This window comes from Rhinatrema bivittatum, chromosome 11 (genome assembly GCF_901001135.1).
Source record: "Rhinatrema bivittatum chromosome 11, aRhiBiv1.1, whole genome shotgun sequence".
Lineage (NCBI taxonomy): Eukaryota > Metazoa > Chordata > Amphibia > Gymnophiona > Rhinatrematidae > Rhinatrema > Rhinatrema bivittatum.
This window is the reverse complement of record NC_042625.1, coordinates 53,951,464-54,195,256: the sequence shown is the minus strand read 5'-3', so window position 1 is coordinate 54,195,256 and position 243,793 is coordinate 53,951,464. Positions and strand designations below refer to the sequence as shown.

The window sequence follows — 243,793 nt, the reverse complement described above, 5'->3', positions numbered from 1 at the left end:
TAAAGCCTAATCGCTGTTGTTCTGTTTATAATTAAACCAATATGATGTTTCCAATGAATGTCGGTCTAGAAAAAACTTTAAATAAATAAATAATAAATGTCATCACAGGAGTATGTATACTGTGATGTCAGCTTTGCTCTGTCTCCATCTGCTGGTAGAGGTGCATAACCCACTGGTTCTGGATTCATCTGATTAGACACTAAGAAAGGTGAGTAATAAATCCAAATATATAAAATAGGGCTGTGGTACTAGTTTGGCTACATTGGCTCCCAATCAATACTACATTGGCTCCCAATCAAGTACAGAATCCTATACAAAACACTAACGATCATTCACAAAACCATCCACAAGCTCACTCCACTGGAACTCAACATTCCACTTCAACCACATCTACCAACCAGACCGACGAGAACAGCATTCAAAAACACTCTCCTAACAACATACATCAAAACCTCCCTAAGCAAACGAGCCATGTCAGTAGTAGGTCCAGCACAATGGAACTCTCTACCGCCAGAACTCCGTTCAGAACATTGCCCTATCAACTTTAAAAAGAGACTAAAAACCTGGCTATTTGAGCAAGCGTTCTAAGTATGACAACAACATACATCTACACCATCACACTAGCCAACATTCTAAATTAAGACTATCCAATCATGCCACCTCTACATCAGCTTACCCCAAAGCTTTATTCCTCTCATATTAAATTATGCGCCGTTTAATATTAATATGCGTTTTTTCTCCCCCTTTATTATGTTCCAAGTTTTTCCACATTTATTCTGATCCAAGTTTTATGCCCTGTTCTATGTAATTGCATTCTCACATGCCTGTTTTTCAGTTACAATGTAAACCGAGACGATATGTAAAATTTACATGAATCCTGGTCTAAAAAAATGTTAAATAAAATAAATAAATAGTTTGAGAAGGTGTGGTTGGATCTAAGGCAACCAGAATCAAATGGGGCTGCAATATTAGTAGGAGAAGAGTGGTGGGTGGGTCTGAGTTTTGGCAGGTAGTGGAGCTGCATAAATAGCCCCAGAGACTTTAATGTGGAGTTGTGCAGCAGGAGGAGCAGGCTTGTAGAAAGTGAATGAGTAATTGTTTCAATTTGTGTATCAGCAGTTGGAAGAGTGTGGCATGACAAGAGGAGCAGAGAGAAGGGAAAAGAGAGGACAAGGGAAGAGAAGAGGGAGAGAAGGGAAAAAGGCTATGGACAGGCAGAGGCTGGTGCACTGGAGAGAAAAGGGTGAGAGCTGAATATACAGCCTAACCCTTCCCATTACAGCCCCCTAAATACACACTAACCTGGCATTTCTTCCTGCCACCTTTCATACACCCACAGCCCTGGCCTGCTGTGCCATTTCTCCTCCCTCATTCAGTCAGTGAACTGCTCACTCACTTCTGGTACAGAGTGAGTGGAAAAAAAGAGTCCCATCTGCTAGCTAATAATCTGGAACCTTAATATCAGAATGTATTTATAAAACAAAAACGCAGCAATGCAGAAGTCATATTGTTGTAACCTATGTAAGGGCAGGAAGTAAGACGAGATATTTTTTTTTATCATGGAAAGGTAATAGAATGGTCTGTGAGTATACTTAGTAGACCTGAGCTGAGAGACAAGGCCACAGGCCTACCTACCTCAGTTGCCGTGGAGACGGATGCTAAAGCAATGCATTGTGGTCGGAAACAAAATGCAGCGGCACGACCTAGGAGAGCTAGTGCTATATCAGCCACTAACACGTGAGAAGCTGTGATAAAGCAGCCAATTGGAAAATGCGTAGTCCTGGCTCGTGCTGGTGGGCGGGTAGTGTGGGGCGGGGGGATGATATTAAACTAGCTCCGTAGGCGGCGGTTGCTCACTTGGAGTGGGATTGTTGAAGTGGGAGAACCACTGATATTTATCCTAAACGACTTGTTTGACGGGGCCTGCCGGCTGGAGCGGCTATACGCTACTCGGTGAGTGGGGGGGCGGGCGTGCCATGAGTATCCGATTCATTTATGAACGTATCACGTTTCTGTAGCCAATGTCATACGTGGAAGTGGTTTAGAAGAAAGTCTAGCGCCCAATCTGAGGGTGTGCCGAGGGGAGGGGGTGAACTCGTTTGCAGCGGCTTCTGGCGAGTTTGGCGGGCACGATGACGTCATGGAGCGCCCCCCCCCCCCCCCCCCCCAATCCTCGTGCCTGAGCCGGGGTAGGGACTCCAACCAGCTTGGGCTCCTGCTTCCATGTATGTAAGAGTATGAGGGGGCGTGGGCGCGAGGTGGCTGGAGGCTGGAGGCTACAGAGCAATGAGAGCATGGCGTGGAAAGGGTCAACAGAGCGTTTAGGAAGGGCGCTGGTGTAGCTGGCCGCTGGCATCTTCTTGCTGGGGAGGGAGTGCTGTGCAACTGAGTTTAGGGCAGTGGTCCCTTTGATAATCTATTTGGAGCTGGTTTTGGGGGTCGAATAACTAAAGATCCTCTTTGCTAGCATGAGCAAAATTACTTGATCTGTGATTCTGGAGTATTAGCTTCTAGGGCTTCACCGCGCGCTCTCGCTGAGGTGAGACTGAGGAAGCACAGGCAGGTGATTTCTTGGGTAGTTTAGAAGCTACCTCTGAGCATTAAGTATACCTTAAAGAATGTTTTGGTGTTAAGCAGTTCTGTTTAAAAATTGTTTTAATCTGAAGATTATTAGTGGTTATTTTCCATGTTAATGGATGTCGCATGAAGTGCAGATGCTCTTCCTATACAAAGCATCCATCAAGGGATAGGCATGTAAGAGTGATATTTATGTAAAGCAGTGCGGTTGCCACATTCTGCTTTGCTCTTACAATCTAACAACTAAATGACCTCTGGTAAAGTCCAAAATGGTCTAGCCAGACAACCCAGTTAGGATAGTTTCACATATAAAATCCTTGATGTAGTCCAATATGGACTTCCCCTCATGAATCTTTTCTTCTCTCAATACTCTTCCACCTCTCCACTTGTCTGAAATCTGCCACTGTGATGGTCTCTACTTCACTAATGGGCCATTCTAGACCTTACCATTTCTATACTGTACATTGTTGTTGTTTTATTATATTATATATACTGTACATTGTCGTTATTTTATTATAGTTCCATGTATTTATATATTTACTCAGTTATTCGACCCTTACTTGTAAGGGCCCTGCCCAAAAGTTAATTGATGTAAACCAATACGATGTGTAAACGGTCATCGGTATAGAAGAGACTATAAATAAATAAATAACTTTGCTTCCTAGGAATTGAACCACTCCCCCCCCCCCCCCTTCTTCTGTGATGCTACCCCATTTTTCAGTAATCTTAGTCAACAAGGTTAGTGATGCTATGGTAAGAAAGATCCAGCTTCACCATCTTCATTTGGGGTTTAATCATAATCTGTCCATGCAAGTCATACAAGTCTTGGAAGGCTAATGCTGTTGTACTTACAACTACCATTCTGTGGGTTACATCATTACCTGTAGGGACTAGTACAAATATAGCTTTGAGTGTAGATTTTCATTAACTTCCATAAAGCTGAGGGGGAATATGATAGAAATTCATATCATGCGAAGACTAGAATAGGTAAATCTGAGTCTACTTATCCTTTCAGATAAAAGGACTAGGGTGTACTCCATTAAGTTAGCAAGTAGCATATTTAAAACAAATCAGAAAATTCTTCCATGTAGTAATGCACAATTAAGCTCTGGAATTGATTGCTAGAGGTTGTGGTTAAGGCAGTTAGTGTAGTTGGTTTAAAAAAAAAAAGGTTTGGACAGTTTCCTGGAGAACTCTCATCCATAACTATTAAGCTGACCAAAGGAATGCCACTGCTTATTGCTGGCATTAGTATGAGATTTATTTACTGTTTGGGTACTTGTAACCTGGATTGGTCACTGTTGGAAATAGTATGCTAGGCTTTATGGACACTCAGTCTGTTCAGCATGGCATCTTATGTTCTTAAAACTCTTTAACTTGGAAAATATAGTTGCAAAGGGGATTTGATGGAAGTCCCCTAAAGGCATGAATGATGTAGAAGAGATGAATAGCTTCAAGTATTAAAGGGAGAGTAACAACTAGTAGACTTAAAATTACAGAATGCACTTTAACTCGGTTTACAATCAAGCTGTACAATCTATTGCCAGAAGACATGGTCAAAGCAGCTAGCATAGGGGCATTTAAAAGGTGTGGAGAAGTTCCTGGAGGGAAAAGTCCATAAAACATGAGCCAGATAAGCTAAAAGCTATTGCTATCCCTGGACATGACTAACAAGAAATTGCTTTTTTGGGATTTACTAGGTACTGTGTGACTGCACTGTCAGGCCTGATGCTAGCGATGGACCCTGGACTGACATTTATAGTATAAACTTGTTTCTCCTGCACATTATGATGCAGAAACTGAAGCATTCCCAGATCAGGGTATGCCAGTGGTGCTTGCCATATGTGGCATACTGCTGTGATTCCTTCTCCCAATTTCTAAGCAGTTTGAGATGCCAAATCATAAATTGATATTTCATGCTTAATGTTCAGTTTTAGTAATATTTGGATTAAAAAAAAATGGGTTTATCTATCTTGGTGATGTGTAAAGTTTCTAAGTTGAGAGGCCAAAATAGTACAGTTTTTATAAGTATTTCTTCTAAATCTAATTTAGCTGGCACGCAGTGGGAAAACTAAGAACAGAATTCCCTTGGGTGGCATGTTAATGTCTGACCTTGCATTACCTGAAGCAGATTCTAATTCTTCCTTTTGCCCTTAGGTAACCATGTCTGAAAGGAAGGCTGTTATTAAGAACGCTGACATGTCTGAAGAGATGCAACAGGATTCTGTGGAATGTGCAACTCAAGCACTGGAGAAATTTAACATCGAAAAAGATATAGCAGCATACATAAAAAAAGTAAGGCCAGATGTAGCCTCCCTGCTGTTACTGGAACTTACTAATTCCATCTCATCCTGCAATACTTGACTAGCCATTAACAAGTGGATAGTTTCACCCTACCAGTAGGAGGCAGACAACACTAGTTTCTCTCAGCCACTACTTAGGGGTGGTGCCAAGCAGCAGGAATCCAGTATATTCTTCCTCCAGCAGATGGTAGGACTGGAGTGGTGCAGCAGCTAGTGGTTGGATCTAGAGATCAGATCTGGGCCAGGCCATTGGTTTTGACCAGCAAAGTGAGCCTGTAAAGTTTTTCCTGGACCCGGAGGGGTTTAGAGCTTCATTTGGGGGGTGGGGAGCAATTAAGAGAAATCCTCAGGGGAGGTTTGATCAGTTTCTTCTCCCCTCTCCTAGCCCTTATCTGCCATCGCTACTCTTTATATAAAGATCATTTATAAAAAGGCAAGGACAGATCAGAAAAGAAAAGTACATATTCTAGGACCAGGTTGAGAAACCTAAAGCCACAATAAATACAGAACTTAATCAAATATCTATAACTCATCAGCACCTTTCTGCTTTAGAAGGAAAGTCATTTAGTTGCCTGCTATTTATAAGTAGTACACGTTTTTAGGAAACAAGCAAAGATTGGTTTTCTATATAATTTTATACATGTGCTCTTACATCATTGAATGGTCAGTAAAAGGGATAAAGATAAGTGCCAGAAATATGGACTCGTGTGAAAGCACCTGCTGGCTCTGGAAGTGTAAGGGGGGGTTGAAGGAAAGTTTTTTTTATTCTAAAATTGTTTTCCCTAAATTTTTCTGCTGTTACAGTATGGCGTATGCCTTAGCCCTATCTAATTGCATGGTTTGTATGAAAGTGGATTTTTCTTGCCCTCTGTGCTTTAAGGTCTTTGTGTGATCTTGCTGAAAGCAATGCTGACAATCTGTGGTAGCTGAGCTGCATAGTACATGCAATTTCCTGTACCCCTTAATAGGTCTTCCAAGCAGGAAATGGGACAACTGGAGAGGCATGCAAGACCATGGCATCCTGCTCCATTTCAATTCTAACCCTTAGGCTGGTAGGTCACTCCTGCTTTAAATAGGCATTCCCTGTACATACCTGATCAGTCCAGACACCTGGGTTTTGCCTCCCCCTCCAGCAGATGGAGACAGAAGTTTTTTCAAAACAACCCTGCCATATATACCAAGGTGCCAGCCACAGTCCCTCAGTCTCTGTCTCCTGCAGATGGTGGAGGAGCATTTTTGCTGTTTGATTTGCTTGTGTAGCATTAGAAGAACCAGCATGCTTAAGCAGTTCTGCTTTTATGTTGTCTACAGGATCTAGCTGCATGGGATAGTTGGGCCCACTCTTCTCCTGGGGTAGGGGGATCTTCAGGTCAAATCTTCACTGAAGCAGCACATATCATAACTAGTCTCCCCAGCTGCTATTGGGGGGGGAGGAATTGGGCAAATTGGGATGCTGTGGGAAAAGGTAAAAAAAAATTGGAGGGGGTGAGGTGTTAGGCCCATGGATTTCCTAGTCTACCCTCCATTGAGGGCAGCAAGGAGAAGCTTACATCCTGGCAAAGAAAATCCCTATGGCCCTGGCAAGGAGGGAAGCAAGCAGGGATCCAGGCAGGACTGGTAGCACCTTGAGGGTGGGTGAGAATGTGAAATGTTAAATACCTGATTCAATACAGGATGAAGTGGGGGTTTAATGTGGTAGTTTCCTTCTGCATTGTGGCCATCATGGGCCCTAAGTCTGGCCACTCGAGGTCACTGTTTTGTAATGCCTCTCTCCTGTCCCCAAAATACATAGGCAGCCACTAGTGCTACCTAAGAGGTACAGCCATTGAGTTTAGAAGAAAATCTCATCACTAGAGAACAGGTTAAAAATGTAGAGATATTGGACATTCTTGTTTTTATAATCTTTGACACATGTTCCTAACTGGAACCACTAGGAAGAAAAGTTTCGCTAGATTGCAGTTCATACCCCAGATCAGTCCAGACAAGTGAGTTTATGCATCCCTACCAGCAGATGGAGGCAGAGATCAAAACGGAGGCACTGCTACTTAACAGAGATTGCCACCTGCAGTCCCTTGGTATTTCTCTGCCTCCAGATAGAGGTGCTAACCTGCAGCCTGTTAGATTAATCTAAGTTTTACATTTTTTAGTGTAGGAACTTTGAAGACAAGACCGGAGCTCCCAGAGGTGTTAGGCACCTTCGTGGGCCATCCCTCTGGTTGAGCAGGCGGTTGGATATCCCCAGCCAGGCTTGACCCTTGATTCCAGGGAGAGGGAAAGTCGGGGGTCCCTGTTTCCCTCTCTTCCCCCTGAGGGCCTTCCTCGACTGGCCTGCTGCAGTTTCCTGGAATCCCAGAAGCAGGAGATATCCTTTGGGGGGTTGGGGAGCCTGGGAGACACAGGGCCTTCAGCTTCTGTTTTTCTCTCCTGGCGGCTGTGCCGAGTCTATCGGGAGGAGGAGAGGCTTGTTCTGTCTGTTCAGTACCTGGAGCCCGAACAGCGACACAGCTGCGGTTTTTTCTTCTGCTCTCGTTTATTTTTAGCTCAGAGCTGCATGTGTTGCCAACACCTGCGTGCAGGACATCCTGTTGCCTCAACATGGCCCTTCTTTGCCCGGCCTGTGTGAGTGGAGGCATGGGAACCTCATCACAGGCAACCAGGAGCAAGCGTTGCACTCATGTTGGAGACCCTGGGGGGGGGGGGGGTGAGGAGTTGGCAGCCATTTTAGCTCCACATGGCAGGAGCCCTGTCTTGAATGAAGAAGCAGGGACTCACCTTCCCTATTTTCTCCTGTGCTGCAGGCATGGGGGGAGGTGCTGATGGGTGCAGAAGCCAGTTCAGTGCCTGTGGAGCTGGCAGCCTGGCTTTTCTGCAGATCTTGTTTTGCTTATACAAGAGGCCTATCTCGCCAGACAGGAGCTGGTGACTAAGTGGCTGGTCTCCCAGCCAGCCCGAGGTGGGTTTAAGAAGCCTCTTGCTATGACACCTCTGCAGAAAGGCATTTTGTGTCTTTTGAGTCTGGAATGTGCCTGGGGTGATGCCACCTTGGATGATTCAGAGGGTATGGATCGGACAACTCAAGATCTGCAGGATTTGTCCATGGACTAGGCTGCTGGTCAAGGTGCAGACTCAGACTGGACTGCTGAGGGACCCGGATGCAGACGGCATTCCTCTTGCCAAAGGAGATGACCCTAGGGTGGTCAGGTTATTTTGCAAAGACAAATTACAGCCCCTTACCCCTCAGGTTCTGGAAGAGCTGGGGCTCAAGGTGAACCCAGAAGACTGATACAGACTCTGTTGGAGGGGCTACATGGATCACACAGGACTTCACTTTGCCAAAGCAGATGCAGTAGTTGATTGAGTGGGATTCCCCAGAGGCTGGCTTGCAGGTGGCCAGTGCTATGGCCAGATTGCACACCCTGCCCGATAATATCTTAGTGGAACATGCTGAAGGTGGATGCAGTGGTGATGTAGTCACCAAGAATACAACCATTTTGGTGACTGTTGGCAGCTTTGAAGGATGTTCAGGATCAGAAGCTGGAGAACCTGTTAGAGCAGAAACTTCAAAAAGGCTTTGAGCTTTACAGCTGCAGTCTGTGCTAACCTTATGCAGGGAGCTTGTCTGAGTACAGAAGGCGCAGGACTCTGCCAGCACTGTCCCAGTGGCAGATCAGGATACTTGCTTGGAGGTGGGTGTGGCTTGTCAGATGCCCTCTGTCCTCCATATTTCTGCTAGGAATATGGTCTTAGTAGTAGCTGTGAGATGGCTTTTATGGCTACACAATTGGTTGGTGGATGTTTGGTCAAAGGCACAGCTGGGTAATCTCCCCTTTAAGGGCCAGTAACTGTTTGGCAAAGACCTGGAGAAGCTTATGAAGCATCTGGTGGATTCTAAGGGAAATAGGTTGCCGGAGGATTTTGCTGCAGTCTCACTTCTGCAAGATGAAGTCTTATGCCAACAGTTCCTAATCTGCTTCACAAAAGCAAGCATCAGGACTGCAGCAGTCCTTTTGTGGAACTCTGGCCAGCCAGAGGGTTGTGGACAGTTAAGTCTGCCCAATGAAGATAGGCTGGTCCACTCATCCCTTGTGGCAGTCTGAGGAAGGTTATCCTGCTTCCAGGAGTGGATAAAGATTACTTCGGATCAGTGGGTGCTGGAAGTCTTAAGACGGCTACACATTAGAATTTTCTCAGCCCCTCAAAGATGCCTTTGTGGTGTCCCGATGCACCTTGCCTGCCACGCATGCAGTGGTGTGGGACACTTGCGGCTGTAAAGATTGGAGGCCATTCTGCCTGTACCACAAGAGGAACATGGTCAGAGAAGGTATTCTGTGTACTGTCTTGCAAGTAGGGCTTCTTTCAGCCCATTTTGGATCTGCAAAAGGTCAATGGTGTTGCGGGTCCCACATTTTCAAATGGAAACATTGAGGACAGTGATTGCAGTTGTGCACAAGGGAGAGTTCCTGGCCTCTTGATCTGATGGAGGCGTATCTCTGCATTCCTCCGCATTGCTATCAGTATCATCAGAGGTTCTTGCACTTCACTGTACTGGGAGAGCATTTTTAGTTTCAAGCTATGCCTTTTGGGCTGGCTACAGCACAGAGGATGTTCATGAAGGTAATGGTTGTAGTGGTGGCGGCCCTCAAAGGAGGGGATTCTAGTCCACCTGTAACTAGACAACTGACTCATGGACGAAGTCAAAGTGGAGTGCCTCACTCGTTTGAGTAATGCAATGCCTGGAGTCCCTGGGCTGGGTGATAAACCAGGCGATGAGTCAGCTGATCCTGTCCCAATCCTTGTATTATCTGGGGGTGTGATTTGATACTTGGATAGGCAGGGTGTTTCTCACCACAGAGAGGATCCTGAAGTTGCAGTTGCAAGAATTGCATTTGTGGGACCTGCAGATTCCCAAGGTCTGGGATGATTTATAGGTCCTAGGGTCCATGGATTCTACACTGGATCTGGTCCCATGGGCCTTTGCATACATGAGTCCATTGCAAAAAGCTCTCCTGTCCTGTTGGAACCTGGTGTCTGAGGCATTCTGACTACCATTACTGCTCAGGAAGCAGCCAGGTCCAGTCTCTTGTGGTGGCTATCACGGTCCAATTTGGAGAAGGGAATGCCTCCAGAGATTCCGGATTGAGTGGCAGTCACTACAGATGCCAGTCTCAGCAGTTGGGGAGCGATGTGTCAGGGTTCAGCGGCTCAGGGCCAGTGGTCCTCAGTGGAAGTGTCCTGGTCAATCAACCAAATGGAAACTGTAGTGGTTTGGAGAGCACTGCTGTTTTCTCCCTCGACTTCAGGGACTGTCAGTACAGGTGTTCTTGGACAGTGCAACAACAGTGGCATATATCAATCAGGTTGGTACGAAGTCACCTGGTGGCCCAGGAAGTTCACAAGCTCTTTGCCTGGGCAGAAATTCAATCTCACTGCTCTCAGCATCTCACGTAGCAGGGGTGAGCAGTGTGCAAGCAGATTATCAGCTGGACCCAGGAGAATGGGACTTGACGGTGGAAGCCTTACCCTTCAGCACAAGTGGGGAGAGCCCAGTTTGACCTCATGGCTACAAGAATATCAAGGTGACAAAGTTCTTCATTCGCTGAAGAGTTTGGCTCTGCAGGTATTGATGCTCTAGTTCAGCTGCGGCTAGAGGATTCTGTTATCTTCCCCCTATGGCCACTTATAGGCCAAGTGCTACAGTGCATCGAGCAACATCACAGGCAAGTGATCCTGGTAGCACCACAGTGCTACACTGCATAGAAGCACATCTAGGTTCAGTGGTTCTGGTCGTACTGGAGTGGCTGTGTCCATGGTTCATGGACTTGGTGCATCTGTCAGGTGGTCGTGGTCCTCTCAGATTGAATCATCTGCAGGAGTTATGGCAAGGTCCCATTTTCAGATTGGGAGGATTGCTTTTGTCGAGGCAGTGGCTGTGCATGAAGGGTTATTTGGAGTTGGGTATTTTGCCCCTTCTCCAGGCTGGATGTCCTACTTCATGGCTACATTAGGGTTTGGAAGGTATGAGTCCTGGTGTGGTCAGCAGTGGTTGTATCCTCTGGTGTCCTGCATATTTTTGGCTTTCCTGCAGCCTGGTTGTCCAAAGGTTTGGATTATAGTACACACAAGAGTCCAGGTTTTGGCCTTGTATTGTCTTGGGGGCAAGGTTAGGGGCAGGCCCTTGGCTGTTTCATCCCAGTGTCCTTTGTTTCTTGAAGGGAGTGAAGCATTTGAAACCTCTGGATTGGAGCCTCAACTTGGTCTTGAGGGTTCTCTGAGCTTCCTTTTGAGCCTCCTTGAAGGATCTTACATTAAAGATGATTCTGGTGGTGGTCTGCTTGGCCAGACTTCTTCAGAGCTTCAGGCTTTCTTGCCACAACCCTGACAAGGTGTGGTTTCTGCTTTCCATGTGAATCAGTGGAATTGCTGGGATTTCCAGAGTGGTCTCAGGACTCAGCAATGGGTAGAAATCTTCAACTTTTGGATGTTTGTGCCCTCTTGCATTACTTGAAGGTCACCAATTCTTTGACAGTCAGACCATATTTGTTTTGTTTGGCGGGGAGAGAGCATTGAAAGCTACTTTGGCCCAATGACTGAAGCAATAGCCTCTTTCAACCTATATTTCTAAGGGTTGTGTGGTCCCAAGTAGCCTTAAAGTGCATTCCACTAGAGTGCAGGCAGCCTCTTGGGCAGAGTGGTAACGTCCTTTATGTAGGGCTGCAGTGTGGTCCTTGCTTCATATTTTTACCAACCATTACAGATCAGATGTTCAGACACCAGAGGATGTGACTCAGTGAGTTGGTCTTTTGGGTTCCTGCCTGATGTAGGGTTGCTCTGGTACATCCCAGTGGTTCTTACCTAATTTTCCTTTCCTGAACATACCCAGATCAATCTTGGTTCCTGTAGTACCACAGATCAATCCTGAGATCTGTCCTGCTATCTCTGCTGAAAGCCTGATTTTCCTGATACTCATGTGATATTGCATTGTCTTACCAGTTGCAGCAGTTAAGTTGGTTAAGTTAAGCAATTGCCAGGGCTTTGTGTGGGTCTTGGTGTTTGTAGATCTCCAGTTCAGAGGAATCCAACCCTGGGTTTTTACAGTTCATCCTGGGAGAGGGGCATGGTATCTAATCTTAGCTTGGGTACAGGTCAATACTGAGGACTGCAGGTGGCACTCAGTTATGTAGCAGTGCCTCAGAGGTTTTGTTCTCTGCCTCCATCTGCTGGTACGGATGCACAAACCCACTGGTCTGATCTGTGGTATTACAGGAACAAAAATTAGCACATAACCAATTTTCCTCTTCTGTGCATTCAGATAACTTACCTGAACAGTAATGCTGCAGTTTTCTGCTCCTCATAGTGCACATATTCAAACTTGATGGCTTTGATGTGCAGTTTTTTTAAATGAGAATAAGATGCTTTGTTCAGAGATTTACTATACAAGTTATATAAATTCAGAAGGTAAATGAACAGATTTCTGGCTTGCCACTGAGACTTGTGATCAAAAGTACATGAACTTTCCAGTTCTGGAATGAAGATCCCCATGGAGTGGCCATCTTATGGTAGAACAAGTTAATGAGTAGGTTGGTCTGTTAACATCTGTGTTTGAAAATGGATTACAAGGTTTAACAGATTAGTCTAACTGTTCCTAAATATATAATTGAAATACAAAAAATGAATTAGAACTAGAACTATCTTGACAGTTCTTGGGCAGGTGCCACAGGCCAGAGCTGTAACTGGAACCTAATACATATGCAATCTGGCCACTTGGTGTTACCATTTAAGGCTTCTCAAACATCCTTGGTTGGCCCAAGGAGAAGTGGACTTGATCTTAAGTCTCTTGCATAAATTATCAACACTGCTAGCTTGAGCAACTACCACAAAGTAGGAATTTTATCCAAGCCATTTAAGTTTGATTTACTGTTTTTAGTATTCAATTATATTGTCAGAGCCTCAGTATTACATAGAAACATAGAAATGATGGCAGAAGAAGACCAAATGGCCCATCTAGTCTGCCCAGCAAGCTATGCACTTTATCCATTTTTTCCCCTTTTTTCTCTCCCACCTGTTACTATCGGCTTCCAGTACCCTCCAGCCCTAATTCCCCTCCACCCCACCACCAATTTAGAGAGCAGCGCTGTATCTGCATCCAAGTGAACGTCCAGCTCAATTAGGGGTAGCAACTGCTGTAACAAGTAGGCCACACCCTACCCCATACTCTTACCCACCCCTGTTTTTTTTATTTTTTGTTTTTTTTTTGGAGATAGCAGCCCTCCATCCTTCCGCTCCGTGAAAGTGGAACACCAACTACTGGCCACTGGCATCCCGCTCCGTGAATGCCTCTGTGGCAACTGCCGCTCCGTGCAGTGTTTTGCTGCCTCCTCTTTATTCACGCCCTCTAGACTTGATGGATCCACAGTGTTTATCCCACGCCCCTTTGAAGTCGCTCAGTTTTAGACTTTACCACTTCCTCCGGAAGGGCATTCCAGGCATCCACCACCCTTTCCGTGAAGAAAAGGGTGGTGGATGCCTGAAGTAGTTTGAGCTTAGGACTTCTAAAAGCATAACTTATTGATCTAACATGGATATGTAAAATAATGCAATGTGTTGTACTTTTTCAGGAATTTGACAAGAAGTATAATCCCACCTGGCATTGCATTGTGGGCAGAAACTTTGGCAGTTATGTGACACATGAGACTAAGCACTTCATCTACTTCTATTTGGGCCAAGTTGCTATCCTCCTCTTCAAGTCTGGATAGAAAAAGACTTCTAAAACTTCAAATGCATGGACTCTTCATCCTGAATCTGACTGAAATATTGGGCCTTGCCAAAGGAACACTCCTACAATATCCAATATTTGTGTATGTGGTAAAGGGACCACTGTACTGTTTTTTTTTTTCAGAATGGCTATAAAGATCTTGCAAACACCCCTAAATTTGTATGTTTTTCTTTCATTTTCCTAAAACAATCCTTAACAGAAATATTGTTCATGCTGAGACCTGTTTGCATGGAAAAAATGGTTTCCTAACTTTTCTAGTTCAGGGCCAATAGTATTGTTGCTTTAAAATGTTAAAAGGATAATTCCCTGTATGTACCTGGATCTGTCCAGACTGATGGGTTATGCCTCCTTTACAGCAGATGGAGACAGAGAAACTGAAAGGTATCTTATATCAGGACTGTGCTCACCCTGCACCCCTCAGTATTTGTCTCCAGCAGATGCAGACTTGAACCTGTGGTTCCCTTCTTTTAGCTGTATTTGTTTTATTTTCTTACCATGAAGCTTCTCTTGCCTCTTCCACAGGATCAAAAGTATTAGTGGGTTTTTTAAAGGAAAACAGCTTTAAATTCCACAGGAGCCAGTTCTGTCTCCTAGCTCTTATAGGGTCCTGGGGGGGGGGGAATATTCCCCTTGAGTATTCAGCCTAAGACCTATTCCCAGTGCCCCTTTGTTCTCCCTGCCTAGGGTTGATACTGGTGGTCCAGTCACTCTCCCTCCTCCTTGTGCCTAGCTACCCAGAGATGTGGCATGCCTCTGGTCCCTATGCAGAGATTTAATGCCTTTGCTCTGGTAAAAAAAAAAAAAAAAAAATCTTTAAGCAAAAACCAGGCACTTCCCACAAGGGTTTTTGTCCTGCAGGCAGGGGATGGAGAGGAGCAGGGCTGTTTTGCCAGCTCCTGGTTGCAGTTCAAGCAAGCACAGCTGATTTCCCTCCAGCAGTTTTTTCTACTGCTGATGCCACATTCAGCTTTTTGCATAGCCTGCTTCGTGGTTCTCCTGCAAGGGGCTATGCTAGGATTGTTTACCTGGAGGGGAGAGATCCTCTGGTGGGGAAAATCTACTGCCTGAGTGCAGCCAGGCTGGGTCCCTCAGAAAAAACTGGGAACAGTGGCCATTTTGTGCCCAGGTCTCACTACCAACTCAGGGGGAGGGGAGCCAGATTTGACTCATTTGCCACCTGATTTAAGCCCTGTGGGCTCTGAGGGCAGCCCCAACCCCTCCCATAGGGGTTCCTCCTCACCCATTGCCTGGGAAAGCACAACACTATTTCTCCATAGAGTTTGTGCTGTTGATGCATAGGTCCTAGCAAGCTGAGGAGCCCCCAGGCCCCCCACTGGCCAAGATCCCTCTGACAGAGCCCTGGGACCCCAGATTCTCAGGTTACCACTAGGGTCAGGGCCAGGCATTCCAGATCCACCTGGATCTGGAATGCCTGGCCCTGACCCTAGTGGTAACCTCCTCAGCCCTCCTCTGCCAGATTCAGATTTGTCACTCAAATCTGCCAGTTGAAGGTGATGCCCACAGGTTCTGCAATTATTTCAATGGGAGGAGCTTGACCCACTGATTCCTTTTGTCCTGGATGAACTTGGGATAGAGAGACCTCTGGAGGAATCCACCAGTGCTTCCACTTCACGCACCATGGACCCAGTCCTAGTGGAGCTGAGGGCTCCGCCTCATACTTTCCTATTCCATCCCATGCTAATGCAACTCCTACTTCGGTAATGGGAGTCCCCAGAGTCTGGGCTACGTGTGGGTAAAGCAATGGATAAGCTTTATCCCCTGCCTGAACAATCTCTGGAGATGCTCAAGGTCCACAAAGTAGATGCTTTGGTGTTAGCAGTCACCAAACACACCACTATCCCAGTGGTGGGATCAACGGTGTTAACAGATCTTAGGACCATAAGTTGGAACTGCATCTCAGATCTTTGAAGTATTGGCTTTAGGAGTCCAAGTGACAGTCTATAGCAGTCTCGTGCAGCAGGCAAGCCTCAAGTGGGTTCAACAATTACCCAGGACCTCCCATCTGCAGAGGTGGAACAGGCAGAACAGCTGGAAGGTGTGATTGCATATGGGGCTGATGCCCTCTACACTCTCCAGGTGCAGGCCAGAGCCATGGTTTCAGCCACACACCCCCTCTGGCTGCAGACTTGGGTGGCAGACTCCTCCTTGAAAGTGCAGTTGGGCACTCTCCCTTTCAAGGGCAAGTTGCTTTTTGGTGAGGACCTGGAGCAGCTTATTAAATCCTTAAGTGACAAGGTTCATAAGCTGCCTGAAGACCACCCCAAACAGTCCAGATCATTTTTCTTTCTCACTCAATTGAGGGGGCAGCACAGGTACAACAAGCTGTGGGGGTCTTTTCAGTGAATGACCTCTAGCTCGGTCTCATTCCTTTTGGGGACTTTGACCTTTCTGAGATGGTAACCCTCAGGGATCTGTCATGAAGTCCTCACAATGAGATGCAGCCAGTCCATTCTTCTGTTCCTGTCTTAGGTGGATGTCTGTCCTTTCTTGACAAATGGGCCAAAATTTCTACAGATCAGTGGGTCCTGGATGTGATCGCAGGAGGTTACAGGTTAGAATTTTCTTAATCTCTCCCTGCGGCAGTCAGAAGCAACCAGCACTGTGCCAGACTCTCCACAGGCTTCAAGAGCTTGGGGCCATAGGCCAGGGTCCCCCAGAGGAACAGTATTCCGTCTACTTCATTGTCCCAAAGAAGGAATGCTCCTTTGACCAATCCTGGATCTCGAGTCAACAAGGCACTCAAGGTGCCCCATTTTCAAATGGAGACCCTGTGGGTGGTCATAGCAGCGGTTCGCGCAGGCAAATTCCTTGCCTCCCTAGACCTTATGGAGGCCTACCTTCACATCCTGATCTACAAGGAAAATCAGAAGTATCTTCGCTTCAACATCCTGGGCCGGCACTATCAGTTTCAAGCACTCCCGTTCGGGCTTGCCACCACTCCTTGCACATTCATCAAGGTAATGGTGGTGGTGGTGGCCTTTCTCTGGCAGGAGGGAGTCCCACTCGTCCCTACCTGGACGAGTGGCTCATCCGGGCAAAGTTGAAGCTCTGTGTGACAGCAGTCAGCAAAGTTCTGTCTGTCCTCACTTCCCTTGGGTGGATAGTCAATTTCTCCAAGAGCAACCTAAAACCATCAAGGTCCTGGAGTTCCTAGGAGTGTACTTCGACACCCTTGTGTCCAAGGTTTTGCTGCCCGAGGCCTGGGCACTCAGCCTCATGAATCAGGTACAACATCTCTTCTCTCTGTGCCCATGGTGTGTGACTACCTCCAAGTTCTGGGCTCTATGGCTTCAACTATAGATTTGGTTCCATGGGTGTTTGCACATATACATCCTTTACAGAAAGCTGCTTTGACTCGTTGGAAGCCGGTTTCGGACGCCTCTTCTGCTCTCCAAGTCTACCGTCACCAGCATGCAATGGTGGCTTTTGCTTGCACACTTATTGGCAGGCATGCCTCTAGACTCCCCAGTGGATTGCTGTAATGACAGATGCCAGCCTCTCAGGCTGGAAAACAGTTTGTCAGAATCAATCGACCCAGGGCCAATGGTCATTGATCTGATCCAAGTGGCACATCAACCACCTGGAGGCCCGAGCTGTCTGGCTGGCACTCAAGGCCTTCCTACCCTTGGTCCGTCACAAAGCGGTGAGTTCTCTCAGACAATGCCACCACAGTTGCTTACATCAATCGCCAGGGGGGCAGCAGGAGTCTCCTGGTGGCCCTGGAAGCCAGAAAACTGCTCTCCTGGGCAGTGTGACACTTGGAGCGCTGGCGGCCTCCCACCTCCCAGGGAAGGAGAATGTTCAGACTTCTGCAGTTGTCAACATCTAGACCCTGGAGAGTGGGAGTGGTCTGAAGAGGTGATGGATCTAGTTGTACGCAAGTGGGGACCTCATCACTTGGACCTGATGACCACCTTGCGGAATTCAAAGGCTCCCAGATTCTTCAGTTGCCGAAAGGTGTAGATGCCCTAGTCCTACCCTGGCCCAGGTATGTCCTCTTATGTATTCCTGTCATGGCCTCTGGTGGGAAAAGTGCTCAGAAGCATAGAACTTCACAAGGGTCCAGTCGTTCTTGTGGTACCCGCGTGGGCCTGGAGACCATGGTTCGTGGACCTGGTGAACCTCATGTCTGACTGTCCTCTCTGCCTCGGTCACCTACCCAACTTCCTTCAAGGTCCCATATTTTTCGATCAGGCAGATCGCTTTTGTCTAGCGGCCTGGCTTTTGAGCAGTGGCACCTGAGAGAAGGGCTATAAGGAGGAAGTGATATCCATGCTACTGCAGGCCCAAAAAATTCTATCTCTTTTCTTATGTTTGGGTTTGGAGAGTGTTTGACAATATGTGTGCAGTGTCAGGTGTTTAGGCACAGGGCCTTGGTGTCCCTGGTTCTCTTTTCTTCAGAATGGCCTCACTAAAGGTTTCTTTCAATTCTTTGTGGGTACAGGTTTCAGCTCTCTGTTCCCTCTTGGGATGAATTGATGGATATGCGGTGGCAGCCCACCCAGATGCCCTCTGTTTTAAGAGGGCTAAGCACTTGAATCAGCATGAGCAGGGCTGCTTGTCTGTCCTGGAGTCTTAACCTGGTACTTTGTGTCCTTTGTGAGGCCCCCTTCGAAGGGCCCCTCTCAAAGACCTAACTCTCAAAACAGTATTTCTAGTCTCTATTTGCTCAGCCAGGAGAGTATCTGAGCTGCAGGCTCTATAGTGTAGGGAGCCCTTTCTCTGTTTTTTTGGATTTGGGGGTTTCCCTAAAGACTATCCCATCCTTTTTGCCTAAGGTAGTGTCCTCCTTTCATGTTAATCAGTCAGAGGAACTTCCTGCCTTTTCTCTGGAAGATGTTGCGAGTAGGTCTGGCGAGGACCTGAGGCATTTGGATGTTAAGAGTTCTGCTGCAATACTTGCAGGTTACAAATGAATTATGTGTCTCCGATCATCTTTGTTTTATGGAGTGGGCCCAATAAGAGGAAACAGGCCTCTAAAGCTACCAGTGTTTGCTGGCTACAGGAGATTGCATCCCCGTATCTTTGTCGGGGCCGGCTGGGTCTGGAGGGTTTAAAAGCTCATTCTTTGCATTCGCAGGCTATCTTGTGGGCAGAGAGCCAGCTGGTCTCTCCACACCTTTTGCTCAGCATTATTGTCTTGATGTGCAGGCACCTGTGTTTGGTTCCTTCGGCGGACAGGTGCTTCAAGCGGGACTGTTTCTGTCCCACCCTAGTTAGGGAAGCTTTGGTACATCCTACTGTCTGGACTGATCTGGGTACATACAGAGAAAGGCAAATTGGTTCTTACCTGCTAATTTTTGTTCCTATAGTACCATGGCTCAGTCCAGACTCCCACCCTGTCTACATTTACTTTCAGATTGCTCAAAGCTTTTTCTTTAGAGACATGCAGCATGCCTTCTTCGTTGCAGAAATATCATATGACAGACCTATAAGGCACCAGATGTGTTCAATTGCTAGATATCTATATAAGAGCTGTTCTTGGATTGTTTTCAAGTTTACATGATTGTTCATGTTTGGTTACTTGCTTGATCTTATTTGGATTCATTTTTTAATCTGTTTCTCTGCTTTGACATTTAGATGGAGGGGTGCAGGGTGAATACTATTGTTATAGGATACCCTTTCAGTTTTTCTGTCTCCATCTGCTGGATAGGAGGCTTCAACCCACTGTCTGCACTGATCTGTGGTACTACAGGAATGAAAATTAGCAGGAAAGAACCAGTTTTCCTACAGTTAAAATATTTTTTTTGAGGATAAGCAAGATTGCAGGCCCCACATGGGTGCCAGCTGGAGCCAGGCTTGGAAAACTGAGCTCAGTTCTTAGCACAATGCATGCATGGGTACAGCTGTTTCTAAGTATCCAGATGGGGTCCCTTCACTCTTCCATAGAGCCCTGTGCTTGCAGACTCTTGAGTCTCACTTTTCTTAGGACAAGCAAGAGAGTAGTCCTCACATGGATGACATTGGAAAGGAGCCAGCTCTGGAACTTTGCTCTCAAAGATTCTAGAATGATCAAACATGCCCCACTGAGCATGTGCAGCTGTAGTCATCACCCTGCCCTCTAGGCAGTCCCTCAATCTTTTTTTTTTCTCCTCCAGTGGAGCCATGTGATTGTGGGAGTTGTCATAGTATTCAGCGTTGCTCTCTTGTTTTTGTAACTGATTTTTTTTTCTAGAGCTGCAGCTGCCTGAGGACAAGCAAGATGGTAGGCTGCACCAATGGGTGACATCAGATAGTGCCCACATGCAGAAAATTTAGGTCAAACTTTCTAAAACTGACCAGGCACACTGAGCATGTCCAGGAGGGGTCCCCTCTTTTTTTTTTTTTTTCTTTTCCTTCCTCCTGTGGAACTATAACCCTCTGTGTGATTGAACTCGCTCTGGCTGTGTTTTGCCTTGTTTTTTGTGATTTTTCCTCTGAGCCAGTGCTGGTTCCCTCTGTGCCTTCCCATAGTGTTACCTGATGTGTTAAATCCTGACTGGAAAGATTCATTTCATAATCTTATCTCCCCCCTGAGGGTAGTGCCTTGGTATCCACTGGCCATTACTTTCAATTTATAGCCCTTCTGTTTGACCCTGTCTTGGCCATGTCTGGTTTTCACTCATGCCCAATGACCATGTCTATTCCCTGTATGGTGGGTTAACGCCTAAGATAGAACCTAACATTCAGGTCAATACAGTAAAGTGTGGCCACAGTAACCCTGCTTCTAATCTGCTTTCTACTCACTTTTCGGCCACGTTGGTCCAACCCACGATACACTATCCCCTTTAACCCATTCTTTCTGCCTCTTTAAATCACTGGGTAATCCCTTCCGCCCGTGGCATGTATATTAGGTGTAAACGATTGAATTAGCTATTCCCTCCCATACAGTAACGTGTGCCCTGACTATCGCTTTTTTAAGCTGCAGTTTTGCCGTGCGTTTAACCTGCTAGTTTACCGCCTACCCTTACCCCTGCGTTAGAGGCAGGGGTAAGGGTAGGCGGCAAACTTTCCCCCAGCCCCCGCTCACCTGCCCTGGCCGCGTCCATGGGTGTTGGTCCCTGGGGCAGCCCCAGTCCTCTCTCCCCTCCTCCTGAAGCAAAGAAAGCAGAAAAATAAAAAAAAAAAAAAAAAAAAGCAACAAAGCGACTTACTTTTCTTGCAGCCCTCCTGCCTTCCGAAAGCAAATCAACTAGTCTCCAGCGATCACAGATCCTCTGGAGATGGACCGCGGCGGAGACGGACCACTGCTCCTCTGCCTCCCGGAGGAGGATGCCTGCATGGGCGAAAGCAGCCCCTATGCGTGCAATTTGGCCGCTGAAGATGTGACGTCACATGCTGTGATGCCAAACGTCATGCCTTGAGTGGCCAAATTGCACACACAGGGGCCGCTTTCGCCTGTGCAGGCATCCGCTTTCGCCACCGGCTGCCCCCCGGGAGGCAGGGGAGCCATGGTCTGTCTCCGGAGGAGGGCTGCAAGAAAAGTAAGTCGCTTCGTTGCTTTACACTTTACATGTCGTTTCACCAGTCCTCTCTTCTCCCCCCCCCCCCCCCCCCCCCCCCCGCCTCCCTGTGCCTTGCTTCGGGAGGAGGGGAGAGAGGACTGGCAATCCCGAGCGTAGGAGAACCGTCCACTTCCTGGTACCTGACATTTGAAATGACCGATACCAGTGTGTCCATGAAGTGTTAGGCCAGCGCACCCAGGATACTGTATAGCGCTCTATACAGTAAACTGGGTTGCGCAGGCCTAACACTTCAGGGACGCAGCTTGCATTTGCATGACATTTCAATACGGTATTGAGCGGTAGGTGAGCTGGACTGCGTGTGGCAACCGTGGGTGCACCTGGCACTAACGCAGCTCTTCCTACCGCTCCTTACTGTATCAGCCTGATTGTAACTACAGCAAGGGTTATTTTTCTCTATATGCATCACTTTGCCATTGTCTACATTAAATTTCATCTGCCTTCTGGAAGCCCAATCTCCCAGTTTCATAAAGTCCTCCTCCATAATTTTGTGTCATCTGCAAATTTAATCTCCTTACTCATTGTAACCCTTTCCGGATCATTTATAAATATATTAAAAAGTACTGGTCCAAGCATAGATCCTAGAGGCACTTCACTTTCCTTTTCCCACTGTGAAAACAGACCATTTAATCCTATTCAGTTTCCTGTCTTTTAACCAGTTTGCAATCCACAAAAGGACATTGCCTCTTATCCCATGACTTTTTAATTTTCTTAGTAGCCTCTCATGCGGGACTTTGTTGAACACCTGGAAAGTCTTCTCAGCTTTGTTTCTTTTGATCAGCGTAAGCTGGGGCTTGCTGTTGCCAGACACTCTCCAGTTGGCTAGCAGATTACAACCGATTCTGTTGTACCCAGGTGTGATTGAAGCTTGTGGGCCACCAAGGCTCACTATGAACCATGGCAGCATCTGTGCCCCAATTGCAAGCAGTCCCCATGGAAATCTGCAAGGCTGTGATGTGGCGTTCTACCCACTCATTCACAAAGCACTACTGTTGAGACAGGAACAGCTGATGTACCAACAGGTTTGGCTAGTCTGTCCCTGGATCTAGTTTGAGGTGTAGAACCCAACTCTGTTTGCACCTGTTTTTGTTCAAGCTGTCCCACCCCTTTATGGCATTTACAATTAAAAAAAAAAAAAGCCTGTTACCAACACAAATATTGTGCCCACTGGCAGTTTGTTTCCTTTTTGTTGTGGGGGAAGTTGTAGCTAGGGATTCACCTATAGGTGAGAACTGCCATCCTTTTTTTCCTTTATTAAATTTTCAAATAATTACAAAGCATTTCATCTTTGCACAGAAATACAGAAAATAAGATTATACATAATAATAAATCAATTCATATATAAGATATCTCCTTTATTTAGTCCACTAATCATTAAATGAGAGGGCAGACAACAAAAGGAAGCCAATTTTACTCAAAGAAAAAAGCCATCAAAGAAATTACCATTAGCTTGCTCTATTTCAATCCCTTTACTTTATTGCTAAGATATTGGGCTAACTATTGGTGATGATACTCTCAACATCTGATTCTGGGAGTCTATCCATGCCTTTAGATATTCAGGAGTTAGAAATATATAGGTAGTGTTGTTAAATTTCACCACGCATCTGCATGGATACCTAAGCTGGTATGTAGCTCCCAGCACCCTTGTCTCTTGCCTGAGTGCTAGGAACCCCCTCCTCTCTTGCGTGGCTTTTGCAAGATCTGGAAAAATCTGCACAAATTGGCCCAAATATTGAGTGCCCATGTTTTGAAAATAAGTCCTCATAATTAGACCCAGGTCTTTTTCATATATTAAAGAAATAAGCAAGGTGGCCCTTTCCACAATTTCCATTCCTGATGATTCTTAAGTAGTCTGTCAAGTTCTCCAGGTCAACAGGGTTTTGATTTCCAGTACTCCTTGGTCGTGTAAAAGGCAAGAAATACACCTTATTAAATGCTGGGATATCTTCTGATGGTATATGAAGAATTTCAGTCAAATACTTATGTAGTGTTACCCTTGGTAACTCTCCCATTACCTTAGGGAAGTTCAATAGCCTCAAGTTTAATCGTCTTAAGCGATTTTCCAAAAGTTCAGTTCTTTTACTCAAGGCAGTACAATCTTGAATTGTAGCTGTTTGGACTTTCTGGATAGCTTTCAGCTGGGTTTCTATTTGCTGTATTTTCTCCCCTTGTTCAGACAATCATAGATTATGGTCTTGGGTCACCATCTCAAGACGTGTGGCAATTTGAGTAACTTGAACCATTGTTCCATGAGTCACTAAATTTTGCTGAGCCATAAGCTCCCAGAGTGTGTCCAAAGTGACTACAGGCGGTTTAGCCGGGATAGCAAACTCCTGATGTATTCCATCACTTGAAATAGGCTCTAAAGCATTTATATTAGAAGAAAAATCCAACCTTGGAGTTGCAGTACCTCCTGGCACTGATGTTTCTCCTCTTGACGCTTCATGCCTCTGCCCCCTCCAAGAGTCTCGTTGAGCTCCGTAGTCTCGCGGGATCCAAACGCAGTTTCTAGCAGGAGCATCGAGGAAATTGCATGCGGTGATTTTAGCATCGGAGGGCTCAGCGTTATCTCCCCAGGCGAAACGGCTGCTTCCTTGTCGTTTTCGCCAGCAGGGACTGGCTTCTCCTGAACCGGATTGAATTGAGTACATTGGGTCAAGGTCTTTTGTCCCGGAGGGAGAGAGGGTACCGAGGGGAAGACCCTCATTCTCCCTTTTCTTTTTGGTGGCATCAAATCGAGGAAATAATTCTCTGTTCACCAACAGAATAAGAAATAGAATCGGGAGCTCCGAAATGTGCTACCAGCAAGTGGCCATCTTAACTCCACCCCCTTCAGCCATCGAACTGCCATCCTTTTTGACTGTGGAGATAGAGTTGTTTACCTGTACAGGTATGGGCTGCTGGAAGGAAACTGTAGAACTAAAAGTCATGAAATGAAACTCCAGGCACAATGACTCAACCAACATCAGGAAATATTTGTTCATGGATGCCTGGAATACCCTCTTGGAAGAGATGGCAAGGATGAAATCAGTAAAGGACTTCAAAAGGGCATGAGATAGACACTGGATCCCTAAATCCTAGATGTTGGAAATGAAAAAAAAAAAATGGCTAACATACTTGGCCCAGCTGTTATTACTATGAGCAGCTTGCTGGACAGAGTGGAGGGACCATTTGGTCTTTCTACCATCTACTCTATTACAAAATCCATCCACCTCCTTGCAAAGGCGGGTTTCTACTACATGATTTCTTTTTCTGATGGGATGGAAGGTGTGGCCACCTCTGGGCCTTAAGAGCCACCCCTAGACTTAGTTTTCAGGATATCCACAATGAATATGCATGAGAGAGATTTGCTTGCAAATATCCAAAAACTAGGCCTGGCTGTGGCTCTCGGACTGGCATTGGTTATTCCTGTGCTCTGTCATTAAAGGCATGGTAGGGTCAGTGCGGTTCAAAGTTCTAGAATCTTTGCCATGAGTTTTTCATGCTCTTCTCCATTAGCCGTCAAGCCCTTTGTGAGGAGTGCCATCCTGCTATCCTTAGAGAAAACATCTGTAATAGATAAGCAACTCTTAATTTCTACAAAAGCTAACCCATCTGCAAACAGTAAGAATTGTCATTTAACTTGCAGGACTCCTAGACAGATTAGTTGTAGCTTGTTTTATACAAGTTTTTAGCTTCTTGGGTGAGACAAAGGGCCACAATGACAGTTCTGGTACAAATTATTTCCAGGAATTTAGGGGAAAAACAAACACTAAAAGGTGACTTGTCAGTCCCTTTTACTAACTTTAATTTTTTTTTGCTAATTGACTTTGAAGAAAGCTTAAATATTTTTATTGTTAAGCTGTAGTAGCTGCTGTGTTCAGGGTAAGGATAAAAGCTTCACTACTGAAGAAGAATCCTTCTAAGCGTAACTAACACGGGTGAGGCCTCTACACTTTACCATATTTGGGTAACAGGTCTGAAATTGCCAATTAAGGCTGTAAATTGAGTATTGACTGAAAATCCAAGAGATCTTGCACTTCAGTGTTAGTGCTTAGAACTCTGGTATTTCTAACGTGCTGAAAAGTCCCCTCAATACGAAATCTTTCCTTATGTTTGGCTTAAGGATTCTTAATGGGCAATTTCTTAAGCTGCTTTAGGCATTCATTTCAATCAGAAGTAGCCTTTATTGGACAGTGGTACCCTGTATGTACCCGGATCATTCCAGACTCCTGGGTTTTGCCTCCCCTCCAGCAGATGGAGACATGTTTTGACAGACTCTGCCCTATATCCTAAGGTGCCACCTACAGTCCGACAGTAATTCTCTGTCTCCAGCAGATGGTGGAGGTGCAAAACCTACAGTCTGTACTTGTTACTTAGTGTAATAAAAAATTAACAAAAAAAAAAAAGACAAGGAAGATTTTCTTCAGCCTCCCAGGGGGGTGTTAGGTCCTGAGGGTACCATCCCCCCTGGTGCTTGAGGCAGCTGTGGCTACAGGTCGAGGGCTCTATTGCCACTTGCTAGCAGCACTGGATGTGATACCAGGGAGCCCGGCTCATTCACCCTAGAAGGACCAGGACCCAAAGAAGACTGCTGGACAGAGGTCATCTCAAGATGACCTCTGTTCCTCATGTCTCTCCGGGGGGGGGGCACCTCCCTCTGCTGCAGCCAGGGATGTTAGGCAGAGCACTCGCAAAGCTTCTACGGGGGTTAATGGACCACGGCCTCCTTCTCCTGATCCGTTCCCATGCTCATTTTGAGCACGATCAGGGCAGCGACACAAACCACTGTGGGGGAGGGGATTCTCCTGCCTTTTTTATCCCCACTACAAATGGCCCCTGGGAGGGGCAAACCAATGGGGTATGCCTCGCCTGCGACGGAGGACAGCCCCAGGGGGCTTCAGACTCCTCTTCCTCTGAGTTTATTTTGCTGCTTCATAAGGCCAGGAAGTCAGGGAAAAAGCAAACTGGAAAGAAAACTTCTTTAGTGGTCCCACATTTGAATCCACAGAAGCGGTCCAAACCTAAGGGGAGCGCTGGGTCTTCAAAAGTGAAGCGCCCATTGTGGCTGGTGGTGCCCCATACAGATACCGATTCTTCTGCACTGGTTTCTGACCCAGATGATCAGATCCTGCAATCCAAGCCCCCGCTGGGGGTGGACAGAGATACAGATAAACAGCAAGATTCAGGCCACAGCTCCCATATTGTTGAGGAAGATGACCCAAAGGTGGTCCGCTTTTTTTTTTTTTTTTGAAAGGATAAGCTGTGTCCACTTATCCCCGCGATTCTAGGGGAGTTAGGCATCGACGTGCCACCAGAGGAATCCCGGATGGGGGCTATTGATCCGGTGTTGTTGGGCCTGCGGGGTCAGACTACTTCTTTTCCTTTTCATTTCTCGGTGACAGACTTGCTGTTCAGAGAATGGGACACCCCTGACCTGGGGTTGAAGGTTAGTAAAGCAATGGATAAGCTATATCCTCTGCTGGAGGAAGCTTTAGACCTTAAAGTTCCCAAGGTGGATCGGCGGTGTCAGCAGTTACCACAAAGACCACCATCCCGGTCACAGGAGCGACAGCCCTCAAGGACCTACAGGATAGGAAGTTGGAGAGTCAGCTCAAGAAAATATTTGAAGTCTCAGCACTGGGAGTACGAGCCGCCATGTGCAGCAGTTTTTCTTTGAGAGCTGGCCTTCGTTGGGTGCAACAACTGCAGACCAATGCCAATCTTTCAGAAGGGAAAGCCCTCCAGGCGGGACGCCTGGAGGCTGCAGTTGCTTATAGTGTGGATCCTCTTTACGATCTGTTGCGGACTTTGGCCAGGTCCATGGTTTCGGCTGTCTCGGCCCACAGACTTGTGTGGTTACAGAATTGGTCTGCGGATGTTTCTTCCAAAGCTCAGCTGGGTTCTTTGCTTTTTAAGGGCAAGTTGCTTTTTGGAAAGGACCTGGAGGACATGATTCAATCCCTGGGAGAGAATAAAGTTCATTGATTGCCAGAGGATAGGCCCAAGTCGAGGGGCTCCTTTTCTACTCTGTCTCACTTCCATGGGAATCGAAGATTTCAAACGCCCCGGTCAACTGGTTCCTCCATTAGGCAGAATTTGAGCAAACAGCAGGCCTGGTCCCAGTCCTTTCGAGGCCGGTAATCCCCAATCTACACCTGGGGTCAAGTCTCCGCAATGAAGGGATGCTGGTCCATTCCTCAGTGCCGGTTGTAGGGGGCAGACTGTCTCTGTTTTACGAGGAATGGGCCAAATTGATGTCGGACCAGTGGGTCCTCACCATAAGACAAGGCTACGCTTTAGATTTTGCACGTCGCCTTCGGGGCCGGTTTATGGTCTCCCCATGAGCTTACGAGGAGAAACAAAAGGCGTTACAAGACACATTGCAGCGCCTTCTCGAGCTCGGCCCCATTACGCTAGTTCCTCCTGCGGAACGGAGAAGAGGCTGCTATTCCATTTACTTCGTGATACCCAAGAAAGAGGGGGCCTTTCGGCCCATTCTGGATTTAAAATGGGTCAACAGATGCCTTCGGGTGCCCCGCTTCCGCATGGAGAATCTACGGTCCATCATTGCCTCAGTGCGAAAGGGAGCATTTCTGGCAGCGCTGGATCTAACGGAGGCATATCTTCACATCCGCATCCGTGCCGCCCACCAGAACTTCCTACGGTTTTCTGTCCTGGGACGTCATTTTCAGTTTTGAGCTCTGCCTTTCAGGCTTGCCACCGCGCCCTGGACCTTTACCAAGATAATGGTTGTGGTAGTGGCGCAACTCCAGAGGGAAGGATTCTTGGTGCATCCGTATCTGGACGACTGGCTGATTCGAGCGAAATCAGAGTTGCTTTGCCATTCAGGGGTCCGCAGAGTGCTTCAGCTACTGAGGTCGCTCGGTTGGGTGGTCAGCCTTGCCAAGAGTTGTCTCGTATCCTCCCAGTCCTTGGAATTCCTCGGAGCCCTGTTCGACACACAACAGGGGAGGAGTTTTCCTTACCGCAGAGCGCATTTGCAAGCTGCAGGGACAGATTCGAGACTTATTGGCCAAGCATCCTCCCAGAGTACAGGATTACTTGTGGGTCCTAGGATCGATGACTTCCACTCTAGAGTTGGTGCTCATATGCGTCCTTTACAGTCAGCTTTGCTTTCACAATGGAACCCAGTCTCTGAGCAATTTAGTCTGCCTCTTCCCCTTACGGATTCTGCAAGGTCCAGTCTCGACTGGTGGCTCCTCTCGGCAACTTAACCCGCGGAGTTTCCTCGGTAGTGCCCAAGTGGACAGTGGTTACCACAGATGCCAGCCTCTCCGGCTGGGGAGCAGTCTGTCTGGGGAAATCTGTGCAGGGGCAATGGTCCCAGGAAGAATCTCAGTGGTCGCTCAATCGTCTGGAGACCAGAGCCGTGTGTTTAGTGTTACGGGCCTTCCCTTCCACTCCTCCACAGGAGGTCTGTCAGAGTACTGTCCAACAATGAGACAATCAATCGCCAAGGTGGGACCAAAAGCCAACCAGTGGCAGTGGAAGATCAACAGCTGATCAGCATTGCGGCGTTTCATATATCCGGCGTAGACAACGTTCAGGCAGACTTTCTCAGTCGCCACAGTCTCGATCCCGGGGAGTGGGAGTTGGTAGACCAGGCCTTTCAGCTCATATGCAACATGTGGGGCATACCCAGCATGGATCTGATGGCGACATTCCGAAATGTCAAAGCCCCGCACTTCTTCGGTCGCTGCAGGGAGACAGGAGCGGAAGGGGTTGATGTCCTGGTTCTTCCCTGGCCAACCAACGTCCTGCTGTACGTGTTTCCGCCTTGGCCTCTGATTGGCAAAGTGCTCAGGCGAATAGAACTCCACCCGGCAGAGATAATCCTCGTAGCTCCAGAATGGCCAAGGCGTCCATGGTTTGCGGATCTGGTCAATCTAGCTGTGACAGGGCCCCTACGGTTTCGGGATCTCCTGGACCTTCTACATCAAGGGCCCATTTGTTTAGAAGAGGCCGATCGCTTTTGTCTAGCGGCATGGCTTTTGAGAGGCAGCGCCTGAGGGGCAAAAGGTTATTCTGACAGGGTAGTGGCTACGCTTTTGAGCTCACGTAAAACATCCACCTCCTTTGCTTATGTCCGGGTGTGGAAAGCCTTTGAATCTTGGTGCGTAGAATGTGAGGTTGTTCCTGCCTGGGCATCGGTGTTGGATATTTTGTGTTTCCTACAAGCCGGACTATCCAAGGGCTTATCGTGTAGTTCCCTGAGAGTGCCGGTGGCAGCTCTTGGTTGCTTGCGCGGTTCAATACAGGGAGTAGCGTTAGCTGCGCATCGGGATGTGGCTCATTTCCTTAGGGGAGCAAAGCACTTACATCCCCCGGTCAGACACCCTTGCCCTTCTTGGAGCCTGAACGTGGTTCTCTCAACTCTGTGTGCTGCGCCCTTTGAGCATCTAAAAAGGGAGACGCTGAAAGATCTCACATTAAAGGTGATTTTTCTTGTGGCCATCACATCTGCTCATAGAGTGTTGGAGCTTCAGGCGTTATCCTGTAGAGAACCTTTCTTGAGAATTTCTGATTCTGGAGTTTCCTTATGGACAGTTCCTTCCTTTCTTAAGAACATGTCCATGAAGCCCAGCATCCTGTTTCCAAAGTGGCCAATCCAGGCCTAAGAACCTGGCAAGTACCCAAAAACTAAGTCTATTCCATGTTACTGTTGCTAGTAATAGCACTGGCTATTTTCTAAGTCAACTTAATTAATAGCAGGTAATGGACTTCTCCAAGAACTTATCCAATCCTTTTTTAAATACACCACACTAACTGCACTAACCACATCCCCTGGCAACAAATTCCAGAGTTTAATTGTGTGTTGAGTGCCACAAGCTAACTTCATGCAGTGCCCCCTAGTCTATTATCTGAAAGAGTAAATAACTGATTCACATCTACCTGTTCTAGACCTCTCATGATTTTAAACAACTATCATATCCCCCCCCTCAGCCATCTCTTCTCCAAGTTAAAACATCCTAACCTCTTTAGTCTTTCCTCATAGGGGAACTGTTCCAGTCCCCTTATTTTGGTCGCCCTTCTCTGTACCTTCTCCATCGCAACATATCTTTTTTGAGATGCGGCGACCAGAATTGTACACAGTATTCAAAGTGCGGTCTCACCATGGAGTGATACAGAGGCATTATGACATTTTCAACGGCAGGGGAGAAGAAAAACGAATACTTCACGCATATCCAGCATAGCTCTCTGCTTCAATGGCAGGGGAGAAGAAAAACTGATACTTCACGCATATCCAGCATAGCTCTCTGCTTCAACGGCAGGGGAGAAGAAAAACAACCAATAAGGGCTGAATAACATAGTCTGGGTAAACAAATAAGCATGGCCGTAGCTTGCTTATTGCGGCAGTTACTACCCCTAACTAATCAAGCTTGATATTTCACTTGGATGCAGCTCCATCACTGCTCTCTATATTTAATGGTGGGGGTGAAAGGGAAATAAAACCAAAGGTTACTAAGAGCCAAGAGAAACAGATAAGTATGAGAAAAAAAGAAGTGTGAAGCTTGCTGGGCAGACTGGATGGGCCACATCTTCTGCTGTCATTTCTATGTTTCCATTTTATTCACCATTCCCTTTCAAATAAATTCCCAACATTGTTTGCCTTTTTGACTGCCGCAGCACACTGAACCGATGATTTCAATGTGTTATCCACTATGACGCCTAGATGTCTTTCTTGGGTGGTAGCACCTAATATGGAACCTAACATTGTGTAACTATAGCATGGGTTATTTTTCCCTATATGTATCACCTTCCAAAGGTAGTTTCCTCTTTTCATCTGAATCAATCTGTGGAGCTCCCGTTCTTTCCAGGCCTGGACAGGTCGGATCCCCCTTTCTAAAGACTTAAGGAAGCTGGATGTTCGCAGGGCTTTGATGTGTTATCTGGAGGTTACGAATGCTTTTCGTACTGTGGAGTGGTCCAAAAAGAGGTAATATGGCATCTAAGACTACAATAGCCCGCTGGCTGAAAGAGGCTATAAGTTCAGCGTATTTGCTGCGTGGAAAACCCCTACCGGTTGGACTTCATGCCCATTCTTCCCATTCGCAGGCAGCATCTTGTGCAGAATGCCAAGTCTCGCCACAAGAGATTTGCAGGGCAGCTATTTAAAAGTCTTTGCACACCTTTGCGAGGCATTACAGACTGGATGTCCAGGCCCCGGGTTCTGGAGGATTTGGAGAAGGGGGTGCTCTAAGCAGGCCTCTCCAGGTCCCACCCCAGGTAAGAAAGCTCTGGTACATCCCAGGAGTCTGGACTGATCCGGGTACATACAGGGAAAGGAAAATTGGTTCTTACCTGTAGTACCACGGATGAGTCCAGAGTCCCGACCGTTTTATGCATAGAGGTAACAGAGTCTGCTCGTTTCAGCATTTGTTTATTTCGGGTCTGCAGATCAATTTTGTTCACAGTGTTCAATGGGTTCTGTTCCCATTTGAGATTTGTGAGCCAGTTCAGGTAATGTGTTAGTTGTTTTGATACTGAGTAATACTGACAGACTGTAGGTGGCGCCTTAGTATATAAGGCAGAGTCTGTCAAAACGTCTCTGTCTCCATCTGCTGGATGGGAGGTAAAACCCAGGAGTCTGGACTGATCCGTGGTACTACAGGAATGAAAATTGAGGTAAGAACCAATTTTCCTTTAAGGTGTGCAGGGAAACCATCTTGAACTTTTCTCTTTTTAGAAACTTTTTGGAGGAGGAATGGTGAAGGATAAACACAGAGTATTAACTGACAAGTACCCTTTGATAAATCCAGGTTGGTCCAGGTGTACCAACCCTACCATTAAATCTTCCACCTGAAGCTTTTGGCAAACATTTTGCAGTTTGACATCTGTGTTGAGGAGGGAAATAGGGCAGTAGGAGGTACAGTCTAAAGGGTCTTTAGAGGCCTTGTATATTAAACACTAACAAAGCTTCTGCCAAATTCCCCACGTTGGCTCCCAGGGTGCACAAGTAATTAAATAAGTCCCTCAACAGGGGAGTTCTCTGGCAAGAAAGCCTTGTAAATTCAGCTGGATATCTGTCTAGGCCAGGACTCTTGCACCCTTTAAGGGCCTTAATAGCCCTTTCCACCTCTGATATAGTGATATCTGCTGCTAAACCATGCATCTCATCCTCAGAGAGTCAGGGAAGCTGTAGTCCCTCTAAAAAAGATGTAACTGTTGGCTCGGATGTCGATTGCTAAAATTTAGAAAAATGTTCCACAAATATAGTATTAATAGCCATGTGCAAATAATGTAGGTTCCCCATGCCATCTGAAACACCAAAAATAACAGAACTGGTGTCCTGCATGTGAATTGCTTTGGACAATAGGGGAGTCTGCTTTATTGCCAAACTCATAATAATACTGCCTGGTATACCGCATGTTTTTTTCAGTCTCAGTAACATGGAAGGCTTTTAACTGGTCTCTTGCTAACACTAGTTTTTGGAGAACAATAGTGTTTGTGTTTCTCCTCTAGGCCCTTAATGTCTCTAATTGAGCCTTACGCTCTTTATTCTTATAACTCCCATAAGCGATATGACTCCTAATCACTTCCTTTAGGGCTTCCCAGCGGAGTGTAGGATTGTGATCAGTTTCAGGATTATGTCTGAAAAAAAATAATCGTTCATTACTGTGTTGAGTTTGTCCTAAAACAGTTTTTGGCCCAGTAGAGAAGCATTGAGTCGCCATGGCCTACTCACACCTGCCGGTACCCCTACTTTATATGAGAGAGAGAGATAGTATGATGATCAGAACTGGTACAGGGCAATATATCAGAGTCTGTTACAGATGCAATTAGGACCTTGCTACAGAGAAAAATTCCATCCCGCTATCAGTGCCATGGCTGGAAGATAAATAAGTATAATTCTCAGAACTCTTGATTTTGCACCCTCCAAACATCAACTCAGTCATACAAACACAGCAGTTGCTGAACCTCATTCCTACCCACTACAATATTGCCTTTCCCTCCAGAGCATCCACACATTTGTTCCAATCTCCACCTATACATAATCTAGTGATATCACATTTCAGAAGAGCTTGCTGAAATTTAGTATGGAATTTCCTCCACTCCACATTAGGCCCATAAAGGTTAAAATAAGTAATAGTGTGACCATACAGGCTCCCTTCCAGGATAACATATCACCCCTCTGGGTCACAGCAAGAAGTATGTACCTTGAAAGGAAAATGCTTATTTATCAGAATACAAACCCCTCGACATCAAGAGGAATATGAAGTTACATATACAGTACCCACACTCAGGCCCTCTTCAATTTGTCATAATCTGAGGCCACTAAGTGGGTTTCTTGTAAGAATGCCAACTGATACTTCACGCATATCCAGCATAGCTCTCTGCTTCAACAGCAGGGGAGAAGAAAAAAGGATTCGCACTCACAAAGCGGGGAGTAGCTGGCTTGTTACGGCGGTTACTACCCCAAACCAAATAAGCCTGATACTTCACTTTCAATGCATATCCTGCTTCAACGGCAGGGGAGAAGAAAAACTGATACTTCACGCATATCCAGCATGGCTCTCTGCTTCAACGGCAGGGGAAATGAAAAACTGATACTACAAGCATATCCAGCATAGCTCCCTGCTTCAACGGCAGGGGAGAAGAAAAACAACCAATAAGGGCTGAATGGCACGGTCTGGGTAAAGCAGATGGGCATGGGTGTAGCTTGCTTATTGCGGCGGTTACTTCCCCTACTTCCCCTACTACCCATAACTAATCAAGCTTGATATTTCACTTGGTTGCAGCTCCATCACTGCTCTCTACATTAATGGTGGGGGTGGAAGGGAAATAGAACCAAAGAGATAAGAGAAACAGATAAGTATGAGAAAAAAATGTGAAGCTTGCTGGGCAGACTGGATGGGCCGTTTGGTCTTCTTCTGCCGTCATTTCATTTCTATAAGATCCACTTTTTTTCTCTTAAAAAATTGTAGGATACAAGACCATTTTAATCTGTGTAGAAATCCCCTGTACATTTAAGGAGACTATCTTAACAGCCGCCATGGTGGTGAGTAACATTTATAATAAGCAGCCATGCAACAATCGCTTGTCAAGTTAGCCAAACCCCGCTGTCTGGAAAAATAAACAAAGCTAAATGGTGTGCGTCAGAATCTTGTACAGTGCAAAAAAAATCATCTCCCTCCCCAAAAAACATTTTCCCAGAAAAAACTCCCTTTCTAAAAAAAAAAAAAAAAAAAAAAAAAAAAAGCCCTCTCTGCCCTCCCCTTGAACTTTTATATCACAAACGACTCTTACCCTTTCCTCCCCAAATAGCTCCTCCCTTAACAACCTGTTTATCCATTCACTAAACTATCCGTGTATTCTGGCTCCCCCCACCTCAACCTGCTCCTTTTAACATGTAATGAACTCCCCCCCCCCCCCCCCCTCCCAAAAGAGCTACCCAAAGTCTGGAGGCCATTATATACAAATCCTCATTCCAATTTCCTCCTCTATAGAAGATGCAATGTCAAGAGCAGCCTCACACCTTGATGCAATCAGAAACATGCTAATCCATCTCAAATTATGTTTAAATATGAGCAAAACTGAATGTATCCTAATCGCCAGAAAAAACCCTGGACAAAAAACGATACCACCCTTCCATTTTGACAATACCCTCATCCAACTTAAAGAGAACGTAAAAGACCTGGGCTTTTGGTTAGACACTGATCTAAACTACAAAAAACACATCTCTACAAGAATAAAAGAAGGCTTTCACAAACTACAAGTAATCAAACACCTAAAACCACTGCTTCACCCCCATGATTTCAAAACCGTCCTACAAGCCCTCATCTTTTCCGGTTTGGACTATTGCAACTCCCTCCTGATTGGCCTACCTAAGACATCCTTAAGACCCTTGCAGCTACTTCAGAATGCTGCTGCCAGAGTCCTAACGGGTAAAAGAAAATCTGATCACATTACACCTGTTCTCAACCAATTACAGTGGCTCCCAATAGAGAAAAGAATAGAATTCAGAGTTCTCTCAATACTTCACAAAGCAATCTATAAAGCCGACTACACTGCCTTTGATGACATTATACATATACATTGCTCTCAACGCACAACAAGAACAACTAGTAAACTTCAACTTGTGATTCCCTCACTTCCACATGCCAAACTATCCTCCACCAGAAATAGAGCCTTCTCCATCATTGGCCCAAAGTTATGGAATTAGTTACCTCAGTTCCTTACTGCTCAAGAAAACAAAGTCCTTCAAAAAAGACCTAAAAGCCTGGCTACTCAGCCATACTCTTAAGGACAGCACGCAACGATCTTAAATTATAATCCCATAGCCTGCTAACATTCAATCTCTCCTGCTTCAAGCTACAGATGCCTCCTTTTATGATTTGAACTCAGAACTGTTTACCTATTCAGTGTACCTATCCTGTGTATATCTTGTTCTGTTCATACTACTATTATATGCCATTTCTCATTTTATTGTTAAATTTAAATTTTTAAAATCTTTTAATGTAACAAGTTGTTATAAATGTAAATCGGAGTGAAGGCAACTCTGCTATACCTCGGTATATAAAAAATGCTAAATAAAAAATAAATAAATTACCTCAGGCCAGAAACTGGGCTCTAAAAACCTAACCCCCCCACCCCCTTTGGAGGAATGGTCACATGCTCCAAAAGATTCACACACACACACAGCATGCTCATCCTGCAAAAAGAAGACAGGATATGTCCCTTCTCATAGATGCATTAACAGAGAATTATAATATGCCACTTCGGAAAAAAAAAAAAAAAATATGGCTAGGTGCACTCCTTCCTGAAAGGCAAAAACAATTACCCTTATTTTCGCAGACTACAAAGAAAATGAGTAAAAAAATAAGTTTTAACCCTGAAGTACAGTTACCAAGTCCTCATGGCACAGTCTTTTGAGGAAGTGGATACACCTGAGTTTCTGCGCAGCCTGACCTCCTTTGCCCACTCGTTGCCATTTAGCTGTTTCCTCTTGCAGTACAGGTTTGGAAGATATTTTTTTGGTAGGTGATGAACCAAGATATCAGCAGCTGGTAGGATAACCTCTACCTCTGCATAGGTTTTAACCCTTGATGTGACTCAATAGTAAAAAAAGATAGTCCAAAAGGGAATAACCACCATTACTTAATATCTTCTTTGCATAGAATAGCTGTAATCTCAAGCATCTCCAGGTGTTTAAGTGTCCCAGGGCTAGGTCAGTATAGATAGTGATAGGTTGGCCATTCCACAGCCAGACTGGCTGTTTCCAGGCGAGGTTGTAAATGTGCTCCTTTAGCCAATACGCATAGAAACACGCAATAATATCTTTATATTTGTTTATCACGTTGGGGCTGAGCGCTCAATGGGCCGGATTTACGCGCGCGTATTTTGCATAGGCCGCCGGCGCGCGCAAGTCCCGGGGCTTTGTAAAAGGGGCGTGTCCTAAATGACGCGGCGTTTCGGGGGCGGGCCAGGGGGCATGGCGCCGGCCCGGGGTCGTGGCCTCCGGACCAGCCGAAATCGGAGTGGCCTCGGAGGTAACAGGCAGCGCGCGCAGGTTGCACAAATGTGCACCCCCTTGCGCGCGCGCGCCGACCTCGGATTTTATAAGATACACGCGTATCTTATAAAATCCAGCGTACTTTTGTTCTCGCCTGGTGCGCGAACAAAAGTACGAGCTTTCGCAAAATTATAAAATCTACCCCAATGTGTGCATTCCAGTTCTATGGTATGCTCAGCTTCCTCTCCATCCTGACACTGCAAAATCACCTTGCATATGCTGACAATGATAGCTTTACAGTTGTCACCTTTGGAGGTCTCCGGTACCCCCCTGGAGGCGCAGTTTACATCTTCCGGCTCGATTTTCCAAGTCCTCTACCTTATCCTGGAGGTCAGTGTGGTCTCTCTGTAATAGTTGAAATTTTCCTTCAAACCTAGCTAATGACTCAGCCTTGGCATCCACCCTGATTTCAATTTTATCTACTCTGCGGCCCAGCTCTTTAATATCCTCTTTCAACTCTGTCATCAGCTGCAATAGTTCTGGTTTATGTTGGCGCAAAAGTCACAAAACCAGCTGCGGAACTCCTTCCACGTAGGCTGTTTGCTGCCTGCCTGCAAATTGCCTTCAGGCATGCTGACCCTGCTGTGCTCCGGTGTGCCGTGGCCATCTTGATTTTCCTCCTCTGCCAACTCACTGACACACCATTTTTTTTTTTTTTTTTTTTTTTTAAAAGAAAACTGCTGGAGATCTATTATTTTTCGTTTCCCTGCCATAGTGCAGAGGTTTCAGCACAGCCATGATGGGAAAGCCACTTCGGTTTGCCATTGAAAAGCCACGTTTCGATGCAAAATGTGCCCGATCAGCCCTCCATGCTGCCGGCATGAACAGAAGTCCAACGTTCTAGAAACTGACACATTTTCTGTGTCATCGCTCTATCTAATAATGCCACCCATGTGTGAGGACTATTATCTGGCTTGTCCTAAAACAAAAAAAAAACTGACCCCCTTTTCTGCTAAACCATAGCCAAATTACAGTGACATTCTCCTAGCATTGGAAAGTTTACTCCACCTCTGAACAGGAATTAAATTTCCAGCACTAGGAAAATAGGAGCTATTCCAGTGCACCTCTCTGCACTCTAAGGCAGAGCTTTCCAAACTTTTCATGTTGGTGACACACTTTTTAGACAAACATAATTTCACGACACGGTAATTCAGTCTACTAGTAAACCAGAGGTTAAAGGTTAAACGAACGAAACATATTTCGACAATTTATGTATGTTTCCTTAAATATATACATAAATAAAATGTTTCACGACACAACCTATCTCATGAAAACCTTAAATTTATATTAAAAATATATATTCCAAGATTCATGTTATTGTTCTAATTTATGAGAAACAATAATAAAACAAATTGTCTGTCCCCCACACACTCATCTCTCTCCTCCCCCCAGCACAATGTCTGGCCCCCACACTCTCATATCTCTCCCCCTCAAGCACATGTCTGTCCCCCCAGCACGTTTGCCCCCCACTCACTCATCTCTCTCCCCCCAGCACATGTCTGGCCCCCACACTCATGTACCTCGTCTTTTTGATTGTTGCCAGTTAGGTGCTTCACTCCCTTCCATGATCACCAGACACTGCTGCTTGCAGTCAGTACTCCTCATGGCCAGGCCTCATCAGCAGCAGCAGCCAATGCAAGGATAGCTGGGCTCGTTCCACCCACCAAGCCCCCCCAAAAAACGCGATTGACAGCAAAAATCACCCAATAATAAGCAACCCATAAACTGAAAACAAAAAGTGAATCTCTAGAAAAAAAAAAGCCCAAACTCGCATCAGAGTTGACCGGGCTTGCGCGACACACCTGCACACTGCAGGCGACACACTAACGTGTCCCGACACACAGTTTGGAAAGCTCTGCTCTAAGGGAATAGCTAGTGCCCTTATTTGCATGGGATTTCCATGCAAGGGTACTAAGAGCAATGCATAATTTTACTTGCACATTTTCTACATTGGCAGAAAGGTTTACCTGAAAAAAAAAATAAAAGTGCACACAACGCAGGTAAATCTGGGTTGTGCTGATACCTTTCTGCATTCCCTTGCAAAATTGCAGACAATTGCACAAACAATTTATATGTAAATATTATATAAAGTCACAACTTCTGCATGTTCTTCTTTACCCTAACCTGAAACACCTAGACCACCCTTTTTTGCACCAGTAAAGATACATATGAAACCAAAAATATGCATGCATTCTTTATTTATATTCTCCTTCAGCCACTTCAAAGCAGATTCCATGTAGGCACTGAAGTTATCTTCCTGGCCCCAGAGTGCTCACAATCTAAGTTTGTGCCTGACTTTTTCCAAGTATAAATTAAGAACTGTTGATTTTATGATGAATTTTATCAAATTAATATTCAACCGATCATCATATTCTACCATCAAATTATACCGGAGCCTGTTAGGTTAACAGACGGTGAGACCTCATATATATTATGGCAGGCTATTTGATGTATGCCCTTCAATGCCAGTAGTTTAATCTTGCGGTGATATTACACCGTCTGAAATTTTGTAATCATTGGTCTCACTGTCTATTAGGAGTACTGACACTTTGTGTCCGTTAAATGTTATTGCATAGGCAGTAGATAGGAAAAATCACTTATCGTAGCAGTGCAGTAGGGATGTATCACTGGCATGTTAGCCCGACACGGCTCGTGATTCTGGAGAACCTTCTTCAGGGGCTGCAGTGTGCCAGTATGTTCCCAAAACTGCCGGTGCGTTCTGCTACTCGGCTGCGGCTGCCTGACTCTAGCCGCAGCCGAGTAGCAGAACGCACCGGCAGTTTTGGGAACATACTGGCACACTGCAGCCCCTGAAGAAGGTTCTCCAGAAACACGAGCCGTGTCGGGCTAACACGCCAGTGATACATCCCTACTGCACTGCTACGATAAGTGATTTTTCCTATCTACTGCCTATGCAATAACGTTTAACGGACACAAAGTGTCAGTACTCCTAATAGACAGTGAGACCAATGATTACAAAATTTCAGACGGTGTAATATCACCGCAAGATTAAACTACTGGCATTGAAGGGCATACATCAAATAGCCTGCCATAATATATATGAGGTCTCACCGTCTGTTAACCTAACAGGCTCCGGTATAATTTGATGGTAGAATATGATGATCGGTTGAATATGACTTTTTCCAAGGTCATAAGGAACAGCAGTGGGATTTGAACTCCGGCTTCCCTGGTTTATGACACGCTGCTCTAACCATTAGGCTACTCCATGTGTCTCAATGTTTATAAAATGGTATGCACATAAATACAGGCAACTTCTGTGCATGTGTCTGATTTTCCATCTGTTAACTTCTTTGAAAACATACTCATAGGTTTGTACCTGAGTGTCAAGAGATGAGCCCTGGCTTCCCTGGTTTCTCAATCTGCTCCTCTAACCACTAGGCTACTTATCCACCAGAAGGTGTCATTTTGCTGAAAGGTAAAGATCTGGAAAAGGGCTGTATTCGGTTATTTTTTTTGCTCAGTGTTTGGATTGAGCAGGCTCAGTATAGCAGTGTTTGGATTGAGCAGGGTCACAGGAAAGGAGGGTCCTAGAAATGAGGTCATGACATCTTTAGGTTGAAGGTTCATCTATTCTACTTTCTGCAAGACAATACCCACCACTCGACTGCTGAGGTGACTAGAAAGGAAACTGTCTCTCTCCATCTCCTCGTTATGAGTCAGTGCCAATTCATGGTTTGAGGAATGGGACAAGAGCTGCAGTGGGAACACTTCTGCTATGGCCCCTGGAATTGCAGTGCGGCCACCTTCTCAATTTTGCTGGAACCTGAACAACTTTAACACTGCTAGAAAATGTCAGTTTTTCTATTGGGACTGGTTAAGATCCATGCTCTATGGGAAGATGTCTTCTTGCTGGTTCTGAGTGAGGAATTCCTGCCATGAGGGGAACTGTTAGACATACCAAGTAGTGGAAAAATGTTTATCCTAATGGCTCTGTTTGAACCTGGGAGTCAATTTCTGACTGCCTGGCTTGTAGCCTGATTATAGGGTGAATGATCATACAGCAAATCCCATGGAGAGTAAAAGCAGGGAAAGTTTACCTCCCTCCATCAGTCTTGTAGCTTTTTACTGACAAGTATCTAAATTTTAGTTCCCCTATACACAAACTTTCAATAGTGGCTTAGGACTATAACTACATGACTGAGGTTCTCTTCCACATCCAGCAAAAATTCTCACCCACAGAGGATTTAGCATCCCACTGGGAAAAGGTCTCAAGTGTCCTTTCCAGCCCGATTTCCTTGTCAGAGTTTGAAGCCAGAGTGAATGGCAACGACACCAGATGTAAGATTATGGTAATCCACCTTCATGAAACCTGCATCTTCGATCATGGCCTTAAACTCTTCCTAAAATGCAAACCATGAAAAGATCAGCAAAGCCTGGCACTTCAAAAGTAGTGCTAAATATGCTGTGCTTTATGTGAAAGGGAGACAGAGCATTCTCATTCCTGCCTTTATCACCCCATCCAGAGTCTGCACTTTACCTGGGTAGGGAAGAGTCGGATGCTTTCTACTAGGTATTGGTAGGACTGCCACTCTCCAGCAATTACCTCACCCAGGACAGGGATAACTTGGAAACTATACAAATCATAGATCCTAACAGAAAAATCAAGAAGCAGTGTTACAAAGACAAATGCCAAGATTGTATGCTTTTATTTCCTAAACAACCTTTGCTATTTCTCTCATTCAGGGTGTCCACCAGCTCCAGAAGTGGTTCTTAAAGCTTATTACATTCTTCTCTAGTATTTGTACAAAACTGAGCCAGCAGGAAAACTTGGCCTGCTACAGCCAGGACAAACCATTGTCCAATATTCTAACCTGGAAATGAGAGGGTTGCTGGCATGGCTGAACTCCAGACACAGAAATCTTCCCCCTGGTTTCAGTACACGGTAGGCCTCCTGCAGTGCCTGTGAAAACGAGAAAAAGAAGAATATCACCCAGGACTTGATAATAATCAGACATACATTTCTTTTTATTTACTTAAGTGGAGAGGATACACATGGAATCTGCAACAAAATCTTACATTTCTCAACAGGAACTGAATGGAAACAAATCTTTACCAAATCGCATAAGCACCCTCCATTTAGGTGAGAAGGTAAATGTGATTATAGGGCAAATTCACAGGTAGTGCAGACTGATTATACTACAGGGAGGAAAAAAGATTTATTTTATTAAAGTAATGTTTTTAACATTAGCACCAGGACCCAAGTCTAACTCAGGCTAGGCCCCTGCAGACATGCATTTCCATCTTCTATCCCATTAGTGGCATCACAGTCCTGATGTGAATCCCACTCATTTTAACTTCAAAGGGTTGGCTGTGTTAGTCTGGTGCAGTAAAAACAACAGGCTGATGGCCCCTTATATACTAAATTTATTGAAGCATTTTAACTGAATATCATGATGGCCTAGCCTTGGAAAAAAAAAAAAAAAAGTAAAAATAGCACAATAACCAACTGGTTATTAAACACAAAATATGGTGGTAAAGTGGTAAAGAAGCAAATTATTTTTTGTATGAATTTAAAGTTAGTTATTTAACAAAATCCAAATATAAATTCACCACCCAAATAAAAATACAAAAGAAAAAAAATTTCCATCTAAAAAATTGCATCCATCACAAGCAAGAAAAAATGCAAACAAGTCTGATAAATCGAAGAGTATATGGACTAAAAAAAAAAAATAATTCCAAAAGAGAATCCAAGAGACCACATACACACCAGAGAGGACGATTCAGGTTTCCCCAAGTCCAAATGACACTCCCAAACGTGTTGAGTGGTCCAAACCTACGGGCTGGTCTGATTTTTTTTTTTTTTTACGTCTTCTTGTGTTCGCCTTTGGAGTGATAAGAAATCTCAAAGTCAAGCACCTACTATACATCACATCATGTTTATATTATTCTCCCAGGACAAGCAGGATGGTAGTCCTCACAGATGGGTGATATCAGTTAGAGCCCTGTCATGGAATACTTTTGTCAGTTTCTAGAACTTTGACTGGCACACTGAGCATGCCACCAACCCTATGGCCACACGGGCTCCCCCTTCAGTCTTTTTTCCACGCAGCAGTTGCCTCGCGGTTTAGGAGCTCTGTGAGAAATTCTCACTTTTCCTCATGGAAAAATGTGAAGTTTATCTTCGTTTTTCACCCTTACCGGGGTCCCCCATTGCACTCCATCTTCTCCGACGCTTGATAAGTGTTTTTCCAGTGTTTTGCGGTCGATTCCCGGCGGCATACCGCTGTGTCCAACGGCCATCGACCGCATGCCACATTTTTTCCAAATGGCGACCAGGTTTAGAAAGTGCCCAGAGTGTCCGAGGACTATGTGCATAACGGACCCGCACAATGTATGTGTTTTGTGCCTTGGGCCTTCCCACGACGTCCGTCGCTGCCCCAGTTGCGCACAAATGACCCCTAAAGGCCGCCACGCTCGACTGGAAAAAATGGAGCATTTTTTTGCCTCAAAACTCTATGCTCCATTGACTCTGGTACAGAGTGCACCGAGCCGAGGAGGCCCATCTACTTTGGAGTCGCCCTGCCAGGAAGAGAGTGGAGCGGGTGACCATCCATCACCGATGTCCACCCATTCGAAGAAATCTGCTTCATCATCCTCGGTGCCTGAGAAGGACTGGACTGAGCACCATGGGAAACACTGCCACCGGCACACACACCGCAGCAGCACAGACTTCCACCGAGCCGCCTGCGAAGAAGGCCCAGAGAGGAGCCCCCATCCTTCTCTGGACCCGGGACCCTGAGGCGTTCCCCACCGATATCGGTGCCGGGTACTGAGCCTTACAGATTCCAGTGGAGACTCCAGTAATGCATAGCCTGCCTCCTACCCCAGGTGCAGTGTTATCCACGCCAGCCTTCAGGGAAGAATTGGACAGACTGGTCTAACAGGCAGTGCTGAATGCCCTCAGAGGCTTCCAATCGCCACCGGCCCCCATACCAGCACCCTCGATGTTCGCACTGCTCCTCAAGCGTTTGGACACCCTCATCGGTGCTCTACCGACTCAACCCATGCCATCGGACACGCTGACACAGAGTCAACCATCGATGCCTCCACAGATCCCAATTCCCATTCCTCCGGCCCAATCCCTGCACAGGACCCGCCGATGCCTGAACCTATTCCAGGGTCATCAAGTTTATCGGTGCCTCATTTACCTTGGTGCCACCAGGCTCAATGCCACCTTTCCCGCCCTCTCTGGTTTGGTGTTTTCCCTCTCTCTGGAGGCCCAGTGGGTGAAGGGGAGACGCCCTATGATCCATGGGAGGATGCATCCTCTGACCATTCCTCACAAGCTTCTGAGGAACTTCTCTCGGAGCCTTCACCCCCAGAAGAAAGGCGTCGTTCTCCTCCGGAAGGCCTCTTCTTTTCCAGCTTTGTCAAGGAGATGTCTGAAACTATCCCATTTCAACTGGTAATGGAGGAAGAAGCTCACCACAAAATGTTGGAGGTCTTACAATTCGTAGATGCTTTAATAAGAAGTAATGGCGATACCAGTGCACGAAGTTCTTCTTGACCTCTTGCACCAACAGTTTACTGTATCTCTGAGTACTGTTGATCTTTGTTATTTTGCCAATAAAAGCTTTAAATACAAAAAAAAAAAAAAAAAAAGCCCCAGGTTTTCAGAAGAGCCAACTGACAGGAAAATTAGTTCTTACCTGTTAATTGTCGTTCCTGTAGTACCAAGGATCAGTCCAGACTGCTGGATTATGTCTCCCTTCCAGCAGATGGAGTCAGAGAGAAAACTGAAAAGCACCACCCATATAACCCGGGGTACCACCTGCGATCCCTCAGTATTATCGATATCAAAGCAGAATGAACTTGCTACAGATAAAATTTTGTGTAATATAAAAACAGCAAATACGCTTTTGCAACCAGTGACTAGATCAAGTTAAAACTAAACTCGCTCCACGAAGAACGGAAAACACTAACCTCTAGGAAGAACAAGATAGTTAGAAAACCTGCACAGCTGACTGGACTCTCCTGCGTACGGGCAGGCGGCTGGACTGATCCTTGGTACTACAGGAACGAAAATTAACAGGTAAGAACTAAATTTTCCTTTCCCTGTACGTACCAGGATCAGTCCAGACTGCTGGGATGTACCCAAGCTGTCCTAAATGGGGTGGGACCTGGAGTGTCCCGTGCGAAGCACACTACCACCAAAAGAATCCACTCTGGGATCCCTTACATCCAACCGGTAATGCTTAGCAAATGTGTGCAAGGATTTCCACGTAGCCGCCCGACAAATCTCTTGTGGCGATACACACTGGGCGTCCGCAACATATGTAGGCAGAAGCAATCGCGTCCTTCAACCATCATGCGATAGTAGTCTTAGAAGCTTGAGCCCCTCTCCTAGGACTGCTCCACAAAACGAAGAGGTGGTCTGACAGACGAAACGGATTAGTAACCTCCAAGTAGCACAACAGGACCCTTCGGACATCCAACCGCCGTAGATCCTTATCCGTATCAGAAAAAGCCGGTAACTCGACGGATTGATTGACATTAAATGCCGATACTACCTTAGGCAAAAAGGAAGGTATGGTACGAATAGAGATACTGGAATCAGAGATACGCAGAAATGGCTCTTGACAGGAGAGGGCTTGAAGCTCGGAAACCCATCTAGCCGAACAGATAGCCACGAGAAAAACTGCCTTAAGTGTCAAATCTTTAAGCGTCGCCCGCTTTAGGGGCTCAAAGGGCGATCCGCAAAGAGACTGAGAACCATGTTTAAACTCCAAGACAGGCAGACTGCCCACACCGGTGGTTTCAAATGCTTGGCCCCCTTCAAGAACCGAATCACATCCGGATGAGCCGCAACAAAAATACCATCAATTCTGCCACAGAGACTGGCCAAGGCCGAGACCTAAACACGAAGCGAACTGTAAGACAACCCCCTTTTGTAACCCAGCTTGCAAAAAAGATAGTAGGTGAACGATAGTGTCCCGTCGAGGGGACAAGCTGCACCCACGGCACCAGGAATCAAAAGCTTTCCAAACCTGGACATAAGTGATGAAGAAGTCTTCCTGGCCCGCAGAAGAGTAGAAACGACTGCATCCGAGTAACCTTTACGTCTTAACCGCCTCCTTTCATAAGCTAGGCCGCTAGACAAAAGCGATCTGCCTGTTCTAAAAATACCGAACCCTGCCGTAGAAGGTTGGTCAGGTGGCTGAAGCGCAGCGGACCGTCCACTGCTAGGTAGACCAGGTCGGCAAACCATGGCCTCAGAGCCCACTCGGGCACCACCAGGACTACTGGACCCCAGTGAGCCTCTATGCGACATAGTACCTTTCCCATCAGAGGCCACGGAGGGAACACAGAGAAGAACGTGTGGCGGCCAAGGGTGAACCAGAGCATCCACCCCTTCGGACCCGTGGTCTCGTCGGCGACTGAAGAAGCGAACCGCCTTGGCGTTCTGATGAGTCACCATCAGGTCCAGATGGGGGGTCCCCCATCGTCTCAATATCATGCCAATCGCTTCCTCCGACAGTTCCCATTCCCCGGGATCCAATTGCTGTCGGTTGAGGAAGTCCACCTGAACGTTATCTATGCCGGCGATGTGAGACGCCGCAATCCGCTCGAGGAGGTGCTCCACCCATCTCATCAGCAGGGCGGCCTCTGACACGGGACGACTTCTGGTGCCTCCTTGCCTGTTTATGTAGGCCACCGCGGTGGCATTGTCAGACAGAACCCGTACCGCCTGGTTGCGCAACATTGGTAAGAAGATTTGTAGAGCTAGTCGAACCGCCCTGGTCTCCAATCTGTTGATGGACCACTGTGCTTGAAACTGAGTCCAAAGACCTTGAGCCGACCTTGACTGGCACACTGCTCCCCAACTGGAGAGGCTGGCATCGGTTGTTACCACCATCCATTGGGGACTCTCGAGACAGACTCCCTTCAATAGGTGATCCGGATTCAGCCACCAGTCTAGGCTGGACCTGGCCAGTTCGATAAGAGGTAAGGAGATCTGGTACTCCTCCGACTTGGGATCCCAACGCGAGAGCAGTGCCCTCTGCAACGGTCTTAAATGTGCCAGGGAGGCATTTGGTACAAATCCCCTCGCAGGAGAGCAGAGTCCCAGGCTCCCCGCAGGTGGCACATCGCGTCCCTTGCGGCATGGGGGAAGGTAAACAGCTGAGGCGCTGACAAAAAACTGCCCCTGAAAGCGCTCCTGGCAGCCGCCGAGAAAATTAAACTGAGCCAAAAACTTCTCTCCGAACGACCGCAACGGCCCGGGCTCACTTTCTTTTTTTTTTTTTAAATATGGCTGAGGAATGGCACCTCTCAGATCAGTCAGGCTTAGGGTAGGGGGAGCAGCTGGACCCCTAGGGCCAGGAACAAAGGAAAAAAACAAAACCTACCTTACAAAAAAATACAAGCTTATTCTCAAGGCAGCAACACATGCAAGCTGTAAGGCAGGCAAACTTAAAGAGCCTCCTATCAGTTTCCTGACAGACTACAACGCACACTTTTTTTTTTTTTAAACTTGATCCATTCAAAGAAAAAAAAGCACTGTGAGAGGAAAGGGAAGAAAATTTATTCTACAAACTTTCCTTAAAGATTTGAAAATTTAAGTGGGAACCGCAGGTTCAAACAGCCTTCATCTGCTGGAGACAGAAGAATACAGATGGGTCACAGAGGGTGCTCATGGGTAATTCCGAGCATCTCATAAGTTTTTCTTCTGTCTCCATCTGCTGGAATGGGGATATAACCCATGGTCTGGACTGATCCGGGTACATACAGGGAACCATAAATTATTTAATATGGTGCAGATTAAATTTCCAGTATAGATCCAATTCCCAATGCCTTAGATTGTAAATCACTTGATCCAATCCACTGTATCTTAGTGTAAAGCAAATCAAGGTATCCTGAGAAAAGATAGTTCAAAGCACAGCCATGTTTCCCTCCCGATGAAGCCAGCAGGTGAAAAAAGCTGTGGAAATAAAGTAAACTAGAATACATGCAAGGACTAATTTGGACACATTAGAACATGTGGAAATCTGAAGCCTCCTCTCTGGTGTGCATAAGTGATCCTCTGTTCTCTATAAAGTTAGAAAAGCCTTGTGTTCCTATACTTTTCAATCTGCTGTACCCGTTTACATTTTCTCTTGATTGACAAATGGATGCAGTCTGTACAGAGAACTCTTTTTTTGTAATTTTTTTTGCTGATAATTTTGTAATAACTATTTGAATTTTGTCATTAAATAACTGATTATATTATATATTTTTTGTATGAATTTAAATGCCATTTTCAACTGTTGCACTAGTCAGTAGGTATCCCCATTCCCTCCAATGCTTAGCAGACCAGCTAAGGCCCCCTCCTCACTGCTTGGTGGATCACCTGTGGCCTTTTCTCACTGACCTGCTTAATGTGCGTCATGTTCCGAATACCAAAAGCAACACTATATACGTCAAACTTGTCAGCAGTGAAGGGCAGCTCTTCAGCATTTCCCACAACCCAGGACAAGCCTGCCAATCAGAACACACAAAAGCAACTAAGAACTGTGGGCCAGGCCTGTAAATCAGAAAATCATAATTCAATCACATACACAATACAAGTGGAAGACTAAACTCACTTCAGGAATCCATACAAGTTTGATGTAAGAACTGTTTTAAGCTATGAATTTTATTTTTTTTTTAATTTTAAGAAAACATCCTGCTAGCTGGTCTGCAAACTCCGTGGTAGGGCTAGGTTCTGCTATGAGAGAGAAAAGGGCAAAGCCCCGGGTCCTCAGGGCAGTACTGCAGAGGGAGAAAGTTCCAGCCATCACTCAAGGGTACACTACTAGGTCCCAGAAGGAGTAACATCCTTGGCTTTTGAGTGTTGCCACGATAGCTGGGCTAGATGAGAGAGGGATAAGAAAAAAGATACACTCTTGAGTACTGGTAAATAGAGGTCCAATCTCACCATGGGCTAGTGCACTGAGCTGAGAACCCAAAAGAAGAGAAAAGTTGATAGGCCAAAACAGTCTCACAAACTAACTAAGCTTCTTTCCTGTGGATCCATTGTTGGATAGGCACAAGCAGGTGTAACAATGTCTCAGTTCTACTCTTAACTCCCACTCAGTGTTAACTCCTTAGTCACGTGAAGGGTCCTAGTAAGCCTACACCCATGTGAGCTTCTACACTGCCCACCAACTGAATACTTCCTCTTCATCTGGGCAAGCCAATCCACACCAGTGGGTTGTGCACCCAACTAGCAGATGGAGTCAGAATGACTGATGTCACCCTCAGCTCAGACAGTAGCCAGCCAGTATTTCTCCATCTCCAGCAGATAGTGGACACGCATTCTTGCTTGTGGACTGTGGCCTGCCAGGACTGAACATGCCATTGTGTCCACCTGTGGGGACAGCATTATCTCCCTCCCTCAGTTGAGAGTTTGGAAAAAATTCTGGAAAATACAGGAAATAAGTTCAGGACAGGAGTGGTATGAAGGCTGTTGCCCTAGCCCTCCTGACAGAGGAAGAGCTCTGGTAGGGTAAGGAGGCCTTGGGCTCATCTTTGCTACATAGCTCTGTCTGGTCCTTCTCTTCCCTCTGCTCCCTGCTGTTCTTGCTGTTGTGGGCCAGTTCAGTTTTTCAACACGGCTGTCTGGGAGAATTAAAAAAAAACAAAAACAAAAAACACGCGCATTGGGCAGCACTGAGATCTGGTGCAGATATGCAGCTTACAGGGCTGATCAGGAGCAAGAGAGACAGCTGTAATCATGGCTGCATTGAGCTGCGCAGTCAGAAAGTGCTGTGGGGTTATTTTTTTGAGCCGGCTGGGTGGTCAGCGCGGCAGTGCAAGGAACACGTAGCAGGTGCCATTTTGGCTGTTTGCAGGAGCTGCTGAGACATGCGGTCAGAGGTATTTGCTCAGCTCTATCAGGGGAGAGAGACAGTGAGACTGTCGGGGGAGCTGCGTGGGAAGAAGCTCCACATCTGCTCTGCCTGCTATATGAAGGTCCTTAGTCCCAGGAGGTCCCTCAATGTTTGCCAGGAATGTGTAGAGACCCAGGGAGATGTGTCAGGGGAACTGTCCCTGCAGGGGACCTTCCTGGAAGGACACTAGGGATCACTCGCTTCAGAGGTCTCTTCTTGGGTCCTAGGAAATGTTCCAAGGTGTCCTTGTCCCCTCTCAGAAGAGGGAAGAAGGGGACAGACTGAAGGAAGTGAAGACTGGAATCCTTCAGGAGACTCAGGATCTTCTGTGGGGGATCCAGACGAGCCTTTCTTGGAAAAAGGGGAAATTTCCCCAGATGCTGAGCCTCAGAACGACGTTTCAGCTTTTTTACTGGGATGAGATGTCAGGTTTAATATTTCAGACCTTGAAGGCCCTTGGTTGTGAGGAGACCTTGCCAGCAACAGCTAAGGATCTGAAGAACCACTCTATCATGGTTAGCTTGCACAAGGCATCCTGATCTTTTCCTCTGCATGAGGCTGACCAGGAGCTGATAGATTTGGAATGGAGCGTATCCGAGGCTAATTTTAAAAGAGGTTGCTCTTTATCAGGATTGTATCCTATGGATCCTAAAGCTAAAGAACAGCTCGTTTCCCCAAAGTGGTCAGTGTGGTGTGCGCAGTGTCGAAACGGACCATCATTCCAGTAGGAGATGCAGCTTTAAATGATGTACAAGATAGTAAGATAAAGGCAATTTTGAAACAGATCTTTGAAGAAATGGCCATGAATCTCCACTTGCTGTTGTATGGTAGCAAAGGCTGGGTTACAGTTGGCCCAGGAAGCTCTGTGAGAGAATAGTCCATACCTGGAACCAGGAGCTGCCTTCCTGGCAGATGCAGGTTATGATTTAGCATGTACGGTGGCTCTTGGGGTGGCTTTGGTGAATGCAGCCCAAAGACTCCCAATGAAGTTTTGAGAGTCCATCCTCTGGTTCTGGAAGTAGGCGGGCGCCTGTCAATTTTATCGGAGGCAGACCCATATCACTTCCTACCAGTGGGTTTTGGAAGTGGTGCACGACGGGTACACTTTAGAACTTATCCATCCTATGACACTTATGGTTTTTTTTCCTTGCAACTCCATGGAAAAAGAGGTCAGCAATCCAGTCCACTTTGCATCAGCTTGGAAATTCACTCCTCAGTAAGAGACTTTTCCCGCTTTTGTATCGAAACGCACTCCCAGAACTCCAAACTCTGAGAAGGAACAAGATGACTCTTGGAGAAACTGACTATCCAGCCCAAAGATTGCAGGCCCCAGAGAACCAGATCTACTGCCCTGCACACAGTTTCCAACTTCGCCCTGATCAGCCAGTCGTCCAAGATACGGATGGGACCAGAATGCCCTCCCTCCAGAGAGCCATCATGACAACCATCAATTTGATAAAGGTCCGAGGCACGATCGCTAGACCAAAGGGAAGAGTGCAGAACTGAAAGTGTTCCCCTAGAATCATGAACCGAAGATAATGATCCAAGCGAATTCCTATATGTAAATATGCCTCTGTTAAGTCCAGGGATGCCAAGAACTCTTCCAAGTGGATCGCCACGATCACAAAGCATAGAGTTTCCATCTGGAACGAAGGAACTTTCAGAGCCTTGTTCACCTTCTTTAAATCGAGAATTGGACAGGACATATCCTCTTTTGGGAACAATGAAGTAGATGGAATAGCGACCTGTTCCTTGCTCTTCCAGAGGAATCAGGATGATAGCTCCCAACTGGCGTAGGCAAGAAGCAGCGTCTCTTACTGCCATTCTCTTTTCCTGGTAAGAACATGGGGAAATCAAGAAGCTGTCTTTTAGCAGCCGAGCAAATTCTAAAGCGTAACCAAGTTTTATCACACTTAGGACCCACTGGTCGGATGTGATCTTGGTCCACTCCTCGTAAAATAAACCCAACCGTTCACCTATCACTGGGACCGATGGGTGGACCAGCCTGGCATCATTGGGAAGATTTGGCACCACCCACTTCCCTGGGAGGAGCCATCTCTACAGGATCAAAGGGCTCAAAATGACTGACTCCAGGACTGTTGTCTGCTCGAGAACTGCCTCTGAGTGGTTCCCGAAGGCCTGGATGCCTGAAACCTGCAATTCTCCCCTTGAAGCGAGAGCGAGAAGGAAGGGACCCTTTCCCCTTTGGCTTATCTTCTGGCAACTTATGAACTTTAATTCTCCCCTAAGGACTTTATCATCTCTTCCAGGTCTTTACTAAACAGTAACTTCCCCTTAAAAAAGGCAAGGAACCCAACTGGGACTTGGAGGAAGCAGTCGACCAATTCCTCAGTCAGAGAAGCCTTTGAGCCAACACTGCCAACCATCATGGTCCTGGAAGAAGTTCTGAGAAGATCATACAGTGCATCCTCATTGTAAGCCACCACGGCTTTCAACCATTCTGCTTGAAGACACTCAGAATCAAATAAAGATTTATCCATCTGTAACTGCTGCACCCAATGCAGTCCCGCTCTCAGCATAAAACTGCTGCACATAGCGTCTCTGGCTTCAAGAGCAGACACCTCGAAAGATCTTTCTGATGGTTCCTGTCCTGTAGATCTTTCAGAGCTGCAGCACCTGTAACTGGAATGGTAATTTTCTTGGTAATTGCTGAGAGAGGCATCCACCTTGGGGACCTTGAGAAGATCCAGCGCATCTTCAGGTAATGGATATAACCTATCCATAGCCCTGCTGACTTTCAGACCTGTGTCCGGGATATCCCATTCCCTAAAGAGAATAGTGCTGACAGACATGTGGAAGGGAAAGGATCTAGCCAGACCCTGGAGGCCAACTATGGCCGGGTCCACCGCTCCCAAATTGGAATCTTCCCAGAGGACCTCAATGCCCAGCTCCTCCAGAACTACGGGAATGAGAGGAAACAAGTCGTCCTTGTGAAACAAAAACAGACCACTTTGGGATTATCCCCTTCAGCCGCCGTACTTTGAGGGGATGTCCGATCCAGATCTTGGTCCACCACAGCAGGAGCAGGATCTTGAGGACCCAGCTCCTTGTGATCCTCCTTGTCAGGAATAAGATGCTGACAGCTGAGACGTGGCTCCCAAAGAGCCGCCTGACCCTCATGGCCCCCAGATCGGCCCTGGACCTCCTGGGCTGCTTTACTGGAGGCTCCCTCACCGATTTCCTATGAGCCGATTTATGTGCCTTATAGGCCTTGTGCAACAGAAGCACAAAATCCGAAGAGGAGGAGGATGATGCATCTGAGATTTCCCCCCCTCCCCCAGTCCTCCTCACTCCCTACAGGAGCCCCAGCAGGGTCAAGACATTCCACCACCCCCCCCCCCCCGGAGACAAAGGGGGAAAATCCCTGCCCCACTCCACAGATCACTGAGTGAGAATGGCCACCATTGTCACTCAGCAGGAACAGGTCTTCTGCAAGCTGCCGCACTGATCTGAGCCTCACAGCATCAGAGCGATCCATCGAGCCCCCCCCCCGAAGGTCCCTCCCCTCTGGGGAGGCAACTGACACAGAGGCCATCATGGGAGAGATATGCCCTTCTGTTCCCGCAGGCCGAACAGGCCACTCCACACGGCATCGCAGAAGCTGAGCCGGGGTGGGGCGAAAAAACTGCGCTGGGCAGACAGGGGAGCAAGGCGCTGGAACTGGAAAGGCAGGAACCAAAAGAATGGTCAGTCATTCTGGAGTGGGAGCCATGCTGTCCCACAGCCGCTCCCAGCTGCACTTATGACTTCTTGTGGCTTTTATTTTTTTTTTAAAGAAAAACCTTAGACACAAACAAAAGAAAGCACAAAAGTTAAAGCAATTCCCCGAGGATGGCTTGAGGCTCCGCTGGTCCCTCAGGGCGAGTGACCTGGATCCTACGGGTATCAGTCCTGTCCAGCCAGAAGGGTAAGTGAGCTGAAAAAGGGCCTCCGACCCCCCCTGCTCGTCTGCCTTGTTGACCGGAGAGGATGGTCCCACCAGAACCTAATGACCCTACGGGAGGGCTAGCTGCTATAGATTTTGTTCTTCCTTTGCTGTATGAGTTTTTTTTTTTTTTTTTTTTTTTTTTTACAACAAGACAGACTGCAGGCTTTGCACATCCACCATCTGCTGGAGACAAATACTGAGAGACTGCAGGTGGCTCCTCGGCTTATGTGGCAGTTTCAGTAAAATTCTGTCCTCATCTGCTGGAGGGGAGGCAAAACCCAGAAATCTGGACTGATCTGGGAACGTACAGAGAAAGCTTATTTAATTAATCCCTTAAACTCTCCCTCCGACCACTATGACGAGTTGCATGTTCTTTGCTAGAATGAAAAAAACAAAAACCCACACATCTGCAATTGTTAGCTTGAGAGTCCCCATTTGCCTGCAGTCTGTTTCTGCATCCACTAAAAATGGAATGATAGCCAGGGCTTGAAAAATCCACTCATCTATTAGTCACTGGGTATGTGGGTTTTCAAGGCTGACAAGTGGGGGGCAGGGGAGGGGAAGAGGAGCTTTACATCTCAGAGCAGCCAACCTCCTCTCATCCCTCTCCCACAATCCTCTCACCCACTCTTCCCTTCACTCCCTACTTTTCACCTCATCCTACCTCCAACAGAATTTCACCCTGTCCTTATTCCCTCAACTCCCCCTCCCATACAACAGAAGGAGCCCATCTGTGCTGCTTCTGGCACCCCTACCAGCACTGCTAGTACAAAGTTAATTTGAAGTTACTGTGTTTCAAACTTCTACACCAGCTCTTTCTATTGAGCAGTATGAGGACTGCTCACCATGAGTGATTGATGCATACCATCTCATACAAGCAGAGCCAGGAATGGGCTACCACTGCTCCAGTAGGGATAGGTTAGCTGGGACAGAAGGAGGTTGAGGCAAGGAAAGAAAGAAAAGCTGCTAGCGGAGAAATCCCAGCAAGTTATTTTTTGTCCAGTGAATGGAAGCCCCCAGTATATTTCTTCACCTTCCGTATAGCCGAGGTGCTGTGCTTTCTTCTCCCCAATGGCCATCATCTTTTGATTGACGTCACATATCACAACATGAGAACCGCCTAACAAGTCCTGTCTTGTCTTCTGGTAACTCTTAGAGACTTCCAACCATGACAAATTCTGGTAGGATTTCAGATCTCTACGCAATTGAACCTCCCGCTGAGAATGTATATAATCAAGAAAAAGGAAGGCAATGTCACCTGGATTGAAAAAAGAGAAAGCAAATAAAAATGTCAGCACACAAGAGTTGAAGAGTATGAGGAATCTGCTTCTCCCACTTTATCCACTGCCAAATACCTCCAGAAACCAACCAGATTCATTCTGGCAGGTTGGTGGTGGCTGGGATATCATCCACCAAGGGACATATAAAGGAAGAATGATGTAGTACTATTGCATGCCATGAGGTAGCTAGGATGCTACAGCTCCCCAGACCCCACCAGGTTGATGCTGGCAGGTTTGTAGTGGTCAGGAACCATCCAGCAAGGCCATGGGAAACTAAGTAGGGGGGGGGAGGGGGCTGAGTGTAAAGGATGACAGAAAAATACCATCTGGCCCATCCAGTCTGCTCAAATTGCTAAGGATACATCCCAGCTGCCAGATACAGAATAACCTCTGCAAGACTCTCCTTATCCAGGATCGCTGTTTTTGCCTTCCATGCCTTCTACTCAGGATGCTAGAGAACCAAAAAGCTTAAAAAAAAAAAATGAAGGGCCAATCCGTTTAACCCATCCTGCAAAACTTCCAAAACGAGTGGGATCTTAACTGAAGGAAGAACACCTCAAACACTTGCCAAACCCACACATAGCCTAAGGAAGTGGAGAACTTTCAAGCTCGTAACAAGGTGGCAATCACCGCAGAATATCCATGCTTCAACAAGCGAGCCCTCTCAAGGGCCAGACCGTAAGACAAAACCAAGTCAGATCTTCGTTAAGGCCAGGCCCCTGCTGCAATAGACTCCTGTACGGCAAAAGACAAAAGAGGTTTCTACCATGAGTCTTAGCAGATCTACATACCATGGTCTTCTGAGCCAATCCGGTGCCACCAGGAGTACTATCCCCCTGTGGCCTTCGATCCTTCCCCCATGGCCCAAACATGGGCCATGGGGGAAAAGCATACAGCAGCTTGTCTTCTGGCCAGACCTGCAGGAGAGCATAGATACCCAAGGTCTTTGGATCTCTCCTGGAACTGAAGAATCAAGGAACTTTTCACATGGCAAGAAGAAGTTGCCAGCAGGTCTATAAACGGAAGGCCCCAGTGAGCCACTATCAGCTGGAACACCTCATCTGACAATACCCATTCTCCTGGGTCCAAACTCTCCCTGCTGAGAAAGTTTGCTTTTACATTGTCTTTTCCTGCAACATGCAATGCCGAAATCACCTGAAGATGCATTTCCACCTATTCCATAAGTTGGTTTATCTCCTGCGATACTTGTTTGCTCTTGGTGCCTCCCTGCTGACTGATGTAAGCCACTGTCCTTGGGTTGTCAGACATTATTTGGACTGCTCGACCTTGCAGTCTCTTGCTGAATTGCAAGCATGCGAGCCAATAGATATTCCAGAGAGACTCCTCTATATCCCAGTATCCTTGCGCAGTTAGTTCCTGATAGTGAGCTTCCCAACCTTGGAGGATCACATCTGTCATGAGTACCAACCAGTCAGGCAATTTCATGGAAACTCCTTTTTGCAGATTCGCTTGCAACCAGCACTGGAGGTGAGAGTAGACTTCCATTGGTAGGTAGAACCGAACTGAATAGTCCCGAGACTACGGGTTCCAATGAGACAGCAGGGAGCGTTGACGTTGATGCATATGCGCCCTCACCCATGGCACCACTTCCAGGGTTGCTGCCATCAACCTGAGTACCTGTAGATAGGACCACACTGTTGGACATATAGTGCTTACCAAGAGACACACTCGAGACATCAATTTTTGAATACGAGCTTCCACAGAAAAGCTTTGCCCTACATTGTATTGAATCACATACCCAGATGCTGCAACAACTGAGATGGCTGAAGACTGCTCTTAGCTAGGTTTGAGTGTTTTACATATAGTCATTCCATGTGAAAAGCACTAGTTCACAACAGTGTACTTGGTTGGTACTCAAACATAAGATGAATTACAAAGGTATTCATCTGTGCATGCCTAAGGTAAACATACTAAACTAAGGGGGTACTTCATAGGAAGACACATAAGACATAATATGTTATCGTGGCCAGATAAAAGGGGGATTTGAGAGAAAAGGGGGTATAGTTAGACAAAATTTTGGATATCTGAGTCCAGGTGAATTGGCTGAATCAGCCAAACCATAAACAATAGGGAATAGCCATATTTTCTGATCTTTCTTAAAAATTATTTTTTTTTTTATCTGGTATTGTTCACAGACTTTCTGGCATTGAGTTCCAAAGCTTTGGGCAAGCAATTGAAATCGCTCAATCTCTAGTTTGAGTTAGATGAGAATTTATGGTTGGTATTTCTAGGCGGCCTTTATTCTGAGAGATAAGAGGTTGTGTGGGAATATGTGGTTTAATGATTTTTTTTTTTTTTTTTTAAGAGGAATAAAGAATTGCAAATAGTATAAAGAAAAAAGTTAATACCAAGTTCTGTACATAATTTGCACAAAAGCAGCATGTATATATCGAATAGGGTTGCTGATAGCGCTGAACCTTGCAGCACACTTATTGCGCATTGGAATGTATCAGATATGTGAATGTCAAGTTTTACATGGAGAGATAAGGAATAAGAACCATCTTAGTACATTTCCATCAATCCTGATGTTTCTCAACTGGTGACATAGAACATTGTGATCAGTGTTGAAGGCTGCTAAGTTAATTAGCACCAGGCAGTATGATTCATTAGAGTCAAAGCCTCGCAGAATAGGGTCAGTTATGGATTGTAGAAGAGTTTGTATATAAATTATTAAATATTTGAATGAAATTGTAATGAGAATTTGCACTGTATAATTATATCATTGTGTATTTCATGTTCATTGATGAAATTTGATTTTATATGTGAGTGTATGTGTGACAGATGAGTGTGTTAGATAGATTTTAATGTTAGACAGGTTAATGAAATATAAAGAATAAATGAATTTAATTACTGTATAGGTCCTCTTCTTGTGTATATTTAGTGTTTTAATTATGGGGCATATGTCCTACAGTAAGGGCAAGGTTGACAAGTGTGATTGTAGCAGTTATTAATTAGGTTTACTCATTTCATCAAGGAGGCAGGAATCAGGTCAAGGGGGTGAGTAGCTGATTTTAGTTATTTTGCTTATTTCCAGCTTTGAGATTATGTCAAAGGATGACCATATACTCAGTTTCTTAACTATGGAAAATGGATTATGAGGTTGTTTCTGTATTCTGTTCTGTGTCCCACATACATGTCCAACATTTGGCCTCTGACATGTATTTTGTCTTTTCTGGATATGTTTGCGATGCTTCTCATTCCAATAAAAATCTTTTGAAATAAAAAAAAAAAAAAAAAGGATGACCATATATCATTTGTAATTACCGTATTTGCTGGCGTATAGGACGCACCCCCTTTTGTCTACACATTAAGGAAAAAATAATTTTCTAACTTGGCCGGTGCAAGCCCCTTTTGCCCAGCACCAGCCAAGCTAGAAAATTATTTTTTCCTTAAAATTGTGTAGACAATCAAAATTCCCTGTCTTGTGCATCATTCTCTGGTGCTGGGCAAAAGGGGCTTGCTGTGCTTTGGCAAACCCCTTTTGCCCGGTACCAGCTAAATCGAGCGGCGCACCCTCACTCCCCACTGCGTCACTTCCTCCCCGCCCCCCCCCGGGATGCTGTTAGTAATTTTGATTATACTAAAAGCGTCTGGAGGGGGGGGGGAAGTGACGCATTGGGGAGCGAGGGCGTGCCGCCTGATTGCCTGAGAAAGCGGAGAGGAACAATCCGGTTGCTTATTTTTCTAAGTGGCTTTCTAAGCAGCCTGTTAAAATTGATCATGCTCATAGAGCCCTAGCACCAGTGCAGGGTAATCGCCCATGCGATGTGATTATTCAGCTGCACAATTTTACTGATTATACTAACAGCGTCCGGGGGGGGGGGGGGGGGGGGGGGGGGGGAAAGAGTGACGTGCTAGCGTCAGGGAGTGAGGGTGCACCGCCTGATTGGCCGGTGCTGGGCAAGCCTCCTTTGCACTGGCCAATCGGGCGGCACACCCTCACATTACTCCCCCCCCCCCCCCCCACCGGACGTTGTTAATTTTGATTACCGGCGCATAGGACGCACTCCATATTTTTCCCCAATTTTGAGGGGAAAAAATTGCGTCCCATATGCCGGCAAATACGGTAAGTCATCCAAAGTGTGAGGGGCGTAGGTAAAGGTGATTTGTTGGTTCAACCTCTGGATTTTTTCAGTTAGAGCTGTAGCGTAGTGAATATCTTATTTGAAGTGAGGAGGGGTCTTTAATCAGACTCTTGGCTGTCTCGAATAGACGTTTTGAGTTGAAAATTACTTCATGTATTTGTTTTGCATAATAGTCTTGATTTATTCGTAAGGGTTCAGTACGGAGACAAATCTTCTCGGATTTGTCAGAAGGGTTTTTCTACCAAAGTCTTTCAAGCTTTTTTAGGTTCACCACCCAACCGAGCTCCTGTAACAGAAGATGACCTTGCGGGTCACCAGACTGCTCTTTTCCAGAGACTTGGCCCAAATCAATCAGTCTAAATACAGATGTTCTTGAATCCCATATTTTCTCAGTTCTGCTGCCACCACCACAATCTTGGAAAAAGTTCTGGGAGGGGTGGCTAGACCAAAAGGCAGTGCCCAAAACTGATAATGGCACCCCAATACCACAAAACACAAACACTGAAGCTCCAATCAGATAGGAATATGGAGGTTCGCCTTGAACAAATCCAAGGAGGTCAGAAATTCCCCCAACTGCACAGCCATTATCACTGAGCACAATGTTTCCATGTGAAAATGAGTCACCCACAAATGACAGATTCAGGATGGGACGAAAGGAGCCCTCCCTCCTTGGGCACAACAAAATAAGTGGAAGGCCACCTGTATTTTCTTGACACGTGGGTACTGGAACCACAGCCCTCAGACTGAAGAGCCTTGACAGTGTACACTCCACCGCCTGCTTCTTCTGCAGGGAGTGGCAGGAAGATACCATGAACATGTCCTGAGGAACACAAATTCCAGTGCATATCCCTTCTTGTATCACTTTCAGGACCCACTGATTCAATGTGATCGCGACCCACCTCTGATAAAAGAGGTGTGCCCACTCCCAGAAACAGGATATGGTGGTCAGCAAACCTTCATTGGGAGGGTTGGGAGGCTACAGTATCCGAGCCCCTGCCTCGCCTGGGCTGTCTGGGACGAAAGGACTGAGACCTGCCAAAAGGCTGACTCCTCTGAAAGGTCATCCCTCTGTAGGATCAAAAACACTTGGAACCTCCGGACAGCCCCCTCTTACCAAAAGGGCACGGCAACTGCAGAACTGGAGATTCACCCCACTTACTGGCCAGCTTCTCCAACTCGCTCCCAAACAAAAGCAAGCCTTAAAAGACAATTTCATAATGTTAGCCTTGGAGGTCGCATTGGCCAACCAATTCCTCAGCCATAAATGGCATCTGGCTGCTGTTACCGAAGCCACTCCTCTGGCAGAGGTACAGACCAAATCAGTCAAATCTGCTAAGAAGGTGGCAGCGGGTTCCATAACTGCCCTGGAAGTCACTCCAGAGTGAGAAGCAAACAAGAACGAGCCACCAGGAAACAATAGGAAGCTATCTGCAAAGTCATTGCCACTGCTTCAAATGCTTAAGGATGGCCTCAATCCTTCTACCATACACATCCTTCAAGGCTGCTCCTCCCTCCATGGGGATAGGGGTCCGTTTAGAGATGCACAGACAAGCGCATCCACTCTGGCCACTGGATCCAGGGGGTACAAGCCTTCCAAGGTCCAACCCCCTTTAAAGTTAGCCTCTGGGGCACCCCATTCAAAATCAATCAATTCTTGAATGCCCTCCATAACCAGGAAAAAAAAAGCAAGAGGCTTTATGCAAAGAAACCAAAAATGGGATTTTCTTTTGCTCAGACAAGGAATCTGCTCAAGGAACTCCCAGCATTTTCAATGTCTAGGAAATCAGGGCTGGCAATTCATCTCTATGAAAGAGCCGCAACATAGTCCTATATGGATCTAATCCCGGAGGAATTTCCCCATTCTCCGGAGTCAGGATCTGCCTCATCAGTGCCCTCCAGATTCCTGTCAGGAATACCTGCAGCTTGAAGAGTTCTTCAGCACTTAAATATAGTACCAGAAGGGGGAGAGACCACTGCCTGAGAAACTGACTTGACAGAATCAGAAGGGGCTGAGGACTGTGCCTAAAGAAAGGATTGCAATCCCTGAAAAAAATTCTACCCAAGAAAAGGCAGAAGGATCCATGCCAAAGCTAGGAGGGAATTGGGCGGTGCCCACTGAGCTGCTGTCCCCTGCTGACAAACCAGTCAAGGGAGTTCCAAATATCAGGTATTTCTCCTGACACATCTTTACCCATTACCTCTTCAGGCTGTATATATATACATACATACACACACACACACATATACACACACACATATGTATACACTATACACACAGGATAAGTGCTCGTCCAAGCCAGACACCGCTCACCCTGGATACCCAAGCTGACTCAACTAAGCGTCCAAAACCTGGAAGCATAGACACACCACTGAATCAACGTCCTATAGAGGACAGCAGAACGAGTAGGCAAAAGCACGCAAACACTTTGTCGTGGCCTATAACGCAGCATGCAGTGAAAAAGCCTCTGAGCAGGGCCTAGCCAAGTGGCTGCTCGACCCACCAAGCTGCCCATGTCCCTGAACTTACCTCAGGATGGGACAAACGTCAGAATGGTGCACTGAGCTCGGAGACCAGGGAAGGGGAATCCCCAAATAACCTTCCTTCACGGTCTCTAAGAGGTTTTTTTGTTGTTTTTTTTTTAAACTTACCTGAGCTCAGTTCTTCCCAGATGAGAAAGGAGTCTCCGGCTGCAGGGGGCGAGGGCATCTGTCATCACTGCCACACACTGTTTCCTGTACCTGCTGCCTTTAAGCTGTACAATCAGTTAAGTCCATGTTGGCTAAAAACCAGCTACCGAACCAAGGCACACATCTGAGAGGGCCACAGAAATCTCCTCAAGAATTCTCAACTGGTTGAGGGACCATTTGGTATCACCGCAGGAGTGGGCCATTTTTTTTTTTTTTTTTTTAATTCTTTCTAAAATCTGAAGCAATCCCCAGTAGGGAAATGCACATCCATCATCTGCTGGAGACGGAAAATACTGGCAAGCTGATGTCACTGCAAACTGTGACATCAGTTTGCTCCATCTCCATTTGCTAGTAGAGGTGCATGACCCACTGGTCCTGAATCCATCTATCCACATGCTACGAAAAGGTGAAATTTCTATGGATGGCAGCTGGGATTGAATCTTGCAATATGACTAGGAATAAATGAGCAGACTTGCTGTACCAAGTGGTCTTTTTTTGCTGATATTTTCTGTTATTGATGCAAGAATCATTCTCCACTTAAACCTGTAGGTATTTTAGTACTATTGCTTTAAATTACCAATGTTATCCAACTAACAAAAGTTCCATATTGGAGTTTTACCTGTCCCTCCAGCCACATCCAGGAGCTGAGTTCCAGGATAAGGGTTCATGAGGCGTAGCAGGCTATCCTTCCAGAGCCGATGAATTCCAAGGGTCATAACATCATTCATTAAATCATACTTCAGAGAAACACGGTCAAACAACTCATGGACTGAGGAAAGATCAGATCAAGACTGATTGTCATTCTTCACACAACATATCATTAGCAGAACTAGTCACAGAGCTATGTTCTTACCGTCAATGAGTGTTATTTGTATAGCACATATCAGATGTACACAACATTCTACAGACACAGCCCTACTTCTTGGAGCTTACAATATAGTCAAGAAAAGAACAAAAAAAGAATCTGAGTTAAGAAAGCAAGCCATGGTTGAGAGTAATTAAAGTAAGTGGTGATGACTGGGATGGCACATCCTAATAGACAAACTGGCCAACACCAGCATCAGGAGTCCAGCTCTAAAGTGGTTCCACTCATTTGTAACAGGAAGACCGCATGTTGTCATGGGTGATGCCAAAGCCTTGCCATGTGGCATCCCACAAGGGTCAATCCTCTCCCCAACCCTGTTCAAATCTCAAACTCCTAATTGAGGGGGATCAGACAATCTGATCTTCAGTGCTTAGTTTATGCTGGTGATGTCCAAGTCTTCTGTCAGCAGGATCCAGTAGAGATATCATGATGAACAGAACAAATTGTCTCTCAGAATCTGGAATTAAGCCACATTCAACAAACTAAGCCCCAGCAAAACAGAAGAAATGCAATACTGAGTCAGACCAAGATCCATCGAGCCCTTCATCCGGTCTCCAGTAGTGGCCAGTCTGGGTCCCAGATACTCATCAGGATTCCAGAAGTAAATTAAATTTCTTGTTCCTCATAAGAAATTGCCATGCTGGGTCAGACCAAGGGTCCATAAAGCCCAGCATCCTGTTTCCAACAGAGGCCAAACCAGGCCACAAGAACCTGGCAAGTACCCAAACACTAAGATCCCCCCATGCTACTGATGCCAGTAATAGCAGAAGCCATTCCCTAAGTCAACTTGATTAATAGCAGTTAATGGACTTTGTCTCCAAGAACTTATCCAAACCTTTTTTAAACCCCCTTTACTCACTCCCAGGAACTGCAATAGCTTTTAGTCTACCCAACTAATAATGGTTTATGGACTTTTCCTCCAGAACTTGCTAAGATAGCACCATGACCACATCCTCTGGCAACTGATTTAAACAGTTGGATTGTGTGTAGCTCTTAGTTGTTTTAAATCTGTTAGTTTCAGGGAGTGTTCCCTTGTTTTAATATTTGAAAGGGTAAACAAACATCCTTTTCTTACGTGTTCCATCCCACTCATTTTATAAACGTCTATCATGTTCCCTCTCAGTCATCTCTTTTCCAAATGTGAAGAGCCCTAACTTGTGTATCCCTTCATCATAAAAGGGAGCTGTTCTATCCCCTTTATCGTTTTTTGTTGCCCTCCTCTGCATTTTTTCTAGTTCCACTGTGGATTTTTTTTTGAGATGGGATGACCAGATCTATGCTCTATACTCAAAGCACAGTCACACTATGGCTCTAGACAGAGCCAATATATTTTCCATTTTATTGTCCATTCCTTTTGGGATCATTCTTAACATTTTATTTGCTTTTTACCACCACCCACACTGAGCTGAAGATTTCAATGTATTGTCCACAAGGACTCCTAGGTCCCCTTCCCAGGCAGCAACTCCAGCACTGCGTACACGCAGCCGGGACCACCCTTCCCCCAAACGCATTACTTTGCACTTCTCCACATTAAAATGTCATATACCATTAGATGCTCAGCCTTCCAGTCTCGCAAATTGCCTCCACAGCTCCTCACGACACATTCATCTAAAAAATGTTGAATAATTATTCAAATTTAGCCTGCAGAATCTCCCTCCTGCACCTTTACTGAGTGATGGCTAGGATTGTCTCCTCTGCTGAGGGCAGAAAACATAGGTCCCATTCCATCCCACTTGCTGACCTCAAAATGATGCTCAATGATACCCCCTTACAATAAAACCTGAAATCCAGAGTCTGGGTGTTATCCTGGACTCCAAACTACAATTACCCACAAATATCTACAGAAGCACCCTCTTCTACCTCAGGCAATTCAAGCAGATAAACACATACCTGGACACAGGCCACCTGACACACACTTCTCTCCCAAATGGGCTTCTACAGCACACTATGTGGGTCTCTTGCATTAATTTCCCACAATCTGTGCAGAACGTTGCTGCCCAGACATCATCAGGGTACAACCTCAGGGCCCACATCACTCCAATCTTCCAGGACCTCCACTGGCTTCCAACCCCTAAACCAGGTACAACTCAAAGCCTTCTGTAATGCCTTCAAATCCCAAAAAGGCATAGGCCCTACCTATCTGAAAGGCTGCCTAGCCCCCTACAAACCCACCTAGGCTGAGATCTGAAACAAGAGCTCACCTAATGTTTCCCTACTCCCAGACTCCATGCTGGCCTGAAACCAAATATGCACCTTCTCATCTTCTTCCTCAGGCTCCAGAATACTCTCCCAGCAGAAGCCTATGACAATATATTAACATTCTATCGCACAATTACAACCTAGTTTTTCCATCAAGCCTACACTTCTGACCCCCAATATCACCGGCATTGATCCTAGTACACTGTATAAGAACATAAGAAATTGCCATGCTGGGTCAGACAAAGGGTCCATCAAGCCCAGCAACCTGTTTCCAACAGAGGCCAAACCAGGTCACAAGAACCTGGCAAGTATCCAAACACCAAGAAGATCCCATGCTACTGATGCAATTAATAGCAGTGGCTATTAGGTAAGTAAACTTGATTAATAGCAGTTAATGGACTTCTCCTGCAAGAACTTATCCAAACCTTTTTGGAAACCAGATACACTAACTGCACTAACCACGTCCTCTGGAAACAAATTCCAGAGCTTAATTGTGCGTTGCCAGCACTACGTATAACAATATCCATGCAGTACAGAGATTTCCAGACTCTGGGAAGCAGCTTGGGCACATGTCTTTTCAGAAATGTTACCTATCCACAGAAAGGGAAGGGAAAGACTAAGCTATATAGACCACTTCAAAACATGACTCAAAACTTGTTGCACAGAAGGATTTGGATATGTTGGGGGCCATGAATGGAATAATAAGACTATATGGAAAAGATAGTCTACATCTGTCTGTGGCAGGAAAAAGGATCCTAAGCAAGAAACTCAGAAAATGTCAGGCATTTAAATTAGAAGTCAATGGAATTAGAATGTCACCCCCCAATACATGCAAATACAGAAAGGGAGTGGAGAAAAGAACAAAACTGGTCCACTCTTAAGCATAATAGAAGAAAAGGTGCCCAGGAATAGCAGTAAACAGAGAGAAAAGTTTGAAAGCCATGTGAACGAATGATCATAGTCTCAGTAACAAAATTCCAGATTTGCAGGCCCCAATAGTGGAGGCAGACTTGGATATTGTTGCTGTCACAGAGACATGGTTCAGTATGTCTCATGAATGGGATGTGTCAATCCCAAGCTATAACCCGTTAAGGAAAGGAGACCCAAAACATAGTAATGACGGCAGAAAAAGACCAAACAGTCCATCCAGTCTGCCAAACAAGTTTATGGTGGTAACTGCTGCTCTATGCAGGTTATCCCCAAGCTACCACTATCTAACATTTCTATAGTGCTACACGACATGCAGCACTATGCAAACATACAAAAAGACAGTCCCTGCTCAGAGCTTACAATCTAATAAGAAACATACAGAACAAGAGACTTGGTTAAAAGAAAAGAAAGTTAGTCAAGACTAAAAGCAGACAATCAGGCCTAAGATTTATTTATTTATTTAAAAGTGTTTGTATACCGTCTTTACAAACAGTGTTTAATCAAAACGGTTTACATAACTAAAAGTGGTTTCAAAAAGATAGGTCTTTAGATGGGATTTAAACATGGCAAGAGAGGGAGCATGACGCACCAGTTCAGGAAGGATTATTCCAAGCACATGGCGCAGCCAGGTGGAAAGCACAGAGTTTGGAATTGGCAGTATTGGAGAAGCCTTATATTAAAGGTAGTATTATTAACAATCAAACCCAAAACAAAATTGTTAGCAACATTTTTACAGGGTCAGCAGCCCTCTTGATTCAGACAATGCAACTTGAATGTGCTTTGCTTATGGACAGCCACAGAAGTAGTCCTGCACTTTTCCCCTAATATCTGCATATTAGTAACTGTAAGAGTTAGGGCCCAGCATTGGCTGTCTGAATCCTATTACCCTTCCTCCTCCACCCCCCACCCCCCCCCCAAGTGGAGAGTGATGTTGCATCAAAATTATGAAAATTGATTGTTAAGGGCAGTAATCCCCATGCCTTCTGTTAGCTGCTGGTCCTTGCAGGTTACTCTCATGCACTCTTTAGGGATCCACATGCCTTCCAAATCAGTTTGTTTTCTTCCTCACCACTTCCTCCGGAAGAGCATTCCAGGCATCCACCACCCTCTCCGTAGCTCTATGTTGAAAACTCAATATAGGGGGGTATAGGGAAAGGAGGAAGTATGTCCTTAAAAAGGAAACAAAAAAAAAAAGATACTTCCATTTACAATTGGTGGATCTATAGGCTTCTGAATCAGTCTGGCCGAAGACATCCAAATGGTGGAAAGAAAGGGGAAAGTGTTGCTCGGAGATTTTAATCTGTTGGACGTGAAGTGGTGTATCCCTGCTGCAGAAATTTTAAGAAGTGGAAATATTGTGGATGCCCTTCACAGGTTCTGCTTAGACAAATGGTGATGAAACCCATGAAGGGAGGAGCGATACTGGACCTGGTGCTCATGAATGGCAATAGTATCTCTATTGTCTGTATAGGTGCCCACCTGAGCACCAGTGATCATCAGATGGCATGCTTTAATATATTAGCCAAGATGGAACAAAGTCACACAAAGATAAATATCCTAGATTTCAAAAATACAGATTTTGTTAAATTGAGGGAATACCTTGAGATGGCGCTAGAAATGCGTGAAAGTAGGTGAAGTGGAACAACAGTGGGCTAAATTAAAAGGAGTAATTAAGGCAACAAATCTTTATATAAGAAAAGTAAAAAGCAAGAGAACAAGGAAGCAATTATGGTTCTCTGAAGAGAAGGCTGAAGAAATAAAGGCAAAAAAGAAAATCAGCATTCACAAAATACAAAAGGAACAGAAAGAGGATCTCAAGGAAGAATACCTGGAATCACGGCAGATTCAGCATAAAATAATTGCAATGATCAGATACTGTCGCGCTATATTATTTGCCACTGGCCTGACAGGAGAAGAGAGCTGCACCAGAAAAGTGAGTAGAATGGCTATATGCTCAGTGCTGCAGTCTCATGGGCTCTTGCCCGCAAAGGGCTACAACCCCTCTCCTCTGTTTGCACTCTCTTTTACATCACTTATCTCTTCCCGTTCAGTGTTTTTTCTTTTTTATATAAGTGAAACTTTACCCTTTTCAAACACCCTGTTAAAAATATCCTACTGTAATTCTCTTAATCCTCTCGGACAACTTTATCTCTATTCACCGTGTTAGAATTATCATCACAATATAAATCTTCTTTTAGTTCTCAAATGGTTCTATAATTTATCTTATTTGCTGTCACCAACTTTTTTGCTGTTCCTTCTTTATTACCTGCCCAATGTGGGGAAGAGAGGGGCAGACTGTGGCTGTCAGAACCTTTGCAGCCTCTGGTACACACTAAGAGCAGAGAAAAGTTGAGTTACCACAGTGGTGAGAAATATTTCCCACTACTGCCAAGTGCTTTGCCACTGGCCTGACAGAAGAAGAGAGCTGCACCAGAAAAGTGAGAATGGCTCAAAGGAGGAAAAGGGACTGGGATTGACAGAATGAGGGAAAAGACTGAAGGGAGAAGGAATGAGACAGGAATGAAGGAGAAAATGGAGGATAAAGAGGGAGACAGGAATCCATGATTGACCTGGTTAAGGGGAGTAAGAGTGGATGGCAGCCTAACAAGGGAGAGGACTCCAGGACAAATTGAGGGGTGTAGCCATTGTTTTGTATAAACTACTGATGCTGACATTTTAGCACATAGAAACTCATACTTGAATAAACAGGGACTCTCTCAAGAAAATATAAAAGGATGGTTACACCATTTCAATTCAAAACAAAAATGACATTTCACAGTTAAAAGTTTGTAACTTATAGATCTTAACTAGATATAATTTTTGTACTTGGTACTGTATTTGTAAACTGTGAAAGAATTTTTTGCATAATCAGAGATGTGGCTCTTTATGCAAAGCTTCACAGCAAATCTGCTACAGAAATTGCTAATGCTTGCCACAGAATCATGAAGATATAAGCAGAAACTAGGGGTTTTGCTTATACCACTAAAGTATTAATTTATATTATATACATTTTTTTTTCAGTTTTTAAGCCTTATTTCAGGCTGCTTTTATTCTGGTAGTTTTGACGGGGTGGCACAATAAAGGGATGAATATGCGCAATTTAAGAAGTAGATTAGGTTCCCCTACTTCCACAGCTAAGGAAACTGTTGGCAGTATAATCCCTGCTCGGGATAAATTACAAAATCTAATTGAGGTTATCTTGCAAAAGCCTAGCTTAAATCCTTAACAATGTCTTTCACATCTATGTCTTTATGTAAGAGAAAAAAAAACTATAAATTATTCCTCAAATCATTGCAAAGGTTATCATTAACACTCATTTACTTCTACTAGGCTTTTGCAAAATAACCTCAATTAGATTTTGTAAACATCCTTTGGTTGAGTGTTTTTATAAGATGTAGGAATAAAATGTGATAAAAAGCAAAGAATCCCTGCGCAGGGCAGGTTTCAAAGCAGATGTAGAAGTTCCTACAGTCCTCTTCCCCCTGCCCTCTTTTCAGCGTCTGCTCTCCTCTTTGCTTACCCCTTCTCTGTCTCTTTCATCTCTCGTCTCTTTCCGCTTCATTCTGTGATTGTCCTCCCTCCCCGCTTAACCTCTCATTTATTGTTTGGCCCCATACCCTTTTCGTTCTTCTCAGCCTCGGTAACGGACTGGAATCCGAAGCTCGCCTTTTTGTATTGCCCGTCTGTGTGCTGTCGCCGCAGGAACCAGAGCTTCCCAGGGCTACCCAGTAACCGACTACACAAACCACCAAGACATCGACCGCCCGCCAAAACAGCCATCTTCCGCCTGCACACTACACACCCAATGGAAAGAGCGCAAAGAGAACAGCCCCTACATGCCGTGTTAAAGTCGCACGGCGCACGTGACGGGGTACGCTGGCGTGAAGTGATGAGCTGTAGTGACGTGTCGCGGAGTGACGTCTCGAGGCGGGGATTACGTTGCCATGGAGCTTGCCCTTCTCAATCCGATAATGCAAAATTGAGGGCTTCCTGATGCCGCAGAACCACGTTGCTTGCCGTTTTGCCATTTCTCGGATGAAATTATTATTTATTTATATTCCGCTTTTCGGCACTTCAAAGACTTTATCAGTTAAGGATGTGTCATGAATGACATGCGGTTGAGCTAGCGTTAGCTCCCGAGCTACCCCCATAGTAACTTGGTAGGTGAGCAGATAAAGACTTTTAGCCAATCCCTTTCTGCCCAGTTGTGCCTGCCTATACTATTCTAATTCCGCTATCACTTCTTTGGCCTTATTACCACTTTCTATCAGCTGTGCAAACCTTACCACATGCAGGAGTTCATACCTTAGTGTTTCAGTTTTTATGTAGTACCTTAAAACAAATCGCATATACCGTAGCAGTGGTTCCCAACCTGGGGTCTTTGATCCCCCAGGAGTTCTCCAGAAGAATAAACTTTAGGAAGAAAATGAGTGGGCTGCTGCTGCAATAGGCCAGGAGAGTAAGAGTGGGGCATATTATGGCCCGGAAAACTTCACCCCATGTTGCTGGAAACCAGGAGGAGGGACAGAGAGGGGCCATTCACATCCATTAGAAGCCTCAAACCACACTGCTGCATGTTTAGCAGAGTAGGGGGACAGTAGGCCTCAAGAATCATAAACTCCACTGCTGCACTTTGTGAGAATGTGGGGAAGCGAGGGGCAGACTGTGGCTGTCAGAACCTTTGCAGCTTCTGGTACACACTAAGAGCAGAGAAAAGTTGAGTTACCACAGTGGTGAGAAATATTTCCCACTACTGCCAAGTGCTTTGCCACTGGCCTGACAGGAGAAGAGAGCTGCACCAGAAAAGTGAGTAGAATGGCTCAAAGGTGGAAAAGGGACTGGGATTGACTGTATGAGGGAAAAGACTGAAGGGAGAAGGAATGAGACAGGAATGAAGGAGAAAATGGAGGATGAAGAGGGAGACAGGAATCCATGATTGACCTGGTTAAGGGGAGTAAGAGTGGATGGCAGCCTATCAAGGGAGAGGACTCCAGGAATTATGCTGGACAGATGTAAAGGGAAGAAGCGAAAGATGACAACCAGAGATAAAGGAGGAGGGAAGACAAGACAACAACCAGATATGGATATGACCATTAAACACAAAAGATATTTAGGGAGACACACAGACAGACATGGAGATCTCATTAGCCTTCCCGTTGAAATGCAGACTGTTGTTTTGCTTTTTCTAACTTATTTTGTGACTATCAGTTTCTATGTTTGTAAGAATTGTAAAAAAAAATAATAAAATATTTTTAAAAAGGCTAAACGGGGGTGAATTTTCAGGGAGGGTACATTTCAAAACTTGAGGTAGGTTAACACCTGTTTACCCAAGTAAAAAGGCCCTTTTGAAAATTGCTATTCCCTGCCACTGAGGGTAAAAGTACCTACATACTTTTACGGGCAAGGGGGGGGGGGAAGGAGCAGGACAGGTTGGGGGAAGGAAAGTACATGCAGAGATTTAATTTTGAAATCCACATGCATACTTTCACGCATGTTATTTGTCCCTGCTTCAAAAGCAGATGAAAAATATGCAGGAACAAAAATACTGTCTTTCCCCCACCGGCCCGAGTTTCAAAAGGAAACTCCATGGGTAGTTTTCCTTCAAAAATTAGATTGCCAGTCTACAGGTATCAGTACTGATCTTCTGTCAGGGCATGCCAGGTTGCCAGCCTGGAACTTTTTTTGAACTTGCTTCCTTTTCCCTATTGCAGCTGGATTGGAAATCGGAATGGCTTCAACCTTCAGTTATGAGGGCAATTTTTAACAGCTTTGGAAATTCCCTCCCATTAGAATGATTCAAAGTGCATCTCATTATTTCTTGTGTTATGGCATGTAAAAGAAACGTGTGTGGGGGTCCACAAAACTTTTTGAAGCTGAAAAGGGGTGCATGTTCCCTGTAAGATTGGGAACCCCTGAGTACAGGTATGAGTCTTTCCCAGAGAGCTTACACTCAGGGAGGGTAATTTAAAAATGGACTTCTGTGGGTAAATCAGTATTTTATGCACAGAAATTGCACAAAGTGCAGCAGTTGCTACTACCCTTAAAAATATAATAAAAAAAGACTTCCTGGGCAGACTAGATGGACCATTTTGGTCTTTGTCTGTCGTCATTCACTAATTTACCCACCCACATACTTTGTAACTTTTGATTTCCACTCATCCTAAAATTGTGGGGGAGGTGGGGGAGAGGAGACTGGCCCAGCATGTACACAAACTTTCTCACACACACACATGTTCACTCTCATACACACGTACATGTTCATTCTCACACACATGCTTGTTCTTGCTTGTCATTCGCCTACATACACATACATTACTAATTTATAGATATTTGATATTCCTCCTTTTTCCACAAGTGGCCTCAATGCAGATTACAAAACAAGTTTTATCTAATAGTTACAGTACATTGATCAAAGCTCATTTACAATTACAGCTGAATCAAATTTCCAATGGATAGCAGTAAAGCCAGGGTGTATAATTTATAGTCCATACATGACGGTTCAGGTAGATAGGTTGGAAAGACTGTCTTTGCTGAGAGGACTCTAAGGGAAGGTGGGACCAAAGAGTCAGGCCTTAACTTTTTTTCTGAAAGTGAGGTAACATAGCTCAAGGCATAAGGGTAGCAGTACCTCGTTCCAGATTTTTGGGGAATAACAAGTGAAGACACAAAGTCTTATAGAGGAAAGTTGATGTGAAACAATAGGAGGGGAGGAAACAAAAACCATTTGGGAGGTTCAGAGTTCTCTAGCGGGAGGAGAGGGGAAAAGAAGCTGGGAGAGATATTCAGGGGCTTGTTCATTCGCACACATAGATGAAGCACAGGGTTTTGAATTGCATCTTGCTTTTGACTGTGAGCCACTGCAGATGGTATAGTATTAGCATTATGTGGTTGCTTGCTTTGGTCCATACCACGATTTAGCACTGTATTCTGTAGAAGCTAAAGGTGCCATTAGAGAGTTGCGGTAGTCTATTCGGCTAGTGATTAACGCATATATCATGTTACCAAGGTTGTGTTTATCAAGGTAGTTGCATAGTTGACAAATCTCTTGCTAATGAATAAAGAAAGTCCTTACCACCTTAGAGATAAGAATTTTCATCATGAAATTCTGATCAATTTGAACTCCTAAGCTTTCTACTGACTCCTTTGGTTGCAAGAGGGTACCCGGCAGAGAAGGTAAAGTTCAAAGGGGATGATCTTGATTTCTGAGTCATTGGAATTCCACTTTGGCGGAGTTTAATTTGAGTCTGTGGTTGCTCTTCATTGACCATGTTGTTTGATTTTGTATAATATAAAAGTATTAAATAAATAAGCCATTGGGCTACTGCGTAAGACAGTCATTGAGATTAGCAATGGATGAGGTTTAGTCTGATCCCAGTTTTTTGCAGAATTGGATGTCATCAGCAAATAAATGGCATCCAATGTTGAATGACTGAATGAGGTCGCAGATTAGGTGAATGTAAATGTTGAAAAAGCTCAGGGAGAGGAATGAGTCCTAGGGCATTGAGATTGGAGTTTGATGGTCCTTGTGACATTGAGTTCTGATTCAAACCATTTGAAGGCAGTGTCTTCAATGCTGTCTCTTAGATGTCAAATCAAGAGTTGATTGTCTATGATATCATAAGTGGTAGAACAATCCAGAAGTAATAGGACAGAGTAACTACTTTGATCTACATGCAGGTGGATAATGTTAGCAATGACCATTTGGGTGTAATGATCCAAAGGATGGGGTGAAAGATGGATGTTCAAAGTCCGGGAGAGAGACTTTGGGGTGATAATGTCTGACAATCTGAAGGTAGCAAAACAATGTGATAAGGTGGTGGCTAAGGCCAAAGGAATGCTGGGCTGCATAGACAGAGGCATAAGTACTAGGAAAAAGGGAGGATAATGCCCCTGTACAGGTTTCCAGGATATCCATAATATGGATATGCATGAGAAAAAATTGCATGCAATGGAGGCAGTGCATGCAAATATAACTCATGCATATTCATTATGGACATCAAAAAGGGGCGGGACTGTCCGGGAGCAGGGCCAGAGGCTTCAGGCACAGCAGCCATTTGCTGCTGTGCTTGGGATTGTGCGCCGGCAGTTGGCCGGCACGCGCAACTTACTTCAGCACCAGGGCAGGGGAGAAGGGAAGGAAAGGTGGGGTGGAGGGAACGGGGGAAGGCGGGGTGGAGGGAACGGGGGAAGGCAGCGCAGCTCGGCATATACAAGGTGCACAATTGTGCATCCCCTTGCGCGCGCCTACCTATGATTTTATAACTTGCGCGCGCAAGTTATAAAATCGGGGGTACATGTGTGTATGCCGGGTAGCACATGCACATGTACGCCTGCGCGCACCCTTTTAAAATCTACCCCTTAATATAGTAACTGCGGCTCTGTGTAGATTAACCCTTATCTTCATTTCCATTCTTAGTCACTAGGGATCCTGTTTATCCCATGCCTTTGGAATTCCATTATACTTCTCATTTTAACTACTTCTACCGGAAAGGCATTCCATACATCCACTACCCTTTCCCTAAAGAAATATTTTCTTACGTCATTCCTGAGTCTACCCTCTTGGAGCTTCATAAATCACTCCTAGTTCTACAGCTTTCTTTCATTGGAAGAGGCTCGATTCCCATGCATCATTTATACCCTTCAAGTATTTAAATGGCTGTATCATATCCCCCTTCTTTCCTCCAGGGTATACATATTTAGATCCTTCAGCCTCATCTTATATGGCTTTTGTTGCAGACCCCACACCATTTTGGTTGCCTTTCTTTGGACTGCTTCGATCCTGTCTCTATCTTTTTTAAGATACGTCTCCAGAACTGAAGATAATACTCAAGAAGAGTCCACACCTGTACAGGAGCAATATCACCTCCTTTTTTCTGCTGGTTATGCCTCTTTCGATGCAGTCCGGCATTCTTCATGGCCTTAGCCACCACCTTGTCATATTGCTTTGTCACTTTCAGATCATCTTCAAGGTCTCTTTCCCAGTCCATGCACGTCAGTCTTTCTCCCCCCCCCCCCCCCCCCCCATGATGTGCAGCTCCTTTGGATTTCTGCATCCCAGATGCATGACTGCACTTCTTGGCATTGAATCGCAGCTACCCGGAGAATGACCCCTGGACCAGGACTATGAAAAAGGGGAAAGATGGTCTGGCATCGGGATTCCAGCCCTTGCTCAGATTCAGCTGGAGGCTACAATTTCTGCATAGTTTTTAAATAGATTTATAGCTCCTGCAGTGTCTTTCCCAGGTTTGAGTAATATTGTAATTCCAGCTGTTTTAATCAAGTGTGCTATTCTTTCTCCATTCTTTTAGCCCTTTTAAAAAATGTAGGGGCGGATTTTAAGAGCCCTGCTCGCCGGTGAGCCTATTTTACATAGGCCTACCGGCGCGCGCAGACCCCGGGACTCGCGTAAGTCCCGGGGTTCTCCGAGGGGGGCGTGTCGGGGGCGGGCCCGAACCGCGCGGCGTTTAGGGGGCGTGCCGGGAGCGTTTCGGGGGCGGACCCGGAGGCGTGGTTACGGCCCAGGGGCGTGGCCGTGCCCTCCGGACCCGCCCCCAGGTCGCGTCCCGGCGTGCAGGAGGCCCGCTGACGCGCGGGGATTTACGCTGGCAAAGGTAAGGGGGGGGCTTAGACAGGGCCGGGTGGGTGGGTTAGGTAGGGGAAGGGAGGAGAAGGTGAGGGGAGGGCAAAAGGAAGTTCCCTCCGAGGCCGCTCCGATTTCGGAGCGGCCTTGGAGGGAACGGGGGTAGGCTGCGCGGCTCGGCGCGCGCCGGCTATACAGAATTGATAACCTTGCGCGCGCCGATCCAGGATTTTAGTGGATACGCGCGGCTCCGCGCGTATCTACTAAAATCCAGCGTACTTTTGCTTGCGCCTGATGCGCCAGCAAAAGTAGGCCTATTCGCATAGTTTGAAAATCTACCCCGTAATGAATGACCCTTAAACATTTTATAAAATGCAGCTCTGTCCATCTAGTCCAGGGAATTTGCTAATTTACAAAAAGTCAATAACAAATAATACTTCTTGAGTCATTGTATCTTGTTTCAAATTATCTATTGCTTATTGACTTATTTTTGGAGATGTTGCCTTTTTTTTGTTCTTTTACAGCTCCCTCTTAACAGGGACTTAATTTTTTTTTTATAAAACTCTGATTTTCTGAGAGATTTCTTTCCTTGAATACAGCATTTCCCCTCTCCCAAAATTCCCTTTATGTCTTTGAGTTATTCCCTTTTTCATATTTGTTTTGATCATAACAACACAAATTATGTTTCCATCAGAAAGCTCTATAGTTTCCCCCACTGCTGCTTTTAAATCTTTTAACATTTTCCCATCCTTACATATTTTGTATTCTGATTCTAATTGTATTTTAAATAAAATATGTAGTTTTGAGTTTCTGGGTAAAAGGTTACCTTCCCATAATTTATTGAAGCCAGTCAAATGTTTGCCTATAGAGAACTGGCAGCCTAGTGGTTAGAGCAGTGGGCTGAGAACCAACAAAAGCCAGGATTTATTTATTTGATTTTACACCGTTTCAGGCATTTCAAAGTGGCAAAGAAATACCTACAGTACATTCAGATGGCTCAGTCTGATGGGCCAATGCAATAAGCCACATGTAAAAACGTGCATGCAAACTGGGCATCCGTTTTTTTAAAGCGTACACAGTCATGTCTCCTGGGTGCCCAGTGTAGTATGGTAATGAGATGCCGTGCTAAAAAGGACGCCCAGGAGACGTGGCTGTGCGCACAGCCACGGGTTAGGAAAACAGATGCTCATAAATTGAGCATTTGTTTTAAGCTGGTCTCCGTCAAAACTTTATTTTCATGTTGCTGCTTTCTGTGGTTCCTCCTACTTAGTATGGCAATGATCCAGGTCTGGCATTAAATTTGCTGTGTTAAAAAGTGTGTGTCAGGTGCACTGCAATTTTTTGCATCAGGGATAATAGCTAATAGCCTCATCTACATGACATTTACATATGATGAGTGCTATTAGCTATGTGCGAGTTTTGACACACGTTTTGGACGTGCTAATCCCCTTATTGCATCGAGTGTTAGCTTGGCGTGTCTGAAACGCTCATCCAGTCGCTGGTTAAGCTCTGCGCTAGCCTGAGCACATGATTTTGCATCAGCCTCCAAGTTTGTTCTGAGGCAATGGAGGATGAAATGACTACAAGGAGTGGCAGCTGTGACCAGCATGTCTGGTGTTACAAATATTTGTAAAACTGGCAACCCAGCATATTTTGCCTTTAAGTTCCTCAGCAACATTGTTAATAAAGATATAGAAAAAACCCTGTTCCAATACTGAGCCCTGGGAAACCCCACTTTACTTTCAATAGACTGGACTCCATTTACCACTCTTCTCTTCATCCTACCCTTAAACAATTTCTCATCCGATGTTTAGCCTACTCCCATACTGTCCAGATTGTTTACCAATCTTCTGGGTGAAATAAGTACTGTGTACAGTTCTGGTCGCTGCATCTCAAAAAAGATATAGTTGCGATGGAGAAGGTACAGAGAAGGGCGACCAAAATAATAAAGGGGTGGAACAGCTCCCCTATGAGGAAAGGCTAAAGAGGTTAGGGCGGTTCAGCTTGGAGAAGAGACGGCTGAGGGGGGATATGATAGAGGTCTTTAAAATCATGAGAGGTCTAAAATGGGTAAATGTGAATTGGTTATTTACTCTTTCGGATAATAGAAGGACTAGGGGGCACTCCATGAAGTTAGCATGGGGCACATTTAAAACTAATCGGAGAAAGTTCTTTTTTACTCAACACACAATTAAACTCTGGAATTTGTTGCCAGAGGATGTGGTTAGTGCAGTTAGTATAGCTGTGTTTAATAAAGGATTGGATAAGTTCTTGGAGGAGAAGTCCATTACCTGCTATTAAGTTCACTTAGAGAATAGCCACTGCCATTAGCAATGGTAACATGGAATAGACTTTTTTTGGGTACTTGCCAGGTTCTTATGGCCTGGATTGGCCACTGTTGGAAACAGGATGCTGGGCTTGATGGACCCTTGGTCTGACCCAGTATGGCATTTTCTTATGTTCTTATGTAAAGCTGTTAGTCTTGTTTGTTTCATTTCTGGCTTGGGTACAGATTAATAAGAACATAAGAAAATGCCATACTGGGTCAGACCAAGGGTCCATCAAGCCCAGCATCCTGTTTCCAACAGTGGCCAATCCAGGACATAAGAACCTGGCAAGTACCCAAAAACTAAGTCTATTCCATGTAACCATTGCTAATGGCAGTGGCTATTCTCTAAGTGAACTTAATAGCAGGTAATGGACTTCTCCAAGAACTTATCCAATCCTTTTTTAAACACAGCTATACTAACTGCACTGACCACATCCCCTGGTAACAAATTCCAGAGTTTAATTGTGCGTTGAGTAAAAAAGAACTTTCTCCGATTAGTTTTAAATGTGCCCCATGCTAACTTCATGGAGTGCCCCCTACTCTTTCTACTATCCGAAAGAGTAAATAACCGATTCACATCTACCCGTTCTAGACCTCTCATGATTTTAAACACCTCTATCATATCCCCCCTCAGTCGTCTCTTCTCCAAGCTGAAAAGTCCTAACCTCTTTAGTCTTTCCTCGTAGGGAAGCTGTTCCATTCCCCTTATCATTTTGGTAGCCCTTCTCTGTACCTTCTCCATCGCAATTATATCTTTTTTGAGATGCGGCGACCAGAACTGTACACAGTATTCAAGGTGCGGTCTCACCATGGAGCGATACAGAGGCATTATGACATTTTCCGTTTTATTCACCATTCCCTTTCTAATAATTCCCAACATTCTGTTTGCTTTTTTGACTGCCGCAGCACACTGAACCAACGATTTCAATGTGTTATCCACTATGACACCTAGATCTCTTTCTTGGGTTGTAGCACCTGATATGGAACCTAACATTGTGTAATTATAGCATGGGTTATTTTTCCCTATATTCATTACCTTGCACTTATCCACATTAAATTTCATCCGCCAGAGGGTCTGCAGGTGGCATCTCAGGTTGTGTCAGTGTCGGTAAAACTTTCTCCATCTCCATCTGCTGGAGGGGAAGCAAAACCCAGGAGACTGGACTGATCTGTGGTACTACAGGAACAAAAATTAGCAGGTAAGAACCAATTTTCCTTTCCTAGGGAGCTCTCTATGAAAACCGAAATAAAAGCAGGCCTGAAGAGTTCATGACAAATATGGAACCATTTGGATAACCTGATTATACAATTCTGCTACATTGTTTTATTTTCTCACTTGAATACTGTGGTATGTTTCATATTTTATTTTTATTACCAGTGAAGTGCAACTCCAAAAAATTGGACAATTCATGCTTTCTTTAAAAAGATATAATGCAGATCGGATTCCTTTTCATGTAAGTTGCAGCTATTATTTTCACAACTTAAAAAAAAAACGTTAGGTCTCTTTCAGTCAGGCCCATCGCGTACAGAACTACAATTTCCGCGATCCTCGATGACTGAAACTTACCGGTCGGGGTAGATTAGGCCTATTTCAAAGCGTTTGATGAACGTGGCAACCACCTATGAATTTTGTCTATAGTCTGCTTAAAAAACAGATCCAAATTGTTAACACGGCAGAGAGCTGCTAAGAAGTCCCTGCAGCGGGTATTAACAGTTGCAGGGAGGTCCGAGAAACTAAACCATTTCGAGAACTACAATTCCCAGAAACTTCGAACTGAGGCTGGGCACTGCAAGCAAAACAAAAGGGCGCTGGACTCCAGCTCCCATAATTCTTCTTGCCATCCCTCAGCTGCCTATAGAAAGCGCTCCATCCGGGATCTTGTCATTCCTCTCTGGCGACTCGTCGCCGAGTCCGCGGCCTCCTGAGTTTAGTTCTTAGTCACCCCGGGCCCTGTGGGCCCTCTCCCGGAGCCGCTACTCCCTCCGGTATTCGTCGTCCCCGTTTCGGAACACCTGCCTCAAGTCGCGTTTAGTATTTGTTCACGAAGGAAGATGTCGCCATGAAGCCGGAGCTCCTGCCGCGACGCCCGCAGGCCCCGAACGCCATGAGCCTCGGTGTCCGCTGCCTCAGCCGCCCGTGCCAGCGCCCTCTTCCACCCTCCGTCGCCGCCTCTCATGCCGCTCAGCGCCGCCCCGGACATGGACACCTCAGGCTCCGGCAGCGCAAGCAAAGGCCAGGCCCGCTCCAGCTCGGCCGGACCCGCCACGGACTCTAAGCCCAAGAGCGGTAAGGGGAAAGGGAGGGCTCTGAGCGCTGACCCTATGGCTTGGATGGGGGCAGGGGAAGTGACAGCGAAGCGCTCCCTCCCCCAGGCGGCCGAACCGTGTGATCAACTGGTCCTAATAAGGAAGTAACGTCAGTCCGACCGGGGGGAGCGCCCCTGGGGATTGGAAAGTGGGGTGAAATAGGCTAAAAAGCCTCTCCTTTTTAGCCCAGGTATTTGGTGCCTTCAGATTTGGCACCTTAAAAGTTACCTATGTCTAAATCTAGACTTGAGTAAGGTCTGTCACTGTGGCTCAGAATCAGGACGTTTTCTAAGATATTAAAGTGCCCTTAAAATGAAAAGAAACCCAAAAACATAGTTGGCTGGACTTGTGATACAAAACTCAATTTAAAATACAATTTATTTGACACACTAAAAGCTTTGCTCATCCAAAGTTAACCTAAATTACAGTAAAAAGATACAAACCTATAAAAAAAAGATCGAAAATTTTGTTTGCACAAAAGAATCATGTATTCATGGTGGGTGTTCCCCCACAAGGACATGTTTGCTGGTTCAACTGTAATATGTGGGAATCCTCCTTTAACAGATTGTCTTGGGATTTCTTATACTGAATTCCACCTTCCACTTTATCACTTGTGAATCACAAGTGCTTGTGACCAGAGAAGTTTAATCTTAATTTGCTAGCCATAATGTAGACTGGTTTCTTGATGACATTGTTCTCTTTTTCTCCTATATTTACTGTTGTGCATGTTCTGAAATCTGTTTAATTTAGCTAGTGTTTTTAGACTTCTAGCTAGTGTATTGAAATAACTGTCTCTGTAATTTATAGATCAAATTGCTGTTCTCTGCAGGAGCTGCACTATAAACAGCATCCACAAGGTACAAGAAGATTTCCAAAATTTAGGGGAGAAGATTAGACACATGCCTAAGACTATTGCCTTTTCAGAAGTACTACCAGTTCATGGAAAGGGAAAGGAAATGTTATACCATATAGATAATTTCAGTGTCTGGCTCAAAACCTGATGTAAGGAAAATGGTTTTGGATACACTGGAGGCTGGGGCCGTGTATAGAGCTTTAAAAGATTATATGGTAAGGATGGCCTACATTTGTCTGAGGCAGGAAAGAGGATGCTAAGCGAAAAATTATTATACATTCCCTGTACGTACCTGATTATCGGGCATTTAAACTAGGACGTGGGGGGTGGTAGGAGGTGGGTTAGTGAAATTGGAATGTCATCCCCAAGCAATACAGGAAGTGGGAAAACAAATTAATAAAATCAGTTAAAAAAAAAAACAAAAAATAGAAAAGGTGACCAGGAAGAGCAGCTGGAAAGCTATGATCACAAATGCTCATAGTTTGAGCAATAAAATCCAAGACCTGCAAGCCTTAATGGTAGAGGCGGAACTGGACATTGTTGCTGGTGTGGAGACATGGTTCACTGAATCTCATGATTGTGATGCAGCCATCCCGGGCTATAACTTGTTAAGGAAGGACAGAAAAGGGGGAGGAGTAGCTCTGTGTGTCAAAAATATCCAAACAGAATTGCAAAGGATATGGGGTAAAGAAGCATTATGGACCATCTTAAAAAGAGAAGATGCTCCAACCCAAACAGATGAACTGGACAGAGACCTGATCGAGGACATCCAAAAGTTGGGAAAGAAGGGAGAAGTGTTGCTTGTTGGAGATTTTAATCTGTCAGATGTGGATTGGAACATCCCTTCTGTGGAATCTATAAAAAGTAGAGAGAGAGTGGATGCCTTTCAAGGTGCTCTGTTCAAACAAATGGTAATGGAACCCAAGAGGGAGATTTGATCCTCGATCTAATGCTCACTAATGAGGATAATGCCTAATGTTTGGGTAGGGGGCTCACCTAAGCCGTAGAGATCATCAGACTGTATGGTTCGATATCACAAATAGGATACTGAGAAGCCACACACAGACCCGAGTTTTGAATTTCACAAATACAGACTTTGTCAAAATGGGGATGTACTTGGAAGTAGAACAACAGTGGGCCAAATTAAAAGGAACTATTACAAAGGCTACAAATTTATGTTTGGAAAGTAAAGAAGGGCAAGAGGAAAAAGAAACTGATTTGGTTCTCTAAGGAGATGGCTGAAGAAATTAAGGCAAAAAGAACAGATTTTGAAGTATAAAAGATTTCAAAAAAGAGGAACACAAGGAAAAAATTATCTGTTAAATGAAGAAGATGAAGAAAGAAATCAGGAAAGCTAAAAGTCAAACGGAAGAAAGAATTGCCAAAGAGGTAAAGAGAAGAGACAAAACAATTTTTAGATATATCAGAGAAAGAAGGGAGTCCCGAAGCGGTATAGTAAAATTGAAAGGTGATAAGGAGCACTGTGTGGAGAGAGATTTATTTATTTATTTGTAGAGTTTTATATACCGTTACTCGGTAGAGCCATCATAACAGTTTACAAAATATGCAATTAGCATACAATCAAATGGAGTTAACATGGTAGTTGGGAACAGTAGAGTATTGTGAACAGTAAACATTTTTTCTTAGTAGTTGAATAACAGAATAGTGAGGAGAACATTTTCAATGAACTTAATGAATCAAGTGAGAGAGCAGGGAGGAGTGAAAAAGGAGGGTACATCAGGAGAGCATGAAGAGGAGGATTATGCTTGCGAGTTCTGTTGAGGGCTGGGATGATCAGGTGTCAGATGAAGAAATGGCAGAAATATTAAACAAATACTTCAGATCGGTGTTTACTAAAGAAGACCCTGAAGAAGGACCATTGCTGTTTGACAAGACCTTACATGGAGATGGGGTAGATCAAACTCTGTTTATATGGAACAGCTCCCCAATGAGGAAAGGCTGAAGAGGCTAGGGCTGTTCAGCTTGGAGAAGAGATGGCTGAGGGAGGATATGATAGAGGTCTTTAAGATCATGAGAGGTCTTGAACGAGTAGATGTGAATCAGTTAGTTACACTTTCGAATAATAGAAGGACTAGGGGGCATTCCATGAAGTTAGCAAGTAGCACATTTAAGACTAATCGGAGAAAATTCTTTCACTCAGCGCACAATAAAGCTCTGGAATTTGTTGCCAGAGGATGTGGTTAGTGCAGTTAGTGTACCTGGGTTCAAAAAAGGTTTGGATAAGTTCTTAGAGGAGAAGTCTATTAACGGCTATTAATCAAGTTTACTTAGGGAATAGCCACTGCTATTAATTGCATCAGTAGCATGGGATCATCTTAGTGTTTGGGTAATTGCCAGGTTCTTATGGCCTGGTTTGGCCTCTGTTGGAAACAGGATGCTGGGCTTGATGGACCCTTGGTCTGACCCAGCATGGCAATTTCTTATGTTCTTAGAATGTATGGGAAGAGCTAGGAAAACTGAAAGTGGACAAGGCCATGGGGCCTGATGAAGCTCATCCCAGGATACTGAGGGAGCTTAGAGATGAACTGGCGGGTCCGCTGCATGACCTGTTCAATAGATTCCTGGAAACGGGGCTGGTGCCAAGTGATTGGAGAAGAGCGGTGGTGGTCCCGCTCCACAAGAGTGGTAACAGAGAGGAAGCTGGAAACTACAGGCCGGTTAGTCTCACCTCGGTGGTGGGAAAATTAATGGAAACTCTGCTGAAAGAAAGGATAGTGAACTATCTACAGTCAGGAGGATTGTTGGACCCAAGGCAGCATGGATTCACCAGGGAAAGGTCCTGTCAAATCTGAATTTTTTGATTGGGTGACTAAAGAATTGGATTGAGGAAGAGCACTCGATGTGTTCTACTTGGATTTCAGCAAAGCTTTTGATACAGTCCCACATAGGAGGCCTGTGAATAAAATGAGAATAATGGGTGTGAGTGCCAAAGTGATGGTGTGGATTACAAACTGGTTGACAGAGACAGCATGTAATGGTAAATGGAACCTACTCTGAATAGAGAACAGTGTTAAGTGGAGTGCCTCAAAGATTGGTGTTGGAACCGGTTCTGTTCAATATCTTTCAGCAGCATTGAGGAAGGGATAGAAGGTAAAGTTTGTCTATTTGTGGATGATACCAACATCTGCAACAGAGTGGACATGCCGGAAGGAGAAGAGAGAATGAAACATGTTTTTAAGGAAGCTTGAACAATGGTCAAAGATATGGCAGCTGGTATTCAGTGCCAAGAAGTACAGAGTCATGCATCTGGGGTGCAATAATACAAAAGAGCTGTATGTGATGGAGTGAAGAGCTGTTGTGCACGGAGCAAGAGAGGGACCTTGGGGTGATAGTGTTTAGCAATGTCACAAGATGATAGCTAAAGCCAGAAGAATACTGGGCTGCATAGAGAGAGGAATAACCAGTAAGAAAAAAGAGGTGATAATCCCCTTGTACAGGTCCTTGGTGAGGCCTCACCTGGAGTACTGTGTTCAGTTCTGGAGACCGTATCTCAAAAAGGACAGGATGGAAGAAGCCTAGAGAAGGATGACCAAAATGGTGAGAGGTCTCCATCAAATAACTTATGAGGAAAGGTTGAAGGACATAAATATGTGTACTCTGGAAGAGAGGAGGTGTAGGGGAGACATGATACAGATCTTCAGATACTTAAAAAGGCTTTGATGAAGCACAATCAACAGCAAACCTTTTCTGTTGGAAAGAAATCAGTAGAACTAGGGGTTACAGGGAGGACGACTCAGAACCAAAGTCGTGAAAAATTTCTTCATGGAGAAGGGTGGTGGATGCCTGGAATGCCTTTCCAGAGGAGGTGGTGAAAATAAAAACAGTGAAAAATTTCAAAGGGGCATGGGATAAACACAGTGGATCCCCAAAGGCTAGAAGTTGGAAATTAAGAAAAGAGTACATTGAGGTAACTTGCTGGTGCGGTGGTTAGTACCCTTAACCAACAAACCTTCATACTGTTGATGCAACTCCATCATTGCTCTCTGCTTCAACAGCAGGGGTAAAAGAGGAATTAGATTCAGACAGGAACCAACAAGGACATTGAATTTTATGGTCTGGGAAAACAAGTATGGGGGAAACTTGCTGATGCGGCTGTTTACTATCCTTAACCAATGAGCCTGATACTTTGGATGCAACTTCAACATTGTTCTCTGCTTCAGTGGCAAGAGGTGACGGAGAATTGGTCTCAAACAGCAACCAACAAGGGCCTTGACTTTGAAGGTATGGGAAACTAAATATGGGGTTGACTTTGTATGGCGCGGCAGATACTACCATAAGCTTGCTGGACAGACTGTTTGGTCCTTTCCTGCCATTATTTCTGTTTCTATGTGTAATAAAGACTATATTTGCTATAAAGTGACTGGGAAATATTTTTTATATGGTTTTGCTGATTTAAATTGGTGAGCATTCACTAGCTATTGTCAACCAACAGGTTCAAGTCTTGTCACCAATAGCCTGCACAATGCTATTGGACTATGACTGTTTATACACTGCAACAATATGAAGAATAAAGATTGCTGGTAACTGAAATATCCCAAGGTCCCAATTTAGGTTGTGGATACTATGTAACAGGACTATATTTGAGAAACATGAATCTGCCAGTTAAACTTTTTTTTTTTTTTTTTACCACACAGTCTCAATAAATGGCAATATAAGCTACTTCAAATAGTTTGGATCTGGACCCAAGTAGGGTGCATGGGGGGGACGGGGGTGCCATAACAGCAGAAAAAGTGATAAATGTTTCTATACAGGACATTAGTGAGACCTTATTTGGAATGTTGTATATCTCCAAAAGGTGTAAACAGCATACAGGCAGCCCACAGAAGGGCTACCAGAATGGTGCATGGTTTGCAAAAAAAAAAAAACCAAAACAAAAACAGATGAGTGGAGATGTAAGGACTGAGATAAGACATTCAGATGTTGCAGAGATATAAGTAATGCAAAAGAAGCAAACCTTTTGTCAGTGAGGACAAAGTTGTAGATTAAGAACCCTGGGGCTCAGATGGGTAGACTCCAGAGTGACATTGGAACATACTTTTTCATAAAATGCATGGAATGACCTCCCGTGGTGATTATAGAAACAAAACCAGTAATGGAGAACTCAAACTACTGGAATAAGGCTTATCCAACAAATACAGATTTCTGCTGGCAAATAAAGTGAAGGGAAAGCTTGAGATCTACTGCGTTCTGTGCATTGTACCAGGAGGTAGAATGGGTAGACCAGGTCTGTACAAAGTTGCTCAAATAGGCATGTCCTGATTTAGCTGGTTAAAAATCCAGTGCACAGGTTTATCTTTATTCTTATGGTATATCTTTGGGGGAGGGGCAGGAAGGAACTTTTTGTTAAGAGGTTCAGCATTTAATTCTGTCAGATTGCAGGGACTGGCAACAGTTCAGTTACTTAGGCAAGAAAGAACTGTGAAGACTGCCTGGCTGTCATGATAAGCAGAATCATTAAAATACTGCCATGAGCACAGAATGTGGGAAGTGTGGTTTTTTTTTTTCTTCTTCTGGCAATTTCTTCCTATTCCTTTGTACTTCCAGCTGAATCAGACCAGGAGTGGGTTCTGATGCTATGAGCCTTATTTGCAACTATCCAGGGATTATTGTCCCTTATTTATATCTCCCTTAATATATTTAGTTTGATCATGACAATGACTGACCTGGGCTGGGGACCATGTCATGTGATCAGAATCTGGCCATTAGGTGTCACCCTTAAGCAATGACCACAATTTCCTTCCCATAGCAGGGGCTGGGAACACTGATTCTGAGACCACCTGCATGGCAGTGCACAGCTACTGATCTGACCCAATTTTCTGTTGTAAGTTTGGGCAAAGCTAGGTTTAGAATAGTAATCCAGGTGGCTTTGCGCTTCTCCTGAATTGTGGTAATACCATACTGAGGTTATATAGTGGAGGGGGGGGGGGGGGGGGGGGGGGTGCGGATATGGGCTGTTTTTTGTTTTTTTTTCTCGTTTTAAAAAAAGTGGTAGAGAAGTACGGTGGCATAAGCCTTGATGGTGAATGTTGAAATCCTTAAGATTTATGTTTGGTGTTTTGTTTTCAGATGGGAAGAATGGAAATGGATCTAAACAACGTTCTAATCGTAAACGAGACAACTCTTATCCCAAACACGAAAGCTTTTCCAGCCAATCCCGCCGCTCCAACTCACAGAAAAGCAAAACATTTAACAAGATTCCCCCTCAGCGAGGTGGAGGAGAGGCTAAACACTCTAGCTCTATTTGTAATGGTGGAAGACGAGAAGAGGTGAGACTGTAACTAGTTTTTCCTATCCACTTCTAGCTTCTGGAGTAGATAGCTAGGAGATGGTATAGAGAGAGAAGACTGGTTCTCCCATGTCTATTTTCCTTTCTTGCAGGTAGCAGAGGCTCAGCGGGCAGAGTTCAGCCCTGCCCAGTTCTCTGGTCCCAAGAAAATTAGCCTGAATCACTTGTTGAATTTCACATTTGAGCCCCGTGGCCAGGTGGGAGCTTACCACGATGGGAGCGGACATGGCAACTGGGGGAAACGGAACAAGTGGGGACACAAACCCTTCAACAAGGAGCTCTTTTTGCAAGCAAAGTGAGTGGAAATGTGGGAGAGATGGAGCTGGGAAGAGAATGGAAGGAGCCCCAGCTTCTTCTGTCCTGAGATTGTCATAGGGTTGAATGAGACTGTTGCAATGTTGCTGCTCCTCTTGAAAGGTCCCAGTGTCCTGATAAGTAGCCTAAATTAATGGTGGAATCTGGAAAGAGAGTGCCCAGTTTTGTCTTATATTTTAAAAAAGGGCAGTTTCCTCCTCCTCCTCCTTTTTAGGCTTCCAGGGCTGGGACCTGTTGCCATGAACCTTCATTTATAACTTCCTGAGGATTTTCCCCCTATTTTATAAACCCTCACCCCAAATGTAACTAGTCTTTGCAGTGACACTCCTGCTGGGGCTCAACAGCCAGGGCTCCCTTCAGAACTGCGCAATCGTGATTAGTGAGTATAACTTCAAATGAGGACTATGGCTGTCTCCTAGAAGCTGAGTGCTGCTACCACTGCAGTTTTCCTAGTCCCAGCCATCTGAGTGGATGGAAGGCCTGATTTAGTGATGAAACTGGGGGCCTTCTGCATGGCTCAGGATGAGATTGATTGATTGATTTTTATTAATTTGGGGGGTAGATTTTATAATGTGCGCGCGCTTCCTGGCGTATGTGTGGGTGGTGCGCGCAAGGGGGAGGACTTTAGCAATTTCTGCACAGCCCTGCATTCCAGCCTTCCCCACCACCTAAACCCTACCTTTTGGGGGTTTTTTTTCTTTGTTTTACAACTTACTTCAGGGCCTGACATTTGTGTGCTTACCGGGCTTTACGTGCTGACCGGGCCCCTTCCAAAACTCGCTTGGCGTGCACAAGGCCCATCACGCGCATAAAGCCCGGATTTTACACGCGCAGGGCTTTTAAAATCTGGGCGTTGGTGTTGCTGACAATCTTGCCAGAAAATCTTTCTAAGGGCTGGTTTGGGTAAATTGTGTCAGGTACATACACTGTTAATCCCATTTCCTGTACATACCCAGATCAGTCCAGACCAGTGGGTTATGCATTCCCACCAGCAGATGGCATCAGAGAGCAAAGCTTTGAGGCACTGGTATCCCAAGTGTGCCACCTACAGCTCATCAGTATTTCTCTGACTCCAGCAGATGGTGGTCGTGTATACCTGCAGCTCTGTGTGAGATGGATTTTTCTTGCTCCCTGAGGTGCTAGGTTCAGTGTCTGGGCCATCCCTAAGGTAGAGCTGGGCGAACAGGGGATTGGTTACCCCTGGCGGTGCTAACCCATGTGGTTCCGGGTCCCCTGATAGACTGGCTCCCTCAGTGATCTGAAGGCTCCCCCTCAATGTCTGCGGTACAGGGAAGTAGCCCCTTTGGGGATTTTTTTCTATTATTCTTAGCTTGGGCTTTATTTTTTTCTGTTACTAGAAGTTGAAGTTTTTTTTTACACAAAAACAGCTCCAAGTTCCCTGTTCAATGCGGCTCCCGGGGTAAATCAGTCTGCTCAGTGGTGCAGAGCCAGGCAGGCTCTTGAAGAGGAAGGGAGAGTGTTTCAGCCCTGGTAAGAACCTCTGAGGATGTTTTTAGGCTTCCTGCCTCATTTTTATCGCCAGCTCCGGAGCTATTTGTACTGCAGTGGCCATTTTGTTTTTTTTTATTTTTCGACCTCCCATGCAGCTCCGCAGCGTTCCTGGGGCCAATTTTCACGGTGTTTTTGGTGGGGGGGCGTTATATGCCCATTTTTGCAGGAAGAACATGGCAGAAACTCCTCCGGTGGAACCTTGTAAGGCTTGCGGTGTATGGTCAGTTTTAGACCCCCTTGTCACTGTGCACTGGGTGGGGAAGGGGCCTCAGACAAGAGGACCAAACCTAAAAAGTCTGCACGCAGGTCAAGCTCGGCGGCTGGGTCTAATGGAAGGAGCCCCAACACCCACTGGGCACCCTGTGGAAAAGGTCTCCCAGGATGACCCTCCCCCACTGCGCGGAATCAGAGACCAGAGGAATCGAGAGACACGGACACTGATTCTAGCAGTGACAGGACCGGGGGATTTTCACCAGACTTTGTGCTGCTCATGCATGAAGCATTTCTGGCTCGCGAAGCGCAGAGCCCAGGATGGGAGCGTGGGAGTTCCCAAGCATCCTCATCTGCGAACTGACAGTCGTCTGTCCCAGGCAACTTTGGCTCGAGAGGATCTAGCAGGTGCAGTCGACCAGCAGGGGAACGACTCCACTCCGCCCCTGAGGGGACGCCGTTGAAGATCAGGGTGAGGTCCCTCCAGATGTAGATATGGGTGACGAAGATCAGGATCTGGTAGAACCTAGTGCGTAGTCTGGCTGTTTAAGAGGGAGGAATTGCACCCCCTTATTCCCCAGGTGTTTGAGGAATTGGGGGTAAGATCCTCGTTGGAAGATTCCAACAGCAAGGGAGTGAACCCAGTCCTGGACAGTCTCCGGGGTCCACCTAGTGCTTTACTTATCCCGAAGAAGATTCAAAAGCTCAGCCGGAAGTGGGAATCCCCGGAGGTGGGGCTTAAGTTCAGCCAGGCGATGCAAAAACTCTACCTGCTAATGGAGGAACATTTAGAACGCCTCAGGGTACCTAAGGTGGCTGTGACTGTATCAGTGGTGACCAAGAAGACGACCATTCCAGTGGCAGGAGCAGCTGCTCTCAGAGATGTGCAGGACCGCAAGCTGGAGCTGCATCTGACGCGGGTGTTTGAGTTCTCCTCCTTAGGACTTCGGGCGGAGGTGTATGCCAGCATGATGCAAAGAGCGTGTTTATGTTGGATTCAAAAACCGCAGGACTTTGTCAGCTTCTCAGGCGGCTCGTCTGGAGGCGGCGGTAGCATATGTGGCAGATGCCTTATATGACTTGGTGCATTCAGTGGCCCGGACTATGGTCTCCTCTGTGGCGGCTCAGTGACTCCTATGGCTCCGCAATTGGGCAGAGGATGCTTTCTCCAAGTCACAACTGTGCAGTCTGCCTTTTTGAGGGAAGTTGCTGTTTGGAGAGGATTTGTATCAGTTGATGAAATCTCTGGGGGATTCCAAGGGCAACAAACTGCCAGAAGATAGAAAGCCCTACAGGAAATCATTTGGTCCTTGATCCCGTTTTCGGGATTTCCAAAAAAGCAGGTCAGGGAGGAGTGTTCCACCCTCTGGTTCAAGACAGACCTCTTCCCATACACAGTCCTTTCGTGGCTTCAGTCGTCCTGCCAGAGGTGATTTTGGTCAGGGAACCGGAACTGGGAAGCCTGCCCAATGAAATCAGGCCGGCCCGCCCACTCCTCGGACGGGATGATCGGGGGCAAGTTGTCCCAATTTTACGAGGAGTGGGCCAGGATCACCTTCTATCGCTGGGTGTTGGAGGTGGTTAAAAAAAAAAAAAAAAAAAGGTTACGCCTTAGAATTTTCTGGGCCTCTCATGCTGGCCTTTGTGGAATGACGATGCGTTTCCCACAACAAGCGAGCTGCGGTTGAAGACATTCTACAAAGATTGGCCCTGAAGGCGATCGTCCCCATGCCGTCCGAGGAGTAGGGCAGTATTCCATTTATTTCATGGTTCCCAAAAAGGAGGACACTTTCTGACCCATCCTGGACCTACAGAAGGTGAATCGCTGCTTGAAGGTGCCCCGTTTTCGAATGGAAACACTTCAGTCATCGCAGCGGTTTGAAAGGGAGAGTTCCTCTCCTCCTTGGATCTCACAGAGGCTTAGCTACACATCCCGATTCGCAGCGCTCACCAGAGATTCCTACGATTCAAGATCCTGGGTCAGCATTTTCAGTTCTGGGTGTTGCCTTTCGGACTGGTGACAGCCCTGCGCACCTTTACCAAGGTGATGGTCGTGGTGGCGGCGACACTCCAGAGGAAGGGATAATGATCCTTCCTTACCTCGACGATTGATTCGAGCCAAGTCTGAAGAGGAAGGCGAGCAGACGGTTCTTCGTGTGATCCATTGTCTCCAGTCCGTAGGCTCGGTAATCAACAAAGTGAAAAGTCATCTGACCCAGTCACAGTGTCTGGGGTATGGGAGCTCATTTTGACACCCTCCAGGGCAGGGTGTTTCTCATGAATGACCAGGATGTACAAATTGCAGCAACAAGTGTGTCTCTTGTTACAGCTTCCAATCCCCAGAGTGTGGGATTAACTACAAGCTCTGGGGTTCATGACTTCAACGTTGGAATTAGTGCCTCGAGCCTTCACTCACCTGAGACCGTTGCAGAGAGATCTACTGTTGTGGTGGGACCCAGTGACTGAGCAATACCAGTTGCCCCTGCCTTTGTCGCAGCGAATCAGGTCCAGACTGCAATGGTGGCTGTCGGAAGACAACTTACAGAAGGGGATGCCCCTCGAAGTCCCAGATTGGGTGATCGTGACAACGGATGCGAGCCTTCAAGGCTGGGGAGCAGTGTGCCTCGGTCATGCGGCACAGGGAACCTGGTTCTTACCCGAATGGTCGTGGTCTATCAATCGCCTAGAGATAAGGGCAGACTGCAAAGCGTTGTTGGCATTCCAGTCCCTGGTGCAGGGGAGAATGGTTCGAGTCTTCTCGGACCACGCCACCACGGTGGCATATCTCAATCGCCAGGGAGGAACCAGGAGTCCGGCAGTGGCACAGGAAGCACACTTCTTCGCTTGGGCCGAGCTTCATCTGGAAGGCACTGCAGCCTCACATGGCAGGTGTGGACAACGTGCAGGCGGACTTCCTCAGTTGTCAACAGCTGGTTCCCGGGGAGTGGGAACTATCCCGGGAGGGTTAGAATCACATTTGTACCCGATGGGGAGTTCCCCAACTGGACCTCATGGTGACCCGTGTCAATGCCAAGACGGACCGGTTCTTCAGCCAAAAGAAGGAAATCGGGGCGGTAGGAATAGAAGCCCTAGTCTGCAAGTGGCCAACAGGAATCTTCCTGTATGCCTTTTCTCCATGGCCCCTGATCGGGCACGTTCTCCAGCGCATAGAGGACCATCCCGGTTCGGTAATTCTGGTGGCTATGGTGGCCGGGTTTGCGGACCTGGTACGCTTGGCGACAAACGGCCCGCTACGCCTAGCTCATCTGCCGAACCTCCTGCGACAAGGGCCCATTTTTTCGGATCGGGAGGATCACTTCTCTCTCGCAGCCTGGTGCTTGAGAGGCAGCAGTTACAGATGAAAAGATATTCGGAACAGGTGATTTCCACCCTGCTTTGGTCTGGGCGGCCCTCAACGTCTATGGCATACACTCAAGTATAGGAAGGTGTTTTGAAGTCTGGTGTGACCAGCAGGGTATAGTGCTGTTGTCGGTGACCATTCCTCAGGTCTTGGGGTTTTTGCAGCAGGGATTATCTAAAGATTTGGCTTATAGTTCCCTGCGTGCTCAGATTTCGGCCCTGGGAAGTCTCCTAGGGTGGGTAGGTGAAAGGCCTCTAACCAGCCACTTGGATATTGTCCGTTTCCTGAAAGGGGTGAAGCACCTTCTTCGACCTCTTCGAAAGTTATTCCTGGAGTGGAATCTCAATCTGGTGTTGAGGGCGCTTCGTGATCCTCTGGGACACGCTTCCTTAAAGGATCTCACCTTGAAGACTGTGTTCTTGATGGCCATCTGTTCCGCAAGGCATATTTCAGAATTGCAGGCTCTTCCTGTAGGGATCCCTTCCTTCGCATCTCAGCTGATAGGGTGTCCCTGCGCACGGTCCCTTCCTCTTTGCCGAAAGTGGTGTCTGCCTTTCATGTGAATTAGTCTGTGTAGTTACCTGGATTCCCTGACTGGGCTCGTGACCCCACTATGGGAAGAGATCTTCATCTGTTAGATGTCCTCCGGGTTCTCCTTCGGTATTTGAAGGTCACTAACTCTTTTCGATCACCTTTTTATGCTCTTTGGAGGTCCAAAGAAGGGTGAAAAGGCATCCTTGGCTCGCTGGCTGAAGGAAACAATTTGTTTTGCCTATATCGGGAAGGGTCACCCCGACCCAACTGGTTTGAAAGCTCACTCGATGAGAGCGCAAGCAGCTTCTTGGGCAGAGGGTCAGTTGTTTGGCCTGAGGAGATTTATAGAACCGCAGTCTGGTCTTCCCTGCATACCTTCACAAGGCATTATCGTCCGGATATCAGGGATCCGGACCAAGTGCTTTCTGGGGAGAGCGTCTTGCGAGTGGATCTTTCAGGTTCCCACCCAGTGTAATGTGGCTTTGGTACATCCCACTGGTCTGGACTGATGTATGTACAGGAAAGGAAAATTGGTTCTTACCTGCTAATTTTCGTTCCTGTAATACCACAGATCAGTCCAGGATCCCACCCAGGTGCTACTGCCGAAAGACTGATTTACCTAATGGTTAGCTGCTGTACATATAGAATCATTCTGATAGATTCCCTAATATTTGGTTTTTGTTATGAACCGTGTTTCAAACCTGATTTTCAGGTATTGGGGTCGTTTTGTTTCAGACCCTTGAAGGAGTTTTTTCCTGTTCACCCTTGTTTCGGGAATTAGATGGGTTTTTTTTTTTTGTCATTTATACTTTGCTTGTTGGGTATCGATAAATTCTGATGAGCTGCAGGTGGCACACTTGGGATACCAGTGCCTCAAAGCTTTGCTCTCTGACCATCTGCTGGTGGGAGTGCATAACCCACTGGTCTGGACTGATCTGTGGTATTACAGGAATGAAAATTAGCAGGTAAGAACCAATTTTCCTATATGTCTTTTCAGCTGCCAGTTTGTGGTGTCTGAAGATCTGGATTATGCTGCCCACTTAACTGACCCAGATACATTGGTGAACTGGGACTTTGTGGAGCAAGTGGTTAGTAGCAATGGATTACCTTTTGGGTTTAGATAGTATGGGGAAAGGGGAGAGTGTGTGCACTTGATGGGAAAGCCATAAGATGGAGCTGGGAAACGGAAGGGTAACTTGGGGGGGGTGGGGGGATGCCAAAAGACCTCAGAACTGAACTGTGGTGGCTAGCTGTTTAGTATTGACAGGAAGAAATGCTGGCCAGTGCGGGTAGAGCTGCATCAGTGGGATCCTGTCTGGAAAAAGTGGTTTGATATTTCACAGAGTAGAACCAATGAATTAAGCCAAGTTCAGATTAGTGGAAATAGAAGAAAATAGCAAGGCTGGTCCCATCACTTTCCCTGCTAGCTGCAGGATTAGGTGCTTTGGAGTGGTCCTGGACCATCCGTTCGCAGCACTGCTACAGAAGTGGTGTTCAGCAAACAGCATGTTGATTTTTATTTCTTCTCAGCGCATTTGCAGTCATGAAGTGCCCTCCTGTCCGATCTGTCTGTATCCTCCTACTGCAGCCAAGATAACCCGCTGTGGGCACATCTTTTGCTGGGCATGTATTCTGCATTACCTGTCTCTAAGCGAGAAGGACTGGAGCAAGTGCCCTATCTGTTATGGGGCCATTTACAAGAAGGAGCTGAGGAGGTGAGATATGGGGCTGTTGGGCCTTTCCCTTGCCTTGTGGAAGGAGTGCCTTCAATTTTATTTTTGCTCTATTGCAGTGTGGTTGCCATGGAGACACGCTTGTACTCTGTTGGTGATACCATCACAATGCAGCTGATGAGAAGGGAGAAAGGTGTCTTGGTGGCACTACCCAAACCCAAATGGATGAAAGTGGAGCAGCCCATTCCCCTGGGAGGTGAGGGCACGGTGTTTGGGGAGAGGGGAGGTAATGGGGCAGGCTGCTAGGGGTGGGGGCTGTTGACGTCTTCTAAATATTGGCATTGCTTTTAACCAAATAGTTGAACAGCTGCTAGTCCTAGAAATGCTACATACAGCAGACCTATTGCAGAATCCCTAGCCAAAAATAATGCTGACAAGGAAACTGATCAATTTGAAGGGTGTGTTAGTTTACCTCTTCCTCTGCCACACCTTGCTTGTTTTTCTGACACCTCCCCCCCCCCCCCCCCCCCCCCCCCGTGCTTCTATTTAATAATATTTTTTGAAATTTAGATATTTTTTAAACAGATATCTTCAATATCGCACATCATAATAAAAACACAGTGGAACAACCTAAGCAAACACAAAATGCATTTTATCCCCTACCCTTCCCATAGAATCCAAAATACTATCCCAAAGGGGAATAGAACATTTAAGATCCTGTAGTACACCCTTATTCAAAGGGTCTCCAAATTGCCTGAAATTTAGAGAGATACTTAATTGCTATCAAGAGATTAATGTAATGAACCTACCAACTATGTCATGACAAAGATGCTTCTCCTGGCAACCTAGGACTTTGCCATTGAGAAGCAATTTCACATCTCATGGTGACAATTTGTATAATCAGATTCCAGAATTTGATAAGGATATCTAAATTTGATATACCTAACACAAGCATGTCGGCAGGAAGGAGGAGGAGGACCGCTTACGGGCCGCCGCGAATCCCAAGTCGCAGCGGCCCAGGAAGAGGCCTGGTAGCAGGGCCGCAGCGGCCCGAGAAGAGGAAGAGGCCCGGTAGCAGGGCCGCCGCAGCCTGAGCAGATCAGGGCCGCTGCAGAGCCCATCCTGTGGCGACCCGCGAAGAGGAGGCCCAGAGGTGAGAGAGAGGCTGAGGCTGTGTATGTGTGCATGTATGAGATGAGTTGAGAGATTGTGTGTGAGAGTGAGGACCCGAATGTTTGCAGAGACAGCATGTGAGAGCCTCTGTGAGTGTGAGAGAGACAGCATGTGACAGTGAGAGACTGTGTATGAATGATTGTATGAGAGAGAGCATGTGACAGTGAGAGCCTGTGTGTGTGAGAGAGAAATGCATGTGAGAATGAGAACCTGACTGTGTGTTTGAGGGAAGAAGATGGAGAGAAAATAAACAGAAAAAAAGACAATATAAAAGGAATTGGGAAAAAAATAAGAAAGGGAAGGGGAAAAAAATAAAGGGAAGGTAGAAAAAAAACATCTTTGACCAACCAATTAGAAAACTAAGATCAGACAGCAAAGGTAAAAAAATAAATTACGTTTTAGTGATTGGCACATGTAATCTTTGGGAATGTGCAAGAATAGCACTTTCTCTATGCGGATCTCACAATGTACGAGATCAGCATGGAGAAAGTGGAAGCCCACGGGGCCTGCACAGAGGAGGCAGCAGAATGGGCTTCAGTGTCAGTAGCAGCAATCTGCACCTCCCCAATAGCCATGTGGCAGCAGTGATAGTGGCAGCAGAGGAATGAGAGAGGTTTAGAGGTTGTTGGCAAAAGAGAGGGGGGTCTGCCTTTAGTGTGTGCATGGGTATGAATGGGACTCTGCCTGGTGGTGTATGTGTGTGAATGCATGGGTGCCTGCCTGGGGGTCAGTGTGTTTGTGTGTGAGAATGACTGACTGACTGACTGACTGGAAGCTTGCCTGGGTGTGTGTGTATGTGAGGGAGCCAGTGAGTGTGAGAGCATGAGTGTGTATGAGAAAATCCAAGGGAGTAAGAGTTTGTGTGTGTGTGGAGGGGGAGAGAGTGTCTTAGAGCCTGAGAGTGTGTCAGTGTCAGTGAGAGCGAGAGGTTATGGTGGATATAAGAGCATGAATGTGTATGTATGTGTGAGAGAAAATGGACATGTGAGTATGTGTGAGAGAGAGAGGATAACCTCCTAATCCTCGACAATATCAGGGTGAGTGGAAATCAAGAGCTCCCACAGAAGGGGACAGCAGGGGCTTTTTAAAATCCTTATTGAAGATTTAGCCAATGAAATTCAGCAACAAAAAAGTCAAACTGGTAAGGTAAAGAATTATTTGTGTTTGCTTTATTAATAAATACAGTACACATATTAAAATTATAACTTTTTGTTATTAATTAGAGCTACAAAATTATGGATTTTTCTAGAAGTGACACACCACCTGAGTTATGCTCGGTTTTTTAATGAATTTTGATACACTGAGCTCAAAAGGTTGGCCATCACTGGTCTAGCTCTAACTCCAGCAGCAGTTCTTCCAACTGAGCCTAGTGGCAAATATCTGGATTTTTTGTTGCCCTGAATCCCCAGGCATCTCCATAACATCTGGGATAATGGGGCCTTTCATATGGGGCGCTTTCAGCATTTTTTTTTTTAAGATGCACTTCTCAAAGCTTCATACATTCACGAACCAGGAAAGTAGAGGGCTTAAAAGAAAGAAATGACAAAGCACACTTAACAAAGAGTGGCAGTCTGACTGTATCAAGGCTTTGGGTATAAATAATCAGGATGGCAGGTTGTGTAGGACTGACAGTGGGAGAAGGGAATATGTGACCTCCTGTAGGCAGTCAAGTTTATATGAATTGCAGCTGGGTGTGGGGCTCCTAAACAAGCAATTAATTCAACTAATTTCAAAGTCTGCAGCCTGATTTATGCTGTCTGAATTTTCAAACCATATCTCACCAGTTTTGGTTCAACTGCACAGCTGCCTATTCAGCCTGTATTCAGATTAAATCCTTGGTGATTAACTTTTTTTTAAAAGACTTTAGGCCTTAGGACTAGCCTAGTTAAAAGCGAAACTGGTGAGAGATTTCATGAGGCATTGCTGAGTTATATGTGTAAATGTAACAAACTATCATAGCAATTTTCAAAAGTCATTTGGCCACGTTAAATGCACTTAATTCTGGAAAAACCTATGGACAATTCAATGGCATATATATTTTGGATACTTGCCAGGTACTTGGAACCTGGTTTGGCCTCTGTTGGAAACAGAATTCTGGGCTTGATAGACCCTCGGTCTGACCCAGTATGGCAACTTTTTATGTACTCTGAGAATGAGCTGAAAGTCAGGAAGCTAGTGCAAACATGAGTGAGCATTTTCTTGACTTTCCCCAGCTATGGAATAAGCTCTCTGAGAAATGTGGTTATTAAAGGACCTGATAGCTTCAGATGTAGTTTGAAGACCTGGATATTGAGGTTATTTCTTTCTCACAGGACAAGCAGGATGGTAGTCCTCACATATGGGTGACATCATCAGGATGGAGCCCAATCATGGAAAACTTCTGTCAAAGTTTCCAGAACTTTGACTGGCCCCTACTGGGCATGCCCAGCATGGCACCAACCCTGCAGCCAGCATTGGTCCCCCTTCAGTCTTCTTTTTTCCACGCAGCAGTAGCCTCGCGGTAAAGGAGCTCTGAAGAGATTCCTGACAGGAATTTTCCTCACGGAATTACTAAAAAGTTAAATTGCCCCACAGGGGTCCCTCTTCTAGCTTTTCTCCGTCCGCGGTACTCCGGTAAGTTTTTACCCGTTTCCCATCGAGTTTGGCCCTTGCAGCCTACTGGCCGTCGACTGTACCTCGATTTTTGCGATGGCGTCCCCCATAAAGTCTGTGTAATGTGTCTAGGACGTGAGCACAATGTCTTGACCTGCACCAAATGTGCCCTAATGACACCGAAGGGTCGCAAGGCCACAATGGAGAAGATGGAACTTCTCTTCCGTGCTCAAACCCCGACTCTGTCCATTGCATCACCGTCGTCTGAACCGGCACAGTCAACTTTGCATCAGCATCGACCACCGACCAGTGACCGACCGGCATCGACGACTTCTCGGCCATCGACACCCTCTACTCCCCCTCAGGATCGAGGGGATCGCAGGGAGAAACATCTCCATCGACACCGTAAGACTCGGACCATTGAGGGAGCGAAATCATCGACCTCGCCATCGTCCAAGCCGCTGTCGAAGAAACCCCTTCCAGGAAAGGCACCGACCATTCCTGCGACCGGGTCACCGAGGCAACCCTCACCTAATTAGGGATCGGGATCCGTGACTCCGCCTTTAACGGTAGTCCCTCCGGCTATGCCTCTGCCTCCTTCTGTTCTGGAGCCGGGGCTACTTGCTCCAGGTCTCCAAGAAGAACTGGACTGGATGGTTCAGGAGGCCATCGACAAGGCGATGCAACATCTTCAGGTTCCTCCGACACCGGCACTGCCTGTGGAACCGATCATCGACCTGATTCCAGCAGCACTGGCACCGCTGCTATCCAGGATGGAAGCGCTTATGGCCGCTTTTCCACCAATGGATCCCAGGTCTCCGATGGCTCCGGTGCCCTCCCCACTGACATCGGAGGAGAAACACCGTTCCGCATCCCTCCATCGGGAGTTATGCCTCTGCCATTGATGCCAATACGTCCCTCGCCACCGACTCATCCATCTGTGCAGATACGTCCGGTGCCACAGAGTCATCCATCGATGCCCTCTATGCCTGCACCGGTGCCTTCAATGCCTCCCGATAATTCCTCCAGATTCCTTCGGAGCCTAGACCAGGACCATCAGGTATCCAACCACCCTGTCCCCCTCTAGTTCCTAGAGGGACGGGTGCTGCTCCTTATGACACCTGGGCTGATGATACCTCAACAGACACCGATGATTTACCTTCACCACCTTCACCCACTGAGAGTAGGAAGCGTTCTCCTCCAGAGGACCTCTCCTTTATAAACTTTGTGAAGGAAATGTCTGAATTGGTTCCCTTCCAATTACAGACGGAACAGGATGATAGACACCAGATGATGGAGTTGCTCCAATTTCTTGATGCCCCCAAAGTAATCACCTCTATTCCCATCCATCAGGTCCTTCTTGATCTCTAGAAGAACTGGGAACATCCTGGATTAATTGCTCCAGTACACAGGAAAGCTGACACTACTTATTTGGTGCAGTCAGCCCAGGTTTTCAAAAATCACAGCTTGATCATTCTGTCGTGGTAGAGTCTGCACAAAAGAGGGCAAAGAGATCAAAGCCTCACTCGTCTGTTCCTCCTGGAAAGGAACAGAAGTTCCTAGATAACATTGGTCGCCGAGTATTCCAAGGGGCCATGCTCATCTCCCGAATTGCCGCCTGTTAGCTTTATATGACCCAATATAACAGGATCATTTTTAAGCTGATACAGGACTTCTCAGACTCCCTGCCTCAGCAATCTCAAGAACAATTACAAACCCTAGTAAACAAGGGGTTTGAGGCAGGCAAGCATGAAATTAGAACATCTTATGACATTTTTTACACTTCTACCAGAGTGTCTGCAGCTGCTTTTTCAGCGAGACGGTGGGCCTGGCTCAAGTCTTCTGACCTTCGCCCAGAAGTACAAGACCGGTTATCCGACCTGCCTTGTGTCGGAGATAATCTGTTTGGCGAACAGATTCAACAGACAGTGGCAGAATTAAAGGACCATCATGAGACCCTAAGACAGCTCTCTTTGATGCCTTCCAACTTCTCCTTAAAACAGCCCTTCAGAAAGGACTCTTAAGAAGTCTTTCTTCCGCCTGACGAAGTCTTACCCGCCACCAACCAGATCACGTGCCACGAGACCTTATCAAAAACCGCAGTCTCGTCAAGCCCGTAAACAAAAACCACAAGCAGCTCCTCAACCAGGACCTGCTTCAGGTTTTTGACCAGTGGGAGGTTGATTATGCCACTTCCACAACATGTGGCATTCAATCACATCCGACCAATGGGTATTAGCAATCATTGCTCAGGGTTACCATCTGAACTTTCTCGCCCTGCCACCGGACTCACCACTTCTACAAACATGGAGAACATCCAAACACTCCATTCTTCTGGATCAAGAGGTTTCCCTCCTTCTCCAGTCAAGAGCAATAGAACCCGTTCCATACTCTCAGCAAGGCCTAGGGTTCTTTTTCCGGTAATTCCTAATCCCCCAAAAATCGGGAGGCGTCCGTCCTGTTTTGGACCTATGGGCCCTCAACAAGTACCTCCAGCGAGAAAAGTTCAAGATGGTCACCTTGGGATCGCTTCTATCTCTTCTACAAAGAGGAGATTGGCTCTGCTCTCTAGACCTCCAGGACGCATACACCCATATTGCGATAAGTCCAGCTCATCGCAAGTACCTGAGGTTCCTAATAGGCCCCAAGCACTATCAATATCGAGTGCTTCCATTCAGCCTAGCGTCTGCTCCACGAGTCTTTACAAAATGCCTCGTAGTCGTCGCAGCCTTCCTCGGGACACAAGGTGTTCACGTCTACCCCTATCTGGACGACTGGTTAATCAGGAATCCCACTCAGCAAACTGCTCTGTCATCCCCCAAACTAACTGTACACACACTAATTTAGTTAGGATTTCTCATCAATTACGACAAATCCTACTTAGTCCCATCTCAAACCTTGTTGTTCATTGGGGCAGACTTGGACACCTTACAGGCAAAGGCTTTCCTGCCTCAACAACGAGCACTGACTCTTGCATCTCTTACTCACCAGCTGCAGTCTCAGCACTCTGCGAATGCATGCCAATTTCTCATCCTCCTGGGACAGTGTCCTCAGTCCATGTCACACCAATGGCCTGCTTGGCCATGAGACTCATGCACTGGACTCTGAGGTATCAATGGACTCAAGCTATTCAGCCTCTGTCGGCCATTGTCCACATCACCGACTCACTCCATCTGTCTCTCGCCTGGTGGAAAAATCAGACCAATCTCCTCCAGGGATTGCCCTTCCAGGTTACAAATCCTCAAATCATTCTCACCACCGATGCTTCCAACCTCGGGTGGGGAGCCCACGTAGCCGATCTGCAGACACAAGGCTCTTGGTCTCCAGAGGAAGCCAAACACCAAATAAATTTCTTGGAACTTCGAGCAATCAGATATGCTCTCAGGGCTTTTCAGGATCGCCTCTCAAATCAAGTCATTCTGATTTAGATGGACAACCAGGTGGCCATGTGGTACATCAACAAGCAGGGAGGTACGGGCTCCTTCCTTCTGTGTCAGGAAGCTGCACAGATATGGGCGGAAGCTCTCTCCCATTCGATGTACCTCAAGGCCACCTACTTACCGGGAGGGGACAATGTGCTGGCAGACAAGCTGAGTCACGCCTTTCAACCATATGATTGGTCTCTCAACCCCTCAGTAGCGAACTCCATTTTTCAACAATGGGAATATCCTCGAATAGACCTCTTTGTGTCCCCACAAAACCGCAAAGTGGAAAACTACTGCTCTCTCGTTCGCAGCAAACTCTCTCAACCCAGAGACGCATTCTCCCTCTCGTGGACAACCGGTCTGCTCTATGCATTCCTTCCACTTCCTCTTCTCTCAAAGACTTTCGTGAAGTTACGTCAGGACAAGGGAACCATGATCCTGATAGCACCTCACTGGCCACGCCAAGTGTGGTTTCCAATACTTCAGGATCTCTCTATCCGCAGTCACATTCCCTTGGGAAATGACCCGCTTCTGATCACTCAGAACGACGGGAGCCTACGCCATCCCAATCTTCAAGCCTTATCTCTGACGGCATGGATGTTGAAAGGTTAATCCTTCAACCACTTAACCTTTCTGAACCAGTTTCCCGTGTCTTGATTGCTTCACAGAAGCCTTCCACGAGAAAATCTTACTCTTAACAAATGGAAAAGGTTCACGTCATGGTGCTCTTCTCAGTCCCTTGACCCCCTTTCCTGTCCAATCCCGAAGTTTCTGGACTATCTCTGGCATCTATCTGAGTCAGGTCTAAAAACTTCCTCAATCAGAATGCATGTCAGTGCGGTAGCCGCCTTCCATAAAGGTGTCTGATGTCCCTATATCAGTACAACCCCTTGTAACACGCTTTTTGAAGGGCTTGCTCCATATCAAGCCTCCACTACGTCCTCCGGCCCCTTCTTGGGACCTTAATCTGGTTTTGGGGTAACTCATGAAACCACCGTTCGAGCCTCTTCACTCCTGTGACCTTTGATATCTCACATGGAAAGTGATTTTCCTTTTGGCTATCACTTCAGCTCGCAGAGTTAGTGAATTGCAGGCTCTAGTTACCTATCCACCTTACACTAAACTTCTGCAGGACCGGGCAGTACTCCGCACTCACCCTAAATTCTTACCTAAGGTAGTCTCAGATTTTCATCTTAATCAATCCATCGTACTACCTACCTTTTTTCCCAGACCCCATGCCAGGAGAACAGGCTCTGCATACCCTTGACTGTACACGGGCTCTAGCATTCTATCTAGACCGTACAGCTGCCCACAGGGAAAGCACTCAATTGTTCGTCTCTTTCCACCCTAACAAATTAGGGCAGCCTGTGGGTAAGCAGACTCTCTCCTCCTGGTTGGCGGACTGCATATCATTTTGCTATCAGCAAGCAGGCATTCCATTTCAAGACTGTGTTAAAGCACACTCTGTGAGGGCCATGGCAACTTCAGTAGCACACCTTCGCTCTGTGCCGCTTCCTGACATTTGCAGGGCTGCTACCTGGAGTTGTCTCCACACTTTTGCAGCCCACTATTGCTTGGACAAAGCCGGAAGACAAGATTCCATCTTCGGCCAATCTGTCCTGCGTAACCTGTTTCCAACGTGACATACCAACACCCTTCCACCTGCCTGGTGGGGTTCAGGATGCCCTCTACCAAATTCTGCCCTAGTTGTTGTGCCTGTTGCACGCCTTTGGGTACATTTGGTGCATGTTTGGACATCCTCAGCTCGGTACTCGCCCATATGTGAGGACTACCATCCTGCTTGTCCTGTGAGAAAGCAAATGTTGCTTACCTGTAACAGGTGTTCTCACAGGACAACAAGATGTTAGTCCTCACGAAATCCGCCCGCTGTCCCACGGTGTTGGGTTCGTAACGTTTTATTGTTTTATTTTTCAGCACTGCCTGTAGCTTTCAAATAAGACTGAAGGGGGACCCCTGCTGGCTGCAGGGTTGGTGCCATGCTGGGAATGCCCAGTAGGGGCCATTCAAAGTTCTGGAAACTTTGACAAGTTTTCCGTGATTGGGCTCCATCCTGATGATGTCACCCATATGTGAGGACTAACATCCTGCTGTCTTGTGAGAACACCTGTTACAGGCAAGCAACATTTTGCTATGTAGGGCATGATGGCCTTGAGATCAGAAATTTTTTTAGCTGTTTTTAAAGGATTGGTGAAGTTTTGCCTGTGCCCTTAAGGGAAATGTCTCTTAGTCTGGGGTTTTATAGTTTTGGAGGCTGATTTTTGTAATATTGAAGATTGCATTTTACTGTTTCCTATCTTGAGCAAATGTGTGTGACTTTTGGGAAGACTAGCAAGAATAAAATTCTTGTAGAAATGTAATGACTGTTAAAAGCTTGTCAGGTAGACAGATTAGTGGTGCTGGTAGGGAAGGGGCTGTGGAATACATGAACAGTTACTACAGCTCATGCACCTCTTTGCCTTAGATGAGCAGCACTCTCGGTATTCCAAACTACTGCTGGCATCCCGGAAGCAACTTCTGCAGCAGGTGATCTGGGAGGAGAAGAAGGCACTGATGCAGCAGTATGAAGAAGAGAAACAGAATCCCGAGGCCTGTTTCATCCAGGCAGCCATTCAAGAGCTGAAGGTGGGGGGCTATTTAGGAGCCAAGGTGAAATTATTCTGGGAGAGGTGGGCTGCACTTAAGTTATGCTTAATAAGAGGTATAATGTCCTAGATTAAAGGCCTATGGCATGTGATCAAATTAGCACAGGAAGAGGGCTGTATGTCAGTGGGTTGATCTCCAGGTTAACTGATGCTTTGTGGAATGCAGGATCGAGAGAGAGCTCTGTCACTTCCTGATGAGTGTGTTGCTGCGACAGCTGCTTCCCTGGATAATATGACCTTGTCTGAACCCCCATTGGTCACAAACCTCATCTCCCAGGAAAGAGAGGTAAGATTTTTACCAGCCATGGACAGGTTCCGCCAGTTGTCATTTCAAGCTTTGCACTCCTGCAGTGGTCCATCTGTCCCCCCTAGCAGGGTGGGGATTGAAGCTGCTTTATGTTACTCAGATCTCCTGTTTTTCTCTTCCAATGCTTCCTTACTTCATCTTGCTGGCTTGGAGTTGGGCTTTAGTTTGGTACCAAGGCCTCTCTGTCTCAATGTTCTGCAGCATTTGAATGCCTTTGAGACTGAGGTGGGCTCTACAGTTGCTGCATTACTTCCTGAAGAGGCTGTGAATTACAAGCTGCTGAATGTGGAAGGTACAGCAGGAAACAATACTGAAACAAATCCTGCTAGAAGTAGCCAGGATGAATTGAAAGCCACAAGTGCTGCTGGACCTTGTAATAAAGTCACCTTCTACTATTTCTATCAAGGTGCGTGTACAGTACCAGGTAGAGGAGGGACTTAGACAGTGATGGTGTAAGGGGATGGGTATTGATGCCTTTTCAGTAGGGGTTAGGGAGTACAGAAATTACTGGTCTGTTACAGGATACTCGTGCTATGCCTGATGTCTTTCAGCTGAGGATGGTCAGTACATGTATCTGCACCCTGTGAATGTTCGTTGCCTAGTCCAGGAGTATGGCAGCCTGGAGAACTGTCCAGAAAAGATTACTGCTGCTGTGGTAGAGATTGATGGACACTCTGTGACAGAGGTGAGTATAGATTGTGTACACGTGTGCTGGAGAGAGGCCCTTCATTGTCAAGGGTTTTTAAATTTAGCTTTCAGCATCCCCTTGGTTATTTCTTAGTTTGGCCATGCCTATTGAAATTCCAGCTGATATGTTTTTCAGTAATGTCAGAATTCCTGTCTAAATAATACAGTTTTCCTAGCATGTAGACAGATGGACTCAGGACCAGTGAGTTATGTTCCCCTGCCAGCAGATGGAGACTGAGCAAGCTGACATCACAGTATATACTTCTGCAGTGACCCCAGCCTGCCAGTATTCTCCATCACCAGCAGATGGTGGACATGCATCTCCTGGTGCACAAGCCAAGTGTCAGGAAGAGCCACCTGGTGACACAGAAGGTGATCTCCTTGTTGCAGGAGCTCGGTTGGATGGTGAACCTGGCCAAGAGCAGTCTTCAGCCATTTCAGTCGTTAGAGTATCTGGGTGTTTGGTTCAACATAGGTAGGGCAAAGTTTTCCTGCCGGAAGTTCGGATTCAGAAATTGATGTCTCAAGTGCGTCAGTTGGTGAACATTATACGCCTGAAAGTGTGGTCCTATCTACAGGTGCTCTGTTTGATGGCAACCCTGGAAGTGGTGCAGTGAGCGAGGGCACATATGCGTCCTCTTTGGCGCTCACGGCTGTCTCGTTGAAACCCGCAGTTTTGGGACTATTTGGTTCAGCTCCACTTGCTGATGGAAATCTTCTGGTGGCGACCCCCCCCTTTGTCTTCCACCACACATGGACATGTTGCAGCAGGGACCAGTTCTTTACGAGGATCAGACTCTGTTCTATCTTACGATTTGCCCCTTGAGAGGGCTCGCCTGTTGATGCGTGGATATTCTTCTGCAGTGATTGCCACTTTGCTCTGCGCTCAAACGTTCTCGACTTCCTTAGCCTTTGTTTGTGTTTGGAGAGTATTTGAGGCCTGGTACGAGGAGCATGGTATTCTTGTTCAATGAAGATCTGCTCATTCTGGACTTTTTGCAGGATGGGTTGAATAAAGGATTGGCCCTTAATTCCTTGAAGGTACAGGTTGAGGCTTTTGCCTGTTTCAGAGGCCTGGTGAATGGCGATTCCTTATCTTCTGATGTGGCCCGTTTTTTTAAAGGGAGTGAAGCATCTTTGGCTTTCCTTGAGGTTACAAGTTCCATTGTGGAGCCTTAATTTGGTGCTAGATTTCTTCATAGGCCCTACATTCCGACCGCTGCAAAGACTGTGTTCCTGGTGGCTATAAGTTCTGTGACATCAGCTTGCTCTGTCTCCATCTGCTAGCAGGGGAGCATAACCCACTGGTCCTGAGTCCATTTGTCTATACTAAGGAAAACGAAATAATCAGGTAAGTAATTTTTCCAATAGAGGGCAGAATGCCCCCTGCCCCAGTCATTGAATGGTTTCACTTTTTTTTTTTTTTTTCTCCGCAGGAAGTGAGAAGGCGTCACAGATACTTGAGGCATTTGCCTCTCACATGTGAGTTCAGCCTTTGTGAACTGGCCCTGCTGCCGCCATTCATCTCCATGCAGACCCTCGCCATGTTTGCAGGTCTTTATCACGCATCCTCTTCAATTCAGTTCTTTTTGTGTTGCAGTGAAAATGTAGAAAAGTGGCTGGATTCAGCCAGGAGACCAGGACTGCAGCAGTGGGTGCATGCTGCAGGGGAGGAGAGCGGGAGTGGCCTGTATACAGAGCCATGGGTTTGTGGAGAGAGGGAAAAGTTTGTGCTGTGAATGTAAGGGGAGTATTCCAAGCTTGCCTCATCCCTGCTATACACTTCCAGGTGACATTGAGAAGAGAAGACACATGCGGTTGAAGAAGGCTCGAGATGAGCGCCGTCGAGAGCGCAGAATTGAGATGGAGGAGAACAAGAAACAGGGCAGATGTAAGTAAGGCCACATGGCTTGCTTTTCTCAGTCACCTATCCCTCATCTCTTACTGTTACCATGACTGTCCCAAACATACTTAAATTTTTGTATCACTTTGGTTGCTAGTAAGGAGGCTCAGGGACCCCATTCTTTCTTTTTTTTTTTTTTGGCCCAGCTGTTTCCTCTTGCTGGGAACCAGTTTCTGAAGGCTTCTGGTGCTGTATTCTAACACTTGCAAACACCTAGGGAGTTATTTTCTCTCTCCTAGCTTGCATAGGCTGTCCTTGGCCAAGGGCCATGAACTAGGGCTCCTTCTTGCCCTTTTTGTATTATATATCACCATTGCATGACTGTTCCCTGTACGTACCCAGATCAGTCCAGACTCCTGGGTTTTGCCTCCTCTCCAGCAGTTGGAGACAAAGTTTTACTGACACTTAGCCAAGGTGCTACCTGCAGTCCCTCAGTATTTCTGCCTCCAGCAGATGGTGGAGGTGCAAAACCTGCAATCTGACTTACAAAAAAAAAAGTAAAGACAGATCTGCAATTTTCAGCAGTGCTGGCCTCCCAGAAGGTTGCTAGGTCCTGGTGGGACCATCCCCTCTGGTTCTTGAGGCGGACAAGCAGGGGGTCGGGGACCCTTTATATAGCTTGCTACCTTCTCTTGCTGGACAGGGCTGAAACCTGAGGGACCCGGATCACTCTCCCTAAGGGACCAGCGAAAGTGCTTTTTTTTTTTTTTTTTTTTGCTGTAGCTTATAATTAAAAAAAAAAAAAAAGCAGTCTGGTTGCTGAGACAGCATGTGTCCTGTCCCAGCACTGCTCTCTCCTCATTCGGCTCTTGTTAATAATTTCCTTTCTCTCCAGCACCTTATTTTCTCTCCCTGCCCAGCCCTGTTTTTGATCTTCCTGCCCAACTCTATTTCCAATGCCACATGAGGCGGCTTGTTTGGCCTGCAGGGACGCGCGCATGCGTCTTTCCCATGACTGTCTCTGTGCCTGATGCCTCCATGGTGGGCAGGGGCCTTCGGGGGAGCTCAACAGGAGAACGATCTGGCAGACACCGCGAGCCTGGGAGGCCTCTTGCCAGCAAGGCAGGTCTCAGAGGATCCATTCCCGTTGAGTGCGGGAACGGTGGGCATTTTGGCCAAGCTCAGCACTCCCACGTGGACCGCGGAGGGGGGCAGGGATTTCCCTCCACCTTTGTCTCCAGAAGTTGGGGGGACGGAGGCTCTGAGTCTGCAGCCCCTTTAGGCAGTGAGGAGGACACAAGGGGGAAGGAGACTCTGATGCTTCCTCTTCCCTGTACGGTCCAGGGCCTCCAGGGATGTGGGGGCCACTAGGGTCGGGTGACTCTTGAGGGCCTCTGCACCACTTTCCGTGGTGGATACCTCTTAGGACACATCTGACAAGGATGATCGCCAGGAGCTGTACCCCCCAGGATTCGGTTCCGGTGATGGTTGAGCAGGACCCGGATTGGGCAGTATTGAAAAGCACGGCGGGCAAAGGAGATGATCCTAAGGTGGTGCAATTATTCCACAAGGAGGAGCTGAGTCCTCTCATACCCGCTGTTCTGGAGGAGCTGGGCATAGAAGTCCCTCGAGAGGATTCCGAATTGGGAGCAGTGGACCCGGTCATGGTTGGCCTCCAGGGTCCAGCCAGATCCTTTCTCTTCCATAAATCTGTTAGCACTATACCTTCAGGGAGTGGGATACTCCAGATACAGGATTTGAAGGATAGCAGGGCTATGGATAGGTTATATCTGTTGCCGGAAGATGCGCTTGATCTTCTCAGGGTCCCAAAGGTGGATGCCTCAGTCTTGGTGCTTACCAAGAAGATGACCATTCCGGTTACTGGTGCTACAGCTCTGAAGGATCTTCAGGATAGGAAGCTGGAAGCACACCTCAAAAAGATCTTTGAGGTGTCTGCCCTTGGTGCTCGGGCGGCTTTGTGTAGCAGTTTTATGTTGAGAGCGAGTCTGCACTGGGTGAGCAGTTACAAATGGACAAGTCTTTGAGTCTGAGGCTATTCAAGCAGAGTGGCTGAAAGTCATTGTGGCCTACAGTGCAGATGCATTGTATGATCTTCCAGGGCCATGATGTTGGCAGTTTCAGCCCAGCGACTCCTCTGGCTGAGGAATTGGTCGGCCGACATTTCTTCCAAGTCGTAGTTCTTTGGTAAAGACCTGGAGGAGATGATAAAGTCCCTTAGTGAGAATAAGGTTCATAAGTTACCGGAAGATAAGCCAAAAGGGAAAGACTCCTCCTTTCCCTCCCATTCTCGCAGTTTTTGGGCATCCAGACCTTCAGGGACTACTCTGAGGCAGTTCTCGGACAGACAATCTTGGAATCAGTCCTTTCGGGGACGCTGCCCAGAAGAGATAGCTCTTCCCAGGGTGGAGGTGGTGCCAAATCTTCCCAATTATGCCAGGCTGGTCCACTACTCTGTTCCAGTGATAGGAGGCTGGTTGGCTTTATTTTACGAGGAGTGGACCAAGATCACGTCGGACTAGTGGGTCCTAAGTGTGATAAAACACTGTTAGGCTTTAGAATTTGCTCGATTTCCTGGTAAGAGCATGGGAATAAGAAGCCAGTAGTAAGAGACACAGTTTATCGCCTGCGCAAATTAGGAGCCATTGTCCCTGTTCCTCTGGGCGAGCAATGAACAGGCTGCTATTCCATCTATTTCATAGTTCCCAAGAAAGAGGGAACGTTCCGTCTGATTCTCGATTTGAAGAAGGTGAATGTGGTTCTGAAGGTTCCTCTGCTCCGGATGGAGACCCTACGTTCAGTGATCGCAGCAGTACACGGAGGGGGGAGTACCTGGCATACTTGCATATAGGAATCCGATCTGATCATCAGAGATATCTGCGGTTCATGATTCTGGGAGAACACTTTCAATTTTGTGCACTTCCCTTCGGTCTAGCAGCTGCGCCCAGGACCTTTACGAAGGTGATGGTTGTGGTAGCAGCAGCTCTCCGGAGAGAAGGCATCCTGATCCATCCGTAGCTGATCGACTGGCTGATCCGCGCAAAGTCAGAATTCCTTTGTCAGAGGGCAGTGGATTTCATCCTCTGTTGCCTGATATCGTTGGGGTAGATAGTCAATCTGTCCAAGACTCATCTTGTTCCTTCCCAGAGTTTGGAATTCTTGGGGGCACGTTTTGACACGAAGGTCGGAAAGGTGTTTATCACTGAGGAGTGGATTTCCAGGCTACAGGCCCAAGTTCGCAGCTTGTTGGACAAGTAAGTATCCAAGGTCTGGGATTACTTACAAGTGCTCGGGTCTATGGCCTCTACCTTGGAATTGGTGCCATAGGCATTTGCTCACATGAAGCCTCCAGTCAGCTTTACTGTCTCACTGGGATCCATTATTGGAGCATTTTCAGCTATCTCTCCCTCTCCCGGACTTTGTGCATTCCAGTCTTTCATGGTGGCTTCTCCCGGACAAGCTGAGATGCGGCGTGAATCTAGATATCCCGATCTGGATGATAGTCACTACCGATGCCAGTCTTTTCAGCTGAGGAGTGGTATATCAGAACCAGTCCGTGCAAGGTCTGTGGTCTCTGGAGGAAGCCGCCTGGTCCATTAATCATCTAGAGACGAGGGCGGTGTGTTTGGTTCTGCTGGCGTTTCTACCCTTGGTGAGGAGAAAGCCGGTGAGAGTCTTGTCTGACAACAGTAGCTTGCATCAATCGACAAGGAGGTACCAAGAGTTGAGTGGCTCAGGAGGCCCATCTTTTGTTCAACTGGGTAGAACAACATCTAGAGCGCTAGGCAGCCTTGCACATAGCGGGCTCGGATAACGTGCAAGTGGATTTTCTTTTTTTGTGATTGGTATTTTATTAAAGTTTCCAGTAACAGAACAATACATTATCGCAGCATCTGAGCCACAGGCAATTGGAACAATATACAGTATACAATAAAGTATGTTCAAGCACTACATGTGTAATAAATGTGCACTTACATGAAAATGCATAAACAAAGTACAAGTAAATATCAACAAGTACATTCCAGACCATATATACGCAGATAGTCACAGATAGGGGATAGTGCCGTACATCAAAGAACAATATAGAATACTAGATGTTGCATCTACTCTGGTGGTATAGTTGATGAAGATAAGGTTTATTTCCAGTTCAGATAGGGAGCCCATACAGAATTAAACTTAGCTACATTATGATGTGTCCTAGCCGTAAGTTTGTATAGTTCACGTATCTTATCAAGCTTTGAAACCATATCCTTCACTAGAGGTGGGGAAGCTTGTTTCCAACGAGCTGCTTTAATACATCTCGCAGCTATCAATACCTGATTGATCAGGATCCCGGCCTGCCTGGGTCTCTACAGGGGCATTTAACAAGGCAATTTCAGGAGTAAGTATTAACCTCCTTCTGCAAAATTTGCTTTAGAAAATCGCCCACCTCCTCCCAAAATTGAACCAACACTGGACAGGTCCACCATAGATGGTAAAAAGATCCACTTTGCTCACAACCCTTCCAACACTTGTCCGTTTGGGAGAGTTTAGCTCTGAACATGCGAAGCGGAGTATAATACCATCTCAACATGACCTTAAATCCGTTCTCAGTGAGTAGGGCTGAGACAGAGCTTAGTTTAGTATTCAGGAAAATTAGATCCCATTGTGATTCATCTAATTCTTTCCCTATATCCTCCTCCCAGACCCTCATAAATATAGGCAGATTTTCTGAGCTGACAGCAGCTAGACCCCCAGGGAGTGGGAGCTGTCAGAGGCGAAGCATCTCGTCAGTCACAAATGGGGCTTGCCATGTGTGGACTTGATGGCAACCTCCCAAAATTTTTTTCAGTCGTTGAAGAGAAAGAGGGGCAGCAGGGGTAGATGCTTTGGTTTTGCTCTGGCCGACGGACGTCCTACTGTATGTTTTGTTTTGGGTTTTTTTTCCTCCTTGGCCATTGGTAGGCAAGATCTTGAGGTGCATAGAGATTCATCCGGGCAAAGTGATTCTAGTAGCACCAGAGTGGCTGAGGTGTCTGTGGTTTGTGGACTTGGTCAACCTAGCAGTGGACGGTCCATTGAAGCTCGCTCACCTGCCGAATCTTCTGCATCAAGGGCCCGTTTGTTTAGATCAAGAAGATCAATTTTGGCTTTTGAGAGACAGCATTAGAATAAAGATTATTCAGACGTACTCATCGCTACTCTTGCAGTCTAGGAAGACCTCCACTTCTCTCGCCTATGCGAGGGTCTGGAGAGTTTTTGAGGCCTGATGTTCTGGTCAATGAGTGGATCCTAGGCGAACCACTGTGCGGCATATTTTGGCTTTTCTTCAGGATGGTTTGGTCAAAGGGTTATCCTTTAATTCTCTGAGTTCAGGTGGCAGCATTAGGACGTCACGAGGTATGGTTCGAAGAATTGCCATATCAGCTCTTCTGGACGCTGTGTGTTTTTCTTAGGGGAGTGAAACATTTATGACCCCCGGTTTGGCAGCCATGTCCTTCCTGGAACCTGAATGTGGTCTTAAAGAGCATGTGTGTGCCTCCCTTCGAACCTCTGAGATGTGTGACTATGAAGGATCTCATTTTGAAAGTGGTTTTCTTGGTAGTTATCTGTCCAGCTTGTAGAATTTCCGAACTTCAGGCTTTATCTGCAGGGAGCCATTTTTGAGAATCTTGGACAAGGGAGTTTCCTTGAGTAAGTTTCCTTCCTTTTTTTTTTTAATTTATACTTTATTTAATTTCTTAATACATTTTACAATGAAAAAAGAAGAAAAAAATTTTGGATTACATTACATTCCTTTAGGTAAACTTACAAACTGTAAGATGAAACAATAACCACGTGTAATACCAAACTTTTAAGTCCACATTATTGGGAAGCATAATCATTAAAAAAAAAAAAAAAAAAAATTTAAGCAAAGATCATAATACATGAACATAAGGAGATATAATTCTTTTGACCATTAACTTTATCTAACAAGAGCTATTACCAATCCCTCATCCACCTTTATCAGAAAGAAACGTTTCCAAATGTGCAGGATCAAGAAAAACAAGCTTATTCTTATGCAATGTAATCAAACATCTACAGGGAAATTTGAGAGAGAGTGTTGCACCTAGGGCCAGCACTCTCTGTCTCAAAGATGGGAATTGCTTTCTTCTTAATTGCGTGTTTCTAGAGACATCTGGAAAAGCTTGGACTAATTGACCACAAAAACTGAACCCTTTATTTTTAAAATATTTTTTGTAGTACTAGATTTTTGTCTTGTTCCAAACTAAAAGCCACAATCAAGGTGGCTCTGGTTTGGATAACATCCACTGAAATTTCCGTATACTAGATTATTGTCGGCACAGGAGTTGTTTAAGAAATATGTGAAAGAACTATTATGTACCTAATGAAATGCTTATCTCTAAAATATATTATGTATCAAATTTAAAAAGAGCTGTGGTGGCCCCAGAGGGGAGAATAGATGTTTTGTCAACTGATAGCCCAAATTTAACATCTTTTTAGAGGCTTGTTTCCTTCCTTTTTACCCAAGGTGGTGTCCTTCCACTTAAATCAATCAGTAGAACTCCCATCCTTCTCAAATTTGGATCCCTTGGAGCCGCACTCTAGAGATTTATGACAATTAGACATAAAGCGCGCATTGATGCAGTACCTTGTGATCACCAACAGTTTCCGCATGTCAGATCACCTTTTTGTGCTCTGGAGTTGTACCAAGAAGGGGGACATAAGGCATCAAAAGCCACCATTGCGAGGTGGTTAAAAGAGGCTATTAGTTCAGCGTATATTTGTCAGGGTCGCCCAGTTCCAGAGGGGCTTTGGGCACATTCTACTCGTGTTGGCCTCCTGGGCCAAATGTCAACTAGTTTCTCCACGAGATCTGTAGAGCGGCTGCTTGGAAGTCATTGCACACTTTTGCCAGGCAAAATTGCTTGAATGCCCAGGCTCCAGAGCCAGGGGATTTGGTGAAAGTGTGCTTCGAGCGGGACTCTCTCAGTCTCACCCTATTTAGGGAAGCTGTGGTACATCCCAGGAGTCTGGGCTGATCTGGGTATGAACAGGGAAAGGAAAATTGGTTCATACCTGCTAATTTTCATTTCTGTAGTAGCCCAGATCAGACCAGAGTCCCACCCTCTGGAGGATATAGGTAATTTGGAGAGTCCATTTGATTTGTCTTTTTTTTCCTGTGCTTACTCTGAAGAATGGTGGAGGTTTTGTTAGTCCTACACAGGGTTTTGTGTGGGTGCAATTTCGTGTTTTTTTTTTTTTTTTTTTTAAGGTTCTCCTCTTCCTACTGCTCATTTGGGGGGAGTCTGGTTGGTTTTGTTTGCATTTCTGGCTTGGGCACAGATTAAAACTGGGGGACTGCAGGTGGTACCTTGGCTTAAGTGGAAGCGTCAGTAAAACTCTGTCTGCATCTGCTAGAGGGGAGGCAAAACCCAGGAGTCGAGACTGATTTGTGGTGCTACAGGAACGAAAATTAGCAGATAACCAATTTTCCTTTCAGTGCAGTGAAAATTGCTTCTGCAGCATCCTTGGATGGTCCAGGTGTTATGCATGCAGCTCTGCTGGACCGGCCTCCATTTATCCGTTCTAACTACAGCACCCTTTCCATACCCCAAGATCAGCCATAATTTTTGTGTTGTGCTCTTTAGATCCTGAGGCTCATATTGCTCTGGAGAACCTGCAGCAGTTCCCTGCATTCAACGCCTGTCAACCTGATGCAGCCCTGTTGCTCACTCATGCTGCGCCACTTTCTTCTGGTAGTCCCGTATCTCAGACTGGTATGTTTTGTTGATGATGGGAATGGGGGGGGGGGGGGGGGGGACTTGTGTAGCAGATTTGGATTACTGTAATGCACTTTACAAAAGCTTATCAGATAAGACCATCAACAAAGTTTGATAATATAAAACTTCACTGCATGACTGATAGACAGATGCAAACTACCACACCAAATCACACTTGTCCTATACAAACTACACTGCTTACCAGTCCCCTAAAGATCAAAGGGAAAACATTGTACATTGACATCAAAGGCTCTGTTTGCGAAATATGCCCTCCAGACTAAGTTCCTCACTAGAACCTCCGTAACAACTCCATTATCAAAAGAACAGATATAGCATACAATGCTTCTTAGGAATAGCCCTGCCCTGTGGAACTCTGTCCTGGAAAACGCTACCAAACACAGGACAACGCCTGGCTCTTCTACCAAGTCTTTAATGTACAACCCCACCCTAGAAAGCTGATGATTGACAATAAGAAACTGTCTGGTACCACCTAGAGTCCCTTGAATGTACTACTACATCTTTTTTTTTTTTTTTTTTCCATTTGGAAATTTTTATTGGAGATCAGCCCAAGAGTGACACAATAACAAGGAACAGTAACAAACATCCAAAAAAATGTTTACAGTATAAATCCCAAACCCACCCATCCCTTAAGAGAAACTAAACAAGAGCATAAATAGGAACAGTTCTGCACAAGCATGAAAAGGCATCAAATGTATGTTACAGAAAGAAACATAATCGGAGATTCCCTGTAAATACCTAGATCAGTCCAGACTCCTGGGTTTTGCCTCCTTTCCAGCAGATGGAGAGAGAGAAAGCTTCACAGGCACCACCTCATTACCCAGTGTGCCACCTGCTACTCCACAGTATTTCTCTGTCTCCAGCAGATGGAGGTGGTGCAAAACCTGCGATTCTGTACCCAACTTTGAAAAAATTAAAAAAAAACCAAAACCCAAAGCAACAAAGGAGATTCTGCAGGAGACTATCCTCTGAGGGGGTTGTTAGGTCCTGGTGGAACCATCCTCCCTGGTTGTAGGTGAAAAGTGAGCAGGGGTTGGGAACCCCAAAATTTGCTTAGCTGGGGGGGGACCAGCTTCCTCCCCTTTAGCCTGCAGCCTCTGCCATCTCCTCAGAAAAGTGTCCCCCCTTTTTTTTTCTCTTTCTCTGGTTGTGGTCTTTCTCGGATAAAGTTTTTAAAAATGAAAGAGACAGGGCTCCCGTGCACTTGGAGCGGGCAGGAGCTGCTTGCCAGGAGAGGGGGGCCTGCCCATGCAAGGGATCGCACACGGGGTGGTGAGTTGACCGTATTTGTGTTCGTGTTTTCTTCCCTCCTGCCTCCGTTGGTATTGGTGCATTTGTGGGGATTGCTGCTGGGGAGCTATTCCTTGTGTGGGCCAGTGTTCTGTTTGTGGCAAGTGGTTCCCGAGCCATGATTCAACAGGCCCGAGCTCCTGCTGCCTCCTGGGGAGGGAGGGGTCCTCTAACGGCGCGGCAGCAGCCCTAGAGAAGCAGCACAGAACTGGGCAGGTGCAGGCTGCAAAGGAGCCTCAGGCAGACTCGTTCCCCCCCCCCCCCCCCCTCAGTATGGGAATGGTGGCCATTTTGAATGCTTTTCACGTGGCTGAGGAGAGATGAGCAGGAGGAGGGGATCTCCCTCAAGAGTTATTTCTTGCCAACTTGAGCCCGATGAGGCTCTGGGGCGGGGGGGCCTCAGGAGTGCACTTTGAGGAGGAGCCTGATTCCTATGGAGGGATTCCCTATGGGTTTTCCCCAAAGTTGTGCCTGCAAGAGAAGGGGCTTCCAGGAGGATTGAAGGGCCACCTAAGAGAGCTTCCAGATAAGTGGAGTCACCAACTGCTACTCCAGTCTGTAAGGTTCAAGCTCCCGCGGGGAGGGGGGGGCGCGGCCTCAGGTCTCCTCAAAGGACTGATCCAGAGTATGGCCTTTGTGAGGCTCCTCCTCTCCTGGTTGGTCCTGATGCAGAGGACGACCTTGGCCAGCCACCTTCCATGGAGAGTAATGATCCTAAGGTGGTTTGTTTATTTCAGCGCCTCTTATCCCACATGTCCTAGTGGAGATGGGGATCACGCCCCTGCTAGTGGAGCCGAGCCTGGACACGGTGGACCCTGTCATGGCAGGCTTGTGGGGTCCAGCTAAGACCTTTCCCTTTTCATGAGATGAAGCAGTTTATGGTCCGGCAGTGGGATACTTCTGAGACAGGTCTCAAGGTCAGCAGGGCAATGGACAAGCTGTATCCATTGCCGGAAGACACTCTGGAGCTGTTGGGTGCAACAATTACAGAGCGTCAAGGATCTTGTGCCCCAAGAAGCAAAGCAGGCTGCTGTAGCTTATGGAGCTGATGCCTTGTATGACCTTCTTCATACTTCATCCAGAACAATGGTGTCTGCAGTCTCGGCGATGAGACTCTTGTGGCTGCGTTATTGGGCGGCGGACATTTCCTCAAAGGCTCAGCTCGGGGTGCTCCACTTTAAGGGCAAGTTCCTTTTTGGAGAGGACCTTGAACAGCTGATAAAGCAGCTAGGAGAGAACAAGGTGCACAAGCTCCCAGAGGACAAGCCGAAAGATCAGAAAGGTTTCCCAGCTCGCTCTCGTTTTCGGGGCCAAATGCGTTTCTATCAGAGCAGAGCTCCAGGCACAGGCCAGAGGCAGACCTCTGTCAGGTGTTAGACTTGGTTCCAATACTTTCATGGCCGCAGAACCAACAGAGAAGTGCCCGGCCAGGGGACGGATGGCGCCAAGTTCTCCCAATGAGATGCCGCCTGCCCACTCCTTGGTTCCGCTCATTGAGGGTAAGCTGACTTTTTTTTTTTTTTTTTTACCAGGAGTGGGTCAAGATCATGTCAGACCAATGGGTTCTAAGCATGTTAGAACACGGCTACGCATTAGTTTGCTCGTCCGTTCAGAAACCTGTTCCTGATGTCTTCCTGTGGATCCCCAGCAAAGAAGCACATCGTTCAACAGACCATCCAGAGGCTTCAGAGTCTGGGGGCCATTGTTTCCGTTCCCCGCAAAGAGCAAGGCAAGGGGAGGTATTCCATTTACTTTGTGGTACCAAAGGAGGAGGGAACATTCCGTCCAATCCTGGACTTGAAGGTCAACGTGGCTGTAAAGGTGCCTCGGTTTTGGATGGAAACTCTTCAATCTGTTATAGCGGCAGTGCGAAAGGGAGAGTTCCTGGCCTCCCTGGATTTGATGGAGGCCTATTTGCACATCGGGATCCGCAAGGACCATGAAAGGTTCCTCAGGTTTGATTTTCAGTCATTTCCAGTTTTGCATGCTACCGTTCCGCCTGGCCAGGGCCTCCGTGGACCATTGGCCTTGCAACGCTTGTGTCTGGCACACAGCTCCCCAGCCGGACAGACTGGCCATCGGTGGTCACCATCATCCATTGAAGTACCTCTAACTCCATACAGTGTTCCAAATAACTGTATATAAAACTCTTCAAATAAATAATGCAAAGAGCGCTTCTTTCTCGTTGGGATCCCAGGTCCGAGGATTACGACCTGGAGTTGCCATTGCTGGAGCCAGCCCCGTTCCAGTCTTACTTGGTGGCTAATTCCGGACCATCTTCTGCAAGGAGTGGACTTAGAGCCTCCGTCTTGGATAGTATGACGACGGATGCCAGCCTCTCCGGCTGGGGGGCGGTTTGTCAGTCCCGAGCGGTGCAGGGGACGTGGTCTGCTCACCAAGCCACTTGGTCCATCAATCGACTGGAGACCAGGGCAGTACAGCTGGCTTTGCGTCTCCTCCTCCTGATGTTACGTGGTCGAGCGGTGCGAGTTTTGTCGGACAATGCGACCTCGGTGGCGTATATCAATCGGCGAGGAGGCACAAGAAGTCGTCCGGTGGCGGATGAGGCGTCGTTGTTGATGGCCTGGGTGGAACGTCATTTGTCCTGCATCGCGGCCACCCATATTGCAGGCGTGGACATCGTCCAGGCGGATTACCTCAGTCGGCAACACCTAGACCCAGGGGAGTGGGAGCTGTTGGCCGAGGCGATGTATCTCATCACCCAGCGTTGGGGGGGGTCCCGCACCTGGACTTGATGACGACTCGGCTAAATGCAAAGGCGGCACGGTTCTTCAGCCGAAGGCGGCAGCACAGTTCGGAAGGCGTGGATGCTCTGGTGCTTCTGTGGCCTCTTCACATCCTTCTATATGTGTTTCCTCCGTGGCCCCTGGTGGGGAAAGTGTTGAGGCGCATAGAATCCCATCGGGGACTAGTGATTCTCGTGGCTCCGAAGAGGCCGCGACGTCCGTGGTTTGCGGATCTCGTCAATCTGGCAGTGGACGGGCCACTACGATTTGGTCATCTTCCGAATCTCCTTCGACAGGGTCCGGTATTTTTTGATCTGGCGGATCGCTTTTATCTGGCGGCTTGGCTTATGAGCGGAGGCAGTTGAGGAAGAAAGGTTATCTGGACACAGTCATTTCCACTCTTCTTCGGGCGCGTAGATCTTTGACTACTCTTACTTATGCTAGAATATGGAAGGTATTTGACTCATGGTGTGGTGTCTTGAGGATTTCGCCACGACGGTCTTCGGTGGGACATATCCTTACGTTCCTGCAGGAGGGTTTGAAGAAAGGTTTGGCCTACAGTTCAGGTAGCGGCTCTGGGTTGCTTGAGAGGTAAGGTTGAAGGGTTCTCTCTTGCGTGTCACCCGGATGTTGCTCGTTTTTGTGTGGAGTTAGGAACTTGCGCCCTTCGGTGCGGGTGCCCTGTCCTTCCTGGAACTTGAACTTGGTACTCCGTGGTCTCTGCGCGGTACCTTTTGAGCCCATTAAGAAGCCCTCGTTGAAGGATTTAACTCTCAAGACGGTGTCCCTAGTGGCCATTTCGTCAGCGCGTCGTGTTTTGGAACTGCAGGCTCTTTCTTGTAGGGAACCGTTCTTGCGGATTTCAGAGTCGGGAGTCTCCTTGCGCACAGTACCTTCCTTCTGCCAAAGGTGGTTTCGGCCTTTCATGTTAATCAGACGGTGGAATTGCCTTCCTTTTCGGAGGAGGAGCTTAGGTCTACTCAAGGTCGGGACTTGAAGCGTTTGGATGTCCGTCAGGTACTCCTCAGATATTTGGAGGTGACTAATGAGTTTCGAAGATCGGATCACCTGTTCGTGTTGTGGAATGGCCCCAAGAAGGGCCTTCAGGCATCCAAGGCAACTATTGCTCGATGGTTGAAGGCCGCAATTGCATCCACATACATTGGGTGTGGTAAGGCTGTTCCTGAAGGCTCACACTCTACGTTCTCAGGCGACTTCATGGGCTGAAAGCCAGTTTGTTTCTTCACAGGAGATTTGCAGGGCGGCCACCTGGAAGTCCTTGCATACTTTTGCAAGGCATTATCGATTGGATGTTCGTGGTCCGTTGACTGAGTCTTTTGGGAGCAGTGTGATTCGAGCGGGACTCTCGGGGTCCCACCCCATTTAAGGCGGCTCGGGTACATCCCAGCAGTCTGGACTGATCCTGGTACGTACAGGGAAAGGAAAATTAGTTTCTTACCTGATAATTTTCGTTCCTGTAGTACCAAGGATCAGTCCAGGCGCCCGCCCAAGTCTGTTTTCTGAGAGCCGCTTGTGTTTTTGGTGGCAGTGATCTACTCTTACAGGTTTTACTTACAAGAGTTTACACAATTTAACCGGTAAGTTGTTTGAGTTGCATTCTAATCTACTGTGTTTTCTGTCGTTCAAGGAGGTTACCGCTTGATCTGGTCAGTGGTTTTAAAAAAAACAACAAAAAAACAAGAGCACAAAAGGTTTGTTGGCGGAAGTGTTTATTTAGTTCCTTCTGCTTTGATATCGCATATACTGAGGGATCGCAGGTGGCACACCAGTATATCTAGGGGGTGCTTTTCAGCTTTTCTCTGACTCCATCTGCTGGAGGGGAGGCATAACCCAGCAGTCTGGACTGATCCTTGGTACTACAGGAACGAAAATTATCAGGTAAGAAACTAATTTTCCTTTAGCAGATAAGAACTCAACTTTCCTTTTTTTGCTTGGACGCCATCCAAAACACTTAGCCAACAATAAAACAGCTAGGGATAGCAAAAAACAAACTTTGTGGAATGCAAGTGGAAATAGGGATCAGGGGTGCAGAACTTCTGGTTCATACTTCCATCTTGGTTAGTCACAGAAGGAGTGCCCCTTGCTACATCCTATTTTTGCTGAGATGGTGTTTAATGTGAACTTATTTTGAGTTAGTCACCAATATTTTGCTGAACTGCTGCTTATGCTTAATTAGTTTATTGACTTATAGTTTAGTCCTTTTAATGTGCATTTTAATACTGTTGAGCTGATAACCCTCTGATTTTTATGCTGCTGCTCTAATATACTTAATGACATTCTGCTGTCCTAATATGATGTTCCCCACTTTGGGTGACTTTCTTATTAAAACAGATGGGTAATAAAGTCCAAATTATATAAAATTGACTCAGCTTGACTAGGACATACTGCTTTGCCATCCCAGTGTAAATGTGTAAACCTCAAGTACTCCTTATAGTGCAGGGAATTGGTTCAAATTCCTATTCATTGGGACAGTTATGATCTGGCAATGCTGCAGCAGTGTACTCTGCCCTGGGGAGGGAAAATTAGTAAAGAGTGGTGCCAAGGGTGCTTGACCATGTAGTCTGCAGGGAGCTTGATAGAGAATTATGGAGCCTGCAATGCCTTGAAAGCAAAAAGGAAGTACAAGATTTCTCTTGCTGTACATTAGAATCAACTGTCCATATCACATGACCTCTTCATTGGGAATTAGAAAACCTTTGTACTTTTACGCTACACGTTCCATGTTTGCTTTGATTGTGCTGGAGGGGGAGGAGTGTAGATCTTTAACTTAGCTTTTGCTTTCATGAAGATTCCATGCTGATTCCACTTTCCGCAATGCTGAAACAAGATGGCCCTGCACTTAAAGGGGAAGAGGGGTCTCTCTCACCTTCTTTTGCGCAGGTAAGAACTCCACATTCTGAGGACATATGGGTGGATGCAGCTAGACTTGGTTGATGAAGGAAATGGAGGAAACTTGGGAGAGGACAAGGAAATAAAATAAAATGTTAGATATATTTCTATTTATTTATTTATTACGTTTTTTAGATGCTGAGCACAGGAAAAGCAAAATGTGAAGTGTGGCCAAAAGCTGCTCTAATGAAAAAAGGTATGGGACAACAATGGCAGGAAGAGGAATGGATCCCCTCTCCTGGAGGCCCTGCTAACCATTTGGGTTTTCAGAATTGCTTCAAGGGCTATGCTTGAGAGAGCTGCATATTTATTGTGGCAATCCTGAAAACACAAACTAGTTGGTATACTGTCTTAGTTTGGGACAGCTCCTAAGCTGTTCTACCCAATATCTCAGGGTAGGCAACTCCAGTCCTCGAGTGCATCAACCAGGTTTGGTTTTCAGATTATTCCCAATGAATATTCATGAGATAGAAGCAGGGCATACAAATACCTCATATATATTCATTAGGGATATTCTGAAACGCAGACCTGTTTGTGGCTCTTGAGGACTGGAATTGACTACCCCTGCAGCATCTGCTGCTCTTTTCAGCATATGCTGTTGCCTCCTGTCATTTGCTCCTTTTCCTACCTTCAGTCTTGTTTATTCCTAGTGCCACAGCAATGTTTCCCTAACCTCTCCTAGAAGCACACCTACCCAGTCAGGTTTTCAGGATTGCCACAATGAATATGCATGAGTGACTTGCATACACAGAGCCAGTGTGTACAAATCTCTTGCATATTCATTATGGAAATCCTGACTGATATAGGTGTGCCCTCCAGAAGAGAGGGTTGGGAAACACTGCCATAAAACAGCTGCAGCAGTCATGGAGGATTGCTAGCAGTAGGATTGGAGAGGTGGGGAAAAGGAAACTTGATAAAAGGATGGATGGGGACGGAGGTAGTACTGAAGGATGAGACAAATCAGAAGGTAGGATAAGAAGCAAAAGCTCTTGTAATTACTGCTTCTTTGTTGGAATGCCTTCATTTTAACAGTAATACAATATTTGAATATACAGACTTTTCTCTAAAAATTGCATGTGAGCATAGTAACCAATAAAAAACACATGCTAATGGAGATGTGCCACAGAATCTACCCCTGAGCTGTCCCAGCAAACCAGGGCCCTTGAGAAAGGTAGTGAGATGGGGGGGGGGGGGGGGTTTTCAATACTAGTGCATGTGGTGGCAGGAGTGGGCATTATGCATTAATTCTAGGAGGAAGAGGCTGTAATGCTAGAAGTAATGACACTCTCTTGCAGATGAGAACTGCTCAGTACCTATTGCTGCTGGGGACAGTGATGCTGAAAGTGATAACTCTGACCAGGTCCCAGTACCCAGCTTCCAGAACTCCTTCAGCCAAGCCATTGAAGCTGCCTTCCTGAAACTAGACAACCCACCTGCCTCCCATCAGCTTGCTGGTAAGAGGGTTGAGGAGGGAAAGGAGAAGGGTAACAAGCCCCTTTTTGGTAGAGGTGAGTGAGTGATAGGCCAATGACCCTTAGGCACCTTGTATAAATAATGGTGCTGTATTTTAATACATTGTGGAGCAAGCAGTGGAATGTATGACACAACTGTATTATGGGAGCCTTCCAACTCGTGCTGCTCTCTCATCACCCATCCACCCCTTTTCCCTGTTCTGAGCTGTGTGTTTTGTATTTTGTGCTTTATCTACAGTGGAAAAAGGAAAGAAACGAAAGAAACAGAAACAAAAGCTGCTGTTCAGCACATCCATTCATCACACCAAGTGAAGTAGCAGGGGCCTACATGTCTGCACTCTCCATCCCCAGCTGGGGAAGGTGCCACGAGTAGTGCAGGACCTTTCCGCTATATGCAGTATACCTTGTGCTCACTTATACTGTCCTGCTTCTTCATGATCTGGAGGAGTCCATCAGGGCCCAAAATGGACTAATCACAAGCATTACCATTGACTCAACAGGAATAGATATATAACCCCCACCCCCCTCTCCCCTGAGCAGGATTGGCTGCCAGAGCCCCCCTTCCCATTCCTCACATTTCAGTGTTTGGGTAAATGATTGATAGTTCTAGGAGCATCTATACTGATGTCTGTTGTGTGGGGGAAGGGAAGGGACACATGGAAGGAGGATGTTGCTTTTCAAGGTACCTCTAGGTTGAGTATTACAGTTAAGTTGTAGGCATAAGGCTTAGTGCTCTGATTCTCTCTTTACAGTCTTGCAGTTTAGCTGATGTTTATTTTTTGGCCATTCTGTGCCTGGAAGAGAGGTTGGGAGGTGTGAACAGATTTGAGGTGCATGAAGCACTAGAAAACGGGCCCCATGCTTTTTTTTTTTTCTTTTTTTTTTTTTTTTTGAGGTGAGGGGGGGCTGTTGATTATACATTGCTTCTGCTTTGAAAGTGATGTAGGATTTCTTGAATAAAACAAAAAGTGGTAATAAATGGAGTGAAAAGGCTCTGGTCGTCTTACTTAATGTATTGGGTACAGGGCCCTTGCCCCCCCTGCATGGGAAGAGTCTGGATAAACTAAACTTTTCCTCATTGTCCAGTCAGGGTAATTCACGCAAGCGGGTTATGCGTGCCGACCAGCAGATAGAGAGCAAGCTATCACTGCTGTCACCCTTCATGTACCTCCCTGCTGACAGCCTGCCACTATTGTCTCCACCACATGCTGTATGTACTTCTCATGCTGGAACCTAAAGCCTAGCTAGGCCAGGTGAAGAGAATTCAGATGCCAGCTGCTAAGATGACAGTTCCCTGTAGGTACCCGGATCAGTCCAGACCATGCGTTGAGCCTCCTGTCCAGCAGATGGAGACGGACCAAAACTGAAAGGGTATCCTATATCAGGACAGAACCTACCCTGCATCCCTTCAGTATTCATCTGTCTCCAGCAGATGCAGGCTGTTGAACTTGCGGTTCCCCTTCTTAGCTCCTTATCTTGTCCCTGAGGGGGGATGTTTTCATACTATTTCTTAAAGGATCAAGCAAATATTAGCTTTTGCCTATATATATAAAAAAAAAGACTTACTTTGAAAGTTTTCTATCTAACTTTCTAGGAGACAGTCCTGTCTCCTCGCTCTGCTGGGGGCCTTGCTCCTTGGAAATCTTCAGCCTAGGCTCCCATTCCCGGTGACCACCTGGGGTGATACTGGTGGTCCAGTCAATCCCCCTTGGCAAGCTGTCCACTTAGGGCCAAGGTTTTTAAAGTTCCTATGCACTTCTGTGTTTAAAAAAAAAAAAAAAAAAAAGGAACAATCTTTTAACTGAGCCCTGTTTATTTTTTCTTTGAGAACAGAGGACAGCTCCGGCAGCGTGCAGGTTCATTCTCTACCTCCGCTGCTGACCGGCACAGCTCAGCTGTTTTTTTTTTTCTCTTCACAGTGATTTTTTTTCTAAGTGCTGATGCCGCGATCCTGCATTTGTGTGCCTGTGGGGAGTCTGTCACGAGGCTTTCCCGCACAGGTCTTTGCTCCAGGTGCCTGCTGGGTGGAGAGGGCCCTTCCTCAGCACCCCTGACTACGGCACCCGGGGACGAGCTGCTCGATGCGTGGCCAGGCCGTTCCCGACCCGAAAAATCGTGGGAACGGTGGCCATTTTGGAATCAGTCTCCGATGCTGAAATGGGGCTGCAAGAAGGTGAGCCAGATTTGTGATTTCTCCACCCAATTTCAGCCCCCCTCATTCCCCTGAGGGGGTGGCTGATTTCCCCCCCCCCCCCCCCGGGAAACCAAAAGACTTGTTTTTCCACAGAGTTTGTGCTCCTGATGCACAAATCTTTTCTAGCTAGTCTGCAGGAGGAGGAGGATCCCCCTCTAGGGCCCCCCCGCCTAAGAACCTGCAGATTTCTCCTCCGCAACCTCCAAAGGAACCGGAAGGGCAGGGCTCTGAAAGAGTAAGGGTGGTCCCGGGGGTCCAGCCGCCTCTGGATCCCCCCTCAATTGCTGTCGGTCCCTGATCCGGATCCTCTGCTTCCAACCCCTCCCTCCCCCCTTTGAGGGGGTTGAACCGCAGGTGCTTCGCATATTTCAAAGGGAGGAACTGGAACCGCTCATTCCCTTCATTTTGCAGGAACTGGGAATCAAGGTGCCCCTGGAGGACACTGTTATGACCGCTATGGCTTCTAACGCGGACCCAGTCCTGGTGGGACTTAGGGCTCCTCCACGTACTTTTCCATTCCATTCCATCCCATCCCATCCTATGCACAAGCTGATGCTCCTGCGTGAATGGGAGTCCCCTGAGGCAGGACTACGAGTGGCTAGGGCTATGGGTAAGCTCTATCCCTGAGGAATGTTTGAATATGCTTAAAATGCCTAAAGTAGATTCTTCTGTCTCGGTGGTTACCAAGCACACCACCATTCCTGTTGTGGGGGCTACAGCCTTGAAGGATGTTCAGGACCGTAAATTGGAATTTTATCTCAAGCGTATCTTTGTCGCCCGAACTCCGAAGGACAAAACTTCAATTTGCAGCAGTCTCATGCAGCAGGCAAGCCTCAGGTGGGTTCAGCAATTACTCAGCACCCAAGACCTCCCGTCTGCAGAGGCAGAGCAGGCGGAGCAGTTAAAAGGTATCATAGCATATGGGGCGGATGCCCCTTACGATCTTCTTCGTGTACAGGCCAGAGTTATGGTCGCCACTGTTTCGGCCAGATGTCTTCTCTGGCTGAGGAATTGGTCTGCAGATGCTTCTTCTTTTTTGTAATTAAAGTTTTTTATTGAAAGTGTGCAAAATACAGACAAGCATATCATGAACGAATAAGCCATGAACAAGAAAAGCATGGTATCCAAACAATAGATATCGTTCCAGTAACAAGTTATAAGTTAATATGCAACAACTCTCTTATCTACAATGTCCCCACCCATCCCCCCCCCCCTACCAGTTACTGAGAAGAACAGGGAGGAAACCGTGTGTAAAGGATGTACAATCATAGCTGATGGTAAAACAGAATAATAGGAGAGTAAAAAAAACTCAAAGATCCTTTTGTGTTTGCCAATCCCTGTAAGGTTGCCACACCCTCTTTGACAAGGCCACCTCTCTGGCTTGAAAAGAACCAACGCTGTCATGCAACAGACTGAGAGTCTGCAGACGACCATGAATTTTCTCAAATGCAATAGGACCAGGCAATTTCCACTCCAAGGCGACCTGGCATTTAGCAGCTGAGACAATATAAGTAACCAATTTTCCCTTAAGCGCTGGCAAGTCCCATGGCATATTCAGTAACACCTGTTCCGGTGTGAGAACTATCTCACTCCCCAATACCTCTCGTAGAAGGGAGGTCAAGGCAGCCCAAAATTGCATTACATAGGGGCAGGTCCACCACATATGGTAGAACGTGCCGTCTTCCCCACATCCCTTCCAGCATCGTATATCATAGGTAGGTTTAAACTTGTGTAGCCTAGCAGGCGTATAATACCAGCGGAGTAATATCTTGTACCTATTTTCCATCAACTGTGAGTAGGGGAGTCCTTTTTTAGTGCCAGCAAAGATCTGATCCCATGTCTCGTCCGACAAGGATCGTGCCAAATCTCTTTCCCAAGCCTGCATATATGGAGGTTTGACCATAGGATCCTTATTGAGATAATTATAGACCTGTGATATTGCCTTCCTCAAAGTATCCGCTTGGTCACACCAGGACTCAAACTGGGTTTTCCCCAGGGCTAAATCACTCCCCACCCTCTCTGCCTGGAGGAAATGTCTAATTTGGAGGTAGAGGAATACATCTCCCTGTGATAAGCCATACCTTTCCTGCAAGGTTGTAAACGGGATAAGACCCTCCATACCCCATAATTGGCCAAAGCTTTTAATCCCTTTCGCATTCCAATTACCAAAAGTGCTGGATATCTGACCCGCAGGAAATTTAGAATTCGTTTGAAAGCTAGAACTATAGTAGTACCGTCTATCTCCCGTCAGCGGTATCTTCCACTTATCCCAAAGCAAAATGACATGAGTAGTTGAGGCTGTAGCCCGGTCCAAGGGAAGACGTGTATTTTTAGGCTGCCATATGAGGGAACGAAGAGGAGTCACGCCCACCCGCTCTTGGGCAATTACCGCCCATTGCTTCTGCTCTTTTAGTCTGTGCAAATCAAACAAAGCTCTTAATTGGGATGCTACTAGGTACCACCTCAAATTGGGGACTCCCAACCCCCCCCTCAGGCGAGGTCGGTACAAGACCGCTCTAGAAACCCTGGGAGGGCGACGTTTCCATATATAGGAGAAGATACGCTTCTGCCAACTATTAACTATCGTATCAGGGATAGAAATCGGGAGCGCCTGAAATAAATAGCCCAGCCGGGGAAGCACATTCATTTTGACCGACGCTATCCTCCCCGTCCATGAGAGATATAGTTCGGACCAACGATCCAGATCATCAAAGATTTTACGGATTAGGGGCGGGTAGTTCAGCTGATAGAGCTCCGCTGGATCTTTACTAATGTAGACACCCAAATATTTTATTTTGGAAGATGCCCAGCGGAACTGAAACTGTTGTTTGAGGGCTAACAGCTCCAAGGAGGGCAGGGTAATATTAAGAATCTCGGATTTGTCTACATTAAGCTTAAAGCCAGAGACTGCCCCAAAGGTTCGTAAAGCATCTAAAGCCCCCTTTAATGACAAGGCCGGCTTGGTCAGGGTAAACAAAATGTCATCCGCAAACATGGACATTTTATAGGACCCAGCTCCTATCTCTACCCCACAAATCCCCGGGGAAGCACGCACCGTTGTGGCCAGCGGTTCCAAAAACAAGGCGAACAATAGAGGTGACAGGGGACAGCCTTGCCGAGTTCCCCGCTGAATGGCAAAGGCTTCAGAGTAAGTTCCATTAACCTTTACTCGAGCCGAGGGGTCGGTATATAATAACCTTAACCACGTTAGAAATTTATCCCCGAAGTTCATGGCACGCAAAGTCTGGAATAAAAATTGCCAGTGCACCATGTCGAAGGCCTTCTCTGCATCTACAGAGAGCAAGACCATCGGCACCCCCTCTCTCCTAGCCCACCCAATTAAATCCACGATTTTATGGATGTTGTCCGCTGCCATTCTGCCAGGAATGAACCCTGCCTGATCCGTATGCACTAACTTCCCCATGACCCTATTCATCCTATTTGCCAAAATTTTAGCTAAAAGTTTAAGGTCAATATTGAGAAGGGAGATGGGCCTATACGAGCCACACTGAGTGGGGTCTCTCCCCGGTTTCCCAAGGATGGTGATTCCGGCTTCATTAGAACCTGACCGCAAGGGATCCCCCCCTCTCAAATAGTTGAATAACTCCCCAAGCAAAGGGGTTAAGGAGTCGGCTAAGGTTTTGTAAAAATGGGGCGTGTAGCCATCAAGGCCCGGAGCCTTATTGGCCTTGAGATCTTTAATGGCCCATTGTATTTCTAGGACGGAGATCTCCTGGTCTAGCATGTGCCGTTCTTCGGACGTTAAAACAGGGAGAGTGACCTTATCCAAATACTCCTGGATCTGGTCTGCAGTAATATGCGTTTCAGCTGAATACAGAGTGCCATAGAATTCCTGGAAGCGTCTGCGAATATCCGGGGGGGAGGTTAACAAAGCACCCCCTACCGCTTGAATTCCCAAAATCTGATTCTGAGTTTGTCTACGCCGTAAATATCTGGCCAATAGTTTCCCAGATCTATTTCCCCAGGCGTATCTTTCTAAATTCATCATTCTTAGTTTGTCTGTCAGCTCAGCCGAGGCCAGCGTTTGTAATTCCATTCGGGCCTTCTGTAAGGAAGTATATGTAGCACCCGAGAGTGTTTTTTTGTGATCCCTGGCCAGGGTCTCAATCTTCTGAAGAAGCAGCTTTTGGTGTGCTAATTTAGTACGCTTCACATATGCTCCCTGGGATATACATTTGCCTCTCAAGACTGCTTTAAGGCAGTCCCAGATCAAGGTGGGCGTCCCCTTATTAAACTCCACATATTCCTGAATGTCTGCTATCAGCTGTTGGCGAAATTCATCATCCCTCAATAAGGTGTCATTGAACTTCCAAGTTTTATTGCCTGAATTTACATGGCTACCCCGTAGCTTTAAAGTTATAGAGGCATGATCGGACCACGTAATGGTCTGTACATCGGCATCCCCAATTCTGTCCACCAGTTGGGAATCGATCAAAAAGAAGTCAATACGGGAGTATGATTGGTGGGAGGCAGAGAAAAAAGTATATTCTCGTCCCGTGGGATTCTGCTGTCTCCAGGGATCAACCAATTGCCAGGTACGTATAAGGGACTTCAAACGCTGACGATGAGAGCGTGAACCGGTTTGACACCCCTTAGATGTGTCCAAAAGGGGATCAAGGGTCAAATTAAAATCGCCCACCACTATTGGTAGTCCCTCCCCTTCTTTATCTAGTAATTCATCAATCTGGGAATAGAAATCCCTTTGATGATCATTAGGCGCATATATAGTCAATAGTGTATAGGTGGTCCCCTGTTAGTCAAAAACTACTAGCACAAAGCGCCCATTCTCATCACTGACATGTTTGCGTATAACATAATCCTCCCCTCGACAGAAAATGATACATACTCCCGTATATTTCGCCTTTGGCCTGGCCGCTGAGAACACCCCGTGGGGGAACTCTGGCCAATGTAATAAATGCTCATACCTTTTAGTTAAGTGGGTCTCTTGGAGACAGATTATCTGGGCACCCAGGGATTTAATATCCTGTCGGAGGAGATGGCGTTTTCTGGGGGTGTGGAGCCCCTTAACATTGAGAGAATAAATATGGACCGCCATCACAAAAAGGTATTGCTAGCCACCAGTGGCACAGGGATAGCATGAGTACCAAACCAGACTCTCAGTATGGCCCATTTTACCCATCCGCTCCACCTTAGCAAAATTATAAGCTCCCCAGTCACAATATCAAACCTACATTTGCCATACACTACAGTTATCCTATCTTTCCGCATTCCCCTCTGACCCCCGTCCCTCCCCCCTCCCCCCACCCCCCTGTAGAAATTTGCGCCATACTCGCATGACGCGTCTGCTGGAGCAGAGGAGACCAGGGAAGTCCCTGCAGCGACCCTCCGCTACTCCAGTGCCCGTAACCTTAAACACGTTATGAACCGAGCTACCTATAAACATTCACATGTAAAACAATCCGACTTTCGTCCCCTGATGCAGCACGCATCTCGTTAACCCAAACAACCAGTGCGTATCGCCCCCACCAAACGCTATTGCGCCAACCGCACTCCCCTTAAAGTCAGTTCAGATGTAAATACTCAACAAGTCCATGATAGAAAATCACATCAGGTCCCTTCTCGGGTCTCCTTCGATGCTGCCAACTGTCCACTGGCGTTCCGGCGCAACCGGCGACCCCCCCCATTCTCCACACGCTGCCATCTTCTGCCCTCTGGCCTCGTACGCTGAGGCTGCGGCGCTGGTACTGCAACTGGAAATCCTGCAGTTGTCAAAATGGCTGCCGCCTCCGTGACGCTGAGGGCCTTAGATGTAACTCCTTGAATGGTGACCGCTAGACCCCCCGGAAACAACCACCGGTAACGAATTAACTCCCGCCGGAGCACCGATGTTACAGGTTGGTATTCGTGCCTTTTTTTCAATGTGATGGAGGAAATATCGGCGAACACCGCAATTTGGTGCGACTCCCACTGCCAGGATTGCTGCCGGCGCGCCACCGTCAGAATCTTCTCCTTGATGGGAAATCGCAAGAAGCAGGCTATGATATCACGCGGCTGATTATTGCCACGAGGACCCAGGGTACGATGTGCCCTCTCAATCTCAATGTCCAGGTCTGCTGCCGAAGGCTCCCCTGACGTTTCAGGTGAGAGAAAAAACTTACACAGGGAGCGCACCACCGCCTCGCAATCGGCATAGAGCTCAGTCTCTGGGATACCCCGAAACCGCAGATTACATCTGCGGCTTCTGTTCTCGAGATCTTCCAATTTTGCAGTAACGTCCTCTAATTTCTGAGTCAGAGAGGCCTCCGCTTCCTGCATCTGAGCGAGGCGTATTTCTTGGCCCTCCAAGCGGATATCGCAGTCATCAACTCGCCGACCTATGGCCGCCATATCTTCCCTCAGTTCCGCCATTTGCGCCATCATCTCCCGTTTGTTAGTTTTCATATCCTGGCGAAGATCTTGGAACCAGCGGCGGAATTCATCCCGGGTGGGCATAGTAGTATCTTTGTGGCCCAGCTCCGCTTCGGAATTCACGCCCTCCTCCATCTCCTCGGCGGTTTCGGTCGGCGGATCGTGGTCGTCAGTAGGCCCTTCTTCTTCTTTCCCCTTCGCATAAGTAAACTGTCTCAAATCGGGCCCTTTACGTTTGGATGTCATTTCGTGGTAGTGCTAGGATACCGATATAATCGCTTGAATGCAATGAAGGACGGATGGTGCTCGATTCTCCGCAATAGTAGCGTTAGGCACTCCGGAGCAACTGACTCAGACCGCCATTCAGGTGCGTGACGTCACCCGTCTCCTGCAGATGCTTCTTCTAAGGCGCAGTTAGGCACTCTCCCCTTCAAGGGTCAGTTGCTTTTTGGGGAGGACCTAGAGCAGCTTATTAAATCTCTGGGAGAAAATAAAGTTCATAAGCTGTTCGAAACAGTCTCTGGTGTTCTTTCCCTCTCGCACTCAATTCAGAGGTCAATGTAGATATAACACAAGAGCATGGGGTTCCTTTGCCAGAGGGACTGCTTCCAGATCCCAGTCCTGGTCTCATTCCTTTTGTGGAGGGCAACCCTTCCGGGATGGTAGTCAGCAACATTCGATGGCAAAGTCCTCCTATGGCCGGCCCATTCCTCCAATCGAAACTTAGGTGGACGTATGTCCCTGTTTCTTGAAGAATGGGCCAAAATAACGACGGATCAGTGGATCCTAGAGGTAATAGAAAAAGGCTACGTGTTAGAATTTGCTCGACAGCTACCGGACCTTCACTTAATCTCCCCCTGCGGAAGTCGGAAGAGGCCTGCGGTCAATTAGACCCTAAACAGACTACTGGAACTAGGTGCCATAGTCCCAGTACCAGAGGAGGAACAAGGAGCTGGCCAATATTTCATCTACTTTTTTGTCCCAAAAAAGGAAGGCTCCTTTCGTCCAATTTTGGATCTCAAGAGTGTCAACCGAGCTTTCAAGGTTCCCCATTTTCGAATGGAAACCCTGAGGGTGGTCATAGCGGCGGTGCGCTCAGGAGAATTCCTGGCATCGCTCGACCTGATGGAGGCCTACTTGCACATTCCGATTCGCTGCGACCATTAGCAATATCTTCGCTTCGAGATACTGGGCCAACATTTCCAGTTCCGAGCACTCCCATTCGGTCTAGCCACGGCGCCGTGCACTTTCACCAAGGTCCTGGTGGTTGTGGCGGCCTCCCTTCGTTGAGACAGAGTGCTGGTACATCCCTACCTAGGTGATTGGCTCATCTGGGCCAAATCGGTGGCCCTTTGCGAGCTGGCAGTCAGGAAGGTCCTGGCTGTTCTGACCTCCCAGGGCTGGATCATCAACTTTCCCAAGAGCAAGCTTCAGCCTTCACAGACTCTGGAATTCTTGGGAGCGCGCTTCGACACCCGAGTCGGCAAAGTCTTCCTTCCAGACTCGAGCGCCTAAACTCGGGGACCAAGTGCGCTCGTTTCTCTCCTGCTACCCACGGCCTGGGATTACCTTCAGGTTTTGAGCTCCATGGCCTCCACTATCGATCTGGTCCCTTGGGCTTTTGCGCATATGCATCCGTTACAGAAAGTTTACTATCCCACTGGAAGCCGGTGCCTGAACAGTTTCATATGCCTCTCCCGCTGTCAGTCTACTGTCGCCGAGCTACAATGGTGGCTCTCGCCTGCCCGCCCACCTACTGAAGGGAGTGTCCCTCCAGACTCCACAGTGGATCATTGTCACGACGGACGCCAGTCTCTCCGGTTGGGAGCGGTGTGCCAGACCCAGTCTACTCAAGGCTACTTGTCCCCAATCCAATCTCGCTGGCACATCAACTGATTGGAAGCTCGAGCAGTATACCTGGCTTTTAAGGCATTCCTCCCCCTACTCCATCGCAAGGCGGTACAGATTCTCTGACAATTCCACCACAGTGGCCTACATCAATCGACAGGGAGGCACCAGGAATCGCCTGATGGCTCTGGAAGCCAGCAAGCTCTTCGCTTGGGCGGAGCATCAGCTAGAGCGCCTAGCAGCGTCCCAAGTTGCGGGGAAAGAGAATGTTCAAGCCGATTTCCTCAGTCACCAGAGGTTAGATCCCAGCGAGTGGGAGTTTTTGGACAGGGCGATGAATCTGATTGTCCACAGGTGGAGACCCCCCACACCTGGATCTGATGGCCACAATGAACAATGCGAAGGCGCCTCGGCTCTTCAGCCCCAGAAGGGAACATTGCGCAGAAGGAGTGGATGCATTGGTCCTTCCCTGGCCTCGAGACGTTCTCCTATAATGTGTTTCCCTCTTGGCCGCTGGTGGGCAAAGTGTTAAGAAGAATCGAGCTCCACCAGGGCCCCGTCATCCTAGTGGCTCCAGAATGGCCTCGCCGACCGTGGTTCGCAGATCTGGTAAACCTCGTGACAGACGGCCCTCTCCGCCTCTGTCATCTCCCTCACCCTCTTTAGCAGGGTCCCGTATTTTTTGATCAGGCAGATCGCTTTTGTCTAGCGGCCTGGCTTTTGAATGGCAGAGGTTGAGAAAGAAGGGATATAAGGAAGAGGTGTTATCCATGCTTTTCAGAACCCGGAAACCGGCTACCTCTCTCGCTTATGTCCGGGTCTGGAAGGTGTTCAATAACGCGTGTGCCACTTCGGGAGTGTCAGCCCATAAAGCCCCGGTCTCCCAGATCTTTTCTTTCCTACAGAATGGCCTCTCCAAAGGTTTGTCTTTCAGCTCCTTATGGGTGCAGGTCTCTGCTCTCGGCTCCCTCCTAGGCAACGTTGATGGCTATGCAGTGGCGGCTCATCCAGATGTCGTTCGCTTCCTCAAGGGGGTCAAACATTTAAAGCCGCCGGTGCGGGCTACTTGTCCCTCGTGGAGTCTTAACTTAGTTCTCCGGGTTCTCTGCGAAGCCCTTAAGGAGAGCTACGCTCAAGGATTTGACTCTCAAAACCGTCTTCTTGGTGTCCATTTGTTCAGCCAGAAGAATTTCAGAGCTTCAAGCGTTGTGTAGAGAACCTTTTATACGTTTCTCGGATTCAGGGGTATCCCTTAAGACTGTACCCTCTTTTTTTTTTTGCCAAAGGTAGTGTCTTTGTTTCATGTCAATCAGTCCGTGGAACTTCTGGCTTTTTCTTTGTCAGAAGTAGCAAATACAGCTGGGGGTGATCTGTGGCACCTCGATGTGAAACTGGTCTTGCTGCATTACCTTCAGGTTACAAAGAGTTCCGGGTCTCTGACCACTTGTTTATTCTGTGGAGTGGGCGAAATAAAGGTAATAAGGCTTCCATGGCCACTATTGTGCGTTGGCTAAAGGAGGCCATTGCGTCTGCTTACATCTGCAAGGGCCGACTGGTTCCGGAAGGGCCTAAAAGGCCCACTCCTTACGTTCTCAAGCCACTTCTTGGGCGGAGAGTCAGTCTGTCTCTCTGCAGGAAATATGCAGGGCAGCTACTGGAAAATCTCTGCATAACTTTACTTGTCATTACCGCCTCGATGTACAGGCTCCAGTTTTTTGGCTCCTTTGGGCGGCAGGTTCTTAGAGTGGGACTATCTCGGTCCCACCCGTTTAGAGAAGCTTTGGGACATCCCACGGTCTGGACTGATCCAGGTACGTACAGAGAGAGGAAAATGTGGTTCTTACCTGCTAATTTTCGTTCCTGTAATACTACGGATCAATCCAGACACCCTCCCGTTCTATCTGTTTCGTCTGCTCGAAGTGTCTTCCTTTACAGGTTTTTCGAATACCTGGGTTTTGTTTTTTATTGTACTTAAAGACACCGGAAGCATCTACCCGATGACAATGAGAATGTATCTCTATGCAAGAGTGTTGTTCATACAGAATTCTTTCAATGGTTCAATTTCTTAGTTTTCTTGTTATTTAGTTGCTTGAATTTTGGGGAGTTATATCTGCTTTGAAAGTATTTTATACTGCAGGGATGCAGTTTAGGCTCTGTCCTGATATAGGATACGCTTTCAGTTTTGGTCTTTCTCCATCTGCTGGACAGGAGGCTCAACCCACGGTCTAGACTGATCCGTCATACTACAGGAACGAAAATTAGCAGGTAAGAACCAATTTTCCTTTCCCTGTACATAGCCGGATCAGTCCAGACGCCTGGGTTTTGCCTCCCTGCCAGCAGATGGAGATAAAATTTCACTGACACTGTACATAACCCATGTGCCACCTGCAGTCCCTCAGTATTTCTCTATCCACAGTAGATGGAGTAAAACCTGCAGTCTAGAAAGAGGGAAAAAAAAAAAGATTAAAAGACAAAACTTCTGGATCCTCCTAGAGGGTTGTGAGGTCATCCTCCCTAGTAGTAATTTAAGAATGAACAGGAGCTGAGAACCCCAAACTTGCTCTTTCTGGGCTGTGGGGGTGACAGCTGATAGTACAGCTCCCTCCCCTCCAGTGAGGATTCTGAGTAGCCTCTGCTACCTTTTCTTCAGGAAAGTATTTCTTTCTACTTGTTTTTAATAAAGTTTCTAAGAAAAGTTAAAGGAGGAAGGAAACTGAGGCGTGCTGGTTGTAGTGCTGCTTACTCAGTCAAGGGGGGTGTGGGGTGTGGTGGAAGGCTAATTAGTTCCGGCTAATTTTGTTTTTTTCTTCGGTCATGGCTCTCAGCTCCTGTTTCCCACTTCTTGCCAGGACTGCGCACACTGTCTCCGTTGGGCCACGTTATGCCTCGCGTGAGCCACTGCTTGCTCTACAGAGAGTGACTTTCTCATCTCGATAAGGCTGACCAATGCTCCTGCTGCCTTCCTGGGGGAGAACTCTTTGTGGGAGACCATGAAGGTACCAACGAAGCAGTGCGGCCCTGGACAGTTGCAGCTGCTCCAGCGGATGACGCTGACACATTCCCTCTAAGCATAGGAACAGTGGCCATTTTGAAAACACTTAAGGCTGCTGCAGGGGGAGAGGATCTCCCACCAGTGCTGTCACCTGCTGAGGTGAGGCCTTGAGAGAGCAGGCAGGGGGGAGAGGATCCTGATCCCCCTGGAAGGGGATTTGGGGGGAGGGTCCTTATTTGTTGCCTGATTTTGTGTTCTTATTACACCAGGCATATTTGGCCAGTAAACACAAGAGGACATCTACCAGGCATATGTTTTTAAAGGGCCACCCAAGAAAGTGCCCAGGCACCAGAGACAGCATGGGCCATAAGAGTCCGGAACATTCAGGGTCCAGTGCTGCAGCGTATCACGAGGACCTTTCCTCCAAGGAGTCTGACCAGGGTAGAATTGGGGGATGATCCTCATGGTGTTCCTCCCCCCCCCCCCCTCCTAGAGGTAGTCTGGACCAAGAGGAAGAGCCTGGGAAGATTCCTTCTGTGAAGGGGATGAGCTGAAAATGGGGCCCTTATTCCAGCGAGAATAGCTGGTTCCGTTGATCCTGCATGTCCTAGCGGAGTTAAGAATAGTGGATCCGCAAGAGGAGCAGAATCAGGTGGATCTGGTCATGACTGGCTTGTGGGGTCCGGCCCGAACTTTCCCCTTCTATAACATGGTTAAGCAGCTGATAGGGAGCGGGATACTGCTGAGACTGCTCAGTTAGTAGAGCCACAGACAAGCTTTATCCCTTGCTTGAAGAAACTGGAGCTTTTGAGGGTACCTAAGGTGATGCGTATTTATTGGCAGTCACTAAAAGGACCACCATACTGATAGTGGGAGTGGCAGCTTTGAAAGATCTCTAGGATAGGAAGCTTGAGGTGCACCTTAAGAAGATTTTTCAGGTCTCTGCTCTAGGCATCTGGGTGGCAGTGCAGCAGTTTTATGCTTCGAGCAAAACTCAGATGGGTGCAACAGCTGCAGAGTGCCCGGGATCTTTCACCCTAGGATTCTGAGCAGATGGAACGTTAGAAGCAGCAGTGGCTTATGGGGCTGACATCTTATATGATCTTATTTGCACCTCTTCCAGGACAATAGTGTCTGCGGTCTTGGCTAGGAAACTCTTGTGGTTGCGAAACTGGTCAGCTGATGTTTTGTCGAAGGTTCAGCTCTGAGCACTGCCCTTTAAGGACAAGTTACTTTTTGGGGAAGATTTAGAACAGCTGATAAAGTAGCTCAGAGATAAGGTGGACAAGGTGAAATGGTCTAAAGGATTTCTACCAGTTCACTCTCATTTTCGCGGCCAAAGGCATTTCTGTCAGAGCAGAGCTCTGGGCGCAAGCCAGAGGCAGACCTCTGGGAGGTCTCAGTCTTGGCCCCATTCCCTTCATAGGTGCAGAGCCAACCAGGAAGGCTCCAGCCAAGGGCCTAGCGGAGTCAGATCCACACAATGAGGGGCAGCCAGCCCACTCCTCAGTTCCTGTCATCGCAGGTCAGTTTACTTTTTTTTTTTTTTTTTTTTTTTTAACGACGAGTAAGTCAAGATCACATCAGACCAGTGGGTTCCAAGAATGAAAAAACAAGGCTACATGTTAGAATTTGCTCGGCCGCTAAGAAACCTATTTATGGTATCTCCTTACATTTCCCCCAGCAAAGAAACTAATCTTTCAGCAGACCATCTCAATTTTGAACAATGGCCCCCAGCATCCTCAGCCTCTGAATGAAGGCAGTAGTCCAGCAGCAAGAGGGGGGCTTCCCAATCTTTTGCATTGAGTGTCACAAGTATGATTTTTTTTACCCACCGGTGAGAAGTTGTACATGTGCATGCGATGCAAAGAGCTCCTGGCTCTCAGAGAACGAGTCCGATCTCTGGAGGCTAGAGTGGCAGACCTGGAGGAGCTGGGGCAGACAGAGAGGTATATAGATGAGACCTTCAGGGACATAGTAGCCAAGTCCTAACTTCAGACTGGCAGCCCTGCTGCTGCCTTTGAGGAAGAAGGTCTCATGACTGGAGAGCATCAACCGGGTGCAGCAGGAAAGGATCCTGTAGCAAGGACCTGCTCTCCAGGTGATGCATTGTCCTTTCGCACTGAGGATATCTCCCAAGGCCTACTGCCCAGGAGGGAAGGGTTAGGTCGGCCGTCATAGTTGGTGATTCGATTATTAGGAATGTAGATAGCTGGGTGGCTGGTGGGAGTGAGGATCGCCTGGTAACATGCCTACCTGGTGCGAAGGTGGTGGACCTTACGCGTCACCTAGATAGGATTTTAGACAGTGCTGGGGAGGAGCCAGCTGTCGTGGTACATGTGGGCACCAATGACATAGGAAAATGTGGGAGGGAGGTTCTGGAAGCCAAATTTAGGCTCTTAGGTAGAAAACTTAAATCCAGAACCTCCAGGGTAGCATTCTCTGAAATGCTCCCTGTTCCATGCGCAGGTCACCAGAGGCAGGCAGAGCTCTGGAGTCTCAATGTGTGGATGAGACGATAGTGCAAGGAAGAGGGATTCAGTTTTGTTAGGAACTGGGGAACCTTTTGGGGAAGGGGGAGTCTCTTCCAAAGGGATGGACTCCACCTTAACCAGGGTGGAACCAGACTGCTGGCGCTAACCTTTAAAAAGGAGATAGAGCAGCTTTTAAACTAGAACAAAGGGGAAAGCCGACAGTTGCTTAGCAGCACATGGTTCGGAGAGAGGTATCTTCAAAGGATACTAATGATGCATTAGAATTAGAGCATCCTGATAGTGAGGTTCCAATAACCAGAAAAGTAGTCCAAGTACCTGTAACCGAAAACTCACCTGAGCTAAAAAATTCTAACTTATCCCTATCAATTAAAAAGCAGAATGAAAATACAAACAAAAAACAAATTTTCAAATGTGTGTATGCTAATGCCAGAAGTCTAAGAAGTAAGATGGGAGAATTAGAACGTAGACCAGTGAATGATGACATAGACTTAATTGGCATCTCAGAGACATGGTGGAAGGAGGATAACCAATGGGACAGTGCTATACCAGGGTACAAATTATATCGCAATGACAGAGAGGAGCACCCGGGAGGTGGTGTGGTGCTTTATGTCCGGGATGGCATAGAGTCCAACAGGATAAACATTCTGCATGAGACTAAATGCAAAATTGAATCTCTACAGGTAGAAATCCCTTGTGTGTCGGGGAAGACTATAGTGATAGGAGTATACTACCATCCACCTGGTCAAGGTGGTGAGACAGACAGTGAAATGCTAAGAGAAATTAGGGAAGCTAACCAAATTGGTAGTGCAGTAATAATGGGAGACTTCAATTACCCCAATATTGACTGGGTAAATGTATCATCGGGACACGAGAGATAATGTTCCTGGATGGAATAAATGATAGTTTTATGGAGCAATAGGTTCAGAAACAGACGAGAGAGGGAGCAATTTTAGATCTAATTCTCAGTGGAGCACAGGACTTGGTGAGAGAGGTAACGGTGGTGGGGCCGCTTGGCAATAGTGATCATAATGTGATCAAATTTGAATTAATGACTGGAAGAGGAACAGTGTGCAAATCCATGGCTCTCATGCTAAACTTTCAAAAGGGAAACTTTGATAAAATGAGAAAAATTGTTAGAAAAAAACTGAAAGGAGCAGCTACAAAAGTAAATAAATGTGCAAGAGGCGTGGTCATTGTTAAAAAAAAAAAAAAATACCATTCTAGAAGCACAGTCCAGATGTATTCCACACATTAAGAAAGGTGGAAAGAAGGCAAAACGATTACTGGCATGGTTAAAAGGGGAGGTGAAAGAAGCTATTTTAGCTAAAAGATCTTCATTCAAAAATTGGAAGAAGGATCCAACAGAAGAAATTAGGATAATGCATAAAAGTTGGTAAGTTAAATGTAAGACATTGATAAGACAGGCTAAGAGAGATTTTGAAAAAAAGTTGGCTGTAGAGGCAAAAACTCAGTAAAAACTTTTTAAAAATATATCCTAAGCAGAAAGCCTGTGCGGGAGTCTGTTGGACCGTGAGATGATCGAGGGGTTAAAGGGGCACTTAGAGAAGATAAGGCCATCGCAGAAAGATTAAATTATTTCTTTGCTTCGGTGTTTACTGAAGATATTGGGGAGGTACCCGTATTGGAGAAGGTTTTCATGGGCAATGATTCAGATGGACTGAATCAAATCACTGTGAACCTAGAAGATGTGGTAGACCTGATTGACAAACTGAAGAGTAGTAAATCACCTGGACCGGATGGTATACACCCCAGAGCTCTGAAGGAACTAAAAAAATGACATTTCAGACCTATTAGTAAAAATTTGTAACCTATCATTAAAATCATCCATTGTACCTGAAGACTGGAGGATAGCAAATGTAACCCCAATATTTAAAAAGGGCTCCAGGGGCGATCCGGGAAAATACAGCCCAGTTAGCCTGACTTCAGTGCCAGGAAAAATAGTGGAAAGTGTTATAAACATCAAAATCACAGACTGGAAGGCTCATCTGCATACTGCTCCCAGCATCCCCCCGGGAGAGGAGTCCAGAGGTCACCGTAAGCGATCCAGGGATTGACTTCCACAGCCCAGCTTCCAGAGGCCCCACTCGGTTTGCAGTAGAGGAGGACTGGAGGCACGCGAATCTCAAATCCTTCCATTAACTGAGTGAAGATTAATTTAACCGTGGTTTAAGAGGATTGGTAAGTATAGTTTTCATAAATTTTTGGGCTTATAAAAGTTTAGTGAAAGGTGAAATTAAGGGATATATTCTTTAGAGTTTGTGTGTGTCTAAGGTAAAAAGCAAGCCAGAGATAGTTAATTCTCCTGTCTGTCTTTCCCACCCACTCAAGCCTTGATTTTTAGGTACAAGACACTTTCCCACCCTTGATTTTTAGGCACAAGACACTTTCTCATTAAAAATCAATCAGGGTCTTACCTAAAACATAATATTGTATCAGCCCTTATTGAAAGTTGAATCATCCCCTTGTAGGACACTAGCTGACTAATTACTAAATTCACCTGTAAATTTAAAGTACTCTCATTCCAACTCCCTTAGTATCCTAAACTTAACTAGGAACTCAATAAAACTAAGATGAAGGCAGCAGTCCAGCAGCAAGAGGGGGGCTTTCCAGTCTTTTGCATTGAGTGTCACATGTATGATTTTTTACCCGCCGGTGAGAGATTGTATGTGTGCACTTGGTGCAAAGAGCTCCTGGCTCTCAGGGAACAAGTCCGATCTCTGGAGGCTAGAGTAGCAGACTTGGAGGAGCTGAGGGAGACAGAGAGGTACATTGACTAGACTTTCAGGGACATAGTAGCCAAGTCCCAAATCCATTCTGGCAGCCCCAGTGCTGCCTTGGATCAGAAAGGTCTCCCACTAGGAGAACATCACCCTGGTGTAGCAGGAAGTGATCCTGTAGCAAGGACCTGCTCTCCAGGTGATGTACTGTCCTCTCGCACTGAGGCCAAATCTCCCAGGGCTACTACCCAGGAGGGAGGGGTTAAGCCGGCCATCATAGTTGGTGATTCGATTATTAGAAATGTAGATAGCAGGGTGGCTGGTGGATGTGAAGACCGCCTGGTAACTTGCCTGCCTGGTGCGAAGGTGGCAGACCTCACGCATCACCTAGATAGGATTATAGACAGTGCTGGGGAGGAGCCAGTTGTTGTGGTTCATGTGGGCCCCAACGACATAGGAAAATGTGGGAGAGAGGTTCTGGAAGCCAAATTTAGGATTTTAGGTAGGAAGCTGAAATCCAGAACCTCCAGGGTGGCATTCTCTGAAATGCTTCCTGTTCCACGTGCAGGTCCCCAGAGGCAGGCAGAGCTCCAGAGTTTCAATACGTGGATGAGACGATGGTGCAGGGAAGAGGGATTCAGCTTTGTAAGGAACTGGGGAAACTTTTAGGGAAAGGGGAGACTTTTCCGAAAGGATGGGCTCTGCCTTAACCAGAGTGGAACCAAGCTGCTGGCACTAACTTTCAAAAAGGTGATAGAGCAGCTTTTAAATTAGAACAAGGGGGAAAGCCGACAGTCACGCAGCAGTGCATGGTTCGGAGAAATGTATCCTTGAAGGATACTAATGAAACAGGAGAGTTAGGGCATCCCAATAGAGAGGTTCCATTAAATGCAAACATAGTTCATATGCCTATATGTAAAATATCACCAAAGCTAATGAGTTCCGAATTATTCCAAACAACTGAAAAGCAGGTTGTTAAAACAAGCAAAAACCACACTTTGAAATGTCTGTATGCCAATGCCAGAAGTAAGATGGGGGAGTTAGAGTGTGTAGCAGCAAATGATGAGATTGACATAATTGGCATCACAGAGACTTGGTGGAAGGAGGATAACCAATGGGACAGTGCTATATCAGGGTACAAATTATATCGCAATGATAGAGAGGATCAACTTGGTGGGGGTGTGGCACTTTATGTCCGGGAGGGTATACAGTCCAACAGGATAAAGATCATACAAGAGACTAAATGCTCAGTAGAATCTATATGGGTAGAAATCCCATGTGTGTTGGGTAAGAGTATAGTGATAGGAGTATACTACCGTCCACCTGGACAAAATGGTCAGACAGATGATGAAATGCTAAGAGAAATCAGGGAAGCAAACCAATTTGGTAGTGCAATAATAATGGGAGATTTCAATTACCTCACACAAAAGACGTCGCAAACGAAGAGAGGATGATTTTTGAAAAATCTATTTCCTCCATTGAGGTTATCCAGGCTGTCAAGGCGCTTAAAGAAGAGAGGATGATTTTTGAAAAATCTATTTCTTCCATTGAGGTTATCCAGGCTGTCAAGGCGCTTAAACCTAACAAAGCCCCCGGACTGGATGGCTACACCGGCGCTTTTTATAAAAAGTTTGCTGACCAACTATCTCCCTTTCTTGTGGAGACTTTTAATGCACTGCAAGGGGAGGCTTGCCTACCACCTGAGGCTAACGTGGCGGGAATAACAATTTTAGCCAAGCCTGGGAGGGATCCGGCGGAGTGCGGGTCTTACAGGCCGATTTCCTTAATCAACATTGACCTAAAATTATTAGCGAAAATCTTGGCCACACGTCTCAATACTGTCATGCCTAAACTGGTTCATTCTGATCAAGCCGGATTCATACCTGGTCGAAAGGCAGCTGACAATGTCAGGAAAATTATAGATCTTATGTGGCAGGCTAAGAGGCTCGATACTCCAGCGATCTTAATGGCGGTCGACGCGGAAAAAGCGTTCGACATGGTTCATTGGTCGTTCTTGTTCAAAACGCTGGAAAAGATGAATTTTGGCCCTAAGTTTATTAATTGGCTCCTTAAATTATATGACCAACCGAGGGCTCGGGTGAAGGTTAATGGGGTTTACTCCGATCCCTTTCCAATAGAGCGGGGAACTCTACAGGGGTGCCCTTTGTCCCCTTTATTGTTCGCTCTGTTTCTGGAACCCTTTACTACCAAAATCAGGGGGGAGAGGACAATCACTGGCGTACCGGTGGGACAGTCGGATTATAAATTGTCGCTTTTCGCGGATGACATTTTGTTTACCTTGTCTAATCCAGCACAGTCATTGGGGGGTGTCGTTGACCAGCTTTTGGCATTTAGCTCCGTTTCCGGCTTTCGTTTAAATTTAGACAAATCGGAAGTGCTCAACATCTCACTGCCTTTGGACCAGGTCCATCAGTTGAAACAGAATTTTCCTTTCAAATGGGCGGGGACTAAGATCAAATATTTAGGTATTATTATAGGTCCACAATTATCTGACCTCTTTAAATTAAACTATATACCCCTGGTGGCCAAAGTTTTTAGGGACTTCGATCAATGGGATAACCTACCTGTTACGTGGACGGGACGGATAGCGATTTTAAAGATGTCTGTTTTACCCAAATTCAACTATTTGTTTCAAACATTGCCGATTCCAATTCCTACGGCTTTATTAAAGAAATGGCAGAGGCGCTTTTTTGCTTTTCTCTGGAAACGACGGCCCCCCCGAGTGGCGCAAGCGACCTTATATCGGCACAAATTGAGAGGAGGGATGGGGGTACCAAAATTACAGTGGTATCATGCTGCGGCCCAAATCAGCTTCATTCTGTCCTGGTACAGGAAGACTGAACAACCTAGGTGGGTTGGCATTGAACAGGCTATATTGGGCTCCACCCCACTCCAAGCTCTGTTATGGCAGCCAAGGGCAACGTTGTGCTTACAGGGATCTCTTACTATTTCATTAACTACTACTCTTCAGATTTGGGAAAAATGGAAGCACCTTCTAGTGGGGAATAAAAGCTATTCTTTTCATACCCATTTATATCACCATACTAGATTTACCCCGGGGTGGGAGTCTCCTTACTCTCTGATTTGGCAGTCACATGGTATACACACAGTTGGCCAGATATGCACCCCTGATATGATGATCTCTTTTCCACAACTCCAAGAAATTTATTCGCTCCCGGCCTCAACTTATTATTATTATCTTCAACTGTGTCATTTTATCGCACAGACCCGCATAAAAGCGGACCTAGTAAAGGGGAAAACGCAGTTTGAGGGATGGTGTGATACGGCAGACCGAATTAGAGGAGGCCTCTCTAAAATATATTATATGATTCAGGGATCCTTGGTGGGGAGACCTGCCTACACTCACAAATGGGAAACAGAACTTGGACTCATTCTTGAAGATGAGGAATGGGATCAGATATTTTCCAATACTAAGCGTAGCTCCATTCCACTTCTCTGACTGAGAACGGTTATAAAGTCTTGTTCCGTTGGCATTTTACACCATATAGAATGCATAGAGCGGGTCTCCGTGCGGACGATAAATGTTGGAAGGGGTGTGGTCAGGTGGGCACCTTCCTTCATTTATGGTGGGAATGTGTTAAGGTACAACGATTGTGGAAAGATGTTATGAACTTGATTTTCTGTATTACTCAGCGGGAGGTGCTTCTGACTCCCATTCAGGGGTTACTTAACGTGCTTGTAGAAAGTTCCCATGCTGAGAGTTTGATGATTAACCAATTTTGTATAGCAGCTCGTTGTCTCTTGGCTGGAGTGTGGAATCAACCCCGCATTCCGTCAAAGGATGATTTATACCAGAAACTTGATATTATGAGCGCTATGTATAAGCTAACTGCTCAAAAACGGAATCACCTATCCACTTACCAACGGGTGTGGCAGCCTTACCTTACCTGGAGAGAATCTGCTCTGTCCAATCACACCGGTTTATAATTCAGCCACTTATTCATGCTGGTACTCTATTGTAAGGGCCACTTGCCCCAGTTGCTTGATTTCCCGGATATTTTGGGGATAGCCGGTAGGCTAACAGGTTCGGGGGTGCTCTGCTCTGTTCTCCCTATTGGATGTAAGGATCTGATAATTTGATAATACCTTGCTTCTCCCATTGAGATGTATGATTGCATATGCCATATGCTCCATGTTTTCCACTTTTGTATTTGTATTTTTGATATGCACTGACTGATTGTTCATGTTCTGTATTTCTATTTGAAAATGTTGAATAAAAACTTTACATTACAAAAAAAAAAAAGTCGCAAACCACAAATTTTTCAATTTTATGTGCATAGAATTTATCTAGAAACGTGGACCATCATACCACCCTTGGTTGATTTAGGCAGTAAGCCAAACTTTCAACCACAACGGGTCACATTTAATCATCGGTCCAGTAGAGTCTTTAGTGGCTTGAAATTACTACTTTATTAAATTAATTTTTCTATTTTTCTTTTCTTTTATTGTAAAAATTTTTAATACTGACGGTATTCAGTTAATAAATGCAGGACGGTATTTCCTTACTTGTGCGGAGCGCCGCCGCGCTTCCGAACCTTTGTCTGTAGCGCTGCCGCGCTTTGTAGACGAAAATGCTCAGGGAATTATTTTGAAGAAATAAACTTCCAATTGGAAATAAACTTCCAATTGAGAATGCTCATGCAGTCCGACGTACGTTTCGCGTTTGCGCTGCTTCAGGGACTGGATCCACATCGGAAGGTTATTGTACCCGAACTTGAAAAATGCAAGGTTAATTCCCGCCAAATTCACTCAGCGTTTAATGCCTCAGTATTGGCTCCCGTCCTCTTATCGGCTCCCGTCCTCTTATCGGCTCCTAGTCCTCTTATCGGCAGAACGCCGATAAGAGGACTAGGCGGCTGAACGCGGTATTAAATACCATATGAACTTGACGGGAGCCAATAATGAAAGCTATCTAGCTTATGCACAGGTCAAGCATTTTATAGAAACATAAAAACAGGTGGCTCTCTGCCCAGGTGATAGTCGAACTTCTGCTGCCACCGGACTGCTCTGGGTTGTGCCCTGGCGATTGATGTAAGCCACCATTGTTGCATTGTCAGAGTATTCTCACCGACCTGTCTTGCACCATCGGGAGGAGTGCTTGGAGCGTGAACCGAACTGCTCTGGTTTCCAAGCGATTGATCGACCAGGAGGCCTCCGTGCTGGTCCATTGTCCCTGGACAGCTGTCCCTCGATAAACCGCTCCCCAGCCAGTGAGACTGGCATCGGTGGTCCACCACCATCCAAACAAGGAATCTCCAAATCCATTCCCTGGCGTAAAATTGTGCGGTGAAAGCCACCAAGGAAGACTGGAGCACGCCTTGTCAGTCAGGGGCAGAAGATGAAATTTCTGTGAGAGGGGATTCCATCAGGAGAGCAAGGCTGATTGAAGAGGATGCATATGCGCAAAGGCCCATGGTACTAGATCGAGTGTCTAAGCCATTGAACCCAGTACCTGTAAGTAATCCCAGACCCTGGGTCCAGATAGAGAGCGCAATGACTCCACCTACAACGTGAGCTTGGAAATTCTCTCTTCTGTCAGAAACACCTTCCCCACTCAGAAGAAAGGGATCCGAGGTCTGCTGCAGGCGATCAGGCCTCTCAGGCTCCTGGTGCGGTCTGGAGCTGTCCCTGTTAGCCTTGTGCTGAATTGAGGCCAGAGTCGGGCCTTCCCCCCTCCTAACAGCCAGCCTGTATAGATACCAGCGCAGGAAAGCCGTACATGCACACTGCACCACAAGGCATGATCCCCAGCCTAGATTTACAAACTGCCCTGAAAATGGAACCGCGACAATGTTATAATGTTAAAGGTGGTTTCACGTTACTGTCTATTATATGGAGAGCAGGTGAAGGGGTACCTTCTAAGGGGGGGGGGGGCGGGCAAAGGATCCATTTATAAAGCACATGATGACACAAATGAGAGACTACTGATGCAATGCATTACACAAGTTTTCTGTTTATTAACTAATAAGTACAATGCTGTATGTATCTTCACGGGAGTGTGGTGCTTGTTAAAATTCTTAATAAAATATAAATTTAAAAAAAAAAAAAGAAAGGTCAGGCAGCGAGTCCCAAGGGCCCTCAGAACTTGACTGAGCCGGGGATAAATCTGGCAGGAGATCCTCTCCCCCAACCACCTCAACTTGAGCTGCCGTGAAGGTTTTCAAAATGGGCATCATTCCCACTCATCGGGAACGGGTCAGCCTGAGCTTCCTGCCCAGTGGGCCAATTGCCCATACCACGGGACTTCAACACTGCCCCCGATGCAGCCCCCCCCCCCCCCCCCATTAACCCTCCCCACCAGGGAGGCCATGAATGCACAGACCCGTGCGGGAGAGCAGAACGTAGAGTGCGCCATTAGTCTCTGGGGGAGGCGCTGCTGCGAGAATGAAAATGGAGAGGACTCCGGGAACCAAACAAGCAAGCAGATGCAGCCACCAGCACAGCCTCAGATCGCAAAAGTGTGGATGCAGCCTTCTATAAAAAAATTTTTTTTTTTAAAGAAAGAAAGGAAAAAGGTTACCGGCAAGGCATACAGGCTGCTCCGGATCCGGGCTGGGGGAGGGACTGGACCACTGGTGATCACCCCTGGCGCTTAACTAGAGTGGGGAGCCTCGTGGGGTATCCAACCCCACGCCACTGGACCTACTACCGGGGAGGGGGATGTCCCCACCAGGACCTGCTGCCCCCCCTGCGAAGATTCACCACATCTTTGTCCTGCTTGAGCAAATCTTCCATAACATTTTTTTGTTGCTCTTGAAATCTTGAGATTGGATCAAGACTGCAGGTTTTGCACCACCTCCATCTGCTTAATTGAAAGGGATCCTTAAACTAAGCTTCCCTTGTAAAATCAAGCGCTAAGAGACTAAAGTCAGACCAAATCCAACCCTAAACTCAGCACCTCTATCAGACACTAGGTTTTGCACCTCTGCCATCTGCTGGAGACAGAAAAATACTGGCAGACACTAGGTGGCACCTCACGGGTCTAGGACAGAGTCCGCAACGTCTGTCTCCATCTGCTGGAGGGGAGGCAAAACCCAGCTGTCCTGGACTGATCCGGGTACGTACAGGGAATGTAGGTTTTGCACCACCTCCATCTGCTGGGGACAGAGAAATACCAAAGAGATGCAGGTGGCACACCAGGTTAAGAGGGGGTGCTCTTCAAAGTTTTTTCTCCATTTGCTGGAAGGGAGGCAAAACCCAGCAGTCTGGACTGATCCGGTTATGTACAGGGAAATAAGGCTTTTTGTAGCACTCTGTATCCTTCTTCCCCCCCCCCCATAGGGCTAAAGAATCTCTCTATCAACTAACTGCTGGAGTTTAACTGGCAGAGTTTCAAAATTGCTCTCTAACAGCAGGCCACCCTCTACCCCATGAAGCCAGTGCAGACCTGCAAGATTTGTTCTATGGCTGCTCCTTCCCTTCTTGTATCATCATTTTTTCCCTTTTAGCAATAGTAGCTTTAGCTCATGCAGAAGAGGCATAATGCTATTGCCCCTATTCAAAAGTAAGGTAAAGGTCTCTTTCACTCTACATACACAACTTCCTTCTCTATTCTAAAGTTATAAAATTGGCTTTGGAACAGTTGCATGGCTGTCATTAGAAGTTCTAGGCATGTCAGAATTATATTCATCCCTCATCCTTTCCAGTAGCATCTGTGAGAAATACACCACTAGCAGCATTCATTACTGCATTTCTGATTCCTCTTCTGTGCTGCTTTGACCATCTTCATCCTCCTGTACATCCTCAAAGGAGCAGCTCTGAATAGCGCTCTTGATCAAGCTCCGCTCAGCTGAAAAAGAGATATACAGAGCTGTAGCAATAGTGCAACAAGGTTGTATGGCAGTATTAAGTTATAAAAAGGTCTGTGTATATATCTCAGTTCTGTCAGCAAACCGAACTGCAAAGCTTGGCTCTCCACTGCCAATGAAGTCTACAATTTTTATTATAAAACAGAAGTATTCTTAGTCTTTATAAACACCTGTCACCTCAAAATGAGAAATTCTTACCTGTGTGATGTGTTACTCCCACATCAGACTGCTGGCCCTGCCCAACAAATAAAAGCACTAAGCTAGGCCCAAAATGAGCTGAGAGCAAAGATAAGAACATAAGAAATTGCCATGCTGGGTCAGACCAAGGGTCCATCAAGCCCAGCATCCTGTTTCCAACAGAGGCCAAAAACCAGGCCACAAGAACCTGGCAATTACCCAAACACTAAGAAGAACCCATGCTACTGATGCAATTAATAGCAGTGGCTATTCCCTAAGTATAATTGATTAATAGCCATTAATGGACTTCTCCTCCCAGAACTTATCCAAACTTTTTTTGAACCCAGCTACACTAACTGCACTAACCACCTCCTCTGGCAACAAATTCCAGAGCTTAATTGTGTGTTGAGTAAAAAAGAATTTTCTCCAATTAGTCTTAAATGTGCTACTTGCTATCTTCATGGAATGGATAAGATACCATACAAGGAATGGAATGGATAAGATACCATACAAGGGGATAACAGTGCTCAGCCATCTTAAGTATTATCTAGGTCAAGCACACAGAGGATGGAGGCTCTGGTCTCCCACTCCACCCAGCCTACACAGAGGGCATAGGCTTAAACCCCACGCACAAGGCTGAGACTTATAAACTGCTGCCATCACACATGGAGCCCAATATAGAGAACAAAGAAATGGATTGTGCTGTACCTCAGAGCAACAAAGCAGACATCCCCATTGGACATAGATTTTAAAGGTCAGGCTACTCAGCTTTAAATATTAGTTGTGGATTTAAGAGGAATAAATTGAAGAGGGAGACAGTAAAAAGCCAACTTGCTGAAGATATGCAGTGTGTTTTTCTTCCTTCTGGAAACTGCTTTTAAATAAAAGAGCTTTGTTGGTTTAGCAGAGGGCTGTGTAAAGGCTACCACCTTGCATACAACTGCATGTCCCACTCAGTAGGAATGAGGCAAGAGTGGTAATTGGACTCTTACCAACTGTGACCTTGAATTTTGTTTTTCTTTGTGCTTGCTTTATGTGAAGCTTGTCTACAGGTGATGTGCTGCAATCCTCTGGCTAGAACGGGTTTACCAAGACTGGGGAAATAGGCATGTATTCTTAAATGCAGTCCACCAATTACAAGTGGAAAATGGAGAAAAAAGTATGTTATTTAGCTCAAGAAACCACACCCTTATGGAGTAAAACTGCCCAAAGCCCAGATTTGAGTGGCACATCTAGCAGAATCTGAACTCTGATGCATAACTATAGTGAGGAACTGACTTCCAGGATCTAGACACGTGTTAGTGCCTGAGCCAAGCCCAACCCCAGACAAAGAAGGACACCTATTAACTTCTTTTCCCTGAATGCTGCTCAACCAGTCCAGCAAGAAGGAAGGGTTTATACTGTTTAGTAGCAAAGGATGTACCTTTTTCGACAAATTGAGTTCACCCTGGTGGGGGCTTCAAACTCAGATATATGAAACCCTTCCTCCATTCCTTAAAAAAAAATTTTTCCTTTCTATTTAGATGGGAGGCTGGTTCGGGTCATTATACAGGCTTGTCTGTCTCAGTGAATCATTGTGAGTTGAATTGAGATGACCCACGATTTGTGAGCACTAAAGAAGTTATAGATTTAATGCAAAAAGAATTTACAAAGGGGGAATTGGATGTGAATTGATTAAGTATAGTATAATTTCCCCAAAAAATATTTTTGGTGCTTGTTTATATTTGGTATCTTTCCTTTTTCGACAAGGACATCACTGCTACACAAGAGGGTACAGCACAGGAATTTGACACCATTCTTGGGTCAAAGCAATGGGATGAAACATGGAGAAATTACTTACCTTACGCTTTTTAATATTTTTGTTTTACCCATTTGTCATTTTTTAAATGGTCTAGGTTTAAAATTTTATTTATATACTGATGATATCCCGTTTTTAGTTCCATTTGAAAAATCAGTAGAGGATACATTAGAAATTGTTAAAATTTATATATTATCTTTAAAACAATTACTTCAGCATTTACGCCTAGTTTTAAATATGGACAAAACAGAAATTGTGTTACTTAAACGCAAATGTCATTTTAACAGCATTTCTGCACTGTCTTTAAACGCCAATATAAAAATGTCCCTCTTTTTATACCCGGGATTTAGGGGTAATTATTGATAGCGAGTTTTCTTTTAAAAAAAAACATATTTATTTATTTATTTATTTATTAACTTTTATCTACCGACATTCGTGAAGCACATCATGCCGGTTTACAATGAACTCAGGTGGGAGATACAGTATAACAAAATGACAATAAAACAGTATGAAAAAACTAACGCAAGAGCAAAAACAAACTCAAAACCAAATACAACAAAATAAACAATAAATGGAACCAAGGAATAGAGATTTGAGGGGGGTAGGGGGGAGAGGTATAGATAACAGAGGTAAAAGGGAGGGAATAAAGCGGAAAAGAGGAATGCTATGTACAGATGCCTAATGTACAGGAAACATTTGATTAAATAGGAATAAGGAACAATTGAAACAGGAGGTAATTACTGGGAAGGGTAGGGAGGTGGCTGGGTGTCGAGGATAAAGGGAGGTGGCCAGGGGAGGAGGGGAGGGGATCAGGCGGGCTGAGAGAGAGGGTGAAAGGCCGGGGGGGGGGGGGGGGCGCAGGGTGTCAGGTCGTGCAGAGGGGGGGCTAAGGTGCGGAGATATTAAGTTTGGTTTGTGTCAGGGTAGGCCTGTCGGAATAGCCATGTTTTGACTCCTTTCTTAAAGTTGTGAAAGGATGTCTCTTGGCGTAGGAAGGTGGGGAGGGAGTTCCAGAGGGTGGGGCCAGCGACGGAGAAGGCTCTCCCTCTGGTGTAACATATAACAACTAAGTTGAAAGATGGTTATTTTAAACTGCTAACCCTACGAAAGTAAAGCAATTTTTAAGAGTACAAAGATTTTAGGACTGTTTTACAAACTCTTATCTCTGCTAATTTAGATTACTGTAACTCTTTGCTCCTTAGTTTACCTGCTTCTTGTGTTCGACCGCTTCAGGTTTTACAGAATGCTGCAGCGCGAATTCTGACAGGCAAACGAAAGTGTGATCACATTACCCCTACTTTGATTAAATTACATTGGCTTCTGATCCACTATCGTGTTCAATATAAAGTTGCCTGTTTAATCCATAATGTTATATACAGAGAACATACTGAATGGCTTAATACATCCTTGCGCCTTCATATACCACAGAGAGAGACTTGAGATCCGCCAACAAGGGTCTCTTATCAGTACCTACCAACAAATCAGCAAGGCTCAGCCAGGTTAGAGATCGTGTTTTATCCATTGCGGGAACAAAATTATGGAACTCTTTACCAACACACTTGAGCCTGTCCTCAGACAAAAAGCAATTCGAGTCTGAATTAAAAAGACTTAGTTGTTTAAATGTGCATTTACAGAATATGAAGCATCAGTAATGAACACCAAGTAATAGATCCAAGCTGCAAAACTCCAGACGATTTGATTCGCTGAACTAAGAACCTCCTATATTTTACTTTGTTTTAGTATGTCATGTTCTTTGTTTTAGTTTTATTTATAGATACGATTTGAGTTTGCTCAGAATTAATTTTACGTGATTTTATCTTTTCCTTTAACAGCTAATTTTGCATTCTCTTTTGTAGTGTTAGCTGTTACCACATTATAAAACATTGTATTTCTGTATTTGTTTTGAACTTTGTAAACTGTTGTGACGGTACATCTGATGTAACGGTATATAAATGACAATAAACTAAACCCTGATAATTTCGTTTTCCTTAGTGTAGACAAATGGACTCAGGACCAATGGGTATAGTGTACTCCTGATAGCAGTTGGAGATGGATAAGATTTCAGTCTGACATCAGCACTACATATAACCCTGCAGGAAGCTCTGCTCTTCAGTATTCTCCTCAAAAAAACAATAGTGGATATATGAGTGTTTGGATAACTTGATTAACTTGAACTAGTTGACGTGAATTGTAGCTGGAGACCGCCAGTGTCGTCAACCGAGAAATGCCAAACACTCTAAGTATGGGTGTCTTGACTGGGGGTAAGTCTGGCTTACCCGTGCTTGTCTTGCTCTTGGGGATGGTCACCTGAGGGTTCCGTATTTTGAGGCAGCTGTGGGCGGGATACTGAGTCCATCTATCTACACTAAGGAAAATGAAATTATTAGGGAAGTAATTTCTCCATTTCCTAGCATGTAGCAGATGGATTCAAGTCCAACGGGATACACAAAAGCTATTCCCGAACCGGGTGGGAGGCTGCCCGTGGCCCACTTAGTACTGCCCTTGTGAATGCTGTGTCCTCCCTGGCCTGAACATCCAGGAGGTAGAACCGTGAGAAGGTGTGAATGGAGGACCACATCGCCGCCAGACAGATCTCGGCAGGTGACAGCATCTTGGTTTCTGCCCAGGACACTGCCTGGGCCCTTGTGGAATGGGTCTTGACTTGTAGAGGTGGAGGCTTGCCTGCCTCTACGTATGCCGCCTTGATTACTTCTTTGATCCTGTGAGCTATGGTTGCCCACGAGGCTGCTTCCCCTTGTTACTTCCTGCTGTGAAGGATGAATAGGTGGTCCATCTTTCGTACGGATTCTGATCTTTCCAGGTAGCAGACTAGGAGCTTGCCAATGTTAAGATGACGTAGGCGGTGTGAGTCTTCAGAGTCCTTATGCTCGTCTGGAGATGGCAGCGAGATGGTTTGATTTAAATGGAAATGAGAAACCACCTTTGGAAGGAAGGAGGGAACAGTGTGTAGCTGTATGGATCCCGGTGTGAATCTGAGGAACGGTTCCTGGCAGGATAGAGCTTGAAGTTCAGAGATGCGACTGGCTGAACATACTGCCACTAGGAACGCAGTCTTCAAGGTCAGGAGCCGTAGGGACAGACCGCGTGTAGGTCCCAAGGAAGCTCCCGCTAAGAAGTAGAGTACTAGATTGAGATTCCATAGGGGTACCGGCCACTTTAGTAGTGGTCGGATTTGCTTGACCCCTCAAGAAGCGGGAATCTTCTGGATGGGAAGATAGACTGATGCCGTCCACTTTGGCTCTGAAGCAGGCCAGCACGGCCAGTTGAACCTTGATGGAGTTGAGAGACAACTTCTTCTTCAGGCAGTCCTGCAGGAATTCCAGGATCATGGGAATTTTGACTGCCTGTGGGAGGATGCCGCAGTCTTCACACCAGGCTTTGAATATTCTCCATATTCGTATGTAAGTTAAAGATGTGGAAAACTTGAATGCTCGGAGCAAGGTGTCAATTACTGCCCTCAAGTATCCGCTCTTATGCAGGCAAGTCCTCTCAATGGCCAGACCGTAAGAGAGAATAGAGTTGGGTCTTCGTGGAGGATCGATCCTTGCTGGAGCAGGTCCCTGTGTGGAGGTAGACACAGGGGGTTCCCCGCCAGAAGTCTTCGCATGTCTGCATATTACGGCCTTCTTGGCCAGTCCAGGCCACTAGAAGTACTAGCCCCCTGTGGTGTTCTATCTTGCAGATGATCCCGCCCAGTAGTGGCCATGGAGGAAAGGCGTACAGCAGGTCTTCCTGTGGCCAGGTTTGGACGAGGGCATCGATCCCCTGGGATTGAGGGTCTCGTTGCGACGGAAGAACCTGGTACTTGGGCGTTGGACCGGATTGCCAGAAGATCCATGGCTGGGATTCGCCAGCAGTCTATTATCAACTGGAAGGCTGTGATTGATAGCCTCCATTCCCCTGGGTCTAGACGGTCTCTGCTGAGGTAATCCGCAGTGACGTTGTCTTTTCCCGCGATGTGGGCGGCAGAGATCCCTTGCAGGTTTGCTTCCACCCACGTCATTAGGGTGTCTATTTCCATGAATACCTGTTGGCTTCTGGTTCCTCCCTGGCGGTTGATGTATGCTACTGTTGTGGCATTGTCGACACGACTGACAGCTTCTCTTCTGAGCTTGTGACTGAATTGTAGGCAGGCTAGTCTGACTGCCTGGGCTTCCAGTTGGTTGATGTTCCATCCTGACTCTTCCTTGTCCCATTGCCCCTGGGCCGTCAATTCCTGACAGTGGGCTCCCCACCCTCGTAAGCTTGCATCCGTGGTGAGCAAGACCCAGGTCGGTGGGAATAGTCTTACTCCCTTGCTCAGATGATCTTCTTGTAGCCACCATAGGAGCTGGGTCCGTACCTCCGCTGGCAACTGGAGGCGGACGGTGTAGTCCTGGGACATTGGGTTCCATTGTGAGAGTAGGACACACTGTAGTGGTCACATGTGGGCCCTTGCCCATGGTACGACTTCTAGGGTTAATGTCATGAGACCTAGTCCCATACCGTGGGGCGAACGCCATTAAATAGTTCTCTCAGCTGGTCCATCAATTTCCTTCTCCTTGTAACAGGAAGGACGACCTTGTCCTGTTGGGTGTCGAACCGGACTCCCAGGTATTCTAGAGATTGGGAGGGCTGCAGGCAGCTCTTGGTTGTGTTGATGACCCACCCAAGGTTTTGCAGAAGGTTCTTGACTCTGGAAGTCACCTGATGGCTTTCATCTGGAGATTTTGCTCTGATCAGCCAATCGTCCAGGTACGGGTGTACGAGGATGCCTTCTTTCCTCAGTGTCGCTGTCATTACCACCATGATTTTGGTGAACGTCCGAGGGGCAGTGGCTAGTCCGAAGGGTAGCACTCTGAACTGGTAGTGGTGTTCCATGATCGCGAAACATAGGAAGTGTTTGTGGTCGTGATGAACCGGGATGTGCAGATAGGCGTCTGACAGATCCAGGGAGGTCAGGAATTCTCCCGGCTGTACTGCCCTTATGACCGAACATAGGGTTTCCATGCGGAAGTGTGGTACCCTCAGGTAGCGGTTGACAGACTTGAGGTCCAAGATGGGCCGGAACGTTCCCTCTTTCTTGGGGACGATAAAATAGATGGAATAGTGCCCAGTATTTTGTTGGTGCTTGGGCACCAGTGTTTTAGCCTCTAGGAAGAGCAATTTTGTCGGTGTGGTTTCCACTGCCATCCTCTTGGAGGGGGATTTCACAAATTTGTTTGGAGGGATGCTGTGGAAGTCTAGATAGTATCCCTCTCAAATGATGGTAAGGACCCACTTGTCCGACGCTATCTCGACCCATCTTCAATAGAATAGGGCAAGCCTGCCCCCTATGGCTTCTTCCTGTGGATGGGTCTGATTCTCATTGTGGGGTGCGGCTGGGGCCTGGACCTGAGCGGGCTCCCCTCTTGTTGTGTTTGTTCTGAAAGGACTGGCCCCTGCCTGCGGAGCGAGGCGCTTGGTATGTATTCTTGTACAGTCTAAAGTGCTGTGATCCTCTGCCCTTGGATGTTTGGGGAGAGGGACGATGATTTCTTTTGTTCTTGTCCTCCAGTAGCCGAGATACTAGGGATTCGCCCCATTTGTCAGCTAACTTCTCCAGTTCGCTTCCGAACAGGAGGGCTCCTTTAAAGGGCATTCTTGTGAGCTTAGTCTTGGAGGTCGCATATGCTGACCAGCTTCGGAGCCAGAGTTGCCTTCTGGCTGCCACAATGGATGAGACTGAGGGGTGCACCAGGTCGGACGTCGCATCCGTGAGGAAGGATATCGCAGGTTCTAATGTTTCGACGGGTGAGGTGGAGTTCCTGGCGAATAAGCAGGCACGTGTCACCACAGCACAGCAGGCAGCGATCTGTAGTGACATAGCTACTGCATCAAATGACTTAGTTTTTGGGTACTTGCCAGGTTCTTATGGCCTGGATTGTCCACTGTTGGAAACAGGATGCTGGGCTTGATGGACCCTTGGTCTGACCCAGTATGGCATTTTCTTATGTTCTTAATGACTGTTTAAGGATGGATTCCTGACATCTGTCCTGGGGGTCCTTGAGTGCCGCTCCTCCTTAGACTGGAATGGTAGTGCGCTTTATGACAGCGCAGACCATGGTGTCCACTTTGGGGAAACACCAGGAGTTCATTGGCTGAGGGATCCAGTGGGTATAGGGCTTGTCCCCTTTTGAAACTGGCCTCCGGAGCATTCCATTCCAGGTCGATCAGTCATTGTACGGCTTTGAGCAACAGGAAATGGCGTGAGGCCTGATGGAGCCCGACCAGAAGAGGGTTAGTCTTTGGTTCCGCTGTGGCGCTTGTGCTTGGGATTGCCAGTTCCTTCAGGCTCAGAGACACGAGGTCTAGTAACTAGTCTCTGGAGAAGAAACGCATCATGGTACGGTATGGTTCTGTTCCTGGAGGGATTTCTCCTTCCTCCAGGGAGTCTGGTTCTTCCTCAGAGGTGTCCGTGTCCCCTAAGAGGAGGCTTTTGTCCGGAGGGAGCACGTCTCGGGGAGGCTGAGAGGGGCCTGGAAGGTTTTGGTCTTCTGGTGGAGGCTGTGCTGTGTCACAGATTGTGCCTGGACAAAGGTTTGCAGTCCTTTGAAGAATTCTACCCAGGAAAAGGTTCCTGGGTCCATATTGAAGCCAGTGGCGTTCCGAGGGGCCCAACTGAGAAGGGGCCGAGCTAGGGATACTCTCGTTGGTGGAGCTGGATTCCTCTACTGGCCGGGGGGGGGGGGGGGGGGGCCTTCCTGGTTCCCCCAGGGTCGCCTCGCACTGTAGGCACAGGGCAGAGTCCTCCTCGTGTTGCGCAGCTCTTAGGTGGCAGGCTGGGCAGAGGACTTGTGTCTTGGCTTTCTTGGCCGATGGCGCCATGGTTTGGATGCGTAGGGTCGTTCAAGACTGGTCTGTGCATTTATGTGTGTACACCGAGCAGCTTAGATGTGCGCACCGCTGTACGCACAGGCACCATTGAGTGCGCCGCTGTGCGCCTGGCACAAATGCGCACAAATAGGTTATGCGTCCGGCTCGCCACTGTGCGCACGGCTCAGTTAAGCGGACAGTCCGGCAATTGAGGGGGAGAAATGGCACCAATGACCACATGGACAAGATGGTAACCCCCCCGGGTCTCCACGTGGGAGGACCCTCATATCGGGCTGATCAACCCGATAGGACAGACGCTCTGACGACAGCAGATGTGGCTATCTGAGCCTGGGAGACCAGAGACTTTAAGAAAGTTTTCTATCTTACCTTGTCTCGGCGTTTCCCGGTCTCTGGCCGGGCAGTCTCCAGCTGCGGGGAGAGAGGAAAAAGTACCTTCACCGCCGCCTCTCAGCCACTCCCATTCCTGGGGGTGGAGTCCATGCCGGGAACCAGCTACCGCACCGAGGCTTTCCTCTGAGGGATCTCAGAAATCACCTCAGGAATTCTGGGGGGGGGGGGGGGGGAACACCCTTAGGTATCACCACAGGAGAGCAGGGCCCATCTGTAGAGGGAAGATTTCTTCTAACGCTGTGCAAGCATGTGTATGGTCCCGAACTGCTAAGGAGACGGAGGAATACTGAACAGCAGAGCTTCCTGCACGGGTATATGTAGGGCTGACGTCAGATTGAAATCTGACTCCGTCTCCAACTGCTATCAGGAGCACACTATACTCATTGGTCCTGAGCCTCTGCTACATGCTAGGAAAAATTTTTTTTTTTAATAAGGGACAGTTAAAACCTCTAAATAGGAGGTAATGCTCCAGGATAAAATCCAACTAAAAAGAGAGAATGTAGTACAAACCTATTTCTTCCTTTCTGGAAAGAGACTGAAGAACACCTTCTCTGCAAGGTTTCTGTTCCAGTGATACTTTTACTACCTAAGTACGAAGTCTAAACATTATAATATTAGGTTCTTATGATTAGAAATGCCTGGCTAAATTCTTACCCTGCTTCGTAGTGTTTTGTAGTAAATGGAGGAGCTGCTTCTGGTTATACCGAATTAGGTACTTCTGACATGTCCGTACAGTTCCTGCCAAGCAAGGGAGAAAGCAATGATGAAGAGCTGAGTAGTCTTGCATCTCGCTCTCAGGCAGCAAAGAAAAAAAGGGAACATAAGTTTTCAGGTTATGGGAAGTGATAGGACCATTAAGACAGCCCAGCAAACATTAACACACCAGGCTAGGTTACAGTGGTATCTGGTGACAGTTATACTTTATTGTATTTTAAGCCAGGTTGGTTGGTATCTTTTTGTAAACCACTTTGGTTACATTATATAATAACATAAGAACTTAAGAAATTGCCATGCTGGGTCAGACCAAGGGTCCATCAAGCCCAGCATCCTGTTTCCAACAGAGGCCAAAACCAGGCCACAAGAACCTGGCAATCACCCAAACACTAAGAAGATCCCATGCTTCTGATGCAATAGCAGTGGCTATTCCCCCTAAGTAAAATTGATTAATAGCCATTAATGGACTTCTCCTCCAAAAACTTATCCAACCCTTTTTTGAACCCAGCTACACTAACTGCACTAACCACATCCTCTGGCAACAAATTCCAGAGCTTTATTGTGCATTGAGTGAAAAAGAATTTTCTCCGATTAGTCTTAAATGTGCTACTTGCTATATTGATTAAGGATGATATCTAAATAAAAATTATATACTGAAATAGTCAAAGAGGCTGTTTAGATTATAAGAGTCAAGTGAAGGGCATTGTTAGACTGTTCAAAACTCTCAAATTCTATAGGGATCTCACTCCAGGAGGGTGCAAATGCCCACTAAGGTTCAAGGATAGTAGACCTCACCACCTTTACAGGAAAGTTTTTTTTTTTTGTTTTTTTAACTCAAAAGCTCTTCTGCAATCTCTCTTAAGATAATGTTGACGAGAACCAGTCCCTGCAGCACACTTATAGTAATGTCCCTTTCCTCGGAGTGACCTCAATTTACCACTATCCTTTTGTTGCCTCCCACTCAACTAGTTTCTAACCCAGTTAGTCACTTTAGAGCCCATACTGATGTCAGTTGCTTTATTTACAGGTCACCTATGCAGAATTATGTCAAAGGCATTATGGAAATCTACAGGGGTGGGTAAGAGTATGGGGCAAGGGGGTGGCCTGCTTGTTACAGCGGTTGCTACCCCTATTGAGCTGGATGTCACTTGGATGCAGATATGGAGCTGCTCTCTAAATTGGTGGTAGGGTGGAGGGGAATTAGGGCTGGAGGGTACTGGAAGCCAATAGTAACAGGTGGGAGAGAAAAAGGGAAAAAAAATGGATAAACTGCGTAGCTTGCTGGGCAGACTTGATGGGCCGTTTGGTCTTCTTCTGCCGTCATTTCTATGTACATACATTCTATCTAATGCTCTACTCTGATCCAACACTCTGGTCACCTAGTCAAAGAAATTGATCAGATTCAACTGATAATACCTATCTTTCATAAAAGCTTATTGCTTGAGATCTTGTCTCTTGGATTCTGGAAACTGCACTAACCTCCGTTTTAGCAGCAATTCAGAAATTTACTCACCAGAGCGATCAGAGTAACCAGTCTGAAGTGCCCAGCCTCCTCTTTACTTCTACTTCTGTGACTAATAATAATAGGCTCCAGCCCTACTCCAGATTCTAAAAAAGCACTGAAAGGTCTGTGAGCAAAGCTACTGGAGCATCTCTGAATACCTTCAAATGTATCCCACCCTGCCCTATTACTTACCCTTTGTTTAGTTAGCTCCTCATAAACTTACTTTTCTGAAAGTAGATTTGAAGTTTACCTCACTTCTAATCCCATTTATGTTTTTTCATCTGATCCTGCTCCTAACCCTTCCACAGTAAACACTGAACAGAAATATTAAGCAAATTTTGCTTTTTCTTCCTTAGCCTATACATAGTCCTCCCCTTCACCTTGAGTTTCACAATGCTACTTTTGTAGTTCTTCCTATCATTAACAGATTTACAAAAAAGAAAAAAAAAGGTCTTGTCCCCCCGTTTTATGGTGTTTGCTGTTTTTTCTTCTATTTGCATCTTCATTTTGACTACTTTCCCAGTTTCTCTTAACTTAAAACCCCACATAACAAAGCAGGACGTCTTGAGATAGCAAAGTTTAGACGATGACGCCAATACGATGGGGTATTACACCCAAGATAGAAATTCTGACCGGAACACCACCTTGGATTCTTGTCAGGCAGCTTCCTGACCCACCTGCCACATGCAGCGTGTGGAAGAAACAAGAGTAACGCTGGCCCCGGCTCTCCAGGTAGGTGATAAAAGGAAGCGATGACCAGAGGAGCTGGTAGAAATCTTTGCGGCAGCGGAGGAGCACAATCCCGGTGTAAGCGTTCACATACTTTACTACAAGGAAAGCAAAGGCGCCGATCAGAGTGGCAAAGCCCATCCCGCAACAGCAGCAACCGCACTTCCCTCCCATCTACCTGTGAAGGACACCGAGCAGCAGGCAGCCCCGAAGTCTCCATGGGCTCGGGCTATGGCTTCTTTCAGCGTATGCAGCAACAGCCCTTGGTTTATGTTTTGCCGACAGAGAGGATCGTCCACAACGATCTCACAGAGCAAATATCTAATTAAAATAGGAGACTCCGGTCAGCTGGGACACAAACAAAAACCTCAGCCAGAACCGCATTGGGTTTCCGGCGCTTACCTGCTTTTATACCTCACCATGTTGCGTCTACTGTAGCATTCTTACTACACGGCTGCCATTTTAAAGCGGGTCGGGCGCGCTGATTCTACGTCATTTCTGGTGGAGTATTAGGTTGCTCTTTTATGACGCCACTGGCTGGCGTTCGGAACCGAATGCTCCTCTCTCTAGTAAAGAAAGCCAAAGATGTTTATGGTCTATTGGCGACATTCCTTGTGCCGCTCTTCCTCTACAGTACAGGGCTGGGTGGGTTTCCACATATCTGAGGAGGTTGTCCATCGAACAGGCTGAATCCTGGGCTTGTCCCAGTGCATGCATTGAGTTGTACCTGGGTCTACTGTTGCTACAAAACACTACAGAAGTGTTATTAACACTAAAGATAGGCTCTGATTCTGTCATACCAATTTTGAAAGAGTTAAATTAACTCCCAGTTAAGACTAGAATCAAAATTTAATTCAGCATGTTTATTCTGTTTTCTGCAGCTGGTCAGCACTTGAGAACAGATTAAGATAGAGTACTATTACAGGTTAGGAGGCTTACCTTACTTGAAGGTTTGCATGCATCACGTGTGTTAATTAAATAGACAGTTATGATTTACAGAGAGCATTTTATTCAAATACTTAAGCAATTATGTACATAGCCCCTACAAGGTGTTAACCTGTTGGGTAAATCGCCATGCTTTGGTTGGCATTGCAAGTCTATGTAATTATCAATTCCATGTGGGTGGGGGGAGGGGACCGTATTTCATAATTTTGGTGGTGCTTCCATGAAGGTTCTGGTTGTTTTTTCAAATCAGAGAATGGCTTGAGCAGAGTTCTTTTTGTGGTGATATTTTTTTTACCTTCTGTCTTAGGTATGTGGAGCTAGTGTTCTTCAGTACTCTGAAAGTGAGGGTTAGAACTTTAAATCTGATGTGTAGGGTTATGGACAGTTAATGTAGGGAGATTAGGATGGGGGAAGTTTGTTCCTATTTCTTGCTGCCTGTGATAGTTCTGGCAGCCACATTTGGATTATCTATGATTCATTGTCTTTTTAGGTGGATAATTACAAAGTGATGCACATCAGGAAAAGTAACTCACATTGTAGTTACATGACGTTAGGTTCCATATTAGGAGTTACCACCCAGGAAAAAGACCTAGGCGACATAGTGGACAGTATATTGAAATCAGTGAAAAAAGCAAACAATGTTAGGAATTATTAGGAAGGGAATTGTGAATAAAATAGAGAATCGCATGGTGAGACTGCATCTTGAGTAGTGTGTACAATTCTAGTCACCACATCTCAAAAAATATAGAAACACTGGAAAAGGTACAGAGAAAGGTGACCAAAACGATAAAGGGGATGGGATGTCTCCCCTATGAGCAAAGGCTAAAGAGATTAAGGCTGTTCAGCTTGGAGAAGAGATGGCTGAGGAGGGATATGATAGGATCTATAAAATCATGAGAGGATTAGAATGGGTAAATGCAAATCTGTTATTTACTCTTTCAGATAGTACAAGGACTAGGAGGTACTCCATTAAGTTAGCAAGTAGCACATTTAAAACAAATCGGAGAAAATTATTTTTCACTCAGCACACAATTAAGCTCTGGAATTCATTGTGGTTAAGGTAGTTAGAGCAGCTGAGTTTAATAAAGTTTTGGACAAGTTCCTGAGAAGTCCATAAACTGCTATTAATCAAGTTGATTTATGGAATACCCACTACTTATTACAGGTACTAGTAGCATGGGATTTACTATTTGAGATTTGCCAGGTACTTGTAACCTGGATTGGCCACTGTTGGAAACAGGATACTGGGCTTGATGGACCCTTGGTCAGACCCAATTTGGCTCCACTTGTTCCTTGTTGTCTTTGCTGTGAGCATTCCTGGCTGCCAAGAAGGTTGTATCAGCTGGTGAGCCTCTTCCCTCTTGGTGTTTCTGAGAGCTTCAGGGACAGTAAAGGCTCAGAACTGCACCTTGTCCTGGAAGAGCCTAGGAGTAAGTTGGTGACTGTGGATCCTCTAAGAAAAAAATGGAGCAGTTGTCCCCATGGCAGATGAGCGTAAGCTCCCTCAAAAGAGCTATACATCTGTTACAGGTTCAGACCATACACACTGGTATCCTGCCCAGGGGCTCTGACCTGGAGGGCTAATCTCATACAAACACACAATTACTGGGATTATACTTGGGGGCTTGAACCCAGGAGTTTATCCCCTACATAAATGGCCACACACAATTACCGGGATTATACCTGGGGGCTTAAACCCAGGAGCTTATCCCTACACAAATGGCCATACAAACTTTGATTCAGTACATCACGGTTCCAGGTAAAGTAAATTTATTTGAACAATAGGAGGATAGAACAAATAGATCAAATAGAAGATAATAACAATTGCTACATAGATATAAAAAGCTTACATTTCCAAAGGATCAGCCATACCATCATGTCCAGGGCTCTCTCTTTCCCTCTCTCTTTCTCACTGTCTCCCCTTATATACTACAAACGCTTGTGAAAAGCAACTGCATTCCCTCCCTCTGAGTTCTTAGTTTTCAGAAGCAGCTGTGCAGGCTTTCACTCTTTTTCTCAGGCTTTAGTATAAGTTAATTGCTTGCTTTCTTATCATAGACTTAGTGGAATAACTAAATAAACACTTTTGCCTGTTCATAAACATTTATTTATTTATTTATTTATTTATTTATTTAACAGTTTTTTATACCGACCTTCATAGTAAATAACCATATCGGATTGGTTTACAGTATAACAGAGGGAGAACTAGAGTAACAATTCAAGTAAACGAAAGATAACAATAGGTAGGAATAAGTCAAAGTTACAATCAACCGGGGAGAGAACTTGGAAGCTTACAACAAGCTGGAAAGAAGAAAGGTCGGTACAAAGTATTGTTACCATAGAGTATACAAGTTAAAAAACTTAAAAAACGGTGCTTTAACCTGAAACATTTCACTGTACAACATTTCACTTGTACATTTCACTGTACAAGACAGTTATCAGGAGTTCACACAGAGGTTGGCCTGTGGCCTTCAAACTAGCTGTGTCTGGATAGACCTGCGGACTGCCGAACACAACAACAGACCCTTCATGGCAATGCCAGAGAGACCGATCCAAAAGGGTTCCTGGGAACCTGAGAATTTGAGCTGTGTGAGAAACTGAGAGATATGGTCTTCTTAGATACCTTAAAAAAACTGAAGGGTCTGTCTCATGCATATTATTTAGCCATTGTACAATATTGTATAAGGATCCCTATTGGTGGCAGTCCTCTGGTCCACATCCTCCTGCATTTGGATGACAGACAGGTGCTTCTCATAGTAGGCAGAAAGATCCAGCTGTTGTTGTCACAGTGCCAGCACCACGGCCCGACAGCACGCCACACAGCACTTGCAGCAGGACGCTGCCATACCTGGCCCCGCTTCCCTTAGGGCGCACACCGACTACCAGCAATTTAAAGGGTCAGTGGCAGGAATCGGGAAGAGGTGCCTCCTGTTGACATCATAGCCTGCTCTGTATTTAAGGCCCTCTTTGTCGTTCCTTCAACGCCTCGACAATAGGTAGTTTCCTTTGAGAAGTGCATTGCCTCAGCTATCCTGGTTCCTGATTTCTGTGTTCCTGAGTTCTTGGGTTCCTCTTGTTCCCAGTTCCTTTGCAGTCTGGTTTGTCTTGAGTTTGTGTCTTCCTGGTCAGGCTTCTTCGTCCCTTCCTGCTCCTGTGACTCCTCATCCTCTTTTTCATTCCTTTCCTCTTCATATTGGATTTCTGGCTGACCTTGGATTGGACCCTGATACTGCTTAACCTCCGCCTGCCACTGACCATTGCCTGTTTACCGTTTCTGACCGAACGCCACCTGGCCTGATCTCTGTCTGAATCTTGGCTCTAAGAGAACTCTGCCTGCCTTGACTGCAGCCTGGACTTGACTCTGCTTACCTGCCACCTGCCCTGACCACTGCTTGACCTGATTCTGCTTCCCCGTCTGTGCTGGCCCGCAGCTACTTCCGCGTGATGGTTCTTCACTTCTACAGAGGCTCGCGCCTAAGTCCAGCTGGCCCCGGCACCCGAGGGCTTAATCTAAAGGGAATGAGGGTTGGTATTGGTGAAGCTCCAGTTGGGCTTCTGCTTCAGTCAGCTCTGCTGAGGATCCCTCCCTTCAGGTTGCACCATCTCCCCCTTGGCCCAAGGGTCCACTCCCGCAACACCTGTGAAAGAGCAAGCATGCTTATTCTAGGAACACGCTATATGTTCCCTCCTTAGGAAGGTGGCGACGTCTCTCTGTCTGGAGACGATGGAACTTACCACAGAAAGAGAATATGAGGGTAGATAAGGACCATAAGACCCATCCAGTCTGCTTAGTTTACTTTTTGTTGAAATAATCAATCCTACAGACTATTCACAAAATGACTAGTATTGCTGCAATGTTCATTACCCTTTTGTATTTCTATGTGCTAGTTGGTAGAGAGTTTTCTTCCATGATCCTCCAGCAGTATTAAGAAGGAATTGAGTAGTCTTCCTTTAATGCATGCTTTTCCTTCATTTTGTGGTCGATGCAATAAAGTGTGCCCAGCTTAGCACACAACTTTTCACATAGTTGGACACGCGTTTTGGACATGCTAGACTAGTACCCGATGCAAAAAGGAGATTAACGTGTCTGAAAAGTGCATCCAAAAAATGTGTAGCCAATAGCGCCCATCACATGTAAATTCCATGTAGATGAGGCTATTAGCTATCCCCCCCCCCATGCAGAAAATCACTGGGAGCCCAACGCACACGTTTTAGCACAGCACATTTAACTCCAGCCCTGGAGGTGGTTCCTCCTACTTAGTATCGTTGAGACACTTAAATTTACTGCTTGTGGTGTTGAAAAATAAATGTATATTGACTTGATTTAAAAAAAAAAAATTCTTCTGGTCACACAATTTAGACATCCATAGCAAGGGGCGCTTAGCCATGGGCATCGTTAGCAACCTCAGCAAAATCGGCCAGAAGAAGCGGGATAAAAATAGACGCTCCTATTGAGTGCCCATTGCAATTGTGGGTGCCGGATGCATTTGAGAGCTAGGGATGCAATTCTCCCCTAGCGCATCCTTTTTCACATAGTCCCTCATTGAAATACTGCATTGGGTGTGTAGGGGATGTGGCTGGTGCATGTTAGGAAAAGGGCCGCTCAATACAAGCGCTCTTTTTCAATGCACTTCTTTTGCATTGGCCCCTTTGTGTCTATGAGAAAAACCCTTACGGGCCGATTCAGTAAAGTTCACGGTAGAGCGGGCGAATGCCCGCTCTCCCGGCGCACGCACAAGCCACTCGCCTGTGCGCGCGATTCAGTATTTAAATTAGGTCCGGCGGTAGAAACGGGCAAAAGGAGGCGCTAGTGCGTCCCTAGCGCCGCCTTTTGGCCCGGAGCGGCAGCTGTCAGCGGGTTTGACAGCCGACGCTCAATTTTGCCAGCATTGGTTCTCGAGCCCGCTGACAACCACGGGCTCGGAAACCGGACGCCGGCAAAATTGAGCGTCCGGTTTTTGACCCGACAGCCGCCGGCCGACTTCAAAATTTTTTTAAATTTTTTTTATACTTTTTTTACCCTTCGGGACCTCCGACTTAATATCGCCATGATATTAAATCGGAGGGTGCACAGAAAAGCAGTTTTCTGTGCACTTTCCTGGTGCCTGAAGAAATTAGCGCCTACCTTTGGGTAGGCGCTAATTTCTGAAAGTAAAATGTGCGGCTTGGCTGCACATTTTACTTACTGAATTGCGCGCGAATACCTAATAGGGCCATCAACATGCATTTGCATATTGAGGGCGCTATTAGGTTTGGCGGGTTGGACGCGCGTTTTCCGCCTCTTACTGAATAAAGGGTAAGGGAAAACGCGCATCCAATGGCAGGTTAACTGTATCGGCCCATTAGTGAATCAGGTACTTAATTAGCCATCTCTCACTGTTTGCCATTATTCATTATTATTTGTAAAGCTTATTACTCCAGGCCACATACAACATTGAGGCTTCCTTATTGCTTCTATCTCTATCTTTGTACTCTCTCTCAGGTCAATACAGTAAAGTGCGGCCACGGTTACCCTGCTTCTAACCCGCCTTCTACTCACAATTTGGCCGCGTTAGTCCAACCCGCGATTCACTATCCCCTTTAACCCATTCTTACCGCCTCTTTAAATCAACGAGTAACCCCTTCCGCCCGCGGCATGTATATGAGATGTAAACGATCGGATTAGCTATTCCCCCCCATTCAGTAACGCGCACCCCGACTATTGCCTTTTTAACCTGCAGTTTAGCTGCGCGTTTAACCTGCTAATTTACCGCCTACCCCTACCCCTGCATTAGAGGCAGGGGTAGGGGTAGACGGCAAACTTTCCTCCAAAAGAAAACCTAAAATCCCCTCCTCCTGAAGCGACTCAACATGTAAAATATTGAAAACCTAAAATCCCCTCCTCCCGAAGCGACTGGACATGTAAAATATTGAAAACCTAAAATCCCCTCCTCCCGAAGCGACTGGACATGTAAAATATTGAAAACCTAAAACCCCCTCCTCCCGAAACGACTTGACATGTAAAATATGTGAATAAGTGTAACCAACTTACTTTTTGTTTCTTTTTCAGCCCTTTCGGCCTTCTCTGCTGTCCTCCGGAGGGGGCAGCCGGCGGCGAAAGCGGCTTCCAGCAGCCCCCGCCGGTGAAGACGGACGAACGCACGCCCGTAGTGCACGGGCGCTCAAGCCAATGAAAGCACATGGATGGGCGTGCGTGACGTACGCCATGACGTCACGCACGCGCGTTCATGTGCTTTCATTGGCTTGAGCGCCTGTCAATTTGGGCGCTCTAGCCAGCGAAGCGCATGACGTCATGGCATACGCTTCGCTGCCAGCGAAGCATTCGCCGTGACGTCATGCGCTTCGCTGGCTCTAGCCATTGGCTTGAGCGCCCAAATTGACAGGCGCTCAAGCCAATGAAAGCACATGAACGCGCGTGCGTGACGTCATGGCGTACGTCACGCACGCCCGTCCATGTGCTTTCATTGGCTTGAGCGCCCGTGCACTACGGGCGTGCGTTTGTCCGTCATCGCCGGCGGGGGCCACTGGAAGCCGCTTTCGCCGCCGGCTGCTCCCGCCGGAGGACGGCAGAGAAGGCTGAAAGGACTGAAAAAGAAACAAAAAGTAAGTTGGTTACACTTATTCACATATTTAACATGTCGAGTCGCTTCGGGAGGAGGGGGTTTTAGGTTTTTAGGTTTTACATACTTTACATGTCGAGTCGCTTCGGGAGGAGGGGATTTTAGGGTTTTAGGTTTTCTTTGGTTAAAGTTGGGATCCACTTCCTGGTGCCTGTCATTTCAAATGACAGGTACCAGCGCACCCAGGATACTGTATAGGCGCTGTATTAAGCGCCTATACAGTAAAATGGGTTGCGCGGGCCTAACGCTTCATGGACGCTTCTTGGACGCAGCTTGCATTTGCAAGCTATTTAAATACAGTATCGAGCGGTAGGTGAGCCGGACTGTGCGTGCAGCAAACGTGGGTGTGCCCGGCACTAACGCACCTCTTCCTACCGCTCCTTACTGTATCAGCCTGTCTGTTCAGACAACGGGTGGGGGCAGCTGTGTGATTGAGGAGATGAATACAGACCTAATGGAGTCTGGGTCTTATGTTAATACATTTGTGTTGAATCCTTTCCTTCTCTGTCCTTACTTTTGCTCTACCTGCTGTGACTAAGCTGGAGGGGGCATTTCATCTCCATGCCTCAGTGGTCACTGGATGGGACTAGTGGGGAGAGATGTGGGATGGCATAGGAAGAGTGAGTGGTATGGAAATTGAAGGGAGTTAGGGAGCCAGTATGGAGCTTTGCACAGTGTCTGTTCTGTGTTCTCTTTGTGTCTTTCACAGAAGGTTGCTTCTTGCCGTTGGCAGAGATGACAGCAGGCACAGACTGTGCCGGGCTCTGTAGGGCTCCTCTGGCCCACTTCAGAAAAGGTCTTTCTCACTTTGCCCGGCTGAAAGCTGAGAAGAATCATTAAACATGTATGAGGCATACTCCATGCCAGCTTCCTCAAAGACAAGAAGCTAATGCTTCACTTTCCACTTTCATTTTTAATGAGAACAGAACAAATTTTAGCACTTACTGAACAGTGTAAGTGATGGATGGAGTGTGGGGAGAGGAAGTGTCAATGAAGGGGAATAGGTGCTGCTGCTGGGAAATGATAATATTTTGGGGAAGGGAGGTGAGGTTGGATAGGCAGGGAGGGTCAGTCCCACAATGTTTGGGCCTCTTGGTGATTTTCTGGCAGTGCTGTATGTTGCTGTGTGGACAATCAGGGTTTTCTGCTTCTCATGCTGACCAGACGTGGGTCCTGGCCATTGCACAATGATACATACTGGCCAGACTGGAGGTGCAGTGGGTCCTGAGCACTGTAGGAAGTTGGAGTCTGTGGCCCCTGCTGAAGCATTGTCACTGTAGTGCAGTAATTAGCTTGTTGCCTCTTAATTTACAACCTGTTACACAATCAGCATTCCTGAAGCTTCAGCCACCTTTTAATTCAATCATTTGAGGAAAGCTACAGGCTGCCTGCCTTCAGTCTCTGCTCCTGCTCCAGCCCCTCTCCTACTAAATAGCCTGCAGGGAACAGGAAGGGAGGAGGTTGAAACTCAGGCTGAGCCTGGAGCAGACAGAGCAGATAAAGAAGAAGCAACCCTATAATCTCTAATCCACTCTCTCTTCTCCTGTTGTTCTTCACCCCTACCTACCCTCCACTCCTGTTCTATAGGGAACAGGAGGGGGGTGAAATTGGAGCAGACAGAGAAAGCAGTCAGAATGATTCATCCCTGAAAGATCTCATATAGAAAATCAAAGATGAGTTTGATATAATTCCTGGATGGCCTGATGTCTTGTTAGAAGAATTTAATCTTTATACAAAGGTTCTTGCATCTGCATATGTAGCCAGTCATACACCATTTACAAAGCCTAGATGTGTTTTGGAAGACTGCAACTGCTAGCAGAGAGGACATTAATTTCAAGCCATGCTGACTGGCCCTACCGCTGACAAGTTTCAGAGATGTGAATTCAAACCAATTTTGTATCTGTCACTATGTATCTAATATATGTGCACATACCCTTCAGTGTAATTAACAGCATAATAAACTGCTTGATGTTGAGGGCATTTTAGTATACTCAAAAGACCACAAGGACTTTCTCAAGAAAATATAAAAAGATGGTTGCACCATTTCAATTCAAAATAAAAGTGAGATTCCACAGTTAAAAGTTTGTAATTTGATAAATTGTTGATTTTTGTACTTGGCACATTTTGTAATTGTGTGCAGGTTAAATATTGTTTAAAAACAATGGGGTAGATTTTCAAAGGGATACGCGAGTAACCCCCGAAAACCTACCCCTGCACACGCCGAGCCTATTTTGCATAGGCTCGGAGGCGCGCGCAAGCCCCAGGACGCGTATATGTCCCGGGGCTTTCTAAAATGGGCGGGGCGGGGAAGGGGGCATGGCGGCGGTCCAGGGGCGGGGCCGAGTGCTCTGGCACAGCGGCCTGTGCCGGGGCATGGCGTGGCGGCACCTGGCCGACGCGCACAAGATACGCCTGCCTGAGGCAGGCGTAACTTTTGGAACAAAGGTGGGGGGGTATTTAATTAAGGCTGGGGGTGGGTTAGATAGGGGAAGGGAGGGGAAGGTGGGGGGCCTTGGAGGGAACGGGGAAAGCCATCGGGGCTTCCCTCGGGCTCGGCACACGCGAGGTGCACATGTGTGCACCCCTTTGCGCGCGCTGACCCCGGATTTTATAACATGTGTGCGGCGGCGCACGCATGTTATAAAATCGGGTGTACATTTGTGCGCGCCGGGTAGCGCGCACAAATGTACTCCGCGTGCATAACTTTAAAAATCTGCTCCAATGTGAATGATTTTCAATAAAACACTGACTTCTTGCATAGTTAAAAAAGTGTAAATCTTTATGCAAAATTATGCAAATGTGCCCCATAATTGCCTCAGAAATTTGAAAAATCTTCCGCTGGAATGCAGGGCCTGTGCTGTATCGGTTGTTCTGCAAGGGGGGAGGGCAGTAAAGAATGGGAGAAAATCCCTCAGCTAAGTTGCAGATGCCTCCTGGTACCAAGCCCCAGCAGGGACCAGCTCCAAAGGAGCAGGAGAACACTGCAAAGCCAAAACAAATGTGGGAAGAACAGATTTACAGCACAAATACATTGAGTGACGACAAGAACCCTCCCAACCTGCATGAAAGTCTGGGACATCCCTTCTGATAAGAGGGAGAAGGTCCTACAAATAAAATCTAATCTCCTTCTTCTTTCTGGAATTACCAGTGGGAGAAAGCAAGAGAAAAACAAATTGGACCACATACAGGCCGATACAGTAAAAATCGCGGGAGAGCGCCTGCTCTCCCGGCATGCACAGGCCACTCTCCTGTGCGCGCGATTCAGAAAATAAAATTATTCAAATTAGCGCCCGTGGTAAAAAGAGGCGTTAGGGACACTAGCGCGTCCCTAGCGCCTCTTTTTTGACAGGAGCGGCGGCTGTCAGCGAGTTTGACAGCCGACGCTCAATTTTGCCGGTGTCGGTTCTCAAACCCGCTGACAGCCATTGGTTCGGAAACCGGACGCCAGCAAAATTGAGTGTCCGGTTTTCAACCCACGAGCTGCGGGCCGATTTAAAAATTTTTTTTTTAATTATTTTTAACTTTTGGGACCTCTGACTTACTATCGCCATGATATTAAGTCAGAGGGTGTACAGAAAAACAGTTTTACTGCTTTTCTGTGCATTTTCCCGGTGCCGGGAGAAATTAACGCCCACCTTTGGGTAGGCGCTAATTTCTGAAAGTAAAATGTGCGGCTTGGCTGCACATTTTACTTAGTGAATTGCGCGGGAATAACTAATAGGGCCATCAATATGCATTTGCATGTTGCGGGTGCTATTAGTTTCGGGGGGGTTGGACACGCGTTTTCAACGCGCTATTACCCCTTACTTAATAAGGAGTAAAGCTAGCTCGTCGAAAATGCACATCCAATCATGGGTTAACAGTGCGCTTCACTGTTTCTGTATAAAAGTGCATGACTTGTGCCCGATACACGGAGCAGGTGTGACTTTATGTGTGTACATTTTAATTTTGTATTTCTTACATTTATCAGCTGCCCCACTCCAGAAACAATGTACAGTTCAAAGTGAAGATGGGAAGGATTTGCATAAACAATTTCCCTGCCTGGACTGCACCCCAGAACACCTCCTTCTAGTACAGGGAAATGTGTGTGAAATGGGGTTTTGCTTTTCCACATACATTTTTCAGTGCCACTTACAGGCATGAAACACAGCTTTATACGCATAAGTCACTGGAAAATCAAGCCCTCAAGCAGGGCTAGGCCGTGTCGATCCTGAAATGCCACAAGGCCTGGTTTCAGGATATCCACAATGAATATGCATGAAGTAGATATGCATGCATTGCAATCTCATGAATATATTGCATTTCTTCTTATGTGTTTTATTCTTAGCTTCTGAATTGCTCAAGCTCCATTGAGTCCAGCATCCTGCCTCCAACAGAGGCCAGTCCGGGTCACACGTACTTGGCAGATCCCCAAAACGTAGATCTGCCTCATGTTAATCCATCCCAGGAATAGTGATAGCATTCCTTAGTCTACCTGGCTAATAATGCTTTATGGAGTTTTCTTGCAGGAACTTGTCCAAATCTTTTTTAAACCCTGCTATGTTAGTTACCTTAACATAAGAACATAGCATAAGAACATAAGACATGCCATACTGGGTCAGACCAAGGGTCTGTGAAGCCCAACATCCTATTTCCAACAGTGGCCAATCCAAGTCACAAGTACCTGGCAAGTACCCAAACATTAAATAGATCCCAAGCTACTATTTCTTATTGATTAATAGCAGTTTATGGACTTCTCCTCTAGGAACTTATCCAAACCTTTTCTAAACCCGGTTACAGTAACTGTCACACCAGTAATGAATTCCAGAACTTAACTACGTACTGAGTGAAAAAGATTTTTCTTTGATTTTGTTTTAAATGAGCTATTTGCTAACTTCATGGAGTGCCCCCTAGTCCTTCGGTTGTCTGAGAGAAAAAAATAACCGATTTACATTAACCTGTTCAAGTCCTTTCATGATTTTGTAGTGCCATTCCATCCCCTTATCATTTTGATCACCCTTCTCTGCGAACAAAATGATCACATCTACTGACAACAGATTCCACAGTGCGCTGTGGTGAAAATGCACTTTCTATGATTTGTTTTGAATCTGCTGGTTGTTCGTTTCATGGAGGATCCAATTATGTTAGTATTATTTGAAAGATTTAATAGCTTATCTCACAGCTTTCACATATTAATGTTACTTTTTTTCTTTTTATGACTCAACAATATCCTTCTGCTCCTTTTTTACTTCCTGCTGAATCGGAACCAGTGCCTGGCATCATAAATCTTTTCCCATTATTTTATATTCTCTCTACTACCAATATATCTAGGCTGGTCATGCAGTGATAGTCCTGGGCCAGAGCCATGTATGAGTCCCAGATCTAGCCAGCAGGTATCTCCCTCAATCAATGACCATGACCAACCCAAGCAGTGGAAGACCTGATTTGAGGGCCACATGGCAGCACAGCACTTAACCCTTGAGTCACCGAGTAGGCTGTTCCTGTTATTTTTTATGGAGTGTTCATACGATCTGGGAAAGTCGTGTTTTACACCTGGATTGATCTATAAACAATGTGAGATAGAGACAAGGTATAATCATGTCACACCAAATTTATGATTTTCAGGCACTCAAGTGAATGTTAACGGACTTTAAAAATTTGAGATCATACAAAGAAGAAATGTATTTTTGATGCATTTTATGATTATGTTGTTCTTTGTGGAAGAGTGTCATATAAATAGAAAATGTAATACAAGGTACTGTTTTACATATGCGTATTGCAAAAGTGGGTTAATGTGCTTCCAGCATCTGATACAGGCTGGGTTTTGTTGCTTCAGAGAGACAAAATGTACTGACTCATATCCCCAGGCAGTTGTGAATGAAGGTCATGGTGCCAGATTCCAGCCTTGCCTCCATATTACATGTGATAGTTGTATTGTAAGCTATTAGTTTTTTATGATTGGATTTTATTGAGTGTTATAAAAGCTTGCAATATTTTTTATACAATTCTGGTCCCCCATCTAAAAACAGATATAGCAGAATTAGAAAATGTACAGAAAAGAACAACAAAAATGACTATGGGGTTGGAACGGCTCCCTTATATAGCAGGCTTAGGACTCTTCAGTTTGGAGGGGATATGATGGAGGTTTCTAAAAAAACATAGAAATGACAGCAGAAAAGGACCAAATGATCCATCCAGTCTGCCCAGCAAGCTTATGGTAGTATCTGCCACGCTGTGCAGGTTACCCTCATTCTTATCAGTTTCCTAAACCGTAAAAATCAGGGCCCTTGTTGGTTACTGTCTGAATCCAATTCCCTGTTACCCCCTGCCATTGAAGCAGAGAGCAAATGTTGAAGTTGCTTAAAAAATATCAGGCTTATTGGTTAAGGGTAGTAACTGCCGCACCAGCAAGTTACCCCCACTCTGTAAAATTCGGGGCCCTTGTCGGTTGCTGTCTCAATCCCATTCCTCTTTTCCCCTGCCGTTGAAGCAGAGAGCAATGATGGAATTGCATTAACAATATGTAGACTTATTGGTAGTAACCGCTGCACCAGCAAGTTACCCCCATGCATTCTTTTCTTTGTTTACATCCTCTTGTTTTTAGAGATCCACAGTGTTTATCCCGTTCCCCTTTGAATTCTTTCACTGTTTTTGTCTTCACTGCCTCCTCCAGAAGGGCATTCAAGGCATCCACCACCATCTTTGTGAAGAAATATTTCCTAACGTTGGTTCTGAGTCGTCCTTCCTGAAGTTTCATTTCATGACCCCCTAGTTCTACCAATTTCTTTCCCACGGAAAAGGTTTGATGATTGTATATCATTAAAACCTTTCAGGTATCTGAAGATCTGTATCATATCTCCCCTGCACCTCCTCTCTTCCAGGGTGTACATATTCAGATCCTCCAGTCTCTCCTCATAGGTATTCTGATACCATTTCGGTTGTTCTTCTCTGGACTGCCTCCATCCTGTCTTTATCCCCCTTCAGATATGGACTCCAGAAATGAACACAGTACTCCAAATGAGGCTTCAGCGAGGACCTGTACAAGGATATTATCACCTCTTTTTTTTTTTTTTTTACTGATTATTCCTCTCTCTATGCAGCCCAGCACTCTTCTGGCATTAGCTATTGCCTTGTCACATTGTTTCGCCATCTTCAGATCGCCAGATACTATTACCCTGAGATCTCTCTTCTGGTCTGTATATATCAGAGTTACATCCCCCACCACATACAGCTCTTTTGGATTGCTGCACCCCAGATGCAGGACTCTGTACGTCTTGGCATTGAATCCCAGCTGCCAAATCTTTGACTACTCTTCCAGCTTTCTTAAATCACTTTTCATTCTCTCCTTCAGGCATGTTCACTCTATTGTAGATCTTAGTATTATCCGCAAATAGGCAAATTTTACCTTCTATCCGTTCAGCAATGTTACTCACAAACAGGCTGATTCAGTAAACTGCGCGGGAGAGCCAGCACTCCGAGGCGAGCACCCGCTCTCCCAACGCGCGCCCAGGCCACACTCCTGGGCGCGCGATTTAGTATTCAAATGAGGGCCCGCGCTAATAAGGAGGCGCTAGGGACACTAGTGCGTCCCTAGCGCCTTATTGGCGGAAGCGGCGGCTGTCAGCAGGTTTGACAGCTAACGCTTAATTTTACCGGCGTCGGTTGTCAAACCCGCTGACAGCTACGGGTTCGGAAAACAGACGCTGGCAAAATTGAGCATCTGTTTTCCAACCCGCGGGCCACGGGCAGATTTTTTTTTTTTTTTAAGATTTTTTAATTTTTTTTTATTTTTGGGGCCTCCGACTTAATATCGCTATGATATTAAGCTGGAGGGTGTACAGAAAAGCAGTTTTTTCTGCTTTTCTGTACACTTTCCCAGTGCCGGTTGAAATTAACTCCTGCCTTTGGCAGAAGTTAATTTCTGAGAGTAAAATGTGCGGCTTGGCTGCACATTTTACTTTCTGTATCGAGCGTGACTAACTAATAGGCTCATCAACATGCATTTGCATGTTGAGCATGCTATTAGTTTTGGGGGGTTGGCCGCGCGTTTTTCATGCGCTATTACCCCTTACTGTATAAGGGGTAATAATAGCACTTCAAAAATGCGCATCCAAATGGGGGCTAATGGTGCGCTCAGCCTGAACGCACCATACTGAATTGGCCTGAATGATATTGAATGTGACCAGTCCCAACACCGATTCCTGTGGCACTCCACTTAACATGGTTATCTCTTCAGAGTAGGTTCCATTTACCATTACACTCTGTCTCCTATCGGTTAATCAGTTTGTAATCCACTCTACCACCTTGGCGCTCACTCCCAAGCTTCTCGTTTTATGCACAAGCCTCCTATATGGGACCATATCAAATGTTTTGCTGAAATCCAAGTAGATCACATCTAGTGCTCTTCCTCGATCCAATTCTCTAGTCACCCAATCAAAAAAATCAATCAGATTTGTCTGACAGGACCTTCCTCTGGTGAATCCATCTGACTTGGGTCAGACTGTAGGTAGTTCACTATCCTTTCCTTCAGCAGAGTCTCCATTAATTTTCCCACCTCTGAGGTGAGGCTAACTGGTCTATAGTTTCCGGCCTCTTCTCTGCTACCACTCTTGTGAAGCATGACCACCACCGCTCTTCTCCAGTCCTGTAGTACCACTCCCATTTCCAGGCATCTATTGAACAGATCCTTCAGCAGACCCGCCAGCACATCTCTGAGCTCTCTCAGTGTCCTGACGTGTATCTCATCTGGCCCTAAGGCCTTGCCCACTTTCAGTTTGACTTCTCCATCCCCATCTACAATCTTGTTACTCAACAACAGGCCTTCTCCAGGATCTTCTTTAGTGAATACCAAATTTAAGTATTTGTTTAATATTTCTGCCATTTCTTCATTACTCTCCATACATTGCTCCTTATCACCTTTCAATTTAATTATACCACTTCTGACCTCCCTTCTTTCACTGATATATCTGAAAAATGTTTTGTCTCCTTGCTATACCTCTTTGGCCATCCTTTCTTCCGCTTGACCTTTTACTTTCCTTAATTCTTTCTTCATCGCCCTCAGTTTTAACATATATTCTTCCCTGTGTTCATTTTTTTGAGATCCTTTATACTTCTTGAACGCTGTTCTTTTTACCTTTATTTTTTCAACCACTTCCATAGAGAATCAGATCGGTTTCTTTTTCCTCTTACTGTTTACTTTTCTAACATATAGATTTGTTACTTTATAATAGCTTCTTTTAACTTGGTCCACTGTTGTTCCACCTCACCCATTTTCTCCCAGTCTTCCAGTTCTTCCTCCAGGTATGTCCCCATTTCGACAAAGTCTGTATTTTTGAAATTCAAAACTCATGTCTTCATGTGTCCTCTCTGTATCTTATTTGCAAAATTGAACCATTTCGTCTGATGATCTCTTGCACTCAGGTGAGCTCCTCCCTGTACATTAGAAAAATTATCACCATTAGTGAGCACTAGATCGAATATCATACCCTCTCTTGTGGGTACCATTACCATTTGTTTGAGCAGAGCCCCTTGAAGAGCATCACTATCTCTCTACTTCTCGTAGATTTTGCAGAAGGGATACTCCAATCCACATTCAGCAGATTAAAATCTCCTACAAGCAACCCTTCACCCTTCTTTCTCACTTTTTGGATGTCTTCTATGAGTTCTCTGTCCAGTTCTTCTGTTTGAGTCAGTGGCCTGTAGATCACACCAGTAAAAATTGAAGCACCAACTTCTTTTTTTAGGACAGTCCATAATGCTTCCTCTCTACCCTATGTCCCATGCAATTCATTTGCTTGGATATTATTTCTGACATAAAGAGCTACTACGCCCCCTTTTCTGTTCTCTCTGTCCTTTCTTAGCAAGTTACAGCTCGGGATGTCCGTATCCCAATCATGAGAATCGGTGAACCAGATCGCCATAACAGCAACAATGTCCAAGTCCACCTCCACCATTAGGGCCTGCAAATCCGGGATTTTGTTACCCAGACTGCGAGCATTTGTAGTCATAATTTTCCAGCTGCTCTTCCTAGTCAATTTTTCTACATTTTTTAACTGATTGATTTTGTTACTTTCTCTTCCCTCTTCCTGTTTTGCTTGGGAGTGACATGCCAAGTTCCCTGGCCACCTCCTGCCACCCACATTCCTTAATTTAAATACCTGATGTATGATCTGAATTTTTCGCTTAGCATCCTCTTTCCTGTCATTGACAAATGTAGGCCATCATAACCATGTAATCTTTTATTGCTCCATACACTGCCCCAGCCTCCAATGTATCCAAATCCACTTTCCTTATACCAGGTTTTCAGCCAGACTCTGAAATTATCTATATGGTATAACCTTTCCTTTCCCTTTCCATGAACAGTATGAATGGTCTTTGCCATATGTCCAATCTTTTTCCCTAGAATTTGGAATAAGTGGTGGTGGAACAAAATTAATAGAGAATGGTTATTTACTCTTTCAAATAATACTGGGACTAGGGGACACTCGAAAACTAATAGCAGATGTCAAATTAATTTGAGAGGGGTTTTTTTTTTTCAATCAAATGCACAGCTAAGCTGTGGAATTTATTTCTAAACATTATTATATTCCACTAATACATTGCCAGAGGATGTAATTTATGTTAGTACCATAGCTGGGTTTTTGATTGGATTGAGGTCAGGACCACTCCAGGACATCTGCCTTTTTGTTCCTCAGCTGCTCCAGTTAGCTTTAGCCATGTGCGCTGAAAGGTCAACTTCCATCCCAGTTTCAGCTTTCTTGCAGAGAGGAACAGGTTTTCCTCAAGGACTTTTCTGTATTTTCCTCCATTCATTGTCCCTTCTGTCCTGACGGGCCCCAGTCCCTATAAAATCCCTATAACATGATGCTTCTGCCTTCATGCTTCACAATAGGGCTGGGGTTCTCTAGATGATGTCCTGTATTGGGTTCGGTTTGCACTAAATGTAATACTTTGCATTCAGGCCAAAAAGTTCTATTTCAGTTTCATCAGACCACAGACCGTTTTGCTACATGGCTACAGTATTCTCTGAATGTTCCTTTGCCTACTTTACGCAAGATTCAAGTTGTGCTTTTTTTAAGTAATGGCCACCCTACCATACAGGCCAGATTTGTGGAGTACTTGGATATTGTCACATGCACACTTTGACCAGTCTTGGCTGCTTATAACCTTGATGCTTTTAATGCAACTGCCATACAACTCTCTGCTTTGATAGCGGGAGGGGGGAGGAAGGGGAATTGGATTCACACAACAACCAACATGGGCCCAGACTTTTACAGTCTGGGGTACTGATAAGCATGGGGGTTACTACCCTTAACCAATAATCCTTGATGCTTTTAATGCAACTGCAATATTGCTGTCTGCTTCGACAGCAGGGGGGGGGGAAGGAGAATTAGATTCAGAAAACAACCAATGCAGGCCCTGACTTTTATGGTCTGGGGTACTGATACATAGACATATGGGAAAAAGCACAGGACTACTTCTACGACCAAGTCTAAAAGCAAAGCATGTCAAGCAACATTGTCTTAATCTTCAGGAAGGCTCCTCACCCAATAAAATTGTTGCCAGCATTCATTTTTTATGGGTTTAACAGTTGCTTGGTTTTGATTGTAAATATTACTACCCTAATCATAAGGCTTGGGGATAACTGCAGGGAGCGGCAGTTACTACTCTTAAGAGAAACATGGGGGTTACCTGCACTGCATGGAAGATACTACCATAAGAATTTTGTTGGGCAGACTAAATGGATCATTTGGTCCTTTTCTGCCGTCATTACTTTGTTACTATGTTATGTATCATGTGACTCAGTTCAATTTAACGTAGGTGGGGGCCACCTTTTCAAGGCAATTGGTTATACCAGCGCTTTAAGTAATTATGATTTCTACAGAAATATCAAGAGTGGACACTTATCCAAACTATTTCATGTTTTTATTTCTATTTCATTTTCTAAGGAATTCTGAAATATATTTTTCACTTGGCAGTTGTAAGGTAGGATGTGTGACAACGTATTTTACTTCCAGGCTGCAATAATGCAACAAAAGGAATTATTTTGATACTATAGACCACCCAGTATGGAACCCCGATATAAGAACCTGTAAAATAAATAAATATTTTGGAAGAGGGTGTAAACTTTCTATAGCCACTATACAATCAGATGAACATACAAAATGTACATTGGATAAGAATCATATGTGCACGCTTCTTATTTTTGTGACAAAATTCAACACTTTTTGTCAGGAAAATTATTGAAATAATTTGAGTTTTCCCTAAATGGAATGAAGGTTATAAATACACTATGAAGTTCTGGGCTCACTTCCTGTTTGCAGCAAGAAATTATTTGTGGTGGATCCTCCAGATCTGGGGCAATGGAAAGAGGTAAAGCTAGACTTGCTCCAGAAGTGGACTGAATTAGTATCAGAGCTTTATGAATGTATGAAGATTTAGGGATACTGTATTAAATCACGTATGATGCTGCTTTTTTTTAAATTGAAGTGGGTTCACAGATTTCCCTGCTGAATCTCAGTTGTATGAGCCTTGGCTCTCTTGCTGAGTGGTTGTGATGTGATTGGTGTGTCTGGATGTGGATGTAGATGAGGCAAGAAGGAGAAAATATGAAAACGTTATTTGATGGTGATATCACTTGTACAGTTGTTGCTTAGTTTATGTGGTTTTGGATGCCACAAGGAGTATACTGGATCTATATATTTGTGATTGTATCATGATATCCCCAACAGATGTAATAACAAGTCATTAAATAAAAATTAGAGCATGTAATGGCTGCAGTTGGTACTCTTTGTGGTGCACTGCTAATGCCCTAAGAATTGATGCTTTGTGGGGTGAGCTGCATGAGAATTTGCTCTTTCTTTTGGATTTTGGCTATGACATTAAACAGCGTTACATATTTTCATTCCTCTCTCCTCTGACCTCTTTTTTCTCTTTTTCCTTTTCTTACCTCCCTGTTGTCTTATGAGCTATATTTTTGCCTACAGAGAATGTGTATATGAATTATTGATGGGCCCAGAGAGGGAGATTAAAGCTGGGACATTAATACTTTAGTTATCTGCATGGGACTGGTTAATGCTTGGATATCTGAACTGTGCCAGTTACTGTTCTGTGAATTTTTAGTCTTTTGGCATTTAAGTTTAAAGACAATTAGCCACTGAAATCAAGCTGAGTGTGGGGGTTATAACCTTGAGGATGGAAAAGTGTGGGGAATAGCCCTGAGGACAATTAAAGCATTTGGACATAAATACGAAGAAGGGCAGCTTGTCTGTGAGGACAGGGAGTGGGTGGCAGGTTATGGGGATGAGCAGTGCATTTGGGCATAGCCCTGATGAGAGGCAGTGTGTGGGAGCACAGCCTTGAATAGATTCTTAGGAGGGAGGCAGCCTAATAGATAAATCACATGGTATATTTATTTATTTATTTATTTATTTATTTAGGATTTTTATATACCGAAATTCTTGTTGGGAAACAAATCAGTCCGGTTTACAGGTAACAACAATAATGCTGCGGGACGGGAAACAGTGCCCCTGGCTTTACAAGAAACATATTAAACAAGGCTTTACATAACATAATGAATAGTAACGATTCAAGGAAACTTCATAAGGTAACTTCTCTGGGTTAGGGACAAACTGGATGGTTTTAGATAAAGATGAACTAAGTCTGGTTAAATTTTTAACTTGGTTAGATTTCCCTGAAGTGTACACAATAAATACAATATAAAAATAAAGTAAAAATTGGAATTGAAATTAACTACTTAAATGAGGTAAAAATACAATAACATGTAACAGATAAATAAAGAAGCGAAGGCAGATTGTGTAACGAAGTCTTTGGGTGGTGAAATCTGAAAACACAAGTGATCCAGCTATCATAGAGTGATCTAAGTCATAGAGTAACATAAGGCATAAACAATAGGGAAATGAGGAAATGAGAAAATAAAAACAATAGGGAAATGAGGAAATGAGAAATATTGTGGATATATGGTTCAAGAGGGAGAAAGGTGTGAGGGAAGTCTTGGGGAAGCAGCAGGAGCCCCAACTCCAGCGCTGACAGGGTTAGAGAAGGTAGGAAGGCAGTAGGAGTGAACAGAGCTGGCATTTGGGTAGGGCTTGCTGAGCAGTTGCCCAGGGCACTGTGAGCTGAGGGGCAGCCTGGGCACCACCAACATCACCCATCCCACCGTGGCTGAAGAGAGGCCTGGGGGGGGGGGGGGGGAGGGAGCTTTTTTTTTTGTTTTCCCCCAGAGAGCCATTCGCCCTAGAGCTAGCCCTGGGAGTGACCAGTATTGACAGAGCAGGATAAGGAGACAGTAAGAAGCAGGCTATTGGGGAAGGCAACAGTTGCAGCCCTCGGTATTGGCATTATGCGATGAGGAGACAGCAGATAGCAGGAGCTCTCCAAGCACTAGAGCTGCAGGCTGGAATAATGACCGCTGCTTGCCCCTCCCCCCATAGGTACTGTTAATGGACACCAAAAGTCACAATCGGCTCACATTTAGCTGGGGGAATACTGATCTGAGTGAGGAATGCTTATTCCCGGAAAGAGGCATTTTCCTGGCTTAGGGCCAAGTGTGCTCAGCTTCCTTTCCCATCGTCTCCTTTGCTACTAAACAGAAGGAGTGTATTTAGCACTGGTATGGAGAGGGTTAAGGAGGGAGCGTCTCTGGGCTGCGCACATCTGCATATGTCTGTATAGGGAGCGGCTCTGGTTTCAGCCTGGGGGATCCTTTGCACCTCGGTCCTGATTTATTGATGGCTTCGTCTCTCGGGGGAGCTGTCCCCGGCGCTGGTGCTGAAGGCTGCGGCTGCCGGCTCACTCCCATCATGCGGCTCTAGGCTTCGGCCATGAGCTCTCCCATCGCCAAGAGTGAGTCCAAGACTTCCCTGCTGAAGGCAAGAGGCAGGGGAGCAGCAGGGGATCAGCCCAGGAGCCAGCCCAGGGGGCAGCAGGAGGCTGAGGCCAGTTCCAAGAGGCCCCTCTGCCAGCCCAGAGCCCGGGAGAATGGGGTGAATGGAAGCAGAAGACCCAAGTCACATGGCGCAACAGAGAGTGAGCAAGAGGTGTCAGGACGAGATCCAAGGCAAGCTAAAGCGTCTGGACAGTCTCTCCCTCATCCCCATCCTCCCATCCCTATACTCTCATACCGTCAGAAGCAGCAGCACCACAATCCTAGCAGCCAGAGCCTGTCCCATCATGATCCCCAGGCTAGCAGGGTTGCAGCAGAACAGGAGCAGCTGGAGGACTCTTCACCGAGGCACAGAAACGATTCCAACACAGATTCTTTCAAGACTGCACCTTTGCCACCCAAATCCATCATCAAAACCTCTACCAATTCCAGTGATAGCCAAGGCTCACTGATCCAGCAACTGCACCCAGCCCTTGGCCAGGTAAGACACCAAGTCTATGTTTTCATGTCCTTCTTGTCTTTCTGTCCAATTTAAATTTGTGTACAAAAGAACTGCCTAACTTCTTAAAGGTCAAAGAGAAGGGCTGATCACACATGGTCCTGGGAGAAAAGGGGTGTCTTACAGTAGCCTTGCACATCTAGGGCTGAGTTTAGGGCTACCAACTGGCACATTTGTTGTTTAGAATAGGCTGATCCAGTCCTGGTTTTACATCATTGCATTCATTAATTTATAGTTCTGCTTTTTCATGAGGAAATAACTACAGTTCCATTCATGCAGTGAGGCAAAACCAGGACTGGATCAGCCTGTCCTGAAATATTCTTGCAAAATCTGGGGAAAGGGGGCTTCCTGTATCCCTGCAGATGATCTATAATCCCCCTTTATATCTGGGGAAAAGGGGCCTCCCGTATCCCTGCAGATGATCTATAATCCCCCTTTATATCTGGGGAAAGGGGGCTTCCTGTACCCCTGCAGATGAGCTATAATCCCCCTTTATATCTGGGGAAAGGGGGCTTCCTGTATCCCTGAGATGATCTATAATCCCCCTTTATATCTGGGGAAAGGGGGCTTCCTGTACCCCTGCAGATGAGCTATAATCCCCCTTTATATCTGGGGAAAGGGGGCTTCCTGCATCCCTGAGATGATCTATAATCCCCCTTTATATCTGGGGAAAGGGGGCCTCCCGTATCCCTGCAGATGAGCTATAATCCCCCTTTATATCTGGGGAAAGGGAGATTCCTGTACCCCTGCAGATGAGCTATAATCCCCCTTTATATCTGGGGAAAGGGGGCTTCCTGTACCCCTGCAGATGATCTATAATCCCCTTTATATCTGGGGAAAGGGGGCTTCCTGTACCCCTGCAGATGAGCTATAATCCCCCTTTATATCTGGGGAAAGGGGGCTTTCTGTATCCCCTGCAGATTAGCTATAATCCCCCTTTATATCTGGGGAAAGGGGGCTTCCTGTACCCCTGCAGATGATCTATAATCCCCCTTTATATCTGGGGAAGGGGGCTTCCTGTATCCCTGCAGATGAGCTATAATCCCCCTTTATATCTGGGGAAAGGGGGCTTCCTGTATTCCTGCAGATGAGCTATAATCCCCCTTTATATCTGGGGAAAGGGGGCTTCCTGTATTCCTGCAGATGAGCTATAATCCCCCTTTATATCTGGGGAAGGGGGCTTCCTGTACCCCTGCAGATGAGCTATAATCCCCCTTTATATCTGGGGAAAGGGGGCTTCCTGTATTCCTGCAGATGAGCTATAATCCCCCTTTATATCTGGGGAAAGGGGGCTTCCTGTATTCCTGCAGATGAGCTGTAATTCCCTTTTATATCTGGGGAAAGGGGGCTTCCTGTATCCCTGCAGATGAGCTGTAATCCCCTTTTATATCTGGGGAAAGGGGGCTTCCTGTATCCCTGCAGATTTTGAACTGTTTGGGACAGTTGAACATGTTATATACTCCCCCTTTATATCTGGGTGCTGGATGCACACAGGACCATATTTTCTGGACATCTGATCACTGAATTCATTCCAATTATTGCAGATTCTGGATGAGTTTACAGTGTTGGAGGAGGCATGGCTAGTGTAGGGTGCTGCCTACCCTGCTGTTATAAGAATATTATTATTAATGCGTTACACTGTGAACCGATGTGATATCACTTGATGAATGTCGGTATATAAAAATTTTAAATAAATAAACAAATAAATAAATAATTGTTAAAGAGGAAGGCAGGTATGGATGTGCACAATGCGCTTCTGCCCACAGTCCTGCCAGAAAATGTTCAAAGAGAAAAGCAAGTGCAGGGCTTTCAAAATAAAATCTCTGTGCTTTGTCTGCCAGTCCTGCCTCTTTATGACATGCTGAGAAGAGAGATGGCAGATGGCATAAGAGGGTAACATCAGCACTGGGTTCTTTGTAAAAAAAAAAGTTCGGATCCTCCCCTTTGTTTTGTTTGTTCAGAATTTTCAGATTTGTTTTCATTCCTTGACACTTCCTTAGCACTGAAGTTAGCAAGTGGCAGTGCTTTGCACTACAAAAGATAGTTTATTCTAATTATGTATTTATTTTCCTCGTTAATATATTCTGTGGAAACCGATATGATGTTAAACGAATACCGGTATATAAAAACTTGTAATAAATAAATAAATAAATAAAACAATAGGAAGGGCCACATCCTGTACCTCTGTAAATGTGAACACTGCCCACCCTCCCTGTGGCTAAATGGGTGTGGGTGTTTAGGAGGAGTCAGTGCAGGAATAGGGTATGTGCAGCATGAGGGTGTGTGTGGGATTCAGTGCAGGAATAGGGTATGTGTGGCTATGTAGGAAGGGTCTGTGCAGGAAGAGGAAGTGTGTAGATATGTAGGAGGGGTCTATGCAGGGAGAGGAAGTATGTGGATTTGAAGGGAGGGGTCTGTGCAGGGACAGAGAGTGTAGGAGGGTCAGTGCAGGTGCAGGGAGTGTGTAGGATGGGAATCTATGCAGGGACAGGGAGTGTGTGGGAAGTTCTGTGCAGGGAGAGGGAGTGTGTGGGTGTGTAGGAGACATCCGTGCAGAGACAGAGTGTGTGGAGGTGTAGGAGGGGTCAGTGCAGGGACAGTGCAGTGTAGGAGGGGTCAGTGCAGTTAAAGGGAGTGTGTAGGTGGGGTCTCTGCAGAGAGGGAGTGTGTGGATGTGTAGGAGGAGCCTGTGCAGGGACAGAGCTATGTGGGTTTTCATTTTTCCTCCCACCTTCTCTGTTCTTTCGTAAGACTTTTATGACGCCTCTGCTTATTTCCATATTTCATTACTAATAGCCAATATTATCTCTTTACAGGATAGAGAGCTGCGTCCTGAAGAAATTGAAGGTAATTTTGAACATTCTATATTTGCACATATGAACATTATAAAGGAGGTTTATAAATGATTAAATATTACATCTGTTGCACATTAAAACTGTATTTGCTGCTTTCTCTTAGACAAACTAGATTACTATTTCCAACAGAAAGTGATTTAAAGTCAATAAACTAATGCACAGCATTTGTGTATTTATTTATTTATTTAGCATTTTTCTATACCGGCATTCGAGATAAAAATCACATCATGCTGTTGCATGTATGTTAATATAACATAGTAATGGCAGCAGGAAAAGACCAAATAGCTCTCTAGTCCGTCCAGCAATTTGCTTTTAATATATTATGTTTTTGACAGGCGTAATTGAGCAGCCTTCTGGCCACCTATCTGAATCATTACAAGTACACAGTCGATGTAGTTTGGATTCATCATGTTTCCCTTGTTTCCTCATATCCATATCTGAGAACTTATATGCTTGGACTCTGCTTCCAGTTGTCCAGGTCTGCTGATCATCAGTGCCACTGCAGTAGAAGAGGGGCCCTTGTTACTGGGAGGAGGACTACAGTCTAGGCGCACTGAGCCAGGAGAAGACCCAAAACATTGGCAGTGGAGGAGCACAGCATATCCATAGGCGAGGGTTGTGGTGGTGCAGTGGTAGGAGGAGGCCCAGCATAGCTGCAAGGGAGGCTTGTGGTGCTGTGGGGGAGAAGCACACTGCAGCCATAGGGGAGGGTTGTGTGCTGCAGTTTGAGAAGCATGACATGTCTGCAGGGGCGTGTTGTAATGCAGCAAGGAAGGATGACTAAGGAAAGGATCATGGCTTGGCAGTAGGAGAAGGGCTGGCATGTCCATGGAGGAGTATCGTGGCATTGAGGAGGGAGGAGCATGGTGCAATTGTGGAAGAGGTTTCTGGAGTAGCAAGGGGAAGAGTGTGGTGCATTTTACATAGGAGGATGTGGCACTGTGAGGGAGGAGCGTGGTCTTTCTGGGATAGACGGAGGCCTGATGAGTCGACAGGGGAGGATTGAGGCAGGAGAAGCATAATGTACCAACAGAGGAGGGTTGTCACTTGTTGGTAAGAAGAGGTCTGGTGTTTCTGTGGAGGACAATTGTGGCTCTGCTAGAGGAGAAGGTCAGCAGGTCTATGAGGGAGGGTTGTGGCACTAGGGCGGGAAAGAGCATGGTGGGTCCATGGGGGAGGTTTGGAGCACTGCAGGGGGAGGTCTGTGGAAGTGGAGAACAATGTGCTCCAAGGAAGGGTTATGGCACTGTGGGTGGAGGAGTGGGGTGTGTCCATGGGAAAGGGTTTGTGGCTCTGAGGGAGGAGCATGGTGTGTTCACGGGGATGAGTTGTGGTCCTGTGGGAGGGGAGGTGTGCAGCATTTCTGAAGTGCAGGACTGTGATGCTGATTTAGAAGGAATCCTGCAGAAAAAGAAGAGGATGGGAAGGAGAGAAAGGGGAAATAAACACTGTTATGGACTATCAGAATGTGGAGATAAATGGTAGACAGAGTGAGAGACTGGGCTAGGACTATTAATTCTTTTTTACCTATGAAAATAACTGGGGCTGACATGATAACACGCAAGTACAAAATGTACGCTGAACTTCAGTTCATATATTCTTTACTCACGTGTTAAAAAAGAGTAAACTCCTGATGCAGGAAGCTAGCGGTTTGCTAATGCATCGGGTATGCTAACCTATTAATGTGCACACAAAGGCTTGGTGCACATAAAAAGAATATTAATGCTTATAAACCATGTTTTCTGAGCATAATTCCCCCCATACCACCAACTCCATAGACTATCACTGGCCTCAAGAACTTTGCTGTATCTCTGACCAGCATTGGGTTGTAATAATTAATGCCTTGATTAACCTGGAATTTGCATGGAGGAAACACTAATTTGTGCTCACAGGCTAAGGTGTGGTTGTGCACAGAAATCCTTGTTGAATCTGGAGTAAAGTTCTATGTACAAAACGATACACACATCGAGGGGTTAAAGGGGCAATTAGGGGCAATTAGAGAAGATAGGCCATTGCGGAAAGATTAAATTATTTTTTTTTGCTTCAGTGTTTACTGAAGAGGATGTTGGGGAGATACTCGTATCCGAGAAGGTTTTCATGCATAATGATTCAGATGGACTGAACCAAATCACGGTGAACCTTCCTAGAGGATGTGGTAGGCCCATCATTAAAATCATCCATTGTCCTAATGTAACCCCAATATTTAAAAAGGGCTCCAGGGGCGATCCGGGAAACTACAGACCAGTTAGCCTGACTTCAATGCCAGGAAAAATTGTGGAAAGTGTTTTAAATATCAAAATTACAGAAAATATAGAAAGACATGGTTTAATGGAACAAAGTCAGCATGGCTTTACCCAAGGCAAGTCTTGCCTCACAAATCTGCTTCACTTTTTTGAAGGAGTTAATAAACACCTTGGGAAGGTGGCCAGACCAAAGGGCAGGTCCAGAAATTGATAATTATGTCCCAGGACTGTGAACTGCAGAAAGCATTGATGTTCTAGTCTGATGGGAAGGTACGCCTCTGATAGATCCAAAGAGGTCAGAAATTCCCCCGACGATACGGCCATTATTTCCGAGTGCAATGTTTCCTTGTGAAAATGCGCAACCGCAGATGAAGGTTGACACCTTTGAGATCCTGGGTGAGACAAAAGGAGCCCTCCTTCTTGGGCACAATGAAATAAATGAAATATCAACTCATATTTTCTTGAGATGTGGATACTGGAACCACAGCCTTCAGACTGAGGAGCCTTGCCAATGTAGTTTTCACTGCCTGCTTCTTTTGTGGTGAGTGGCAGGGAAACACTGTGAACACATCCCGATGAACACTGCAAAACTCCAGTGTCTATCGGATAATAGAAGGACTAGGGGGCATTCCATGAAGTTAGCAAGTAGCACATTTAAGACTAATAGGAGAAAATTAAGCTCTGGAATTTGTTGCCAGAGGATGTGGTTAGTGTAGTTAGTATAGTTGGGTTCATAAAAGGTTTGGATAAGTTTACTTTGGGAATAACCACTGCTATTAATTGCATCAGTAGCATGGGATCTTTTTGGTGTTTAGGTAATTGCCAGGTTCTTGTGGCCTGGTTTGGCCTCTATTGGAAACAGGATGCTGGGCTTGATGGACCCTTGGTCTGACCCAGCATGGCAATTTCTTATGTTCTTATGTGATCTTGCTAGCATGTGTGAACATCCCCGCACAGCATATTACATCAGGCCTTGTGAACAGGAGAGATGTGTCCTGCTGACAGGGGCTGTCTCTTTGTTATAGGTGTGCCTGTTAGCAGGGACTGTATCTTTGCTATAGATGTGTCCTGTTGTCAAGGGCTCTCTATCTGCTGTATGTGTGACCTCTCAGCAGGGGATGCTATAGGTGTGTCCTGCTGGTAGGGGCTGTCTCTCTGCTATAGGTGTGTCCTGTTGGTAGGGGCTGTTTCTCTGCTATAGGTATGTCCTGTCATCAGGGGTTGTCTCTCTGCTATAGGTATGTCCTGTCAGCTGGGATTGTTGCTCTGCTATAGCTGTGTCCTGTCAGCAGGGGCTGTCTCTTATAGGTGTGTCCTGTCGGCAGAGACTGTCTCTCTGCTTTATGTGTGTCCTGTTGGCAGGGGATGTCTCTTTGTTATAGGTGTATCCTATTGGCAGAGACTGTCTCTCTGCTATATGTCCTGTCAGCAGGGGCTCTCTCTTACTGGTGTGTCCTGTCAGCAGGGGCTGTCTCTCTGCTATAGGTGTGTCCTGTTGGTAGGGGCTGTTTCTCTGCTATAGGTATGTCCTGTCAGCAAGGGCTGTCTCTTATAGGTGTGTCCTGTCAGCAGGGGCTGTCACTCATAGATGTGTCTGTCAGCAGGGACTGTTTCTTTGTTATAGGTGTGTCCTGTTGGCAGGGACAGTCTCTCTGCTATAGGTATGGCCTGTTAACAGGTTAACAGGGACTGTTTCTTTGTTATAGGTGTGTCCTGTTGGCAAGGGCTGTCTCTCTGCTACAGGTGTGCCTGTTGGCAGGGACTGTTTCTTTGTTATAGATGTGTCCTGTTGTCAAGAGCTCTCTCTCTGCTGTATGTGTGTCCTGTCAACAGGGGATGCTATAGCTGTGTCCTGCTGACAGGGCTGTCTCTTTTTAATGGATGTGTTCTGTCAGCAGGGGCAGCTATAGGCGTGTTCTTCTGGCAGGGGCTGTCTCTATGCTATATCTGTGTGTCCTGTCGGCAGAGGCTGTCTCTTATATGTGTGTCCTGCTGGCAGGGGCTGTCTCTTATATGTGTGTCTTGTCAGCAGGGGCTGCCTTTTTGTTATAGATGTGTCATGTTTGCAGGGACTTTGTCTCTGTTATAGGTGTGACCTGCTGGCAGAGGCTGTCTCTTATAGATGTGTCTTGTCAACACGTACTGTCTGTCTGCTGTAGGTATGTCCTGTCAGCAAGGGCTGTCTCTTAGAGGTGTGTTCTGTTGCAGGAGCTGTCTCTTATAGGTGTATCCTGTTGGTAGGGGCCTTCTCTCTGCTATAAGTATGTCCTGTCAGCAAGGGCTGTCTCTCTGCTATAGGTGTGTCCTGTCGGCAGGAGCTGTCTCTTATAGGTGTGTCCTGCTGGCAGGGGCTGTCTTTTTGTTATAGGTGTGTCCTGTCACTTGAGGATTTTTCTGCCATTTAATTTTATCTACTTTTAAGCAATCATGATAGTAACGACAAGAGATTATGTAATAAAATCTTGTAAATCATAGTCTACTGTTCATTAAAATAGTGCTAACTCTATTAATTTGTGATAGAGGATCAGATAGTACCATAGGATGTCTCTCAAGATTGCTAATATTAATGGGGCACATCTCGTTGAATTGTTCTGAGTTGCTTCTGCTGCTCTGAATGTTGTTTGGGTGCTGCAAAAAAAGACCTGTACCAGTGATAAGACTGCATCACACTGTCCTGCCACCTGACCCCTGGGTGCAAACCAATTAAGTTTGTTCCATGTCTTTAGAACAGAAATAAATTCTTACTGATTACAGAATTAAGAGAAGCATTCAAGGAATTTGACAAAGACAAGGATGGATATATCAGCTGCAAAGACCTGGGGAACTGCATGAGAAGCATGGGTTACATGCCAACAGAGATGGAACTAATTGAATTATCGCAGCAAATCAACATGAACTGTGAGTGTTCCCTCTCTCTTTTTCTCTCAGACTCAAGAAACTTTTTGGCCTGACAATTTGTATATGTGCTGTCAGAGTAACATATGGAGGATCGCATTCATCAGGGCCTTAGTAAACGGAAAAGGACAAGTCCCAGGCTCTTGTGTCTAGCTCAGATTCTGTTGCTGCTGTTTCTCCTCTTTCCCTGAATATTTTACAGAGGTTTCCTGCTCATCCTTTCCTCTCTCTCCCCTTTTCTGTCTGTCTCTCTGTTTCTCGCTTTCTGTTTCTGTCTCCCATTTTGTCTGTTTCTGTAAGATAACATGACAATGTCTTCCATCCTTCCCATCCTCTCTCTGTCTCAAGTAGTCTGTATGTGGGCTGATTACTGGAACAGGAGCACATCTGCTGGGGACTTCAGTAACATCTGAAATGGAGAGACAGAGTGCAGGAGGCAGTCACAAATGACAGCAGCACAGTGCATGTGAGGCCACGTTACATAAAGTCAAATGAATGTTCTTCTTTGCTCCCGCACTGAAAGCTGGTGTGGGGTCTCTAGCTCCCTTTTCAAGATGTTGCACTGACTGACTTCTCTTATTCTCAGTGGGGGGTCACGTGGATTTTGAAGATTTTGTAGAACTGATGGGACCAAAGCTTTTGGCAGAGACAGCAAATATGATTGGCATGAAGGAACTACATGATGCTTTCAAAGAGGTGAGAGAGCAGACTCCCCCGCCCCTTAAGAGGAGAGAAAGGAAGAGAAAGAGACAGATATACAAAGGAGGCCATATTAAAAGGCATTTAACCTGATAACTTGTGAGTTTCCAGATAAATGCCGACTTTTGAATATTTAGGGCGCATATCTGACTAAATTTAGCTGGATACTGTAGGACTTTTCCAAGGGCATTCAGGTCATGCCATAGAGTAGTCCTAAAGTTAGCCAGATAAAGTTATCTGCCTATTTTTAAGATAGTTGGGTAGATTGAATGGTGCGGCTGTGCCGCTGAATATCCCGCCAAAGTTAGCTCCCAATATGTAAAAAGGGATTATTTGTTACAATACATTTTAGTTAATGGATTGTGAATGCAATACCCTTCAGTCCCCACTAGCAAGTGCCATAAGGTAAAGCATTTACTTCTTTGGTCACCATCATACTGTGAAAGGAAGGAAATCACTGCACAGAATTTGTGTAGGTGACCACAGGAGCTGCCCTGCAGACTCTGCTCTTATACCCAGTATTAAGGGTCACATTACAGAACTTACGCTCTGATGCACGGTAGATGTATAAGAGAGGAGAATGGGGAGAGAGCACGCAACTTTGTTTTCTATGTCTCCCTGTAGTTTGACACAAATGGTGATGGGGAAATCAGTACTAGTGAACTAAGGGAGGCCATGAAGAAGCTGCTTGGTCAGCAGGTGGGACATCGGGACATTGAAGACATCATTAGAGACGTGGACCTCAATGGAGATGGACAAGTTGATTTTGAGGGTAAGAATTCCCCCTTCCCCAAGAAGGTACCACCACTAACAGCATTTCTTCTGGGCACCCCGGTACAGGCAGCACATGGGGTATCACCAATGACAACACCTCATACGTGGTGAAGATGGAGAACAGATAGGAGGTGAGAAAGGGAAAGGAAGGTGTGAGGTGATGGGAGATTTAATGTGGTACAGAGGTGGTTGGATACACGTTGTTACACTGGTACGTGGAACCAAGGCCGGTGACCACTTACCTTGAGTAGTTGAACTTCTTGGAACCGGAGGCTCAAAGAGTAGCGTTGGGTAGGACACCCCTGGTAGTCCAGGTAGAGCCAGCAGCGATGACCGGAACCAGAAGGAGTAGTCCAGTGGCAGGCAGCAGGTAACGCAATCCAGTAACAGTCCAGGTCAGGGCAGGCAGCAAGCAACAGAAACCAAGGCAACTTATCCAAAGTCAGGCAGCAGGCAGAGTAATCCAGTAACAGTCCAGGGCAGGGCAGGCAGCGAGCAACAGGAACCAAGGCAACTTATCCAAAGGCAGGCAGCAGGCAGAGTAATCCAAAAAGCAGTCCGGGTCAAGCAGGCAGCAAGCAGCAGAAACACAGCAAAGAAACTCCCCAACACACTTGTGGCCGAAGCAACACGGAAGAGAAGGAGCTCCCTTAAATAGGGCAGGTTTCCCGCGCTGCCCAGCACTTCCGCTGGCGTCTGATGTCAAAAGGGGCGTGGCCAAGGTCCTGATTCACGCAGAGCCGCGCCGCGGGGAACGCCAGCGTCAGGGGGAAACGCTGACGCCATCGAGAGAGTTCCGGCAGGTAACAGTACCCCCCCTGCAAGGCCCTCCTCTCTTCTCCCTAGGACTGGGCTTGAGAGGAAAGCGTTGATGGAATTTTTTAAGCAAACGAGGTGCCTGTACATTATGAGCAGGTTCCCAAGAGTTCTCTTCAGGTCCAAAGTTCTTCCAAGAAATTAAATATTGTAGTTGTCCCCTACATCTTCTGGAATCCAGGATGTCCTTCACTTCAAATTGGTTATCATTCTGAATTAAGTGTGTATTAGGCCTCCTCTTTCTGGAAGGCCAAGACATAATTGCAGGTTTGAGTAAAGACACGTGGAAGGTGTTGTGAATCCGCAAGGAGGACGGTAAAGATAGTCTATAAGTGACAGCATTAATCTGCTTCTCAATAGGGAAAGGACCAATAAAGCGAGGAGCAAATTTTACTGACGGCATGCGTAATCGAAGATTGCGCGTGCTCAACCACACGAGATCTCCTGCCTGGAGTCGAGAAGCAGGACATCTCGTCTTATCTGCTTGGATCTTCATTCTAGCGGCATTCTTTAATAGTAAGGCTCGTGTCTCTTCCCAAAACTTGATCATAGAGGCGATGGTTGTGTTAACAGCCGGACAAATTGAAGAAGTAGCAATGGGTAACGGGAGTCGTGGGTGTCTACCAAAGACTACAAAAAAGGGAGACCTCCCCGTGGCCTGGTTCAAATGATTATTATGACATATTTCTGCCCAACAAGGGAGCCCAGTTATCTTGTCGTTGATTGACATAAGATCGAAGAAAGGCCTTCTGGGATTGATTCGTCCGTTCCGTGAGTCCATTGGTTTGGGAGTGGTAGGATGAGGAAAATTCAAGTTTGATTTTTAGAAGTTTGCACAGTTCTTTCCAAAATCGAGATGTAAATTGCACCCCTCTATCAGAAACAATACTGAAAGGTAACCCATGAAGACGGAAAATGTGTTGAAGAAATAGGTGAGCTAACTCTGATGCAGAAGGTAAACCTGGCAGCCATTCTGGAAAAACGGTCCACCACCACCCAAATGACAGTGTTATTGTTCGAAGTCGGAAGATCAGTGATGAAATCGGTGGCAATGTGAGTCCACGGTTTGGTGGGGACAGGTAATGGTTGTAAAAGACCAAAGGGTTTTCGTCGAGGAGTCTTCTGAGCTGCACATACTGAGCAGGAATCCACATAAGCCTTAATATCTTTTTCCCACCGGGGCCACCAATAATGTCTGGAAACCAGCTCCTTGGTACGTGAAATTCCCGCATGCCCTGCTAGTTGAGCGTCATGCACCCAACGAAGAACTTTTAATCTCAATCGTTTAGGAATCACCGTTTTCCCAATGGGAACCGTGAAGGTGGCAGCCAGCTGTATCTGTGCAGGATCTATTATGTATCGAGAGGGGTCAGGTATATCTTCACGATCAAAGCTTCTCGAGAGGGCGTCTGCCCGCAGATTCTTCTGAGCAGGTCGGAAATGCAGAACAAAATTAAACCTGCTAAAAAAAAGTGCCCAGTGGGCTTGTCAAGGATTTAATCATTGAGCTTTCACCAGGTATTCTAGATTTTTATGGTCCGTGTAAACAGTCACAGTATATCGAGAGCCTTCTAACAGATGACGCCATTCTTCAAAGGCCAACTTAATCGCTAAAAGTTCCCGATCTCCGATGGTATAATTTCTTTCCGCAGATGAAAACTTCCTTGAAAAAAAAGCACACGTCACCAGATTTCCCTCGTCTGCTGTTTGTAGTAAGACCGCACCCACTCCTACTGCAGAGGCATCCACTTCTAGGATAAAGGGTTTGGAGGAGTCGGGGCGCTTGAGAAATGTGTCCTTGGTGAATTCCTTTTTTAATTGAAGAAAGGCATTGACGGCCTCCTCCAGCCATTTCTTAATAGGCACGCCTCTTCTAGTGAGAGCAGTAAGAGGGGCCACTAAAGACGAAAAATTCGGAATGAATTGTCTATAATAGTTGGAAAAGCCCAGAAATCTTTGTAAGGCTTTCAAGCCTATGGGTTGTGGCCAATTCAAAATGGCTTTAAGTTTGCTCGGGTCCATGGATAATCCCTTGCTGGAGATGATATATCCCAGGAATGGTAACTGATCTTTATGAAACACACATTTTTCTAATTTGGCAAACAGTTTATTTTCTCTGAGATGCTGCAGGACCTGTCGCACGTGCTGCTGATGCTGTTTCAGGTTGTTGGAAAAAATTAATATGTCGTCCAGATAAACAATGACATGAGAATAGAGGATGTCACGAAAGATGTCATTGATCATGGCTTGAAATACGGCAGGGGCATTACAAAGACCAAACGGCATTACCCTGTATTCGTAATGTCCATCATGGGTGTTGAACGCTGTTTTCCATTCATCTCCCTCTCGTATTCGAATCAAGTTGTAGGCTCCTCTTAAATCCAATTTGGTGAAGATCTGAGCTCCTTTAATCCGATCAAATAGTTCTGAAATAAGAGGAATAAGATATCTATTTTTCTTGGTGATGTTGTTAAGTCCTCGGTAGTCAATACAGGGTCTTAAGGACCCATCCTTCTTTTTAACAAAAAAACCCCCGCTCCAGCTGGTGACATGGAAGGCCTGATGAAACCTCGTGCTAGGTTCTCCTCGATATAATGTTTCAGGGCTGCCAATTCGGGTTCTGATAGGGTATAAATCCTACCCCTGGGAGGAATCTTCCTGGGGAGAAGGTCAATTGCACAAACATATTGTCGATGAGGTGGTAAGGACTCAGCTTGTTGTTGACTGAAAACGTCTACGAAGTCTTCATAAGGGGCAGGAATACTGGAAGAGAACTGCGTTGTTTGGATTCGACAATTCTGAACTTGTTTTAGACAATTTTGAAAGCAGAATGGACTCCAACTGATAAGTTGTAAAGAGGCCCAATCCAGTCGAGGTTGATGTGTCCTTAACCAGGGAAGACCCAAAATTATTTGGTTGACCGATGATGGAAGAACATACAGCTGAATGCTCTCTTGATGAAGAACTCCGGAATTCAGTAAAATGGGTTTGGTAATGTGAGATATCCGTATTCCCATGAGCTGTCCAGATACAGAGGTGAATGAGAGGGAAATAGGTAACGGTTCCACAGGAATATGATGGCTTTTCACCAGACCTTCTTCAATGAAATTGCCGGCCGCCCCTGAATCAATGAAGGCCTGAAGTTGAATTGGTTTGTCCTTAATAATAATGGTTACTGGAATTAGTAGTTGAGGAGAGGGAATGGTGGGACCCAGGGAGGCCTCTCCTACCCGACCTAGGTCCGAGAGTTTCCCGATTTGTTGGGACATTTGCTAACGAAATGGCCTGAACCAGCACAATACATGCAGAGATTTCTCAATCTTCGCCGTTGACGTTCTTCAGGAGTTAATCGAAATCTGTCAATTTGCATGGGTTCCTCAACGTTCCCGGATGCTTCAGTCGGTCGCGGAACGACAACGGGTTGCTGAAAGGTGGGAGCCAGACGAAACGTCCTTCAAGTGGCAGACCGTTCCCGCGCCCTTTCTTGAAATCTTAGGTCCAGTCAAATGGCTAGCTGGATGAGTTCCTCTAAAGACTCCAGGGGATCCCTGCCAGCCAATTCATCCTTTATATTCTCGGCCAGCCCTTGTCGAAATATGGCGGTGAGACTATCCTCACCCCATGCGAGTTCTGCTGCCAAGGTTAGGAACTGAATGGCATATTCCCCCAATGAACGCAAACCTTGTTTGATTTGCTGTAAGTCATTGGCTGCCGAGGTAGAACGCCCTGGTTCGTCAAAAATGAGTCAGAATTCTTTCAGAAACCGATCCAAATTGTTAAGAATAGGATCGTCTCTCTCCCACAAAGGTGAAGCCCAGGCTAGGGCTGGGCCCTCCAGTAATGACAAAATAAAGGTACTCTTAGTCTTATCTGATGGAAACGAAGATGGCTGCAATGAAAAGTGCATTCGACATTGATTAATAAAGCCCCTGCACAATGCTGAAGTTCCATTAAATCATGGTGGAGGAGATAATCGGATAGGGTTAGAAGGAGCAGTGGTATTCGTTACTGGGGCTGCAGGAGCGTGAGCCAGTGCATCCATACGGGCGACTAAGCGATCGAGTACCTCCGTTACTTGATCGAGAACCCCTTGTTGCTGCTGAAGCCGGGAGGCCATACCTGGGATGGCCTGCAGAGTGGTCAGGTCGACTGGTTCCATGGCTTCGGCCAACTGTTACACTGGTACGTGGAACCAAGGCCAGTGACCGCTTACCTTGAGTAGTTGAACTTCTTGGAACCGGAGGCACAAAGAGTAGCGTTGGGTAGGACACCCCTGGTAGTTCAGGTAGAGCCAGCAGCGATGACCGGAACCAGAAGGAGTAGTCCAGTGGCAGGCAGCAGGTAACGCAATCCAGTAACAGTCCAGGTCAGGGCAGGCAGCAAGCAACAGAAACCAAGGCAACTTATCCATAGGCAGGCAGAGTAATCCAGTAACAGTCCAGGTCAGGGCAGGCAGCGAGCAACAGGAACCAAGGCAACTTATCCAAAGGCAGGCAGCAGGCAGAGTAATCCAAAAAGCAGTCCGGGTCAAGCAGGCAGCAAGCAGCAGAAAACACAACAAAGAAACTCCCCAACACACTTGTGGCCGAAGCAACACGGAAGAGAAGGAGCTCCCTTAAATAGGGCAGGTTTCCCGCGCTGCCCAGCACTTCCGCCAGCGTCTGATGTCAAAAGGGGGCGTGGCCAAGGTCCCGATTTGTGCGGAGCCGCGCCACGGGGAACGCCAGCATCAGGGGGAAACGCCAATGCCATCGGGAGAGTTCTGGCAGGTAACACACGTGAGGTGATGGGGAAATTTGATGTGGGATGGAGGTTGTGGGAAATGTGAAATGATGGGAGATTTGAAGTGGGGTAGAAGTGGTGAGGAGCATGTGAGGTGATGGGAGATTTGATGTGGGATGGAAGTTGTGGGAAATGTGAAATGATGGGAGATTTGGAGTGGGATAGAGGTGGTAGGGAACATGTGAGATGATGGGAGATTTGAAGTGGGATAGAATTGGTGAGGAACATGTGAGGTGATGGGAGATTTGATGTGGGATGCAGTAATGATGGGGCAGGAGGTGGTAGTGGACATGTTAGGTGATGAGAGATTTGATGTGGTGGGGAGGTTTGATGGGCGATTCAGGTGTGAGAGGAGAAAATTTTATTTTTTTATTGCATTTTTATAACCAGCAGTTTCTTCCTGCTCCTTTGGGCTTTCATCTCACTTGAGATTGGTCACTATTGAGCTGTGGTGGCTTGAGCCTTCATTTGCAACTATTTCATAGTCCCCACTTAACCCAGCCATTACAGTGATGGTCCTTGGCAGGATGCACCCTGAATCTGGCCAATGATTGAAACTCCTTTCCTCCTAGAGGCTATGAGTGCTGCTTCTGCAGCATCCCCTAACTGGCCCAGGAAGTGAAGATTGGTCTTCTGCATGACAGCACACAGTAATGCTGGCTCAAGAGGGAATAGCAAGGGGTGAGGTGAGAGTCTCACACTTATGATTTCTGATTACAGAATTTGTCCAAATGATGTCTCAGTGAAGAGCTCGCCAGCTTGTGGAGGAAGCAGACACATATAGAACTACGCAGCCCAATGAGGACTTGTCAGAAGGTTTCACTGACTAGAACATGCAAGACTATTCCCCTTCCTCCAGCCAAAGACTTGAGATTCTGAAACCTGGCAGCCTTTGAGAAACTGCTTCCCAACGATTTGCATTTTGAATTCTTGTTCTTACAGGAAGTCCATCCAGTGAGAGGGTGGTGTACGCAAGCTCCATTGCACTACTGCATTCCTGGTGGAACTGCTCAATGTTTGCTCTGTGTTTTTACTTCAGTAGATAACTGCTGTCCCAAACTTTTATCTCCTGCAATCTGATTTTCCACCAAATATAAAATGAACAAATGAATATCTTATAACCTGAGATCTGTGTGTGTGTGGTTTTCAAAAGTAAAAGGATGTAGATTTGGCTAGAAAGAGAGATCAAGGGTCAGCTCAACGAGTTTTTCTTCCCCAGTCTAAGCAAAACCAGCCCATACAACTATCCTTACTCCATATGTTTTCCTTCCTTCTTCCACCAAACTACAGACTCTTACACACTGCCCTGAAATACGCCCCTGCATACGTGCCTCGCCTACACATTTCCCTTTTGATATTTAATTTTATTATAATTTTTAACTGCTGTGATTTTATTTAACATGCAGTGTATCAAATCAGAATAAACTAAACCAAATATGCATTGCTCCTTCATGCAATTCATATCATATGTTCTCCGAGAATGTCTATACTAATTACTACTAAATATTTATATGGTGCTACAAGGTGTACCCAACACTGTACATACACATAGATGAGATGGTCCCTGCTTTGGACAGACATTGAGGACAGGGTTACAATCAATCAAACCAAAGACAAGGTTAGGGCCTGTATACAGACATGGCTAATGACATAAGGTAGATTGTAAGAAGTCATCTAGATTGAAACAGAACATATAGTAGATAAGAGGTGTTAGCTGGGTGCTGAGGGGTATTGGATGGATATGAGGATGTGAAGTGTTAGCTGGGTTCTGAGCTGTCTTAGGGATATTAGATTGGTATTAGGATAAGAACCTAAAGATTGCCACCCTGGGTCAGACATGGTCGATGGATCCCAACATCCTGTCTCCAACAGTGGCCAGCCTGGGTCACAAGTACCCTGCAGGATCCCATCTTTCTTGTTCATAACAAGGGATAAGCAGCAGTTTTCCCAAGTCTATATGGTCTATTCCCTTTTTAAACCCAGGTACGCTAACTTCTTTCACCACTGCCAGTAATCACCTCTGGCAACAAATACCACAGTTTAATTGATTACAGAGTGAAAAAAATATTCTCCAGTTTGTTAAAAAATGCTACCTATTACATTCATGGAGTGTCCCCTAGTCCTAGTACTATTGAAAAGGGTAAATAACTATTCTCTGTTTATCTGTTGAACATCACATTATTTTATAAACCTCTATCATATCTTCTCTCAGCCGTCTCTTCTCCAAGCTGAAGAGTCCTAACCTCTTTAGCCTTTCCTCATAGAGGAGTTGTTCCATCCCCTTTATCATTTTTGTCGCCTTTCTCTGTACCTTTTCTAATTCTGCTATATCTTTTCCTGAGATGGGGCAACCAGAACTACACACAATATTCATAGTGCAGTCACATCGTGGATATAGAAACATAGTAATGATGGCAGAAAAAGACTGCCCAGCAAGCTTCCCTAGATAGCAACTGCCACTCTCTGCAGGCTACCCCCCATGTTTCTCTTAAGGGCAGTAACTGCCACGCCGTGCAGTTATCCCAAGCTTTAAGATAACCCATAAAAATGTAAGCCAGCAACGTTTTTCACTGGGTGATGAACTTTCTTGAAAATTCAGACAATACTGCTTGAGGTGCGTTGCTTATGGACTTTGCTGAAGTCGTCCTGTGCTTTTTCCCTTATGTCTGAGTATCAATATCCCAGACCGTAGAAGGTAGTGCCCTCTGGGTTATTGTCTCAATCCAGTTTCCCTTTTCCCACTGCCATGGAAGTGGGGAACAATATTGCAGTTGCATTAAAAGTATCAAGGCTTATTGGTTAAGGTTAGTGACTGCCACACCAGCACGTTATCCCCCTGCACGCTTTCTTAATTTCCTTTTGGACTGGGCCGGAGAAGCAGTCATAAGCTTTTTCCCTTATATCTGCGTATCAGTATCCCAGACCATAGAAGTTGGGGCCCTCGTTGTTTTCTGAATCCAATTCCCCTTTTCTCCCTTGCCATCGATGTGGGGAACAATATTGCAGTTGCATTAAAAGTAGCAAGGTTTATTGGTTAAGGATTTATTTATTTTTATTTATTTAAGGTTTTTATATACCGGCAATCATGAGAACATATCTTGCTGGTTTACATGAAACGGGAGTGCATTAAATACATCAAACTAGAACTCAGGTGACCGAAAGTACAGTTACAATTAACAAGGGTGGCAGAACTTGGTGAAGAGGAAGAAAAAGGAAAGAATAAATGGTTAAACGATATACAAGTCACATTACAAGTTATGTACAAATGGCATGATTAATGGCTGAATGTTTTGAGGATAGAATGTTTTGAGGATAGTAATCTCCATGACTTCTGCCAAGGGGAGTAATCACTGCTCCAGCAAGTAACCACCCTGTTCATGTCTTTATTTCTGTCCTCTAGCCTTTAGAGATCATTAGTGTTTATCCCATGCCCCTTTGAATTCTTTGCCTGTTTTTGTCTTCACCACCTCCTTCAGAAGGGTATTCCAGGCATGCACCACTCTCTCCATGAAGAAATATTTCTTGACGTTGGTTCTGAGATGTTTCCCCTGGAATTTCATTTCGTGACCCCAATTCTACTGTTTCCTTTCCAATGGAAAAGTTTCAAAGTATGTGCATCATTAAAAGCTTTCAGGTATCTGAAGGTCTGTATCATGTCTCCCCTACACCTCTTCTCTTCCAGAGTACACATATTTAGGTCCTTCAACCTCTCCTCATAAGTCATTTGATGGAGACCCCTCACCATTTTGGTCATCCTTCTCTAGGCTTCTTCCATCCTGTCTGTCCTTTTTGAGATACGGTCTCCAGAACTGAACAAGAACTCCAGGTGAGGCCTCACCAAGGACCTATACAAGGACATCACTTCTTTTTTCTTACTAGTTATTCCTCACTCTATGCAGCCCAGGATTCTTCTGGCTTTAGCTACTGCCTTGTCACATTGCTTGTCGCCTTCAGATCGCCAGAAACTATTATCCCAAGATCCCTCTCCCAGTCTGTGCACATTAGTCTTTCACACCTATCACTTACTGCTCTTTTGGAGTACTGCACCCCAGATGCATGACTCTGCAATTTTTGGATCTCTACAGAAGCATTGTGATATCTTCCATTTTGTTCTCCATTCCTTTCCTTATAATACCTAATATTTTGTTTGCTTTTTTTTGACTGCCCTCTGTTGTGTCCGTCGGTTCCAGATGCCCTCTCTCTGCCCTCCTTACCTCTTTGGCGTCTCCCTCTTCGACCGTGGGAAGATTGGCTGCCACGGCGTCCTCCTGCTGAAGTCCTCCGGCGTCCCCGGACCGGCTAGATGCTGCAACCCGCTATGTTTCCTGGAGGCCTAGGGGCACGCTCATGGCGCGGCCCCGACTGAAGTACCAGCAATGGCGCAAACCTCAGGGGCGTCCCCCTGAGATGACGTCACCCGCGACGGATATATAAGGTCTTAGAATTTGCTAACAGTTTCAGTTAGCAAAGGTTATGGTACACGGATTACTCTACCTAAGCTACTCTGCCTCCTCGGACTTACCGGAGGTACCCGCTCCTTGGGGGCCTCACTCTCTCCTTTGTTTTTCAGGTGACAGTCTGGAACCGGTACTCGCTCCTTGAGGGCTCTCGTTCCCAGACTTGCTCCGTATTCTCTTCTGCCTGGAAGTCATCACTGCCAACTACATCAGTGAGTTACCATCGCTCTCTCAGAGCTTTCCCTGGAACCAGGTACTCGCTCCTCGAGGGCCTATACATTCCAGCTCCTGGGCTTCTATGAGACATTGTGTGAGTGTTACCATCAGGTTCAGTACATGAACTCTGCATACCCTGCCTACTCGCTATATTTCAGTTTCTCTACAGCTCAGCCTCCAGGGATCGCTGTTCCAGTATCTGAGGGACTACAGCCCAGCCGGGCATTCCAGCTCACTACTGTCACCTCTGGTGGTTCAGTATACTGTCTAATAAAAGAACTAGTGTGTGTCTCTCTCCTAATTCTGAGCCTGACCGGTGGTCTCTCTTGGGATATTCCCCCGGGGGCATGGTCATCTGCCACTGGTCCAAGGATCCACCCACAACTCTCCTAAATAACAACAGATTGCTAACTCCTATCTGATTGATACTCCCAACAGATAGCAACTCCCAACAGATTGCTAACTCCATGGATCCGGCACAACTCAATGCCTTGTAGGCCATACTGGGCCTGGCCCAGCACATTGTGGAGCATCAAGATGCCTTGGAGAAACTTACTGCAGCATTTCATCAGCTACACACACAGAAGGCTCAAGGTACAGCCTCCAACCAAGAAGGTCAGTCACCGGAGGTAACTTTGAAGACTGCTGTACCACTGGCAGCTCCAATCCGCTTTTCCGGAGAAATCCGGAAGACCCGGGGCTTTGTGAACCAGTGCTGCATGCACTTTGCCTTACAGCCGTCTCTATTTCCTACAGCTCTCTCCAAGACTACCTACATCCTTTCATACCTGGATGGTAGGGCCTTGTCTTGGGCATCTACCTTGTGGGAATGCAAGGACTCCATTTTGCAGGACATAGAAGGATTTATGGACTTATTTAAATCCATTTTCGATGACCCTGCTCGAACTGCTGTAGCCGGTTCTGCTTTGGTGGAATTGAAGCAAGGCAGCAGATCATTGGCTGAATTTGCCATCGAAAACTCTTGCAGCAGAACTTCGCTGGGACTCCAAATGTCTCAAGACACTCTTTTGCAGGGGTCTGGATAATAGAGATGTGAATCGGAACCGAAATCGGATCCGATTTCAGTTCCGATTCACATCTCTACTGGATAACCGTTTGAAGGACGAGCTGGCCGCACGCCAAACACCTGACTCGCTGGACGAATTAATAGCCTTGGCCACTTGGATTGATCACCGGCTCCGGGACAAGGTAAAGAAACTCTGGCCTAAGGTGTTACCTGGGTTGAAACAGGCTAGTGCTGTCTGTGCACCTCGGATGGTTCCAGTAACCCCTGCTGCTGATACAGATGAACCTATGCAATTTGGTCATGGACGCTTGACTTCCAAAGAGAGAAGATTTCGGAAGAAGCATGGCCTTTGCATGTACTGTGGTCAGCCCGGCCACGATGTCTCTACATGCTCCACTTGTCCGAAAGCACGGACGGGCCAAAGTCCTACAGGAGGACTATTCTTAGGCCTTACTGTGCCCTCTCTTATGCTCTCTCTCCCAGTCTCCTTGACCTACGGACCAGTCACAGTTCAGACTCCTGCCCTGATGGACTCGGGGGCAGGAGGCAACTTCATTCTCAGAAGTCTAGTGGAATATTTGAGGATCCCCCTCATCAAGTTGAAAAACCCACTACGATTGTCCTCCATTCATGGAGAGCCCTTACCAGGAGATGTGACTTGCCAAACCGAATCAGTTACTCTCCGCACCGGAGCTCTTCATATGGAATTGCTCTCCTTCTTTGTACTGGAAAAGGCCGTTAACCCTATCGTCCTGGGGTTACCCTGGTTGCAAGTACACCAACCCCAATTCGACTGGGCATCTCTGGATCTCTCCTACTGGGGCCCAGAATGTCATGGGAAATGCCTTAAGGAGATATCGCCTGTTATAGGCACGCCTGCGACTCCAGCAGTAGTGGGCCTGCTGCTCCAGTACACCCCCTTCGGGGATATATTCTCCAAAGAAGGAGTTGATATTCTTCCTCCACTGGAGCCCTATGACTGTGCCATACGACAGAAGTCTAAAGCTGAGCCTCTGAAAGGACAGGTGTACTTTCTCACAGCTTTTGAGAATAAGGCATCGTCGGAAAATATGGAAGAAAATCTCCAGAAGGGCTTTACTCAACTATCAGAGTTGCCAGCTGGTGCGGACATTTGCTTTGGGGGAAAGGTGGTTGATACGATACCCAGTGAATGTTCTGCAATATCTCAAGACGAAGACAATACACTAACCAGCGAATGTTCTTCAATATCTCAAGATGAAGACAATACACTAACCAGGGAATGTTCTTCAATATCTCAAGACAAAGACAATACACTAACCAGTGAATGTTCTTCAATATCTCAAGACGAAAACAATACACTAACCAGGGAATGTTCTTCAATATCTCAAGACGAAGATGATACAACTCCTAGTGAACTATCTTCTATATCTCAAGACTCACTTATCATCAATACAGAAGACGAATTAGAACTCAAAGTCACAGATATTCTGGATGTTCGTAAAAGAGGCAAGACTTTTGAATACCTTCTAAAGTGGGAAGGTTTCGGCCCTGAAGTGATGTCTTGGGAGCCTCAGACCAATATCCTGGACAAAGAGATGCCTTGTCAGTTCCACCTCGCACATCCTTCAAAACCTAAGCCTGGTACCCAAAGAGGAAATCGCCCTTTGAAGGGGGGTACTGTTGTGTCCGTCGGTTCCCGACGCCCTCTCTCTGCCCTCCTTACCTCTTTGGCGCCTCCCTCTTCGACCGCAGGAAGATTGGCTGCCGCGGCGTCCTCCTACCGAAGTCCTCCGGCGTCCCCGGAACGGCTAGACATTGCAACCCGCCGTGTTTCCTGGAGGCTTAGGGGCGCAGCCCCGACTGAAGTACCGGCGATGGCGCGAACCTCAGGGGCGTCCCCCTGAGATGATGTCACCTTCAACGGATATATAAGGTCTTAGAATTTGCTAATAGTTTGAGTTAGCAAAGGTTATGGTACACTGGTTACTCTACCTAAGCTACTCTGCCTCCTCGGACTTACCAGGGGTACCCGCTCCTCGGGGGCCTCGCTCTCTCCTTTGTTTTTCAGGTGACAGTCTGGAACCGGTACTCGCTCCTCAAGGGCCCTCGTTCCCAGACTTGCTCCGTATTCTCTTCTGCCTGGAAGTCATCACTGCCAACTACATCAGTGAGTTACCATCGCTCTCTCAGAGCTTTCCCTGGAACCAGGTACTCGCTCCTCGAGGGCCTATACATTCCAGCTCTTGGGCTTCTATGAGAGATTGTGTGAGTGTTACCATCAGGTTCAGTACATGAACTCTGCATACCCTGCCTACTCACTATATTTCAGTTTCTCTACAGCTCAGCCTCAAGGGATCGCTGTTCCAGTATCTGAGGGACTACAGCCCAGCCGGGCATTCCAGCTCACTACTGCCACCTCTGGTGGTTCAGTATACTGCCTAATAAAAGAACTAGTGTGTATCTGTCTCCTAACTCTGAGCCTGACGGTGGTCCCTCTCGGGATCTTCCCCCGGGGGTGTGGTAATCTGCTACTGGTCCAAGGATCCACCTACAACTCTCCTAAATAACAACAGATTGCTAACTCCTATCTGATTGATACTCCCAACAGATAGCAACTCCCAACACCTCTGCACACTGAGCCAAGGATTTCAAAGTATTGTCCATAGTGATTTATTTTCCTGGGTGATGACTCCTCATACAGGACCCCACATTGTTTGTCTTGTTCTGCCCTATGTGCATCACTTTGCATTTGTCCACATTAAATGTAATCTACTATTTAGATGCTCAGTCTCCCAGTCTTGCAAGTTCATCTTGCAATTCCTCACAATCAGCTTTTGACTTAACTACTTTGAACAATTTTGTGTCATCTGCAAATCTGATAATTTCATTCATCACTCCCTTTTCCAGATCATTTATAAATATATTGAAAAACACTGGTCCCAGTACAGATCCATGGGGCACTCCACTGTTTACCTTTCTCCATTGAGAGAAATGACCATTCAGTCCTTCACTCTCTTTTAGCCAGTTACCAATTCACAACAGGAATTTATTTGATTAACATTCCATCTTTCAGACACTTCAAAGCAGATTACATTCAGGTACTACATATATTTACCAACCTTCCCCTATTTTTAAACATGGACTATGCACAAGCTACTTTTCTCACCAGAGATTGCAGTGCTCAGCTTTTAAAAATTAGTTTGGCATACTGTACTGGCTAGACTCTCATTTGCCACATTCATACTATCTCTTATCATAATTTAAACCTATATTTCCTTACATTGACTCCTATCCCATGACTCTTTAATTTCTTATTGAGCCTGTCATGAAGGACTTTGTCATATGCCTTTTGAAAATCCATAAGAACATAAGATATGCCATACTGGGTCAAACCAAGGGTCCATGAAGCCCAGCATCGTGTTTCCAACAGTGACCAATCCAAGCCACAAGTACCTGGCAAGCACCCAAACAAACAGATCTCAAGCTACTATTTCTTATTAATTGATAGCAGTTTATGGATTTTTCCTCTAGGAACTTATCCAAACCCTTTTAAATCCAGTTACACTAACTGCCGTAATCACATCCTCTGGCAATTAATTCCAGAGATAACAATGCAATGAGTAAAAATAATTGTCTTCAATTTGTTTTAAATGAACTACTTGCTAACTTCATACAGTTCCCCCCTGGTCCTTCTATTATCTGAGAAAGTAAATAACCGATTTACATTAACCTGTTCAAGTCCTTTCATTATTTTGTAGAGCTCCGTCATATCACCCTCACCCGTCTCTTTCCAAACTGAACATACTAACCTCTTTAGCCTTTCCTCATAGGGGAGCCATTCCATGCCCTTTATCATCTTGGTCACCCTTCTCTGCACTTTCTCCAGTGCAACTATATCTTTTTTGAGATGTGGCGACCAGAATTGCACACAGTATTCAAGGTGCGATACAGAGCGATGGAGCGATACAGAGGAGCGATACAGAGGCATTGGAGCGATACAGAGGCATTATGACATCCACCATTTTATTTGCCATTCCCCTCCTAATAATTCCTAACATTCTGTTTGCTTTTGTGACCACCCCAGCACACTGAGCTTATGATTTCAATGTATTATCCTCTATGATGCATAGATCTCTTTCCTGGGTGGTAACTTCTAAGATAGAATCTAACATTGTGTAACTACAGCAAGGATTATTTTTCCCTATATGCATCACCTTGCACTTGTCCACATTAAATTTCATTTGCCATTTGGAAGCCCAATCTTCCAGTCTCACAAGGTCCTCTTGCAATTTATCACAATCCACTTGAGATTTAAAAACTGTGCATAATTTTGAGTCATCCACAAATTTGATTACCTCACTCGTCGTATCCTTTCCAGATCATTTATATATATATTAAAAAGTACAGATCCCTGAGGCACTCCACTATTTACCTTTTTCCACTGTGAAAACTGACCATTTAATCCTACTCTGTTTCCTGTCTTTTAACCAGTTTGCAATGCACAAAAGGACATCGCCTCCTATCCCATGATTTTTTTAGTTTTCTTTGAAGCCTCTCATGCGGGACTTGATTGAACACCTTCTGAAAATCCAAATACACCAAATCTACTGGTTCACCTTTGTCCACATGCTTATTCACCCCTTCAAAAAAATGTAGATTTGTGAGGCAAGACTTCCCTTGAGTAAATCCATGCTGGCTGTGTCCCATTAAATGTTTTGTGATTTTATTCTTTATAATAGTTTCCATGATTTTTCCCAGCACTGAAGTCAGGCTCACTGGTCTATAGTTTCCCAAATTACCCTGGAGACCTTTTTAAATATCGAGGTTACATCGATCACCTTCCAGTCTTCAGGTATAACGGATGATTTTAATGATAGGTTTCAAATTAATTGAAATAGGTCTGAAATTTCATCTTTTACTTCTTTCAGAACCCTGGGGTGTATATCATCCAGTCCAGGTGATTTACTACTCTTCAGTTTGTCAATCTGGCCTACCACATCTTCCAGGTTCAACGTGATTTGTTTCAGTTCTTCTGAATTATCACCCTTGAAAACCGTCTCGGGAACGGGTATCTCCCTAACATCCTCTTCAGTAAACACGGAAGCAAAGAATTTGTTTAGTCTTTCTGTGATGGCTTTATCTTCCCTAAGTGTCCCTTTAACCCCTCGATCATCTAACAGTGCAACCAACTCCCTCGCAGGTTTTCTGCTTCAGATATATTTTAAAAAGTTTTATATTATGAGTTTTTGCCTTTATGGCCAAGTTCTTTTCAAATTCTCTCTTAGCCTGTCTTATCAGTGTTTACATTTAACTTGCCAATGCTTATGTTTTATCCTATTTTCTTCTGATGGATTCTTCTTTCAATTTTTGAATGAAGTTCTTTTAGCTAAAATAGCCTCTTTCACCTCACTTTTTAGCCATGCTGGCAATAGTTCGAACTTCCTTCCAAGTTTTTTATTTTTCCTGCCCTTTGACTAGCTATTTAATACAAACACTCAGACTTCTGGTTTCTGCCTGTCCTCTGATTAGCTATTTAATACAAACACACAAATTCAATTTTTTTGCCTACCCTCTGACTAGCTATTTAATACAAACAAACAGACTCCTGTTTTTTGTCTGCCCTCTGACCAGCTATTTAATACAAACCCACAAAACTCCTGGTTATTTTGCCTGCCTTCTGACTAGCTATTTAATACAGACACGCAAACACACTAAAGAATATATCCGAATAGTTTACTTCTCCCCAAAACTTTTTAAGTTCTAAAATTTCCCCAAGTATTACTTACTGATTTTTTTCAGCCAGCCAACTCCATGCAGTAGGGGTATTAGATGGGTATGAGAGTGTTAAGGGTGTTAGATGGACTCTCAGTGGTATGAGTATTGGGAGTATTAGCTGGGTATTTATTAGGGTAGTATCTGCTGCTCTATGCACTAGGGGCATTAAAGGGTATTAGCTGGGCTTTGAAGAGTATTAGATGGGTACGGAGGTATTAAAGGAGTTAGCAATGCTCTAAAGGGTAAATTTTCAAAGCGCTGTATGCAGTAAACCCGAGGTATATGTGCATGGCCGGGCCGTGCACACACCGACCGCATTTTTTAAATGGCCCGGCCACGTGCGTATCCCCCAGTACGCGCAAAAGTGCCAGCCTGTCTGAAAGTGGCAGGTTGGGGGCTGTGGTCTGGACGGGGTCTGGCACTTCCAGACCCCGTCCAGCTGGCTGTCGGTTCGCACCAGCTGGCTGGTGCGAACCGACAGCCCTGTCCCAGGGAAGTGCGAACCGACAGCCAGCTGGTGCGTGTAACTTACTTCTGCTCCGAAGGAGCAGTAAGTTTAAAAGCAAAAAAAAAAGGTAGGTAGGTGGTAGGGATCAGGGAGGAGAGTGGGCAGTGGAGCGGACTGGGACTGGGAGGGAACTGCACAAAGGCCCAAATCGCATCGTTGTGCGTTCTTTAAAAAATTCACACCCTGTTCCCCCCGTGCGCGAGTCACGACCTGGGTGCACATGTGTGCGCCAATGCAAAATCAGGCATGCATGTGTGCGTGCACTGGGAACCATGCTCACATGGATGCCCGTGCGTTAAAAAAATTCAACCTTTTAGTGGTATTAGATGAATATTGGGAGTATTAGCTGTGTATTTATTAGGGTAGTGACTGCTACTCCATGCAGTAGGGGCATTAAGGATGTTCGCTAGGCTTTGAGGAATATTAGTGGGTATGAAGGTATTAAAGATGAGTATTGGGAGTATTAGCAATTGGCTGGGTTTTGAGGAGTATTAGATGGGTATGGTGTTATTAAAGGTGTTAGCTGTGCTCTCAGTAGTATTAGATGAGTATGGGGGGGGGGGGGATCAGATGATACCGTATTGGGAGTATTAGCTGGGAATTTATTAGGGTAGTAATTCATGCATTATGGGCATTAGATAGGTTTTGAGGAGTATTAGATGAGTATGGAACTATTAAAGATGTTAGCTGGGCTATCAATGGTATTAGCTGAGTATTGGGAGTATTAGCTTGGTATTTATTGGGGTAATAACTGCCACTCCATGCACAATGGACATTAGGGGTGTTAGATAGGCTTTGAGGAATATTAGAGGTGTATGAAGGTATTAAAGGCGTTAGCTGTGCTCTCAGTAATAATAGATGAGTATTAGCTGGGCATTCATTACCCAACTTTGCCATTTTCAAAGTCTCAGAAAGGGACGGTTGCATGAATGGACAGTGAAAAGGAAAAACCGGTTGTCTTGGTAACACCTACGCCCTCTCACACCGACTTCCTCTCCCTCTCGCAGTCCCGGCATGCACAGCTTGAGCCGCGCTGGAACTTTCTGATTGGCTGTCTTCGGATTTGGGCAGCGCTGTAACCTGCCGCGAGGCTCAGAAGCCCACCTCCTCTTTCGGAGAGTGTCGCGTACTTCCACCTTTTGATCTCTCAACCGAGCTCTGCACATGTTCCTGCCCCTTTTCTCAGTGTCACGCTGGTATTGGTGGCTGCTGGCTTGAGCCGCCGTTTTGCTCTGCCTCGGATGCTGAGTGGCTTCCGGACTTGATGCGATTGGCTCAGAGCTCAGGTTGTCCTCGGATAGGTTAGGTTGCTGCTCAGGAGGTCGAGCACTGTAGGGACAGCTCCGGTCCGTCCCCTGTGCGGCTTCCCGGGCCTGCAGGGAGATGCTGGGCTCCCGGGACCTCGGGCAGCTGGCCGCCCTCCTCCTGCTCTCCTTGCAGCTGGTGGGAGCTGCGGAGTCCAGCTTGTCTGAGAAGGTGATTTGGGCCGTTAATGCTGGGGGAGAGGCCCATGTGGACGTGCACGGCATCCACTTCAAGAAGGATCCATTAGAAGGGAGAGTGGGCAGAGGTGAGGAAGAGAGGGAAGACGTGAGGGCGGGGGTTAGTGCTGCCAAATCACCCCAAGTCGATGTAACAAACCGATCCAAACCTGGTTTTACCCCATTGAATGCATGGAATTGTAGTTTTGAATGTATGGATCAGCCTGTTCGGTGGGCTTGGGGTGAGTTAGCAACCCCAGACTGGGGGGCGGGGGAGACGACAGGTGAGATGGAGAAGAGGATGACAGATAAGGAGGGGCGGGGACGACAGGTGAGGAGAGGGAGGGGAGGGGACGGGACGAGAGAAGGAGTTTGGTGCTGCGCTGCAGAACTCAGAGCTGTGAGTGAGGGACATCAGTCAAAGAGGAAAATTGTTCATTCTTAAGAATGACGATGCAGTCCAGGTTAGACTGACAGTTGACAAGTAATATAGCGTTCTAGTAGCTGTTGGACCTGGATAAAACTGGAGCCTGTGTACGTTGTAATACTTTATATCTATAGATTTTGGAAAGTTAATGTACTGCAGTATTTTTTATTGAGCCAAATTTTTTTTTTTGCAGAAATAATCACATTGGATAATGGAACATATGTTTCTATGTAACATAAGTCCTTTGCTTCTGTTTAGGTCTGTGTCCAGCGCAGAAAATATGTGCAGAAAGTTTTATTCATTGTTTGGTGACGTGTACTGCTGCCTCTTGGCTTCAGTTTTGAGACATGTTTATTTTGGGCTGGCCCCAAATTCAAGAACACTTTAAATCTTACATGAAGGAATGGACTAGGAGGTAAAAAGTGGGCAGTTTTTTTAGCCTGATGGCAATCTGTGTTGGCAGTTCCTACGAATTGGACCCATAAATGCACCAAGAATTAATTGGCGCAAAGTATCATAGTTGAAGTCAGTTGCGAGATGGTTCCTTTCTTCAGAAAATTTTTCAGCTGGGGGAGAACAGATTTTCCATGGCTCTTGACCTTGCATTGTGCCTTTGCTAGACACAACTGGAATAGTGTGAAAGAGGAAGATGTTTCTGTCTCTGAAATTTAAGTACTCTAGCAGGTGAAGGACGCTTAATCATAGTAAGAGATGGGCTGTTGGGTGTTCCTTGGATGGCTAGATTGTTTTCTGTGCAGAACATGGGGCATGTCTGAAGAGCGGGTGGGTGTTTGAGGATGTTTTTATGTTGGAAAGAGTAGGGGGTGGTAGTTGGACTTCAGTATCTTCATGTTAAATGTAATATGTGGGCTTGGGGGGGGGGGGGGGGGGGATTTGCCGTTCTTGATTACTCTGCTGTTTTTTTGTCTTTTACTTGGAACCAGCCTCTGACTATGGTTTGAAGCTGCCAATTCTGCGTGCTAACCCAGAAGATCAGATCCTGTACCAGACAGAGCGTTACAATGAGGAGAGCTTTGGCTATGAAGTCATAATCAAAGAGGAGGGAAACTACGTCCTAGTGATAAAATTTGCAGAAGTCTATTTTGCACAGTCCCAGCAAAAGGTGAGCTGATGACGTAGACAAAAGTGCAGTGGAGGGGGTACATGAGCATCAGCATGCAGGCGGAAGTTCAGCAGAAATTGTATTGTTTATATTCTCCTCTGGCTCAGTTCTGTAAGTTTTTCCTTGGAAGAAATGAGATATGTTTATCCAGTTTGATTCCAAAAGAAATCAAACTGCTAAGAGCTTATTTATTGAGCAGGGCCCAGATGGAGCTGTTAACTCCAGCAGGAAGGATAGCATGGTACATGTGGGAAGGTTTTTAGTACCAGAAGACATTTTGGTTCTCTGTAACATGTTTCAGGCCTGTGAGGGTGTTGGAGTATTTGTGTCTTGATAAGGGGGGGTTGCACGCCCGTGGTTCTGGCAGTGCAGGTACATGTGCTAGTTCACTCTGATACTTCTTTTTCTGTGCCCATTGAGGTTTTTGATGTGCGGTTAAACGGCCACACAGTGGTGAAAGATCTGGATATTTTTGATCGTGTGGGACACAGCACAGCCCATGATGAGATCATCCCCATGAGCATTAAAAAAGGGAAGCTGAGTGTCCATGGAGAAGTGTCCACCTTCAGCGGAAAGCTCCACGTGGAATTTGTGAAGGTGAATACTGGGGTTGTATGTATGTATGCTACTACTTTATCATTTGGGCCGACTCATATTTGCTCTTGTTCCTAATCTTGCATAGTGGCCCCTTTCTTGTACTTTGGAGCAAGTTGGAATACATGCTGCCTATGAAGGAGGAAATCTGGGTATTGGGCCTTTTTTTTTTTTTTAATAACTTTTTTTATTTTTCAAAGAAGTACAAAACATAGACATGATCCATGACAGCCTTTCTCAACATATATATCCGGTTAAGTAACAAATTAATACAGAAACCCCCAAGCATTACAGCAAAAATAATTTCTTGCAGTCAGCTGTCATATTTAGTATTCTAATTTTGAATTATGCCATTTCCAAAACTTTCCCCAGACATTGTCTTAAGCCTTCAATTTAGATTTTAAAGCAAAGGTGATACGCTTCAAGATGGCCAACTCTACAGCTTTATTGCGCCAGACCGAAACCTATGGCGAAGTCTTCCAAAAGTGTGCTATAGTCAAGTGACTGGCTTGTAGCAAATGAGGTGTTGATCATTTATCTGATTTTGATAACTCCTGTTCATTCCAGCAGTTTAATAAATATAATTGAGTTGAGAACAAAATATGAATCCCCACTATAACAGTGACCATCTGTTGAATCTGTTCCCAGAATTCTTGTATTTTTCTACACCCCCATCACATATGAATATAGCTCCCCTGCCCACCACACAGCCGCCAGCATATAGGACTGGAAGTGCTAAATCAAGAAAAAAATACTGGGTATCAGTATGTGCGATGTAAAAGCTGATACATCAGCTCCTGATTCTTAATGTAAATGGATAATTTATATATGGATCTCTAAAGCAACATCCAGTCCATATCGTCACGATCTGTATTCAAATCTGTATACCATTTCTCTGTTAAATTGGGACTAATCTCCTGTTCATTGTTACTATAAAGAAATGAGCGATAAAACTGTGTGATGAGCTTGGGGGACATAGCAGATTGAGTTAAGAGTATTTTCCACTCTCATCCTTTGTCTCATAGAAGTTGGACCCATATGATCCTTAAAAATATATCTTCTCAACTGAAAATACATATAATTGGTATGACTTGGTAGTTCAAATTCCTCCTGCAGTTGTTGAAAACTTTAAAAAAAAAAAAATCTCACCCTCCCAAATTTGTCCCAAAAAACGCAGTCCCAGTGCCTTCCATGACATTATATTAACAGAAAAAGTAACTTGGGCGAGCTTAACATTAGTAATACGTGGTGAAAGTGGAGAGTCGCTCCTCCACCGTACCTCTGATTTTACAAAAGGCATACCACATTTTCACAGTATATGCTAAAATTGGCACAGTTCTTCCTAACCTTGCCGCTGTTGAACTTTGTGGAGTGTATTGCAACAGAGTGGCTAAGCTATGTCCCCCAGCCTGTTCTGTTTCCAACTCATACCATCTTGCTGCCATATCCATCCTCTCAAACACATAAGCCATGCTGCCACATAATAATAATACAAATTTGGTAATTCAAGACCTCACAATCTTTAGGAAGCTGCAATGTAACACATTTAATGCAAGGCACTCTATTTTCCCAAAGAAAGGAGGAAATCTGGCCCCTGAATTGTATGAACACCTTCCCCGGAATCGTACAAGGGAGGTGCTGCAAAAGATAAAGAAGTTTTGGCAATACTACCATTTTTATTAGGTTGATTCTGCCCACCAAAGAGATGGGCATTGGGGTCCATCGAATTAAATCTGCCTTGATTTTAACCAATAACTGTGGGTAATTGGCCTTATTAAGTTCAGCAAGATTAGGAGGAATGTTTATCCCCAAATATTTAATACCTAGTCCTGATTTGGAAAGTCCTAATGTGGAATATTACAAGTAGAGCCGATAGGTAGTATATTGGATTTCACATAGTTCACCCTGTAACCTGACACTAAGCTGTATCGGGCAAGAGTTTGTACCAATACAGGGTCCGATCTACCCATCTCCGTAAGAAATAATAGTACATCATTCGCATACATGGCTAATTTATGACGTGAATTGTTGCGTCCGAACTCCTTAATCTCTACTATATCCTGTATTTTAGAAGCAAGCGGTTCCAATGCCAAATTTAAAAGGAGTGGGGAGCGTGGGCATCCCTGTTTAGTACCCCTCTGAACCTTAAAGGACAGAGAGAAAACTCCATTTGTCAATATCTGGGCAGTGGGGTTACTACTACAAAAATTGTATCCATGCCAATAACTCCTCCACTAGTCCAAACTTTCGAAGGGTGGCCATCATGCAAACCAAGATAAGTGATCAAATGCCTTTTCTGCATCCAGTGATAGGACCAACCCCGTATTGTACACAGTTTAAGCAGATGTTTTACCTGTTACTGTCACAGGCACTGATCAGACCTTTTTTTCTTTTTCTAGGGCTACTATGATAATCCTAAAGTCTGTGCACTGTACATAATGAAAGGAGCAGTAGATGGTGAGTTCCTTGAGTAATGGAGGGGTATTTGTGTGTCTGCTCTGCCTCCTCCAGCCTTCCATTCCCTTGGCATTTTTCTGAGTACTCACAGACCTGCAGCTGCTTTTCAAAGTAATGCTGCCTGTAGACTTTCCACTTCAAAGTTTGGGGCTAGCAGGGACCATGGGTACAAAATGAAATCCCTGCATGTTCTTTCCCATTCCAGAGCCTGCTCTTTTCTGGCATGGGCAGAAGTACTCGCTGTTTCCCAGTGTGTATACTTCTTCCCACCTCAGTTGCGGGACAGTGGTCCCATCTAGCCACTTTTAATGCAGCTAGATCTGTCTGACAGTTACATTGAAAACTTGCTCTCAGTGGGCTGGGAGCTGTGCATTCTGATCTTCCTTGTGCTGCAAAGGAAACACAATGCTCATCATGACAACTCTGATAGTTTTAAATGAGAAAAAAAATGTTGTAAATGGAAGGATTGTAGTCATCTTTGGGTTGTGTGTTTCCTGCAGGGTTATTCTCGTATCTTCAGTAAGTCTCAGTTGGTAGTCATAGTAACAGAGTAAGTGACTGCAGATAAAGACCCAAGTAGCCCTTCCAGTCTGCCTAGCAAGTTTTGTTTGTTTATTCTGTTAATGTAGTAACTGCCACTCTGTGCAGGCCACCCCATGCCCCACATCAAAGGCAGCAGCTGCTGCTCACGATACTGTGTTTGGCACAGTCAGAGATTGATTCTCTGGCAGGATGCTGGAGCTGGATGATTGCAGTAAGGCATGCAGAGCTTAGAGAAGGATCCAGAAGAAGAACTGAAGGGCCTTCTCTTAATGCTTCTGTGAGCAGATGCTCTTACTGTCATGACAGAATTCCCCTTTTCTGTCCTTGGATGCTCTCACCTTTATTTCAGTAAGGATCATTATTTATTTATTTAAAGGTATTTTTATGCTGCATTATCTTAGGTCCTAAGTGGCTTATAGGAATCCATTCATAATATACAACTAAAAGCAAATTTACATACATAAAATACAGCAGTATAAAACTAGGATACATACTATCCCACAAAACCACCACAAAGAGCTACCCGCCTTATTGCCCCATGTTCACAGTTTACAGTATTGGTATCCCCACCTGATGATGTTCTCTAACCCAGGTTAAACGCCTCTCTAATCAGAAATGCCTTTACATGCTGCTTAAGTTTTGAGACAGACTTCCTTCTGCAGTGTCTCAATCGGTTCAGCAAACAGCTTCTCAAGAGACTCTGTTAACAGCCCGAGAAGCATTTTCCAGCTGAACAGAGAGATTTTTAGCAAAGAACTAATGCATTGTGGTATATTATGGCTTAATGCCTGATATATAAAGATCTTTTATTACATTCTTCATTCAACTGGTAACCTATGTCATGGGTAAAGAACAGGGGGAATATGATCAAACTGTGTGATTCCTATAAGAACCTGAGCTGCAGTGTGTTATACTATTTGCAATGCCTTTAACATGGATTGTGAAAAACCAAGATAAATAGTTACTGTAATCCAAACCAGAAATCACCAAGGTCTTGAGAACTGGCCTAATATCTTGGGCCTCCAGATAAGGTTTCAACTTGTCATTTTTAAGTTACAGACACTACACATCTGTACAGTCATTTTAACCTAAGCATTAAAGGAGAACTCTGACTCAAAGATCGTGCCTAAGTTTCTAACTTCCTTCACAATGGGAATCGCATGTCCTTCGAATGTTAGTACAGAAGGAAAAGGAGAAGATGCAGATCTACTCACAATAATGATTTCAGTTCTGGCTATATTTAACGTTAGTTTATTACTGATTAACTAGCTTTTCACAGAACTCGGGTAAATTATAAAAAGTCCAGTTGTGGCATTAACATCAGCAGAAATGGAAAGACAAATGGAATGTCATCTGCATATAGTCAATAGTAAAGACCTAAACCTGCTAACAATTTACAAATAGGCCTTAATTGAAGATTAAATAAAGTAGCTGATAAAAATGATGCTTGGGTCACCCCAATTGCTCCATAGTGCCTATATCCTCCGGGAGGTTTGTCAGTCTCGGTGCTGCTGCATGCACGTGCGTTGAGGCAATGGCAGAATGTGTTCTGCCCACTTTCCCTGCCTGCACACATACTGATGTGCCTGTGCTTGCACAGTAATATCGGTGCTCACACGCATGTTGGGAGGCATGGTCTTTCCTTGAATTAGGCAGCAGCCCAGGAGAGTACAGTAGCATGGTGGGGAGACAGGTTCAGGCTGAGAGTGTTGTGGGGGAGTGTGGCAGGTAGCTTGGGCCCTGACAGCAGCATCCTGAGAAGCCCAGATCCAGGTCCTGACAGAAGTGGTGCAGGGAAGTTTGGCAGCAGCACTGAAAGGTTTGGCAACATAGCAAGTGAACTGGCTGGGTTGGGGAAGCTCATGCACCGAACAGAGTACTTAAGGGGATTCAGTGAGATTCAGTCTCTCTGTACATGTGCAGAAGCTTTGATGGCCTTTGCTGCTAGTAATCTAAATAAAGCTCTGTTTGTAAAACAATCTGCCCGAAAGACTAATGCATTAGAACTGCTGCAGGGTGACAGGTGACATACTTGTTAAAAAAAAAAAAAACCCAAAAAAAAACCAGACCTCTTTTTTAAATCAAACCAAAAATAAAGCCATGGGGTATTTTTAGCTCAAAACAATAAGAACATAAGAAATGTCTTTTATGTATGCAATTATTATGAATGTTTTTTAATTTTTGTACATTGCTTAGGCCTTATTTGTGTTAAGCAATTAATAAATTTGATTAAATGTAAATGCTGCACTGAATCAGAGCAGAGGTCCATCAAGCCAAGCATCCTGTCTCCAACACAGGTGAATTTGGGTCACAAGAGTAGACCTTGTTGCTCAGGCACAAGTATAAGCAATGGCTTACCTTATCTTCCTGGCTAACAATGGTTTATGGACTTCTCCTTCCGACCTTGTGCCCACCCCTTTTAAACTCTGCTAATTCCTCCAGCAATAAATTATGTAATTGCCCCATACCCTTGGTTTTGAGTTCTGAGTGAAAAAATATCCCCTCTGGTTTGCTTTAAATTGGCTATGTGTTAGTTTCATGGCATATCCCCTACTCTTAGTATTATGAATGAAATTTATTTATTTCCACAATTTCTATTCTGCTGAGCCACCAATCTCAGCGGGTTACAGACAACAGCCACAGTTAAAGCATAACAAAACCTTATGTGACAGTGTACATAAACATGCCAAAACAAATAACCTTGCCTTTTGGCCTCAGCATCCCCAAAGAGGACCTCAATTGACAGGAACCTACCCCCTGTCTCTCCCAGCAGCCTGTGTATTGGGGTGCACAGCAACTCAGAGACCAGCGTACTGGGGCTTATAACCTTTCTTCTGTTCTCAGGTTATCAAAGATGTAGCACCTGTCCACTCTTATGACTACTGAAATCTCCTTACTCCTGCACTTGAGGGTTGCCAGCTGGTTCCAGATTTTCAGGACAGGTTGATCCAATCCTGGTTTTACTCCATTCCATGCAGGGACTTGTAGGTCTGATTTCCCTATTACTTTCCTAAGATACACAAGACTAAAAGTCCATGCATGCAGTGGTGGAGCAAAACCAAGAATGAATTAGCCTGTCCAGATCCCAGCTACCCTCCAAGGCTGTTAGTTCTCTGTTTTGCTGCAGGGAGCTCCTGTTGGGCTCTTGTACCTTACCACATTGAAATCCCCCAAAATCACGAGAAGTCTGATATTAAATAATCTAACACAAGTTATTTGGTTCATTTTGAGTTGAGAGATGAGGGGGGGGGGGGTGTAAGAGTTTTGTTTAAGTTGGTTATTTGCTTGCTGTTCTCAATTATTCATATGGTGGTGTGAAGAAACCACTCTCTACTGTAGTCATGTGGTTATGTATTGTTTTATATTGGCAAAATTGAATTTGAGAAAATATGAACTAAAATTCTCAAAGAAACAGAAGCTAGACTGTAAGTAGTAGAGACTATGATGATTCATTTTCTAGGTGATAAAAATTATAATCCCATTCCTTATGGAAAATGTTGAAAGGCTGTTACCAATAGTTCCTGGTTGGTATAGACAAAACTAATCAGACCCAGAGCTGCCTGAAACCTGCATGTGACCTTCTCTAGCCAGCTGCCAGAGGGCTAGCCACTACATGTCCTTAACTTGGAATCAATAGTGTTTGCTGCTTTTTTTGCTTTAATATTTTCTCATGTAGCTTCCCAGCCTTCTGGGCTGAGGAGCCATAAGCTCAGAGCTAATGTAGTGCAGGGAACTCCTGAGCCTTTCAAGTGTTCCTTGTTAAATTATTTTCTGAAAACAGAATGTGGGAGTAGAGCAGAGCTGGCGAGAGCCCTTGATAAGATATTGGTAGTACATTGCTGGTCTCAGACTGGGCGTGCTGAAGAAGTAGCACTAACACTGTGACACCCTTCCAGTGGTGGATTTTGAAATAGTGGGACCGGCGGTACAAAAACAGCCATTGGAGAGGGTAAATAGTACTTCTGCACCAGGTTTGTGGTTGGAGGTGGCAGTGGGGTAGTTTCTACTATCCATGCTTAGGGATCTTCATTTTCAGTTTGTATTTTATTTTCCCTCAGAATTTAGCTTGTTTGTTATCACACAGAACAATAGTGGGGAAAAATGATTTTGACATTTTACTGGCTAAATAAAATGTTTGTTCTTGTACTAAACCCTGATAAATTCCCAGGAAAAATAAAACAAAGGTCCCTACTCAAGCCAAAAATTACACAACTAGAGGGGGGAGAGAGAAGAATTAGGAGAGAGCAAAGTGCATTGGGGAAGGCAAGGGACTGAGATGAAGCATCAGCCTGTGCCTTTTATGGGGAGGAGAAGCTGTGGCCCTGTGCAGAAGTGAGAGAGGAGCACAGAGAGATCCAGTGAAAGTAAGAGAAGCTGCTAAGGGGAAAGATGGGAGACAAAATGTGACACCTGATCTATCAGAAATCCCTGCAGGCACCAGTGAGTCTTTCCCATAGGAAGCTGCCATCAGCAGGGCCTCTTCTGCTTACTCTTGCTGGCTGTGGGAGGTAGGAGCTCACCATCAAAATGTTTGTGCATTGCTGGTCTAAGCTTCAGCTCACAAGGGGTAATCCTTGGAGAAATGATAGCAGCACACTAGTAAAGTTTAAAAACTTGCTGTTACAAGAGATAAGTGTGAAGCTGCTCTGTCCTGTCCCGATGGAGAAAAGGAAGAAATGCTGATTAGAGTTTACAGCTATGACAACTTTTTCTTTCACTTAGCTTGTGCTGTTCTATTTCTATTTACTGTCACCTTCTCTTCTTCCCTACCCTCAATGCCTTTCACTTTATCAGAAGTCCCCAAGCTGCAGCCTCATCCTGGGCTGGAGAAGAAGGAGGAGGAAGAGGAGGAGGAGGAATATGAAGAAGGCTCCAATAATAAAAAAACAATCACAAGGAATCGTGTGCAGTCAGGTCCTCGTACCCCGAATCCCTACGCCTCAGACAACAGCAGCCTCATGTTCCCTATCCTGGTGGCCTTTGGTGTCTTCATTCCAACACTCTTCTGCCTCTGTCGATTGTGAAGAGGAATCTGCCTTAACAGTACTGCCTAGCACCCCAAGGACACGAGGGGAGGGAGGGGTGGAGGGCACAGGGTGCAGCCGTGTGGGTAAAAAGGGCACCAAACCTGGTAGGTTTTTGATTTCTTCATAGCTTTCTAAGTTAAATGTAAAAGACAAAGCTCCTTGGCAGCTGAAAGGAAGAGGAGCTGTCCCATGCTGCTGCTGCGTCCCTCCTTCCCTGGGAGGGCATTCCTGGTAACACTTGAAAGTTACTGTGCTCGATTTACCACAGGAGTTAAAGGCATGTGTGGGCTCAGGGAAGGGCAATCCCAGTGAAATATTTAGCACCACTTCTCAAACAAAGCTGGGTGGATTTAGGTCATTGTAAAACATAATGCCAGCAGTAAGCATTGTCTGTGATATTTGTGAGAACCTTGTAACTAAGAAAAGAATGAGCGTCAGGTCTGTAATACTGGTTTTAAAAAAGAAGCAGCACTGTTGTCTTCCTGTTGTCGGGTAATGAGAGGGTGAGCAGGGCAGAGTTTGTCTTGATCTGCTGCATCCCTTAGGTCCAGAGATAGTGAGGACATCATGATAGTGGAATTTCTAACTAGGAACTGTCTTCTCTCCTGACTTCACTGGATTTTAAAGCCGTGCGTTGGTGTTGCTTTAAGATGTCCTGTTTACACTCTCGGCTGGTTTCTTATCTTTTTCATCCATAGAGCTATTTTTAAACTCTTCTATAGCTTCATCAAACTGCTGAATGCAGACTCTGCCCTTCCTATGGATTCCTGCAGGGCAGGAGTTCTGTAAGATTTAGTACTGTCCTTCACTTCTGAAAGTACATGTGCAGGGGGTTTAGCGCAGTCTCCCTCAACATGGAAAACAATGTGAAGGTTTCTCAGTAATCAATTAATTTTCTAGAGTAGTGTAAAATATCTCAAGTATTTTGAAAAAGCTTTGAATGAGGCTGACAGTAAAGTGTAACATCACATTTTTCTGTGATGTATAGAGGAAGAGCGGTTCACTGACATGCTAGGAAGAAGCATGAGGCCTTACATCTGACCATCCTACAGTGCGGTACGGTATCCCCACTCCCCCGAGACTCCTTTCCCACTGCACTGCCAGGCAATATTCCACCTTAGATCACTCCATGCTACAGTGCTGTGTCCTTCCTGAAATTTCTTCCCTCCCCAAACTGCATTGCAGTAGACGAGCTGAGATCTTCCCATGCTGCAGTGCTCTGTTTTATCTGAAGCCTGTCCCCAGCTTTCTGCACTGCAGTGCTGTGTCCCACCTGAGGAGTAATGCAGAGTTTTCTTTATTTGGCAAATGTCTATCGATAATTTTTGTCACTGTTACATAGCTTGTGTTAACAGAAGACCCGAGGTCCATCTGATTGCCTAACAGCTTTCTCTATATGGGGAAGGCAGAAAATCTCTGCATCCTATAGCCAGTTCTGCAGCCATGACAATATCCTCCATGTGAACTGATCATAAGTGGATCAGTTCAGAGTTGCTGGATTCGTGGGGTTTTTTTTTTTTTTTAAGAATGTGGCTATATAATCACACCCCTTAGTAGCTTTGTGATAGTGTGAGATGGAGCACAAGAACAAAACATTGTTTATGACATAAATTGAAATCTTGGTGCTATTTCCAAAACATGGCAGCCATGGACTATTGGTAATACAGAGCAATGCAAACTCCATATGGAGAAGGCATGTGAGGCGAATACCCCCCTGCTTAGGCTCGTCTACCTCTTCCATATTCCAGTGTGGGTTCCAGTTGGTGCAGTCAGAATTGCAGTGGCAGACTGAGAAGCATCCCACATCTCACTGTTACCTTGGAATATGTGGTGCCTTCACTGAGTGGGAGCTAGGTCAGTGTATGCTGCTGTGGGATACAGGGAGCTGTAGCCTTGCTGCCTAGGTACAGGTAGCTGTAATGTGGCTGCCCGCTGTGAGATGCATTGCCTGGGATGAAACTCTGCATAGGATATGTTCCAAATGGATAAAACAAAGATAAGAAATTTGAAATGGCCAATAAACTGTCGGGTTCCTTTATGCTCCCCTGCACTTTTCCATAGCTTCAGATTGTTGCGGATACTTCAAAAGATTTTCTCATAATTAAAATCTCAAAAACCATTAAAGGACTGTAACCAACTCTGCCCTCAACAGCTATCCTAGAAAATATTTTAATTCTAGTTAATAATACTGACATTTCATTCCTGAAGTACCTGTGTCGCGGCCTTACAATGTCAGTATTACATATAATTCAAATTCTTCCTGGGATTTCTCTTTAGTGCAGGCTTGTTTACATTATTCTTACTTGTTTAACAATTACTAGTGGTCACTGATAAAGTGTTAGATTTGGCCAGCATCTTCTCTCACTAGTTGTGTGCCTGTCCTGGCCTGCGCTGTACCTGTAGGTACCATGAGAGTCTCCTTTCGCCAGTCTCTGTATTCCACTGTCGCATCATTTCCATGTCTTCAGTTCTTTTTCTGGTGTCTGGAGATGGTTATCTCTTGGTTTCAGCTTTTGTGACTGTTTCAGTTTGAAAATAGGCTGCCTGACCATTTGAGACTCAGAAGTTGGGATTTTGCAGCTGAAATGTGGCTTTTTTTCTGGGTGGATGGGCACTTAAGAAGGCGGGATGGGGTCACCTGGAGTCTGTTCCCATAGTAGCTTCATCCTGATATATTTCTCATAGGTTGTGTTTAAATGGTTTTCACTGTTCAGTTCAATAGATGTTCCTTTGCTTATTTAATGATTATTGGATTTTTATTTTTGATTTAAGTGCTTTATTGATAAAAGGGTTTACAAGTGCTTTACTCCCAAAGATGTATTGTAAATGGTCAAGTTACTGCTAAGCAGAGAAGTAGTATATTTAGCTGCCAGAATAAAGACAGTCCTGTGAGCCTTCCTGTGCTTCTTCAGGAAATTGTGCTCTGGCCAAGTACAAGAACCCCCACCTTCATTAGAGTAGTTGAGGGGTGAGGTACGTACATGCATAGAGATTCAGTCTGGACCGTTTTTGCTTTTATGGATGTGTGAGTCATTCTCCTTAGCGACATGCCCGAGTGGACCCAAGGGGCATCTCCTCAGAGGAACACCTTGAACACCACTTCTTACTTGACAGGGGGCTGCCATAGTGACACTGGTCATCTTCCTGCTTTCTCTGCATCACCCCCTTTGTATGCCCTGGCTCTGAAGGAGAGGGGATCCCAACCCAAATCTGATAAGTTGCTTCTGTCTTAACATGGCTGTGAGTTGCTCACACCAGTTGTGTGTGCAATGCTTGGGAGTAAGGACTATTTAAGACAAAAGCAAAGGAGCTTTCTTGTTCTGTACTCTGGGAAAGGTCTGAGGTGCTGGATACTTTATGATTTTATTTTGGTACTTCTAGCTGGTTTGTCATTTTGCCCAAGACGATTTGTTGAAGTGGAAGGTACTGTCTGGAAATTTGAACCAGCAATTTATTAAAGGAAAATAAAGAAATTATAGTGTCACTTGAGTGAAATAAACACTGTAAACCTTTTATTTGAAGACAATGAGGAACTTTCCCATTGTTTAATAAGCAATTTTCATAGAATTTCTTCTGCTTATATGGAGAGAGTTTGTCTTTTTGGTTGCTATAATTGCAGTTTCCCAGTGCCCAGACAGATGAATTCATAACCAGTGGGTTATGCACCTCTTCCAGTAGATAGAGACTGAAAGAAACTGACGTGACAGAGTATATATTCCTGTAGTGACATCAGCCTGCCAGTATTCTCTGTCTCCAGCAGATGGTGGATGTACATTTCCCTACTGGGGATTTCTTCAAATTTTAGAAGGAGAAATGTTTTAATTCACCCCACTCTCCTACAATGATACCAAATGGTCCCTCCCCCAGTTGAGAATTCCTGAAGTGATTTCCGTGGACCCTCACATGAGTACCTTGGTCCAGTAGCTGGTTTTCTCAACTGGCGTGGACTTGGCTATTAAAATAGCTGAAAGGCAGCGGGTGCAGGAAACAGCACGGTGGTGACTGTCTCCCCCCGCAGCTGGAGACCATCTCTGTACTCAGCTGGGAGAGGCTGAGCTCAGGTAAGGTTAAAAAAAGAAAAAGACAGTAGAAGGCTTGGTTGCAAGGCTTCCCCCTTCCTCTGTGTGCCATTCTAATGTTTGTTTCTACTCCCACGGGAGGTTAAAGGGCTTGAACAGCCCAGGTGGACTAGGCCCCTCTGTTAGGCTTTTCTCTGTGCACTGTGTGGTAGGCCGTGGCAGTATTTTTGTGCGCTTTTTCCTGTGCATTAGGCTGCCCTCTTCAGGATCGTCGGTGCGTGCAAGTGCATCTGGCTGTGTGTCTAAGTTGTGCGCCCAGATTTTGGACACTTAGACGCTTGCTTGGGTGTGCAGGTGATAGCGGCTTCTGTGTTAGGTGCGTGCTTTCCTGTACACACAATTTAGGATGTATTTGGTTGTGGGCTTAAGTTTGGCAGCGTGGAAGTACACATAGTTTTGCAATGCCTAGCCTTGGGACGCCTAAATTGTGGACACATATTATAGTGTAAATTCAGCTGGACGCACACCTTCACTCACCTGTAGAGCTTACTGACAGACCGATAGCGGCTGTGGCTAAGAAACTTAAGCAGCTTTTGCTCTGTGCTGCCTGTCATATTTGGGCACCTCAGCCTGATGTGCCCTCTAACTTATGCCAGCGCTGCTTAGAGGCTCAGGGAGAATTATCTTCCTCTGATATTACTTAGCTTGGTTCTTCCCAGCCTGCTGATGGCTTGGGTAAAGACATGTCAGGAGGGGCAGCTGACCTTGGAACACCCTTAACTGGTTCTTCAGCGGGGGAAAGTATCTCAGTGGGCACAGCTAAAGTGCCTTCTGGTTTTGGAATCCTTCTGCCTGTTCTTGGGTAGAATTTTTTTTCAAGGAGTGCAATCCTTTCTTCAAGCGCACTCCTCAACCCCCATCCACTCCTGTCAGGTCAGAGTCACAGGTGGTGCCCTGTCACTCGCCAAGTACTACTACTAAGTGCCAAAGTACACCTAGATTGGCAGCAAGTCCTCCAGATAGGAATCCAGATGGCACGGATGATGAGGCCGATCTTGACTGTGGAGAATGGGAAAATGCGTCCAGGAGTGGACCGCTATAGGACGATGTTGCGGTTCCTTCATAGAGATGAGATACCAGCTCTGATTTCCCATAAGTTAAGGATGCTGGGAGTTCCTGGGGCAGATTCTATCTCTGAGCCAAAGAAAAATCCCATTTTGGTTTCTTTGTGTAAAGCCTCTTGTTTTTTTCCTGCTATGGAGACCATTCAAGAATTGATTGATCTTAAGTGGTTAGCCCCAGAGGTTAATTTCAAATGGGGTCAGGCTTTGTAAGGCCTATACCCCCTGGATCCAGTGGTGAAAGAGCATTTGCATTTTCTGAAAGTGGATGTGCTTGTCTGTGTAGTTTCCAAGTGGACAACTATCCCCGTGGAGGGAGGAACGGCCTTGAAAGATGTGCAGGATAGGAGGATTGAAGCCATCCTTAAGCAAGCATTTGAAGCAGTAGCAATGCCCTTGCAGATAGCTTCTTGTTCCCTGGTGGCTCGCTCGTTTACTTCTCTCTCAGGTGCTCAATGAATCTGGAATGAATTCCAGGGCGGTTATAGAACCAGCAGCCACCGTTTTGGCAGCTGCAGGCTGTGATTTGGTCTGCACCTCAGCCAGATGGTTGGCTTTGGTGATAGCGGTCAGGTGTCAGTTATGGCTGAGAAATTGGTTGGCCGATGTGACAAGGCTAACCTTATGAAATTGCCCTTTAAAGGCTCACTCTTGTTTGGGAGCAAATTGGAGAAACTGGTCAGTAAGAGGGGTGAATCCCTGGTTCCTCAGTTGCCGGAGGATAAGAAGCAGATGCCGCATTCCTTTGGCATGAGAAGTCGGTTACTGAAGAGTGGATATTCTACTGCGATGATTGCCATCTTGCTATGAACAAGAAAGTTCTCCCTTAGTCTGTGTGAGTTTTGCAAGTGTTTAGAGGCTTGGTGTGAAGGTAGAGGTGTCCTTCCTTATTCATTTAAGATCCTACTCATTTTGGAATTTTTGCAGGATGGATTGAATAAAGGGTTGGCCCTTAATTCCTTAAAGGTGCAAGTAGCAGCTCTTACTTATTTCAGGGGTCAGGTGAATGGTGAATCCTTATTGGCTCAGCCGGATGTGGCCAGTTTCTTGAAAGGGGTGAAACATCTTAATCCTCCCTTGTGGTTACCAGTACCCTCATGGAGTCTTAATCTGATTTTGGATTTCTTGGCAGGCCCTAAATTTTGACCTGTATGTAGCCTTTCCTTGTGGTTACTGACCTTGAAAACTGTTTTCTGTGGCGATTTGTTCTGAGTGTCAAATATCCGAGCTGCAGGCCTTGTCTTGCTGGGAGCCATTCCTTCGGGTTACTCTAGGGGCGATATAGCTGCATACTGTTCCTTCCTTTTTGCCAAAAGTGGTCTCAGATTTTCACTTGAAAAATCTGTCCATTTCCCTGCCGCCTCTGGCCAGGGAGAGAGATGTGGAGGACTATAACCTGTTGCGACCCTTAAGATGTCAAGAGACATATCATGAGGTTTCTAAACCTTTACGGAAGATGGATCACCTATTTGTCCTTCACAGTGGAGGTAAACAAGGCGAGCTGGCTTTGTGGGCTACAATAGCTCTCTGGATTAAGGAGGTAGTCACGGCCGTGTATGTGGATGCTGAAAAGCCATTACCTAGTCAGGTTAGGGCTTATTCTACTAGAGCTCAGGTAGTATCATGGGCAGAAGTTAGATTGTTGTCTCCCATCGACTGCTGAGCTGTGACATGGTCCTTACATACCTGTTCCAGGTATTATCATCTGGATGTGCAGGCCTGGGAGGATGTAACCTTTACATGTGCGATTTTGACTGGAACGTGTGCAGCCTGCTGCCCTATTCAGGAATAGTTTGCGTACATCCCACTGGTTCTGAATTCATCCGTCTGGGTGCTAGGAAATGAGACATTACAACATCCCTGATAATTTCCTTTGTCTTAGACTAGACAGATGAATTCAACTTCCTGCTCTTGGCTGCCAAATGATTGTGTTATGGTCCTCCTATTTGGCTATGTATTTCAGGGGTCACTGTGTTAGTTCAGTCCCTAGACTAGTGTTTATGCTTTGAGTTCAGTGTTTGCGGTTGGCGGAGTACTGAAATGGTTATCTGTTATTAATCGAGTTTCTACTAGTCTGTCCACAGTTGGTTTTTGAAAAGAACACTGGCAGGCTGATGTCATTGCAGGAGTATATATACTGTGATGTCACTTTTGCTCCATTTCCATCTGCTGGTAGAGGTGCATAACCCCCTGGTTCTGAATTCATCTGTCTGGTCTAAGGAAAAGGAAATTATCAGGTAAGTAGTAATTTCTCATTGTACTCCCAGGCCTTTTTATCCTTGAGATTTCAGGAGGGTTAACCTGGACAGGACTCATGAGAGACCGTCAAGCTTGGGTGCTACAGGAAGCCACATAGGGCTTTCTTCCCTCTGAGCCAATGCCCCAGAATGATGTTGGGGGTGTGTGTGTGGAGAGTTAAAAAAAACAACAGCAAAACAAAAATCCCAAGACCATGCCGCCAGCAGTGGTGGTGGATAGGTACTGCCAAGGAGGGCGCCTGTCCATTTTTCAGTTATTTCCTCCTTTATAAGAGAATGTAGAATTATTCCCACATCCTTCCTAACTAATTTCTGGCTTTAGTATTCTTACTCAAACATGTGCTGGGACCTGAACTTTCCTACCACCCCAGGCCTTAGCAGTGCTAATGAGGGCTGCTCAGAAATGGTCCTAGATTTCAGCTCTCTAATATCTTCAACATCAGAACTGGTTGTGTATGGTTAGCAGAAAGTTCTGCTATTAGTCGTGAGACAAAAAAGAGGCTGGGCTAGGGAGATATGTATAGTTTATTATTTTTTTGGCAGGTTCCAGCTCAAACAGAAGCCATCTTAGCTATTTGGGTTTCCCAGTTTCTTTTTCTTTCCTCCTCCCATAGCTGAGTAAGTGCAGCAATAGCCCTCTGGCTGAGAGAAATGGGGACAGTGGTTCATTCTGGAACCTGGAGAAGTGTGTTTGTGAGTGAGCAGTGTGGGCATGCTGCTACTGGGTACTTGGGCCTGTCCCCGCTCTGAGCATTCTTGATGAACAAAGTGTTATTAGTAGTGGCCCCTCTCCAAAGGGGCTGCTGTAGGTAAAACACAGTTTTATAGAATTGCCTACCCAATATGCAGGTACCCATGAACATGCCGGTCGTGCAGACTTTTGCCTGGATTGAGCAGAAGCATTCCCTGGGGTGGAATTGAGCAATTTGGATTTACATACAGACTTAAAATTCAAACATATGTTTACTTATAAAGAGAAAGTTTGTGCAACCAAATAGCAAATGTAAGTGGTGTGGGGTAATTTTCAAGGTGACTTATGCCCATGCGTCTGCTTTGAAGACTGGTGAAACATGCATTCTTATTTCCATAATAAGTTATTCTATAGCGACCTAAAAGAGGGCTGAGCACGGTCAGTTTGTCCATTTTTATTCATACAATCCCCTGATTCATTTCTGATGGAATCAAAGCCAATGATGTTGGCAAGCAAAAAGCACTTGTAATAGGATTTGCCTGGAATGCACTTTGACAATTTTGTTAGGTGCTGGGTGGAATATGAAAGGTTTTCTTGAAGTAGGAAATGAAAAGGCAAAGCTCTTTTAAAGTGGGGTTTATGGCTTCTCAAGTAGGAGCAAAATATTTTCCTTTTAAGTTGGGCCTCTTAAAGGGGGTCACTGACAATCTATGCTAAGCTTAGCACACGTTTTTGTGCAATACAGTAGCTTCTGATTTAATAAAGGCTTACACAATCAAAAGCTGAGTTAAACTAGTTAAAGGGAGCTAATTTACAGGGGGCATGGTATTAGCATTACAGAGAGGTGAGCCAACACTTAGCTCACTTATTAACATTTGATTTATTTAATAAAATGTATGAACTGCCTTCCAGATTTCAATAAATCACCCAAAGAAATGTACAAAATTAAAACTCAAAACAAATTTAAAATACAACCAACCTTCACAAATAAACCACTAAAAGCACCTCCCTTCTCAAACCCTTCATCCACATAGCTGTACCCACAAACCAGGGCTTTAATTTCTTCTGAAATTTCATCAGATCTTTTTCCTCTCTAACCCCCAGTGGCAACTCCTTCCCAAGACCTGGCACTACTATCAAAAAGAACAGTTTTGTAATCTGTTATGACGAAACTGAAATCGAAGGAAGCTTGAACTGATGCTGAAGATGAGAGCTCAAGCTCCTTTTAAAACAATTCCAATTCAATCGACTTTTCAGATATGGCAAACAGTTCCCCCTCAAACTCTTGAAGGGCAACTCTAAAATTGTAAACTTAGAGTGACTCCCAAAAAGACTGTAATAAATTAGCTGCTGCATTACTTGCTATTTCATAAGAACTATAGTCTATAATCCCAAATAAATGACATTTACAATAATCCACCATGGAAATCAAAAAGGCATTCACTACTGATGTTAAAGCAAATTCCAAAAATGGTCTCTGTTATCTTACTAACTTCAACCCTGCATAAGCATTTGGGCAACATGTGGAACCTGTGCTGCAAATTCCAATTATTCAACCTTACAGCGAAGGATTTTCCACATTCACATCTTCAGTAGTGAGCCAACAGTTCTCTAAGCCATAGCCCACCTGTAACACCTCAGTTTATTTTAATGCTGATTTTTGGTAATTTCAACCTCTTAGGTGAATTTTAACTTCCATTTGTAATTCTATTGGAAAATAAATTTAAAAAAATAAATCACCATCCCAAACAATGTTATACTAATAACCAATATAAAGTAGCTTTTATTATTATTTAATATACTGTGTGTAAAAGATTTATCCAGGTGATTTACAATAAACCCCCCCCCCCCCACAAAATCAGATAAAATATTCAAACAAGCAAAACATACAGTACTAAACAGTAAAAAGAAAGTGTCACAAATAAGACCCTGTTAAGGTATTCATAAGATTGCATTATACAAAAAGTTTTCTGCTTGTTAATCTGCTGGTTCCTTAATAAAGTTAACAAGCAAAAGCCTGACTGAAGAGCCAAGTTGTAACGGCCTTCTGAAATTTCCTATAATTTAATTCAAAACATTTAATTCAAAACATTGTTAAAAAATACCATTCTAGAAGCACAATCTAGAAGCACAATCCAGATGTATTCCACACATTAAGAAAGGTGGAAAGAAGGCAAAACGATTACCGGCATGGTTAAAAGGGGAGGTGAAAGAAGCTATTTTAGCCAAAAGATCTTCATTCAAAAATTGGAAGAAGGATCCAACAGAAGAAAATAGGATAAAGCATAAACATTGGCAAGTTAAATGTAAGACATTGATAAGACAGGCTAAGAGAGAATTTGAAAAGAAGTTGGCTGTAGAGGCAAAAACTCACAGTAAAAACTTTTTTAAATATATCCGAAGCAGAAAGCCTGTGAGGGAGTCAGTTGGACCGTTAGATGATCGAGGGGTTAAAGGGGCACTTAGAGAAGATAAGGCCATCGCGGAAAGATTAAATGATTTCTTTGCTTCGGTGTTTACTGAAGAGGATGTTGGGGAGGTACCCGAAATGGAGAAGGTTTTCATGGGTAATGATTCAGATGGACTGAATCAAATCACGGTGAACCTAGAAGATGTGCTAGGCCTGATTGACAAACTGAAGAGTAGTAAATCACCTGGACCGGATGGTATACACCCCAGAGTTCTGAAGGAACTAAAAAATGAAATTTCAGACCTATTAGTAAAAATTTGTAACTTATCATTAAAATCATCCATTGTACCTGAAGACTGGAGGATAGCAAATGTAACCCCAATATTTAAAAAGGGCTCCAGGGGCGATCCGGGAAACTACAGACCGGTTAGCCTGACTTCAGTGCCAGGAAAAATAGTGGAAAGTGTTCTAAACATCAAAATCACAGAACATATAGAAAGACATGGTTTAATGGAACAAAGTCAGCATGGCTTTACCCAGGGCAAGTCTTGCCTCACAAATCTGCTTCACTTTTTTGAAGGAGTTAATAAACATGTGGATAAAGTGAACCGGTAGATATAGTATACTTGGATTTTCAGAAGGCGTTTGACAAAGTTCCTCATGAGAGGCTTCTAGGAAAAGTAAAAAGTCATGGGATAGGTGGCGATGTCCTTTCTTGGATTGCAAACTGGCTAAAAGACAGGAAACAGAGAGTAGGATTAAATGGGCAATTTTCTCAGTGGAAGGGAGTGGACAGTGGAGTGCCTCAGGGATCTGTATTGGGACCCTTACTGTTCAATATATTTATAAATGATCTGGAAAGAAATACGACGAGTGAGATAATCAAATTTGCAGATGACACAAAATTGTTCAGAGTAGTTAAATCACAAGCAGATTGTGATAAATTGCAGGAAGACCTTGTGAGACTGGAAAATTGGGCATCCAAATGGCAGATGAAATTTAATGTGGATAAGTGCAAGGTGATGCATATAGGGAAAAATAACCCATGCTATAATTACACGATGTTGGGTTCCATATTAGGTGCTACAACCCAAGAAAGAGATCTAGGTGTCATAGTGGATAACACATTGAAATCGTCGGTTCAGTGTGCTGCGGCAGTCAAAAAAGCAAACAATGTTGGGAATTATTAGAAAGGAATGATGAATAAAACGGAAAATGTCATAATGCCTCTGTATCGCTCCATGGTGAGACCGCACCTTGAATACTGTGTACAATTCTGGTCGCCGCATCTCAAAAAAGATATAATTGCGATGGAGAAGGTACAGAGAAGGGCTACCAAAATGATAAGGGGAATGGAACAACTCCCCTATGAGGAAAGACTAAAGAGGTTAGGACTTTTCAGCTTGGAGAAGAGACGACTGAGGGGGGATATGATAGAGGTGTTTAAAATCATGAGAGGTCTAGAACGGGTAGATGTGAATCGGTTATTTACTCTTTCGGATAGTAGAAAGACTAGGGGACACTCCATGAAGTTAGCATGGGGCACATTTAAAACTAATCGGAGAAAGTTCTTTTTTACTCAACGCACAATTAAACTCTGGAATTTGTTGCCAGAGAATGTGGTTCGTGCAGTAAGTATAGCTGTGTTTAAAAAAGGATTAAGTTCACTTAGAGAATAGCCACTGCCATTAGCAATGGTTACATGGAATAGACTTAGTTTTTGGGTACTTGCCAGGTTCTTATGGCCTGGATTGGCCACTGTTGGAAACAGGATGCTGGGCTTGATGGACCCTTGGTCTGACCCAGTATGGCATTTTCTTATGTTCTTATGTTAACAAATAGAGGGCTGGGGCTCGCTATCTGAAAGATAGGAGGGTAGAAGGTGCAGAAAGTTCTTTTGTAAAGACCGCAGAGTATGAGCTGGAGTATTTCATTTTATTTATTTAACATTTCTAGCCTCCACGCTCCAAGGTTCAAGGTGGGGTACAAGATAAGATATAGGGAATTGGGAGTTTTGAGAGGTACAGAGAAAAACCAAAGCGGATGGTATGGAGTGTCTACTAGGTTTGGCAGGTTCCAGGAAGCCAGTGCAGTGTTTGTAAAATGAGTAACATGCTCACATTTTTTAAGACCAAAAAATGACCTTAGTGGCAGTATTTTGGAGCAATTGCAGTCACCTAAGTTGTGAATTCTGAAGGCCAAGGAGAAGGGAATTGCAGTAATGGATTCACAAAATAACAAATGCATGAATCAGATTCAGATCATGAGGTTCAAGCAGTGGTTGGAGGCAACGTCTATACTAAAAAAGAAAAATGATTTGTGACCATTGCTAGAAATGTATGGGACCATGGAACATTTAGAATCAGGTTGGACATCAAGTGCAGTGATGACCCTTTTAAGAGGCATGGGAGGGCTGAGCTTTACTGGGAAAACAGTAAGGTCAGTGTTCCAATGCTTAAGCCACAGGGCTTCAGATTTGGATGGGTTCACCTTCAAATTGTGGTTGGTTGAACAGCCAGCTAGCCCTTTGATTTAAAACACCTATTAAAATGTAAAACAAAAAAGAAGTTTGTGTGTTAAAGGTAATAATCTGCATATTGTGTGTGTAAAAGGATGGTCTAACCCAGTCCAGAATCAGTGTAGGTGGTGGGGAAAGGAGAATATTGAAGCATAAGGGGGTCAGAGCATGTCCCTAGGGGACATCAAAGGGTAGTAGCATAAGATCACAAAGCTATTGATTCCACTTGAAATGAACGCTCTTGTAGATATGAATGAAACCAGCTCAAAACTTTGTAAGATCAAGCTACTATCTATTGGTGTGACATAGCACTCAGCTTTAACTTTTTTTTTTTTCCATTTTCCGTATTATAGGAAACAAACCCACCTCTTCGGCCCCCTAGCATTCACCTTTTTTTTTTCCAGTGGTTATTTTTCTCCTTATATAACATAGCATTCCTCTAGCTCTGGCCACTACCCTTCTGCAGCCTTGATACCATGGATATGGTCACCCCTAGATCAGAGTTTCCCAACCCTCTCCTGGAGGCACACCTACCCAGTCTGATTTTCAGGATATGTGTAATGAATATGCATGATAGTGTATGCAAATCTCTCATGCATATTCATTACATGAATCTGGAAAATCCAACTGGCTAAGTGTGGCTCCAGGAGAGGGTTGAGAAAGTGCCCTATATTAACTATGAAATAATATAAAAGGGGCTTGCATCAGGACACCAGCTCTGGGGAAGAGAGCCTGCTGCAGCAGTAAAAAAGAAGCTGACATCCAACAATTCAAATGCTACTTTGTGAAGGCTGAAATAAGGGCAAAGCACATTCTACTAAGGAAATGCTTTTGGGGTGAAGAAAGATAAGAAAATTATTCCTTACCTGCTCATTTTCGTTCCTGTAGTACCATGGATCAGTCCAGACGGTGGGTTATGTCCCCCGTCCAGCAGATGGAGTCAGACAAAGCTTTGGAGGGTGCTGCCTTATAAACCAGTGCACCCTCTGCTACTCTTCAGTAATAAGAATATCAAAGCAGGATACACAGAGAAGGATGGATCAAGGAAACAGTGTGAATGGAAAATTACAAACTGATGCCAAAGGGCAAACTTACAAAAAGAAGTATTGAACTGCCCCATAACAGAGAGGCTATCGCAGAGGTAAGTGAACAGAAAAGCAAAGGCAAAGAAGTCGAGCAGTAAGTCTCATACAAATATCCCAGCAAGGCTTAGGGAGGGCGTCTGGACTGATCCATGGTACTACAGGAACAAAAATTAGCAGGTAAGGAATAATTTTCTTTTCCCTGTACGTACCAGGATCAGTCCAGACTGTGGAATGTACCAAAGCTTCCCTACTTCGTGTGGGCCCTTGATAGACCTGCTCGAATGACCCTTTCGTCAAAGGAACCAAAAGACAACAACTGGAGATTCAAGTGATAGTGCCTAGCAAAAGTATGTAATGACTTCCAGGTGGCTGCCCGGCCTATCTCCTGGGCAGAAATGGACTGGCTCTCCGCCCAGGACATCACCTGAGAACGAAAAGAGTGGGCCCTGACGCCCAACGGGGGTTGCCGACCTGCTCCTATATATGCCGCCACAATAGCTTCTTTTAGCCAGCGAGCGATCGTTGTCTTTGTGGCCTTGGATCCCTTTTTGGGACTATGCCAAAGGACAAACAGATGATCTGACAGACGAAACTCATTAGGGACCTCCAGGTAACGGATCAGGATGCGCTTGACATCAAGCCTACGGAGCTCTCGTGGATCATTAGTGGAGAAAGAAGGGAGCTCCACAGTCTGATTCAGATGAAATGCCAAAACCATCTTTGGCAGAAAAGAGGGCACCATGCGTAAGGTGACCCCAGAATCCGTGAAACTGAGGTAGGGCTCCCTGCAGGACAGCGCCTAGAGCTCTAAGACCCGGCGGGCAGAGCAAATGGCCACGAGGAAAACAGTCTTGAGGGTGAAATCCTTGAGGGTAGTGGCACACAGAGGCTTGAAAGGTGGGCCTCCTAAGATCCGGAGGACCAAGTTGAGGCTCCAGGAAGGACAAGGAGCCTGAACCGGAGGCTTTAGATGCTTCACACCCTTGAGGAATTGGACGATATCCGGGTGAGAGGAAAGCGAAATTCCCTCCTGTTGATGTATCAAGGATCCAAGAGCAGAGACCTGAACTCTCAGTGAGTTGTAGACGAGGCCCTTCTTCAGGCCCGCCTGGAGGAACAAAAGGATCTGAGGTACAGAGGTCGTCCATGGCAGTGCTGAATGGGAAGCGCACCAGGATTCGAAAAAAAACTTTCCAAACTCGGACATAAGCGAGGGACGTAGAAGTCTTACGAGCCTTGAGGAGAGTCGAAACTACGGCCTCCAGATATCCCCGGCATCTCAGTCTACGCCTCTCAAAAGCCAGGCCGCAAGACAAAAGCAATCTGCCTGGTCGAAAAATACTGGCCCTTGATGAAGTAGGCGCTGAAGATGGCAGAGGCGGAGAGGGCCGTCCACCGCTAGGTTGATCAGATCCGCGAACCACGGACGGCGGGGCCATTCCGGCGCCACTCAAATCACCGGGCCCTGGTGAACTTTAATTCTCCGGAGGACCCTGCCCACGAGGGCCCACTGTGGAAACACGTAGAAGAGAAGGTGACTTGGCCATGGGAGCACTAGTGCATCCACCCCTTCTGCGCCGTGCTCCCTTCGGCGACTGAAGAACCGCAGAGCTTTGGCGTTGTGGGAGGTGGCCATGAGATCCAGGTGAAGGGTTCCCCAACGTTGGATGAGGAGCTGTATCACCTCCTCGGAGAGCTCCCATTGTCGACTCAGGAAGTCCACCTGAATGTTGTCTACCCCTGCAATGTGAGAGGCCGCCAGCTGTGAGAGGTGGGCATCTGCCCACGCCATCAGCTTGTCCAACGAGACATAACGAGTTCGTGTGCTTCCCTGGCGATTGATATTCGCTACCGTGGTTGCGTTGTCAGAGAGAATCCTGACCGCCCGATGATGGACGAGAGGAAGGAAACTTCTCAATGCCAGGCGAACCGCTCTGGTTTCCAAGCGATTGATTGGCCAAGTCGCTTGATACCTTGTCCACTGCCCCTGAACCAAGCTCATTTGACAGACTGCCCCCCAGCCGGAGAGACTGGCATCCGTGGTAACCACCACCCAGTTCGGGATGTCCAAGGGCATTCCCTGCGCCAAGTGGAGCGGGTTTAGCCACCAATGCAGGCAGTCTCTGGCGGACTGCGGAAGTGGAAGGATGGCTTGGAACTCCTGTGACACTGGTTTCCAGCGGGAGAGTAATGCTCTCTGCAGAGGCCGCATATGCGCAAAGGCCCAGGGTACGAGATCGATCGTGGATGCCATGGATTCCAGGATCTGTAGGTAATCCCAAGCCATGGGCAAGGAGAGACAAAAGAAATGTTGAACCTGTGCCGAGAGCGCCTGGACGCGATCTGGCCTGAGGAAAACCTTGCCCTTCTCTGTGTCAAACCGTGCCCCCAGGAAGTCCAGAGACTGCGAAGGAGTAAGTCTGCTCTTGGCGTAGTTGATAACCCAACCAAGGGATTGCAGAAGCTGTACCACTCTGGTGACTGCCTGATGACCCTGGAGCAAGGTCTTCGCTCATCCAGATATGGGTGAACCAGAATTCCTTCCCTGCGGAGAGCTGCTGCTACCACCACCATTACGTTCGTGAATGTTCCGGAGGCAGTCGCCAGACCGAAGGGTAGTGCCTGGAACTGAAAATGCTGCCCTAGAATCTTGAAACGCTGATGCTCTTTGAGGATGGGAATGTGAAGGTAAGCCTCTGTCAGATCCAGGAAGGCCAGGAATTCCCCTTAATGGACTGCAGCAATCACCGAGTGCAAGGTCTCCATCCTGAAGTGAGGGACCTTGAGCAACTTGTTGACCAACTTGAGGTCCAGAATTGGGTGGAAAGAACCCTCCTTCTTGGGAACCACAAAGTAGACTGACTAATAGCCGGAGCCCAGTTCCAGGGGGGGTGGGGGGGGGGGGAGCACTGGAATGATTGCTCCTAGAGCCAGGAGTCTGACAAGAGTCTGTTTCACAATGAGCTGCTTTTGGGGTGATCCGCAGGGAGAGAAGAGAAATCTGTCTCGGGGGGGGGGGGGGGAGCGAGCAAAGTCCAATGCGTAGCCGTGCCTTAGAATATAGAGGACCCACTGATCCGACGTGATCCGGGCCCACTCCTTGTAAAAAAAGAGAAATCCGTCCCCCCAATCCTGGGAGTTGGGGACTGGACCAATCTGGCATTATTGTGGAGACTTGGAGGATGCACCTTGTGCCATCCCGTCCCTTGCCGGTCTGCGGCCTCGAAAGGGACGGGACAAAGACAAAGCGAGAAGAGGGCGTCCTAGGTGTCGCCTGTCTGGTGGTGCGGAAGAGACGTTGACTGCGGAACCGGCTTCTGGAGGCATTAAACGATCTGGTAGTTTGCGGCCGATCTTCCGGGAGCCAAGAGATTTGATGATCTGGTCCAGATCGCCCCCCAAAAGGAATTTCCCTTTAAAAGGTAGGGATCCCAACTGTGTCTTGGAGGAGGAATCGCCTGACCAGTTGCGGAGCCAGAGAAGATGTCTGGCCGAGACTGCCAATACCATTGATCTGGCCAGCACTCAGAGGAGGTCATGAAGGGCATCTGCTCCGTAGGCAATAAACAGCTTCCAAACGGTCAGCCTGACGAGCTTCCTCCGGAGGTAGCTCTTGGGAAACAAGGAGCTGCTGAACCCAGCGAAGTCCCGCTCTTTGCGCCAGCGAGCTACAGATGGTCGCCCGGACTCCCAACGCGGAGACCTCGAATACCCTTTTGAGATAGACCTCTAGCTTTCTGTCTTTGAGATCCCGTAGCGCTGTGCCCCCCATCACCGGAATAATTGTCCGCTTCGTGACTGCCGAAACGGTGGAGTCAACCTTCGGGACCTTAAACAGCTCTAGAAAATCCTCAGGGAGAGGATACAGTTTTTCCATTGCCCTGCTGACCTTGAGGGAGGCCTCGGGCGAGTCCCATTCCCTAGCTAACAGCTGGAGAAAGGTAGGATGAATAGGAAAGGCCCTGGTCGGAGGGCAGAGCCCCGCCAGCATGGGGTCCCCCTTCTTCCTCGACAGAGTGGGACCAGGCGGATCCAGAGGTGGCTCAATGTCCAGTTCTTGTAGGATATGAGGGATAAGAGTGTCCAACTTGTCCCTTGATCCAACCAAAGAAGCTTAATAGAAGGAAGAGAAAAGAACAAGTACGCTAAGAATGTACTGGGGAAACAGAGGTTCCCCTGTTCCTATCTGCTGGAGTCAGAAAGATACTGAAGAGTAGCAGAGGGTGCACTGGTTTATAAGGCAGCACCCTCCAAAGCTTTGTCTGACTCCATCTGCTGGATGGGGGACATAACCCACTGTCTGGACTGATCCTGGTACGTACAGGGAAATCAAGCTCTGTAAAACCCATAAGCTATAATGGATTACTTTTTAGAAGTAAAATTAATAACTCAACATTTTTTACAAGATTAAAATTAATTTAAAAGGCAGTAATTAATCAGAAACCCCTCTGCGCATATGACTATGTATTGGAAAGTGAAGCTCTTACCCAGATAAAATGTACTGGAAGCAGCTCACCTTGTATAATGCTTTGCTATGGGTGTCTATTTAAATCCCAATCAGTAACTGGTTACTGTTTAGTTATTTCATGAACAGGAAAATAAAAGGTCAGATGACTGTCAGCTAAAGGCTTTCAGAGAAAATCCATCCAAATATGTTTGCATTCCCGACTTTTGCTATTAAAAACAATACTTAATCTAGTCTGACCAATCCAGACAATCAGGTTATGCCCACCTACCAGCAGATGGAGACAGAGGTCGACACGATCGCTGGTGTCATGCCTTACATGTGCGATAATAAAGAAATATTGGGGCCATCTGTTCACTATGGAAACTGAAAAAAGGATTCAAGGAACCTGTCCTACTGGTTATGGATGCAACTTCAGGTGTACTGGGAACTATATTCATGATGAGTACACCCCTTTACCCATGCTTCTGTTTGCCAAGGCTTATATTGAAGAAGCAAGGCTGCTCTGTGCTGGGCCTTCCTGTTGTAACTGGAAGGAACATATCACAAATCTACTTCACCACCTCTGAGGTAAAAGTGAATGACAGCAGACTATCAGTTTATAGTACTTCAGGACTATGATTCTTTGCACCGTGGGGAGCAGTAAAGACTATTTCCTTCAATACTACTGCTCAGTTTTCCTTTGGATACATTATACCAGTGTCTTCTTTCAACAGAACTGATTTGCCCCTAAGAAAAGGCGCAGGTCACCTACTCGATTTCCAGATGGACTGTGATACTTTCATTGTATTTTGAGGACTATTTTTCATAAGAAATACACTGTCTATGTTGTCCTCTGTGTCCTTGGTAAACTTTTTGATTGCACATGCATCAGTGCTGACCAAAGCCTGCCAGCATTCTCTGTCTCCAGCAGATGGCAGACAAGATTCCCATGCTGTGACTAGCCTGGATAGGAGAAGAGAAGGCTGCTTGGGGGTGCTCACGAGATAATTTAACATTCCCTCCCTCAATTTAGTATGATCCTGTACCTCTTGTTTTTTCATTTAGTGGCTCCCACAGTGAAAGTAAATCACTGATAAAACATTGTCAAGACCCAGGGGATTCCAGCATGGGTTGTAGGCTTTAGTACTGCCATTTACCTTTTCTCAACCCCCCCTCCCCCCCCCCCCAATCTGGCTGCTGCTCCCTTATTTTTGGTTATTCTCCCTTCAAAAGAAAAATGCAGGGTTGAAAACTTGGCTTGCATTGGCTCCTTAATAAAAATTAAAACAACAAAAAAAAAATAATAATAAAGAGGCTGCCAGTGTCAGGAGCAGAGAAGCTGCCTTTTCTCAGGGCAAGACTGCTAAGGAGAAGGGGAGAGTTCTTTGTTTTTTTGACCCTAATTTTCTGACACATTAGCAAGTTAGACAGCATGGCAGTTTTTGCACC

At 45.8% G+C, this 243,793-nt stretch overlaps 6 protein-coding genes across 8 annotated transcripts; 4 read left to right on the top strand and 2 right to left on the bottom strand.

Annotated features, from left to right (window-relative positions):
• The first annotated feature begins 1,798 nt into the window (after positions 1-1,798).
• Positions 1,799-13,809, top strand: DYNLL1 (dynein light chain LC8-type 1). Its single transcript, XM_029571239.1, has 3 exons — positions 1,799-1,953; positions 4,735-4,872; positions 13,496-13,809. The coding sequence occupies exons 2-3, from the start codon at positions 4,741-4,743 to the stop codon at positions 13,631-13,633; spliced, it is 270 nt and encodes an 89-aa protein (XP_029427099.1). The 5' UTR covers positions 1,799-1,953; positions 4,735-4,740; the 3' UTR covers positions 13,634-13,809.
• Positions 13,810-40,161: 26,352 nt separating this feature from the next.
• Positions 40,162-79,224, bottom strand: COQ5 (coenzyme Q5, methyltransferase). 3 transcript variants are annotated; one of them, XM_029619097.1, is made up of 8 exons: positions 79,059-79,224; positions 78,528-78,668; positions 62,208-62,357; positions 54,548-54,772; positions 48,065-48,171; positions 41,526-41,614; positions 41,192-41,303; positions 40,162-41,054 (listed from the first exon to the last, which is right to left on the bottom strand). In XM_029619097.1, the coding sequence occupies exons 3-8, from the start codon at positions 62,314-62,316 to the stop codon at positions 40,953-40,955; spliced, it is 744 nt and encodes a 247-aa protein (XP_029474957.1). In that variant the 5' UTR covers positions 62,317-62,357; positions 78,528-78,668; positions 79,059-79,224; the 3' UTR covers positions 40,162-40,952. The 3 variants fall into 3 exon arrangements, with proteins under 3 accessions (XP_029474957.1, XP_029474956.1, XP_029474958.1); XM_029619096.1 differs by lacking the exons at positions 78,528-78,668; positions 79,059-79,224 and adding an exon at positions 69,200-69,441; XM_029619098.1 differs by lacking the exons at positions 78,528-78,668; positions 79,059-79,224 and adding an exon at positions 69,103-69,238.
• A 413-nt stretch (positions 79,225-79,637) lies between these two features.
• On the top strand, positions 79,638-124,454 carry RNF10 (ring finger protein 10). The gene is made up of 17 exons (XM_029619095.1): positions 79,638-79,778; positions 86,739-86,938; positions 87,051-87,253; positions 93,888-93,978; positions 94,421-94,605; positions 94,683-94,819; positions 104,236-104,396; positions 104,583-104,702; positions 104,925-105,129; positions 105,275-105,408; positions 106,847-106,964; positions 107,200-107,301; positions 114,903-115,031; positions 121,899-121,990; positions 122,135-122,195; positions 123,295-123,453; positions 123,710-124,454. Exons 1-17 carry the CDS (start codon positions 79,667-79,669, stop codon positions 123,781-123,783), a joined length of 2,283 nt encoding a protein of 760 aa, XP_029474955.1. The 5' UTR covers positions 79,638-79,666; the 3' UTR covers positions 123,784-124,454.
• A 24,974-nt stretch (positions 124,455-149,428) lies between these two features.
• Positions 149,429-162,714, bottom strand: POP5 (POP5 homolog, ribonuclease P/MRP subunit). Its single transcript, XM_029571437.1, has 5 exons — positions 162,569-162,714; positions 162,345-162,487; positions 162,115-162,264; positions 159,874-159,957; positions 149,429-149,959 (listed from the first exon to the last, which is right to left on the bottom strand). The coding sequence occupies exons 1-5, from the start codon at positions 162,586-162,588 to the stop codon at positions 149,853-149,855; spliced, it is 504 nt and encodes a 167-aa protein (XP_029427297.1). The 5' UTR covers positions 162,589-162,714; the 3' UTR covers positions 149,429-149,852.
• A 21,839-nt stretch (positions 162,715-184,553) lies between these two features.
• On the top strand, positions 184,554-201,259 carry CABP1 (calcium binding protein 1). Its single transcript, XM_029619067.1, has 7 exons — positions 184,554-185,096; positions 186,425-186,431; positions 187,866-187,961; positions 192,967-193,110; positions 193,694-193,803; positions 194,431-194,578; positions 200,899-201,259. The coding sequence occupies exons 1-7, from the start codon at positions 184,554-184,556 to the stop codon at positions 200,922-200,924; spliced, it is 1,074 nt and encodes a 357-aa protein (XP_029474927.1). The 3' UTR covers positions 200,925-201,259.
• A 12,044-nt stretch (positions 201,260-213,303) lies between these two features.
• On the top strand, positions 213,304-223,925 carry MLEC (malectin). Its single transcript, XM_029619234.1, has 5 exons — positions 213,304-213,713; positions 214,996-215,174; positions 215,595-215,771; positions 218,168-218,225; positions 223,563-223,925. Exons 1-5 carry the CDS (start codon positions 213,527-213,529, stop codon positions 223,790-223,792), a joined length of 831 nt encoding a protein of 276 aa, XP_029475094.1. The 5' UTR covers positions 213,304-213,526; the 3' UTR covers positions 223,793-223,925.
• The last annotated feature ends 19,868 nt before the right edge of the window (positions 223,926-243,793 follow it).

Excerpts from the sequence above, each read along its gene's own strand:
- DYNLL1 (XM_029571239.1), top strand. The coding sequence starts at position 4,741 with ATGTCTGAAAGGAAGGCTGTTATTAAGAACGCTGACATGTCTGAAGAG. Across the intron at positions 4,873-13,495 it reads TAGCAGCATACATAAAAAAA|GAATTTGACAAGAAGTATAA; the intron begins GTAAGGCCAGAT and ends GTACTTTTTCAG.
- COQ5 (XM_029619096.1), bottom strand. The coding sequence starts at position 69,362 with ATGGCTGTTTTGGCGGGCGGTCGATGTCTTGGTGGTTTGTGTAGTCGG. Across the intron at positions 48,172-54,547 it reads GCACCTCGGCTATACGGAAG|GCTTGTCCTGGGTTGTGGGA; the intron begins GTGAAGAAATAT and ends TCTGATTGGCAG. Across the intron at positions 41,304-41,525 it reads AGCAACCCTCTCATTTCCAG|GATCTATGATTTGTATAGTT; the intron begins GTTAGAATATTG and ends TTTTTCTGTTAG.
- RNF10 (XM_029619095.1), top strand. The coding sequence starts at position 79,667 with ATGCCGCTCAGCGCCGCCCCGGACATGGACACCTCAGGCTCCGGCAGC. Across the intron at positions 94,606-94,682 it reads TACAAGAAGGAGCTGAGGAG|TGTGGTTGCCATGGAGACAC; the intron begins GTGAGATATGGG and ends GCTCTATTGCAG. Across the intron at positions 106,965-107,199 it reads GACCCTCGCCATGTTTGCAG|GTGACATTGAGAAGAGAAGA; the intron begins GTCTTTATCACG and ends ATACACTTCCAG.
- POP5 (XM_029571437.1), bottom strand. The coding sequence starts at position 162,588 with ATGGTGAGGTATAAAAGCAG. Across the intron at positions 159,958-162,114 it reads CCACACGCTGCATGTGGCAG|GAACTGTACGGACATGTCAG; the intron begins GTGGGTCAGGAA and ends CTTGCTTGGCAG. Across the intron at positions 149,960-159,873 it reads ACAAAACACTACGAAGCAGG|CTGAGCGGAGCTTGATCAAG; the intron begins GTAAGAATTTAG and ends TCTCTTTTTCAG.
- CABP1 (XM_029619067.1), top strand. The coding sequence starts at position 184,554 with ATGAGCTCTCCCATCGCCAAGAGTGAGTCCAAGACTTCCCTGCTGAAG. Across the intron at positions 193,111-193,693 it reads GCAGCAAATCAACATGAACT|TGGGGGGTCACGTGGATTTT; the intron begins GTGAGTGTTCCC and ends TCTTATTCTCAG. Across the intron at positions 194,579-200,898 it reads TGGACAAGTTGATTTTGAGG|AATTTGTCCAAATGATGTCT; the intron begins GTAAGAATTCCC and ends TTCTGATTACAG.
- MLEC (XM_029619234.1), top strand. The coding sequence starts at position 213,527 with ATGCTGGGCTCCCGGGACCTCGGGCAGCTGGCCGCCCTCCTCCTGCTC. Across the intron at positions 213,714-214,995 it reads AGAAGGGAGAGTGGGCAGAG|CCTCTGACTATGGTTTGAAG; the intron begins GTGAGGAAGAGA and ends ACTTGGAACCAG. Across the intron at positions 215,175-215,594 it reads TTGCACAGTCCCAGCAAAAG|GTTTTTGATGTGCGGTTAAA; the intron begins GTGAGCTGATGA and ends GTGCCCATTGAG.